Source organism: Scleropages formosus, chromosome 22, assembly GCF_900964775.1.
Source record: "Scleropages formosus chromosome 22, fSclFor1.1, whole genome shotgun sequence".
Classification (NCBI taxonomy): Eukaryota; Metazoa; Chordata; class Actinopteri; order Osteoglossiformes; family Osteoglossidae; genus Scleropages; species Scleropages formosus.
In genome coordinates, this window is record NC_041827.1 from 16,910,409 (window position 1) to 17,152,876 (window position 242,468).

Consider the following 242,468-nt stretch of genomic DNA (forward strand, 5'->3'; position numbering starts at 1 on the left):
TCCAGGACCAGATGGCATAGGCGGACATCTACACAACCGTGTGTGGTTCCCACTATCCCTGTCCATGAAGGCAATTTTAAACCCGATAGCTGCATCTGCTGTACAGCCATGATTACATGTGACTCATTCAGACATCCATATGTTGAAAATAAATGAGAGGGTCACTTGCTTGTCTCCGTACGTGACTTATTTTCTACGCTGCCCCTGTAATCTATATTATGTTGGTGAGACAAAACACCCCTAAAGTCGAGGATTATGGAGCATGAGTGCTTTATTAGGATCAAGGACTCAAAAGCACCTGTTTCTAGACACTTTAATGCTGCTAGATGTGATGTCAGAGTCCCTCGCTTTGTGAGCGGCAGGGACACACACCTGCTACAAAGAGAGGCTTGGTATACACACTCAATGAATACACTGCACCCAAATGGCCTTTAATAAAGAAATGGCCTTATACTGTTTTTTCAGTCCCCTCTGTTGTAATCCTATTCTTATATTTCATTGTTCTTTGTCTCACTCAGTTTGCCCATCACCTGCTGTTATATCTGCATAGATCGTGTTGTTTTGATTATTATTTTTTTTATCAGTATTGGGATCTTTTGGTAGTCTTCCTTTTTATTCTCAGTGACCATTTTTTTTAAATCTATCTATTGGTTGGTTGGTTATCCATCTTATGACTGTTCTGCAGAATTTCATAAGGTGTTGTCCATCACAGATATGCGCACACGCTTGAAAAGGATGTATGGCCTCACTGATGTTAATGCGGTTGTATGTGTTCGGTGTGCTTGCCGGTCATCCACCAGCATGTCTCTGTTATATCTTTTAATACAGCCTGAAACTTACTTTTGAGAACGGTGTTAAGGTAAAACTTATTCAAGGCCTTTTAGCTGCTACTCCTGGTCTGTGAAAGTCAGGGACTCGGTAGGCCTATTCTAGAAATCTCAGCATGTGGTTCAAAATAATAAGTAAAGGAAGAGAATACAAAAGATATGATATGAGTACATGAAGACTAGTAAATGAAAGAAAATAGTAAAAAAGCAGATACATTCCAACAAACAAATTACACAGGGATTTTGTAAATTGGGAAGAGGCTTTACCCCATCTCTTTTTTTTGCTGGAATAAAGTCAGCAGGGGGTCTTTGGGACATGGTAGTTCTTTACATTTATTTATTTAGTTAGCCCTTTTCTCCATAGCACTTTATAATGTTAATCTACCTATAATTGTTTACCTGTTTATACAGCTAAGTAATTTTTACTGGAGCAATTGAGGATAAGGACCTTCCTTAAGGATACTATAGTCAAAGAGGGGGACTGAACCTGCAATATTTGGGTCTAATAGCAGCAGCACTAACCACTATGCTACCTGAACTTTGAATTACATGTTGATTTTTACAGGATCAGATGGTACAAGCACTATCACATCTTCATACACAGTATGGCATTCTTCATCCGACTCTTTCTTTCATATTTCTTTCAGCTTTCAGCGTTGTCATGAGTGGGGCCAGCCTAATTTCATCATCGGTGTCACGGTAACCATCCGATCTGGTCTCATCAGAACGTGATCCATTGCTCCCTCCCCCTTCTATGCCTTTGACATGGTGTCAAGACTCCTGGGACCAATACCCTCAGTGATCATAAGTCATTTTGACGTACCTGATTGAACTCAGAATACCTGGTAGTAATAACTGCATCAGGCAAGTGTCCTGAACTGTAAACAGAGAGTCTGTCCACCTGTAAGCTTGTGAAATCTAACCTGTGCATTTCATAATCACATAAACCTCACTGCCAGTGTGTGAAAATTAGTAATATATTTAAATAGAAATCATAGTTAAGAAATTTTCTTAAATTGTTTTCTAATGATTTTCCTATCCTGAAATAAGTTGGACTCCTCTTTCATTAATGAAACATCAATAAATATCTTTATCTTTCTTATTTTATGAAAACACAAAGCGATAGTACAAATGGTAAAAAAGAGAACAATGCAAAGAAGGGGAGAAAAGGGAATACAAACAAGTTATAATTTAGACAATGAAAAATGAGAAAAAGATTAAATGATTTACAAAGTGTAATAGTTCTATTGCTTTTTTTATTGGCGGAGTCTTGGATACTAGTAATGAACATTGATTTAATGTGAGAGTGCTATCAAGTCAGGCTTCTGGAGAATTTCCATTCTTGGATATGAAATTTGGTTAACAATAACACACACACACACACTTTCTGACCCGCTTGTCCCATACGGGGTCGCGGGGAACCGGAGCCTATCCTGGCAACACACAAGGCACAAGGCTGGAGGGGGAGGGAACACAGTACTTTTCTCCAGCATTAAATATCCTTATTGTTTCGAAGTGTAAAACTCCGCCCATCTGCTATTTAATCCAATAAAATGTAACATACACTCGATGACGTACCACACTTGCTCCGCCCACCCTATTATTTTTTGCAGATAGACAGCTTTCTTCACCAGACAGCGAATTCCAGCGGAGCGTATGCGCGCCGAGTGAATGTCTCACTATCCTTTTATGGATGCTGGTGAATTTATGCGCAGATAAGTCCCGCCCCTTTATTTGGCACGCACTTCTAAGGCCCGCCCATGTTCTCTCTCCGTTACGTTTCGAACTCACCCCCACTTTGTGTGCAGCCATTTTGATTCGGTCTCTTTTGGCTTCGGCGGTTCCCGGACCAATTGGTGCGCGCTGGAACGGGCGCCCGCAGCGGGGATACAGCGACGAGAGGTACTGGCTGATTCCGGCTTCTCACCCTTGGTCTTTCGCTCTTCTATGTCTTGCCACATATCTTACCTGAGAGTGACGTGAAGTTTGTGGGGGAAGCACGTTACCGGTTTGCTTATTCTCACGATAAAAAAAAGCGACGAAGGATTGTCTAAGTAAGTCTCCTCCTTGGTTGGTATAATTTAGTGGCTAGTATTTCTGTTCTCGCTGCTAGTGTCTTTTTCGGCATGGCATTAGAGTTAATCTGAAATGTTAATTTTGTCAGGTCGAATTAATTTCTGAGAGAAGCTAAGGTGTTCCTCTTGCGTTGCCGTAGCAAGCTTGTTTTTGTTATGTTTCGCGTTGTTAGTGACATACAGCAACTGAGCAAGATTTAATTAAGTCAGTAGTTTTCCACGCCACAACCAGTCGAGTTCAGTCAGTGATGCATACGGTAGCTGTGTGGTTACTTGGCTGTGGTTGTTATCAATTTATGAGTTTTTCTTGTTCTATTCTGAAGCACTTCAACTCACTGGATCGTCGAACTGTGGTAACTTCACCTATTAAAATTAGTTTCTAATAGATTAAAACTAGTCTCCTATTGGGAGACTAGTTTTGATACAGCCAATCAGAGCCGATATACTGTTACGCATGCGCTTACGGCTAGAGTTCAGCAGATTGGACCTAATTATACTTTTTGTCGCATTTTTACCTTTGGTTTGGTGGTGATCAATCATCTCTCTTTAGCTTTCCGTCTTTGCAAAAATGCTGAAAATTGAAATGGTTGGGATTGGTATTTGTTCTGTAGACAAAATTTTTTTATGATCATGCCTTTCTCCAAGGTGACTTGCTGTTATTGCAGCATATTGAGCCTCCACCTTGCACTAAGAGGGGACCTAGGTTCAAATCGCACCTCTTGCTCTAGTACCTATAACTACAGAACTTAAACTGAACTGCTCCAGTAAAAATACCCAGCCATATAAATGCGTAAATGAATCATTGTAACAGTATGTTGCTTTGGAGAAGTGTCTCCAAAATAAATAAATGTATAATAATATAAAGTACATGCTGCCAAGCTGAGTATAAAATCATAGTGATCATTTGTGGTTTTCACAGAAGGGTATGAGGTCATTGTTGTCTTCTGTATGGGTTAGGCATTGTGAGGCACTGACATTAACAGCTGCACCATGGTGCTGTACAGTACTAAGGCACTTATTTATATATTTAAGCTGCAATATTGTTTTTAAATTATTTTTTATTATTGCTTTGCCTAAATAAATGGAGGGATATCTGTGTTATGTAGCTTTTGCTGGTTATGACTTAGTTGTAAAAGTGACTTTGCAGATAAAAATTAAATTGGAACAGAATTTCCATTTCATTTGTGCTCATAATTTGAGGACCTAGTGTACACATACTCTGTATACGGATGTTCATTTATGCAGACCTATTTTTTTTTATTATTTTTTTAAATCAGTCAACCTAACATAAGGTTTCTGTCTCCAGGTATCTTGACTTCACAGGCTGTAAGAGCACCAAATCCAGATTTGAATGTTGTTGAGTATATGCTACAGTTTTGAAAAATTGTGAACCCTTTGGAATTGTGTGGATTTTTGCATAAATGGCTGAAAGTGTGATCTGATCTTCGTCTAAGTAAGAGTAATACATACAGTATTATGTAGCATATAACATTTAAGTCCATATGTTTGTTGAACAAATGGTTTAATTGTTCAAGGCCGTTGATGCTCGGTGCCGTTGAGTTGATGTCGATTCATGGCGACTCTGTGGATAGTTATACTGAAAAGCATCTGGTCTTCTGCCAACTGGCTAAGGCTTGAAAGTGGGGCATCCATGGCTGTGGTGATTGTCAATCCACCGTGTAGCAGCCCTTCTTCTACGTTGACCTTCCACTTTGCCCAGTATGATGTCCTTTTCCATTGACTGTTCTCGCCCCACAATGTGTCTAAAGTAAGAGAGTTGAAGCTGCGTCATCTGAGCTTCCAGTCTCGTCTTTGGTTTAATCTGCTGCAGTATCCACGCATTTGAGCAGGGTAAATGCGGGATTCTTCACCAGCACCATAGTTCAAAGGTGTTCGTTTTCTTCCATTCCATCTTCTTCACTATCCAACTCCTGAATCTGTATGATGTGACTGAAGACCATGACTTGAACTAGTCAGACTTTTGTACAGAGTTGCATCCCTGCGCTTGAGAATTTTGCCCATACTCTTCTTGGCGGTTTTGCCCAGAGTAATTTCGCGTCGGATTTCCTGACTGCTTGTCACTTCTTTATTGATTATTGATCCGAGTAGACTAAAGTTAGCTACTGTCTCTGTTTCTTCTCCATCAAATGTAAAGTCTTCCAGATTTTTAGTTGTGAACAGCTTTGTCGTCTTCACATTGAGATGCAAGTGTATTTTCAAGCTATGTTCTTTGAGCTTGGTGAGCAGATGTCTCAAATTGTCCTCGCTTTCAGCCAGTCTGGTCGTATCGGCATAGCAAAGATTGCTGAGTCTTCCACCAATTTTCACACCCCATTTGTCTTCATATAGCCCTGCTTCCCTGATGATCTTTTCCGCATATAAATTGAACAGATACGGAGAGAGCATACAGCCTTGTCTAAGTTACAGCCGTACCAATTTTGAACCATTCCATTTCCTCTTGTCCCGTTTGAACTGTTGCTTTTAGTTGTTGTTGTAAAGGTTGTGCATGAGAATGACCGGGTGTTCTGGTATACCCATGCTTTGTAACGTAGTTCAGAGTTCCTGATGATTCACGCAATCAAATACCTTTCTGTAGTTGAAGCAAATGTAGATATCCTTTTGATATTCTTTGGCCTTTTCAAGAATCCATCTCACACTTAAGATGATATCGCTTGTCCCTCACCCTTTCCTGAATCCTGCTTGCTGTACAGGCAGTTCTTGCCCCAAGCACAGTTGCAGTCTTCACTGAAGGCTCTTGAGTAATATTTTGCTGGCAAGGGGGATCAGGGCGATTGTGCGATAATTCCCACAGTCGGTCAGGTCACCTTTCTTTAATACTGGTATGAATACATATCTTTTCCAATCTGTTGGACACTATGCTGTATTCCAGATTTCTTGACAGAGCTTTATTAGTATTGAAACGGCTGTGTCTGACTACTGCAGTAATTCGATGGGAATACCGTCAATTCCAGGTGCCTCCTTCTTTGATGAGGCTTTTAATGCTGCTTCTGCTACTCTCTCATCACTTGTGGTTCTTGTTTGTGAGGCATAGATGGAAATGCCTGTTGTTCTGCTTGATCTTCATGGTACAGTGATGCGGTGTATTCCATCTGTTCTTGATCTCCTCTCCACCAATGAGCATGAGTCTGAGCTTTTTTCAGCATTCTAATTCGAGGTTTGAAGTTCTTCTTTAACTTGCGTAATTTCATAAGGCTATTGTTAGAAAAGGTATATGAACTTTATTTACCAACTAGTGTACCTTCCTTTATTGTCATGAATCATCCAAAGGTTTTTTGTAGCTGCTGATCGGAGCTATGATACTCTTAGGAGGTGTTTTAACCTGTTCTTCTGTACGAAATTGTTTTAGTTCAGGTTTGTTTTTGGGATGTCTTGAACTTCCTGATTCAGATCATACTGCAACATTTCAGTAAAAAGGACTCCGCTGAAAAATACTGAATTTCTGTTGTTTGAACCACTCTGATGTTGATGTACTTGTTCAGTTTCAGATAATTTTCGTGGCGTGTGATGGAACATCTTTTTGAGTTCTACATCACAGACAGATGTCCTGACATTATGGTGTACAATTTCCTGATAAAACTGAGTTCTTTAGTCCCTCTATGATTTCAAGCCTTCTAGGGCCTGAGGCAGCAAAGCTGCTGCCCCACACTATTATACCATTCTTCACAGTTGGGTGAGAGTTTTTGGTGTTCTTGCTATGCAGTTTGTTTTGTCCAAAAATTGCATTGTACATTTACCAAATTTTTTTTTTTCCTCATTGGTCTACAGAACACTGTTCCAGTAGTGTTGTGGAACATCTAGGTTGTCTGTTGCAAAGTTGGAGCAATGTTTATTTTAATAAGAGCACTGGTTTCCTCTGTTATCCACCCATGAATACCACTCTTGCTCAGTGTTTTTATATTTTAACACTTTTCACATGGATGACACAAAATGCTGACGAATGTTGCAGAAGATGCTATAGGGTGTGATACTGGAGATAGAAAGGCAGCAGTTACCCTTAATTACCTTGCCTTATTCTGAAATTGTGTAATCCAGAAACCTGTAAATTGTGACTTGACTATTAGGATAAGCCAACTGGAAGCTGAGGAGAGGAAAACAAAAAAAAATTCCCTAATGCAAAGAATGGGAGAAGAAAAATCTGGGAGTCCAAGTACCATTGCTGGTCACCTATCCTGACATTCTGATGTGGCAATAGAAGATGTGTGTGTGCATATGTCTAGCATTAAAAAAAAACATGCATGTTTGTCAAAGCAGAGTTATGGCGTGTGGAAGCTAAAGCTGTTTTCTGGTCCCATGGTTACAAATCCCATTAATTGAGGTAGGTCGTTGTCTGTTTCCACTCATAGAACCAGAAGGTTGTGGTAGGCAGTCACTGATTCCCAGAAACAGGTGATATGCCTTGCTGGCAGCAGCACTATAGTGCTGCTGTGTGTGTCGCTTGGAGGCTAGTGTTCCCAGAGCAGCAACAACACGTCAAGGAAAAAGGAGGGGGAGGGGGGAACCTTGAGTACACCACTTAGGATCAGCTATCGGAATACAAGATTAAAGAAATGGGCTTTGAGTCTTGGAAGATGGTAACAGAGTAGACTATGCATTTCAGAATTTAGAGACAGTATTGGGCAATCATTCTGAAACCCACAGTCTGTATATGGATCTCAGGAACTATTACAGAATGCCAGTTTGGTCAATGGTGAACATGACTTGACATGTAGTTCATGAGGAGATTGACATAAGGTGATGCTAGACTCTTGAGCACCTTGTAATTTAAGAGCAGTATCTTGAAGTTGTATCTTTGCTCATCTGAGAGTCATTGAAGAGATCCGAGAATCGCAGTAATATGGTAGTATTTCTGGGAGTTGATAAGAATCCTAGGTGGAACTTTCTGTACAAGTTGAAGGGTGGAGATGATGTAGGCAGGGCAGCCAGACACCAAGGAATTGTTATAATGAAGGCATGAACTAACATCTCAGTATCCTATCCAGAGAGAAACCTCTATAATTTAGAGATGTTCTTCAGTAGCTGTGAGCAAGTTTTCATGGCAGAAGTTATATAAGGATTGTACGACAGCTCTGGGTCAAAGGGAACACAGATTTCTTGAAGATGATACAGTGGTGAAATTTAGGCCCTTAAGATCCAACAGAGTGGATTTGCTGCTGGGAATTTTTGGCCCCAGTAGCATGATCTCCATTTTATCCACATTCAAGATGAGGTAGCTGGCATCCATTCAAGCCTTGATGTCATCAAGGAAGCTAGACAGGTGTTAGTAATGAGCATGTCTCAAGGCTTAAGGGACAGATAGAGCTGTACATCATTGGCATAGCAGTGGAAATTAAGTTTTTTTTTTTTTTTTTTTTTTTTTTTTTTTTTTTTTAATATAACCTACTTTTAACACCTATAAAAAATGGAGCATTGGGTCCAACGCAGAACCCAGAGGTGATGTATAGCAGGGAAAGAGAGCAGTAGTCATACACATTAAAATCTGTGTAATCTAGCAGTTAAACCACTTGAGTACAGTACCAGAAAGGCCCAGGCACATCTCTAACCTATGCAACCTGCGCAGGATGCAATGATTGATGGTGTCAAAGATTGCGGTGATGTCCAGGAAGCTGAGTGCTGTTGGGAAGCCTGCAACAGCTGACAGGAGGGTGATGATGGTGCCTCTAACCAGACTAGTTTGATGCAGTGGCGTGGCTGAAATTCAGATTGAAATTCTTTAAACTGATGTTTTGCAGCTAGATATGAGAGGAGCTGCACTGCAACAACCTTTTCTACAATTTTGGAAATAAAAGGGAGATTATGAATTGGTTTGAAAATGCTGAGAACAGAAGGGACCCAGGGTTATTTTCTTGAGCTGTGGTTTTAGAATCACATTTTTAAATGAATCTGGAATGATCTCCAACAGTAGAGGGGCATTAATTATTATGTTAGTATAGGTTTCATGACTGAGGTAATCTTAACATTTGAGAACCTTTGTCAGTATGGGGTTCGAGCAGAAGGAATCTGATTTGGATGATAGAATCAGCATGGCCGAAACCTGCTCGACAACCTGATTGAATGATGCAAGGTAGTACTTATGTTGTGATCTATCACCAGATCTGGCGATGAGCCTGGGATTGTCCTGTTCGGTCCGAAGTCATATAGTGCTCATTTTTGAGTTGAAATGATCCAATAACTCCATATTGGTGAATTCTGGGAGAGTGGTGGCAGTAGGATAATTATGAATTAATCTGGAGATTGTTTGGAATAATGAGTGTCCCATGTTACTGTTCTTGTTGGTAGTTTTAGTCAATATGTTGACTGAGCTGCAAAAAGACCTTTTCTGGAGCAGATGAATCGGCGCATACCTATTACCCAATGTCACTGATGTGTGCTTAAGCGCTAGTCTGTGGCCTTCGCAGCACATTGTTTCATTAAACCACAGGCAGCAGTAACCACTTTGGTGCTGTCTTCTCCCATCATTGTTTAAAATCTGACATACAAGAGAGGGTTTCACCACGCCAAAGCTGCTCTTATTTTACTGCAAGTTGAGCTCGTCTTTTTGTTTTGGTTTTTTCCTGCTAATTTTAATGTACATTTGCAATTTATTTGCTGGATTTAACACACGCGCATACTGTCTGAAACCGCTTGTCCCGAGCGGAGTCGCGGTGAACTGGAGCCTAACCCGGCAACACGGGGCGCAAGGCCATAGGGAGAGGGGACACACCCAAGACGGGTTGCCAGCCTGTCACAAGGCACCCCAAGCTGGGCTCGAACCCCAGACCCACCAGAATGCAGGGCCTGGCCAAACGCACCATGCCATCGCACCCTCCACTGGATTTAACACATTGGGGAGGAAATGTGCAAAAGTTTGGGCATTCTTCCATTTTATCTGCTGATGGTATTTTTTGTACATTTTCATAACTTTGACTTCTTAGGCCTTCATCCAAATTAAGTGAAAGTAATTCTAGAGCTTAATCAATCCTTGGACCCTTAATTTCTCACAGTGTTATGCTGACACTAATCAACTTTGGGCTTCTCTAAGCAGCTGACTGAGGATCTAAAAGATTATTGATTCTGACAAAACAAGGGAAGGCTATAGAAAATATTTAATGCTTCCTGCTTCCAATTTCCACTATCTGAAATGTCATTAAGTACTGGAAGTTGACGGGTACTGTTGAAATCAAGACAAAACCTGGAAGAACAAAAATTCCAATGAAACTGCTCATAGATGCTGGTCATCTATGCAAAGCATATCGGTGCAGGGGACCTGCAGGAAGGCTTAGCTGGCATGGGAGTAGTGCTGCACTGGTTCACTGTGCAGTTTTACTTGCAGAAAAATGATCTGCATGGAAAAGTCATCAGATCGAAACCTTATCTATGATCTCATCTCAAAAATCAAACCCTTTGGCTATAATTTCCGAAGGTACATTTAGGCATAAGAGTGCCTTACCAACTCATAAAAATGATCTTGATCTGTTCTGCTCAGGGGTTGTTAGTGCCAATGGTACAGGAAATATTATTCATTTAGTGGGAAGATTGGTTTTTGCTAAATATCAAAAAATCCTGGAAGTTCATGTTTCACAATAAGTAAAGAAACTGAATCTGAAAAGAGGCTGGATGTTACAAGAGAATTATCCAAAAAAAATCTCAATCAACAATGAACTATGAAAAAATAAGGTTTTTGGAGTGGCCTTCACAGTCCCCAGACTTCAGTATTATTGAAAATCTGTGGGTAGATGTAAAACATGCAATGTTTCCAAGATGAGCCAAGAATATTCTTGAAGTAAAAGCATTTTCCATAGAAGAAGAAAAATTAGGGAAAATCTTTTTGAATTTTATCTTATTTTACAATTGACACATCAGTAGCTGGCTACAAGAAATGTTTGGAGTCTTTGATTTTGGTCCAAGGGAGTGTTAAATACTGACTAATTTATGCATACTGCTTTTGACTATTGATAGGGGCCCAAAGATGACCCTCTTTTTTTTTTTTTTTTAAAAGGCTTTGTTACACAATGATATTAACCTTTTCTTTTAATATCTCTGACAGGTTGTACTTACTGCCAGAGTTTACTAATTTTTGGGTATTAATCAACTGGGTCTCAATTTCTGATACCTTGGCTTTAGAGAGACATTTAACAGTGACACTACATGGTTGGTCATTTCGGTTAGGGTGACTTGCTAGTAAAAATCGCTTTGTTACACTACTGACCGATGTGCTGAGAAGAGTTTCAAACTGATTTTGCGTTGAGTGGTCTTGTATTAGGGGCCTGAATTTAGATTCAAATGGATCCACTTGAGATCTTGTGGCTCCCTGGCAGATAGAGACTTAGGATTTGCTCTGTCAAGGTCCTGGTGAAGAATCAGTCAAAGAGATGGGTGGAGAGTCCACAGACTTCTGAGTTCACTAGCTTTTTTAGATAGATTGAATCAGGAAATATTTCAGCCTGTTAAGTATCTCACAGGGTCTTCATGTGCTTCTCCAGTTCCTGGATTTTCTCGGCAAGTTCCAAATTGGTCAGCTGTTTATGGCAGGTTAAGCCATCTACTTGGTCAGTGGAAAAGTCAAAACCATACTTATTGCAGGATATGCAGAGAACCGGCAGCCCTTCTGTAGGCATGATACAAAGATAATGCAGCTTGCTAAATATACAATTGCAGCTGCACAGTGTGGTAGGGAGAGAAGACAGTCAAACACAAGAGAAATGTAATGCACCATTCCAAAATGCCTGCTTTTGCTGCTCTGGTTTGCTGGACAGCTGCTCGGACAACTGATATTGTGGGTACAAGAAATTGAGTGCAAGAGTTGTTTGCAGATCTTTACTTGCCATCTTAGGGTTCTTTGTCACTCGTTTGAGATTTGTACAGAGTGCCTTTGCACATATTTCTATAGCACACCCGCTCTTAGGGAAAGTAGCAGTGGGTGCTGAATTTCTTTGAGTTGTGAGCTATCTACTTGGGCCTCCATCAGTTCAAAGCCAAGTCTTTAGCAGTCATTTTGTAAACCTTTCCAATCTAAACTTTAACAGTTGTTTTTCTGGGGTCCTCTAAAATCTCTCTGTTTGGGCCATATTGCACTTAAACAGAATTCTGTTGTGAAATGTTAGATAAAATTGGGTGGTCCATTCTATCTATTAATTTTCTTGGCTACTTAGTCCTTCTAGGGTCACAGTGGCAGTAGGGAGAGTAGAGAAGCCCAGATGTCCCTGTCCCTCGCAACTTCTGCCAGCTCAACCCGAGGGATCCCCAGTTGCTCCCAGGCCAACTGAGAGATATAATCTCTCCAGCGGGTCCTGGGCTGACCTCGGGGTCTTGTCCCAGTTGGCTGTGCCATTCTTAACTGATGCTTGAATCACCTCACCTGGCTCCTCTCAATGTGGAGGAGCAGCGGCTCTACTTTGAGTTCCTCCCGGATGAACAAACTGTTCATCCTGTCATGGAGAGCAAGTCCAACCACCCTAGAGAGAGAACTCCTTTCAGCTGCTTGTATCCACGCTCTTATTCTTTTGCTCATTACCCAGAGTTCATGACCATAGATGACGGTAGGAATGTAAACCGACCAGTAAATAGAGCTTTGCCTTATGGCTCAGCTCCTCCTTCACCACTACAGTCCAATATAGCGACCACATTACTGCTGCTGCTCCCAGTCTGCTGCCAATCTCATGCTCCCTTCTCCCCTCACTCCTGAACAAGACCCCAAGATACTTAAACTCTTCCACCTGCGGCAAATTCTCTCGTGTTACCTGAAGGGGGCATGCCATCTTTTTCCGTGAGAGAACCATGAACTCAGACTTGGAGGGGCTGATTCTCATACCAGTCGCTTCATACTCAGCTGCAAACCGTTCCAGTGCGTGCTGGAGGCATCTACGTGAAGGTGCCATAAAGACATCATCATCCGCAAAAAGCAGAGACATCACCTTCCTGCCTCCACCACATGGTATACACTCCTGACCCTCAGCTGTGCCTTGACATCCAGTCCATGAATACCACAAACAGGGTTGGAGACGAGGCACAACCTTGGTGGAGTCCAGCACCCACATTGAACGGGCTTGACTTAATGCCGGTTATGCAGACACAGCTCTTGCTCCGTGTGTACAGAAACCAAATGGCTTGCAATTATGGCCCTGGCACCCCATGGTCCCGAAGCATCTTCCAGAGAATTTTTCAGGGAACACAGTTGTAGGTCATCTTCAAGTCCATAAAACATGTGGATTAAATTAGCAAACTCCCATTCCCTGTCAGTTATCTGTGGGAGGGTGAAAAGTTTGTCTGCTGTTCTATGGCCAGGATGGAATCCGCATTGCTCCTCTTCAGTCTGAGGTTCAACTATCGGCTGGAGCCTCCTTTCCAGCACCCTGGCATAAAATTTCCCAGGGAAGCTGCGAAGTGTGATACCTGGGTAGTTGGAACACACTCTGTGGTCCCTTTTCTTAAAGATAGTGACCGCCACCCCAGTTTGCCAACCCAAAGGCACTGTCCCTGAGGTCCATGCAACATTGCAGAGGTGTGTCAACCATGACAGCCCAACACCATCCAGGGCCTTAAGCAGTTCTGGATGAATCTCATCCATCCCCGGTGCTTTGCCACAGTGGAGCTTTTCAACTACCTCAGTAACTTCTGCCAGCAAAATGGACTCTTGATACCCTGGAAACCTCTGGCCCTGACTCCTGTAAGGAAGGCATATCTCTCAGGTTTAGGAGTTCCTCAAAGTGCTTCTTCCGCCTCCCGACAATGTCCTCATTTGAGGTAAGAGTTTCTCTACCTCTGCTGAGCATAGCTTGAGTGAAGCTCCTCCTATCCCTCCTGAGCTGTCAGATGGTTCTTCAGAACCTCTTTGAGGCCAACCGAAAGTAATTTTCCATTCCCTCTCCAGACTCCTCCCATGCTCTGGATTTTGCTTCTGCAAGCCCAGCTCCTGCTGCCTTTTTTGCCTGCCGGTACCCATCTGCTGAGTCAGGAATCCCCAGAGCCAGCCAGGCCCTAACAGCCTTTTTCTTCAGCTTGATGACTTCCCTCACTACCAGTGTCCACCAGGGGGTACTTCGGTTGCTGCCATGACTAGTACCAACAAGCTTTTGGCCACAGCTACACCTGGCTGCTTTCACAATGGAGGTTTTGAACAGGGTCCATTCAGACTGTCTCCTACCTCCTCCAGGACATGGAAGAAGTTCTCATGGAGGTGGGAGTTGAAATCATTGTGGACCAGGTCCTCTCATAGTTGTTCCCAGCACACCCTCACTATACCCTTGGGTCTACCAGGTCTGTTCAACAGTTTTTCCTGCCATCTGATCCAGCTCACCACCAGATGGTGATCGGTTGACAGCTCAGCACCTCTCATCACCCTAGTGTCCAGAACATGTGGCCTGAAGTCAGATGAAACGACTACAAAGTCAATCATTGACCTTTGGCCCAAGGAGCTCTTGTACCAAGTATACTTTTATAAGCCTTCTTGTGTTTGAACATGGTGTTTGTTATGGACATGGCTAGCACAGAAGTCCAATAATATTTCACCATTCAGGTTTAGATCAGACAGGCAGTTCTTCCCAGTCACCCCATTCCAGATTTCCCAGTCATTTCCAATGTGAGCATTGAAGTCCCCCAGTAGGACTTTGGAGTCTGTATGTGGGGCCTGTCTAGAACCCCACCCACTCTCTCCAAGAAGGTTCAATACTCTGAACTGCTGTTTTGGGATTTTTCCGGCTCGTGTTAGTCTGGATCTTCACTTCAGACCTGGTCACCATGGGAGAGACTACCAGGAGCATACTTCTGACGAAATAGGTCTGAGATCCCTATATAATGCAAGCCCTTCTACCACGACAAGGCCCCGATTCAGGAAGGGGAAACAGAATTGTGTGGGTTTCCCCCCCCCTTTTTTTTTTTTTTGAAGAGTATGTGAAATCAACATCTGAACTGATCAGATCATAGTCAAAGTTCTCACTCTAGTCTTTAGTGAGCTAAGCCCTTGGGTTGCTTTGCTATATTTTTGTTTTTGACTTTAACTTTCCAATTAAAAAGTGCCATTGATTTCATGTTGATTCTTAGCAGTAATTGAATCCATGCATGTGGTTTGCTGGTGGTTGTTTGTCCTCAAGCTTCAACAAGCATTTCCAGGTTTTCAAGAGAAATATTTGCATGATGTGTCCAAAGCAATATAACGTTAGTTATTTGTGCTTTAAATGAGTTACGGTTTGATTCGATTCAAGATCCATCTTTTTGTTTTCCTGGCTGTCCATGGTATCTGTAAGTTTCCACCAGCCACAGGTTCAAAGTTTTTCAGCCCTTTTCCTTCAGTGTCCAGCTTTCACATCCATATACTGTTATTGAAAATACCATTGCTTGAATAATTGTAATTTTCCTTCCCATGGTTACACCAGTGCATTTATGTAAACTTCCCCTCAGATCTTTGGTATACTATATCTCATGACAGACTTATTAATAGACTGGTTATTAGACTGTTGCTAATTTTTGCTTTTTGCTGGATTTTTAGATTATCCATCCCACAACAGCAATGACATCTTTTGGTTTCCTGTCATTTTCTGAATCTGGCTTGTGCCATGGGGAGTTCCTTCCACATATAGCTATAGCCTGCACTCAATGACCTTGATCACAACCTTGAGAAATTTGGGAAATTATGTTAGTGTACACATACTGTCACTTGTCCTTTCTCGGGTATTGGAATGCAAGTTGACCTTTTCAAGTCTGTTGGCTACCATTTTGTTTTCCATACTTGTTGGTTGTTCAGCACCTTGGTGAGTTTCTTCCTCCATTAAAAAAAGAAAGCTTCTGTGATAGTCTGGGTAATTCCACTCTATTTCTTAGCGCAGACATTACTGCCAATCTATTTCATCCTCTGTTATTAATGGCTCTGGTACATAGCTAATGTTTTTTTCTAATGCATCTTGGATATTAATATCGCTGCTGTACAAATCTTCAGTGTGTCATCACTACACGATTTATTGTCTGCCTGCTTGCATCTGTGGTCATTCATAGTTGCAGCTTGAACTTCTTTGATTTCTTTAATCTTTTGAAAGACCTTCCTTGTTTCCTATTCTTCTTACATATTTGGTTTCTTTGCAGTTTTACAGATTTTCAACATGCAACAGTATTGAATATTGTTTAAAGGTTGATTTTTAATTTTTCCCCATTTATGTTTCCATCATGACCATGATGATACACTGTCAAGTTCACTGGCTACAAAAATTTAGACATTAATTTAGAAACGGAAGATAATATTAAATAAAGCAGTAAAATGTTCTGTATAATGTTTTGTCAACTTTTAGATTTACATGTAGTTGAACTGAGAACCTTATTAAAAGATCTACTTATGTTGCCGAACTTGTAGTTACATATTTACCAACATTGAAAAATGTCTTTATCAGCCTGATTTCAAAGAAAAAATACGAACCTCCAGTTAAATCCTTTCTAGTTATCAAAATTTCTAAAAATATAATATTTGATCTGCCTCCTGTATATTCTTGCTAAACCACAACTCAAAATTGCTTTGTTATGGATGATTACTTTTGCATTTGGTAAGGAAATGTATTATTTATCAAGCAGACCATAACAACATGTGAATAAATTGGTCTGCTTGTTCTCGCGATAAATATATGGTTGATCCACGTGTAACTTTTTCTGCTACAGAAGTTAACAATTTGATTTCTGCGATGTCTGAACACCATTTTGGATATTCTTAGTACAGTTAGATCACTTGTGAAATATTTAAATTTTTCCCTTAGTGTTATGTATGTGTATATTATTTCCAATCTTTGTATGTGCTGTTATTTTGGTTAATAGAGGAGGTGGTTATATGGTTAGACAAATTTTTAGCTTGTCTTTTAATGTTGTCTTGGTTACACTATGTATACTTAATTATGTAAGATAAAAATAAGAAAATGGAGTAGAAATGATGGTATGCATTTAATGTACAACTGATGTTCTGTAACTGCTGCAGAGAGCTCATTGTGTGAAAAGCAGGATGTACCAAAAAGGCACCTCCAGCGATAAGGGGTAACAAATACTGGCTGACAGTGGGGGGGGGAGAAACTTAAAAATGTTGGCAGTTTGAGAAGTAAGCTGAAGGAATGTAGAGTGCATGCTATATTATGCTCGTAACTTACTTTACCCTATAGCAAACATAGTAGATAAGTAACGAATTAGAAGTAAACACGAGCTGAGCACCCACTGATCACGCAGAAAGAAAGCCAATGAGAAGTTATGTATGTAACGTGCTTTTGGAGCTATATAATGTGTGTGTATTGGATGCTCTAGGAGACTCCCTAGACTCTGACACAGGGAACTCTCCCTCCAGCTGGGGTGAAATAAAGTAAGATAGTCTATCTTGGGTCCTTTTGATTGAGTTATGCCAAATTTCTTCCACAATACCCAATACTTTAATTTTTTAATTAATTTTAGGTAATTTTCTCTGGAAGCCTTTCCCCTCATTACAAATAATCATTAACTGCGCCTCTTCTCGAAAAATTTGCCCAATTTCATGGACTGATCTAACACCTTTATGTGAGGAATGACTGTTCACTGGCTTCTTGACTTGCAAATTTTCAAAGATACAAACATTTCCCTGTTCTGTTATTGCACTTACTTCACTTACCTATTACTCCAGCTGTTAGCTGACAGTAAAACATACTCAAACTGTAGGAATGAGAGACCAGATTTTTAGAAATCCTTGGTTCTGTTGTATTTGCAGTGTGTGTCTAGTGTTTGAGTGCCTGTGACCTATAAAAAGATGATTTTGCAACTGTTTATGGGATGAATCAGTCAACAGTCAGGGCTGACCAGGAGTTTGAGGAGACTTTTCAGTCCCCCCCCAAATTAGCTTTGAGGTACTAATAAATTAATGTCTTATGTTGAAAATTGTTTACAGAACTTAACTTGAAACTCATCCTAATTGTTTGTAGCTGTGGAGTCAGTTGTAAATTCTTTAATATTGATAATTTTTACGTATTAAGTGATTGACCATCCAGTTCTCACCAAGTCCTAATAATAGATGTAACTAACATGTGACAGACAGCACACAAATTTTGCTAATTTTTTATCGAACAAAAAAAACCCAGCCAACATTCAGAAGCTCTGTTGGGGTGAGTGGAGTATGTCCTTACTGCTTTCTTGTCGGTGACAAAGGTCATGCAGACCAGGTGCTCCTTTTGCGCACACATGTACGTGAGTTGATTGTCAGGAAGTGGTCCCGCTTTTGTATAAAATGGAAAAACTTAGTCAGTTTCACTTTGGCCTTTCAAGTTGTTCAGAGCACGCTGTGCCTGGGTGAAAAGATATGCATGTTCTACTCTTAATAGTCTTTGAAGCATTATAACATTTCCATGCTGGAGGTGGAAGAGGGTATGAGGATGAACAGCAATTAATTCTTGATTGAGCTTGAATTTTAATGCGCTGTTGGCATTGCCAAACATATAGTGCTGGTTGAGGTAGGGTGAAGTGAGTGCTTTCATGGACGAACATTTCATATGTCCAGAAGGCAAACAGAACTCTTGGCTCTAATTTGAAATTTTAACCAAATAAATGGTTGCTTACCCAATATTCTGGGCTGTCCAGTGGTACAATTTTAGAAGTTGTAGAAGAATTTATTTGGTTTTGTGATAATGTCAGAAGGTAAATGTCATGCCATTTGGTTGTTTCAGCCTCTGTATTTCAGCAAAATAGTTTTTTTTGGAATGGCACTGTTTATTGTGACTAACTCATTTTAACTGGTTTTGAACTCCTTGCGCTTAAAGTTTCATACTTTCAGCTAATGCTACCAACTTTGTATTAATTAGTTGTGACACTGCTGATTTTTTTCACTCAGGATGATGTTTGGACTCAGACGTGGAATTGAAATGCAGAGTTTATTTGTGCAAAAATGGGGCCTTTGAACCAAAAAATGGGCGGAACAAAGATGAAAACAGATTTCTCAAAATGGCAGAACTTGCAAAGCAATCGTTGTTCACCTCTGCTGCTGATGTGCCCTCTGAACAGATGTCAAGAATGGCATCTATCATAAATACCAGGCAAGGTGCAAACACGTACAGCAAGTTACAGGTCTGTTGAGGCTACCAAACATACCTACTTTTAGCACAAAGAACAATGACATTGATTTTTTGAGCATCACATTTCTATTTATACACCTGCTAAAATACATCTCTAGGCTCAGTTCTTAAGCTCTAGGTGTGATGTATGCATTCTTATCCACAACGCTATTTTGTCGTTACCAGCACAATTTTGAGTCAAATAACCTTTCATCTGCCAAATGAAAAAGCAGACTCTTAATTTCCAGATTAATGTAAGCTTTTTTTTTTGTTTAAATGTTTAAACCATAAATTTTCTGGCTTGATATGCATCAGCTAACCCAGTTGGTTTGATATTTGGTTAGTAAGTTGTGTCACTCTTATTTATTTTTAAAGGAAAAATCACTTTGTGAACAAACAGTTCTACCTCTAAAGTAACCTAATGTTGGATTCAAAGGTTGTCATCTTTCATAAGAATATTTTATTCAGAGTACTTCTGTTCATATATGGTATTTTACTGAAATATTTGAAAGGACACTTGACCACATTCACATCCTTTGTAATTCCGTGACTCAATAGTTTTTACAGACTGGCTGAACACAGCACTGTCAAAGAATTCAAGCTCTGTACTGAAGGTTTGGTTGGTTGTTTAATGTGTGCCATTTGTATTAATATTTGCAGTCCTAAAGGGTAGCTGTATATGTGGAATAGCATTATAATAACTGAAAGTAATGATTATTTTGCAGTTGTCTCTGAAAGCCCTTAAACTTTTTTTGACGTTGTAGTGTTTGGGGCTGCGTTTAAAATGCCTTTCTTTTTCTTAAATACAATATAGAATACTTGTGTAATACGTGTCTGTATTTGTGCTGTCTTTACAGGGTGCACCTTCAGTCGAGGCCTTTATGTTGTTCACTTCTTGGGTTATGCCATGAATTGTGAAGAGGAGGTTGTCGAGAAGGTAGTGCAGTCGTGGTCAAGACTGGCCTTAGCTGGACAAGCGACTTTTCTAGAGGCCTTGAAGGTGTTCAGCCCCATGTCAAAAGATCTTCTGGACACTGAGAGACAGCTGGTCTCCTTCCTGCAGGGACTCAAAGATGAGGGACACAGACCCACTGTGCTGAAGAGCAAGGATGTGTATGGGTACAAATCTTGCACAACAGAGCCTCTTGCTCCGGAGAAGGTACCTAAAATTGTTGAAGTTCCCAGCAAAGTACTGAAGGTGCAGAAGATTAAGAAACGCAGCCGGAAGCCTCTGGTGAAGAAAAAAGAAGCCGGCTGCACGCAGTTAACGACAGACGCCAAAGTCATCATAAAGAATCATCCCAAAGTCCTGCTGAGCAACCTTTCAGAAGAGTCCTGCCAAGAGACAGTGCTATCCAAAGCTCCGCTGCTCACAGACAGACCTGCACAGTGTCTGAAACTGACCAATATCACAGGGCCGTCCGGTGGCCACACGGCACGGCTGCAGATCCGCTCGGACCCGGCACCCCTGGGCATCGCTGCGCCCAACTCTCACTTGCCAAGGGGACGGTCTGGGATACCGGTACAACCGCTGGAGAGTGCAGGCAAGACACCTGAAGTGGTGGCTCTGGAGAACAGCAAGTTGTCCTCTCCAGCGAAGGTGGGAGTGGCCCTGAGTGGAGATGTTGCTCTGGGGGTTTACGACACCGTCAAGGTTTTGAACAAGGGCCACAACGGCTACACTATGGTTCCTCTGAGAATAAGCAAAGCCAATAGCACGCTAGACTGGAGGGACAGGGCTCGTGTCGCGGTGCAGGCCGGCACTGTCTGGGACAGAGACCAGGAGAACTCAAGACTGATGGAGAACAGTCTAAGGTTTAAGGTGATCAAGGTGGATGGTTCTGCCACAGATGAGGAGGTGAGGACAAAAGCCCAGAAGATCTTACAAGTCAACTTGTCCCCTGTAATACAGATCACGCCACTCGTGGCATACCCCGTGTGAACCATATTTGTTTTAAAGGAACTTCTGTACTCCTGCAGCAGCTCTTTTCACACTCTCTAGTCCTTTGAGTATATTTGGATATAGATGCCTTGAGGACTATTAATGTTTAGATAAAACCTGTTGGCCTCTTTCTCTCTCGTCTTTTTCAGTGAGTAAAAGGATTCAATTTTTTTTTTTTTTTAATTATATAAGGAGTTTCTGCAAACGTATTTTTCAGAAAACTTTATCCAGTATGGTGCGAAGTTTGATTGTAAGCCCTATCAAATGCCATGAGTCAGTCTAAAACAATTTCAAAAAGCCGAGCCATTTTGCTACGTAGTATCCATTGAAATTATTTTCTAATTTATGTTAACACATTTGTTTTAACTTAACAACACAACAAGAATTGTTTCTTAATTTAACTTTAAATTTCGTTAGGAAATCTTTAGTCCCACCTTAGTCAAATTAAAAAATGGATTTTCTGAATGTAGTTACCCTTGTCTTCGGGTACTGGCCTTGTGTTTTATCTTTATTTTTTTTAATAAATAAAAGAGGGACAAGGATGCTCAGAAATTGTGATAGTACCCGTGTTAAGTGCATATTTCAGTATGGTTTACTTATTTCACCATGGTTTACTTTTGTAGGGTTATAGAATGACCGTTTCAATGCCCCTGTCCCTGGAACAAGTAGTTAATCAGGGGCTTGTTCACTTTTGCATGTGCAGAATAAAATGTAAATAATATTTCAGTCCATTTCTGGATTTATTATTCAGAATGCATCAGTTCCTTTTGTAGCTGAACAGTTTATTCCTGAGAATTTGGTTTTAGCTCATTTTCTAACACTTTGTAAATTATTTCGGTGGGAAGGAAGGGAGAAACATTTTGACCAGAATGGTTTTTAGTTTGCTAAATTTACTTTCAGTGACCCGGCTAATTGACTCTGCCCTCAGCTGGTTGCTTGTTCATCTCTGGTTTTGAAGTGTTTGCTTTTGTAAAAGTTTGGTTTTTTTTTTTTTTTGGTGAGGGACTTAAAAAACAGGCTGACTCTTGGTGGACTTGAGGCCACTGAAGCTCATTTTGTAAACGCTGTTTGGAACTGGGCTATAAAGGTGGTATGAAACCAGAACCCTTTTGATTTTACATTGAAGCACCTTTATCTTCCATGCATTCCTTTTCTTGCAAGCAAAACTAGTTTTGTATTTCATGATTTACAAACAAGATTTAATGATCTCAACTAAACTTGAGGCAAGCTGGTAGACTGCCAAAATTTTGAATTTGATCAAGTATTTTGAAAGGATTATTTTATAAGAAGGTGTGAAAAGGTTTTGTTGGTGTGAACTATTCCAGGTATCACTTTTTTTGATGCTGGTGTTGCGTAACTTTTATTGTCCTAAGCAGAAGTTGTTGCAGACTCTTAAAGTTGGCCATTTCCAGAATTTGGAAAATTAATAAATGTTTTACAGGGGAACTGTGGAGATTCTTAAATTGCCTTTAGTTTTGTAAAAATCAGCCTTCATGGACTATTCTTGTAAAGTCTTTATTTCATTTTTGTATAAACCGGTCATTATTTTTCCTGCAATTTTGTGAACATGTTGATTCAGCTGTTCTGTCACTGTTGTATATTTGGTATAATTGTTTGGATATTCAGATTAAAAATTGTTTTAAAATAAATTTAGATTCTGAATTATTTTTCTGGATAGACCCTTACTTGTGTAATACATTGATTTATACTTGTGGAAGAATAATTGCTATAATTGTTTTTTAGCCAAATCATTTGGATAAATGTTTTCTTAAGAATGCAAAGATATGCCCTGTGAGAGAGGACTGAAACTCTCATCAGCATGGATATAAATTTTTCATCTTTCAGAACTTTATATCTTCACTTTTATGTTTGATTCTATGTGGATAAGAATTATATACCTCATGTAAGGTTTCATTATTTGAAGTATTTTGAATAGTCAAATGCCAAGATATGGCCATAAGGGAATTTGACTTCACAAGGAGTTTAACTCACAAGGCATTTCTTTGTTTATAAAGACCAAATTTAGATTTTGCCCTTACTCAACAGCTGACTGGCATGACGCATATGTCATTTATTCATTTAGCCAATGCTTTTCTCCCAAGCAACTTGCTCTCTGGCAGGTCTGGGGTTTGAGTCCTGCTTGGGGTACCTTGCGATGGCGTGGTGCCCTGTCCTGGGTGTGTCACCTCCCTCTCCAGCCTTTTGCCCTGTGTTGCTGGGTGAGGCTCTGGTTCGCTGCAACCCTGCTTGGGACAAGTGGTTTCAGACTGTGTGCACGCATTTATACAGCTGGGTAATTTTACTGGAGCAATTTAGGGTAAGTACTTTGCTCAAGGGTACTAAAGCTGCAGGTGGGATTCCAACCTGTGACTTTTTGGTTCAAAGGGAACAGCTGTAACCACTGTATCACCTACTGCCCCTTTATTTATGTCATAAAGATTTATGAGCCAAATTGTCAAGAGATCTGTCTAGTTTGTACCATCTCTGACACCCTATATGCTTCAGGGATGGACTCTGGATGTCAGCAACCCTGTAATGGTCAAGTGGTTATTGATAAAGAATTAAAATATAGCAGTAAAAGGCAGTTTAGATATTACATAAGACAATGTTTGCAGCTGTCTTTTGAATGGAAGTTGTACCAACTCACGGTACAGAAAAGGACATTCATTGTCTGAAACATGACACTTCACCATAAATGTGAACCGTAACCTTAAGGAGACGCCAGCAGGTTTTCACCACTATGTAGGCGAAACAACCATGGTATATTTGCTGGAAAAATAAAGATCTTGCCCAAAAATTTGGATGTCTTGCTTTTCCAATTTACACAAGAAGCTCCCTTGTTTGTCACATCAATATGTTATGTCTAATAAGAGCAAAGGGAACAACTTCACTTTTGCTGACTAGACTATGGGCTGTGAATTTGAAAAATGTGAAAAATCCTCAAGGGGTTGTGGTGGCACAGCAGGTTTAGCTGGGTCCTGCTCTCTGGTAGGTCTGCGGTTTAAGTCCTGCTTGGGGTGCCTTGGGACGGACTGGCGTCCCCCTCCCCCTCCAGCCTTGCACCCTGTGTTGCTAGGTGAGGCTCTGGCTCGCCACGACCTGGCTTGGGACAAGCGGTTTCAGCAAATATGCGTTTGTGAAAAATCTTCTGAAGATGTAAATGTCTGAGGTGAGATGAAGTATGTAGATAAGTGTCATGTTACAAGGAATGCCATTTTGGGAAGTTTTGAGAAGGGAGGAAGACCCCATGCAGAACTTTTAACTGACAAAAGCGCTGATGGCATTTGATGGCACATCTTGTTGTATTTTACTCGCAATAGCTCTGGCTGTGTCTGTAGCACCGTGGGCTTCTCCGCATGGACCAGTGGGTGGTGAGCTCCAGGAAATGGTGCTGGAAAGCCTCAAGATTACCTATAATTGCACCTCAATAAATTGAAGCAACAGCAGCCTTTAGGGACTCCACAATGGGAGAGTGACCAAGTATCCAAGAGTTACAGTGGAAGACTTGAGCTCTTCATCACTCAGCCTTGTCTGAGACCTTTTGCTAAATGTGTCTCATGACTCAAATCACATTACACTGAGTACATCAGGTTGGAAACATATGGCCCTGTTTGCATAATTTTCAAGATTTATGACCCTCTGAAGTTCACACATCAGGGTGAAGTGCTGAGTTTACACTCGCAGGAAGCTCATCTCCTCCCCTCTGTCTTCAGTAATCAGCAAAAGCTTGGGTTAGAGTTGGAGCTTGGGTTTGGGTTGCAGCTAGGGTTGGGTTGGAGCTAAGGTTCGGGTTGGAGGTAGGTTTAGGATTGGAGCAAGGGTTAGGGGTGGAGCTACAGTTTGGGTTGCAGTTACGGTTAGGATTGAAGCTTAGGTTAGGGTTAGAGCTATGGTTAGGGTTGGAGCTATGGTAAGGGTTACAGCTAGGGTTGGGGTTAGACCTAGGGTTAGGGTTGCAGCTAAGGTTAGGGTTGGAGCTTTGGTTAGGGTGGCGGCTAGGGTTAGAGCTTGGGTTACGGTTGGAGCTAGGGTTACGGTGGCAACTAGGGTTAGGGCTTGGGTGAGGGTTGCAGCTAAGGTTAGTGTTAGAGCGAGGGTTAGGGTTAGAAGTAAGGTTAGGGTTGGAGCTTGGGTTAGGGTTGAAGCTAGGGTTAGGGTGGCGGCTAGGGTTAGGGATTGGGTGAGGGTTGCAGCTAGGGTTAGGATTGCAGCTAAGGTTAGTGTTAGAGCTAGGGTTAGAGTGAGGGTTAGAAGTAAGGTTAGGGTTGGAGCTTGGGTTAGGGTTGCAGCTAGGGTTAGGGTTAGAGCTAGGGTTAGAGCTTTGGTTAGGGTTGAAGCTAGGGTTAAGGTGGCAGCTAGGGCTAGGGTTAGAGCTTGGGTTAGGGTTGGAGCTTGGGTTACAGTTGGAGCTCGGGTTAGGGTTGGAGCTTGGGTTAGGGTTGCAGCTAGGGCTAGGGTGAGGGTTGCAGCTATGGTTAGTGTTAGAGCTAGGGTTAGAGTGAGGGTTAGAAGTAAGGTTAGGGTTGGAGCTTGGGTTAGGGTTGCAGCTATGGTTAGTGTTAGAGCTAGGGTTAGAGTGAGGGTTAGGGTTGAAGCTAGGGTTAGGGTGGCGGCTAGGGTTAGGGATTGGGTGAGGGTTGCAGCTAGGGTTAGGATTGCAGCTAAGGTTAGTGTTAGAGCTAGGGTTAGAGTGAGGGTTAGAAGTAAGGTTAGGGTTGGAGCTTGGGTTAGGGTTGCGGTTAGGGTTAGGGTTAGAGCTAGGGTTAGGGTTGGAGCTTCGGTTAGGGTTGGAGCTCGGGTTAGGTTTGCTGCTAAGGTTAGGGCTGGAGCTAGGGTTAGTGTTGCAGCTCGGGTTAGTGGTGGAGGTTGGGTTAGGGTTGCAGCTTGGGTCAGGGTTGAAGCTAAGGTTCGGGTTGGAGCTCGAGTTTGGGTTGGAGCAAAGGTTAGAGCTAGAGCTAGGGTTAGGGTTGGAGCTAGGGTTAGGGTGAGGTTGACTATAACATCTATACTAGTTAGTGAGGTTATAAAGTAACTGGCAACAAAGGAAAGGAAAACAACAAGCTCCAAACTGATAGACAAGGGATTAAAATAAAGCTCTGGGAGTCCAAGTCCCAGTGGCTGTCCACCCCTCCTGGACCTTCTGGATAGAAAAGAATTCTAATGTGGGCTCAAGTGCTCCTGCACTAGGGACTTGTCATGAGAGCGAAAGACAGTGGGGGGGTCTCACTGCAGGGGCCTAAGCTCATATTATTTGGCCTGTATCATTCATACGCCTTGCCTACTTGCAGTGAGACATTGATTAGATCAACTTTAACATTAAAACGGTACATTGTACAGTTAAAAATGTAGAGACCGAGGAACGCTCCATGCATAATCTTGATATTTGTAGAAAACTAAATATCCTCACGTTGCCTTTATCCATCTATACAGATTCTACATCCGACTACGCTAAATGAGACATCGATCTTATTTTGTAAACAGATCACGCTGACGTCGAGCGCGTGTGCACGTGTGTGTCTCCATAACCATAACTTCTAACAGCATTTCCATCCGGCCCCAGCGTCGGTCAGGAGGGGGCGCACGTGACCGACCGACACGTGGATTAAAGCGTGTATCGTAAACGCTCTGCTCTCTTGCGTCCCCTACTGGCCGTTCTGGGACAGTGCAAGGAGCATTTTATTTTTGGGCTCTGTCACTTATTGATATAGGAAATACAATTCAGTGCAGCTGTTCATTTTAGCCATACTGCTAGACACTCATTTGTAAGAGAATATATATACACGTGTGTATAACTTTAGTAAATGTGTCTCGCTTAGCTAAAAGCAACCGCTTGCTGCGTTTTTCTAGTTTTTATTCACATCTGTTAAAAAATAAATCGATATCTTTTATATTACAAAATTTAGAATATTATAATAAAGATAATCACAATAATCTGAGATTTGATACAAGATATCTTCACCAGCTTTAACTGCAGTTTGTTTGTTTAGTTGACATTTGATACTATGTAGTAATCTTCCGGTTTTGCGTATCAGTCCGGTAAAATTCACTGGCTGACACTTTTCTCCAAGGCGACTTACAATTATTTACCCATTTATACAGCTGGGTAGTATTAACAAAGATAACACAAATAAGGTCGAGCATTAGTTTATCGGCAAAACCAAAACGAAATATTTTTTTTTCTGCTGTGAAATGGACGTATCTGACTAAGTGATACGGACTGAATGAAATGCAACAAATTCCCCTTCGGACCACATTAGGTGTAGGACGGCAGTTTAGTGACGAACAGTTCATGCGTCGTCGCTCATTTTTGACGTCACAGATGTCGGTCGTGGCTTCACTACGGAGGTTACTGTTGCAGCGTGCGGTCGCTGGTAGTGGAAACAATACTAGGGCGTTAATGTGCAAGGAGACTTTTTTCTTGTACGAAATGATTGATTTTGCTGTTTAAGTGGTTTTCCTTAAACGCGTAAGAAAAAAAAAAATGCTACACAACAGGGAGAGAATAAGGTACGTTCTGAGTCTGGTGCCTGGCAAGCGGCGCTTTGGGACGTACCGGTTCCTGCCCTTCTTTTTCTGCCTCGGGGGAGTCATGGAGTGGGTCATGATCAACGTGCGCATCGGAAAGGAGACCTTCTGTGAGTTGTGAAGCCTTTTGCTTTTGCTTTTCGTCACGGTCGGGTAGATAAATAAAACGGGGGAGACACCAGTGAGTCCAGTGTCACAGTGTGACAGTCCCTGAGGTGATCCTGGTACTCATGAGGTAGACACCATCATCATGCCATGGTGACCATGGACCATGCCGTGGTATGTGCGTGAGTGGAAAGGCAAGAACATCTTGGAAGAAGGAAGCATGTTGAAGTCAGGTTGCTTCTGTCCCTCTGTCCCCACACACTCCTGCTGGATAGAAAGGTATTTGACCCTGAAGTAATAAATTATGCTGCTGTAAATGGGTCAAATACTGTGTAAGACAGCTGGTAGTGTAGTGGTTACAGTTACTGCCTTTGGACCCAAAGGAAAGGTCGCAGGTTCGATCCCCACCTCTGACTATAGTACCCTTGTACTTACCATAAATTACTCCAGTAAAATTACTGTATAAAGGGGTAAAAAATTGGTGTGGCTATCGGGATTGGTCTATCCTCTGTCTTATGCACCTACTTGAACGGTGAACCTCAGTGCAGCAAGTGGTAGGGAACAAACTAGGTTTGCTTGAGTCACATGTCTGTAGCGATGTCTCTTTCTCTTAATGTAATGCATAAATTCTACTTTTGCTGAGATGTACGTCGCTTTGGACAAAAGCGTCTGCTAAATGAATAAATGTAAATAATTGTGACCTTAACATAGTAAGTTACTTTGGAGAAAAGCATCAGCTAAATTGGCAAATGTAGTAAGAAGGTTCCGGTGAAGGAGTTGAATTTTTTCCTCACAAAGGAGTCATCTCAACCACACTAAGTGGTAACAAAGGGCAACTGTGTGTGTATGTGAGACAGAGACAAAATGCTACAGAAATTTTGTAGTATTGAACTTGATGGTTGTTGGTTACTGCTGTTAGAATGCTCTGTGTAATGGGTAAAGTTCAAAACAACAATAATAGTAATAACCATAATACATTTCAAGGGAATGGGTTAGGGGGGTTACTTGGATCTTTGGGTTTGAAAGTGGTTGGCAAAGAACTGCAGAATGTGCAACAAAAGCATCACATCAGCTAAGTAACACGGGTTTCTGTGAATCATAAACTGTGTACAGTATATATATTGTGTACAGTAAAACATGTGCGGTATACAGTAGGTACATGTGTACGGTACAAGCAGTGTGTACAGCAGGCACAATAGAAAGTCTAAACACACTACATGCAGCTGCTCCAACTTGCATTATTTTCTTAGCCATTGTAATTTATTAATCTTCATTAAATTCCCCATCTGATAAAACTCAATGCTTGAAATTGGGCTAATTGGGAGGGTCTAGTGTTTGAAGTGGGTGTGGCTTGTGGTTGGCAGGGTCAAAGTTCAGAGTTGGGGGTCCAGGTGCACACCTATAGTTTCTGTGACTGCATGCACTTCACGTTTCTTTTGTGTATCGTTGCTGCAGACGACGTGTACCGACGGAAACGGTCCGAGAGACAGTACCAGCAGAAAGCCGAAGATGGACTGGTTGGACACGTGGAAGTGGCCGAGAAGTGAACTGCCTCTTGGACAGTCAAACACGGGCAGTTGTGTAAACACATCTCCCGATACATAATTCTCCTTGCTGTTCTTTATTGAAAAAGGGATGGTTCATATTTAATAAGCCTTGTAAGCCAGCCTAGATTCCGTTAACAGCATGACCGGTGGAAAAAATACGGCTGTTTTGGAGTAATACAATGTATTTTAATAGATCTTTGAATATTAAGCCCACTGGAATTAATCAGTTACCATTTCTTGGTGCTCGTTTAATTTTGTACATCTCAAGACATCCAGTTTGTTGAGGTATTGGCACTTTTATCATTCTCACCAGATCCTTTTGTTTAGAAATAACTGCTAATTGGTCCAGCTCATTAGTGTTACTGTAGCAATTGATAAAAATGGGTAAAACTGTAAGTTGCTTTTCATAAAAGCATTGGACAAGTAATATATGTAAGGTGGGAGCAGATTTTGAAGAATACGTAGAAATGTTTTCATCTATAAATAATTGTATTGAACTAAAGCAGTCAGTGTGCACCAACATTTTGTGACCTCACCGGTTGCATTTCATAATGTTGTGGGTCAAAGGTGGTGCGACTACACTGAAAAATGAAACATTGCAAAGGGCTATTGATATTGTACAGAACACATCTGCACAAGGAGCAGAGCAGGGACTTGTACTCAGAAGCTGTGTTGCCTCCGCTGAGTTGTTCCTTAACTACTGATCTGTAGTCCAGCTGTTCTGCGTTCACACTGGTTTTCTACGGCTGCAGTTCAGTAGGATCTTTGCTCAAATATGATACAGGGACGGCTGACATGTACTAAGGTTATGTACTAATGTGGTAGCATAATAGTTAGAGCTTCAGAGCCTAAGGTTGCCTGTTTGAATCTCACCTACAGCTGTAATAGCCTTGAGCAAGATACTTACCCAACTAGGTAAATAACTAAGTGGCTTTGAAAAAAAGTGTCATCAGTTAAATGAATAAATGTACAGAATTGGGTGAAACTGATCTGAACCTCCAGGCTCAAAGTCTGTGTTGCTTCCTATAGCTTTGGTTTTCTTTCCTTTTAATTTTTTTTCTTTGGCCCTTTGAGTTAATCGCAAATATGGTGAACAGCTGAAGGATCGACATCAGGTGAGTCCTAAAACAGAAAGATGGCATGGATTTAAAAGCATTTTTCATAGAGCATCTAGTAGTGTTCATACGTACAGTCTATTCCATGTAAAGCTTATACAGCATATGTAATAAACAGTTTGCACTCACAGTGAAAGGTTCTGTGATGGTGCTGTAAGTACTGTACACGGGGTTACGAATGCACATGATTGAAGGATTCCCTCTTCTGCTATAGGGGGTGCTCTCATCTTCATTCTGTTGTGTTGGCAGCAAAAACACACTTAAGGACAAGGACACAGGAGCAGACTGAGAACTCGCAGAAATGCTCAGTAAGAAGATAACATTGCGTGTAATTAACATTGAGGTTTGCATTTCTCTGCGACGATACCACTTGTACCACCTTTCAGTGTAAAGGTATGGCGGTGACGCCGCAGTGTGGGGGCAGTGCGGGTCCCGTCTGCCCTTTCACCTGGAAGTGCTGGAAGTGGATGCTTTCGCTCCTGTACTTCAGGAAGTAGAAGGCCATGGCGGCGATAACCATGGTGACCAACACTGCGCTCAGGACAACAGCAGGCTGGGACCAAAACGATGACCGGTCTGAACTGACCTGGGTGGGAGGAGGTAGAGCTGTCATTTGGCGAATGTCCATCTCAACATACCCTTTGTCCCATGATGCTCAGGGACTGAGTCACCATGCAATGGGCCTCATGTTTTCTTTCAGTGTGACAAGTTCCCAGACACCATCTGGACTGTGTGTCCACCCCTGTTCTGGATACAATGCAAGCACTCACGGGTGCGGGTGGGGCTTTCAGCGGGGCCTCGATAACGTGAATGATCCCATTGATGGCCGGGATGTCCCATTCCACAATGAGCCTGCGGTTGAGCCGTTTGCGGGGAATGTGGGAAGCCTGAGTGGAGAGGAATGGCCGTGAGTTAAAGATAGTCCCAGTGCTGCAAAATTTCTCGTCTGCATTTTCCATGAAAAATGAACAGTAAAAGCTCAACATGTTTACAAAACATGGACAAGTCATGGTTTTAAACAGTGATGGAACAAACAACCTGAGTCCAAAAAGTGCAGCTTTTCATGCCCAGGGCCACTGCTCTTGTACACTGGATTTACTGCTGTAAAGACCCGGCCCGGTAATTGGGTGGATGCTGAAGTCTAAGTTAATCTATTCAATATAACTGATGTCATACTATGTATGGAGGCACAGTAGTGCAGCATGCAACGCTTCTAAGTCTGAGCTCCTGGGCTGTGGGTTGGAATCCATCTGAGTCTGTGTGGAGTTTGTGTGGGTTTCTTCCAGGTGCTCTGGTTTCCTCAAACATGTCTGGAGACATGTTCGGGTGAATCGGTGACTCTAAATTGGCTGGTGTGTGAGATTGCCATATAAAATGACTGGTGTCCCATCCCAGCTGTACCTTGCCTCACACCCTGTGCCTCCAGGATAGGCTGTGGACCTCCAGGACCCTGATGTATGCATAGTGATGAAAAGCACACTTACCATGTCCATAGTTGTGTTTGTTGACAGTATGTCCACAGTGAGATTACATCCCAGCCGGGACGTGATAGGCAAGTCCTGCTGCAGATCATCGTACAGGAGAACGCTGTTATTGGCAGAGACGTGGTACTCGATGTCCCTCCAGGACAGTGTCTGCAAAACACAGTAATTCCTCGCTCAAGACGATCCCTCATGAGACAAAATAAAAGCGGTAAGATTTGTGACTGACTATCAGACAGTTACCTCATTTGCTGGAAAGCCGGCATTTTGTGGAAGGAACAGCGTGACATATGCGGAGCGGGATGACAGCAAAGCCACGAGGCTCTGTCCGTCCACAGAGGAGTTTGCGTAGCTGAGCAACAGCTGTAAAACAAGGGTGCAAGTGGAATGTTGAATACCCTGAGTTTGCTGTCGCAGTTGCAGGTTCGAAAGTGTCACTCACCGAGTAGAAGGTGGAGAAGCCATCGCTGGTGGCCATGACGCTCGCCAGATCTCCGTTGCAGTAGAACCCGTTGCCGACGTAGCCGTGTCCGCAAACGCACAAGACGTCTACGGAAAAGGACGAGGACAAAAGCCAGAGGTCGGGACGGTTGGTTCCGCACAGCAAACCCTTCCCGTAGGAGAGTGCGGCCGTGACCTCGCACCTTTCTCCCTGTAGCAGTAGGCGTCGAACGTGCTGCTCAGGTTCACGCTGCTCCTGGACATCACGACGCCCACGCGGCTGTTGCCGCAGCTGGCCGAGGGCGATGTGACCGGGTGGCCAACGAGTGGCCCCTCCATCCAGCCAAGTGCACACAGGTGCATCCCGAGCTGCACAGAGCAGAGGACACCTTCGTTACCAGCGCTTTTTATTCAGTTATTTATCCCACACTTTTCCCCAGAGCTAAGTATGGTGTTAAGGGGCAGCTTGTAGTGCATTGTTAGAGCTGCTGCCTTTGAACCTAATGGCTGCAGGTTCGAGTCTCACCGCCAGCTGTAGTACCCTTGAGCAAGATACTAACCCTAAAATTCATCTAGTAAAGTTTACCCAGCTGTATAAATTTGTAAATAAGTAACTGTAAGCAGCTTAATATTATAGCTGGTAGTGTAGTGGTTAGTGTTACTATCTTTGGACCCGAAGGTTGCAGGTTTGGTTCTCACCTCTGGCTGTACTACCCTTGAGCAAGGTACTTACCCTAAATTTCTCCAGTACAATGACCCACCTGTATTAATTGGTAAATAATTGTAAATACCTTAACATTGTGAGTTGCTTTGGAGGAAAATGTGACATTAATGAATGTAATGAATAAATGAATGAATAATTAATAAATGTAAGCTACTTACACATTTACATAGCAAGTGTGTGTAACTTTTACTGTATCAGTTCAGGGTAAGTACCTTGATCAAGGGCACTAAAACTGGAGGTGGGATTTGAACCAGGGCACCTCTGATGCCCAGGCTCTAAGCGCTGCACCCCCTGCTGCCCATGTTGGTGGTGTCGTGTAGACCGTGGCACTCTGACCTGCTGCGCATCGGACACCTGTGACAAGGTGGCCAGGGTGGAGTGCTCCTCGTGGCACCGCACCCGCGCCTCACTGTAGTTCAGTCTATACTTGCCAGCAGGTGACCTCACATGGAACACCCCTGCTGTGCGCTCTGGAAGACACGTCAGCCCCTGTTACAACCCCATGGAGGAGCAGCAGGAGGAGTGTAACGCAGCCTGTGGATTCACAACCACAGTGACACTCGTCGAAGCTGCGGTACGCTGGCAAATTAGGATTTAAAAAATTTTTTTTTGTCAGGTTCTATGAAGCTTCTAGATGATGGTGGGTCACCCTTCCAGTTAACCTCTCATTACTGTTATTGTTTTGTAGCTTAACCGAAACTTTTATGCCCAGGAGTTTGTTTTGCTCATTTCTACTGCTCAGTATTTTCCTGGGGCACCTTTGCCGAGATCCTTTGGCATTACAGCAATAGCACAAAGTAAGACTTGAACCAGTGACCTTATGGTTATCGGTTTCTGTCTTTAACCATTATGCCACCTGCTGCTTTCATCTAGTTAATACCAATCATTTTCCTGTTGACCAGCATGCAGATGATTGCCATGACAAGAAGCACAATGAAAGAACAAATAACCCCCGTCACGAGGAGGGGAGGGATTCCGAGCTCAATGTCTCACCCTGGAAATGCAGGTCCTGACACTGGGCGTTAGGGTCGCAGCCCCCGTTGTCCTCCAGGCAGAGATGCACAGGGGGCACCACTTTCTCCAAGCACTGGATCCCGTCTCCCACATATCCGGGGCGACACTGGCACACACTCTCATTCTAGGGGTTGTTAGTTCACATCAGCTCTTCGTTTCACTTTCAGTTTCATTATTGCTCAAGTCATTATTGTCCAATTTCTGCCCCCATCAGCAACAGAAGCCATAATGGAAATGATGGGGACCCTGGGCTGTGAGTGCAAACCGCCGGCGATTGCAGTTCGACTTGTCCTAATGAACACACTTTTACGGGGGTGTGGTCTCTGCCCCGTGTTCCAGAAGTGTGCAGCCCTCATGTCTCCTGTAGTAAACATGAATTAATACTGCAAACAATGAGTGATGAAAAGCGTGGATTGCTTACTGGGCCTGTGAACAAGCAGGTGGCAAAGCTGCTGCAGCCGCCGTTCTCCTCCTGCACACACCTGTTGATGGGAGAGCACGAGTAGCCGTCCCCCGCGTAACCAGGTGGGCACGAGCAGGTGACGTGGACACCAGTCTGCGTGCAGCTGGCACGTGGATGACACCCCCCGTTGTCGTCGCCGCAGAGGTCGAGTGCTAGAAGGACAAATTGAGAGTGTGGTATCCGCCTCTTTCTACGACCTGTCAGGCCAGGTGAGCCGAAACATGCGTCCTACCTGTGCAGTTTCTGCCATCACCCTCGTACAGCGATTCACACTCGCAGGTGTTGCCGGGTCGACACGCAGCGTTGGGGTGACACGGTGGAGCGCAAACGAGCTGCATTCCTGGGAGCAAACGGAGAAGACACACATGTTACACGCATGGTGCTGTGCACTATATAGATACACACTGTGCTGATATGTTACTGCAAGTACAAAGACTTAGTGGCTACATGTAGAGTGTTTAAACTCACTGTGCTTTTATGTACAGTATACACAACCACCGTGTATGAACCCTTGTGCTTTTATACACTGAAATCACACGTGTTACATGTACTGTATACATACATATCCCCACAGTGGATGTATGTAAAGTGCATAAATTCAGAGGTTATACATATGACACACGCACACACACTGCTGTAGGCAGCCTGCACAAACATCATTTGTGTTTAATTCTTATTTCTGAGCCGTGTGTTTTTCACCCAGTTCAATGCGGCAATGCTCCCCGGTCCAGCCCTCCTGGCAGAAGCAGCTGCCGTCCCCATCAAGGCCATCCATACAGCGTCCTCTCGGGCTGCAGGGACACGCTGTAAACAAGGCACACACACACACACAGACACGTGACACACACTAGCAGACACTTTTCTACAAAATGTGCTTTTGAGAAAAAAAATTTCTATTTTTTTACTGAATGGTTGCAATTTCTGGTGTAGATTAATGTAAATAGTTGGTGTTAGAGTTTATTCCTGTACATAGTCCTGCTTTCCTTTCTGATTGGCTGTTATGTTACTGATGCTCAGTTTGCCACTGGGGAATTCTGGAGTTTCAGGAAGTGACCCTCCAACCGTTGTGTGGAGTAGGGGGCTCAGAGTGACCTGGGGGAACTCTGAAGTGTTCAGCAGATCATTTTGTACTGTCTGTGTCAAGGGTGCTATGGAAAAGATATGTATGTAGTTGATAAAGAGCACTTTTCCAGAATCTCATCTCCAGTAGCTTCATGGGGGGATGCTACAATATTTCATACAAATAATATATATAGACAGTACACATACTGTATATAAAATTAGGACTTGTGTTTGACAGTAAAGTTACTATTGTTATAACAAGGTTTTATATATGTATAAAGCTCACACATGTGAACATTATTAACATGGAGAGCTGACGCACCTGTGCAGTTGACGCCATAGTGGCCAGCCTTGCAGCGCTCACAGGCCGTTCCGGTGAAGCCGGTGTCGCAGTGGCACTGCCCCAGGCCCTCCATGGTGTCATTACACAGGCCATGGTTCCCACATGGTGCCTGCAGCCCCCCAGGACACACTGGAACACAGGGCATTGTGGCGGAGACATGGACTGTGGCCTCCTGGATCGACACGCCGGTGGGAAGGCGGTGACTGGGCGCCAGTTCAGACACTCACCTTGGCAATCTCTGCCATAGTGGTTCCTGCAACACCGAGGGAGCCACTGCATCCTAACGCACCTTCTCCTACACAGGATGAGCTTCCGGAACCTGCGGGGGAGTTGATCAAGAATGGGGTTCCTCTCTCCGTGCAGCACCCAGCTGGAAGGCCTTGACCGCAAGCCTGACAGAATTTTACCCTGAAAGATAAAGAAACCTTCATAAATAAAGTGCATATATGAAGACACAATGGTCAGAAATACAACTAATTGTGAAGGTTCCGGAAGCAGAACTCACAGTGAATCTAGATCTTGGTGGACACCTGATCATTTTGTTACAGCTGCTATATGGACCCTAAAGGAACAGGGAATATTTCCTCTGAGTCACTGAGGTCACATATGTTTGCGTTTTGGAGTGAAATGTAAATTTGTATGAAGCCCTCACGTTGAACTCTATTTCCTCAAAGTGATCGCAGCGTGCACCCAGGTTGGGCGGCTCCAGAAGCTGGTCAATGCCATGCGCGATTCCTGCATTGAAGAACAGGTGGCGCTCCAGGATTCTGGCGTTTCCATCGTCAACCAGAATGTCCCCCTCGAAAGAGACAGAGATTTTGGCCCTTGCATGGAGACACACTGACATTGGACAGCTTCACAATATGATGAAGTGCATACCACGGTTCTCCTGTCACAGCTGAAGGAGACAGTTGAGCCAAACATTGTTCTCAATGAGCCTTCGCCTGGCAGAGCTCCAGCAGAAAGCTGAAATTATTTCCAAAAGCATTCATATACATTCACAGCTAATTACTGTTGTTTTTAGCCATAAGTAAACAACATTTAAAAAAGAAAATTAAAATACCCTGACATGAAGATGATGATGATTATTATTATTATTATTATGCTTGGGCCACACTTTTGAGTCAATCTATTCAGTTGTAGCCATGTATACAGCTGGATGTTTAATAGAGTAATTGGTTGAGTACCTTGCATAAGGGTCCAAAAGCAGGACTCTAACCCAAAAGCAGGGTTATGAATGCTCATGAATTGGTGTTACCAGGGTAACATGTTCAGCTGAGTACATAAGTAAAACTGAAAGCTGCTTAGGGTGAAAATATCAGCTAAGAAAGGAAATAACAATATGGAAAATGAAAACACAAGCCTGACTCTGATGCCACCAATGATGTGAGCCTTGATCTGTGCCACTAGTTTGTCGCGATGCTCTTCGCTGTACAGCCACCTCTTCCGCTGCTCGGGGAGCGAGTGGAAAGCCGCGTCTGTGGGCCAGAGCATGGTGAACGGCTGGTGCAGCGAGTTCTCGACCATCGCCATCAAATCGGCCTCCTGGGGACATGTCGCAGTCCAAGAGACCCAAAGCCACACTTGAGGAACCTCAAAACAGGCTTTCTGACGGTTCTCTGTGACTCCTCTACTTTTGGCCTTTCCTTCCTGTGTAAGAAGTGCTTTTTACCGCATTCTTTGACTTTTATGGCAAAGTCTAATGTTCAGCCACACATGTTATATTGTGTTGGCTTCCATCTTTGGAAAAAAATTGTAATTCTTAGCTATTGCGCCCTCACTGATGCAACAAAGTAAAGTGTTGCTGACCCATTGTTGAAAAGCAGTACCATAGTGGAGCAGGTGAATGCAAAAGACAATGGGAAAAGGGAGAAATGGACATTTATGTGAGACTGAAAACACCAAATGCAACTGAGCCTGTGCTGTCAGACTCTTGTGAAATTTGGATACAAGTGGAGTAACAATATCTGAACTCTGTTCCAACAGATGGTCATTCAGGCCTGGAAGCACAGGTGTCAGTGAGAATGCAGGTGATCTTACCTTGAGAAGTTTGCTGAACATGGTATAACCGTGAGCCTCCGCTGCCACAGTGACATTGACCTGAAATTCAAAACGCTGACAGTTTGTGGCCGATTCCGCTGCTTGTTACACTTCGGCAACAATGGTGCTTTCGCGCATGATGACATGCATACCGTGGGGGGAACCCATGTGCTCTGGTTCATTAGATCATATGGGACCAAAACCCTGTCGATGAAATGCATGACTCCAGTGGAGGTGATGAAGTCAGTCCAAATGATCTTTGATTCCTCGTTGATATACAAAGCACCCTAAGAGAAAGGATGTGCTGCTTTCAGAAATTTGTTGCTGACGAAATGTGTTTCAGCACAGAATTACTGGTTTTTTACAGCATGTAGATGTTGGTGGTTTTGGAGATTTTCTGCAAACATAGATAAAAAGGCACCTCTCGGACGGCGAGGCGTAGTCGGTGCCCAGAGAGGGAGATCAGCTCATTGTGGGACCGCAGCTCGGACTCGAGGAGCTCTTTACAGCCAACCATGTGGTACCTTAACAGGTCTCCAAGGCAGCTTCGCTTCAGCCAGGGCTCAACCTGCCAACAACAGAATTATCCCCATGGAAACAGCCAGCCAATTGCATTTGACATCCAAAACTGAAGTCAAGTGCAATTTACATTTATTCATGTAGCTGATGTTTTTGTCCAAAGCAATTTACAATTATTTATCCATTGATATAACTCAGTAATTTTACTGGAGGTATTCAGGGTAAGTACCTTGCTCAAGGGTACTACAGCTGGAAGTGAGATTTAAACCAGTGACCTTTGGGTCCAAAGCAGCAAGTCTACCCACTATGCAACCAGCTGCCCCATACAATTCCACTGTAATCCACAAACTTTTCTAATTTGTCACAGCTTACCCAGGAAGCTCCATGGTGCCCTATTAAAAAAGATTACTAATGTGCTATAAAGCAAAATGTCTGCAGTTCAAACACAGCATAACAAACCCTGTAAAATTACTTCAATAAAAAGTAAAACTTATCAGGAAGTAAAATATATCACACAGGACAGATGGAAGAAAAAAATGTACCGAGAAATTTTTGATGTATTCTCCATGTGGGACAAATACTGTGAAGGGGCCTTTCCCCTTCAGATCACTAGTCTTCGACTCCTACAAAAAGGGGGAAAAAAGTTTACGCTTCTTGAATGCTGGGAAGGATACAGCAACTCTGATGAACAGAAGGAGCTCATTTGTCCAAATCTGAATGAGAATCAAGAACCCCTTTTAAACCCCCAGGAGTGGGAGCACCAAGTGGCTCTTGCTGGGCTGCAGGAAGTGATCAGGTCGTGTAGGCACAGGTCCCTTGACTCTTGTAGATCATAAGCAAAGGCCAGTGAAGTGAGAAGATGAGGGGAGATTCATGGCACAGAATTTCTGCTGCAATTTCTCTTTTGCCTCGAGAACCCAAATCCTGGTCCAACAAAACACGATTCAGGTCTTTGTGTTGCTCACCCATAGCCTTTTGTGCAGCCAGGAAGCGTCCGGGTGACGTTTGACCTCCTAGGAAAGATTGGATTGCCGAGTGAAGGGAAACGCCGTACGTCCAACACAGACCTGGCCATCAAACACAGCGACCACTGGACTCACGTAGGCAAGGGAACCTCTGCAAGTGAGCCCATCCCCCACAAAGTTCTTGAGGCAGGCACAGCTCCTCTGCCCAGGTCCAGTATGGTTACAGTAGGCGTTCGAATCGCAGCCACCATTCTCCTGGAACAGAGATGGAGATGGACATCACAGACTCTCACACAGTCCTCCTGCAAAGTCCCACTTCAGCCCGTATTTTTAAAGATTCCTCTTATCCTGTACCCATCTGCTCCACCGTCTATAAGGAAGAGCTCCATCTTCAGGCAGGGACCATGTGAACAGACAATGACCATAAGCTCTTACCGTTTTGCACGGGTTTATGGGCTCACACTGGTGTCCATTTCCAGAATATCCAGCCGCACAGGTGCATCCAACCTGCGCAACAAGGACAGCACAGTCTGAACTCTTTCGGAACGATTTGATTTACAAACGTTGGAAAAGACGGACTGGAGCGGACGAGCGGGCCGTACCCGGTTCGGTCCAGTCTTATAGCAGCGTGCCGCCTCATGGCATCCTCCATTGTTCTCCAAGCAGCCGTCTATTTCTGCAGATTGACAGGTTAAATGGAGAACTTCACCCGGATCCCTTCACCGAGGGAACCGTAATCAGGCAGCAACGAAGACGACTACGCGAAGATGACACCACCGATTCTTTGATACAGCTGGACATTCTACTGAAGTAGCAACAGGTTTCCTTGGGTTGACAGCCCTTAAACACAGCATTTCCAGCTTTCTGTCCCCAAAAAACAGGCACTACGGCTAAGGACGCAAGAGCTGACACTCAGTCGGTCCACGGGCCCTGGGGTGGTGGGATGGGGTCCTACCAAGGCACACGACTCCGTCCCCCGTGTAGCCCTCATGACAGGTGCAAGCACGCTCTCCTGGCACGTTCTTGGTGCAATCCGCGTGCTCCGAGCAGCCGCCACGGCCGTCCTCACACAGGTCGATCTCTGGGTGTGAACCAGGCACATTGATTACACAAACAGTACCGCTCTGCTGTTCTGCAAAATAATACACTTGGGACTGAAATGACTTTCTGCTAACTTTTTTTTTTTTTTTAATTTACTAGCGGTGTCGGAGAGGACAGCAGCACTGTCCAATTTTTGTGAAGCAATAAATTTACATTTATTTACATTTATTCATTTAGCACACGCTTTTCTCCAAAGCAAAAGAGACGTACATCTCAAAGAAAACGCAGTTCATTATATCTTTTGGAGAAAGAGTCATAGGTACCGTACAGTTACTTAGTTTGTTTCCTTCAACAACCGACGACGTTCAACTCAAGTAGCTGCATAAACTTTACCAGAGAATAGCGACAATTCCTAATCACCTTCGTAGTTTTTTTTTTTTTTTTGAAATACATAAACATTTACGTTACATTGCGGAGGACTGTTCCGGACACCTTCACGAACATTTATTATACCTCACATGAATTCGCGTAAAACACAAACGCGTTTCCGCCAAGCGCCTTCGTCACCTTTCACGTGCATTACGTAAAGACAGTCGCGCAGCGTACTGGGCATGCGTCAAGTTTTGACGTCACAACCGTTAGCGAAACAGCAGCTCGAATCCAGTCATTAAATAGTACGCATAAATTATAGGAAAGAAGGAGAGTACGTGGATTATAAACACTATACACCAACAGTTAAAATACGAGAATAAGATACTATAGTGACAATAACAGGACAGTGGAACTACCTCCCCATCTCTGTGTATGAAGTTTGTAAGATTTGACCCCCACCGCTGTCTCACATCCCAAGGAGCTGTCCTAAATGCATCAGGTCCCCAGGGACACCCCAGCGATGCTACACTATGTGCTGTTACTACACATAATTACATATCACATGAATGGAAAAGTCTGTATGGACACATGGACACAAGCAAAGTCCCAGGAATCTGAAAAGGTTTTGTAATCACGCATTCCAGAGGCTGTTTCTAGTGCACCTTGGCAGTAGGTTCCATTGCCGTGGTAACCAGCCACGCACATACAGGTGGGTGGCGATCCTGGACCCGTGGGGATGCAGCTGTACAGAAAAGAAGTGATGGATTAGATTTAGATTTAGATTTAGACTGGAGAGAGAGCTTCACCTAGCACTAGTACAGTGGTGCTGCTCGGGTTGCCCTAGCCATGGACATCGACTGGGGCAGTTGGCCTGTCCTCAGGAGGGATCAATCACATCATCTCGACTCAGGGTCCCGCATATTTCCCCCAGCGCCCCGCTCTGCTCTGCTCCTTACGCTCACGTGGGACACTCACACACTGTGGTCCTCAATAGTTGTACTGGTTCCTGTGTTCCGTTCTGCCAAAAGGCTTTTTTGTTATAATTATTAACCTGCAAATTAAAATGTGTGTGTGTGTGGGGCAGGGATTCTGGCTCTGTTTCCACTCACTTTGCATTGACATCACAAAGGCCACCACAGGCATCGGCACCAACTTCTGCAGAAAGAAACGTACAGCGTTCAGCAAAGTAACGACAACTGCATGGGAGCGGGTGGTAATAAAACACGGTTTGGTGTAAAACAAACAACATTTGTCCTATGTCGTCCCACTACAAAATAACCTTCGTGTGTCACCATATGTTTCCTCTACTGTTCTCATAGCATATATAGAAAGTGATGATCAAAACACCAGAGATATTCTGCACTGTGTCAAGTCATTCTTACATAGTGACATTGAGCGTGTGTGTGTGTGTGTATATATATGTGTGTGTATATATATATATATATATATATACATATATATAAAATTAGCTATATGAGATGCTCGCAGGGGCACGGTGGTGCAGCGGGCTTGGCCAGGTCTGGGGTTCAAGTCCTACTTGGGGTGCCTTGTGACAGAGTGGCATCCTGTCCGGGATGTGTCCTCTCCCCATCCATCCTTGTGCCCTGTGTTGCCGGGTTAGGCTCCGGTTCATCACAACCCCGCTCGAGACAACGGTTCAGACAGTGTGTGTGTGTGTGTGTGTGTGTGTGTGTGTGTGTGTGTGTGTGTGTGTATGAGATGCTCACCCTCAGAGCAGTTGGATCCTTTCCAGTCCTTGTAGCAAAGACACTGACCAGTGCCATTGATGCCATCCAGACACTTTCCATGGTCACAGTAACACACTGCGGGGGCACACAGCAGACAAGGCAGTTCTTCTGTGTGTGTGTGTGTGTGTGTGTGTGTGTGTGTGTGAGAGAGAGAGAGAGAGAGAGAGACAGTGGAACACCACTGTGGAAATGGGATGTGGAGAATGTGGAACAGTGCTTTAGGCTTGAGTGATGGCAGCCGTGTACAATGTGAGGACAGTCTGAGCCCAGACCCCACAGCCAGCAGAGGAGGGGCAGCCCGAAGGGGTGGGGTCATCATCCTACCCGACTGGCAGTCGTAGCCGTAGCGGCCTGGCTCACAGCTCTCGCAGGCTGTGCCGTGGAAGCCCTCGAAGCACAAACAGTCGCCGCTGCCGAAGATGCCGTCCTGACAGCGGCCATGGCCGGAGCACCACTCTCCTGGTCTGCCAGGGCACTTGAAGCACTCGAAACCAAAGTAGCCGGGACAACAGACATGGTCCTGCACGGGTGCGAGACAGTGGATTAAAAACACTGTGTTTTCTCCCTTCACCAAATGCTAGATTCGTGAGATAATAGCACAGTGGCTCAGCGGGTAGTGCTGGTGCCTCACAGCTGGGCTTTTGTCTCATATCAAATCCAGCTCAGTCTGTGTGGAGTTTGCATGTTCTCTCCTAACCCTAAGACACATGTTTTATGGGAAATGGTGTGTGAGTGTGTGTGTGTGTGTGTGTGTTGAAGGGCTCTGTTCTATCATTGGCTGAATCATTGTAGGGAGATGGAAATGTAACACAAGTTCAAGCAAGAACATCCCAAAACGTAGAGGTGGCAGCAACTAGAGGAATGAAGGAACTGGTCACCTTGGTGTGTTTCAGACATCGCAGCATGCAGCTGGGCAGCCAGCGCATCCAGTTACCATCAGCTCTCTGGTATTTGCAGTTAGGCAGCATAAAGTAAATATGACCTTATTTACCGTGTACATTTACTGTATTGGCAGCGTTTTCACCCAGAAAGGTGCTCTGCTGAGGACACGACCTCTGAGGGAAAGGCTTACGTTGGCTCTAGAGAACGTCTCCTCGTCGCAGCGGTTTCTGTGGATCTCTAAGACCTGGGAGATGCCCATAATGAGCCCATTCCTGGTTTCAGTGACATTTCCATTGATGAGCACTTCATTGACAAGGGTCTGGGAACAAGAAAACACACACACGCTTACATCTGCTTGCAATCTGTACTTTGAACAGCGATCGAAACCAGCTGGAATTCAATAAAATTCTGCACGGATAAGTGTGTGTGTGTGTTCCTTCATTCCGAAGCGTGTACCCGGTTTTCGCTGTCAGTGTGAAACATGACCTGGTACTCAGGCCCAAGGAGTGTGTCCATCACCACGATGCCCGCAAGTTTATCAGGGTACACCAGTTGGCTGGGAATCACATGGTACTTAAACACATCTTCATCCTGATGGTAAATTATATTTGACAGTTCATTAACGTAAACAGTGTAACATTTCTGGTAGAGCGGTTGCATTAACAAACTTGTGCGGTGCATCCCAAAAACTGCAGAAAAATACTTTTAAACTTGGATTTGAAAACTGCTTTTTGCGATGTCATGAGATCTCACCATCTCATTACAACAGTGCAAATATCAATGCTTCCGTAACATAAAACTTTAGAATTTATGAATAAAACACAAAATATCTTCTGAAAGTCATTATAACAAATTCCCAAAACGACATACCAGCATTGTTACATTTTTTCCGTTCGTGTATTCCTCAATGGCGTCATCAGATGGGATGAGGATGGTATATTTTTTGGAATGGATGCCACTTGTTAAGTTGTAAAGCTTTCAATGAAAACAAGAAAAACATTGTAATTTGAGACACTGTACAATCTCACAATAGCCCATTTATGCTATGAAAACATAAAGTGACAGGACAGTAATACAGGACTGAAGGACTCGAACCGCCACGCCACCTTGTGACTGTGTGAATTTACAGCTAAATGGGTTTGATCCTCAGTGGCACAAGAGGGATGTGTGGAAACATCCTGTTGGCGGCAACCGTTGCAGCAGAGAAGGACCTGCTCCCCCCATCCACCCCCAGAATGATACATAACCTAAGCATAGATGAGAACTTCATAAAGTTTCCTAAGAACGGTGAAACGAACAACAGTAATCACGGTTCTCTTACCAGCGCAGCTTGCCGGAAGAGGCTGAACGTGGGCGTGTGGTTGAGGAGCTCCATCAAAGGGGGGGACACTGGCGGCACCACTGAGAGCACGGGCCTCAGAACCTGAACATCACCAACGTCATAATACCCCAGAATCCACTCTCAGAATAATGCTCCATCACTAATATCGTACCGCGTCATAAAAACCGTATCCCAGTATCAAAGTAATCCACTGTCAATCTTATAATACAAAACAAAGAAATCACATTACATTTAGCTGACGCTTTTCTCCAAAGCGACTTATAATGTTAAGGTTACAGTTATTCACCCACGATTTATACAGCTGGGTAATGTTACTGGAGCAATTTAGGGTAAGTACCTTGCTCAAGGGTACTACACCCAGAGGTGGGGATCAAACCTGTGACCTTCGGATCCAAAAAACAGGAGCTCTAACCACTACGCTACTTCAGCTGATATGTATTGTGGGTTTAGTACCCATTTCATCCATTTTAGACAGAATTATGGTTCGCAACTATGTTCATGTATGAATATTAAAAGGCAGAATACAACTCTGGCTTTAAAGGAAAAACACACCTTATCGATGACGTGTATGTACCCATTCGTCGCAGGGATGTCTGGGATGAGAATGGTTGCGTCCTCCAGCATCACCTCCTGACACGTGACAGAGAAAGAGCGAGAGAGAGAGAGAGAGAGAGAGAGAGAGAGAGAGAGAAATCATCATCCATAACGGAGGAGACAGCTGTGGGGCAGGAGTGCAGCAGGGGGGGAGGCTCACCTTTAACACCATGTCATTCAAGAGCCAAATTTTATGGGATAAAGAAGTGTGCAGCAGCAGTAATAATTTACCGTACCCCGCTCGTGTTCTTAACTCCCCATGTGGTATGCGAGTCGAGAGTGGGCAGCTCCTCGTTCGCCCGCTCCCTGAGGTCCGCCAAGGTGAACGCGCCTTGCAAAAAGTGCACTCTGGGAACACAGGTGCATCTAGGTGAGCCAGGTGTGCTCTGGAGCAGATCCAGGTGACACCCTCTGACCTGCACTCACCCGAGCAGGTAGGGAAGCCTGCGGGGGTCCGTCCAGAACTGCAGCTCACTGTTTTCCAGGCTGTCCAAGGCATCCTTTGAAGGCACCAGCGCTGTTGCGTTGCCTCTGAGATTGAGCGACGAAGACATCTGTCGGCGAAATACATCACTTCATAAGTCGTCATAGATAATTATCGCTTAAAAGTTGTGTAAAGGGCAAAAACGAAGAATACAATCAAAGTGCACATTGAGAACATAATCAGCTTCAGATGCTTACCTTAATCCAGCGATAGAAATGATGGAAGTCTGAATTTCCACTCAGTTCCTGAACAAAGAGATTAGAAATGTACATTAGGTCAAATCCCCAAGAGCAGGAATGCAGGAGATACTGATGTTCTGAGTGGAGCTGCGTGGAGCTCCTTCACCCACAGCCAAAATGCTGCCGAAGCAGGTGATGCCATCTCCCCCGTAGCCGTCGGGACAGAGGCAGGTGTGTGTCCCACCTTCGTGCACTTCACAGAAGGCCTGCAGAGACGCACGCGCGCACACACACGCGCACACACACACACACACACACACACACACAGTAAAATAAAGAAATTCCAAATATAATTTAGGTCAAACATATAACAAAATATAGACAATGTTGAAATTTATTCTAAGGTATTCTGAGAAATTCATATTTTCTACTAAACTTTTTCATGCATGAAAGTGGGAATACACGACATTTCAGAAATAATATGTATGATAATACAAGTAATGTGCTGGTCAAAGTAAATCTTTTCCACGTGGGGTGGCCCGTGCTGCGGATTTTCTTACACTACTGAGTCCTGTGAACATTTACCACTGCAAAGGAACTGGTTTACAGGGAGTGGACTGGTATTGCACACTGTACAAAGCTTATACACAGTGTTTGCTGCGTGTTACCAGTGTAAACCAGCAGATAACTCAGGAGCAGCAAGTACAGTACCGGTTATGCAGAAGACACTAGTGTAAGGGACATGGACTCATAGCTGTCGGGATGCTGGCACAACTGTTTGTCGGGTAGGTGCTCGGACAGCGCAGAGCGCCATGCAGATTGTATTTATCGTGCAACAAGACGCGGAGGGGAACACAGCACAGCACCACCCCCAGAGTGACGTGGGACAAAGATGAATACGAACCAGTGCATGACAGCCACCATTGTTCAGCAAACAGGGGTTTATGGGGTCGCAGGCTTTTCCATCCCCCATGTAGCCCCTCTTACAGACGCACTCGCTCTGGGAACAGAAGCCAAAGGGTGTCCAGTGTATGTGGCATTCACAAGACAGGATAATTATTATTACATTATTGTTCATTATTAATACATTATTATTTCCCTTACTTTTACACACACACACACACACACACACACACACACACACACACACACACACACACACACATTGTCTGAACCGCTTGTCCCATACAGGGTCGCGGGGAACCGGAGCCTAACCCGGCAGCGCAGGGCCGGAAGGGGAGGGAGACACCCAGGACGGGACGCCAGTCCATCGGAAGGCACCCCAAGTGGGATTCGAACCCCAGACCCACCGGAGAGTGGGACCCAGTCCAACCCACTGCGCCCCGCCCCCCCCCCTTACTTTTAATTAAATTAATTTTATTTTTACAGAGCACTCTTCTGACACAGTGATGCAGAGCGCTGAACGAAGGCTCAGGAGACATAAAAAAACAGAAAGTGGCCTATACATTAAATAACTGCAATAACTGCACGATTATTAAAGCGGTAAGTAAGCCAACTAGGACTCGTAGGAAAGGAACAAAAACTCCTGAATGAAAGGCAAGGGAGGAAAAAAAAACTTTCCAGGTGTCCAAGTGCCAGTGGCTGTCCACCCCTTCTGGGCATTCTAGATTTAAAAAAAAGACTTTTAAGTCATTTTAAAGAAATTTATTACATTGTCGCTAAATGGTAAAAAATGATTACATAATCACTTCTGCCACCTGACGCAGGTGAGCTCACAACCAGAAAAACTGGCAAGAGGGAAAAGAGCATGGTGCCCAGCAGCTCTTGGAGAAAACATGTGGCAGGGATGCATCTCAATGAACACCAGGCACCTGAATGGTCAGGTTGAGGGGCTATATAGTCGGAGGGTTACTGTGCGGTTTGGAGCCGAGGCTGATGAGAGAACCAGCACACCCTGCTATCCTTCTGTGGGACATCTGTCCTGATGCTACCTGTCCTGGACCAACGGTGAGGCAGTCAGCATCGCGGTGGCAGCCACCACGGTTCTCCAGCAGGCAGTTGTTGACCTCAACGCAGACGAATCCGTTGCCTGTCCAGCCCTCGTTGCACATGCAGGACACGTCGTCAGGAGCCGCGTAGAGGCACTGAGCCTGCGGGGACACGGGACAAACAGGAAGCTCTCGCACAGAGCCGACAAAACACAGGAACAGAGTTGGACGGAGAGGAGACTGTGTGTTGCCCGCGGCGCCAGCCATCATTACGTTTATGTCACACATGCCACGGCTGGCCTGAAGACAGGGATTCAGGGGTGTGCATGAGCGTCCGTCTCCTTCGTACCCGGGCATGCAGGCACACCTGTAACATAAAGTAACATTTCATACACTGTAAGATTCATTCCTTTGTTCATCTGTTATCGATAAGCACTTGTGCAGTGCAGGGTTACGGTGGTCAAGAGCCCGTCCCTAAAGTATAGGGTGTGAGGCAGGGACACGTGGACAGGAAGGCAGTCCATCACAGAACTGCAACATTCCTATGTCATAATGCTGCATTTCAGTTCAGCTATGTTTTGATTACTTTTTCACATTTACATTTAGTTATTTAGCAAAGGCTTTTCTCCAAAGCAACTTCCAATGAGCTCTATGTAGTGTTATCAGCCCACACACCTTATTCACCGCGGTGACTTACACTGCCAGATACACTACTTACACTGGGTCACTCATCCATACATCAGTGGAACACACTCTCTCTGGCACTCACATACTATGGGTGAACCTAAACAGCATATCTTTGGAGTGTGGGAGGAAACCAGAGCACCCAGAGGAAGTCCACGCAGATACAGGGATAACATGCAAACTCCACAGAGACTGATCGAGGATCGAACCCACATCCTCTCGCACCACCCAGGCACCCTTACCAAAAGGTGGCCTCTGAGGTCATAACAAGACACCACTGAAGGCTTAATGATATGATACTTTTACATTTACTCCATGATGTCATGGAAACGCACACAGGTGACTCACGTTGTGTGGAGCCCAGAGTACATGCAGTTGGCATGGAGGTGGCACAGTTCAAAGGTGCCGTCTGAGTCGCAGGGTTTGACCGTCTGATCACACAGCTCTCCGTCGTAGCCCTCACGGCACGAGTCACGTCGGCACACGCCCCGACTGCCCGGCCGGTTGTCACACACGCCGTGCACACAGCGACATTCTGGAACAGAGGCAGAAGTGTTGAGACACTGGTTGGAGATGTTATTGTTCAGATTCCACTGGAGGTATCCATACATCCATCCATCCATCCATCCATCCATCCATCCAGTGCTGTGAGAAAGTTTTCTCCCCCTGTCCACTTTTCTCTATTTCTGCAGCTTTTAAAATCAAATTTGGTCAAATCTTTGTCAGTTCTAGCAGAACATGAATGGAACCTGAGGGAGAAACAGAGACAGCAGCATTTTTTTGTGTCATTTCCTTAGTGAGAAAGACAATAAAATGTCTTCTCATAAAAATGAAAAAGTAATTTCACCTTTAGCTGCAATGACCGCAACTAAACTCTTCCTGTAGCTGCTTACCAGGGTCTCACACGGCTGTACAGCAGTTCTGTCCCGCTGCTCCAGGTACGACCCTAACATAACCCTACATTCTCCAGGTTTTCCAGCATCAATAGCTTTTTTCAGGTCTTGGTACAATATCTCAGTTGGATTCAGATCAGGACTTTCCATAGCTTTCTGTGTCTCCAGTCATTCTGATGTTTAAGTGCTAATACGTTTGAGATCATTGTCTTGCTGTATCACCTAGCTGAGCTTCAGCTTCGACTCAAACCGACGGGCCGACATTCTTCTTTACGACGTCTGATACAAAGAAGAGCTCATGGTTTCTTCAAGGTGCCCAGATCCTGTGGCAGCAAAATGTCCCCACCATCCCACTGCCACTATCCCTTTTTACCGGCAGGTTGAAGGTTCTCACTCTGAAATGCTGTATTTCGTTTTTGCCAGACATCACAGGGCCCGTATCGTCCAAATGTTCGACGTTTGATTCATCGGTCCACAGAAACTTGGAAAGGGGCAAATACTTTTTCCGCAGCACTGCACCTCTGCCCATCCAGTCACGATCAGCACGCATGAGACACAAAGGGGCATTTAGAGTTACCACTTCCCGTGAATGTCTTTGGATCATGGAAGAAAAACCACCTGGAGGAAAAGCACATGAACAACAACACGCAAACTCTGCCCGGAAAGATACTGGGCCAGATTCAAACCCGCAGCCACGCAGCTGCGTATTAACAACAGAAGCCGCCGAGTCCGGCAGCGTCTTGCTCACCCTCATCGCACCGCTCTCCGTGCTTGGACCGCTCCGCGCACGTGCGACATTCGACACCCGTGAAGCCCGAGGCGCAGCTGCAGGTACCGTTGCCGGCGATGCCGTCCAGGCACTGCGAGAGGACAGAGCAACGTGGCGCTAGTTTGGGACTCCCCACAGACCGGGGCGGGGGGGACAGAGATGGAGTCTCACTTACGGTGCCTTTGCCGTGGCAGGGGTCCCGGAAGCCCCCGGGGCAGGGCGTGCAGTCCGGCCCATAGAAGCCCCTGCAGCACTCAGCTCTCTGGTCAGAGGGGACAAAGTGAGAGGCAGAATCTGGAAAACTAGTCATGAGCGGGTGATCACCATGGCGATAGCACCCCAGAACTGGTGCCGCTGGGGCCACCCACCGTTCGAGTCACGTTGCATAGCTTGGCACAGCCATTCCTGCTCACGATGGAGCTGGATGGAGAAGTCTCGTATTCGCAATCCTTCATGTGATGTCCCTGCAGAGGAACAGAAAACCTTTTCTGGCCTCACTAAGCTGATAATGTTTACATTTGCCTTATTGTTTTTGTTATTCGCTGTCCTCGAAAGCCCTTTAAGAGACAGCAGGTGACATGTGTTGCTGCACACAGCAGAGCTCATCCTAGGAGGCTTTACCAGTTCGGTGCTTCCGGGTGGACACCGTGTCTCAGGTAGGTGGTCGCACCGAACACAGGAACCCTGCAAACCAGGTAAAGTGTTCGGTTTCACACTGAGACACTACACGGTCGGCACAGCAAATGATCTCGCTTCATCGACTCGACCGGCTCACGCCACGATCCGAAGGGTTTTCACCTTCCGGTTTTCCGTTTATTTCTTATATAACCGGACATTTTTACAGAAGGAATCAGGTCAAGTTCTTCTTCCTGAGCCAACAAACACCTGGTTACGGTGAAGTCCTTAACCATTAGACCTCATGTTGCGAGTCACGAGTCTGACGGGAGAACTGTGAACCTTAGTGCTGGAGCTCATCAGGCCAGCAATGCAACCATGGGACTTAAACCAGCAACCTTTCAGACGTGAGTTCCTAAAGTGCCTGCTGAATTCCCTTTGAGATGTCACTGAGCCACAAGCCCCCAGCATGTACCTGGGTAATACACCCTTTACGGTAAATCTCATAGCACCTCTTGCTGTAGCAGCCTTTAATGAGGTACCTACCCTGAACCAACTTCACCCTGAACGCTGCAACGGATGAGGGTGTCAACTAAACAGGGGTTAATAAGAGTAATAACGACGTACCGCAGTAATGCTGCTCTCAGTGACATCACACCTGTTGGCCTGAAAGGGTTGGATTTTGGGCGGGACGAGAACACCGTCGATGAAGTGGACGATCCCGTTGGACGCAACGATATCGGTGCCCCCCAACGGGAATCCCTCCTCACCCAGCAGCAACCGCCCCTGTAGCAGCAAAAAGAAAGCGATCGATTTAAAACTCATTTCAACTCCCTCGGCTGTTTCGGTGCCGCAGTCAGTCCAATCTGTACCGCGGCGGATGTACTTAGGAAAAGGAGGAAATTACACTTACATCAGCGCTAATACTGATCCTTATGGCCTGGTTGGCCATCGAATGAACGTGCGACATACTGGACAGCTGGTCCAGCCTCAGCTGGAACGACAGCAGAACATCTCGGTTTACAGGGTATAAAGGCAGGAAAGCAGAGCGGCAGTAAGTGAAGTAAAGGAAGCGTCACACACTCACTGCTTCTGATCACTATTCATTTTTCCACATTTCTGAACTTACAGTAAATTACAGTGGAAAACAAGCAAGAAAAGCAATGAAAAATCAGCAGGACACTCCTAGCAAAATAGTCGAGGCTGAATTAAGTTCTCATCCAGAGGAGAAGTGAGAAGGGCTCAGCAGGACTGCCAGCAGGGGGGGATTAACCTCTGTGAGCCACAGGCCCGCTGGCACCATATGAGCCATCACGGGCCATCAAGAGCAAGGAAGCACACGACTTCCCCAGTTTCCTGGTTCCGGAGCCCCGGCAGAGCTGTTCTTTCTGGTGTTTTTCACTTGTTTATCCACAGAAGGTTCAACCCAGCAGTTCATATGTCAAAGGGGTCGCGACCCTACGCCCAGTGAGCCCTTACCGCTGCCGAGGACAGTATATGGTGCCTGAGCAGCTCCCGAAGCTTGCGCTGAGCCTGAAGGACAAAAAGCGGCGAGATGGTCGACGTTCTGCCAAAAATACGCTCAGAGACGCGACTCATTTTCTGAAACGTGGGGCTTCGAGATGGAGCTCCAGACTGCTGTGAGCTCGACTGGAACCAGCAGTCACTGGTGGTCAGTGAATGAATAAATGAATGAATGAATATCACGCGGTACGTGAACACGCCAGTGCCGCCCACCTGTGCGCTCACATAGGCCACGGTGCCCTCCTGGAAGCGGTCGACCGCATCATTGGTTGGTGCAAACACGGTGAATGAGCCTGGGTTCCGCAGCGGCAGGAGGGCCTCGCACTTCTGGGGCGACAACAAGGTGATGCTGTTGCTTAGGAACAATCAGAAGGATTCGCCACAGCTTCCTGGAATCCTCCCAGGGACTCATCCTCAGTCACGCACACATTACCTCCACCAGGGAAAGGAATCCCCTGAATTTCGGATCCCGCGCCATCATTTCTCCAATGGTTTCATTGAGGAGCTTCAAATGAAAAACAGTTGAAATCGATGTTGAGCCATTAATGTCCCAAAAGCTCCTTCCACACTGATGCTGTACAGCGAGTCGCCTTGGACACCGATGGAGACAAGGAACGACTGACTGCTGCGATTAAAGGCGCTTCGTGAGTAACTGTACCAGGTGGGGGACGGAGCCGAGCACCGCTGCGTTGGCGACAGGCGCATCGATGAGGTGGATGATGCCGTTGGCAGCAGGGATGTCGCCGTGGACGACGGAGTACAGCGCGTCTCGGTCCCGCACCAAGAAGAACTGCTGGTCAAACATGCAGAAATAGTGAAAGCTCCACAGGCTGGACCGAGCAGGACTCTTTGGTCCCTCGGGGGATGTGGCACCTTGTCGTCCTCGAAGCGAACGGCCTCCCCCCCGAACGTCCACCAGTCCCGTCCTCGCAGATCGCGGAGAAGATGCTGGCCCAGGATCAGGTGCTGTTTGCAAAGGAACGTCTCCGAGCTTCTCTGGATATGCAGGTGAAAAGGACAACGGTCAGGTCTGGGCAGTCAGGTGGGTAAGGAAAGAACGCTGGTACGACAGGTCTGAGCCTGAGTGTGTGTGTGTGTGTGTGTGTGTGTGTGTGTGTGTGTGTGTGTGTGTGTGTGTGTGTGTGTGTGTGTGTGTGGCCTGTGGCACACTGATACACATCACAGCATCACCTTGCAAAGTGAACAGGGTCCAATCCCACTTCTTTCCACAATACCCTTGAGCAAGGTAGTTAACCTGTACCGATACGGTAAAAATTACCGTGCTATGTAAGTAGCTGTATCTGTTTAGTGTACAAACTCAGCACTGCATGTTTCTTTGAAGAAACGCATCGGGGAAGTAATTATTAATAACTAGCAATATGCTGTGTGGATTCTCCGGTTCACACATCACAACTATGGGAGAACATTATAAACATGGTAAAATGTCAGAAACAGAGCAGTGCGACGATCGTTCACTCTCACCGGCAGCGACGATGCGAGCAGAGGAACGAACGCAGTAAAAGGACCATGTTTGCTCACAGTAAACCGGCATTGGCTGTCTGTAGAGGAGCACAAGAGCTCAGGAAACACATTGAGACACACTGCGGTCCTGGAGTCGCTGAAAACACCTTTGAGTTCAGTGAACACATTGAAATGATGAGAGAAACACATAAATACACAGTGTCCTGTGCTGGGCCACCACACCAAAACCACAGTAAAAACATGGTTACCAAACAGAGTGACTGCTCCACTCAGCTTTCCCATGTACTGCCCCCTCCTGTCTAGGTCTATGAGCCGCTCCATGATGTTGCCATAGCAACGTGTGCCATCGGGGAGCTCCTGAGGCTCACAGACACACCTGAAACAGGGGACATATCACACCTGTGACTCGCATGCTGAGGAGCATCTGGGTACAGCGGGACACTGTCAACATCACCACCATCATCACTGTGACCATCACCATGACGCTTTCATGCGTGAAGAAGTCAGCATATTGAACAAAGTGCAGGACTGTGATTTGTGGTGTGCGCGGGAGGGGCTCGCACACCTGGCCAGGCCATCCGGGCCACCTTCACACTGTGCGCTCGTCTCACACACGGACCGGGCACAGGGCGGCTCCGGGCTGCAGCCCGAGGACGGGTCAGGACCCTCCATGCCGCCGCGGCACACACACGTGGACTGCGGGAGGACGCACGCACAAACACACAGGCAAATATAAACCAGGAGTGTTCGGGTGGCTGCCACACACCACACGCAGTCACAGTGACCTTCAGGTGCGCGAAGCGTCACGGCGTGCAGGACTCACCTGACCCGGACGCACATACACGCACGTAGTGGAGTTGGGGGGACAGTCGCCATTGTGCCAAGAGCAGGGATTCATGGGGATGCACACCTGGCCGTCGCCTTGGTAACCAGCCTTACAGGTACACTGCCAGTCCCTCCCAGCTTGGGAAGTGCACTCCGCGTTCGAGTCACACATGTCTGGGGAACAAACGCCTGGAACAGGGTACGTAAGAGTGATGGCCACACGTGGCAGCGAACACGCGCTTCTATTTTGACGTTTGGCCCTGTGTGAAGCCATGTACGCCGCTTATTTGGATTTACTCCTGTGCCGTACCGATGGGCACACCATGTCATGTGTCAGTACAGTGCACCGTGCGTTAACCAGCTGGACAAAGGCATTGGCTGAATAAATAATAATTCCACTATGGCAGTAAGATGATGAGTGTATTCATTAAGAGTTTTAATGACCGCTGCACTGGACCGGTAAGGCGACCACGAAGCTGATACTTACCCGGGCCACCGTGCCCCCCGGTGGCGTCCCTGTTTGGACCTTTTTGGCAGGCGAAACCAGCGAACCCATCCTGGACAGCAGGGGGAACAGCAGGAAATAAGAGCCTGGTTCCAACTACAGAGTCAAACAGCATGAGCACCTCAGTGTTCCAGGAACCTGGCGGTACGTAGCCTCGGCTGTGCGAGAAACATCTGCCATTGAACCCGGGATCTATTTCTTCACACGGCAGGGAGGGAGACCAGCGAGGAGAGAGACTCACCTCGCAGGTGCAGCTGCCGTTGCCTGTAAGCCCATCATTACAGCGACCATGATCGTTGCAGGTCCTGCCCTGCCACGTGGGGCATGCTGGGAGAGGAGAGGAAGCAGCCACTGAGCGCACATGACAGGTGCACAGACACACAGTGGCTAAAGACACCTTTGATAGGAGGTAAATTACATCAAAAACACTGGAAAATGCCCGACACCCTGAGCTCTCAGTGAGCGGAAGCGTGAGCTGAGCATCACGGTAAAGTGATCCCAAGGACCATGACAGCAACAACTAATTCCAAGGAGCTACGGGAAACAGGAAGAGCAGCGAGCACAGTGCTGTGTGAGCGGAGAAAGGAGCAGTGACTCACGCAGACAGGAGGAGCCCCAGAAGCCCTTGCAGCACCGCTGCTCCATCTGCACCTTGTCACAGGTGTGTCTACAGCCAGCCAGCAGGAGCAGGCGCCCACCCACCTCCACCGAGTAGCTGCCAGAAACACAGCACAGAGAGCCACCGAGGACCTTAGTGGGGGGGGGTGGGCGCTGTTGTAGCACTTTATGGTCCATGGGGCATCACCCTATGCCCACCTGATGCTGCACCCGGCGTACAACTCATGGTACTGACCCCCCACAGAGTCCTTGGAAAAGTCACGTAAGTTGTGCTTTTAACTCTCTTTTGATGAAGGCGTTGACTGTATTGACTAACAATTTAATGCAAGGTAAAGTAAGGTTAAGCAAGGTAAAGTAAGTCCAAAGATGTGTTTCAGGTGAACTGGTGCCCTTAGTGAGAGTGTGTGTGTTGCTGGTCGCTCCGTGTTGTCCCTACTGGGCTCTAACTGCCTCACGCCCTATTTTTTCAGGATAGGCTCTGGACCATCAGGACCCTGCGGTGGACAAGTGGTTATTGATGATGATAAATTGAATTCAGTTCAGTTCGGTTCATTTTTACAGAGAGCACCACACAGGGTTACGATGTGAATGAATGAATAAACGAACGAACGAATGAACGAACGAACGAATGGACGAACGGACTAACTGAATGTACAGAAAATGGACTATTTGAGAAGAGTGACCTTCACTGTCTCTCACAATGAACATCTCTATGGTGTCTCACTCACACTGGCCCGATGCTCTGGACCCCGGTAGGTGCTGAGTGCCCTCTGTGACCCCGCCCCTTTCGCACAGGGAGATCTCCTCCTCTGTGATGCCGCAGGGCGTTAGCGCAGCGCGGATCGTTCGGGAGACGAGTACCTGCAGTCGGCGACGCCCCCATTCTCGCTGGTCTTCGTGAAGCCGGGGGGGCAGCGCGCCGCGGGAATGGCTGCGCACGACGTGCACACGCTGGACGTGCCGATCGCGCGCGGCTCATCGCATCGGCCGGGGCGGCTGCGGGACGGGCCCTGGGAACGGCAGATTCGGCGTCCGCATCACCTTCACGGAACGCAGACCGCACAACCGAGACCACAAACCGGACAACAGGCATCATACAAACGACCCCTCAGACGACCCGCTACGGAGCACTCTGAGACGCAACACGGCAGAGCGGCGCGAATCCCACCTGGAGCGCAGTGCCGAAGGAAGCCATGAGGCCGAGGACCAGCAGAGCCCTCATGTCACTTCCAGGAGGCACCGCGGACGGGCGGAGAGACCGAGGATGATGGACCGGTGGACTGATGGACCAATAGAGAGATGGAGCGATGGAGAAGGAATGGGCCCCAGCAGCCTCGCAGGACGTGGACGGCTCTGCCACATCCAGGGAAAGCCTCCATGGGGGAAAATAGCTCTTCCGGAGAGGGAAAATGGGCGGATTTCCTCTCCCGAATTGCTCCACGGCGCAGAGGATGTTGTTGTTTGTCAGAACTGGGCCTCGGGTTCGACCGAGTTTCTAAAGCAACAAACTGCGACGGCTCCGATTACACTCGGACTTCAGCTTCAGACAAACCGTGTGGGTGTGTGCGTTCAGCGGTGTCGCGCACTAAGTGGAACCTGCACAGCACAAGCAAAACAAGCAACGGGTAACGAGGAAGGGCGAGCACTTCCCCTTCTCAGCGTGTCCCCAGCTTATTGTGAAGCCCCTTGTTCTGTACACGGTTAACTTTTGGGCCTTTTCAGCTAAAGAACCAAACTGTTACAGCTGGCAGGGTAGCGGTTGGCTTTACTGCCTTTAAACCCAAAGGTTGTAGGTTCAAATCTCCCCTCTGGCTGCAGTACCCTTGAGCAGGGTACTTTCCCTGAAATTGCTCCAGTAAAAGTTACCCAGCTGTATAAACGGGTAAATAATTGTAAGTAGATACACATAAGATGCTTTGGAAAAAAGCATCAGCTAAATGAATTAATGTAAGTTACAAAGAAAACTCAGCACATTCTGTCATCCTGCTAGTGCTTCACTGCTTTGGACCAACATTAAAAAAAAAAAAAAAAGCCTTGATGAAATAGCAGAAATTCTACCCGAACAATAGAAAGACTCATCTTTGCTTTATGACCAGTCATGTTGCACAATTTCAAAGGTGCCTTTTTTCCCCCAAAACTGATGTTTTATTCATGTTTCCAATTTGTAAAATATTTCTGTAGCAATGATCATGACAAGCGTTGAGCCAACAGCTGGCAGTAAAAGACACCCAGATAGGAGTGTAGAACCGCCTACTTCACCCCTCTGCCACCCTATTAAAGGTTCCTGTGTCTGTGATTCTGGTATCAGCAGCAAGAAAAGTACCATGTTACCATAGACAGCATGTGAAATAAAGTTCAAACTGGTAAGAACAGCAGGAAACAAAAATCTGTGAACAATGAGGACAGAAGAGATGTTTGTATGGAGAGCATTTTTATTTTCAGTAATTACAAACAAGTAAATACTAATGAACATAACAGGTTATGAACAGAACGGTCCCAGTTTTGCCCGTAAATTTCAGGGTGAGGAGGCTGTAATGAGATTAAAGGTCATTGCACTTCAAACTTTAAGCCCCTGCATCTGCCAGGGAGGAGAAGATGTTTCCTGTTTTCTTCCAACATCCAGGTAGCATTTCAAACGAGAACATCATTAAGGGCTTCCATGTTCCAACAAGGACACCATTAAAGGGGACAATTTCACTTGTGTTAATTCAATAAATTTATTTATGCATCTCTATGTATAAAATGGGTGCAATACGTGTACGGCCTCTCCACACACGGCGACATATGGAGAAGCCGAATCACAGTGCCGCAGACATTGACAATCCTACAGCAGACTCACCGCCGAGGGAAAGTGAAGCTGTTTACTTCTTATTCTGCCCTTTATGGATATGAATCTGTGGTTATTACACTTATTTCAACATTTTTAGTAGTTAATAAAAAAAAAAGCATGTTCAATTCCCCATCAGTGCAGTGATTTTTAAAGAGACTTTAAATCACTGACCTGGAGATTATGTAAACAACGTAATGAAAGAGGCTTCTTTTAGGTTTCATGTAGAATTTAAATGCAAGTATAAGCAAATAGAGACAATCTAGGGCATCCCTTGGAAAAACAAAGTAAACTCTTCAGCAACGACACTTCCTAACATTTACCACATTGTTTCATGTCATAAAATTTAAAAAAAAAAAAAAAACACCATTTTAAAAGGTCAAGTTAATCAACCTTCCATGTCAAAAACACTGATAAACTATTTCATTATATTGAATGAAATAATACCATTTAAATAGAAATACTAGATTACATAGCCAAACATGCACTTTAATAATTTACATATTGCAGATTGTACATAGCAGCAGACATGACACAGGTTTAAAGCAGCGTGAGGCAAGTTAGTCTTGGCCAAGAAAACAATAAATATGTAACTCTTGTGGACTCTGTAAAATTCCCAGGATGCACTATGAGGAGATAGTACAAAAACAATATAAGTACAAACAGAAAATGGTTGTTCAGAGTTCTTGGGGACTGAGGGAGGTTCTGGCCTTTTCTGTGGAATGCGTGTTTGGTGTCCGTCAGCCTGTGAGCTCCACCGGCAATTCCCGGCTACACAGTGCCTCCCACTGGCGGGCCAGCAGTGAGATGAGACGCTCGCGCGCGTCTGCTCCAGGCACAAACACACACCACTGCACCTCACTCTGGTCTACGCTGGGGCGACTGGCCCGGGCTCCACCCCAGCCCCCGGCCCTGCCTTCCTCTGCAAAGTGGTCCAAGGTGAGATGGCAAAGCAGGTCAGGTCCTGGGATGTCATCAAAGACCAGCGTGAGGGCCTGTGGATACGTCTGATAGCCCATGAGCACCCGATCAAGGTCCCGGATGCGCCGTGCATCTGTCAGCCGGTACTTATCCCGCTGCGGCGGCTCCTTGGCGAAGTCGGGCAGCGGGTAGCTGATATAATCCTCATCCAGGAGGAAGACATCAGTACTTGTGAGGATGAGTGTCTTAGGCTGGAGGTGGTGCTCTGGAGGGGTGCCCGGCCCAGGGTATGAGCTCTGAACCTGGAAGGCCAGGACGTATAGGAGGATATTGAAGGCCCGCGAGTGTCCACAGCTGCTCTTCTTCTCTGCCACGATGAAGGTCAGATCACCGATCTCCTCTTCGCTGGGGTACACAAACTTCACTTTGCTCGAGTGCACCAGCTCGTAGTTCTTCATCTTCCCTGTGCAGAGTGAGGAAACAGCTAAGCCAGGACACACTAAATAGGAGCCTCTGCTGTCCAACTGCAATCATGACTAAATAGCCTAGAGTTTCATAAACTTCTACATTATTGACCTCCATCAATGGGTTCTGGTCAAGTTCTAATTAGTCATCAGGCCATTTGGTTCATTGAGGGGTTGTTGATCACAGATGTCAGTTAGAGGTCATTTTTTCCACTGCACGTTGTACTAAGTACGGTTGTCTATGTGACAAATAAAACTTGAACCTCTACTTCACAGTGAGAAGGTGATGGAGAGAACAAGAGCAATCAAAGTTTCTACCAGTCCTGTGTTCTTGTGAATACAACACAATACTGAGATTGAGAGAGATCAGAGCAAGAGTCTTCTTGTAAGAGGAACCAGGGAAGTGAAATGTGACAAACCCTTGAGGGGGGGGGGGCTCCACACACCTTAAATCTAATTCCAACTTACACACAAATGTACAGCTCAGGTACAGCAAGGCAACTTTGCCATTTTTTCAGCATAAATACCGTATGATTATATAAAACAGCTGCTCCCTTTGGATTCAAATGTCACAGGTTCAAATCTCTCCTGGTGCTGCAGTACCCTTGAACCAGGTACTAACTCTAAAATTGCTCCAGAGAGGAAAAAAAAAAAAAAAAAAAAAACACAGCAACTTACACCAGTGTAACTGGTGAAAAGCAGCAGCCAAATGAATAAATGCTATGTAACTGTAAAGCTGTGAGATAGTGTACCTTGAATCAAATCAAGATTGTGTAAACAAGAAAATGGATTTATAACCGTTACGTACCTGTGTTGTTCTTGCCAAACTGGCTATAGAAATCTTGCTCGGGGGGCTCTGGTGAGGGCAGCTTCTCCAGTGAGGAAAGCACAGCCATGAGCTGCTGCAGGAAGCGGTGTGTGCCGTAGCTGTCTCGAGTCAGACAGGCAATGACATGACTGGGCGACGGCCCTGTTGATGTTTCACCAAACAGAAATATCATAGCTTTAACCAAGCTGCTAGAGGCTGGCAAGGTCAAAGTTCATCACAGGAAGAACCACTCACCAACCACTCTGAAGTACTGGTCAAAGAGCCCCACATTCACACTGTGAAGGTCTTGCAACTTCATGGCAAAGCAGTAGGAGATGATGAAGTCTGCCTCCTGGTCTTCAGTGGGCTGCCAGTTCCACAGCACTGGGGAGGGGGATACAGGCTGTTCCAACTGGTACATCGCACACCTTCTTTGCTCACTTCATGTCTGTGGCCCTCACCTGCTTGACCACTGAGCGTGGCTGCAGAGTCATCCAGGATGAAGTAGAGTGCCTTGGTTGAGAGCATGATGCAGGCAGTCAGCTCCAGGTCGGGGAATTGGTAAAACAGCACTGAAGACCACAGGACGTGGGCAAGCTCCTCGTTCTCCACCTGCGCTTGGTTTCACACACAGACATGGGTGTGACTTAATTGTCATCAGAGTGAAAATTCTGCACACATCCTGCAGTAAGCCTGAATAAAGAGGTGTGTAAACAGTGTAAAGGTATATCGGGCAAACAACCAAGGAGTCTGATCCTTCTCACACATTCAGCAAGAGTGGCATGAAGTGGCTACTGGGAGGCTGTGGTGAGAGGGATGCAGAGAGAATGCACAACACTACTGGGACCTGGTGCTCAGACCAGCCTCCTTTTACTCTTATTGCATCAACATGTTATTGGATCAATGGGGAACAGAATTTAAAAAAAAAAAAAAAAAAAAAAAATTCCCACCTACACTGGCTGCTTGTGTTATGAACATTCAAATTACACATTTTTAAAAACATTCATTCATTTACAGTAACTATTTTCTAAAATTTAAGCTGCAGAGCAAATGTGGTCTGTATTTCTGTGCCCAAGCAGTAGAACAGACCCAAACAGGAATGTGAGACCACCTTAATTCAACACATTTCCAATGTTTACAGCTCACATCTGATGATACTGAGTGTTAGTGATCAATTGGAATATGTGTAACACTGTGTATATGACTTAGTCAACAATTGGCTTTAAATGGGAATTTGTAGAAAGAAATTTTTTTCGTATTAAATTGAATTCTTTTTCCCAAGTGACTGTAACACTAGTGGGAGAGCAGCCACATGAGCACAATGTTCTCTACAAACCAACATGATACCAATGAGAGGAGTTTCAGGGTTCTGGGGTCACAGGAAATACCCACCTCTGCAACACTGCTGTGGAAGAACTCCAGCAACTCATCCCCCTGTCGGCCAGACAGGAACCCCAGAGATGGGGAAAGGGCCAGGTGAGAGGGGCACTGGTTCTCCTCTGAGAGCCTCCGGGTCAGACTGCTGTCAGGATGCAGTAGGGAGAGCTTCAGGCGGGGCCTCTGGACAGCTGGTGGAAGGCTGGTGAGACGACAGGCAAGTGAGTCAGTGAGGGGGTCATGGCAGGCAGCTGCAAATGCCTTATATATCTGCAGGGAGAACCGTTAGTGGGGAATGAGTCATTCTCTGCCACAGTACCGTGGGAAACATACATATCTGTCCCGAAGTTGCTCATACCTGTTCACTGGGACTTTCTGGGTCCTTTCCACATGCATCTGGTGGTTCCTGTTCTTCCTGTGGCACAGTCTCGCTTGCAGAAATGCTACTGTCTTGATGTCCCTGAGGCCTGAGCGGAGCTGACTGAACAGGCTCAGGAAAAGGAACTTGTCATGAGGCAAAAGGAAAACAGCTGTGACCAGCTCTCGCCCAGCCAGGAGTTCAAGCACGTGGCCATCGCGGAACCCGCGCTCAGGTGGGGGGCCGCTGCCATAGCAAGCCTGGCGAGGGTGCACCAACACGGATGCCAGGGGGACACGACTCAGCCTCATGGAGGAGCGGGGGCCACCAGCCAAAGTGGCAAAATCTAGCCTGAGGATGCAGAGGTGGCGAGGGGTCAGGAAGAGGACACAAGGTAGGGAGGCTGAGCCCTCATCGACCCCAGAGGACCACATCTCCGACGGCACATCAGAGCACGGGGGGCCCTCGGAAGTCACCTTGGCAGAGTGCAGCAGGTGAGCAGGGAAAGCTCCCTTGACCACATAGTCATTTGCCTCATACTCCCATGGGTTCAAGAGCTGACGAATAAGCTGTGCCTGTGCGGTGGCAGTGCCCCCCTGTGGCTCTGGAGGAGATCCAGTCACCAGTGTGGAGAGGTGGGCGTGCATTTCCATCAGGCTCTGAGAGTCTGAGAGGAGGTAGAGGATCACACCACTGGGCCTGACCTTCAAGGAGAGGCACAGGTCTGGAACGTCCAGGGTGACAGCCTCGATGTCAGTGTAGGGCACAAGCAGCTCTGCTTCCAGTTCGGCCACAATGTCGGCAACACCAAGGGGCTGCTCTCCGTTGCGCACCCGGAACACAGCCAGCCACGGCTCTGTGAGCACGACGCAGGCAAGCAGGTGTCTGGTGCTGGGGCCCACACGCACCCCGAGTGCCCACACCACCTTGCTAACACGCACGGGTCCTGGACCAGGCTCTTCCAGTGCGGCTTGAGGGCCTCCAGCCTGGCAGGTGTCCCTGGAGCCCCGGCTGACCTCAAAATAGCCATCTCCAGACCCCGGGCTGCCTGGCTCCGCCCCCTCCACACTCAACCCGTCTCTTTCTGAACACACCTCCTTCTCCAGTTCCCTCGCAGCCTTGCCTACGAGTGCTGATAGCTCTGCTGCGAGTTCCAAGCTGGCAGCTGTGTAGGAGATGAGAGCCAGGGGTACCACAGGGACGCTGCGGGCATCCAGCCACACAGCACAGTCTTCCACACAGCCGCAGCAGCTTAGGGGGGAAGTAAAGTCACTCACAACACAACAAATCCAACTTATCACAGATGAAAGCGTCACTGCACCTCCCCCTCATAGTCAATTTTACACTCGGCTCCATGTTTGTATAACCTAGCATTTCCACAATGGGACAGCAGGAGGCATAGTGGTTTAGCGCTACTGCTACTTTTGTATTCATAGGACTGAAGTTTGGTTTTCACTTCCTGCTGTAGAACCCTTGAGCAAGGTACTTATCCTGAATTGAGACAATAAAAATTACACTGCTGCATGAATGGGTAAATAATTAAGCAGCTCAACAACCGAGTCACTTTGGAGAAAAGCATTAGCTAAATGAATAAATATAAATGCGAATTAAAAACAAAAACACGTGAAAAGCTCCATACCTAATCTGCTGATCGGTGGTGATTTCAAGAGACAAACAGGAAGGAAGTTGCTGTGTAATCTGAAAATAAATACGAAACCAATATGGTCTTAAATGCCATCGTTTTCAATGAACAACTAAGTCTAAATGAGTCTCAAAACCAAGCGAGGCACCAACCATCACAGCTCATTTTGAAAAGTTCTACAGAATAACACCTTATGACCTTAAAAAGGCACTATTCTGCCTTCTTTTCAGAATTTTTCTTCTAAAACACTTCAAATACTACCGATAACCATGAATCAAACCAATAAAGCTAAAGCAATGACACCTGAGCCCAGGCACACAGACTGATCAATGCCGTACCTAGAAGTCCTCACCTGGAGCATACATTTATAGAATATTGTTTGCTTGACAAATGTTATCGAAATGAATAAAGTGAAATACCTGCAGTGTTTCCTCACAAGAGGAATCGTGAAAAAAGTTGCATCGCTGGGTGTTCAAGGAATCCACAGGAGTCACAATTTGATTGTTTTCTTCTTTACAAATTATTTCTGACAAAACAAGGGGACAATTTCAGACACACCACAACTCATGTCCCTTAAAACCCTCATACAGTTCTTCAGTGTAAACTGATGCAATCATTTACAGTCCTTATTCTGCAGGATTCTTCTGCACTCACCTTCCTTACAATACCCATATGAAACACTGAAAAAGATTTAATTCCTTATAAATGTGTTCTAGTGGCTACTGTATCATGGGAGGTGTGTGAATGCTGCCCTGCATGGTCCATGGTCCAGAAATGTGTGACTTCTGTTCCAAATTAGACTGCTGAAGTGACCGACCACCCATATTCCACAGGCATCACATCAAGCTCTTTAACAGCACTAGAGGTAATAAGTCAAAACACCCCTGGGATGCACCAGAGAAAATGGAGTAATTGTTTACACTGTTAAATCACTTTCACTTTTGGTATATTACATGTACAAAGTTTAAGAACCACAGAATTATACTAACAAGTGCACATTTTACACAGAACATCTTAAATAGGCAGATAGTGTTTGTATGCACTGGTTTGGCAGACATGTTTGTCAAATCAGAATATTTGAACAATGGTGCATTTAGGAGTCACCTGTTATGGCCACACTAAAGAAAGAGCAAAAAGGTAAAACTTTTAAAACATTCACCATTTTCAAATCTGTTAGCGATTAGTTTTATTATCTCTATTCGTCAATGTGTTCAGTCTGCCAAAGCAGCAAATGTGGATGTAGCCCCGCCCCGCCCCCACACCTGGCACCCCAAGCCCTACCCAGCGGCCAGATACATACATGATTACCTTGGCTGGAGCTGGCCGACGGGGGTTGAGGGGGAGAGGAAGGCGGAGCAGCAAGCGAGCAGCAGGAGGAAGATGAAGGCGTTTCACCAGTGGGGGCTCTGCAGTCCTCACTGATCTAGTGGAGAGACCATCAGACACCCATTCTCAGACTTCAGTATGGCTTCAATGAGGATTATTTCAAGTGGAGCGTTCAAACCGTAAAAAGCAGCCAGTGCCTTCATTGCTGCAAATCAGCAGGTCTTTGAGCACATGTTCAAACAAGGAGACAGGCCTCCATCATTAAACAGACACAGAATGGGAGGATGGTACATGAGCTGCATGAGGAGGGTTCATCCTTATGCATTTGGCAAATTTAACCACAGAGCTGTGTAAAGAAGAAGAAAAAAAAAAAAAAAAAAAAAAAAAAAAGAAAAAAAAAGCTAAGTGTAAGTAGGCAGATGAGCACAGGGATGTGGCACTCCCGTTAACCAGCACGCTCACACATGGTTCACAGAAGCAGTGCTTACATGGCATACAAAGGGCAAGCTGATGCTTTGAGAGGCACAACTGTGCTTCCCATTTTACTCTGAACACTATGACAGCTGCGTCCCACTACCAGCTCAGGGCAGAAAACACGAAGCTCTGTGTGCCATTAGGAGCTACTGAGCAAAAAGCAGCCAGACAGGATGGTGACACATCAGATGTTCACTTCACTTAGCCAAATTTGTGCTTTAAATTCCAATACCTGTGTTCACACTCCTCTACACAGGCTCATATTAAATGCCTCACTTGTGCTTATATGCAAAAAGAGAATTTATAGTGCATCCTCAACTTCTGAAGAAATAATAAATGTGTGAGTAAGTGTGCAGATGGTTTTTAAATCAAAATGTTCTGTAATGTTGTCCCATAAAATGACAGTAAATAATGTTTTTCCAAAGGAACAAGGCTTAAAACGTAACAGATTTATCTTTACTATTGATCATTGCTTAAATTACAGTCCATACTTTTCTTCAGAGTAACTTATACTGTGAAGTTGTAACACAAAGCTACATACAATGACTTACACAGGTGGGTAATTTTTACTACATTGATTCAGAGTAAGTACTTCAGTCAAGAGTACTACAACAGGAGGTGGGATTCAAACCTGGGTCCTCTGAGTGCCATGTAACAGGTGTAACCATTACTTCACCGCAGACACTATTACTATTGTGAAATTTACAAAAATCAAGGCACTTCAGCATCCTCCCTGACAACTAGAGTACCTGAGCCAGTTAGCTGCAGTATAAGTGTTGTACCTTTTTTTCACTGTTAGCCATCCTGTCCTTGGCTTCTTTGGCTTTCTGGATGGCTTTCAGCACCTCCACAGTGTCTAGCTCCTTCTCTGTAGTCGGTGTGCGGTCCAGGCACACCTGTATGGGAGGACACACGGCTGAGCCACTTGTCCAAGATTCCACCCTGGGGCTCGGTGCAATGGAGCGGGCTCCAGAAGAAGAGCATACCTCGGAGGCCCTGTCCCAGAACTGGGCCAGAACCTTGGTTCTGTAATCTGGTATGATGCACATGGGGTTGTTTGTGAGGGAGAGCTTCTCCAAGCAGGGAAGGGTTCCTATGTTCTTTATTTCATCCAGCTGCAAAACACAAAACATATGGAGTCAGGTACATTGCGATTGAACACAAACTTAGAGAAGATTTCAAATGATCCATCTTACAAATCAGAATACTTAAAAAGCAGAAATAAATTGATTTGACTCAGAGTTGCTATGTTTTATGATCGAACCTATCTCGGAATCACTGGATGCAAAGCAAGGGGGAAGGGATGTACACCAAAATTCAAACTTATACCTGAACAGACCAGGTGCTTGCTGTGATGCAGCACACTACCTGCTGCACCACCATGCCACCTCACTTTATTTGCAACTCCTTGCAATTTGGGAAAACGCTGATTCCTACCTTCCCGATTCACCATAGAGCACTCTTCCCTCAATGCACTTTAAAAAACACGTACCAACATACACCGAAACAAGGAGTCCGACAAGAGCAGACACCATATTATAGACTGCTGTGCTTCGGTACTGCACATCCCCCATGTGCTGGGATTTGTAGCATGCTTTATGGAAAAACACCTGTGCTAATTTGTTGCTGCTCAGATCCAGGTTGACGAGGGAATAAAGCTTGTTGAGGCCCAAGAGACTCTCCAGCTGATTTCCAGCCAGGTTAAGGGTCTTAATGTTGCCCAGTTTGGTGTGGACACCCTCTAGGGTGGTCAGCTTGTTGTAGGACAGGTCCAGGTGGATCAGGTTATACAAATGCTAAAAAGACAAGATAGCATTATTAAAAATTGCAGTATTGCCATTTAGGAGGTCTGGGACTTCAAACTATTAAAGAGGAGAAAATTGGGTAAACAGCTTTCATAATGATCAAAGCAACATATGATCCAAGCCACGTATCAAATGATACGCATGAAAAAAAAAAAACTTCTTCCTGACACCAGAAACTTACAGTTTCATTTAGTTGTTACTAACTAACACACTCACCTCTCTCATAATATGGTCCCATACTACAAAATATAGCTATAATGGCCCATGGAATATACACCCTTACTCTATACAATGGTCTTATAAATTCAGTACAGTGGTGTTTTTACTACTTGTGTGGTCATTTTGCTTCTTTCAAAGTGCTTTGAGTGATCCTGACAGAGATGCAACACACAGAACAACAACACAGAGACTACTCCTGCCTCTGGTCATCAGTTCAGAACAGTCATTCAACACAAGCACAAAGTAAACATGGAAAAAAACACTCATGGAAAGATTTAAGAAAATTATTATGCCTAGCGTATGCTGTATGCAGTGATGAGCACATTAAATTACACACGCACGCACGCACGCACGCACCCGCTTGTTCCGAGCGGGGTCATGGCAAGCCGGAGCCAAACCCGGCAACACAGGGTGCAAACCTGGAGGGGGTGGGGACACACCCAGGACGGGATGACAGTTCGCCACAAGGCACCCCAAGCAGGACTTGAACCCTAGACCCTAGACAACAGAGCAGGCTCCAGCCAAACCTGCTGCACCACCGTGCCCCCACATTAAATAACTGAATTATTCAAATTTTGTAATGTTTGTGCACATAGTCCCAAGGGCTTTGCAACACCAGAATCAAAACAGCTTTAATAACATGAATATCCTTACACTAGTGTGAATTATAAACAACGGCCTTCATTGCACAATCAGATGCAGACTATTAGCATCACACTTTTGTAATTAACACTATATGGATCTCCCCCTCTATTTTACTTTGCTGCACAAGTGTAAGAGAAACTGCAAATGGCTGTAACAACATTTAGTGTCAGACTGGGGAGAACTGGCAACGTTTTACATTTTTTTTCCCTTAGAGGAAGAATAATATCCCTGTGACAAAGAGGTCTGCGATTAGGTGCACCGTTTCCCATTTTTACTTGTCTTCACAGAGCAGAAACATCTGTGCACTATAAACTAAATGAGACTGTAAATAAAATGAACAAGAGCACATCCTTACCTGCAGGTTTTCCACAAGAGTGAGGTCATTGTAACTCAGGTCTAAGAACTCAACTTTTGGTATCAGCTTCTGTATAAAGAAGAAAGCAGAAAACCTTGCAACGGATACTAAAACTTAACACAATTAAAAAAAATAAATAAAAATAATAATAATAATAATAATAATAATAATATATACACACACACACACACACACACACACACACACCAGTAGTTATAATACATACATTTATACCAAAAGCTGTACACAAACAACACACAAAAACATGAGTCTACAGTTGTTAATTTAACACAGAGGTGTCCAATCTTTTTTGATTTGAGGGCTGCATGTGTATAAATCAGAGTACATGATATACTGAATGAAATGTCTAAGCTAAAAAGATAATGTTTTATTTTATAATGCAGCACTATTAAGTACATGAAGTGCTTCAACGATACAATTTCACTAACTGATATATATTGCTAAATACAGGATAGTTTTCTTGTAACACATAGTTGTCGTAGAAGTCCAACAATTCCCTTACCCCTGTTTTGGACAAGCGGTTAAGGATAGTGAGTGGGTCCAGTAAGCAATAAATAAATATTATTATTATTAATAATAAATGAAAGGTTAACATTATTATTAAATGTCAACACTAGGGGCTCATTGATGAATACAGAGAGCTACAGCATCACAATGAGCTTATTTATGCAAACTAATTTTTTTTTCCTCAGGACATATCGGCAACTCACTCAAAACATTCTACACAAATTTGTGGCTTCAGTTTTATGACGATAACTTGAGCTGCTGCACAGCTCACTGTGACCAGTGATTCTGACTTATAAATCCATTATTGTCCCCAAAGTTTACTTTTTAGTTCAGACACTCTGACTTCAGGAAAGTGGACTTCAAGTCTGTAAAATGTAGATGTATGTTTCATGCTAAATGTTTTTAGTGGCTTTTTCCCCTCATAACTGAGGTAGCTTCATTAGATATTAAACAAATGGGCTTCTTATTCATTTTAATAAAAAAGTTAAAGTTTATTAATCTTGCTCAAAATGTCCAACATTTGTCAGAAACTTTTCTTGGACTGAGCCATGTTCAACACTCAAGTATAAGTAAATACAAATATTATAAGCATAGAGTAATTAATCCACTGTAAAAGACTGATAAAATGAGCACAGACAAAAACTTGCTGTAGTAAACAAAAGTCCAGTATTGCTATTACCACTGAGGATGACTGAGCTGCTGCAGAACACGGACACCTGGAGAGCCTTATCTGGGTACAACAGCTCTGTTGCCCGCTGTCTGTCACTCATGTTACTAGCCAATCAATGCGTGTCTCACTATAACTGCGTGATTCAATAGAATTTATAATATTTATATAGTATTTACGGTAGATCTAGTATATATTACAGTTTACATATGGGGACAATTCCTACCTTATCACTAAATAACCATTTGACAGTAATATTGTATTATCAGCCTGCAACTAGTCATTCATTTTTGTCTATTACCTCAATCTTAAAGTGACTGGATGTTTTCTTCCCACCTAATGCATTAACAACAATAACTTCTAACTAAAAGTAAATTTGTAATTAATTCTCCTGAAAGCAAAACCCATGTCTCATTAAAACAGCCAACCCATTGTCTGTGTTGCCATGGTAACTTGTATAAAGGGTGTCAACACAAGCAATGTTCTCCACACTCACTACTGACTCATCGATGCACTTCAAACTATTGTGGCTCATGTCCAGAGTGGTCAGCATCTTCCAAGTGGGGATGACCGCAGTGACCGGGCAGTCTGAAGCCACACCTTCCACCTCCCATTGGGCAAACTCTGAAGCTTCTGGGACCAGGATGTCCTGTAAGCGAAACATATGCGATTACTGAAAAGTAAGAAACGCTGTCAAACAGAACACAATGTGGCATTAAAAAAAGTCCTGTTGGGTCTCAAAGCAAAGAGAAAAACACCTTAAATATGATTAATTTTTACATAAAATTGGTACAAAGCATAGGGGTGGCATTGCTTCAAATTTACATTATCATCAATAACCACTTATATTACTGCGGAGTAGCAAGGGTGCAGAACCTATCCTTAAAGCATCGGACAAGTGGCAGAATACACCCTGAACAGGATGCTGGTCAACAGTGAAACGTTACACGCGTAAACACACAGCTGCTGGAGGAAACCCATAGAAGCACAGGGAGAAGATGTAAACCATGTGGGTTTAAGCCCACATCAAAACGTACAGCCCCCAGGATTAGTGAGGTACCAGGGCTTCCAGCTGTGCCACTGTGTCCCCCTGGTTTATAGCCATGAAACAACAAATATATGGCAAAGACAGTGCAACATAAATCCAGATATGTGCAGCTAGGTTATAGTGAAAATAACATGCAAAAATTTCTATGTATCTATTATTTATATATAAAATATGGGCATTGCAGAAGCAATGAAAAAGCAGCACACCTTCATGGAAGCTGCACAGTAGTGTATACTCATGGTCGCCAGGGATGGCTTCAACGACGGGAGCCCCTTTATTTGCTGAGACTCACAGTGACTGATCTACAAAGATAAATCAACCAATGAAAAAACATCACTCAACCTCAGATGACCCTTTCTCTGTTTCCAGTTGTGCCAGAATGATGACTGCAGAAACCTGTTTACCTCAATCTGGAGGAGGGACTTAAAGATAGACAGGTCGAAAGGGAGCAGGTGTTCCTGAATGTTACTAGTGCCCACTGTCCCCCTGGTACCTGGAATCTGACAGTGGAAATGCAAAAAAGATATATATACACATATTAAATAAAAAATAAGAAAATTTACAGAAAAAAAAAAACACAATCATTTGGAAGGTGACATTCGGCTTGTTCACCTTGAGATACTTGAGCCTACAGGTGAAGTCCAGTATATGTCCGAGGTCGGCCTTGGCATCGCCATTGGCACAGGTGGGCGTGGCCAGACGCAGCTGCTGTGTGATGGCATACAGCTGGAGTGGACGCAACAGGAAGACCTCTCCAGCAACAAGGAGCTGCTCGCCTGAAAGGGAACACAAACACTTAGTGTCAGGAGCATCAGAGGAAATGACACCCTAACTGGTTCTGGAGACTGGGATTGTCACACTGGTGGACTGACAACTAGTGGAAAGCTGTGGCAGTTCAGAATCTACACAATGTTTTACTACAAATTACAATTAGTCCAAGCTCACTATTTGGTAAATGTTTGTTCTACAGCTGCAACCACTAATCCACATGCTGGACTAATTTAAGAGATATCTATGGAAATAAGGTGAGACATCCAAACAGATGGCTACACTGAAATTTCGAACCAGATAAATGTGGCAATATAAAGATAAAATTGATTTAAGAAACAGTGTCAAACTTAAAATGACAGCAAAAGAAACTAATATAAAGCTAAAATGTATCTTTTTTCCATTTTGAATTAAACTTGTGCAATACCTTTATGAAACAGCTCCTCAGCCAAAGCAGCTGTAATTCCATTTATTTCCTGAAAACAATATGCAACAAACAACTTAAAAACAAATAAGCACTGGAAAATTAACTGCTCTTTAAATAATAACCTACTACAAATTACCTAAAATTTACCCAACAGTATCGATGCAACCTCTGCAATCAAATAACAACCAAAAGGTATTTTTTGTTTGACCTGCCCGGTGCCTCTACTCATCTCCCTCCATTGGCTTCCTGTTTCTGCCCCTATGAAAATCAACACCTTAGTTATGGTCTACAAGACCATCAGCACATCTGCTCCCTGGCACTTACAGGATCCGATCACTCCCTACAATACAGAAAAAGTGCTGTGCTCCTCCACCTTAGGCCACTTGGTGGTGCAACCAAGAGGCAAAAATTAAAGGCCTCCTGATTTTGTTTTGACCCCATCTGGTTAAATGAACTCCCTCAGAGTTGCTGAATCCTTGAATCCTTCCCAGCATTCAATGTGTCTCAATTAATCTCTTTCAAAGCCATTTCTTTCCTGATGTCATGACAGCTACATAAATGAATCCAACACCATCCGCTATGACTACCTTTGTATGACTTCCCTTGCGTAACAAAAATATGTCTCTGTAAATCTGCTTTAAAGGTGTTTTTTGCATTTAAAAAAATTGTGTAAATAGGGAAAATAAATTGTTTTCTTGAACCATTAGAGAATCACCTTTTTCCACAAAACATGCCAGTTTTTGTCCTTAACTTATTAATGTAGAGAAAATGTGACAAAGTCCAGAAAAACAACATTACCTAAAGATGGACTTCTAATAATTCCATGACTAATACTCATATTGCTTGTATACTGTTTGCTGAGCTATTCAAATTACAGTCATTCATAATAATATTGCCTTTCAATTCTGCATTTCATCACTTCAAGTTTTCAAGTAGTAGGTAGGGCTTTCCGTCTCCTTTTCAACATGCTTCCTCTTTCTTTAGAACTTTTTTCCCCTCAAAGCTATGGTTTTACACTATGATAAAAGTCACAAGATTTTGAAGACACTAGACAATTGAGATGTTCACAAGAAGCCGCACCAGGGATGTGGGGGATGCCTGCCTTACGTGGTGTTTGATGTCTCCAAGGCTTCTCATATAAGGATGTGTGTGTAATGCAAATTTTAATTGTTAATTCTAGAAATACAAATGTTGTTCGAAGGAAGCTGGTATTTCCTATGTAAATGTCCCTTCTGTAGTGAACTACTTAGAGTTATTCATTTAGCTCCAAAGCAACTACCAATGTTAATCCACTTACAATTATTTACCCATTTATACAGCTGGGTAAGTTTTACTTGGAGCAATTTTGGGGTAATTATCTTTCTCAAGGGTACTACAGGTGGAGGTGGGGATCAAACCTGCAACCTTTGGATCTGAGGGCAGTAGCTCTAACCACTATGCTCCCAGCTGTCCCTACCTGAACACTACTTGAAGAAGAAGGTAATTTTAAGCGTATGTACTGTGGAGTTGAAATCAACCTATGGTGACCACTCGTGTGATTTTCATGCTAAGGGAGGGTATAGACGACGTTAACTATTGCTTTCTTCTATGAATGTCTAAATTGTAAACACAGGGAGAACAAACTCTCTAAACCCAAAGCTAGATTCAAATCTATAACAGAAAGTGCACTTCAGGCCACATGAGGCACCAGTTACCCACTCCACCGCTTATTAAAGTAATATGTGTCAGCAAAATGGTGTTATCAGAAAAACAAGCTATGCTTTCATAATCCTGTATCTGTGCCTAAAAGTCTTCATCTGTTGTCAACTCATTTTTTTTTTTTTTTTAACTCTGAGTGCTATGTCACTTTGAAGAAATGGTGTAAAGTGCTGTGTCCAGTAAATAAATATTAACATAAAAAAAAGGGAGGGAACAAAATTCACAAAAAACCCCCAGAAGTCTATTCCAGCAAGTCACCTTCAGAAACACCAAATAAAGCAAAACTGTGTTTTGAGGTACAAAAGAGGAACAATGGAGCATGTCACCCCCTCCTCACCTCAAGTGATGTTTGTAATAATTAAAAGCACAAGAAAGACATTCAGGAGCTAATCGATTTCATTGCTGCACCATGTATACTCAGCAGATGCCAGCAGAAACACATTAATAATGTATCTCTCTTGTTTTACCCTCCCTTACAAGTGGCCTTCATAGGCTTGTGAATTATTCTGTGTGACACTGACAGCATGGAAAGAAAATGCTGTCAGAGAGAAAACACAAAGAGGGAGCGCAGAAGACACCTTCAGATCTCTTCATAGAGAGCATAATTAAAGATTAACTTTGCTTTCTAAGAGCAATGCAAGACCAACACACACGTGAGGTGACAAGGTGCAGTTTCCATGTACAACAACACATTGAAGTCACATGCAAATATAACCAGTCAGCAGGAATCTAAAAAGCATACTCACATAAAAATGGAAATGCAGGAAACAAGAAAGTACTTTTGGAGCAGCGAAAGGGAATTTTACTAGCAGGGTTTCAAGGTACACTTCCAGTTCCTTTTGCCTTTTTTCCACCAAGCTTCTGGAATTCTTCCCGATCATCTTCTTAGGTGGTAGCAGATTTTTGTCAATTTTCTTCTCTGCTGTCAGCTTCAGACAAAGTAGTGTGAGCACAAAATACACAAGTGTACTCCAGAAAGCAAAGGCAGATCTACACCTCTTTAGAGAACAATTAGACTACACCATGGCAACAGTGCAAGACCCCCATGGGGTCCATCCCTCAGGTAGTAGAACATCTGAAACACCAAGTGACAAGGCATACTGATCAAATAAGTAAGTTGAATAAAACTCAGAGTCAAGACTGATCTGAACCCATTACAATGGCTGTCAGTGGGGGGAGAGTATTTATGAAATATAGACATAAAAGGTTACAGGCCTGAAGCCCCACAACTCACCTTTTCATGGAGCTCATGGAAATCACTGTACCGATGTTTTATGCTCCACTGATGACTCCCCACTGTAACTTCAATAATGTAAACCTGAAAACATCAGGCGTTTTACTCTTCAGTGTGCACACACACACAGAATTTTTTCGTTTAAAAAAAACATGACCATGGGTGAGAGTGCTCATTTTGTCAGCTGGAAGCAGCTGTCATCCTGCTAGGCACACTATGTCAGGAGAGTTGTTGAACTGGACCTGAACAACCCCAGATCCACAAAGACAGCATGTTTGAGGCTCCCTACAGGATCAGTGTGGACAGATCTAACAAGATGGTACAAACGATGTCATGATCATCACAAATCATTAGCAAAATACATACTGGCATAAGCCTTGAAACCACTATGCTGGGAACATTCCTTACATGGCTCTATATTGAGTCGTACTATACTCTGGGTGGTATGTGATCCCCATTAAATTATCAAACAGGAATAGTTTCAGTCTCATATAAAAAAAGAAACTCTGTGGGGCATGTAATATTTCCAAAAGATAGAGACAAAAGATTCAAACTTTCAGAAACACAGAGCACAACTCTTTGAAACCTCATGTTAGTCTCTAACTAAGAGCATCAACCACCACATACAACAGTGCAAAGACTTGTGGTAATGAGGGTAACCTTCAAATCGGAAGGTTGTTGGTTCTGATCCCAGACCTTCTGTAGCAGCCTTGAGAAGTAAATTACCCAGACTGACAGGGTAAAGCAAAAGCGCCCTGCTTAAACATGATGTAAACCATCATGAATTTGTAAAGTTCATCTTCAGACATAAGTCACCCCGAACGGGCCGAAGTTATAGCAAAAATAATCTTTACATGATATTATTTTAATATGAATAGAGCATGAGCTGAAATCGTACAAGCACGGGGGTAAAAAACAAGGTAAGAAGAGAAGAGCTTTCAGATTGAGATTCCCATAATTACTGGCTAATTATAATTCTGCATTCCCGCCCATGGCATTATTTAGACATGGCGTCAGGACTGAACAAAACGATTAAACCGCGGAGAGCTGCGCGTTAGGATGGAAACTGTGAAGGAGAGTTAAAGAGAGAAGCTGAGAGCTGCCAGCACTTACTGTGTAGTTCTCCACCAGCTCCGAGCCCACGATCCGCACCCTCCTCTGGACGGCTGCGTCGTCCGGGAACGCCGTGCGCTCCATAACGCGACTTTCAAAGAGCAAAGGATCTACAAACTGTGCGAACGGAATCGCCGGATGACATTTTTTTTAAATGTCATATTTACAAACAGGGAAAAAAAAATAAAAAATTTAATGTCCCCTTAACGCCATCTTTGTTGTGCTTCTCAGCTGTAGGGCTCATTCAACAGGACAAACTTTATTCGTAGCCCCTGTCACGGACACGAACAGTTCTAATGCGGAAGAGGATTTAGACAATGCATTTCATCTCATCTGTTTATTGGGTCAATCTCAAATTCATAAAACCAGATGTATTCAATCTGGGACTAACTATAAATTATTCCTCATTGATTTACAGTTTCTATTTTCTTCTCGCCCAAAAAAAAAAAACCCGTCTGATAAGAAAATCTTTAGAACGAACGTCACAAATTATTATATTTATTGTTTTTGGAAATTGTAAACAAGATCCTTATTCGTGCTGATGCTTATCTGTTTCTCTTTATTTTTCAAAATCAGAATCAAAATGAGTTTTACTGCTGACGCACAGAAGGAATGTGCTGTATGGTTCTAGACTAGGTGTCTCCAGTATTTAAAGACAAACAAGCAAACAGCTAACACAGAATTACAGAAAAAAATAAATATTTACCGATTATACGTACAAAAAAAAGTAAATAAATACGAATTATATTACAAGTGGTTGGATAATGTTGCATTGCAGTTAATAGACCTAGGGACTGTTAACCGTTCATGAGAGTGATTTCTCAGTGTATCCCTCCTTTTTGTTGTTGTATACTATTCTTCTTTTCTGTGGAATTAATGTCTTTGTTTATAATGTTCGTTCAAAAATAAAATATTTAAAATGCGGAAGAAGCCCCATCTTCCGCATTCCTCCCACCGTCATTGAATGAAAAAAACTTTATTGGTAGCCTCTAACACAGACACGAACAGTTTAATGCGAAAGAAGTCCTCTATTTGGACTCTTCACCCCACGGTATATTTCCTCTAAAACGGGTGGCCTCCAATTAAATATCGTGACAATAAAATCCCCATTAAGCCGTGCAGATGCTCTTAGCTTGGTCTCTATTTATTTTACAAACATTACTTCACGTAAATATGTGATCTGGAACAATAGGGATATTTTATATGAAAACAAATCAATATTCTTCGAAAACTGGGTTGAACACTCTGTTCTAAGTTTCTAAAAAAAACCCAAAGCTGTAAGAACTCTGCTCCTATTCCCTTTGGTGATGAATTAGTTTATCTATTTATTTATCTATTTATTTTCTTCTCTTTGATATATCCTCTGCCATTGAATGCCCATTCTAGCTTGTTGTAATACTTGGCTCTGGTTCCGTGTTTTCTTCTTGATCCAAAATTTTGTAATTGCTACCTTTTATCAATAAAGTTTGTTAAAAAAAATAAAAATATTTTTTAAAAAATACAAAAAAAAAAAACAGTTTATAGTAGGAAAGAACTTCTCTTTTCCGGACTCCCCCCGTAGCTCGTAATTTAATCGGCTCGTAATTTTATTCCCGTTTTTATGCGTATTTAACACTGTTGAGCTTTTAATAAACGCGTCATACAGTTCAGGATTCGTGTGTGTGTGAGAGAGAGAGAGAGAGAGAGAGAGAGAGAGAGAGAGAGAGTGTGTGTGTCAATCAGTCACTCAACACCGTTCTTCTTTAAGTAGCTACAGTTCTGGCAAGTTACTAGAACGGCTCCACGACACCGCCGCCCTTTTTCTGTTTGTCACAAACGATCCAGTTTAGAAACCTCGCTTTTCATTCATTACTCACTGGACTAGACCGGTTTATACGTTTTACACGGTTTGTACAGACGGCCAGTTCGACCACTGTCAAAAGTACAACTAACAACATTTGATTTCAACGTTGTCCCTTTTTTTTTACTTATTATTACTCATCTCTGATCTGTTTGAATGACCTCATGGAGGACAGAAGTGTTTCTGTGTATTTATGCCCACCGATTCATGATACAGCCCGTTTTACACACCAGGCCTCCTGTTTGCAGCAGCTCCAAGAGTGGTTATTGCACATATTGTACATTTCATTCGAATGTACGTACATATACAGACAAATAAACTATAGATTTACTCTACATGCATGCATAAAATACATACTGCATATTTAATTCTTGTACGTACTTAGAGATCCATATAGTATATTCTATATACATATACCCTATATACTTGTTGTATATGTTCTTTGTATACATACGCTGCCTCTGTATGGTGTGCAAAGCAGTGGATTACAAGAGAGCGAAGAAACGCGCACAGACAGCTTTCATCACGATCATTTATTTGAAGACCAGCAGACTCTAGAGAAATAACGCTGGTTGATCCGAGGACTACACACTAACGCAATCTTCCCAGTCTACCTAGCGCCTTTCTGGTTTCTCGTATAGTCTCAAACACAGTCAACCCCATTAGTTTACCCATAAATCGCCCTAGTGGTTGAACCCTCTATTTACACTTTACCCACAATTCAACTATTCACGTAAGCAAACAGTAACGCGGCTCGTTACAGTATATACTGTCTATACAGTACATACCAATGTAGATTTACACATATAGTACATATACATATAAACGCTATATAGTTCTATGCAGATATAGTGAGTATATGTACATATAGACTATTGTACACGTAGTCTCCGGGGCGCCCTGGTAGCCAGAGTGTTGACTTTTTCCACGCAGTGCAAACGGACCGTTGCGGCTTCACGCGGCAGCAGTGAAGGAAACTGTGACACTGACACCGTGACACTGACTGTGACGATTTGCGACGATATTGTGATTTCTACTGCAGTCCATCCACACTTAAAGACGATTAAAGACGTATCTATAGCTAGTAAAACCGACAGTTATTATTAAAACAACGAATACTTTGTTAAATGTTTGAGCTACAATGTTAAATGTTACCATTCGGGACAAAAATGTTAACAGTAAGAGAGAGAGTACGAGTTTTTACACATCGCCGATCGGCGTGGCCTGAAATGAAGGACAACAGTGAGGTGTGTGGCAGGAAAAACGTTAAGAATCAATGCGGTGCAAAGATGGCGATTGAGGTTCTGGGGAGAAGCAAAACAACAGTGTCCGCGCATGACACACACACACACACACACACACAGTTGCACACGGTGCATTCAGAGACATTCACTCGTTCACACGCCCTCCTTTCCTCGAGTGCCACTATTCATTTATTCATTTACAATCAGTTCAGTTTATCGCTATAGAAGCTCCGTGAAACTGCTTACTAACAAAACAAATGAAAAAAAAAAACCTTCATGATTTGATGATAGTGCTGCGTCGGTGCTGTTCGTGCCCTGAAAATGACAAGTTGTGCCGTTTTTACTTTTAAGACACTATCAATGTTTTCAGGCTGTGACGTCACTCCCCCCTCCACCGCGCACACACGACGGTGAAGACACACAATTCGGGGTTATTCTTCAATCCGAAAACGCCAAAGAAACCGCACAAACGAACAAAAAAACGATCCTCCGTTTCGTTAGAGCTTCGTTTTGTGTCGTTTAAAGCACGGCTCTACCGCTTTTACTTGTCGAGCTGATGAGATTCATGTTTATATATAGGCGACAGCTTCACGAGCTTTTTTTTCTGTAGCGTCGTTTTCACCACACATCTGAGAATATGGCAGTTGGGCAGAAAATGTGTTCTCCCTTGTCCTTTTACATAGCGTCTCACACACAAAAGGGACTCAGAGCTACGGTTAGTGTCACGTTAAATAACCCTGTGTGTTGATGCGCGCGCGCGCACACACACTAAAGAGAGAGGTTGATGATGGCAGGCGTTTCACCTTAGCCTGTTATTCTCATTTAGTGTTATACCTTCATTGTTTATTGTCTCCTTCCCACGCATGAAAGCACGTGTGTCCCGTCCACTACTTCACCCACACTGCTATTACTGCTATTAGTATTTAAATATTGCTTACCTTGATTATACTATGTACCATATTTTGTGCAAAAAGATTTATTTTTCTTAAGCTAATAATACATGCAATCTCTGAACTTTCGATCAATTTGTGCACAAACACCAGTCCTGTCGATCTCTCTAGACAAGGACACCGTAAGACCATGGTATAAATACTACACTGAAGGGTACTGAGCAGTGATCCTGCTCTGGGCAACAGGGGGCGGAGTGTTTAGGGCTGCGACCTTCCACTCAAAGGACACTGGTTCAAATCCCACCGCCTGCTGTAGCTCCAGGTATTTTCCCTGAACCGGTACAGTAAAAATTACCCTGCTGTATAAATTGGTAAATCACGGCAAGATGCTTTGGAGGAAAAGTGTCACGTAAATGTAAATTATGAACGTGTTCAGACAATAAATAGGTAGTACTACAGAGGTAGTTATAAGTTTATCGCCATTTCCGTGACTCCATTCCCGTGTTTGTGTGTTTGTATATAGCGTTATCAGTCAGTGTGAGTGTATGCATCATGTGTATTTCGTGTTTGTTTTGTATGTGCCGCGGAAGATACTTGGTGTTCAGTAAATAACAGTGTGCCATTCTGGCAGTTTTATAATAACCCTCTGTACACACATCGTGGTAAAAGAAGATTATTTATTTAGTAATCCAAAACGACAACATGATCATCCAGCAGCAGCGTTCTCTCTATTGAATCATCATGTCCAAAATGACACACCAATATTAAATATAGGTAACTAAAGAAGTTTGACATTGACTGTCCGTAAGAAAACCACTGCATTAATTTAAAAATACTATCGAGAGTAATAAATATAATAAATGCTTTACATCTGCAGGTTATCGGCGCTTTCAGATCGCCCTGTGCGCGTGCGCGCCCGCGTGTGTATGTGCGCGCACGCCTCCCTCCGGAATCGTGCCGAACGTGGTGCTTCGCTGCGGGGCCAGAACAGATCAGACTGGACCACAGCGGCATGAGGGGAGTCGCCGTGCACTCGCTTCACTTAAATCAGTGTGTGTTAAGTCTGTCGCTCTGTGTGCACTATGGTAAACACGTAGACTGTTTTTGGTGAAGCTTTTGTCATATTTATTGGCGGGGCTCTCGCTCGGAGTGACTATTTGTGCGCGAAGGCTTCAGGAGGCTCCTCTACCCGCGGAGCTCACAGTGGAACGACCCGACCCTTCATATAGTGGCGCTCGGGGGGCGGAGTACAGTCGTTTGTTCACTTCTGCGGGCGAGTCGACGAGAAGCTGAAAGACTCGCACTAGCGGTTAATGAACATTCGCAAACTCCTCTTAATAGTTCTGTCGACCTCGAGTGTTGGCTCGCTTTTCGACCTCAGCACACTTGCACGGGAAGCTGTTGAAGAGAACGGACAGAAGGCCGGGGTGTGAGTGCGGCTCAGAGGGAGTCAAGCTGTCCGGGCTGCAGGGGGCGCACCACCGGGCTATGTGCTGCAGAAAGGCTGTGGTGAAGAAAAAAGCCCAGACAATTGTGAAAAGGTAGATCACGGGGTGGGGACTGGCTCTAGTGGACGGAGCCCCACAGGAAAAAGCCCTTTGCTTGTTTTCGAGCCCAGCTGTTGGCAGCTGTGGAGGTTGCCATGGCGACGGTGGTGTGAAGGAGCAGAGGAGGCAGATCAGCCACAGAGCTTGTGCTGTTGTTGGTGCTGATGCAGGACGACATGTGTGGGAAGGGCTTGATGTGCCAGTGGAGGGGCTATGGGGGCGGACCCCCATATCCCGAGCCCCAGGAGCACTCGGCCAGGTGGGAGCGGAAGCGTGGCTGCCACAGGGGTGCACGAAGGCAGCACAGATGTAGGGGGCAAAGTGGCAACCGCCCTCAGGGTCATCGTCTGCCCTACGCGAGGCAGCACCGACTAGGGCCCTGGCTCCCGGGGAACGTGTCGCTGCGGCCCATCAATAACCAGGGCAGCCGGGCGCCAGGGATGAGGGCCCCTAGAAACACAAACCAGTTTCTCATGCACGAGAAGTACCAGATGATGCACATGCGCTCGGACTCAGTGGGCACGGACAGCGGCTCGGACTGCGACATGGACTTCACCGACATGGACTCCTACCTGGGCACCCTGGAGAATGCCCGGGGCGCCCTCATGGATGCCCTCGTGGATGGCCCCAAGTCCCTGATGTCACCTGTCCTCCGTGAGGAGAGCATGCAGTATTTCCCGTCGGAGGACGACGTGATGCAGAGCGAGGACTTCATGCAGAAGGACTTCATCGAGTTCTGCAGCGCGCTTGGCTCGGTGGCGCCACACGAAGTGCCATCATTGTCTCTCTGTTAGACTGTTTGCTCATGAGTATTCGTCACCGTGTTTGGTAGAGGTGGGCATTCAGGTCAGCGGTCACTTGTGAGAACGTTCATGTTTATGCAGAACGGTCATTGTAAATACTGTAAATGTGGTACAATAAATGTGACAAAATGATGAATGGTCTGGAATGTGTTTTTTTTTTTTTTTTTTTTTTTTTCTCTCCCCCCCTTCTCCCCTCCAATGTTTGTGAGGGCTCCGCACCACTCAGTGCAATGCATTCATTAGAAGTCATGCAGGGATTGGCCTTTGTCGTGTGGCGAACTCAACTGCATGTTTAAACTGACCTTTCTGCTCTGAGTAACGTCTGTCAGTAATTTCTTGCGTGAACATTTTTCATGAATGCGGAGCTTGAAGTCCACACTTCTAAGGAGATGTTCCTCTGAATCTGGGCAGAATAAAAGAATTGCAACAACAGTAACAGGAGCTCAACAGGTAAGTTCACAAGGCTTAGTTACTATCATACTAGATATTAATTGCTTCCATGTGGCAGTTCAGCTGTATAATAACCTGCTTCTTACAAGTAACAAGTTTAAGAGGTTTTCTCTGAAGAGAGGCTTTACAGTTTCTTTCTACTGCCACTTTTCTACAAATCACCTCCTATTTATCAATTTTTATAGCTGAGCAACTTATGGTAAATGCATTGCTCAAGGATACTTCAGTCAGAGGTGGGATTTGAACCTGAAATCAAAGATAACAGCTCTGACCATTATCGTACCACTTGCCATGAGTATGTACTAATATATTACATCAAATATCTGAGGGCTGAAGGGAGGAATTCTGTGCCAAAAAACCTTTTCATTTAATATTCCTCTGTTTTATGGTTGGTAGCGTAACGGTTGGTACTGCTGCCTTTGGCGACAAAGGTTGCAGGTTTGAATCTCATCTCCAGCTGTAGTACCCTTAAGTAATGTATATACCCCAAATTGCTGCAGTAAAATTACCCACCTGTATAAATGAGTAAATAACTGTAACTTAACAGTGTAAGTTCCTTTGAAGAAAAGTGAATGAATAAATGTGTATAGGGAAACACACTTCCTGGCTAGAAAAGGTTTTTTTTTGGGCTGTCCTACACCCACACACACACACATACACCGAGCGGCTGTTCTGCGTCAGCTGACGCTGCGCTTCTCTGCATGTCAGTTTACGCCCCCTCAGCATTGGACGCAAGGTCTCTGTGCGGAACACGGTACCGCGTTTCACTTTCCTCGCACGCCTCCCTGTGTTCCCCGTGGTTCGGCCCCACCGCGGTCCTGCTGACTTCTGTTTGCAGAGCCCAGAATCAATGCGGCCGCTTAACCGTAGCAGCACCGGTGGCTGATGTAGAAACACTGTACTCTGTGAAAATGGTCTTTCTGTCTGTGTATAAAATACCTCTTGATGTGTGTTTTTCCTAAAGTGATCAGAGCTTTCAGGTTTTCTGTTACAATCTCATATTTGCATTCATTCATTTACCAGATGCTTTTCTCCAGTCAGTTATAGTATTAGCCGCTTACATTGATTTACCCGTTTATACAGCGAGGTAATATTTACTTTGTCAATTCAGAGTCAGCACCTTGATCGAGGGCAGTACAGCAGGAGGTGGGATTCAGACCCACAACTTCAGATCTTAAGGTAGCAGCTCTAACCACTGCACCACCTGCTGCCATTGACATAGATGTTCATACAGAAATAGCCTTAAAAGGGTTTTTTTAAATCTTTCTAATATTAGCTTAACTGCAGATGTTAATTTGTGAAATGATAATTTCAAGAAAATATTTATGATACTCCCGTCCTGGGTGTGTCCCCCTCCCCCTCCGGCCTTACGCCCTGTGTTGCCGGGTAGGCTCCGGTTCCCCGCGACCCCGTATGGGACAAGCGGTTCCGAAGGTGTGTGTGAGAGTGTGTATTTATGATACTTTATTAACCTTGTGGGGAAATTTATAGCCACTTTAATCGTGCTGAAATACTGGTAAAATGAACACGAGTGCTCTGGTCAATATACATTTGTCACGAATATTTTGATGTGAATGAAGTACTTGATGTACAGTATTTGTGACAATGCGTGATATTGGCAATAACACAAACGAGTCAACGTGTCTCTGGAGACAGCAGGAATGTGTGCCGCCGTGTGAGCGGAAACCAGAGCGAGCGGGTCCTGCACGCAACCTTTGAGTCGGGGAACTTCTCGGCGACAGCGGCCCCGACTGACAGATGGTCAGGGGCGCGAGACCCCCGGTTGAAGTTTCCAAAAAGGTCTGACAGCTCCTGCCTCGGGCACTGGAGAGGAAGAGCAGGACACCAGGTCTCCAGGCCCTGGGACCCTCTGAGGACGTGCTCTCTCTGCTTTGCATGTCTTTTTTCGTGCTGCATCTGTGCCCTCGATCGGTACCCAAGTGCACGGGTGTGCTGGACCCAGCAATGCTGCCAATGGAAAGGGGGCGGAGGGACACTAGAGACATGGTCCTTGCCAGCTGGGTGTCGGTGCTGGTGGTCATCACCTGACACACCCCGCAGGCTTTGGAGAAAGTAGTATAGAGCAGACAATAAAGACGTGCCAAGACTGGCTCTTCACGGGTGCAGGTGAGCCTCAAAACAACTCAGCAACGTGCCTCTCCCCCCGCCAAGGATGCCTTCAGCTGGATTAGGATTTAGGATATAAAGGGAAGGCTGAGCAATCCCAGCAGCCCCCACTTCGGCTGTACTGCGCTGCGAAGCTCCTCCTGCACACCCGCGATGGCTCGTCTCCGGGGCGGTCCACGGGCGCGGGCCTCACAATCGGACACCCCACCCCACCCCACCCCGCCATTCCCACCCCCTGTGTAATACGAGCCTTTATTTAAATTTGAACTGGCCTGGACAGATAGGTTAACAAACAAGAAACGCTGCACAGACATGCGGCTGGGGGGCAGGGAGCGCCGTTGAGGGGGAGGACTGCGGGGACGGATCCGTTGGCAGCCGGCGCGCGTGGAAAAGTACTGCGGCCGCTGTGTGTGCGCGTCTGCGCGGTGCGCGTGTGTGCGTATGTCTATCCGTCTTTGTGTGCGCGCAGCTCCGTGGCTCCACCGCCGCACAGACGAGCCATTGTTTGGGCCGAGCGGCGAAATGCCTTTATTAAACCCGGGAACGCGGCCGTGTGTGTGATCAATGAGCCCACGGGCGAGACACGCTTGCGAGGGAGCTTCCGGAGAGAAGCATAGGAATTATGACAGTATATCCATACATATCTCATATGTCTTTCGTTGCATATTTAATGAGCCTACTTTGTTTTCATTATATTAAAAGTACAGACACACGCCATCTGAAACCGCTTGTCCCATACGGGGTCGCGGGGGGCCGGAGCCTAACCTTGCAACACAGGGCGTGAGGGTTGAGGGGGAGGGGACGCACCCGGGACGGGATGCTAGCGTGTCGCAAGGCACCCCAGGCGGGACTAGAGCCCCAGACCCAGTGGTGAGCAGGTCCCGGTCCAGCCCGCTGCACCACCGCACCCCCCCATATTAAAAGTATGAGATGGAAAAGAAACGGCATAGAATACGGGCTTAGATCGTGGCACATGACAGAAGAAATATTTTCCAGCAAAGTACTTTTTCCTGTGTGACGCTCTGCTTCAGTGAGCAAACCAGGAGTGGCACGCAGGGACCGTCGTCTACGGCAATGCGCGTACGAGCAGGCGACGAGTTCGTATCATTGACACACCGATCGTTAAAATGAGCCGTCAAGCATGAGAGGGAGAAACGTGAAGTGAAACCTGTAAGCGCTGAGAGTAGCGCCGTTGAAGCGCAGTAAGAAACACGCTTAGGGGACCAGCAGACTTGCTCTGTCCTCCTCCACTTGGACACACTGACTGACTGTGCGTCTCTGTTTCTCTTGGGTTTTTTTTTTTTTTTTTGCCTCGAACTGCGGATACTGAGGTCTGAAGTGGACTCCGTAGGGTGAAAGACAGACGTTACCTTGTTTTACACATCGGTCACAGGTCCAGGCCGTGTACTTGCTGGCAGCCGCACAAAGTACTGAAATACGAACCAATGAAAAGCATAACTCAGCCAAAACTGAGCTGACGCACAAATGCATTCGAGTTCCCTTTTTTTAGGCTATTGATATTTCTGCTGCGGTGAGATATTAATGTGTCTGTGTGTTTTACGGGGGGGGGGCACAAGCAGACTTGGCCGAGTCCGGCTCTCTGGTGGGTCTGGGGTTCGAGTCCCGCTTGGGGTGCCTTGCGATGCACTGGCGTCCCATCCTGGGTGTATCCCCTCCCCTTCCAGCCTTGCGCCCTGTGTTGCCCCCTTGGGAGCTGCGGCTTCAGCCAGTGTGTGTGTGTGTTTTATGGTCTTTTCCTTAACTTGGGACAAGTGCAGGTGAGCCGTCATGAGGTGCTGAGGTCTGCTGCACCACACAGGTGAGCTCCACCAGGTGCGTTAGTGGTCTTAGTGTGTGCCGGTGGAACCAGCCCCCTAACGGCGTGATGGTTGTGCCCCCCATCGTTCCACTCCAGTGGCCCAGTGAACCACGGGCAGCCCTCGCCAACTGCCCTCCTTCTCCGTGTATCTCTTCCTGCACTGCACTTCATATTAACGGTCGTCTTCTCTTTCACGCACTGCTCTCCTGCTATACGCTCTCTTGTTTTTGCAGACAAACCCCAGCAGCTCGAAAAGAAAGGCCCCCTTTTTTCCTTAAATACAGGACAGCAACAGCTGGTGTTGCATTATTTTCTTTCTTTTTTTTTTTTTGTAGTTTCTTGCAGTTCCTCTACTCACAGTTCAGTTTAGACAGATAAACATAACTGTTTTTGATGGACTTGTAAATCATTTATGAATCGCGGGAAAAGCGAGGAAAAAAGCCCCAGGAGCAGCTGGGCCCGAGTGGCAGAAGAATCAAACGGGGAATTATTGAGAAGCAGTCAGACAATGACGAGATGCACACATTACTCTTTCGGTTCTTTTTTCATGTTGTTTCGCCAAAAGGATCCTTCGTCTGGGAGTTGTGCATTCTTGACAACCTTGTCAAATATGTTTGTTTCAAAGGCTAATAAATAATACAGTCCATCCTCAAAATCACACACTACTTACCTGATGCTTTTCTTCGAAGTGATTTACAATTACTTACCCATTTATACAGCCGAGTCATTTTACTGCAGCAATTTAGGGTAAGTACCTTGCACAAAGGTATTATAGCTGGAGGAGGGATTCAAACCTGTGACTTTTGGGTCCAACACTCTAACCACTATACTACCAGTTGTGCTGTTGTGTATAGGGGGAGAGACAGCTCTGAAAATCAGTTTTACCCAACTTTTTTTTTTTTTTTTAACTGTACATAGTTATATATACTCAGACATACATATATACATACATACACAATATTTTATGCACACATATGTATGTGCCTAAAAAACAATGTGGGTAAAAAAAAACTTAAAACTTTAAAACATAATGGGTAACACACACACACACACACACACACAGAGTCTGAAACCACTTGTCCCGAGCAGGGTCGTGGCGATCCAGAGCATAACCCGGCAACACAGGGTGTAGGGCTGGAGGGGGAGGGGACACACCCAGGACAGGACACCAGTCCATTGGAAGGCACCCCAACCGGGACTCAAACCCCAGACCCACCAGAGAGCAGACGCAGGCCAAACCTGCTGCACCACCACACCCCCCTCAACGGGTGAACAGGCACTGCAAATCATTTGCAAATGAGTGACTGCTTTACAAACTTGGAGAGAAAGAGGCGCTGAGCCCGGCTCATGAGCTAAGTTTGCTCTGGTTTGTTCATATACAGTGTGGGCTGCGATCTGCTTTTCTGAAGGTGCGTCAAAAGCCAAAGTTAATTATGAACGAAGACAAAATAACCGACCTTAGTCTTTGACCTTGAGTTAGTATTTTGTAGGTGCACCTTACGGTGGTGATTCTACACGTCTCCAGCAGGTTTGCACATGCGCACATGGCAGTTCTGATAAATCTACCTTGCTAAGCCCCTTGAGCATATTCAGGCAGCTTGAGGACCATTTCCAGACAGCATTTTGCTCAAATTCTCCATGTCTTCAAAGTGAGCACAGTGGTACAGTGGCACAGTGAGTAGCATTACTGTCTCACAGCACCTGGGTGGTGTGAGAGAACATGGGTTTGACCCCTGCTCAGCCTGTGTGGAGTTTGCATGTTCTCCTTGTGTCTGTGTGGGTTTCCTCCAGGTGCTCAGGTTTCCTCCCATACTCCAAAGACATACGGTTGAGGTTCACCCATAGTGTGAGTGACAGAGAGAATGTGTGTGTTCCACTGATGTATGGATGAGTGACCCAGTGTAAGTAGTATATCTAGCAGTGTAAGTTACCTTGGTGAATAAGGTGTGTGGGCTGTAACACTACATAGTATCCATTGACAGTTGCTTTGGAGAAAAGCATCTGCTAAGTGAATAAATGTAAGTGTGTAGCATAGTAATGACAGAGACACTGCAGTAACACAGGAACGGATAGTGTAAATAGTGCAAAAGCGGACAATGGATGCATACAAATGACAGAGTAAAAAGCAGTACTGACAGCTAATTGTCACTTGAACATAAGAGGTGAGAAGTGCACCAAGAGCATGACAGTGGTAGCGCTACATTCCTGTCTTTGCTGCAGTAGGACCTCTCGCATGTGGATCTGCTGGAGCCAAACTCCTGGGAGACCTTCAGCAGCTCAGCTCATCACGTGATGGTATGTTGCAACAGTGTGCGTTTAGGGGAGGTAAAGAAAAGTTGTGAAGGGTTATGGAACTCTGTTTACATGCTGACAATGCCACGTATGGGTTTGGGTTTATGGCAACAAAAATCCCACAAAAAACATGGGAAAACATCCAGGCCGTTGCCTAGCTTATATACATAGCCAGAGCTGTAACTACCGCTAGGAACACCAGGATGAAACTTCTCGGCTTGAAAGTTTGACAATCTGCAGAACGAGTTCGCTTCTGCCGCGCTCTTATTTTCGCTCGTCGCCTTCGCTTCAGCCGAACGCTGCCGTTTCAGCGGAGGGAGTGCGTCACAGGGGGCGTAGCTGCATCTCCCTCCCCAAAGTCGGGATGAAATAGGAAACCACAGTGTCCTGTTTACCACTGCCATGAAAGGAGAAAGAAAAGAGACACCCCAGTGTGTGTGTGTGTGTGTGTGTGTGTGTGTCTGTACATGTTCATGGGAACACTCCAGTAAACTGCAAGAAGCACCAGCTAAGTTTCTCCTAATGTAAAATACTTTTGAATTCAGGATATTCAGTTTTTTAAAAAGGAAATACTTGTAAAGTTGTATGTACAGTATTTCACTTTTTTAGGAATAGTTGACTGCAGAGAGCAAGTGTGAAGTTGCTACAATAATGTGTAAACAAACAGTGCGTATGTGGCCATGTTCTCAGTGCTTCAGCTTTGCCATGTGAAAGTTTACAATAAAATAAAAAAAAAAAAAAATAATAACCCACCGACTTCTTACACTGTGTTTCAGAGAGATCCAGAAAGAGAATAAAAAGAAGTAGAAACTTTGGTACAGTTTGGCTGGTCATTAAACTCTATTTTGTGCTGCCAACCTGGACTGTTTGCTGTACTTTTTTCCCCCTCTGGGATTACAGTACAGGCCCCCATAGTCCAGCATTCATTTACAAGACACTTTTGTCCAAAGCAACTTCCAATGAACTTTGTTGTGTTATCAGCCCACACACCTTATTCACCGTGGTGACTTACACTGCTAGACACACTACTTACACTGGGTCACTCATCCATACATAAGTGGAACACACTCTGTCACTCACACACACAGGTGGAACCTGAACAGCACGTCTTTGGAGTGTGGGAGGAAACCAGAGCACCCGGAAGAAACCCACGCAGACATGGGGAGAACATGCATAAATTGTACTTTTGCTGAGATGTACGTCACTTTGGACGAAAGCGTCTGCTAAATGAATAAATGTAAATGTAAACGTGCAAACTCCACACAGACTGAGCAGGAGTGGAACCCACATCTTCTCACACCACCCCTGTGCTGTGAGACAGCAGCAGTACTCGGTGTGCCACCCGTTCATCTTAACATGAGGTCATGTCACTGAAACACTAGTTTTACGATCTTGGTAAATTGCCTCCAAAAAATAATAAAAAAAAAAATTTCAAAGAACAATATTTTGAACCAACATCATCTAGTACAACAGGGACATATTTTTTTCTCAACTAACAGGAAACAATATGGCCTCAGAAATGAAGTCACATGCAGACTGAGCAGTATACTGTGGTAAGGAGCAATGATAAAAATTTCGCGCAGTGTAATTACCACATGCGGCACAGGCTCGCTGTGTATGTGGCATGACGGCATTTGAGGCCGCTAATCGATCGTGCGCCTCTCACCAGCTTCCTGCTCAACGCACCCCGTGCTGCCGCCGCACACAGGAACTTCCTGCACCCTTGTCACAATGATCTCTTCATACAAACAAAATATTTACTACAGTCCACTGTCAAGCAATCACCAGGTCACTGCATACTTTGTACAGTGATCCTTTTCCCCACAAATAGCAGTGATGTAAAAAAAGTTAATGATGAACTTACCTTTTGAAATAACTTTGAAAGAGGCTATTCTCATCTTCCAAACACTGCCGCTGACATTTACATTTATTCATTTAACAGATGCTTTTCTCCAACATAAACAATGTGGCACCACATTTATTAGCGCTGAAAAAGGTATTTACAGTTGTACACCGATGTATAAAGATGCAGCGAAGCAGGGCTCTGCAGGCAGCTTTTTGTCCACAGAATCCCGACACACTCTGCTGGTGGAAAATGGTTAAGCTTCTTCTCATTTCGTTACTGAGGGAAAGTATAGCAATAGTTTTCTTTTGAAAATTTAAAAATTGTAAACACAGCCTGAAATCGTTCCAGGAATCAAACATTTCAGACGGGTTTACTGGATCAATGACCATTTAAATAAAGTCTCTTATGGTGAGAATCTGAGGTCTGCCTGAGAATTGTCCATAAAAGTCCACTAGGTTTTCAGGGAAGTCTTCGCTCTCCGTCTTGCACTCTTGTGTTTCATCCTGTAATCCTGTCAAAGAACAAAAAAGTAGAGAGATATGGTAACCTCTGATGATCAACTGCACAGTGACATTATCGAAAACTGACACCTCTACACGTGTCCAGCTGATTTAAGGCGAGACACGGCAGTCGCGTCAGGATACGTACTTCGATTAATGACACTCGTTTCTCCTGCCACTGTTCTCGCTGGTCTTCAAGGTTCTCTTTCCTGCAGAACATTCGGGGACCTTCTGAACACCCAAAAGAAAGGGAAAGATGGAGATAAGTAGACAGGAATTACTGCTCCTGTGCAACGGGCAGCTCCGGTCCCCTTTTATTCAAACTATTTTCTATGGACGAAATGCACATTTTAAACTGCAGGCATACACCTACCTTTTAACCTTTCGTCATCTTCGAAGAAAAAGAAAAATGCTTTCTTTGCCTTCGTAGGCCCCCTAAAACATGAATAATCGGTAATGCATATGCAAACAAAATGAATAAAGCCCAGCAGCCGATTAATAAATACAAAGGAAAATGCTATTACTCATCAACATCTATTGGAACAGGCTGATCTTCGGCTTCCTCCTCATTCTGCTCATCCTCATCCTCAGAGCTGCTGTCCTGAAATCGGGGGTCCACATGCCATGACACCTTTGCCCGCTGCAGAGTCTCTACCTTGTAGTTATCTGAAGAGAGACAAAGAAGTGGCCTTTCACTAAACTCAGTTTAGGGGAAAGATAAATAGCAAGAATTTTAATTAGAGAGGGACAGGAATGTAAATGTAACCCCTTCCAAACCATATCAGCACCTTTGTATTTAGGCAACTTATTTATTACCTTTATTCGTTTAGTAGGGTCCCCAACCAATAAAAGAAACCTAACAAAAACCCTAAAACAATGATTCATTTTGGAATTGAAAACACCCATCCCTCGCATAATAGGATCCCATACAAAAATCACAAAACTGGCTTATGAAAACACATACTTTTCATATATCAAATAAAATATATACTTTTCCATACACTGGCCTCATAATTAAGCATTTTTGCTGGGGTACTATAATAGGAGGTACAAGTGAATAGTGTCAGACATTTAACACATTTTATGATCATTAAAAAAAGTGTGAAAATTAACCTTTCATTGGGCCATCCTCTGCTAGATCATCCTCAAAGAAGGAGAACTTGAATTCCGTGGATTCTTGGTTATCCTTGGGCTCTGCCAACTCCAGGGTCGTGGGACGGTCTTCTCCACTCTGATCGTCTAGGCCGTTCTCCTGGTCCCACGCCACAGCCTCCTTCTGCTTGGTGTTGTCCTTCACGGGCCCAAATGTCTCTTTCAGGTCCACAGCTACGCTGTAGAAGATATCCTTGGATACCTCCGGGATCTTCTCGGCCACCATGCGTTTCTTGCGCCTCTCTGCTTTGCTGTGGAAATCACAACGAATGAGGGAAACAGTGTCAAACCAAAATGGTTTACCCACAAGCTGTCTGTGCTGGCAGAAGGTCAGAGAAGGCTTTGTGAATGCTCACTTCTGTCCAGCCACGTACCTTTCCTTCTTCGGCTCCTCGCTCTTTGACTCAAAGGCTGCATGTTCTTCTCTAGTGGGATCATAGTGCAAGGCAGAAATATCCCTGAAATACAAAAAACAAAAACATAAGAATTGAAGGTGGCACGTGAACTACTCTAAAGGACTTAGGTTTAAATCCCTTATCACCCTCGATCAAGATACTTAACCTGAACTGATCCAGTAAAAATTACCCTGCTCTATAAATGCTTAAATCAGTGTAAGCAGCTTAGTGTACTGGCACCATTTCACTGAACTTTCACAGTAAGTCAAAACACAAATATTACACAGGATGACATGTGGTGGTGCAACAACGCTGAAGCTCATCCTTGCCTGAAGGTCTTGCCCTTCGCAGCTTCTCTGCTGGTCTCTGCAGCCTTAATGTTGACATGCAGCAGACTCTGCAGGATCTCCATGTTCTTCTTCTTTTCATCTTCCAGCTGCAACCCCAAGCTATCAAAAGCAGACTTCCCCTCTATAACAGAAACAGTTTGTTTTTGAAAAATGAAAACTGACAATACAACCTGATCAAAATCTGATCAATCCAATCACTGTCAGGTTATGACTGTTGGGTTATATAAGAGGCTGCTACGATGCAGTCAGCGTGATAATACCCCCCCGCCATGTCCGACAGCGTTTACCAAAATGAAAACAGTAATAATGGATATGACTAACAGGGAAGGGACTTATGAACCTCATGCACATATTATTCATAGCTTCACAGATAAACAAATCAGAGGGTTAAAGCAAAATTTTCTTAGGTTAATGAGAAACATCAGATGCAGAAAAGGTAGGTGCACTCTGGTGGCCTGGCTTTTTTTCAAATTTATTTTTACAAGAGACCATTGCGACACACTTGCTGACCTTCAGCAGCCTCCTTTTCATCGCTCTCCAGAAACCTGGAATCCATGCGAAACCTCTCGTCAGTCCCAAATCTTGACTGCAACTCCATGAGCTACAAGGTTTGATTAAGACCGGAATGAAAAAGAGCACAAGGTGTAAAATGAGAAGTGCATTTTCGCCCACTGTGTTTGTTCTCACCTTCTGTCCAGCTTTGCCCTCGAACTGCGGCTTGATCTGGAACCTCTCGCCATCTTCTTCATCTTCCTCCTCCTCACTGCTGAGAAACAGTTTGCTGCTGGCCTGTTTTTGAAACTCCTGTAAAAGCATCACCACTGTGTTACACCAATAATTCCAGTTAAGTCTGTGCATGTAAGAGAAGAAAACGTCAGCAATGCTTCAGAAAATTTCACTTGTCCCGTAAACTATATTTACACAGGTGGTTAACTGTATTTTATGACATTCACAGTATCCAAATAAATCCTGCAAAAACACTGCCTATGGCATAATGTTACAGCTACTGCCTTGCATTCAAAAGACCGGGGTCTGAAACCCACCTCCTAATTCAGTAGCATTGATCAAGGTAGTTACCTTCACAGAGATACAGTAAAAATTACCCTGCTGTATAAATTATTAGAAGTAGCATAGGATTGCAATTCATCTTGGAGAAAAGTTCAGTAAGTGACTAATAAACAGTAAGTGCTCCATGATTGTGTTCATGACTCAGGCCAGACCAACACCTGGCCTACAATACAAACCTTTACGCTGAAGACTCTTCCTTGCTCTTTTTCACCGGGGGGCTCTTCGAACAGGGTCTTTTGAGGCATGCAGGTATCTGTGGAGGTCTGTCCTGCACTCGTCTGCTCCGCCTCGCTGTCAGTGTCTGACTCAAACACAATGTGTTTGCCTTTGCTCGCTGTAGGGGTATTCTTCATGAGGTATAAAAAGGGAGGGGGGGAAAAAAAAAAAAGACTAATTTCTAGGGTTGGGCAGTAACAAGTTACACTTACCCCATTACCTGCAGTCATTTCAACTTTTGGAAAAAAAGTATACCTTTCAGATTACAGCAAATCTGTGTTTTAAAGGACTCAATTTAATGGTTTTAACAGTTCGTATGTCAGTACTTCCCCCTTATTTCCCTGCTGTCGTCTCAGTACTTTAATGTACTTTGTCAGCCACACTGCAAAAGTACACGCACGCACGCAGTCTGAAACCGCTTGTCCCAAGCGGGGTCACGGCAAGCTGGAGCCCAACCCGGCAACACAGGGCGCAAGGCCTGAAGGGGGAGGGGACACACCCAGGACAAGACGCCAGTCTGCCACAGGGCACCCCAAGCGGGACCCGAACCTCAGACTCACCAGAGAGCAGGCCCTGGCCAAACCTGCTGTGCTACCACACCCCCTTACTGCAAAAGTAACGCATGTCTAATACACAGAATGTTCTACAGTAAAAGACAGTGTGGAATTTATTTTAATTTTCTAATGCATGGTTTATAAATTGGTAATTTTTCATGTAAATACAAGTGGCAATGTGCTTCACAATATATCATTCGTTATTTAATGTATTTCTGGGTTCATATCGATACTAGCAGAGTCCTGGTAAGAGTAAACGTGGTGGTAAGCGATTCAAGATGTGCAAGAAAGCCAATTTCTTTAGAGATGAAGTTAGATGTGGCACTGATATGAGCACGGCCTGCATAAAGAGCTGAATTTCACCGACCGCAGACAGCACGTGGCATACAACTCATGATAGTGCTCACACCGTCACACCCACAACCCTTCCATCACCCTCCCCGCCATCCCTCTTGCAGGATGCATCCGATGTCAACAACCCTTCTCCTGTCTCCACTTAACCTCTGGCACTGCTCGCTCCCACCCCTCCAATCACACCACGTCTCCGGCCACCGCTCATCAGGCTAGTAAAATTTGATCTAAAAAAAGGGACCCAAGAAAACATATAATGGTATTTTTGTTGTAATGCCAATTATGAGTTGACATACTGAAGGCATTTAGTATAGGTCCTGTCATGCGTGTCCATAGCGTGCAAGTAAGTTTAAAGTTATGCTCACGGAATACGCCTATATTATTTTTAATAGGGAAAACTTGCATGTGTTTCAATTTCGAATATTTTAAGTGTGTTTCCAGAATGTAACTCTCGCATAAATTGAGAACACTCTGTAATCGAGATCCTTTACCTCCTAGCTGGTCTGTGCACCTGTTGGGACCTCCATATCAAACTAGACAACTCACTCATTCCACCTACTTCGTCAGAGCCTGGAGTTACTGCGCTGGAGGGTGTGGCAAAGTATATATATGTTGAAAAATGGCTCATTTCATCCTTCACAGGCTCCTTTATGCTCATGGCTAAGGCAGGCAAACCACAGTGCAGGACCAGGCACTTATCTGGGTATGTGTTTGGTCAGCATTTCTCTGCTCACTGTCCCATTTGTGCTATTATAAGAAAGTAGAAACGCAACACCAAGAGGAAAAACGTTTGTATCTTGGGGGAAGACTGCTGACAAGATGAGTTAAAATGGTGTCGCAGATGTCAGTGTTGCTAGCGGTTCTTAACATTAAAAAGCTTCATCTCAATCAAATTAATTTAAATACCTGAGTAGTTTTTGGCCGGACACTTGGTTACTTTCACTCAAATTTTTGGATGAGTTCTTTCACTTGGGTGAAAGTATCATTATTACTTAAAAACACTAAAGTACCACGCTTGGGTGCTCCACCCACCTCCACACATTTCAGAGACACCTTGCAGATAACTCGTCTTAAGCCAGAGCCTCAACTTGTAGCGACTCGGGCCAAATGTTTAGACCACTCACCAGGTGCAACAGAGCTCCCTGGATGAGCTTCTTCTGCTCCTCAGCCTCTTTCTGTCTCAGCTGCAGGGCTGCCAGGCGCTTTTGGTTGTCCTCCTGCCTTTTCTGAGCATTCTCTGAGCCCGAGGTAGGCTTCCTCACCAGCTCGCAATGGGGCACAGACAGCTTCGGGGCAGCTTTCTTCTCTCCGACCCCATCTACGCTGTTCGATCCCTTTGCCGTTTCAAGGCTGCTAGGGTAAGACCCATGACTGACATCGACGCCACCCTTTTGTCCTGAACATTTGGGCACCGTGTTGGGTCTGTCTGCCTGCTGACTTTCATCATCCTCAAAGGTGCTTGTGTTAAAGTTCAGTTTCTTCCTTTCCGGGTCAGCGGACGTCAGTGAAACAGGGCCTCCGTTGCTCTGCTTCAGCATGCTGTCTTTAGAGGCAGGAGTCTGCAGAGGTGCTGCTTTTCTCTGCGAGTGCCTTGGAATGGTCTCCACTGGGCTTGGGGGCTCCAGTGTTGCTGTTATAACCGACCCTCTTTTTCCAAAATCCTCATCTGTCTCCACCTTCTGACCGAGACCTGATTCAGCCTTGTTCGTTTCCTCCATGAGAGATTTTGTCCCCATGAAGGCAGGAAGGCTATGGTGCAATTTTTTATTATTTTTCTTCACCATTCTATTCTTATTACTCTCCTCGTCGCTGCTGCTTTCGGCCAGAATGGCAGCCAGAATATCATCCGGACTGTTGCCCTTCTTTGCAGACTTCAGCGATGTCCCTGCTCTGGGACAAGGAGCAGATCTAGCGTGAGAATCAGACTCTTGGCACTCTGCGCTTTCCTCCTCGGAACTTTCTGAAGGCTTCTTGGCCAGTTTCTCCAAGTCCGTTAGAGACAGATCTAGTCGGTAGCAGCTGGCCATCATGGCTTCGTAATCCTCATCACCTTCCGATTCCTCGTCACTTGAAATGGATTCTGAGTCACTGACATCACGTCGATGCTTTATTTCACGAGGGGGTGATTCAGTGTTCTCTGAAGGCAGCAAAAGACCCTTTAAACAATCCTCATTTAGAGTGTTTAACTTTTTAACTTGTTTCTCCTCTGCAGCGTTGTCAGAACGTTTACCTCGGGTGACGATTTCATCTGTGTCTGCCGAGTCATAGTCCCGATCTTCATCCACCCTGTCGGAACACCTTGCAGCTGATCTCTCCTCATCCTTGACCCTCAGAGCCCAGAGGACATTTGAGGTTGCTACATAGTCTTCTCCAACCACCTCCAGGTTATCTTCATCAGCTTCAGCCATCGCTACACTGCAAGCATTCTCTGCCTCCACCAGCATCCTTATTTCATCCTCGGAATCGGTGTCCCCGTTAAACACATGCAAAGGCCTGTGTTGCTTTCTCAGGGCTAGGTCCTGCTTTTTGCCCACCGCAGATCCATTCTGTTGATTTCTGGCTTGTAACCCCTGAACACTTCCATTACAGTTCACTTGTGAAGGCATCCTGTTCCTCTCTGGAGTGTCATGGCATCCCTTACGTCCACAGTGTACAGTCTGAGAACCAGAGGCCACAACCGTTTCACCCACTGAACTCCTCTTCATCTTTGCAGGGGTCCATGTCTGAGGTGGGAACTCTCCTCTTCTTTTCTTGCTCATTTCATCATCACCTCCTTGTAATTCCCATGTAAGTTCAGACACTGGGGTTGGAACACTAACTTCAGAGTCCAGCTTCTTGATGTTGTGGCTGTGCTTTGAAGGATCATACTTAAAAATGTGATAATGACTTAAGGTACAGTAACAGGTGTGTACGGATGACCTGAGCCATAGATAACCTTGAAATTTTGACCGACTTGATCGTACAGCATATCGTTACTGTTTTGTAATTTTTCAAATCTCATATTAATAGCTATTAGCAAACTTTTAAAATGACTTGAATGTTTTACCTCCATGGTAAAATCCAGTAAGTAGACAGATTCAACACATTAACAAGAGGTGTAACGAGAAAGAAGATCCCCTAAGCATTATTACATAAATTATTTCAGTGTTTGATTTTAAGCACTATTGAAAAATTCAGATCTATTGAATTTATTTTATAGAGTGCTCTTCCCACTAGGGTGACACAGAGCACTGGGCTAACTGACACATTACTTCTAACATGGTTTGACTTATGCAGTACATTCAAGCAAGAAAGGATATCTTGTGCTTGTGTTGTGCTTTGAGATGTAGGACTGGAAGAACTCGACCAAATTTGCTCACAACCCAATTCTGTGAAAGGAAAGGGAATTCAGATCAAAGAATGCAGAGAATAAACAAGAGAATATTGTAGTATAATGACAAATTAAGCTGCACTGCCACTCTGTGACCACAACACACAAAATTTCATATTCTGCACACCTCCTACCACAATAAGTCTTGAAACAATTCGTTTAGTCCTGAATGAGAATATAGCAAAAAAGTCCATGCCACATGCCTCAAAAATTACCACAATAAACAAATCAGACACTTTATAATGCTAATAAATCTGAAGAGCGGACTCTTGACATGGACCTACAAGTTACATGTTTAACCATGAGCAGCTGCAGCAGTGACACCAACTGTTGGACTCACCATCACTGCAGCTGGAGCACCAGGTCATGTATTTCATCAGATCTGAGAAAGAGAAAAGGTTAAAGGAAGACGAACCTTGTGGCCCGGAATCTCTGTCCCTGGAACTGCTGCTTTCATGTGGAAGTTTTCAACTCCTGCTTTCTTGAACGAGTCCACCAGAGACTGATGCTTGCTGCTCTGGCCTTGAGCATTCTCAGCCACTTGCTGGCGCTCCTGCGCAAGTCTGCAGAAGGACAGTTCATCTGAGCAGAGAATAACACCATGTGCGAAGAAGGCGAGGGAACGACTGATTTATAAATTGCTCATACTATGAGCTCCCCCATGTCCCTTGGAATTGCTGAATCCCTCTCAACATTCAAAACTCATCTTTCCACCCACTTCCCTCTTGATCTCACATCTCCTCAATACACTTGCACTATATTATCCGTCAAAAAACTTCTATGCTCCCAAACAATTCTAAATCTAAGTACTTGCGTATGTATGTTGGTAAAACAGTGGTACGGTACTGGACTATCTGACTGTACTTGGAGAACTGCCTGTCTATTTGTTGGTAAAATGCCCTTTTCGTGACTGAGTTATAAATCACTTTTGAAAAAAGGATCTGTAATATAAATAAATGTCAATGTAGGCTCTTTGTAAAACTTACCCAAGTGTGTGTTATTATATCAGGCTGTTTTTAATTCTGTTTTAATTATCTAGTTGTCCAAGGCAACATATTAATTTTGTATAGTAAGCTAAGAGGTACACCGATTAACCCATGCATACAACAGTTCAAGGTAAGTAACCTAGTTGAAACTACTACAGTATGATTTGAACCCAACGACTTTCAACTGCAATGTGACAGCTGTAATCATTACAATAACTACTGCATCTGTTGCTTGTACTAAAAGATATACTATGACAAGCATATGATATTCACCACAACCCAAGAAAACCCCACTGAAAAATAAAAAGATAAAAGAATATATCAAAAACATACCTATGCAAAAAGCTTTCCTTTGCCATTTCAATTTGCAGTGTTCCACCTTTCCATTTGGACTTATTTAATACTGTCATACCTGAGAGCAATATAAAAGAAATATGAAACGTGTCACTTTCCTCAATGTCTTCAAAGTTCAAGCATTTGAAACCTGCTGCAGTGTTGACACCAACTTACATTTCTTCAGACTTGAGTCAGAAATGTTTATGTTGATATACCCAAATGTCTTCAGAGGAGTTCCTGAAAAGAAATAAATACAGTCTGATTCATTATTTGTTATCAATAACCCATTACGACAGAGTATGTGGCAGGGCTCTCTCAGACACAGATACACACATTCAGTGACTATTTAAGCTGAACCATGTGTCTTTAGGGTGGAGGAGGAAACCGATACCAACTGCACATAGACTGAGCTTGACTTGAATCCCCAGCCCAGGGGCTGTGAGGCACCAGTGCTACAGGCTGTGCACCTAAATAAACATCAACACACAGACAGCAAAGGGGGTGCGGTGGCGCAGTGGGTTGGACCGGGTCCTCCTCTCTGGTGGGTCTGGGGTTCGAGTCCCGCTTGGGGTGCCTTGCGGCGGACTGGCGTCCCATCCTGGGTGTGTCCCCTCCCCCTCTGGCCTTACGCCCTGAGTTGCCAGGTAGGCTCCGCGACCCCGTATGGGACATAGACAGCAAAAGCTGAGTGAGAAGAGGGAGGTGCAGCTGCGCTGCTGTCCACAGGCTGCCAGGCTGAGACCCACCGGTCTCATCGTGTCTTGTGATGACCTCCACATGCGACACGTCTCCGAACTTGCCGAACCGGTCTCTGATGTCCTTCTGGGAGATGCTGTGGCTCAGGCCTCCGATGTACAGCCGTTTTCCAACCTTAGTTTCTTCCATTTTCCAAACTTAAAGCACCGCCCTGTCCTCACTTATTATTTACTAGAACAGCATTTCGAGCCTACAAGCACAAATAACACATATAGACAATAATGAACATGACAAATATTAGTTTTAACAGCCACTTCATTGACTTCTGGAAACTGAGTTCGCTGCTGTAGCTAAAACATTGAACTTACAATTTTAAAAGTTGTTGTGATACTGATAATATCACTGATACCTCACTCACATGATGGGAATATTTGTAAGTACTTCCTACAATGATCTAAAATCTACATATATGTAGATTTTAGTTTGTATAAAGTTCTTACAAAAACAAATTATGTCCGGAAATCAATGCGCAATCCCTCCCTTAAAAGTGACTTACATAAATGAATCGAGAAACTTAATTTGCTTTTCTTCGCAGTTCCGCTGCACATGGACCGACCCTGCTGAATGCTGTGCGTTTAAAATACAGTCCGACAAGAAAGTGTTCTAACAACATGATTGGTTCCGACATTAAAGGGTTCCGTAAAGAGACATCTTTTTGAAGCAGGAAAATGATTTATAGACAACAGTGAAAATTGTATATGTATGCATCAGTGACACATAAGAAAAAATGAACCTTGCTACAGGACTATAACAAAGCATTTCCATTAATATCCATTGTGCATTTCAGAACGCTCTATCAAAAGTGGTAGAGTCCAATGTAAAATACGCAAATCATATTTCTCGTTAACATGTCTTTTATTCATTCTTCAAATTTTAACATGTAAGAATGTCGTTTATATATTTATTAAATTTTAACTTGTAACCCGACGTATAACACATAAAACAAGCAAAAGTAAAATGCTCTCCCGTTTTCCAGAGTTATTGGTACATTCCACTGTTGGCGCGAGATTTCCGTTGGTTTTCAGTTGTAAGGCGCCGAAGGCGCTGCTCTCGAGGTCATAATACACTCTATCACTTTGTATTTTATTCTACAGTTCGTAGTTCGGTCTTTCTTTTTTGCACACTTGTGGTTAAATTACTTAGAGTTATAAGTTTTTTTTGGCAGTAAATGTATTTCGAAATACCGTGAAGAACTGAGGAGAAGAACTTGGTTGGTGACGGGACGCGGAAGGATTGTAATTGTGTCAAAATAATAAATCTAAATTATTCCTTTATTCCTTAATAGTTGAGTTAATGTTCTTAATTTAAATTTATTCGAGACGTGTCAAAAAAATGTCGCGACTTGAGGTGCGTACATACTAGAGTCGAGAGAGTCACCCGCGGGCCACGTCAGACTCACTCAGTCAGTGTCATTTGAATAATTTAGGTAAGTAAGTGGTACTTAAGTTATTTTACACCGAAATGTATGTCGTTCTTGATAACTGTAACCCAAAGTTACCGCGTTGTAAAAAAAAAAAAAAAAAAAAAAAAAAAAATAATGTTTACTTCAGTTTTCAGCCCCTTCAGTTTTTCCTGGAACAGCAGCAGGCACTGAGGCAGGGCAGCTGTAGCCTGGGCAGATGAGATGTCATGAGTGATTCTCCTGACTCCTCCATGAACTTCTTAAACGAATTTATTTTTTTATTGTTTGTAATTTGTCATAACTTAAATTTTTCTAGAACGTACTGTTAGTAAAGTTGAAGTTGTTGTGTATGACAGACGCAGAGAGCCAGGACTGTAGGTTCGAATCACACCTGCTCTGGACTGGAGCAAGGTGCTAACCCTGAAATTGTTCCTTTAAAATCACCCAACTGTTGAAATGGGCAAGTACTTGTAGATAGCTTAACATACATTGTAAGTTGTTTTGGTGAAAATCATAAGCTACACGAATAATTTAAAAGGAAAAAAAAAAAATAAAAACCTATGTTGACCTCAGAATTTTTTCAAATTTTTACATTTTAAAGTTCACTTCTTAACTAATGGGTGTCTTTGAATGCTTTGTAGTGTTCATTGGTGAAGCCAGTGGAAGCTTTAAATAAAAAAAATAGTTAATCCTTGCAATTGTTGTATTACGGTTGTTGAAACCTTTGTGTTCCATGGCAGTGAAGTGAATCAGTTTTCCTTCTGTAAAGGTCTGAATTTCTTACAAAGATGTACATTTGTAGGTGCAAGTATGGAGAGAATGTATGAAGCTGACATTAAGTCCTTGCAAGAGGAAATTGGTGCCTTGCAACATCAGCTGGAAAACAATGAAAACATGGTCACTGTATCCCATGAAGGACCTATGGAGGTGGTTTTGTAAGTTATCAAATGTATATTTTTGTCTTTGTGGTAGGCTGAAGCTATGATTTTTATGTTTTACTTGCATTAGAGCTGTAACAAGTTCATTTGAATTTAGGAAAGGCTTAGTGTTGTGTAGGTTATCATGGAGACCAAGTTGATATGCATGTTTCAGATCTTCTTTGAGAGGAAAGCCGGGAACAGAATTCGGTAAAAAGGACATGGTTGAAAACCTTGTGCTGGAGCTCGAGAGACTGGAGGGACATCTCTCCCAACAAGAGAGGATTAATCGAATAGTTTTGACAGATTGCAGAGTGAAGACACTAGAAAGAAGTAGGTTCATTTGTTACACTACTGTGAAATTGAGCTGGATCCACACAAGACCAAGACTTGATTAAATGTTAGTTTTTTTTTTTTTTTTTTTTTTTTTAACAGATAAAAGCAAATTTGTACAGCAGCACAGACTTTCTGGCTACTGCTGTCACCTGGCTTTTCAAGTAGAATTTGAGTTGACAGAATTTCAGGTAAATGTTTTTTTATTATAAAAAAAAAGTCAAATTGATTCTCAGCTGGTTATGGTAAAAACATGACATTTTTTGATAAAACATGGTGGTGTTTGCTCTATGAATAAAATTTATCATGGTTTGGGTTCATAAAAATTAATTTTTGCCCTAATTTTCATATGCCATTTTCAAAAAGTTTGATTATGATAGACTGTGTGTACCTTTTGAATGTGGGAGATCTTATACCATGATTGTGTTTTTTTAAACTTAGTGGTAATGTTTGAGGAGACACCCACAAGGGGGCAGTATAAATCTGAGTTTTATAGGATCCCTAATGAGTTTCTCAAACTTTATTATGGGTTTAGATGAACATTTTGAGGACTGAAAAAAGTAATAGTTGAAGAATTGTGTTTTTGACAAAAAGAAACTACATTTAATCTTGTGAGAAGTGGAAATATTTGTTCACGCTGTAGGTTGGAGTGTTAATCTCTGCAAAGAGGGAGATTGTTTTTTGTCAAGAAAGATAAAATTATTGCGTGAGATAATTAACAACAGTTTTAGTTTTGATTTGCTGTGCAATACTAATCTTATCTTTGTTTTCCCTGCAGGATCCCACGGCCTCCAATAGTGTTACTAGCCTGAATGTTGTTGTTGATGGCCCAGAGTTAAGGGAAATAAGTACATTTGTGTCAAGGTAAAGTGCTCTCTGTAACATTGAAACCCCCCCCCCCTTTTGAGAAGAGAAAAAAAAAAAAAGATTTCCTTCTGAAACTTAAATTGAAATATTTCAGTAGAGCATTATTCAGAATTCAAGATGTTATTTAGTTAGTTTATGGAACATATGTGATAAGATTTTGTCTGCTTACCCAAACAGAATACACAGTACAGTAATCATGCATACTTACATCCACAGTCATCCTCCTCATTACACAGGAATATGTATTTAGCATATTTAATTTCCCCTCTGCATTTAAATCTCCCATGGTCTTTCATTACTTTCAACAACACTCATAAATGAAGCACTAATTGCCTGTAAAGAATCCAACCTTTTACATTTGCAATGTCAGTCAGCCTCTGAATGCTCCCAATTTGGAGAAGCTTTGGACAGTGTCATGAGCAGCTGGCCTGGAGCCTTTGATCGCGTATCTGGCCTGTCAGGCGCTCAGGGAGCCCCATTCCCCAGAATTCCACTTGTGGAATGGAGGGAAACTAAGCTTTCTACAGTGCTGAGTTCCACTGAGAACAGTACGTACTGAGAGCTATTGTTTTCTAATCAACAAGAATTTTCCACTTAACATAGATTTTGTTTTTGTTTTAAATTTAAAAAAAATTGCCCAGATGCTTCATACTTCCTCATGGCCCTTGAATGTGGGTTTAATTTAAAAAAAAAAAAAAAAAAATTTATTTTTTACACATTTCAAATCATGTCATCCACCATTAAGAAAGCTGTGCCAAGATGAGGTTCCCTGCCACTGGTGATCCATAAAGAATATGCAGCTCCATGCATTATTGGTTCATTAATATGTTTTAATAATAATATAAACTCAGGAGTAATCATAAGACTCATTCCTGAGTATTTTTGCTTTATGGAATGGTATCATATCACATGAGAACACAAATCACTTTGCTGACATGCATCTCTAGTATGTGACTGCAGTTTGACTGTCGGGATTAGATCTACTTATGGTGTGGGACTGCAGAATTGGCAGATGAGCCACAAATGTGATGGAGTTACAGAAATGTATGATAAGGTGTTGGTGCGATTTGATATATTTATTGAAATCTATTAAATTATGCAGTATGATCATATTTTTATAATACTGCAAAATTTTTCCAAGCCATTATATAGCACTAAATGTTTGCTGTAGTCCTCAAACTAATGTCTCTTGCCCAGATGATTTTATGCCCGTTTTCCTCCTAGACCAGAGCCAAAATTGTTCTGCCACTAGGGGTTTCCAGTCATAAATATCAACTGACAATCCAAATTTTAATTGCACACTAGGCTGTACAACTGTTTCTGATACTGTGGACTGGCACTTCATAAAGAATTACATTGTATATTGGTTTTTCTTCCATGGCTTTTCTTGCCAAGTAAATTACAGCTGATGGATTGCAGCATCAAGCAGTTCCCAGTGGGCATCTAGAGAAATCAATTCCTTGTCATAGCACCAAAGATCCTTGGGAGAGTTGAGGCTCTGAAACCAGAAAGCAACTAATAAGACTGGGTTTTGGTTCTGATAATTTAAAATTATTTTATATGCAGCTAAAGTTGCAGGAACACTTTAACCCTTTGGAATTGTTTCGATTTCTGCATTAATTATCCATAAAATGTGGTCTGATCTAAGTAATAATAATGGACAAACACAATCAGCTTAAACTAATAAATTGTACATGTCAATATTGAATGTCATTTAATCATTCACAGTCCAGGCTTAACCAAAAAAAAAAAAGTGAACCTTTTTGTTTAGTAACTTTCAAAATCTCCTTATGCACCAATAACCTTTACCACATGTTTCCTGTAGCTGCTCATCAGACTTGCCTAATGGTTAGGAATTTTCCACTATTCTTCGTTATCAAAACTGTTTTGGTGTATTGATATTTCTGGGATTCCTTGCACGAATAGCTCTCTTTGGGTCATACCATAGTGTTTCAGTTGGGTTGAGGTCACAAATTTTCTTCCGTTTAAGCCATTCTGCTTTTGATTTACTCTTGTGTTTCAGGTCATTGTTTTGTTGCATCACCTAACTTCCCTTAAGCTTCAGGTGATAGACTGCTATCTTGACATTTTCCTCTAAAGTTTCTTGATACAACTTTGAATTCGTTGTTCCGTCTATGATTGGAAACTGTCCATGCAGTTAGGCAGCAAAGCAGCTCCAAAACATGATGCTCCCTCCGTGCTGCTTCACAGTTGGAATGAGGTTTTGGTGTCGGTGTGGAGTGCTTTTTTTGCCTTCCAAACATGGCAAGTGTTCCTATTGTGTCTCATCTGTCCACAGAACATTGTCCCAGAAGTGTTGTGGAATGTCCAAGTGGGTTACTTTTATACACCAATATTATTTCTTGTTGAGGAACGCTGTTTAAATATTTTGAACACATAATGTTTGAATACATATGAGTGATAGTATGTGGTACATGAATGTCAGGAATATGCATTCCTGGGTGACATTTTCCGGATAAATCCATCTGTGTTTTATGTCCTAAACTATGGACTCAAACATGATGTCTTTCAGATGAACATCCTACTTGTGCAAAACCACACAATCATTCATGTTCCTCTTCTCGGCATCTTTGTGTAACTTGGCATTTGGATGCAACAATAGCAGTGTTGTGGCATCATTGTTCTAAGGTCATGTGAGTGTTTGAGTCAAGTGACACTGATATATGTTGCCAGTCTGTCCAGAAATAACAAAAGTTTACTGTTTTTAAGATGGCCACTTCCATATTAAATTATTTTGTATGCTGTGCCTTTTTAAAAATAGTTAATTTATAATATGGTATCGATGTTATAATTGTTCAAAAGAAATAAAGTAGTAAAATTGGCTTATGTTGTAACTGATGTTAGTACACATTGTTTTCAGAGACTATTAAAACTTTACTAGATACTTAACTGTGCACAAAGTTTCACACTTTGTTTATTAGAAGAGGGGGTAAATGATGAGTTAAGTGTCAAGGGAAAAAAACTATGGAAGTCTATGGAATGATGGAAGTCTTTACAAGAAGTCTCCTTTGTGCAGTGTGACCCTGCTTGATGGTCCTGGACACATCTGGATTACATCATCTGCATGAAGATTTTGTACTGGCTTTCTAAAGAGGAAAAATACTGGAGATAATGATTCTTACACAAGGCAGAGGATGCACTGCCCAAAACAAAGATGATAAAATTTGTAGGAATTCAACACTAATTTCATGATTTAAAAGGACTATTTTAGTCATATCTGAATTTTGAATGATGACAGAACGTTTTGATGGGACAAAATGTGTAATGAAAATAATATCCTGGTTTTCTAGATATGTGTTAATATTTCCATGTGGGTGACTTCAGCTTTTATCTCTTTGGTAAACATTACAAACATTTTATACAGATAACCAGTATTAATTCTTGATTGGCTAAACAACATATTCTTTTTTCATGTATTCATATTGGGCATAGAAGCTTAACTGCAAAATTAAAATGAGACTCTCAGTGAAACCACTTTTAAATGTCACACAGATTTTAAAGCTCTTTTTCCTGAGCAATAACTGTTTACCCCAACCAGACATTCATCTTTAAAGTAGCCATTATGAGTGTCATATTAACAAGAGAGAGTTTTTCTGTTTATACCATTTACCCACTATTTCCCTTCTCCAGCCTACCACGAAAAAAATGCTGATAAGCCACTTTGCTAAACTGCCTTGGTTTTTAAGCGGGCTTTTTGTTTTTTTAATCTTCTGGTTTGGATGCATTCCATTATTTTCCTGGGGTTTGCCATCTTTCCATCGGTGCTTTATAGCATGTTGTCTAGACAGGAGTCTGTATTCCGATGGAAACCATGCGTTGATTCTGCACTGTTGGTGAAAAAGCTATGAAATTAGTTCTAGAATATAAAATTTTTGTTGACCTTAAGGCAGTGCAATTGATAGTACATGTGCATGTTTAGTAGGTTTTTTTTAGCCTTTAAGGTTCTGAACAGAATAAATTGATACTTAACGTAAATACTGAGAATCAGGTCTTGTCTGATATTGTTTGCTTGTTGCTATTTGTTTGCTATTGGCTGTAAGAAACACATTCTTTAAGGGCAGGTTCTTGTAACCTAAAGTTTGCTGGGGTTGTCCCTATTGGTGTATCTGTAGTACTTTTGAAGATGGTAATAAAATAGATTATGCTAAACTACCTAGTATTGTAGTGTGATAAACTTGTAAAAGTTGTAAAAAATAAGGTAGACATAACGATACAAGAAAATATAAAATATATTTTTAATTTGGTTGCAGTTTATGGAGTTGTGATTTATGATGAAGCTTTCAATGTGAAAGGTATATCATTTTTATTTCAGAGTGGAGGATGATAAGAGCCTTCTGCTGTTCTTTCGAACCTTTCGAGAATTCTCAGAGAGATGTGAACACAGAAATAGGACATTTATGTACTTCAAGGTAAGACAACATGAACTCCCGACATCTGTTCTGGTTTCTCTGTATGTCATGTTGTGATTTCTGCGCACTTCTCTGTTAGGGAGTCTTGCAAAAAATGTCTTTAAAATCTGCATTTATTTTTTTGCCTTATGCTTACTGTATAGAGAAAAGGTGGAAGGTGACTTCATGGGCATTTATTTATACAGTGTGTTCTGCATTCACATGAGTTTTATAAAACTCTGGGAATACTACAGTACATATTGAAGACTGTCTAGAGACAAATATATGCATTAGTTGGCCTAGCATTTTTCTGAAAGCAGCAGAACAGTGGACATGCCTGCCAATGACTAAGTCCTGACCCACTAGTGATCACAGATTCTGCACCTGACAGAGGAGCCACAGTCCACTGGATGATTGGCACCACGTGTTGTGGTTTTTTCCTAAACTGCCATCCAGATTTATTCATAAGTGTTTGGAATTCATGGTGATGAATGAATGGTTTATCTTTTTTTTCATTACCTGAAGGAGCAATGATGGATATGCAAGTTATTCTCCAGAAGATATGTTAGATCTTTTTTTCCCTGTTACATCAATACTAAAATGAGGATTTTACTCAAAATGGGTGGCATGGTAGCACACTGAGTAGTGCTGCTGTGTCACAGCGCCTGAGTGGTGTGAGAGGACGTGGGTTCAATCCCTGCTCAATCTGTGTGGAGTTGGCGTGTTCTCCCCATGTCTGCATGGATTTCCTCCGGGTACTCCTATTTCCTCCCAAAGACATGCTGTTCAGGTTCCCCTATAGTGTGTGAGTGACACAGAGGGAGTGTGTTCCACTGATGCGTGGATGAGTGACGCATTGTAAGTAGTGTATCTAGCAGTGTAAGTCACCTTGGTGAATAAGGTGTGTGGGCTGATAACATTACATAGAGTTCATTGGTAGTCACTTTGGAGAAAAGCATCTGCTAAATATGTAAATGAGTATTTATTAATAATAGTTTTTATTTCATATGAAAAACCACTTCAGATATTCCTCAGATCTATACATCAAGCACTCTTCATGTGAATGGTTGTTGAAGGTAAGAAAGGGTGATTCATTGTACTCTTACGAGCTGTACGTAAAGATCTATTTACATATGTTATACAGGATTTTTTTTTAAAAGGTGGATTGTTAGGGTCCATCACAGGAAGTGTTTTTCTAATTTTGGCAACAGGCAGTTCTGACTGTATTCTGCAACTTTTTATGCTCTACAGTTTCATAACTGATACAGTACAATTGCATAATTCAGGAAAATCTTACACCATACATTTCAGATTTGTGCTGAAAAAAGAAATGTACAAGCTAATCTTTAAAATTAAAAACAATTTGTCATATTGCATTTAACATGGTCAGTGATGGAAATAGTTATGGGGTGAAATAGTTGTTAAAAACAAACTGCAAATGCAACAGGAAGACGTTCTATTCTTGGAATACGTGTGTGAATTTGCTGCCAGTTTGGCCAACTCAAAGGAATAATATTAACCCAGAGTTTCCATATTTGCTTGTGTGTAAAATCTTGGAGTTCAGAGGTCCTGTAATTGCATTTCCATATTGAAAGTAATCAGCAGAACTGTCAAATCACTTCAGAAGTTTTAAGTGCAAGCTTTCTCACAGTCCAGAATGATAGCTATATACAAATATATACTTAGTGTGTTTACAGAAAGGAGGCAGTTATTCAGAATGATTGAAATGATGATAATCATGAAGCTGTTTTAAAATAAAAAATAGTTTTTATTAAAATAATTACACAAATATAGCCACGTCAAAACTGTATATTATACTAATAACCTACTAGCCTGTAGAATCACATAGGTAGTAACTTTGACATTATTATTAAAAGCAAGAGAAGTAATCAAATTATGATAAATCTTGGAGTTAAACTCTTACGAGCAGCTGTCATACTCCGTTACTTAATCTGTGTCCTGTGGTTACACATACCTACTAAGTACATTTTTCTTTTGAAGTAAAAACAGTTTAAATGAAGATAATTCACACAATTCTGGGTAAAGCTGGAAGCTTTTCCTCATGTATAAGGAGACCAAGGAACAGAAAACAGAAGGTGCAGTTACACATGGTCCATGTCAAGAAGTCCCCCCCACCACTGTTACACCAGTAAAGGGTGTTAAAGAATATCAGAAAAACAATGCACTGGTGATGACATATCTCAGTGTCAGATCAGGTACAGAATAAGAATGATATACAGTTTTGGGGGTAGCTTACTTGTGAATGTATCTGAAAAGCTATCACCCAAATTGCACAAGTTTACATTGTTTCTTTATAGGTACTTCAAAACATTCCAGGAGTCTGTGCATTAATTTGACTTGTTTACATGAAATTCACCATTAATTCATCCCTTTACAGAGACTTCTCAGTAGTATTTTCCAATGGGCAGTGACTTGAGGCAGATGAAGCTGTTTGGGTATTGGGCTAGGAATACTGGATTGCCATCTAACCGGATCTCATTCATGTTCTCCCTGATGTAGTGGGTTGTGTTGCCCTTGCAGAAGGTCTCGTCGCTGATGCTCGTGATATTGTTATTCTACTCGCAACAGAGAAAATGAAGCATTGTGATCACATGTTTAGTTTTGCAAAATATTATTCTTATGTGAATGTTTGTGCAATGTAATGTTTTGCAAGGTATAGGAAAAATGAACATGTATGAACTGCAGTGGCATATGAATTTGTTTCATCTTATGAAGAAGAGGTTGTTGTAAATGTACAAAAAAATGTGTAAACTAACCCGTATAATGGAGGACTGTGGAAACAAAGTCCTTTTTCACATTAGTACTATATAACACCACTTTGCAGATGCAGGGCAAGGATTACCTGTAGATGCAGAATGCGCACGGTCTCTGGAATCTGTGGTACAGCCTCCAGTTCATTGTAAGCCAGGTACAGAAATGTCAGCTTGGTCAGTTTCTATTGAAAAAAAGTGAACATATTTGTTTTTGATTTACAGTGATCTAACAACATCTACTCTGTTACTGTATCACAGTGTCTTGGTCTTTTGTAAAATTTCTAGCTTCAGTTTCTCAGTAAATGTGATTATTCAGATAAATTGTACAATTTACAGGAGAATACCAGTGTTCCATTTGCACTGGGAGAGTATACATGGTCCTAGCATGTTTAAAATAAAGCCATTTCAGAGCAGACTTGACACTTTGAATTGATGTAATACTTCGGCTTTCACAGTATGAACTTAGTACCTTGAAAGCATTGGCCTTTACACCTTTGGTTCTGAGGCGGTTGTGATTTGCATTGAAGGAGATCAGCTTGGCTGGCAGAACTGGCAGTTTCACCAGCCTGTTCTCAGCAAGAGAGAGCTCCTCCAACTGGTGCAGCTTGGAGAAGGCCCCATCCTCAATCTCTGAAATGACGTTTCCAGTGAGGTCGATCCTTTTCAGAGTCACTGAAATTGATAGTTAATTCTGTTAATTCTAACCATCTGAACTGTTTAGTCATTAGTATTAGTAATAAACAGTCTTCTTAGCTGTTTATTAGTAATACTGTGGACTCTAAAAATGGACAGGAGTCTGATATTCTGTTCTATCTGTTTAGTATTCTGAAAGTTAAATGTAAATGGCAGAGATAAAAATACAGTATATGTAATATCATTAAGATCTTTTTTGTATACATTTATGGCATTAGCCAGGTTTTCGGCCAGAAACATTGTTAGTGCAGTTTTTCAGAGGAGACTGTACAAAAAGTTACAGCTTATATACTTTGAAATGGGAATACAATCTTATCTCCAAATTACTTCAGTTTGACTTTTTTACATCACCTTTCATGAAGTTGTCATCAGAATGATGGTTAGTAATAATAATATGTTGTGTGTGAAATAGTAATAATAATATGTTGTGTGTGAAAATGCTGACATAGATTGTCATCTTGAGCATCTGTAAGGCATGGTGCTACTGTGTTAGTTATTGAGAATGGTCAAGCTGGCAATGGAGCACTCACAAATATCAGCAAAGTCCTTAACCGTTATCTTTTTAATTTTGTTGTATCTGGCATAGAGGTAGGCAGTCTCCTTTGGCAGTGCTGGCACTGTGGTCATGTCAGGGACCACCTCCTCACAGTAGACGGAGCCGGTGAGGCACACACACAGCAGGCATGTGGGCAGGTCTGCAAAAAGGTAGGGGGTACATTAAGGGTAAAAGGAATGAGGAATTAAATAGGGTGGTTGTTTTGAAATCCAAAACAGTTGCAACTGAGGGATACAGCGTGTGATTGCACATTTTCTAAAATTAGGGGAAAATGATCCATTCTTCTAGTACAAAGTTTGTGTTTGTCTAAATTATTATATAGCAGTGTTCGTTTACATGTACTGTCTCTAAAGTTAGAGCTGACAGTTTTTTTCTTTTTTGGGGTGTGAACTTCAGGAAAATTTTCCAGAGCCTTTTTAATAAGTTACAGCCAGTTTTAAAAGAACTACTATAATCAAGTGGGTTTGTAGGGCCCAGACTGATGAGAAGCAGGTATGTAGAGAAGGACATAAGTGTAGAAAACATGTAGAACAAACCAGTCTCTAGAAATAAAAGTGCATGAGGGCGGAAGCCTGTGCACACAGCTACATGCACATCCAGACTACGCACAAGTGTATACATGGAGAGACACAGTCAGATACATAAACATGCAAGTCACAGCCCATAGTGTGGCTGAGAGGAAATGCACACACACGCAGACACACATGAGCACGTGCGCAGAGACATACTGCAGCAACACCTTACTGTTTCCAGCTGGGTCTGCTTTGTGTCTATGTGGCAGCTGGAAAAATAAGTGGACCCCACGTAGAGCTCATAAATCACATCAACTCTGCTGAGGGGTGGTGTGTGAGGGCAGTGGATGGGCGGAGAATAGAGGTGGGTCAGTTTACCGCTTGGGTCCCCCACAGCTGGGCTTGCAATGGTGTCATCTGAGGTGTCTGCGGGCATGAACGCCAGGCTGTGGTCGTAATCCACAAAAGAGGCTCTGTCCCTCTGTTGGTTAGACAAAGAGCAGTTCAGATTGCATTTTAGCGTAAACTTATGGCTTTTTATCTTATATTTGAAAAAGTAAGGATGAATATGGATACAAATGAGTTTTGTGGGACACAGCAATATATTTGTTTTATTGTAAACCTGCTCAACCCTTACATGCTGCATCGCTTGGGGTTTTAACAGTTAGGACAAGGAGGCACTTACTCATACAGCTAAGTGTAACTGGAAACATATAGAGTATAAGTCAATATCTCCAGTATCTGGTGTCTTAAAATTATGAGCAGGAAAAATAAGCCTGCGCTTAATCACTCCTTGAACTCAGGTCATCAGCTGACCAGAAGATATTTGACTGAAATTGCAGTTAGCTTGGACCAGCAGTGTGCTGCAGTTTGAACCCTCAAGCAAGATGCTTTTGAGTGACTCCTGGGTTGAAAGCTGAAGGTGGCAAATTAGGTGGTGAAGCCAGTATTCCAGGTGTGTTGAGGGGATATATCTGACCCCTAGCTCAGCGTGTTGGTGAAGGAGCAGTGATGAGAGAAGTTCAGGCAGGAATTTTGCGAGATGTGGGTCTGGCCAGTTTGCTGGGGTGTCCAGTGGATTCTTTCACTTGAACCACAATTTTCTTATTATTCCATTAGGAGGGATTGGTGAGGCCCATTACCACAAAGACCTCAGCTGAGTTTGCTGGACTCCAAGGGAGTTAAAGAAGAAATGTAATAAAAAAAAAACAACAAAATCTAGAAATTGAAAAATTAAACTTGAAATTTTTTGTTAATTTTTCAAGAACAAGCAACGCATTTTTTTTCCAATATAATAACTGCTTCTATTTGTCTTGGATTTTTGTCATTTTTATTCTTCGTTTTGTTCTGAATTAGGTGGTTGCTATATTGGGTTTTACATAACAAAGTAAATATTAGTTAAAAAAAAAATGCAGTAAGGTAAAATACATAATGCAAAATTGTAAATTATTGTGCAAATTTTAATAAACTTATACTGTACATTTAATTTTTTGTGTGTGCCAAAAAATTATTTACTTTGTTACCATGTATCAGTCATTGTCAAGATGATGTAAAATTACAAATAACATTTGACAGATAAATGAGCCCATGAAGGAAGAGCATTATAAAGGCATACCTCTGGCTTTTGTGGGTCATCAAATGGTAAACGCACTTCCTTTGAGTTGAATTGTCTCTCTGTGGAAGATGGAACCCAAGGCATAAACACAAAGGAGAAAAAGACTGTTCGGAGCATGACCATCTTGTCAGGACAGATGCACCAGGGACGCAGGGAGGACAGTGTGAGGTTCTAGGCGGCGGTGGACTGCTTTCTCAGTGCCTGCAAGCGGAGCAACAATCTGTCAAATCAGTATTTAAAGCCCTCACCAGAAGCTGCCAGGGGATTCTTAAGCAGGAGTTTATGGAGCAGACTTTAACCCTGTGTGGGCTGCCTGCAGGAGAGAGCAAGTAAGAGCGCGAGCCGCAATGAGACAGGGAGTGAGGCAGAGATGGTGCAACAAAGCAAGCAGCAGGGAGAGAACAAAATCAGTGCTTTACTGGTGTTTGTGCCAAGACGGGATGCAATATGAATCTTTTATGGTGCGCAGGCAATGAAACAACAGTGCCGTCACTGTGTTTAGGTGCACTTCTAGCTTTATTTCCTCATTTGCTTTGCTCTTTTATACCTGCCTCAATGCGTTATTTATTAAAGCGATACTCCAGTATATTTTGTCGTACAGATTCCTTGAGGATTAATGAGTATTTCTTTGTCTATCTTTCTATGTTCTCATACCACTCTGTGCATCTGACGATTGCATTTTTCCTGGTGATTTTGTTTTGCCTCATTCCTCAGAAAATGTTATTTAGTAGCATGGCTGTTTCAAATCTTTCCATACCATCGTGTAAAGCATTTAAAAGTGTAGCTCCTAAACTCGGTCAATAACATTTTCTGATTAAATGTACCCTTAGGCTCTGGAGAAGGTAATACTAATGTAGGCAGTATGTATGTGCTTTATTTAAGAAAACTTGCATTTTCTTTCTAATTCTTTTCTTGAAACATTTATTCTACTATAATTGTTACAACACTGGGTCTGGGCTCTATTTGTGATGTGTAAATATTTCTTATTAGGTAATACAGACTTTCTAGGTCTTTGTTTATTACTGCTGTTGACAGATCTCGTAAACTCTTGCAAACGTGTCTGTTTCCACATGAAAAGTCTGGATGGGATTGAAATTATGAGGTTCCTAATTTTTTCAAACATGCAAGAAACGCTAGTGTACAGGTATGGTTGAACCACTGAGTTTATAGCCGAGTGCTATTCAGTTGTCATTCGATTGTCTTACTTTGCGTAGCCTGTTTCAATTTTCATTTGAGGCTGTGCCTAGGCAATTTTTGTAGATGCTGACTCTGCCAGTTATTACATCCTTCCTGTTCTGTATGTGTCTTGCCTGACAAAATCTGACCAGGCACTGTATAGGTCTTCTTTGGCATTGCAGTGGAGACTATCATGTGATGGTCCCAATGGCAAAAGTGTGTTGTGTTAAGAAAGATCTTTTTCCATTTGTAATTAAGAAATTATGTACATGATTTGAATATTAGCAAAGGTGTGTAGCTTCTGTGCAACCTTTGTGTCTTTCAGCTGCACCATGTTGCAATACTGCTTGAATCTCTTACTTTATCCAAGTCATTTTCCCTGTTTAAAAAAAATTAAGTCTAGCACCTTTCAGAGGCCACAGTTTTAAAGAGGCAGAAATGATGGGAGAGGGCCATCAGATAGAGCTCATAAACAAAAAGCATTCTGCAGTAAATGCTTAATATAAAACACATCATCATTATCTTCCTCCGCTTATCCGGGACCGGGTCGCGGGGGCAGCAGTCCAAGCAGAGTCTTCCAGACTTCCCTCTCCCCGCACACCTCCTCCAGTTCCTCTGGGGAAACCCCAAGGCGTTCCCAGGCCAGCTGGGAGACGTAGTCTCTCCAACGTGTCCTGGGTCTGCCCCGAGGCCTCCTCCCAGTGGGACATGCCCGGAACACCTCACCAGGGAGGCGTCCAGGAGGCATCCGGAACAGATGCCCGAGCCACCTCAACTGGCTCCTCTCGATGCGGAGGAGCAGCGGCTCTACTCCGAGCTCCTCCCGGGTGACTGAGCTCCTCACCCTATCCCTAAGGGTGCGCCCAGCCATTCTGCGGAGGAAACTCATTTCTGCCGCTTGTATCCGCAATCTCATTCTTTCGGTCATGATCCAGAGTTCATGACCATAGGTGAGGGTAAGAACGTAGATCGACCGGTAAATTGAGAGCTTCGCCTTACGACTCAGCTCCTTCTTCACCACAACAGACCGGTACAACGACCGCATTACTGCGGACGCCGCACCGATCCGTCTGTCAACCTGCCTCTCCATTTTTCACTCACTCGTGAACAAGACCTCGAGATACTTAAACTCCTCCACTTGAGGGAGCAACTCCCCCCTAACCCGGAGGGCGCAGTCCACCTTTTTCCGACTGAGAACCATGGCCTTGGATTTGGAGGTGCTGATTCTCATCCCCGCCGCTTCGCACTCGGCTGCAAACCTCTCCAGTGCACGCCGTAAGTCTTGATTCGATGAAGCCAACAGGACCACATCGTCTGCAAAAAGCAGAGACGAGATTCTGCGGCCACCAAAACAGACACCCGCCGTTCCCTGGCTGCGCCTAGAAATTCTGTCCATGAAGATAATGAACAGAATTGGTGACAAAGGGCAGCCCTGGCAGAGTCCAACATGCACCAGGAACAGGTCTGACTTACTGCCGGCAATGCGAACCAAGCTCCTGCTCCGGTCATACAGGGAACGAACAACCCGTGGCAACGAGCCCTGAACCCCATAATCCCGAAGTACCTCCCACAGGATGCCACGAGGGACATGGTCGAATGCCTTCAACAGGTCCCCAAAACACATATGGACTGGTTGGGCAAACTCCCATGAACCCTCCAACACCATAGTGAGGGTATAGATCTGGTCCAGTGTTCCACGGCCAGGGCGAAAACCGCATTGCTCCTCCCGAATCCGAGGTTCGACTGTCGGTCGGATTCTCCTCTCCAGTACCCCGGCATAGACTTTCCCAGTGAGGCTAAGGAGTGTGATCCCCTATAGTTGGAACACAATCTCCGGTCCCCTTTCTTAAAAAGAGGGACCACCACCCCGGTCTGCCAGTCCAGAGGCACCGTTCCTGAGCTCCACGCAGTGCTGCAGAGGCGTGTCAGCCAAGACAGCCCCACAATATCATCCAGAGACTTGAGAAACTCGGGGCGGATCTCATCCACCCCCGGAGCCTTGCCACCGAGGAGTTTTTTTTTTGACTTCCTCAGCAACTTCAGCCAGGGTAATGGACGAGTCCCCCTCCGAGTTCCCAGCCTCAGCTTCCTCTACGGAAGGCGTGTCGGAGGGATTGAGGAGATCCTCAAAGTACTCCTTCCACCGCCCGAGGATATCCTCAGTTGAGGTCAGCAACGCACCACTTCCACTGTAAACCGTGTTGGCGGAACACCGCTTCCCCCCTCTGAGTTGCCGGACGGTTTGCCAGAATCTCTTTGAGGCCGACCGAAAGTCTTCCTCCACGGCCTCACCGAACTCCTCCCAGGCTCGAGTTTTTGCCATGGCGACTGCCAGAGCCGCGTTTCGTCTGGCCTGCCGGTACCCGTCTGCTGCTTCAGGAGTCCCATGAGCCAGCCAGGCCCGATAGAACTCCTTCTTCAACTTGACGGCATCCCTTACTTCCGGTGTCCACCACCGTGTTCGGGGATTGCCACCGCGACAGGCAACGGAGACTTTATGACCGCAGCTCAGAACCACCGCCCCGACAATGGAGGTGTGGAACATAGTCCATTCGGACTCAATGTCCCCAGTCTCCCTCGGGACCTGATTGAAGACCTCTCTGACAGGGGCCTCCGCCAAACGTTCCCAACAGACCCTCACTATGCGTTTGGGCCTGCCAGGTCTGTCCAGCTTTTTCCCCTGCCATCGAGTCCAACTCACCACCAGGTGGTGATCAGTTAACAGCTCAGCCCCTCTCTTCACCCAAGTGTCCAAGACATATGGCCGAAGATCAGAAGAAACGACTACAAAGTCGATCATCGACCTCCGACCTAGGGTGTCCTGGTGCCAAGTGCACTGATGGACACCCTTATGGATGAACATGGTGTTTGTTATGGACAAACCGTGACTAGCACAGAAATCCAATAACAACTCACCACTCGAGTTCAGATCAGGGAGGCCGTTCCTCCCAATCACGCCCCTCCAGGTGTCACTGTCACTGCCCACATGAGCATTAAAGTCCCCCAGTAGAACGACAGAGTCCCCAGTGGGAGCGCTTTCCAGCACGCCCCCCAGAGACTCCAAAAAGGCCGGGTACTCTACACTGCCGCTAGGTGCATAAGCACAAACGACAGTGAGAGACTGTTCCCTGACCTGAAGGCGCAGGGAGATGACCCTCTCATTCACCGGGGTAGACTCCAACACATGGCGGCTGAACTGGGGGGCTATTAACAAGCCCACACCGGCCCGCCGTCTCTCACCCTGGGCAACGCCAGAATAGTGGAGAGTCCACCCCTGGTCGACAAGAGTGGTTCCAGAACCCAAGCTGTGAGTGGAAGTGAGCCCGACTATATCTAGACGGTATCTTTCAACCTCCTGCACCAGCTCAGGCTCCTTCGCCGCCAGTGAGGTGACATTCCAAGTCCCAAAAACCAGAGTTGGAGCCCAAGGTTTGGGTCGGCCGGGCACTCGGCCCCGACCGCCGCCCAAATCACAACGCACTGGACCCTTACGGTCTCTCTGGCAGGTGGTGAGCCCACCGAAGAGCGGCTCCACGTCATGGCTTCGGGCTGAGCCCGGCCAGGCCCCGTGGGCATAGACCTGGCCACCAGGCGCTTGCATGCGAGCCCCCCCCCCAGGCCTGGCTCCAGGGCGGGGTAAACGAAAGCCTTGGTTTAATTGTCATCATAAGGGGCTTTTGAACCACACTTTGTCTCGTCTGTCATCCAGGACCTGTTTGCCATGGGAGATCCTACCAGGGGCATATAGCCCCAGGCAACATAGCTCCTGAAACCCCTCCACCACGGTAAGGTGGCGGTTCAAGGAGAGGTAATATAAAACATGTGACAGTAATGTGCCACTGCAGATCTCAACTTTTTTGCAGGCTCTGGAGGCCCCCCAAAATAAACTTTGAGTTAATTTATCCAAGTGAAGTGAAACAGATTGTGATATTAGTTATGCAAACAGTTACAAGGAATTAAAAAATATATACTGAGCACTGTGCCAATAGCTGGAAATTACTTTTACCAAGTTAAATTGTCTAAAGGAAATTCTTCTCCCAGAGTACTATCTAAATACGTGACTATGCTACGAAACTATGAATTATATTTACTTCAAACCAAGAAACTATCAAAATCCTTCCATGTTACCAACATAATTCCACTATCCCCATTTTCTTTCCAGTAAGATATTTGGGACAACCTTACTTGAGGCTTAATGGACTGGATAATAAGGGGTCTGGAGAATATAACTTTGAAAGTGACTTGTTTTTGAAACCTGTCTTTTTTTTAAAACATGTTATAATGTATTTCTTCTTAAACAATTTCACAGAAAGGTGAATTATTCACCTGGACTGGCTTGCTATCCTGAAGTTAAAATTAATTGCAGTAAGTAGGTTACAGTAGCTCAAAATAAATTAATCTCTGTAAATGTTTTAGTTTGAAAAGTTTGAACTCAAAATCCAGGTTTTAGTGTGTTGACAACACTATACCACATCAAATTTCCCCTGCCACTTTTCAAGAAGAATTAGTTGTTCTTGAAATGGCAGTCAGAATTAGTACCACTTAAGTGCAACAGGTTTAGACAAATGTATACTTTGTCTTCTCAGTTTACCTGTTTTTTTTTTTATTTTTTATAAATGAAGATTCTTTATGTATTGTTTATTATAAGGCTTGTCATAGAAAAATTGTGGGCAATACAGCATGGAAAAATATGGCGATTGAAATACAGAGCAGGTTTCTGAGACAGCAGCTAATGTTAAGCTACAACTGCTCTGAGGAGTGAATGCCAACCCAGGCAATGTAGTGGATGTATTTTTTTTTTTTTTTTTTTTTTTTTTTTTCCGCCTGACCAGCACAGGCAAGGTTTTAACAGAAGCATGCATGTGCCTCTTAGGATTCTTTGTATATTCCCCTACCATGTATATGATTTTTTTTTAATCCAGGCAGGTTTATAGTTCATTTACCACAGCTCAATTTTTTCTGACAACAATAGTGAGTTCCCATACAGCATAGCAAAGACACCTTTCCAAGCTGATTCTTTCTGGTGTTTTACTGCAGGAGGGAATAATAACAGTTAACACAGCCTCACATTCCAGTGTGAAACTGCTATTGTTCAGTGAAGCTTGATGTGAAAAGAGACCAGTATTTCTTTGCTCTTGCATTTGGCTGTGTGCACTACTCTTCTTAGGCAAGGAGTTAGGTGGGGGAAAAGTTTCTCTTGAGGCCAGGCATGATGTAAAAACTCAAGAAGCATTCCCACTTACAAGTCATCAGCCATCTTTTCCCATCCCATAGATATTTGTTTTTGCCAGAAGCTGAACAGGTCGCTTGTTGAGATGTTTTTATGGAGAGATGCCATGGTAGGTTTGTGCAGTTTTGCATAGAAGGTATTGAGGTTGACAGGTGGGAATAGAACAGAGGCCTTATTACTTGGTGCTGCATGTCAGAAGCCAAAATGGTACCAAGTATAACAAAGTATGTCATGCAGGACAACCAATACCCTTACTGTGTAATTTCTGCAGAAAGGATGGAAAAAACACATGGCTAGTCCAGCTGTTCAAAGCATCGACATTATTTAGTACTGTTACTGGACTTAGCCAGTTTTATTTTCAGTGACTTCCACTGCAGAGTCTTCCAACTTAATGTTCGGCTAGTGAGCTGCGGGTTATATTCTCAGAATTAAATTCATTCCACGTGGGTTAGCATTTTTCCATTATTTCCACATTTGCATGACTGTTCATCCCTGTGTAATTTCATGTTGTCATCTGTCCCTGTTAATTCCAGAGGCCAGTCCGTAAATGCAAATAGATATGTGAAAAAACCGCATCTCATTTTCAGTGGCGATTGGTTGAGTCTGCACTATCTTTAGTGTTTCAAAAAATTAAGCACAGATTTTTGTAATATTTGATGCAAAGGAGAGGTTTTTGTTCACTACAGAACAACACACTCAAAGGACAAGGGGAACCTAAATGACATTTACTTGTTGTTTTTCACGATTTACTGTATTGTTGAATTATGTGGTTGCTCGTGGCCCTGGAATATGTCTTGCAGGAACTGAAAGCTGATTTGTTGGGTAAAATGGATCCCTTTGCATGGTCAGAGGTGCTCTAGGAGTGTGTGAGGGTATGAAAGTGGTGAGACTGATGATGAAAAGAATTGGGAAAAGATTTTTTGTATCTAGAATCAAACATGATTTGAAATTCCCATATTTTTGTTTTTTTCCAATGATGGTATTCAATTTAGTTTATTTTTATTAAAAAAAAAAAAAAAAAGTGATGCAGAGTTCTGAACAACAGATTTGAACCAGGGTAGTTACAGAAACAGGCATACTGTCATACAAAGTTGGGTGGCTAAGCTAGCTGGCAGCTAGGAGAGGAAAGCAAAACTCCCAGCCACAGAGAAGAGGAGAAAAATAAACCTCTTGGGGTCTACCTGGTGCCTTACTATAAATTATAGGGTGACTACAGAAGCTGTGTAAATGTGTCTACATATAAAAGACCAACACAAAGGACAACTCAGAGCTAGAGTCTATGGAGAAAGAAATCATGGTCCGGGCTCAGGTGCCTGATCCAGTGGGGCTAATGAGTAGTCATTGGTTTCTGACATGAGGTGACCTATTTGTAGGCAGTTGATTTGCTAGTTTGACTCTGGGCCTCTCAGGTGGCTCAAGTGATCCCGAGAGTGCTATGACAGTCCAGGGGATTAGGAACAGAGAGAACAACCTGTGTGCAGTAGAGAGATGGTGAAGTACTGGAAAGAGAGTAAAGAAATGGGTCTTCAGTCTAGATTATAGGATTTCTGGAACAACAAGCATGTTGGTGCCTTCTGAATAAAGATCACGATTTGGCATGTACTTTGTGAGAGATTGACAGGGTGAAACACCGCTAGACACCTCAGCACCTTGTTGATGATGGCTTGAAGTTGCATCTGCATGAGACTTGTAGCCAAAGATTCAAGAATTAGGGTGATATCACAGTGTTTCCTAGAGCTGGTGATAATTCTCACTCCTGCATTTTGAGCCACTTGAAGATGTGTAATGGGGCAGGTTGGGCTACCAGACAGCAGTGAGTTGCATTAGTCAAGCCTTCTGGAAATGAAGGCATCAACTGACTTCTCACTCTCTGCAACAGAGCAGAAATGCTTCAATCTGGAGATAATCCTCAGGCGCAGGAAACAAGTCATAAGTAAGTTAATTTTGTGTTTTAAATGATGGCTCTGATGTGAAGAGAGCATCAAGGATCCTCACAGATCATACAGGTTTAAAATTTACTGCCTCCTGATTCAGCTTTCAAAGGTTGCTTCTAAGTATGTTTTGCTGTAGAGACAAGATCTCCATTTTATCTGTGCTTTAGGTGACATTAGTAGCCATCGCAGGCCTTCCTGATGTTATGTCAGGGAGACAGGTGCTTCACAGAAGGCATGTGTGTGAATGGACAGATGGGGCTTTATATTATCAACATAGGAGTGGGAATAATATATTCATAGATAATGGAAGTATGTAAAAAGATTTGCAGACCCAGCATTGAACCTTGAGATATTGCATATCTGATATGAAAGTGGATGGGTTTTCATTAACGTGTTGATCTTGAAATGGTGGATTTGCTTTGATTAACAACTTCTAATGATACTAAATTTGTCAACTGAAACTTAGAGCTATCAAATGTATAGATGGCATAGCTGATCTGTTAAATATTTTTTTCTGCATAATTTATTGAGCAGAATTATGAAACAGTGTCCTCAAAATGGGAATTAAGAAATCATTAGCATTTTTTTCTGGGAGTGCATTCATTATTCTTATGGGGACAGAACTTTCTCACAGAATGAATTATGAGGAAACAATGGATTTAACCAAAGCCTTGTAACACTGCTAACAATCAAGATATTGACTTCTGTCAGATTTTATATCTATGTAGTTGTTGTAAAGGTCTTGTTTGTTTACTTACTGTTTTTATTCTAAAAAGTATGAATTATCAGAGCTTGGTGTTTTTCCTGTGTTAGTTTGGGTAAAGTGCAGAACAGCCTGGTCTTCACCTGGGGAGTCACATTCATAACCTTTTTTTTTTTTTTTTTTTTTTAAATGGTTCAGGTGCTTGAGAACTACCATTTATTGTTATTGCAGCCTGTTGCTTGTTGTTTTATTTTTGTGCTTGGACATCAGTGTCATTACACAATTGATAAATGAGTGTGTGTATGTGTTACTTGGCTGCTATTCGTATTTCAGCATAATGTTATAATGTTTTAAGTGCCAAGCCATGCACTAGTTAAGAACACTTAATACTTGGCGCAAGCCCTGATGTCTTCTGGTGGAAAGATAAAAGAAATGCTCTTATTATATGGATGCTCAAGAAATATTTTTTGTTTGGATTGTGACCATTGAGTTTATTTGTGCAGTTTGCACAGCTTCTGTGGTTTTTGGAAGATTCCATACTCGGTGGTTTCCATTTGTTGTTTCTGTTACTGTGTGCAATTAAGCATTGAACGTGGACTTTATTTATTTACTGCCATTTTTTCAGAATGACTTTAGCATTAAGGCTGTGTCTTGGTTGTTTTCATGTCTTGTTTTATTGTAATATGTTTTTATTTTAGTTATGTGTACTCTCTTTTTTTCAAAATGCCATATGAGGATCAAGGCTTTGCAATTTGGGCCCTGTTGGGAAGACAACATGTGGATGTTATTAGTTTTGAGCACAGCTCATAGTGCAAAGAAATGTGTGTATTTCAGGAACTGGCTTTTGTTGCTGTGATATCTGCTAACTGTACTGTCGCTTTATGGTTCTCATTCTTTTAGACTGCCTTTTTAAAACTTTATGTTAAAAACACTTGAAAGATACTGAGGATTGTTAATGTCGAACTGGGCAACAACCACTGCGGTTTAATGCACATATGATATATATATACACACACACACAGTAATCCCTGCATAATTTACTGATCTGATATATGATCATTTGAGTTATTACAATTCTGCTTTACAGGTTTTAATACCCCTTCTTCAGTTTGAGGTATTTCTTTGAGTTTATGAGGACCAAAGTTGAATTTTATTTGATAGCTGAATGATTTAAGACATTTAATATTATTAATTTAGTAGATGCTTTTCTCCAAAGTGATTTACAATGATTATTGACCAATGTTTAGCTGACACCTTTACCCAAGGTAACTTGTAGTGTTATGGACACTACAGTAAACTCTCTACAGTCATTCTCACATTTATGCAGAACAGCCGTGTAATGCACACAAAGTACTGTGTTGGAGAATTTTTTTCAAATTTTGGGGGAAAAAATTGTGAAGCTGGATTACATCATGTGTGGGTACATATTTTTGTCTCTGAAGCGACCTACATTTACATTTATTTAGCAGATGCTTTTCTCCAAAGTGACTTCTAGTGAACTCTATGTAATAGTCTTATCAGCTCACACACCTTATTCACCAAGGTGACTTAGAATGTACTGTACACTACTTACAAGGGGTCACTCATCCATACATCAGTGGAACACACACACTCTCTCGCTGTCACTCACACACTATGGGGGAACCTGAACAGCATGTCTTTGGACTGTTGGAGGAAACCCACACAGACATGGGGAGAACATGCAAACTTCACACAAAATGAGTGGGGATATAACTCATGTCCCTTTGCTTCACCCAGGCGTTGAGAAAGCAGCGCTACTTGCTGTACCACTGTGCCACATTATAAGCTTATAACCAATAAGTTAGACCTATAATATTTTACCAATGTTTTAGTAATATAAAAAATTCCAAGTAAAAAAAATTTGAAGGAGTCTTTTTTTTGTTGATTTGTGTTTACATACAGCACACTTATAGGACAGGTGCCAGTGAGCTGTGGTGTTCTTAAGTACTAGTTGATATTAAATTTGTCATCAGCCATCCTACAGTGCAGGTTATGATCAGTGTGTAGTGAAAATTTTCACTGGCCATTCTGCATTTACATTTTGAGAGATGCTTTTCTCAAAAAAAAAAAAATGCTTACAAGAAGTAAACAAGTGGTTTTCACAACAGATGAAGAACAGGTGAGATGCAGAAAGAATGTGATTTTGGACAGTTGGTCCAATGTCACAGTTTTTGCCAGTGTACATTACATAAGTAAGTGCACACAGAATTGATGGGAAATATAAAGGTGACTGTGACAGGTGGTGTGATGCAAGTTTATGGTGCTGTCTGGAGAATAGGAAGGAATTAGGTCAAAGGAGATGTGTCTCGAGACCCTTCTTGAATGCTGTAAGGGATTCAGCACTTCTGAGGGACAGAGGGAGCTCATTCCACATGTGAGTGGGTTCTCTAATCATGTAAGAGTACAGGAGCCTAGAGCTTGTGTTGGATTGTAGAATCTCAGCAGGTATTTCGGGTATTCTGTTCAAAGAATCACTGTTGTGTTATTGTTGGCAAAAAATGTTGAAGATACTGTACCAATAGATTATTTTGAACGGGATCAACACTGCAGAGAGCTGAAAGATGATAAATTACTGTGCTCTGGGTACTGCACATCACTAAGAGGTTTTCAAAGCTTACCTGATAGAGCATGTCATATGATGATCCAGAGGTTTGGATTAAGAGCTTGACACCATGAAGTTTAGGACATATAGCTGTTTTCTATACAGGACTTGGCTGCTTAAATCAGGCCATGAGAAGCAGATCCAGTACACCAAGCTCTTAACAATACGACCATATATTACTACCTTCAGTTGTTCTTGGGTGAAATGGAATGCGCTCAATGACTGCCACCTGAGTTTGTCTCCGTTATGCAGTTATGTCCTTGTACAGGATATAACATCACCTATTACACCTTAGTCACCCCCAGATGCCTGGGGTCATCACATATGCTGTACTGGTCACATTTAGAGTCCTAGGGAACACAGAGTGGCCAAGGATTCCTTGGGTGAGTAAGACAGCTTGGTTCCTACCCTCTCATTACTCGCAGCACAATGTATGCAGACAGCCAGCTGCCTAAACGCTTGCGACTGGGATAAGGCCAATAATTCTCTCCTCCAGACATCCTACATCGCCTATGAAAGTATAGAATAAAAAAAAAAAAAACACATAGCTTGAGACATATGTCGGGGAGGAGTGTGTCTGTTCACCCCTTGTGAGGCTGGCATCATGATCAATGTTTGAGTCATAAAGGATGGCTATGTTGCTAAGGATGCCAGTTATACCGAACAGATTCTAGGCCCTGTACGCCCACCTTCCTGCAAATCCTTTGCAACCTACTGCAATGGGCACACACCTTGCTCTCCATCCTTGTAAGAGGCCCTGTTCCACCAGCACCCTGTATTTCACTTTTTTTCCTCTCATTAGCCTTCTCCATGTCTCCTCCCCATGGAACTTTAAGCTCCAACAAGATAAATAGTGTATAGGGTTCAGACAGTAGCACAATGTCTGGTTGTAGTCAGGTGTTTGTGATTGAGACTGGGAATTTGTTGCCTTCCTGGATGGATCATGAATTTCCACTTTCGTGTCCTGACCAGAAACCCAGAACTGGATCTAAGTTCTACTCTTTCACCTTCTCAGACAAACACTATAGCCTGCCTGGCTGGCCAGCAGGTTCTACTGTGTGCTGTCCTCATGCTGATGGACTCTGCCACAGCCTTGAACATCTGGTCATGACTTACTTCTCTATGGGCATTATGGAGAGTAACATTTTCCCCAGATGAACACATGGATTTGGAAGCACTACACTTACCTATAAGTCCTTACTACTTGTCTACTACTGCTCAACCCTGTAACTCCTAGAAGGCTGCTTGAATTGCTAAAGCTGCTATCAAATCACTTACCTACTGCTTTTCACTGGTTTCTCTAAATATGGATCAAAATCAGAGTATATTGAATAAATAAATATTGTAAAGAAGTGTACCAGCTATTGGGACCAAAAAGAAAAAAGAAACCCCCTTCTTGCAGAATGCCTCAGCTTTCCTGCCAGGCATCTGTGTAAGTAACTTTGTTCAGAATCTGCAATGCCAATGGAGAGCAACAAAAGTATTTTAATGTAAGCGAGTAGCTTTGGGGAAGGTGATGGTTTGTCGACTCTGCCATTTCTCAGAATACTTTGAAAACTACACACAGATGCTTGGAACCAGTGTCCGATATCTGGTCTTTGTAAGAAGAGCATTTCAGACACTGTCCGAATAGTTTCCCTCAGCTAAAATGGTTCAGGGACAGTTTATCAGCCTTGCATTTAATGAGGTGCTTCTGGTGACCTTGGTGTGTCTTTTACACAACCATTTAATATGGTTTTATGAAATTCTTTGCAGGGATTAGCAGTGTACCATCCTCTAACTATTTGCCCATACATTTCCTTTTAAATATTAATAATCAAATTTAGCTTACTAATATTTTTGTTGTTACAAAAGCAACATTTTTAGTTTTTCTGTGGTTTTCCTTTCACCAATATTTAAGTGTAAGTCAAGTCAGCATTTAATTTAAAGCTTGTTTTTGGGAATCTCGAAGATGCACATAAAATTAAGTGAACCAGGATTAAGTAATTTTTTCTTTTTATACTCATTAAGCACTCATGTAAAACTTTTTAGGGGGTGCGGTGGCGCAGTGGGTTGGGCCACAGTCCTGCTCTCCGGTGGGTCTGGGGTTCGAGTCCCGCTTGGGGTGCCTTGTGTCGGACTGGCGTCCCATCCTGGGTGTGTCCCCTCCCCCTCCGGCCTTACGCCCTGTGTTACCGGGTTGGCTCCGGTTCCCCGTGACCCCGTATGGGACAAGCGGTTCTGGAAATGTGTGTGTGTAAAACTTTTTTACATAAAGTAAGGTTTTTTTTTAGGCCCAGAACTGCAAGATGCATTGCAGATAAATGGTCAGAAAATTTTTCTAGCAACTGTCTGAAAGGCAGGTGGTATAGCTTTCTACATTCCCTTCCAGCTTAAATACTGTTTGTAGAGTATTTTGTCTGTCAATTTGTTTCCTTTGCTGACAGACTAATGTTCAACTTGGTAAATTTGATTTCACTAGTTTTGTTTTAAATACCAGTTTGGATAGTAAGGAAAATTTGGATTTTATTGAGTAATATTATTTTTTAACTAAGAACATAATCATGGTTCTTCTGCAGCTTGAGTCTTTGTTGAAATCCAATACTATATTACAGCTTCAGCATTATGAGTTTACTTTAAAAGGTGTTGTCCTTTCATCTACAGCTTTTTTAAAAAAATGACCAAATGTTATATTAAATTGTGTTCTGTTTTGACTTCTGAGCTGATCTCTATTAAATCAAAAATCGTTTAATACAGTACATTTATGCTTAATATACTGTGTGTTGTGTAATTGCCTTTGGGTTTCAGCTTAACTCTTTACTGGTACCAATAACTGTTTATGGATTACTAATATAGCTCACATCCTTTATATATTTTGAGTTTTTTTTAAAAAAACCTTCACTAGGTAATTTAACATCTGGGTGATCTCTCTATGACCATCTGTGAGGTTTTCTGCTTACTACGTTCCAACAGCTTAAAGCTTCATAGATTCTACTGTAAAGTTAGCAGTAAAAATGAATTGTAAATGAATCACGCTGTTAATGATTTTTTGCCTTGGAAGTTCTTTAGGCTAGTTTTTCTCTTCACCATAGATTCAATTTCTGGGATTGAGACATCTTATTTTACTTTTACTCTCGGGTAGTTCTCCTGTGAAAGCACAGATGGTTTGTCATATTGACTTTTTCTTCTCAGGGATGCTTTTTGGTTTGGCCAGACAAACTCTGGAGCTGTCAGTTTTTCAGTATGATAATTTAGTGTAGCACTGTCACACCTCACTTGAGGTTTTGTGTCTAAATAAAACCCTTCACTTACAATTTTAAACTGTGATAGTTTTGTCTAGTCTGAAAGTATACTTGCCTCTGAAACTGTCTGCATCTGAAGTGTCATTTCACCTGCTGGCATCTATAAAAGGCACAGGTGGTTGTTGTGCATCTGGGGTTTATGTTTTTGTCCTGCTTCTTAATTTAGTCTTCAGAAGGGTGGATTATTAACCCCTCCAGGGAAATTCATGCGCAGCATCTTAACACATCCTCTTGCCTGGCATTATAGAATCTGTAGCTGCATTTATGTGATCGTTGTTTTAGTGAATGTTAATGTTTTTATTATGCTTAGATGGGAGATATTAATCTGTACTTGGCATTTGCTCATGAGGCTGTTACCTTTCATCTATGGTCCATCAGACTGGTTAAAATGATATAGCAATGGTGTGGTGTAAAATTAGTGACAAAATCTTCAGACAGCCAGCAGCAGATGAATGACATTTATTGTGCTATTGCATTTACTGTTGGTTCTGACATTCTTCTGGGCTTAAGATGCTTTAATGGAACAGGGTGTTTATAACAGCCAGTATTTAAAAGAAGGAAACGTGCAATAACTTCCTTCATTTTCATTAAAACCAGTTTACCCTTTGTTTTGTAGGACTTCATTATAACAGACATTGTTATGTTAACAGGGCATTAAGGACACATCTGTGTCAGTCACTGCAAAGGAGTCGTCCTACTGTCAGGTGTTCTTTTCTTGCTCCCTGGTGCATCAAGCTTTTGATGCTATCATGTTCCTGACGAGATCCCATAGGATTTCCACAACCATTGCTTAGTCACTGGTCCTCCAGACACATTCTGTCTGAGTCATGTCCGTGGTTTGGAGGGAAACTTTTTCTTTTCTTGCCACTGTTATGCCAGGGTTTATATGTGAACATCGCCTTATTTTTGAAAAAATGTCTAAATATAGGCAGTAGCCCTTGTGCTATAACTCAGAAAATGTGTGATTAGAATTATTTTTTATTTATACTACATTAAAACCTCTGTGAGATCCTTTTTTTTGAGGGGGGGGGGGGGGGGATTTTGGTAGTTTTCAAAATAGTTCTTTGGCAGAGTTGGAATGAAAGGTTTTCATGACTTCACAATGTAACTTTTTTTATTTTAGCTCTTCATTCCTGTTCCCTTTGATTTGTGCTAATAAACTTCTCTTTTGCTATGAAAGTTTTTTGAAAATGTTCTGTTCAACATTATTTTACATAAGTGAATATGTCCTTCGCGGTAATGTTTTTTTTTGTTTTTTTTTAATTTTCTATTTTGTCTGGAGGTATCACTTAACCTTTAAACTTGTGTTGTAGGGGGAAAAAAGGAAAGACAAACCTTGTTTAAAAAAAGATTTGGGGTTCCTGAGTGGCTGAGCCAGTTGACACTGTGGCCCAAGTTGGATCTGTGTCTGTCATTTCTTCAGCTGTGGCCGGGAGTTACGTAGCGGCTGCATTCTGCTGCGGCCATGGCAGTCTCATTGTACTGCCCCTCCAGTGGGTCCCCAGGAGCCACGTGAGGCACTTGCATATTGACTGTGTGATGTACAGCTGTTCCAGTCAGCACGCAGTTCTCCTGCACTAACCATATCACCAGTAGTGCGTTTAAAAAAGAAATCAGGTTGGCAAGACTGGTAGCTGCAAATCCATATACTGTTGAGACACATGGATTAGGACATTGTGGAAACTGCACTGAGTTGTGGTACAAATTGTGGGAAACTGTGGTATTGATTAGTCAAAGTTTTCTGCTGTGTGTGTGGCCCAACCTGAGATTTTTTTTAGCAATGTATTTATTTTTATATTCATTCTAAAAAAATGGTTCTATTTATCCAGAGCTGGAAAAACATGGAAATGTTGACCTTTTGGGTCTTCCCCCACTTAACAAAGGTAATGTGTTTCTGAAAAACCTTTTGTAAGGTGAATTTTCATAACTCAAAGGTGTGATTAACCTTCGGTAAATATTTTTATGTGTTCCTGATCCCAAAAATTGACAGCCGTTTAAAGATAATCTCCAAATCCCATTGCAATGGACACGGTTACTTCATCGGTTAACTTGTTTACCAAAACAAAGCATAACACGGCAGTTTACTTTCATCAATTACTCTGTAATGCTGTATGACTGCCTACCTGCAAAGTTTCACAGCACATGGGCTGTGTGATTGGATGTGCCTTTGAGACATGTGTAGGGCATGTTCTCCCCATGTTTGCATGCGTTTCCAAAAACGTGTTTTAGGCTAATTGATGACTCTCAATAGCTCATTGTGTGTGTGTGTGTGTGTGTGTGTGTGTGTGTGTGTGTGTGTGTGTGTGTGTGTGTGTGTGTGTGTGTGTGTAGGCCTACTGAATACATTGTACTGCTTCATAGATTGTAATTGTAGGAAGTTTAGAGTAGTGTAACTATATGTGTATATACTTTACTATAGAGAACTTTCTGCTGTGTAAATACTAGTTAACAATATGGTTAGTTGCCTTGTAAGCCAAAGTAAGGGTATTAAATGAAATTCCTCATGAAGTCAAATTCTCGTAACTCAAATGAGCCCATTTCAGGAGATGACCATCTTCAGTCCAGGATGTGCAGTTTTGAGGTCTATGTGCTTCATGATGACAGGAGACCACAGGGTTAGATGTACCACTGTGAGACTAACTTCCAGGCCTTTGAGTAAGTGAACTGGATAGTGCTGGCCTAACCACAGTCTCTTGGGTTTAGGATTATGCCCTGCTGAGGCATGCTCATGTTCGAACTTTTACCAGGTTGTGTTTCACAAAGAGTGATGTTTATGTTGCTTGAGTTTTGTGTGGTTTTGAGTTGAGCACCATGGTGTGTGGGTTGGGGATTGTTGTCTTATACAGCATCTGACGTTGTTCCTGAACAGAGCCAGTATGGGTAAACAAGAAATAGTACTTTACCATATTCAATATTATGCAGTAAATTCTGCATGATAAGCTGTGGAACTTCAGCATCTTGCTTGCCCATCTAATCATGTAGAATTTCTTACTGAAGAAATTGAGCAATCCTAGTTTTGCCAGTGTGTTCATTATCAGATTTGCATAGACAGTATGTTCTCAGGGGGCTGAAGATCAAAATACATTTTTTTTTTTTTTTAAAAAAAAAAAACCTTTGAGAGATGAAAAATGAATGAATATTGGAGTTTTTATGTTTGTTCACTGTTGGTATGTGCAGCTGAAAAGCTGTAGATTTAGACAAAATTTGGCAGGGAACTGAATTTTGAGCTGAATCTCAAATGTGGTGTGCATGTCTTAACAAAATAAATTAGCATTTGGAAGAAATAAAAATATTTGCTATGGGAAAGAAGCTGAATATGGTTTTGAATGGAAATGTAATTAGAGCAGCAGGTAGCATAGTTGCTGGTGCTGTGCTGTTTTACAACGCATTGTTTGCAACCTGTTTTATGTCCACATTGTGTACTTTGTGGCCATATTGTCTGTATGGTGCTGTGAAGCAATCCATTGATTTAGCATTTGAGAGAACTGCTCGCTGTACACATTAGTTTGGTTTGTGTAACTGACAAGGGTGACATTTTGCTGTGTTTTCCACTTGGAATGATATGTTTTCCACATCTAACAGCAACAAAAATATGGAGCATGCAATAGTCAAAACACTTTGAGAGCAAGTTTTAAAGTCCTCTGTTTGGTAGGACCTGGCAATAAGTGCAGCAGTTTTCCAAACTTCCACAACTCAGAGTTGGATGGAAAACTTAACTAGGAAAAAAAGAGTACATTTTGTAATTTCATTATTTTGTCCTCATTAATTTTCCACACAACAGTGTTCAAATAAGTGAATTTGGGTAAAAATCATTACTGGTTTGTTCATTAATGCCATTTTAGTATTGTGTTGGCTAGTGAAGAGGCAAGTGTGACTTCCTCTTAGTTTACTCTTCATTAAGAGCCTAAACAAATGTTACACACTTCAGAGTTGGTTGAAAGAAGCAAAGAGGGTGACTTATAACAATCCCAAAGATTACTGTAAATCTGGTTTGTTTATTTTTTGTAAAGTTCACCTTTCACAACTTATTACAGTACTGTTTTAGTAGTGTGCAAGATTGGTGTGTGTAAACATCTACCAGTAACACTGTACTGTGTAAACTCTCCCAGTAAGGGTGTAGTGTCTGTGTAAACCCTCCCAGTAAAACTATACTTGAGAGATTAATGCTTCTATAACTTTTAGTATTTCACTGGCCCTGTGGAGGTGAAGGCTTCCAACCTGTTGGGAGTTTTTGGGAGGGGGGGCGGTATGTGAGACGTGGCAGTAAGCCCCGCCAGCCTGAATATCTTTTCCATATGTTTCCTGCATTGCCCCCCCCGCCCCCAGTCCCCAGCTCTCCAGCTCTCCAAGTCCTGATTAGAAAGAAGAAAACAGACAGAATGGCCGTTCCTTTCAAAAAGAAACAAAAGCAGCCACGTGCTGAGGCGGTGGAAAACCCACCCTTGCCCAGTCTCTCTTATATTTAACCCCCTCGAATACATCTCCTTAGGATAAAACATACTGGAGGAAGCATATAAAAAGATTGAAAACTAATAATATTGTGCTCTAGTGTGATGAGTATAAATGCTGTTTGAGACGTGAAAATAACAAACGTTACATGGTTTTCATGTCGTTGAACTTGAGTCTTCAGTATTTTATTTTACTGCTGTGTTCTGGAAGTAGTGATGGAGGTTTGCACAGTACATGGAGTGATTGTTGCCTGAGTGTTGTGTGTGTGGTTAGTTAGCCCAGAGATGGCAGATTATCTGAGCCCCCTTGAACTTGCCAAACACTGCAAACGTGGAGTGTCAGGAAAAACTAAAGAACAGTAACAGTAGTTGACTGTTCTGATTGACTTTTCGTTTCCTCCTTACTCCTTGTCTGTCCTTTTTCTTCACCGATAGCTAGCTAATCTGTTGCTGCATAATTGCGTCAGTTGTGTCATGGTGGTGTTTTGTTCCGAAGCTGTTGTGGCCACAGTTTTGATGAAAGCTGAAACTTCTCAGTAATCTTTCACCAGTTTTGGAGTCTTTATACAGTACGTTTAGTATCTCCAAGGTAAAAGCTGCTCCACTAAGTATTTTCATAATATTCAGCCAGTGTGGTATTCCTTTGACTTCCTGTTGCCCTCAGTAGGTTTTTAACTGCTACAAAAGCGCCACCTGCTGGAGTGCATCGAAAGTACCAGTTTTCCTTCAAAGTTGCCCTTTTGGTATCCAAAGTCCTTGTAACCACCTGTGTTGGTATGTCTTGCAGTTAATGTGGTTGTTAATTTGCATTGGCATACTTTTCCATTTCTTGAATTGCAGAATACAAAATATGTTTTTGGAGAATAAAATGTTTTTAATTCAGTGGACCCAAATTTTTTCTATAAGAACACTGTTAGAGGTGTGATGCGCTGCAGCAAATGCAGTACTGTGCGATTAATTTATATTTAATGTGAAGTATTTAGCAGTGATAGTGTCAGCTACTTAAGTGTTATAACTTGTTTAATAACTATCACTGTATCAGTCATTTTAAGGGAGAGATTTAACATCTTTGCTGTTTTTTTCCCAATTGTCAATATGGTGTGAATTACATAAACTTAGCTCAACGTAATTAAAATGCCTGCGATCCTTCGGCTAATAATTTTTTTAAATCATTTTGTGTTCTGTGACATGTCAACAGCTCAACTGGAAATAATAAATTCACTGCTCAGGAGGTAATTGTAATCAAGAGGGAAAGGCCCTGCCCTGCAGCATTTTCCTTATTGGTGAATATTGGGGAATGGTTTAGTATTCACTTAAATGATGAATAACATTCCTGAACAGATTTTGGAAAAAACCATCAACAGTTAACAAATGCAAAGTGTAAAAACAATAAAAAGATTTCATTTGAAACAAGTGTAAACTGAACTGTTTATTAGAACTGAATAATAAATATACAGTCTCATTTAAGTGTGTGTAAACAAAACAAAGTATTCAAAAGAGAGCTTTTAAGAAAGCATTCCTTGAATTTTTTCAATAGGACGTTTTAACTGCGAAGATACATTTAGTATTAACAATGCATGCAATGCAAAGACTAAAAATAAGGAGGAAAAAAAGGTTTTATGTATTTTTCAATTTAAAAGTTTAATGGAATTTTCATAGGAGGACAGTCAGAATGTTGAGTTTGTGTTTGTGTGCAGATGTTTTGTCAATGTAAAAATTTAAAGTATACCTGAACTCACTCAGTTTTCTCTGGTACACCAAGACAAGCTTAAATAGAACAAGGACAGCATAAAACTCTGATAGCATGGTATTAACAGTGTACTGGCACTGTAATGACATGTAATAAATGTTTAATTACTACTAAGGTTCTCCTCTACCTTATAAATCCTTCCATGTTGAGTTGAAGCAGTTGATTTCAGCTGTCAGATTATGATGTCTTTTATTGTCGCAAACTGAAGCATTTCGCAGGACCTCCACACAGCCCATATTCAGCATGTATTCTGTGTTCTCCGCTGATTTTACTCCTGCAGAATTACAGCATATGTATTCCAAAGCACTACATCTGTGTGCTTAGTAATGATTTTCATGTTTTAAACTAGCATAAAGATTGCACTTCAAATCAAGAAAATATTGACATCTGCCCATAAGTATCTTTTTTTATTTGTGTATTAGACGTTGTTACACATGGATAAAAGAACAACATGGATGAGGCTTGTGTCAGTTGCCGTTTTATCCCTGCAGACTTATTTTTGGTGTGTGATGCTTTTTTTTTTGGTCCTTCCTTTTTTAATTATTGCCCAGAAATATTTCAAGTAATGAAAACTGTTCTGCTTCTATCTGTGTATTAACTGTAAACATTTCTGTCTGTATATAAAGTGTACAGGGACGTTACGGTCCTGATTACAAGCAGCCAGTCAGCTTCCGTCTGGATAGGGCACTTTGTGTGGTTGTTTTACACTGACAGCTGGTGACTCAGCCTCCTTAGCCCTGGATGTTTTACCCTGGTACTTGACTGGATGTGTGATGAGTGGGTGGGCATGGTGGGATTGGGGGTTGTGACCCCAAATCCCTACTTTCTCCGAAAGTTCCCCATCTGCACGCCCCTGCGGCCAGACACACAGCGGAAGGTGGCGGGCTGCACCTCCCAGTATTTGAGAGGGTTGGCAAACAGGCTGATGCCTGTATATGGTGACTTCTTCATGCTCCTTGCAGGGCAGAACTCATTCACCCCTACGCTGGTGATCTGGTTCCCATGCAGATACACCACCTGGTGACAAAAATACATGCTGAGATTGGCTTCTCTCATCCTGTTTATCAATATTCTCAAGTCACGTATGTACTTAAATGGAATAGCTTTTTGGGGGAACCTGCAGAGTATGGGCAGCACCTGCCATTCACCACCACACCTTGGTGCTGACATGCTGTGTGTCGCAGAGAAAGAAATGGGATGTCAGTTTGAGTGTTAGGAACATGAGAGAAGGTCACCTGTAGGTACTTCAGCAAGTCTAAGCCCGGTGGGACTTTTTTGAGCTTGTTGTTGTCCAGATGAAGCTCCCTGAGATTGGGGGTGCTAGCCAAACTTCCGTTTTCCACGAACTTGATCTGGTTGAAGCCGAGGCCCAGCCTGTGGTAAAGATTTTATAGTGGTGGGCACAGATGTGAATGTTCTACAGTGATTCACACAAAGAGAAAAGGTTATACACCAGTTCATACACACACACAGCAAGGTTTTGCAGGTGTACAGTGCACCTGTGTGAAGGTGTGAGAGTCCCTACACTGTGATTGTAATGAGTTTTGCATGATCTGTGCAAGGGAACATGACAGATGTGTATGAAATATTACACTGTGTTAAGTGTGCTGAAGAAACATTGGGTAGTACACTATACAAAGAAGACCAAGTCAAATTAAAATGACATTTTTAGTAGTTTTTGCAGTTGTTTCTGTGTGATTTAGTCATTTATTTTTACCTTCGTAATCTCTTGTAGCGGATAAAGTCTTCTATCTCCACCTTCCCAATTTTATTATAGTCCAAGTGCAGCTCAGTGATAGAAGAAGGCAGGTCTAAAAAATAGGAACTATGAATGAGTTGAAACACATGACTGGATGTTGCAGATGTCACAAGACAGGCCCTTATTCAGTAAGCAGTGTGCTGGGGGCTCACCTTTTGGCACTGCTGTCAGTCTGGCCTCTGCTATTCTCACGTACAGGGCACCCATGCCATCAAAAGCCCCCATGTCAATCCCATTGTTTGCAAGTGGATTCGCACTCATCTCTGGGGGAGGGGGACGACACACTGTATGTCATTGAGTGTGTTTTACTGTTATTTTTGTTACTATTTATTTTCCTGGTTCATTAATTTGGTTCAAAAGGGACAGTTCCACCCAGTATCTCGAAGGTACAATATTAGCATTCCTCCTTGAACTTTATCCAGGACCTTTGTGCTACTTGCAGCAGTTATGTAGATTTTTTTTTTTTTTTTTTTTTTTTTTTTTTTTTTTTTAAAAATTTAAATCATTTAAAAAAACAAACAAACAAAAAAAACTAATCACAGTCTGGTGTTGACATGGCTTTAAATATGCGTACAAAATACTGTACTGTTCCGAAACCATGCAGTATGTAGAAATTAACTTTTCAGTTAGACATATTTGATCTGTTCCATAATATATGAGCAGAGGCCCTTGTTTTATGCACGGGGGATACCTAGTACATGCAGCGACCTCATTCCGTGGAAAGCGTCTTTCTGGATCCTGTTGATCTTGTTATCGTGGATCCTGAGCTCTAGGATGTTCTTGGGCAAATTGGCTGGGATCTGGGTCATCAGGTTGTAGGAGAGGTAGAGCAGCTGCAGGTTGTCCATGCTGCGGAAGGCCTGTGGGTGAATCTTGGTGATTTTGTTGTTGACAAGGAACAGTGCCTGCAGAGACATGTACAATGAGGATAATCATTGTTTCTGACTGTCCTCAAAGCACAGAAATTATGTCAACTTTTTCATTGACACTCCGTTGCTGGCTGTAAGATGAAGCTGGCAGAACCAAGAAATTGACTTGATGGAGGATTTTCATTATTTACTGCAATCTTACCTCGTATCAAAGCATTTCATACATTGTTCAAAATTGTTATGGAAGTTAACAGTTCCTCCATCATAACAGTAATACAAGGGGCTGAACAAGTAAGAATTTTGTCTTACGTAAAGATTTTTAATGCCCTTGAAGTCATTTTCCTTGATTTCAGAGATTTTGTTGTTCTGAAGATCTATCAGTAATGCATCTGATGGGATGTTCTTGGGCACAGCTTTCAAACCTGTTTTAAAAAAATAAATGTGCAAGTACATTTGTTATAAATCATTGCAAAGAGTTGAGCTCTTGTTAAGGTTGAAAGGGGCCTCTGAAAAGTCTTTTTTCAGTTTTTGGGCTAAATGACACACTGACGGGACCTCCAGTTTCATTTTAGTTCATAAAAATTTCTCTAAATTCAGTTTTCTACTTGCTCTATTCTCTTTCTTCGCAGTTGCTTTCTATGCATGATTTTAAAACACTTCTAATAAATGTATTGAAGTGGAATAGATGCATTGTTTCTTACTGTGAACATTGATGTATGATACTCTCTGTTGTATTTAGCTAAACTTGTGTTATAAGATAGTATGTGCCACCAAACATAGTTTAAATATTTTTCTAAAGATACACTTCATGTCATATACATTTGTTTGTCCTTAGTTATTAATAGCGCTTCCTATTTATTGTGAATATAATCTTTACCACCAGGTGGCAAATTTGAGTAATGTCTTTTAAGAGCGGAACTTTGATTTACGAACCCCTAATCCTGGGCATAATCTACTACTTTAATGCACAGGAAAAAACTTAGTTTTGCTCTTCAAGTAATATGAAACTGATATATTTAAGTGTTGGAAATTGTCATGTTTTGTTTCTCAGATATGAATTTAGATTATCTCCAACTGCTTGTGTGCCTCCAATCACATCTTTACTCTTGTGTTAGTAAAGGCAGCACATAAAAACAAGCCATCAAATGTCTTTTAAAAACACCAGGCCAGTTAAAATGTAAAAAAAACTGTGTGGCTTCTTTGCAATGACCGAAGTAAGATGAAGAAGAGAAAAAAACATGTTATTTGTCTTATGAAGAGGTGATACAGGAAGAGCTTCTGCATGGTTTCTAAAGCAGTCTCAGCATCATAACGAATCCTTCGCTGGGTAGTTAAATGTGTGAGGAATTACTATTCCAATAGGGTGGATTCTGCAAGTGATTAATGAAATAGTTGCTGTGTTCATACATGTCACTTAAAAATATCTGACCTCAATTTCTTGTCCAGTAGGGTACATGTTAAATCCATTAAAAGAACACTCACAGTGTAGCAAAAAGATTTGGTATTTTATGGATTGCATCTTTATATATTATGATTTGCAATTGACGCCTCAGTCAGAATGCTTTTGCAGTCCAGCCATCATTTAAAAAAATACAAGTTTGATTATATTGTGGTAAATAAATATTTGCTACTTTATTTGTGTTAAGGTTATAAAAAAAAAAAAAAAGTTGGTGTTGCATTAAGGTGAAAGTCAGTGGACATTATTCATTTATTAGAAATTGTAAATACTATCTAATTTAAAAGTCTTTGGTAAAGATGCTTTTTAGCATGAAGCCATGTAGCATGAACCATTGTTATTTTTTTGGTGCAATTTTGATGGCGTTTTTATAAGAAGCAATAGGTATTTTGTCAGATAGTTTTTGTTTTAAGTGACTTCCACAGCTTTCAGTCTTCTCTGGCACTGCAACAATTAAGATTAAGAAACTTGCTCAGGGATACAGCAAATCCTGTAGCGGGATTTGAACTAGTAACTTTCTTGGCTATAATTCTATATACTTCAAGAAAAATTCCACTATAAATTATATAGTTTCAGATGATTCCATACATATCCAAGAAATTATACTGCATACATCATCAACAGTGACAAAACCTTGTATTTTAGGGAAAAAAGTTGATGTCATGATGTATATTATATGATTCTGAAGCATACAATTAATGTGCCTCAGAGTCAAGCAATAAAATCATATAGTGTGCATTTTTGTTTCTGGTTGTTTACTGGTAATCATTGTATATTAGTTCTTACAGCATTTTTGCTAGACATTGTGATAAGTGGGGCAATTGGTAGTGTAGTGGTTAGAACGGCTTCCTTTGAATCCCTCATCCAGCTGTAGTACGCTTGAACAAGGTACTTACCCTGAATTGCTCCAGTAAAATTGCACAGCTGTATAAATGGGTAAATAACTGTTAGTAGCTTAACATTGTAATTCACTTTGGAGAAAAACCCCAGTTAAATAAATAAATGAATCAAAGTAAGTGTATCAAAAGAAAAGGTCCGCCAAGCTTACTGTCAATTAAATGCTTTGGAAAGATCAGCAGAGGAAAAAGGCAATGATGAACTGGGAGTAATAAGCATGAGTGTTCCAAAATGCTGTGCAGTTAACCATAGGCAATGGGGCAGCTGGTAGCATAGGTGTTAGAGCTGGTACCTTTGGGCCCAAAGCTTGTAGGTTCCAATCCTGCTTCCTTCTGTAGTACCCTTGAGCAAGATACTTACCCTAAATTGCTCCAGTAAAAACTATCCTGCTATGAAAATGGATAGATAGTAATTGTGTACAGCTGATCATTGTAAGTTGTTTTGGAGGAAAGCATCAGTTAAGTGAATAAATGTAAATGTCTACTTAATTTTTGACTGAAAAAATGTTATATGATGTGTATTATCTCCATATGACTGAATGGAGATAAACTGGATACTGGTGAAATTTCAATTTAATTTCTACCTTAATTTGCTGTGGATGTGGCAGAATGTTATGGGAAAAGAAGGCTACCTTAATTGAGGTGTCACGAAAGTGATTAAAAGGGTTAAAGGGGGCTTTAGCATTATGAGAGATACTGGAGCATTGTGGGAACCGCTCACCCAGATCAGAACACTGAACAACCCTCCGCGAACACTGGCAGGCAAATGGACACTCGTGTTCTGGGGGGCCCAAAGGGAGGAACCGTCTGGGTGGAAACAGGAAGTTGTCGTCGTCGTCATCATCATCGTCATCGTTGTCATCATCTTCGTCCACAGCATCCAGCATCATCATGTCGCGGCTCATCAGGAAGTCCAGGGCGCTGAGTGGCTCATAAGGTCGGGCCCGGCACAAAGCCAGGAGAGCTAGCAGTAGGAACTCCCGCATACTGGGGAAATGGGGTTTCAGTTTCTGTGATGTGTCTAGGGTTTCACTACAGAATGAAGGCCAGGAAGCACAACGTCGTCAACGTTATTCATTTATTTATCACATAACCTCAGTCCGCTGAGTCACGTTCCATCTTGTACACTTAAGTCTTTTTTTCCCCAACTCCATTCACAAACTTTTGGTTTAATCAAGGCATTTGCACTTAGCACTGAGAATTTGCCACATGATGAAAATACCATGAATACAACTCCCTCCACATTTGCAGTCTCCAACATCAATCCATCACATGCAGTAATTTCACAGTGTTTGCTTTGTGATTTATATGTGCCTCAAACTGTTTCTGGACTCTTTCTGTTAAAGTAATTATATTTCATCACTGAAAAACTTATGGGAGCTAACAGTCCATATTAGTCCTCTGCAGTCTGCGTGTTTTATTAATTGCAGTGTTTAGGTGCAGAGGCTTGAAAACGTATTGCACTAAGCAATGCTGTTTAACATGTAATATTAACATTAATCAGTAATCACCTCAGGATAGCATGGGAGAGAGAAGAACTGTGTCAGTATTATTAAGCTCTTTTCAGGATTCTACATTTTAAAGTGGAACAGTCTCCACACATCATGTGCTGCATTAAAATATGTTCAAGTTTTATTGTGGGAAGCAATATTTTAAAATTTGTTTTTCTTCTGGAATTGTTAAATATTTAACAATATTTGAAGAGCTGTTAATATTTGCATTTAGCAGAACTTCCGTGATCATACTATACTATAAATCCTATCAAATATACTTATAACTGTTACTTGTTCACAAACTCTACATTTCTTGTTATCCTTAAGTTATGAATTTTTTCATTTTTTGGGGGGGGGGGAGAACTTAAAATACTGCAAAAAAGTACACAAGAGAAGAAAAATGCACATCCAGTACATTTTCAGTTATTCTTCACTCAGAAATTACACCTTAACAGAAATAGGGGTTAGCTCTTTAGCTTTGTGAGTCTTTTTATTCCAATACTTGATTATGTTTAGTGTTAAATGCTACCCTTACAGAACCTGAGGTGCAGGTCAAATGATAACATTTGCACAAAATAGGATATCATTAAAACACCAAGGTGTTCTCCCTGGTAAAAGTATCGGTTAATTAAATGATTCCTTCAAATGTCCCCACAGGTTTTTCTTTTATCCATGCCTCTATTAAAAGTTTTAGTTTTAAATTTCTTTTGAGTAGTAATGAAAATTACATACCTTTTAGTTGTTTATTCCTGGTTTAATTCCAAAATCCCCTTGGGCAAAGTTCATGGAGGGGGAAGAAAAAGAAAACAAATTTTGTTAAGAATAGATCCCGTGTCTGCGGAATTACAAAATTAAATTTGAAAAGTTGCTGCAGTGACAACAGTGAAGTCCCTGTAAGGAGGCAAAGAAGGCAGCTGCTGGCATGTAGAACTGCACTCGAATAAAGAGCCCTCACAAATCGTCACGTCTCGGTTGGAAATGCATTGTTACCGCTCATGTGTTTCCCATCAGCACTTTGGCTTCCGGCCAGACCTGCAAGCTTATATTGCGCATGTCGGGCCCCCAGTCTTACACTCTCAGAGGGATCTCACCCATGGGCCCGTGGTTCTCCTGCTCTGACAGGTGGCATCGTGCCATGTTAAACACTATTCTAGAGGTTAACCTTACTACTGTGTGCTCAGGAAGTGAGGTTAAACTGCTTCAGGGTATTTAGGCAGCTGTTTAAAGACCAATTTTATTACTGATAGCCAGTTGTAGCATCACATGTTGAAAATTATGCCTGTATGTGTCAAAAGAAGATAATTACTGTTCATTTCCTATAAAATACAGACACACCTCTCTTTCCTTGCATTCAGATGATCAATATGACTGCGACGTACAGCATCAGTCACACAGTGATTATCCAAAGTACCCTTTTTTTCCCCATGACTAGGGTCTAGTTAGTCAGACTGGGTAGCATTTAAAGTGAAAAATGTGGGTGAATGTCCTCACTGTCCCTCAACCTCTAAAACTATCACTGCTGGTAGTATAGTTCTTGGAGCAGTTGCCTTTGGACCCAAAGGTCACAGCTTTGGTAAATGTCAATCACCATGGCAGCCAATGTGGTGGGATATGCAAGAATTTATGCCTTTTTTTTTATTTTTTTAAATCAATGCTGATACCTCAGAGTGATTGCGAACTGCTAATATATACTAGAACAAATGCTTTTACAGTGGAATACCAGGTCAGAATGGGTATTCATCAGTGAGTTAGACTTTTTTGTTTTGAAGAACATAATTATGGGTTAATTTCTGTGATGGGTTAATTTCTTGGGAATTGGTGCTTGTCGGTTGTAAAGTTCAGTTTTGCACAAATTATGTAGTTACACTCTTCATTTTCTCGTCTTTGTGCAGATTCTGTAATATATTGTTTAAAACAAGAAATTACGTGATGGTTGTATAGCTTGATTTATGGATTAATATTTGTACACTTATGGAGATGAAGTTCTGTTGACTGAAATATGATTTTTTTTTCAATGAATGAAATGACAACTTCTGCTGTGCTACTGAAGATAGCAGAGGATGTTGTGGTTAAAGGTACAGACTAGTAACTTGCCGGATTCTGAAGGTTGTTGAAGTCCTGGGTACCTTGTTGTGGTATCTCTGAGCAGGGTACTTGCTCTGAATTACGATAATGAGCTGTATTAGTGGGTAGAGATGGTTAAACAACATCATAATAACAAAATGAGGAAACTCTGCTGGTGTGATGTGCATTACTGTTTATCACAAAAACCCCGGCAAAGTGCTATAAACAAGGAAGACTTGTTTTTTCTGCATTGTTTACGCACTGAATTGGTTATGATGCCTTTTATATGTAAATTTAGATGATTTATCATGACACTTCTTCTAGTTCTTGGTCATTTTTTTTTGCAGTACGTGACACTGAAGGCCCCAGAAAAATTTATTGCAGTGTTTGCTTTGTTCCAATTTGAACTGTGAAATGATAAATGGTTGTTCCTCTTTTTGTAGCTGATGTAACTGACTGCCTTTTGGCTAGACCGGTGTCTCCATTCCTGCTTTGGAGGTGTGAAATGGGCTCTACGTAGTGAAATAATAAACACCCCATAATGTTCTTATGTTCTTCACAAAGTGTATACCTGGAATTTCATGATTGTCTACAGTGGATTACAAAGTAGAAATGATAATAGTACAAGTGAAAGGAAAGGGCAACTACTTTATTTTTAGTTGTATAAAATCATATTAGGATTATATTTACATCAGGCTAAGAGTATTACCGGTAATTAGCTAAAACTCTCATTCTAGTGCAGTGCTGAATAAAATGTCCTTTATTGCTTTATTTTTAAGAGTTTCTTTGCTTCCTCTTTTCTAACTCATTAACACTGTAATACTGTTGAACTGGAAAAGCAGTTGTACTCGTGATTGTTCAACTGCACATTTGACCACAAGGTTGTATGTTCAAAACCTAACTGTATAAAAAGTAAACTGTGAAACTGCAAAAAGCTCTTCGGCACACGGTTTTCTTTAAAGCAGCATACACTTCAGAATTAACAGTTGTAATATTTTGCCCCACGGCTTCTATAAATGTTTTGAACGAGAGTGACATCTGCATAAAGGTGTTCTGTTAAAATTATTATTTTTTTTTAATCTGAACTTAAAACCCAGTGGAACAATGTGCTCAGTGTTCCACTGCACTGGGAGCTGTAGAGACACTTTGACTGTATGGAACAAGCTCATATTCTTCTCTTCATGGCAAATGTAATGCTATCCTTTTTCATGGCATTCTCTTATTTGCTTACTACAGCAAAAAGTGCTGTTTTTATGGGAGCCTGCAGTTATACTTATGGCCTGTGTCAACTTACCAAAAATGTTTAGGTTTGGCAAGGAGCTGATACATGAGGAAATTGTTCTTGCAAAGTTTCTCTAGGGGCATAATATTTTCCTAGAAGTTTGTTAAAGTAAGACTGGTATCAGCACGAAGGAAAGCTTTATATACTGTATGGTGACAATTCCACTGTACTATACATGTCACACAAGAGTGGTGAAAACATTTGTTTTGTATTCAAGTCTTGTTTCATTGAAATTATTTAATATTTCAAAAGGACAAGTTCTTGCTTTCATTTTCATATTTCATTCATGTTTTTATGAGTACGTGCTACAGCAGGGCTATGATTGCTCGGTATTCCGAGTTGGAGATTCCCTGGCGAGACAGAGTCTATTGCCTAGAGTTCCTGTTCTGCACACAGTAATCCGCCTGCTGTGTTATTTTTACTGTAGTCTTCCGGAAAACATCCAATTAGGCCGATGTCACAGCAAACGAAAATATACATATCTAGTCTATTTTGATACTTACAGGGACAAATTAGTGGTCAGTTCTTCAATAAATACCATTGTGTATTACAATAGCACTAACACATTCCTCGCCTCTTGTCTGAGAAGGTTATTGTCAAGCAGCAGCTAATTTTGTGAGGTAACCGCTACTGCTTCCCATACGGGCCTTGCTTTGTTACGGTCCAAACGCAGAGACAGACGTCTAAGAATCACGTCCCCCTTGGTCTGGCCAGATTCGTGCCTCCTGGTCTGACTCATATCATTTGTGAAGCTGTAGGCCAGTCAGACTGTCTACATGTAACCCAGCAGTTCCACTCTGTGGTACCGCTGGCTTGCGGACAGCACCAGAATGTGTGTTTGTGCTTCAAGGGAGGAGGGGAAAATCTGAGTAGATCGCTCACAAACCCTAATTTTCATTTAATTTTCATACCTTGCGCATTATTAGATGTCATATGACTGACCGTTTAATTCAGGGTTCTGAAGCCAGCCTCTCATTTGGAAACCATCTGTTTTATGTAGAGGCAAAAAAGAAGAAATTTTCTCACTGGGAAAATGACGACTGTGGTCCTTTTAATATGACCTCAAAGAAATTCTTTAGCAATGGGCCGTGCTTTGCCCCCTATGCTGGAACACAGTACTGGAGCAGCTGAGGACTGCATCATGAAATATCTGTCTGCCTTTTAGCTTAGGATTCAGTGCAATGCTGCAGTGTCATTAAACGGTGTCCTCAGATGACGAAAAATAACACATTTCCAAAACAGTTCCACACTGCTACGTTACATGTGGCCTGTTGTTCATGTTCTCCCCTGGCAGAGCTGTGAATGTACAAACTCTTCTGCCTGATTCTGGACCACTAAATGTAATTAAATACACATTAAGTACACGATAATCTTTGCACAAATTAATAGGAGGCACAATTTTACTTTGTTGTTTTATTGCTTTCCTATTTCATACTCTTATTCGTGTTATGTGTTACAATTGTCATTTGTATACATTTTTGTTAATACTTTAAGTAAATACATACATAGACCTTATTTTGTGTTTAAAATGTATTCAAGCCACTTTTAATCTGAGCCAGCCTAATACAAGTGGTTAATAAATGCTGAAAATATCAATATATTCAATAAAAATTATGTAAAACTACAAACATTGACCATTTTGCCATATTGGTTGGCATGAGTTACAAATGATTTTCAGTAGGTGCCATTTTGCTGCACCATCACATGAAGTTTTATCTCATTACCCATATAGAAAAGATGCCAGTTGCTTCTGTGACTATTGTCTAGGTCATTCAGCTACCCGTGAAGCGCAGGTTTAACACTGAAATCTGTCTGAGCAACAGCATTAATATTTCTAATGCTACTGATATTTAAAGAACCAGCTCCTTTTTTTTATAGAAAGAATGGTGAAAACATGGAAAAAGTATTTCAGTTTAATTGTTTAACTTGTAAATGATCATTTAAGCTCTTTTAAGCGATCACTTAAGATGCTTGTGATTTATCCAGAAACACAATACTGACTGGAGGTGGCCGTGCACTGTGGTCCCTGTATACGGCATTAGCGAAAAGCACCTGTAGCCTTGGTTTGCCTCTGCGGCAATGTCTGTACTGCTGACCCATCCACTTTGTTGGATCCCCATGCTGAACGGTTGCTGAAGGAGAGCTGTGCATTCCAGAGGGCATCTGTGGGCGCTGCAGCACTCGCCAGGAAAAAACTCTTAGTTCATTAAACATGCAAGTGGGAAAATAGCTGCTCACTGCAGCAGCAGGCTTCTGTTTGGAAAGCAAAGGAACAGGACTGAGCATGCATGGATCCCCTCTGCACTGCAAAATATTCTACAACTTTTTTCCTCGTTACATGTCTGTTTTCATAAAATTGGTGTATATTCCCTTATAAGTACTGCCCTAAAACTTTTTCATAGTAGAAAACATCTTACACCACAGATCAGTTTTCTTGATATTTTGACCCATTTCCATGAAGGTGTTTCATTTTGAAAAAAGGAAATGTGGTTGTTGCATACTGTGTGTTTCTTTACAGATGTCTGTTAAAACAATTGTATACATTCTTTCAATGTGTAATCTTTGATTATAAATGAATTTTTATGTGCTACATTTGTTTTGTTTACAGTTTTTGCCCTTTTTTTTTTTTTTTTGGTGAGGTGCAGGAAACTTGCTTTACATTTGTTGGGACTGTGATCACAAAGGAGAAGCAGTTGCTATTTGATCTTCTGGGGTTTTAGTACCACACTTGAATAGGATATGATGCAGGAGAATGCGGTGGGGGACATCTTCCGTGTGTCAATGAAGTTATTCTCCAAACGCAACATCACTAGGTGTGAGTCTTCATTCTTTAGGGGGTCACAGATGGATTCTTCTTCAAAATTGCTGTAACAGAGAGTGTTCGCTTGAGTTTACATACATTGAGGGCTAATCTTCCCACAGTAAGATGAATACATACATACATTATCAATAACTGCTTGTCCACTGCAGGATTGTGGTGGTATTGAGCCTACCCAGAAGTAAAGGGTATGAGGCAGGACAACATCCTTGATGGGATGCAAGTCCATTACAATCAATCTCTCTCTCTCTCTCTCTCACACACACACACACACACACACACACACACACACACACACACACACACACACACACACACACACACAGGGCAGTTTAGATTCACAAATTGACCTTAACCAACTAATTTGTGGATTTTTGTGACCTATGCATGTGTAATTTGACATAAAACCCAAATTTGTACGTTGATTGAATGATTCACATTGCTCAGTTATAATTGTACTGGTCATAAATTGGTATGAATAGCATAAGTATACTGTACATAGTGTTCTTTAAAACTGTCAAGGCTGTAATGTTTTTTTGTGTTTCTCCTGTTGTGTCTGTCTGTAAAATATGTCTGATTTTGCTTTAGGACTATAATTTTTGGCATTGCACACTTAGTCGGTGCTTACCTTATTTTGTTGTCATTGAGCCTGAGAAAATGCAGTGAGCGCATCTCACTGATTCCCAGTGGCACACTGGTGAGCTGGTTGTGATCCAAGAACAACTCAATCATGGAGTGAAAGGCCCCAAAGAAAGAGACTGGGTCAATTCCCTCGTTGTCCAGCTTGTTGAAGGATAGGTACAGGTACTCGATGCCGGGATCCATGTGTGCAAACACGTAGCCTGGAATTCTCTCAATCTGGTTCCCAACCAGAACCAGGTGAACAAGGGACCGTGGTAGGAAGGAGGGAACCTGGTAGAGCTTGTTGTGTGACAGGTCAATGGATTCTAGGTTCCTTTCATTAAAAGAAGAAAACAATGAATTGGAGTAAATATTCTGTTTTAGAACAAACAAAATATTTGAGTAAAAGAACAAAGAGGGAATATTAATAGTAAATCACAAAAGGGAACTTCACTATTTCTGATATTCTTGGGAATTTTGTAGTCTCTCTGAGGTTTTTGTGTTTTGTACATATATAATCAAAAGATAAATTCTGCTTCACTTAAAATGTTATATAGCATCTTTTACATACTAATTTGATGACTAAGTTTTCAAACCAAGATTTTCAGCTGTGCTCATACACCTACTTTAAACCTTTGATTCAGCAATTAATTCTCTGCCAGTAGTCTGATCCATTTATCTGAGTTATTTTCATCTAGAACAAAGGAGGTGAGCTAAACTGGTAAATGTTTCTAAATAGTGGTGTCTGTTTATGTTTTTAGGTAGCATAGCAACTTGCATTTGACCCTTTATACAAATGAGTCATTTTACTGGAGCTGTTCAGCATTACTGCCTTCATCATCGGCAGCACAGCAGTAGTGGGAAGTAGGTTTTACCTTCAGCTCACAATTTCGTGTCCTCAACATTTACTTCACGTAAAGCAGACGTAAATTTCAGAACCGATTTTCACGTTGTACTGAACGCGAAAATGCTAAGGGCAATGAGCTCCTTTAATTATTCTATTTGTAATAAACACAGAGATGCTGAAAGTGGTGAAGTACGCCGCTGCTCACCTGTGATTAATCCATGCCAAGGGGGCGATTCTTGATTCGTCTAACTTGTTGTTCCTGAGCACGACTATGTTGAGGTTTGTTGTTTGATTAAATGCAGTTTCGGATATTTCTTCAATTAGGTTGTTTTCCAGATATATCTCCTGTAAACAGATCAGACACCTGTATAGAGTGCAAAATATGGAGGAATTCCTCAGGATCTTCAGAGAGAGTGAGCTTTACCTTCTGTGATGAGCATCCCTGTTTTGGTTTAGCATAACTATAGTTTAAACAATCATTTATCTGTCATAGGTGTCGCACACCTAAAACTCAGGTCAACCTGGAGAATAAGGGATAAGTAATCTGGGGATATATGATGCAAAATTTATGCTGTCAGAAAAATTAGTTTTGTAAAATCACAGCCGTTAATTTTAAAGAAATTCAGATTTGTGACTAAAGGCACAAAATCAAATTTGTGTTCATATATACTGTAAATCCATACTTAGATCTCATGAAATTAACATTGCGTACCAGCTGGGTGCAAATATTTATAATTTATACAGATTTTCATAAATCTGGAGGTATTTGTTTTTTTGAACAAAGGAGTTCAGATATGAACATATTGTTTTGTCGCTTAGCTCACATTTGTATGAAAAGTTTTTCTTCCCTTTGTTAACCTGAAAGAGATGAGATTAAGTATCTTGATCAAGGGTACTGTAACAGTGCACCTTCTGCCTGAGCAGGAACACGAGGCATTACTCTCCTACCCTGTATGGCAGAGTCTGATCTCATTTGACTGGAATTCTGGTTCATCCCTTGCTTTAAGGTACAAAGATGTATGCAGACTGAAAGAGGCCTCAGCATGCAGCTAGTGGTGTATAAATTGTGGCATTGTTTGTCATTGGGTGTGGCTTTTGTATCCAACATCAATGCAGGATGCATGCCAGTGGTGCTTTTGTACCTGAAGGTGCCCTGTGTGTTTGGGTGACTAACTCACCAAGGACATCAAACAGCGGATGCAAAAGGGAAGTCTGAGATGCAGCACAGGAAAGCACCCATCTGCATGGTAATGAGCGACTGGACAGTGGAACCAAGCTGCTCCATGGGGTTTTTGCAAGGCATGACTTTTCGGTTGAGTTTAAGTGTAATTCACAAGGGAGCAACTGTTGGCGGGGGGCACGGTAGCGCAGCAGGTTTGACCGGGTCCTGCTCTCTGGCGGGTCTGGGGTGCAAGTCCTGCTTGGGGTGCCTTGTGACGGATTAGCATCCCGTCCCGGGTGTGTCCTTTCCCCCTCCAGCCTTACGCCTTTTGCTGCCAGGTTAGGCTCCAGCTCGCCGTGACCCCGCATGGGGCAAGCGTTTTCTGTGAGTGTGCGCGCATGTGTATGCGCGCAACTGTTACTTGTTCCTCCTCCAAGGGGAGATATGTGTGGAAATGTTTGGCTGGAGTGGTGTCCCTTCCTCATAATCCAAACTGTGGATGAAGCTGAAATCTGACAGGCATTCTTTCTTCACTCTGTCTCAAGCCTCAAAGTAGCATGTGCTATTTGACATTTGTACTTCAGTGCCTGTGCCAGTTTGCTAGTAACACACTGCGTTAAGTGGATATTTCATTAGAGCAGTACAATTTAAGTACCTTGTTCTATGGGAGTACAACAGAGCTGAGACTGGCACCTGAACCATCTGCCTTTACGGTACAAGTCTGAGTCTTTAATACCACGTTGCTGCACTGTCATTGTTTTCTGGTACGTGAGAAGTGTGAGGTTTTCGTGGTGGTGTGTGCATCTCATCAGGGAGAGCTCACCAGCAGAGCAGGGGGCAGGCCCTGCGGGATGGTGCGGAAGTGGTTCCTGCCAAGCCGCAGGTATGAGAGCTGTCTGAGGCTGTGGAAGGCAGAGGGGTCCACAGTCCCCTCACTCAGCATGTTCCCTTCCAGCTCCAGTGTGACCAAGCTGGTCAGGTCTGTTGCACAGCACAGGGCACGTGACTCGTTATCACAACAGTTGTTTTCTACTTGTGTTATGTCAAAGGGTAGCGACACTTAAGGAAATGTTATCATTATTGTGTAGTTTCTTGTTTAATATGATATGCATAGCCTTTGTAAAGCCTATGATTTTTACTGGAGAATTTCAGATTAATTTCTCCAAGGGTACAACAGCAGGGCTTCCTCTGACCTGCAGGCGTTTTTGTTTGGTACCAAACTCATATTTTCAGGCTTCACCGAACCTGCATGTGATTCTGAGTTTTCTGTTAGCAGTAGGTTATCAGTGATCTACCCAGCAGTTCCTTTTCTTTGGTGGTGGGCTTTACCTTCCAAGATGCCTTCATCAATCCCATGTAGCTTGTTTTCATTGAGCTTTAGCTCCTCTAAACTGGGGGGCAGATCAGTTGGGATCTGCTCCAGAAGGTTCCCATCCAAGTACAGCCGCTGTAGCCGCTTCAGATTCTTAAACGGGGGAGAGGGGAGGGCTCAATGGCATATAATACAGAGGAGAAGCACACTGTGCTGATTTATGATTTCCATAGGAGAACCAAATATATAAGAAACAATAATAAACAAAGTATGGAGTTTGCCGCTTGAGTTTTTACATATTCACTGTTAATGTCCAGACCTGTGGTTTCGGTGGATTTGGTGACATTTTAGTATAAATGGGTGACAATTTTGGGGCCTAGGAACACAATTTTACTATTGCAGCTAATTACAATTATGTCTTTGTTATGGGGTTTTCAGGAATGCCTTAATTTTTGTGAGACTGCATATTATATACGTATATGCACAAATGGCAGGCTAATCGCTGTTTTGTTTAAGGAAGAATTGAAAAATGCCGGTTTCCTCCTTATGTAAATCTTAGGTTTTCAAGGAATAACAGCAAAGAAATGAAAAGCTAACCCAGTACTTCAAAAATGGCAGAAGTGAAGGTTCTTTGGAAATAAAACTGTAAAACACAAGTATTTTAAACTTAAATACAGCCCTCTGGGATTTGCTTTCACAATTCTCTGGATGGATTTAATTTAATAACCCCTTTTTGCTTTTACCTCCTGCCGGTCTTTCTCTTGAATACAGCTCCGAATTGTTTCTTAATTGGGGTTAGAAGATCTGACCCCTCCCCGCATGCAGGCCAACAAGCAAAACAACACTTTCATGCTGCACCACATATACATTCTTTTATCCTGGTTTTAATGTGTTCCCCTAACAAAGAAATAATGGAGCATGTTTCTTTTTGTCTGGAAACATTCATTTCCAATGTGTCAGAGGAGGAGAAAAAGGAGACAGGAGATGTGACTCCTTACTTTGAATGCTTGTGGAGCCAGGCCTGCAGATGTGAGCTTGTTCTTGCCCAGGTTGATCCGCTCCAGATTAGGGATGCCATTGAAGGCCCCTACTGGGACTGTCGTTATGGCATTCCCTGGAGGAAGACAAGATACCGTTCATGTTCAAACCATGAACCCAGGGAGGTTCATAACAGCAGCTGCTGGTCTAAAAATATATCTGCACGAATGTGCCTGTGGGAAGTATGTAATTATACAGACACCATTTCTATATAGGCAACTTAATTCCAGCAAGAAAAGTGTTAAATTACACCCAACAGGGCTATACAAATCTAGGTCTAGCAATGGTTCGTTTGTTGACATGAAAATTTTTGTGTTTCTGTTATGCTAGTTGCTTAGCAGAACGCTTCATTCAACTCAGTTGCTATTTTTTCATTTACACTTTTCAGTGTTACACCTTCTCAAGGATACAACAGCAAGACCCCTCCTGAGCTTTGGAGCAGCTACTATTTGTTCATGTTTGTAAACAGTATACAGTCATAGCTGCTGTTTGTTAGAATGTTCTAGTCATTTTAGATCAGGGGTGTTTCATCTTCCAGCTCCTTTGAAATTAAGGTTGACTATTTCAGTATAAAGTAATTTGTAAATTTTGCAGGTATATGTCAGTTCCTGAGTGACTTAAATTGCTGATTTCACACTTACAGATGTGTAGTGATGCTTTGCCTTGTGCATAGTTGCTGTGGTACAGGTGATGAGTGTTATGACAAAACCTTGCTGATACTAAGGCAGGACTAAATGACCCAGTTCTGAATGGTATTTTTTAAATAAATAAATAAATAAATAAATAAATAAATAAAACCTTGCCTCATGCTCCACCTTTCTTCCAAGTGTGGGAGTCTCTCCATATCAACTTGCTTACCTTCCAGACTGAGTTCTTTTAGCTCAGGGATGGACAGGGGTGGGATGCTGGTCAGCTTGGCATTTTCACAGATGACCGCAATGTCAGAGATGACACACCCCGTGGGAAGTGAGGGGCCAGTGCGCATCGTGTCCTCTTCATGGGGGGCTGGCACAGGCAAGACCTGGACTTCAACAGAGGGCTCTGGGAGCATCTCAAAGACATCACCTCTTAGCCTGACTTCCTCCTCCTCCTCCTTTTCCTCCGTGTCTTCGCTGTTGCTCTCTAGTGCCTCTTCCAATGATCTCAGCAGGTTCCTCTGCTCCACCTCCTGCATTAACCTTCTCTCATCCTCCCGTCTTTGTTCTTCTTCCATCTGCTGCCTCTCTTTCTCCACTGCTGTCACCTCCTCCACCTCCTCTTGCAGCCTCTCCTCTTCTTCACGCACTTTCTCCTCCTCCTGCTTGCGCTTTTCCTCTTCCTCTTTCTCCTGTCGTTCTGCCTCCTCAAGGAGCTTCCTCTGTCTTTCAACCTCCAGCTTCTTCTCCTTCCGTCTGCGCCTGCGCTCTTCGTCTTTTTTCTTTAGCCTGTCTTCTTCTTCACGGCGATCCTCCTCCTCCTTCCTCAGCAACTCGTCAAGTTCTTCTTGGCTTTGAGGAGCGCCCACCTCTGTCTCATCAGGCTCACCAGGGTCATTGGGCACTGGGGAATCGCCAGAGATTTCGGGAACATCAGGGACTGGTGTTGCGCGAGACCCGTAGCATGAATTACAAGTGAAAAGAGTGAGAGAAAGGAAAAAGTTAAGGACAAGGGTCCAGGTAAGGGCAGGGGTGAGAATAAACAGGGTGAAAGGGCAAGAAAACAAACAATGGACAATGATGCATGGTCAGATACACACTACTATACAGGTAACTTATAGCACTGTAAAATTAAAAATGACCTGTAATGTTGTGATCAAAATATTAAATACTTTCTTGCATTTCAGTTTAAATCTTTTTTCCCCTTAATGTTATTTGATTTGTCCCTTAGTTGGGGACAGCTGGTAGTGTAGTGGTTGTAGCTGCTGCATTTGAATGTAAAGGTTGCAGGTTCCAGCCACACTGCTGACTGTAGTACCCTTCAGCAAAGTACTTACCCTAAATTGCTCCAGTAAAAATACCCAGCTGCATAAATGGGTAAATAGTTATAAGCTTGTCATAATCAGTGTAAGTCGCTTCGGAGAAAAGCGTCAGCTAAATGAATAAATGTAATTGTGTTTGTTATTCAAGGAACAATGCTGCAAGTGCAATAAATCTCGTAACAAACTGTTTTGGAGTAATGCAGCCATAAACCAGTTAGAAGAAGATTCCTTTAAATTAAAACTGTAGCTGAATCTGTCTTGATCTGGTTATGGTTAGTTCATGTCAGAGTCTTGGTGGAAAGGAGGAACATGGATTCAATTGAAAAAATGTTAGTAAAAACAATTGCAAGGCATAGACAGTGTTTCTCATGCAGAAAAGGAAATGTACTCCTCTTAATCACTACACCTGCATATATGTGTGTGTGTGTGTGTGTGTGTGTGTGTGTGTGTGTGTCCACTGAGGCTAATTCGCAGTCCTTGACCATAGAGCCCTGTGTGGTGTTCAGCTTTCCTTACACCACTGACTCTGTGGACACAAAAAAGCTGCATCTGGTGAAAGCAAAAGGGCTGAATTGTTTTGTTTTTCTCTCTTCTGACCCCAGACCATTACTGCTGTTGTGGAGTTGCATTCTCCATATGACTTCTGGGGCTTCTTAGAGCTATGCTGTCTTTCAAACTCTGTGCCACACACGCTGAGCAGCACATGTGTGCATTTCAATGGAATGCTGTCTTGAGAACAAAGAGGAACACATGACACATGGTTATACATAGTCTTATGTTGGACCTTATCCTGAGGGTCATGAAGCTTGCAAAATTTTTCATCAGAGTAAGAGGTATGGCCCTAAATTATACTTTTTCAGACTCTCTGTAAGTGAGTCAGTTTTTTTTCCCCCCCACTGTAGAAAAACATAAAACATGTCAAAGTCTTGAACTAATTTATTGCTGAATTCAGTTGCCTTCCATGCAGAAAGAATAATGGCTTGCATGCATTGAGTCCAGAGGAAGTCTTGATTTCTGTTGCTAAAATTAGCTTTTTGGTCAGTTTTCAAAGAGACATTCTCCCAAAGGGTTTTTAGTAGATTGTTTCATGTTGAGCAAAGGTAAAACCAGTGGTGCCGCAGGACAGCATTATGTATCAAGCCCTGCTCTGACTGACTTTTACACATCTGTTCCATTCCTCATGTTAGAGAAATAAGTCATGCATATGTGTGTAGACATGAAGGAAAGAACACCACCCTTAACCATGTTGAGTCCTGGCATTTTTGAAACCCATCACTACTGCATTGATGTCCAGCTGCACTAGGAGGAGACTTTCACATATTTATTACTTCTGTTTTATAGAGCATTGGAAAATCACTTTTTAAAATAAAAAGGTGGTGTCGTTCCAAAGTAGGGACAGTATGTATGACGTTGACACAATAGAAGTTAGTCAGGTGCTTGTGGGAACCAGTATTAGTGCAGAATGCGTGCTGTTTGTCATGCCCAGAAAGAATGGTTTTATCAACCAGGCCCAACCCATCAAGGAGAAGGTTGGCAGGGATTTGTCAAGGTGTGGGCTAATACCAAGTTCCGTGCAGACGGGGCAGCACTCCCCAGGGAGTCTAATGGTGATTGGGCAGTGAAGTCGAGGGCATGTGAACTCATCGCAGACCACCTTCCCACTGGTACACAAGCAGGTGATGCAGGGCTTGGGGGACCAGACGGCCTTGTCAAACATGGCGATACCCCGGTACTGGCAAGCTCCTTTCTTGCCTGAGGGAGGGCAGCAGGATGTGGACAGAGACAATATTATAGCAGGACCTTTTTACGTGCGTGCACACACGTCCCATTCATTCCTCATTTGAGTGAGCGGCATGGTGGCACAGCGAGTAGCGCTGCTGTCTCACGGTGTCTGGGTGGTGCGAGAGGACATGGGTTTGATACCTACTCAGTCTGTGTGGAGTTTGCATGTTCTCACCCTGTCTGCGTGGGTTTCCTCCCACACTCCAAAGACATGCTGTTCAGGTTCACCGATAGTGTGTGGCAGAGTGTGTGTGTTCCACTGATGTATGGATGAGTGACCCATTGTAAGTAGTGTATCTAGTGCTGTAAGTCACCTTTGTGAATGAAGTGTGTGGGCTGATAACATTACGTAGAGTTCGCTGGAAGTTGCTTTAGAGAAAAACATCTCTTAAATAAATGTAATGTGAGTTCAGTACAAGAATGGCTATGCTTTGTTGCTGGGACAGTGCAATATGATGCTACTCAAAATTTCCTTCTCTTCTGTAGACACTTCTGTCCAAAGCAGTGAATGCACAGTAAGTTGCAATTTCAGTTCTTTTGTTCAAATAATTTTTTTCTACTGCAGCTGGTCAACATAAACACCTTTCTAAGGGAATGAGAGCAGGGCACCTCATGGAGAACGCCCCGAGCAGGCTTGCTCCTGGAGCTGCGTCTCCACCCAGTGCTTCACTTCACCCTCAGGGCATAATCTGTTTCAACATGTCGTCCGTCCTATGTAACACACCTATGGACAGGCTCTGCACTCTGTTAGCTAGCAGGATATGCTGATGACATAGTACTTGCTTACAATTCACTAAATTAGCATCAAAGTGAAGATAGATACATGACAATAACATAAGCATATTTGATAACGTTCCCTTTGTCCATCCATCCATCCATCCATCCATCCATCCAATTTCAATAATCACTTGTCCTGAGCAGGGTCACGGTGAGCCGGAGCCTGTCCAATAGTTATTTGGTGCAAGGCTGAGCAGGGATGCTCCCTGGATGCAACACCTGTCCATCATGGGGTAGCCACACACAATCACCCAACCATTTACATGCAAAGGGCAATTTAGAGTTACCAGTCTACCACAGAGACTCAGCGAAGATCAAACCCAGTAGATTGATTGATTAATTGTATAATTGTCAGTAACTACTTGTGCCATGCATCATTATTTAGCTTTTGTATTTTTAGGTTCTTTTAAACATTGTTTCGAACACCAGTGAAAGAAACAACTACAGAGCTTTTCTCTGTAGGAGATGCCCTGAACTGTCAACAAAGGAATGCAATGTCTTTATAATGAAGTGTCATACTGTCTTTTATATATTTCTGTTTGCACGTTTAAGAAGGATGCTGTTTTAAACTTCCTGGACAGCTTGTTAGACCACGCTGTTCACATTTTCGAGAAGTGCTTCATTGCTGATAGCTCAATTTTTCTCTTTGAATTACAAATTACAGCTGAAAGGTTCTTTTTACAGCAGGTATGGAGCACAGTGTGTTTTTCTTTACTACTCCCTTTTTACTAAATTTAAACGAGTTTTTGAACGTTTAACATGGAAACTTAAGCGGCCATCTAAGGTGAGTATGGTGTTTGTGTGCTAACAGTACTGCAGACACACTCATGACAGGAAGCACATAGAAGCTTTGAAAGTCTCTGACCTGTTCCTAGAGACTACATTTTTTAACATTATTTTCATCCAGCTGTCCTTATACCAGCTTGCAGACTTACTGAAAGTTGTGCAGCAAATTCTCTGCTGGTGGACTGATTTGTTTTCTCTATAAACAACTGGTTAAATAGCTAATTTAGTTTTCTTTTATATATCATTTTTATTCTCTGCAGTTTTTATAGTTGTTTCTCTTGCTGAATATTTGTATGGTAGCCTGAAAAATGCATAGTACCCGTTACACTCACTGAGGTACTTACTTCTTATGTTCATATATCAGTTGTATTTGCAATTCTTCTGAAAGTAAAATGGCCAGTTTTTTTTTTTTATTTTTAAGGTCTACTTAAAGTTAAAAAATACTTACATTGTCATACTCCTTGGGTGTTTTTTTTTTTAATTCTGATTTTCTACGAGGTATACATTTAGTTTACTAGCTACACTCTTTGCTAGTGATGGACATTCTTTGGTGATTTGCGATCTGGCTCCTGTAGTCATTGGTCACTCTCTATTTAATGGTCACTGTTATCTCTCCTGCCCTCTCTTGTGGTCAGCATTCATGGCTGTGAATAGGACTGTGGGCCAGCTGGGCGGTTCACTAAATTGCATAGGGTTAACCTCTAGGGCTGGTTTGGTGTGGTCACTGGACAGGACCACAAACCATGTTGCTAAACCACATTGGCACAGCCTCAGGCTGGTCAAAGCCTTAAGCTGTAGCTGTCTGTGGCTGTAGGATTAATATTACATCACACCTTGTGTAGGATATTGACTCCTGTGCACCAGAAAACTATTTGTACATGATGGTGTAATACAGTTCTAAAGTAAGTAATTAAGACATGTAGTCATGTACTTCCTGTATTTGATTGAAACCCAGTCATATTAATAAAGGCTACTTTATTCTTCCTGGCCCTGGGCAGAGTTGTAGAGTGCAGTTATTCTATAAGACCAAGCTGCATTTTTTTTAGTTATTATTTACATTCTTGTCAGTTAATTTGAGAATTACTAATTTCAGCCAGTTTTTTTTTTTGCAAAATGTACTTTGAATCTATAATGGTTTCTGCTTTCTGCTAGTGGTAGCTAAACTACAGTTTGTCCCTTCTCATCAGCGATGCTGAAACTTTCAACCCATCATTACAGAATTTGCAGCAACAGCTGACTGTACTCTTCATCATCCTCTCTTGTTCCCAGTTTGTATTACATTATTAAACCTTCTTTTGAGCACACACAAATTTCTGTGGCAGCTTTAAAGTAGTCAGAAATATATGAATACATCTAAATCCTCTTGCTTCATAAAGCAACTTAAAGAGAGGCACAGTTACCTGGTAGGACGTTGTAGCTCGATTCCATTTCCTGGACAGTCCTGTAAGAGTCAATGAAGATGGAAGCACCAGTATGGTCTTCATCATTCAGGAGCAGTGTCTTGAGGCGAATGGGTACATCAGCTCCCCGTTGGCGCGTTGACCCTTTTCTTCCACGCCGCCTCAATTGGCCCCGCCCAGTTCGGGCCTTATGGGTTGGGGTGCGGGCCTCCTGAGCCAGCACAAGGCCTAGGCCGATGAGCAGCAACACAGCGAGCAGGACCCTTGGCCTCATGTTGGGACAACAGCGGTCTCAGATGGAGATGGCCAGAGCTGAGGAGGCAAGAGACAAGGCAGGTTGGTGTTGCTGCGAGACTACATATACCCGCGCTAATTTGTAGTTGCTGCTGATGCACTCCTGCTAATAACAAGTCTCTGGCATTAAATAGCTATGGACGAGTTTCCGCTACTGTGTCTCCTCACATGGGATGGTTGGCCAGCCACTTGTTTTAAAGTTAACAAAAAAGGAATGAAAACAAAATAATCTGCATGTCTCATCAGTGGACTCTCTTCCTTCAAATAAGTTTCTTTGTTTGTATTGGATGTGTGTAGTGTTTGAAAATCTTTGACTCCTCTGTAGCAAAAATTTTAGCAGGGTGTGTGTATATCAAAACCTTTTCATCTGATGTTAATTAGGCACTAGGCAATGGTATCTGACAGCAGCCTTTGCCTCATGTTTGCAAATTACAGATGGCACATTTTAGCGGTGTGCCGCCTTTGGGCAGTGTCCTCTCGCTGTTCTTAAGGTGTGTTTTAACTTCTTAGTTTTAGTGAAGGCTTGAGCTCATTATGAACTGGGTGTCTCTGACATATATAACTGGTGTATGTTTGCCACTTTTACCTTCTTTGGTACTATTAATGTAATAAATCAAACTTTGAATGGTCAATTAAGAGGGTTTCATTCAAACCAGCATTTCTTATTCTTAAAAGTAGACATTAAGTCTGCTCAGCAGGACAAACAGTTGAAAATGTTAACACACATGCATGATTTGTGCAGGAGACAAAGTAGGAGTACATCTACATTTACATTTATTCATTTAGCAGATGCTTTTCTTCAAAGTGACGTACATCTCAGCAAAAATACAATTTGTGCATTACATCAAGAGAAAGAGACATGGCTGCAGACATGTGATTCTTAAGTAAACCTAGTTTGTTACCTTCCACTTGATGCACCGATGTTCATCGATCGAGTAGGTGCATAAAATGCAGGATAGATGAATCCTGATGACCTCCTACCAAAAAAAAAGGTTAAAAGTGGATCCAAATGGTGTAAATGGTTAAAAACACCTAATGCATCTTATGCATTTACCCGTTTTCTAACTTGTTTAAAATGTTTGAAAATATTTTTGTTGATCCTTTTGTTTATTTTGTTCAGTTTTAAAAGTCCCTGAATATGCTGCTGCTTCTTTTGACATTTACATGATCAGGTTTAGGTGTCCCATGCAATAGCCACACAATGACAATAAGGGACTTGGTGGAGGATTTACAGTGAAGTGAATAAACATGGGGTGTGGAACAAAACAAAGGCCAGAACAATCAAAGAAGATCTGGACTGGTTGATCGTCTCACTAATTATAACCTTTGCAGTAGCCAGTTCAACAATTGCTGTTTGATGGTTTGTGTGTTTGTCTCTGCATGTCTCTCCAAGTAGTCGTCCCTGTCCCAAGAGCCATCTCTGCACATCCATCTGTATGGTACAGTGTGAGTGTTTAGAACCCTTTTTTCTACCACTTCCTCCTGGGAGGTCGGCCCATTTACTGTGACTGTTGTAGCCCTCCTCATTAGTTTTTTCAGTCTGTTGGCATTGCTTGTAGAAATGCCACTAGCCCACCATACAACTGCACAGAAGACTGAATCTCCTACAGCAGATTGGTAAAACATCTGCAACAGTGTGTTTCACACTCAAAAGGGCCTGGGCTTCCTCAGGTAGCAAAGGTGATGGGCCCTTTTGTACAGAATCTTGGTATTGCAGGTTAACCCCAGCCTTTCTCCAGATGGACTCCCAGGTACTTTCACATCCCCACTATCTCCACCTCCACTCCATCATTGCCCAATAAACAGAGTGGATCAGTGTATCTCTGGAAGTCCTCCACCATCCCTTTAGTCTTTCCCTTGTAGAGCTGCAACTAGTGCTTCACCAAGCTTCGGTACTCATCATCTTGCTCATCTCTCATATGGGCAAATATTGCTGTATCATCTGAGAACTTCAACTCAGTGTTGTGTGTATAGGTAGAGCAAGAATGGAGCCAGCATTGTCACTTAAGGGGCCCCATGCTGCACATAGCCACATAAACAAGAGAAGCAGAACAGAATATTCAAACCTCCACCATAACTTTCAGGAACGGAGGTCCAAACAGCACTACTGACGTGTTTCCATAAGCAGACCTGATGGGAAGGTTACACCATACAGAGCAGCCCTGGTCCCCCCTGCACCCGTGACTCTCCCACTCTGCTACCAGCTGTAGCACAACAATCCATGTTGTGGACGGGGGGGGGTGGGGAGTCGGGGAATTGGAGCTGCAGACAAGGTTCCAGAACGAAGGGAAATGGGTCAACTATGTGGTCCTCAGGATTACAGGGCTCACATGGAGAATGTTCTTTTTTTCCTAACATGCTAGCATTAAGACACACCAATGCCGAGCAACTTTAGTAACAGAACCTTGAAAATCTCCCTCTTGAGGGAGATGTTGTTTTCTTCTTTCTTTTCTTTTTAAACTGAGGACAAAACCCACTTCTACATCTGCAACAACAAAGTCGCTCACAGTAAAAGAATCTGAATGAGTGATTGCAGCAGTCGGACTTTACGTGCCCCCTGCTTCTTTCTCAGTCCTTTAAAGATTTTGGAAGAAAGCAGAACAAAAAAAACCACACAAAATTACATAACCTTTACATTCACTTCAAAGAATGTGCCTGTCTTTATCTGGACAACTTGTGTTTTTCATACGGAGGATAATGTCATTTCATCCGCTTCCCGATGGAAAGTGCGGCACACAAAACAAAGTATGCAGAGCCTGTAAACGCACCGAGATGAGCGACGCTGCCGCACGGCTCTCTGTGCAGCTGGATCAAAGTGAGCGAGAGCAAAGCTTAACTGTTTCAGCTACTGAGTAAGCCAGCAAACGGGAGAGTGAGACAAGAGTAAAGGACAAAGTACGTTACCAGCAGTTCGCGGGCAGTGTGCAAGGCCAGATATTTCCTCTGTCCCGCCCCGAGCTTTCTGGGATTGCCAGCGGCCGCCTGTGAGTCTGTATGTCTGCTTGGCCACAGAGCTGATAAATGCTTCAGACAGAAGAAGCACACTGTAGGGGAGCTGGGGCTTGGCTGCAAAGTGTTTGATGTTGCAGTGTTTGACAGCATTTTGCACCCCCCACCCTAGTCGTAATTATTAGTCACAGGAGCGAGCAGAGTGTTGACATCACTCGTCATTGAAGAATGTTCATCTGCTGTAGTAGTGCCCACAGGACAGGAGTGCAAAGACCTCTTGGTTTGAAGGTTGTTACAGAAGGTTGGAGTGGAGCACACTGACAGTTATGTTAGGCACCTGGCACAGCCGCACCCTCCTCTAGAGTCTCCTCAGTCTTGTATAGTTGTTTCTGTGCCACAAGAGAATTGCAGCCAGAACAAAATGTCACAATGCATATGTAGGGAATTCTGTAGATCGATTTGATCTTGGTTTGTTTGTTGTTATGTGGGAATGGTGGAATGCTTCATGGACAAACTAGGCACATTCCCATGCTCCTCAGCTGAAATCCAGATGGTTTTCTACCAGGTGTTTCTGTTCATTTCTGCTTGCGATCCAGAAGATGATAAAATTGTTGTCCTACCAGTCCAGATTGTGATTGTATATGGAAAGTAATGGTTCATAGACTCCTACAGTCACCTCATGAAAGACCTTTCTTTGTGATTCATTGACATTGTTATTGACAAGCAGCCATGGACCATAACTGTTATCCATCACTGGACCATTACTATTAATTCCTTTTTAGTTGCATACCTGAGCTAAATGGTGTGTGTACCTGCATTTAAGATGGAGTTTAAATTACATGTATACAGTGTCTAGGTGTTATTTTTAAGGTCTGCTTAGCTGTACATTTCCCGCCTCTTTTTCACATCACCAACCTCTTTAACACATTGCCTACTGACAGCACCATTGAATAACCGCCCAGGAGCCATTGATTTGTTAAACAGACTGGATCCTGGAAGTCCATCAGATTCAGATTACAACTTATCTTTTCTTTCTGAAATGACTTAGATGTCACTATCTTTATGAATAGTATTGCTGGGTTTTGTGGCCACTTTGCTCTTATTGTTTACCCACAGCACATAAAATTAAGTTTTTAATGAATTTGCTAGATGCATTGTTATTCACTGAACATCCATCAAACTCAAACCATTTTGCTTGTGAGTATATGAGTGAAAACGTCTAGCACATATGTGACAATACCATATCTAGTGAGCCCAGGTTCTTTCTGTCGTTCTACCAGCAGATCAAACATAGTTATAATACTGCTGGGTACTACTTTTGATTTTGACTACTTGAGTTTTTCTTCTGATTTTATCTGTCTCTGCCACCTTTGTAAAGTCAACAGTCTCTCGATACCATAATATTGCTGGTTTTCTGGTCAGGTTTTGCCGAGCTGTTGCTTGCTTACCTCTTACAGCAGTCATTACCCTTGCAGTTGCATGTACAGGCATGAAAACAGATGGTTCTTACCTGATGATGTCTGTTGCCACAGAGCGAAAGAAAGGAGCTTGAAAACCGGACAAAGAAGTAATTATAAAAAGTCACGAGCGAGAGCCTTTCATCTTCGCATACATTAACGTCTGTATCTGCACAAGCAATACTACTTGGCAGGTTGTCCTAATAGTACACATTTTGCAACTGTGCAGGCCCTTCCCTGTTTACAGAGCTCAGTAGTCAAGATCCAACCTTCACTCCGCACTGTTACATGCCACTGGATGAAGCAGAGTAGTTTATGACATACAGGTAGATGTCAAACATTAACATGAATGGTAGCTCCACAGGAAGAGGGAGGCCTTGCTGCCTGTTCCCCTCTTTTTATGTCGAGGGGAAGTTCCATTCAGACTCCATTTCAAGCCCTGGTCCTCAAGCCCAGTGTGTGCTCTTATCTCCCAACTCTGCTGTTTTTGCTTTCTGTATTTCTAGTAACTTCTGGGACTATAAGTTACCTCACCTGGTGTTTTCGGTGCCAGTTAAGTTTTATTTGCTAAAATCTGCGAACGGTAGCCCTCAAGGACCCACAGTTGGCAACAGACGATTTAGTGTTCAAGAGAAGCATATTTAGAACAACTTTGAATTTAACAGGAATGGAGAACCAATGAAAACACGACCAACACTCATGTGTCAGCTCTAGTTGGGATTTTAGCAGCTGTTCTCTGTATAGGGAAATCGTGTTCTGGGATCAGTTATGTTAAACAGAGACAGCAGGAAAGTGTGATGGAATCACGAGAATGCTGATTTCACAACTCCTGAAGTTCATCATTGGTATTGTCTAACTGTAGTTGAACGCACTGCTGGCAGTCACACTCATTGGTTTCAGGATAAATACAGGTGCTCTGGATTGTTTCACCGCAGTAAGCATCTCAGTCGCTGTGAAGTGAGTCGCAGTTAAGAGAACTGGCTTTGTCAGCCGACCCATCGTCATTCAGCTGATCCTTTCCAGTTCATTTCACTCCCACCAGTGGAAGGGTGTTAGCTTTAAATATCTTTTATAATACAGTATCAAAAGTTTGATACTGCGGTAAGTACTGGGGTTACCCAGGAAATGTTAGTATAAGACAGAATGGACAGAAAAGTCCATGCAAAGCAAGCAAAATGCAAAGAAGGACTTACATTGGTACTCGGAGATTTATTATTATTCTTAGCTGCACATATTTACGAAGTGTTTTGTGATGAGGCTGTTTTTCAAGTACTGCTGTGTGACTGGTGGCCTTGATATCTTTTGGGTGACTTACTTGGTTCCCAGGTGAGGGCTGGGATGAAGGTGATCTTTCTACCCACCACCAGCCTACGAACACAGTTTTGCAGCAAAGCTGCCCTTCCCTGGTCCAGAGAGTACAATGACAGCTAATGGAGGCCTCCAGAAGCATGATTGAGCAGATATGGTTAATGTCATTGTTTGATTTTTCTGGGCCAACCTGGTACATGCTTCTTTACTGAAGTGGAGTCCACTGGTTGCCATGGTGACTGTTGACCACGGACAAAACACATAAGTTTTTTAAAACGTGAAACAAAGGCAGCATCTTTGTTGGAGTGATTTGTGTGTCAAGTGAATGTCTGTGTTCCCAACTGGAAATTTGTAACATAAGTCACAAGTTTCAGGATTAAGAGTGTCTGACTGTACAAGTGTGAGTGTGTGTTTTCAAAGAGGTATTTCCTTGGCCTACGTTGCTCTTCTTTTCTTGACAATGCAATGTTCTAACCTGTCTGTCAGATATGACTTTTTGCCAGCTTGGTTGCATTAAAATTCTGCCCTTAGCCTCTTTAGTGATTGTCACCTGCAGAGAATGTGTGCTCTGTATCTTCATATGAACCCTTTACTTTCCATATTAAATTTTTATCATTTGCATGCCAATGAGTGAGTGAAAATCAAAATGTATCACTCAGGTGTGGAAGAAACAATTTTTGTTTATGGTTTGGAGGACTGTGGTTTGCCTGATAGTTGATCTTTCAATTACTGGTGTGAAATGAAGCCTGTGGTTACGGTACCATAGGTTTGTTCAAGATGAGCCCCCTATGGAGGGGTCATTGTGTGTGTACAGTGAACAACAGCTTGTGTTCCCAGACAGCTTTGTCTGACAGACACATCCAAGTCCTTGGCCCTTGTCTGACAGCCTAATAATGGTGTTGAGGAGACACTGCTTTAAATGCAGTTTTGCTGGACCTCTTAACCAGGACAGATCAGACGGTGCAAGTATACAGTGGAGTAACAGCAAGGTAGTGTCTGAATGGGAACCACAATGCGAGACCAGCTTGCTGCTGTCCAGCTGGGAGTACCTGTCACCACTGGAGGTGTCAGTAGGCTCCTGTGTGCCCCCCCCCCTTCCTGAGCAGTATATGCAGCTGTCTAGTGTGTTTGGTCATGTGTTTCTTGCCTCACTATCATTAATATACATGGACTGCAGAAACAAAAAGTGGAACGAGCAGAAGCTCCATCCTGAATTCTTGGGTCTCTCCACTTAATTGTGTATTTTTCATTAGTTGTGGAGTCAAAACCCGTCAGGTATTTATTCACATCTGATTTGAAACATCAGTTCCCTTTACCTCACGTAGGCATTTATTTTCACACCATGCATTGAAGATGAAACTTCTGATCCAGCAGCAGATGAGGGTGAAGGCGGGCTGAGTGCTCGTGTTGCTGAGCTCACTCTCTCAAACTCCGGGACTGCAGGATGGAGCTAGGTGTCCTAGACAGCAGAGCTCTGAGCTCTGCATTTATTAGCCCTGCTGTTTTTTTTTCCATGCTCTAGTTTAGTTTACTTTTTTGAAAGTACAGTCAGAAATGTTCAGTGAATATTGTTGGTACAAAGACAAAAAACTTCAGTATCAAATTTATTATTATTCTAGCCACAAATCTGTTCATATGTAAAATTTCTGATGTGTTTTAATATTCTAAAATGTATTTCTGAGGTGTTCTAATTTATTATAAATCTTACCTTTTGGCAAGAATACACATAGGTGTTTACATAATGTAATAATGGTTTTTTTAGTCTCATAATGTAGTTTAAACCCTTGTTTAGTTTACATTTTGTAAGCAAAACTAATTTGATTTGTATGTGATGAATGATATTTACTTTTGCCTGATTATGCCTGTTGTTTTGTTTGGGCAAAAGTGGTCCATTACACTGTGACCCTTCAAAGTCTGAGAGACTGTCAGTCAGCAAACTCTTATGGACGTTTTCCACAAACTGTAGGTGTAGGCTTCGTTTTGGCAGGTCCAAACGAAGTCTGTTCTTCCCTGAAACTTCTTCAGACACCCCACTGTCCGTCAAGTACTGACATAATAAATTAAGAGAAGTGCACTCTTGAAATATTTGTTTATTCCTGCAAATCTGCATCCATTTTATTTGATATTGTTTGGCATCTTTAAAACAACAAGCATGTTGCCAGGTGAAGTTCTAGCTCTCTTATTTCCTTCTCAACCTTCGGAGCATCTGAGGTTCTTAGACAGGGTTGTTTGAGAGTAATCATTCCACAACATCTGAGCCAAAACTTCAGGCTTTAGACTTTGGGCCCACCAGTGGGACTACCAGGAAGCCAGAGGTGGATGAGCTCAGTACTCTTACCAGGCTGTGGGGAGCGATCAGGTCCTTGTGGTATCGGGGAGCAGATCCTTTGACTGTCTTGTAGAACATAACCAGAGTCTAACCAGAATCAATAAATATACTCTGCCGTTCTGCAAGATGTGTGATCCTGCTTTGGTCCTCGTATAAATAGTGTCGGTCTGCCATCAAATAACTATTCTTGTGTTGGAAGAACATCCCGAAACCGATGTTGCAGAACACAGAGAGGATTTGTCTGTGCCTAGTGTTTTTTTTTTTAAAAAAATTAACTGAATGCATGTATGTTCCTTATGAAATATTACTGTTAAGCAGTACAGCTTGCATTTAACATTTTATAAAGATCAAGTATAGTGTAAATGATATTTTTAGAGAGTCCCTGTTTGAGGTAATGTTACCATTTGTCAGAACTGTTATTCTAGAACTTAGTCGTTGCTCATCATATGAATTCCCATGCCTGCAATAGTAATTTTCCATATTTTCATCCTTTTTTTATTTTGTCTGGTTTTGGTTTTACTGTCAAACCCCTAATATTTATTCTGAGTTCATTGTATTAATATTTCCAGGTTTCCCTGTTGAGACAAGCGGAAACTTGCTCGTTGTCCAATTCTATTGGAGTATTGGATGTTTTTCTGAGTTTTCAGCCTTTCTCATGTTTTCGTTTCTAATGTTGCTGTGAAAATGAATGAATGAATGAATGAATGAGGACTGTTACATAATCCTTTTAAAGTTCAGGAAATGATAATTGGAAGAAATATTGAATAAGATATCTGTGAAAATTCCTCCTTTTTCTGAGGTTTGGTGCTGTTTCGAGAGCATGTGAGTGGGTGTGCATTGTCGCAGATACCAGAATTCCTCATTAGGGTTTTTTGTTCATATGAGCTTGTTTTGTAGGTGAAAGGTATTTGGGGGGTTTCTGTAGGCTGGGTGTGGAGCAAAGGTGCCTCAGCACATCTGACTGGAAAACCAGATTTCCTAAAATGAGGCCACAGACACACCTGTGTCTTTGAGCACAAAAATAAAGACCATTACACTGACTCCTCATGTTAGGAACATAAAACAGGCAGCTGCAATATAATAGGAACGCAACAAAAAAAAACTCCTATTGAATTCAGTGCCTATTGAATGATTCACCTGATAAATGTAACATTCTTCTTGTTTTCAATCATGAAAGCTAAGGAACAGCAGTCGTGAGCTGTAAACACTCTGGAGGTGAGTTCACTTAAGGGCCTCTCACACTCTTATTCTCTTTGGGTGAATAAGATGTTGTAACGAATAAATGTAAATGTAGGTAGGGAAGAACAAGGGGTGCTCTTTACTACCACTTAATGTGGAAATACAGCCCATTTTCACTCTGCACCACACAGAAATTTTAGCATATAGAACAAATTATAAATAAATTAAATGAAGAAATCTTTGAATCTTTGAAAATTTGTTACTTCACTATTTATAACACAAGATGCCCCCTCTCTCTCCATAGTTTTAATTCTTGACACTGGAAAATAGCAACTTTGCTGTGTTCAGCCAGGAATTCAGTCAGTTAAATACAACAGAACACACTTAATGACCTTTACAATAAAAATACTCATAGTACAAGAAGCCTTGAGCCTGTAGTTAAAAAGAAAAATAGGGCATTAAATGTGGAGGAGATTTCCACCCGGCTGGCCACACGCAATAGGTTCCTGCTAGTGTTGCATGTCACTTGCAACTGAGTAAATTTGTCTCCTGACGAGGACTAGAGTAAAAATTTGCTGTGGAGTATGAAGGAGCCAATGGACTTTACATTTTTAATATCTGCAGTGCAGTGACACACACTGATGCGTGAAGGACCCTGTGGGTCGTGTGGAATACAGCAATTGTGCTTTTCTCATCTTAAGGATCCATGTTTTGCCCCAAAGGACCTGACCTCTTTTTTGTTCACGATCAATAACCACTTTTCCCGTGCAGGGTTGCTGTGGTACACACGTACACACGTACACACACATCATACACATTGAAGGCAATTTTGGGACCACCTGAAACATGTCTGGACTGGAAGAAAACCAGTGTGTTCAACAGGGAGAACACACAAACTGCACACAGACTGAGCGGATCCTATGGCCAAACCCGCAACCCAGAAGTTGGGAGGCACCAAACAGTACCCGCTGTGTACCGTGCCTCCCAAATCCAGTGTGTCTACTAGCAAAACAGCCATAAAAATTGTTGCAGGAAAAGCTTCATTTTGCCCGTTTATGGGTAATTACAGGGACGTTTTACTGAGTTTAATGAATTTGGGTGCAAAAAGTAAACATTTTTACGTTTGAAAAATGCTCTGTCGGGCTCTGACCACATTTAGTTTTATAGTGTACCTTTCTGGCTCACAGTCCTGGATTCTGTAGATTTTATACCGTGAAAGTACATTCAGAGGAGTGAGCAAAGAATGGCTCTTCATTGACCCATTTGTGGGGCGATCAGCTAGACGCATGCTGATTAGTGTGTCTTTATCAATCATAAGCACTGCTAAAAATGAATTCATGAGACATGAGGTCAACAGGAGATCCACTAAGTTTCCTTCATGGAAAAAGTGACTGAAGGCGAGGAGTTTCTGTCTTTCTGGCTCAGTATTTCCCACATGTTATTGGCTGTATGTGTACATGGGAAGCCACAGAATGTGATGTATTTTGTCTGAACTTCTCACTGAAATTTGAAGATGCCTTCCTGTACAAATTTCCATTCAAGCTAACTTTCTTTGGACTGGGGGAGCTGGTTCTTTGTGACCATCTCCGTTGGGGTTTTACACTTTCTGACACACAAAACACAGATATACCAGTTTACACTATTTTCGTGAACAGAAATGCTGAACTGAAGGTCGAAGGAAGGAATGTGAAGGTGGTTGTTTAAGCACCAGAATGGGCTCTACTCTTATACCTTTCAGAACTGAAGCAATAAATACTCAGTTGTTAAATACTTGACATGTTATTTTTACACAAAAGGTTTTTGTAATTGTCCCATCTATTGTTTATTTGTTGTGCAATGACTTTTCATCCTTCAACTAATTTGTAGTTTTCCTTGCAGTATTTTTCAGAGGATGATTATCAGTTCCAGTGTGAAACACGTAATGAATTAGTGTTGTGTTCTCTGTGAGGTCACTCTCACGCCTGTTTGTTTCTGCCTTCATGGAGATGTTTCCACGGTGCCTATGACTCGTCCGCACTGCCAGTTGCCAGTTGCCAGTCCTCACTTCATTTGTGTCTCCACTGATAGGACAAGTACCCCAATGTGGTTTGCCTCCCTGAAGGCTGCAGGGCCGACGCCATGACAATCCGGAGCCCCAAACTTCCCGGGTAATTCTGAAAGCATACTTATATTCCTATTTATTCATTCTTTTGGTTGTATTACAGGAAGAAAAAAGGCTCAGTGTTGCAGGGGATTCAAACCATTCTTACAAGTTCAGCATCATTTTGGTCACTGAAGTGCAACTTTAATAACAGTGCATTGTACTTTTTGTGGATTGTTGTGATGGAGATGATTGCATGGGTTTTTCATCATAGTTTTCATGTGCCAGCTGCTCTCCTCCATAAGCCAGCACCGATTTACGGTTTTACGTTGCCTTCTGCTTTTAACTGCTTGGAATTAAGTGCTGCTCCGGTGTCCTGCATTCAGAATTAATGCCATTGTTTGTTGCACTGTAGTTTTTTTATTTGTGCAGTGGTGAATGGAAACTGTTCTCTGACTGGTCCAGGTGTACAATGAATGTTGTCTGGAGCATCGATGTGTCAAAGGAAGGTCTTGTCACACCCAGGCTGGAGCTACTGGCCAAAATGCCAGAGCAAGGTAGGAGCCTGCAGAATGGGCCTTCTACACATCATCCTGTGTTAACCTCTTACACAGTCACTTACTCACAGCCGTGGTCCTTTTTCACAAGACATATCTTTTATTGTATGTTATAATGCTGTGATTTCTGATGTAACCGAAATCATGGGCAAAGCACTCACCTAGCAGAGCATCAATCAGTTGTCAATAACCTACTGTCCAAGTCAGAGTCATGTTGGTTCAAGCCTTTTACCAATAGCACAGGTTGGGATCCAAGTTACTACACACCAGTCCTTCGCAGGGCAGTGTGCCAAACACACACAATGTTGAGGATACTTTATAGAGTCACCGGTCCACCTGAAACACATGTTTTAGGGCTGTGGGAGGAAACCCTCAGTTACACAGGCTGAGCCAGATTTGAACCCGATGCCCAAAGAAACCAGGCACTGTAAGGCTCCAGTACTACCTGCTGTGCCACCGCATAGGAGAGCTATAAAATTCAAACAACCTCATTCACACTGTATTTACAGGGCATAGTTTAATAGTATCCAGTGCCTTTATGAATGTCTTCTGATGAGGCTATCAAGTGCACAGAGCGTGGAACGTTTTCATTGCCCTTAAAAATTAAGCTGTATGTTTGTGAGCTTGATGAAACCGTGTGTCACACAATGGGATGTCTGCATCATTCAAAGTTAAACATGAACATGTAGTAACTGCTGCCTCCTCTTTCTTGGCAGCCCTCAGTCTGGACCGAAAGAACGTGATAAAGAATGCGCCCGACTTCTTCCAGAGTCTTCTGCGTGTTGTGGGTGTGGAAGCCTCCATTGACAGCCTGATTAAAGCAGTCTCCATGGAATAGTGCCTCCTTGTGGCAACGTGCAGGACAGTGATGTAGAGTTGACTGAGACAGGAGGCTCATCGCTTCCTTCAACACTTTATTTCCAGTAGAAACCTTTGTACACATTCTTTCAGCCCATAAGTATGTATTTGTAAGTAGCCAAGACCAAAAAAATAAATTATTTAAATACAAAATACCATGAAATACAGTATGAACATAGCTAGCCTGCAGACTATTACTTTAGTGTCACAGTGCAAAGTGAGGTTTACTAATTCATTTGTACATTAGTGTTAGGCATTCCTGTGTGATAGTTTTTCATTCATTCACATTGTCATAAAAATATAGTAACTTGCAATATATTTATGTACAGTATTTGCCTACAGTGCTGCTTTGCTATTTCACTAGAGCCACCCATCCCTCAGGATACCAGATTCACTTTTAAACAGGGATACAAACAATTGAAAAAGCATCATTGTCTGCAGAATACCAAAGTCAAATTAATCATCTGAGACATCCTTTGGTGTGATTTTTTTCTTTTTTTTTTACTAATATCCTTTTACTGTGTTACTCTGTGGTATTATATATGGACCTGCAACATTTCTGTGAACATTAAAATGATGTAAATGTACACTCTCAGGAGTGGGAATGGTGACCCTGACCCAGGGGTGGTTAATCCCCATTCTTGGAGCCACAGGGGGTTCTCCCTTGTACACCTCCTGCGGAGCCCATATCCCAAAACCACAGTAAGTGAGCTGGCCTGCTCTTTCAACTACTCACATCACACAGATGAGGTTGGGGGCACACATCAGGGACAAGGTCTGCCTTGCTTTGTCACCAATTGATTTCCCCTGTTGAGCGGTTACAGAAAAATGAGTCCTTGGGTTTCAGAAATCTTTTTTAAAAGACCTTCCCCTCACAGCTGCAGCAGCACTTCATGGTGCATTAAGGCATCTCAAGCCATGTAAAAATCGGTACAAGGAGAGGTGCAATGCAGCAAAAAGCTGCAGCCATACAACCTCTGATTTGTTCCGGAGGTAACTCACATGTGGGTCCCTGAACAGAGCTCAATAATTACTATTTTGGATTACCTTCACCTTTTGAACTACTTATTTAAACCTTTAACGCACAGTTTGAAACCATAGAAAAGGTCATTGTGACAGGACTTGTTGTGAAGCCTTGCACAACATCTGCAGAGTCCCAACTTCCTGTACCGAGTAGCTCCAGCTAGCTGTAGGAACTGCTTCTCTACAGCAATGGTACAAGTCAGAACTGTGTGCTGTCATTTCCTTTTTCTGGTATGCAAACATCTCAGACTAGAACAGCAATCACGTGTGTTTTCAAAGAATTTCAGGAAAATACACAAGGATGTACAGATGTAGGGCACTTTAGGACAAATGTAGAATATTTTTCATACAATATACTGTGTTGATCTGTTTACATCCAGTATGTCTCAATTTAAAAAGAAACACTGCACACTAGTTTCTACAACACAGATGAACACAACCTGGGGCACATTAACTCTGGTATCAATACGGTATCTGCTCACACAGACGCTTACAGACTGTACTGCAGCAGTAACACTGTTATTCATTCTTTGCAGTCCAGTTTGCTTGTTCAATTACATGCTGATAAGCACGTTATGGTTGCTACCGTTGTCTGTACTACGTGTACCTTAAATTAGCTCTGCTTATTTAGTCTTTCATTGTAAACTGCTTGATGAATGAGAAACTCTCAAGACAACAATCTGTGCTACTTAATGCATCTGCCCCCTATTGTGCACAGAACGGTTAACGGAACTTTCTTCACTTTCGGATCACCATGGTAACAGCTCCCAGGACCCTCTACCCCTTCACACACACTTATAGCTGGTTCTACCATACCACATGTCTGCTGTTTTTACAGCTCAGGACTCTGTCTACTCTAACGGGCTGAAATGTGTCTTAGTGGAATTTGTCTTCATAACTCTATCGTGAAGCGTATCGCTGAACATCTGAGGAGTTCAGTTATGAGTGCTTTGGCCAATTCCACACATTGTCCTGCTCTACTTGTTCTCTGCACCTTTCCGTCTGTATTTTTCTCCATAATTTCTTATTCTCTTTTCTTTACTTCGAAAGCTCTAAAATAATGAAAGGTGTCAGTAACTAGAGTTTGGTACAGCTTTGTACACTACGGCATTGCAGTTAATCCAGCAGAACTGTGTACAAGCTGATGGCACCCAAAGCAGTTCAGGGCTCTGCACATGCTCTTCTGGGCTTTCTGCTGCAGGGGACCTGCATTGCCCTTCCCTACTCACCCTAACCCATACCCATTAGTCAGCAAGTGTGGCATTCAGCTTTGGAACTAACAGAAGAAGCAAACAGTCCAGGTGCTAGCCCAGCATCTGACCTTGATGCATTCAACCCCGTGCTGCCTGTGGAGGGTCACACAGGCTGGAACACCAAAGTGCAGTCCTGACCCTCTCGGTAGAGGTGGGAAGCCAATGCTGGTGGGGGATGCTGCTGCTGCTGCTGTTGATGCTGCTCCTTTTCAGTTTGCATTTTCCATAAGTAGTAACTGACGATTTTCGAGTCAAGCTTGTACTGGTGAGCAATGTTCTCGTAGGGTTTGGGGTCTAAATCTAAGATGGACACCGAGGATGTGAATCCAGGTTTTGAAGGCTGAATCTCCAGGCTAGGCTCCAGTCTAAAAGAAAAAAAAAAACCACAATACAATGCATAAGAAATCATACATTCTTTTGCTCTTTGTTACACCCCACCTTATGATGATTCACATTATGAAGAGTTTTTCAGAAATGAATTGCATTCATAACTCAGACATAATTACCATTATGTTGCAAAGGTGTTACATTAAAGTTTTTATGCATTTCTGAGCCCCAAAATTGACATCTATTTATGCTAAAATAGGTGAGTGGGTGGGTGGTACATCCATGGTAGAAGCAGAGCTCACCAGATGATCATCCAAAGATGTATCTCAGCTGGATTTGTGACCAAGTCCCCCACAGCATGTGAGTGAAAGACTGTATGGATGACTAACAGTGTCAGTAGTGTATATAGCAGTGTAAGTCACCTTGGGTAAATGAAGTGTGTGGGCTGATAACACTACATAGTGTTCCCTGGAAGCCACTTTGGAGAAAAGCATCTGCTGAACGAAGTAACGTAAATGAAACTCCTCGTAAAGTCGAATTCTCGTCACACAAATGGCCTATGTCTTGGGATGATTAATTTAGTAAGTTTGTTTGCTTTCTTAATCACTTAAAATATCACATTGTCTTAAGGATCCATATCTTGGTTTTCAGTATTAAATCTGTGTAATCGAGCTATACAGCGCTTAAAGCAGCGAGGCGGCGCTGTGGACGTGCAGCACTTACGTGTCATCTTGTCCACAGGGTGCCAGGGCAATGAGGACTGAGCAGTCCTTGGCTGTCATCGCCACTCTGTACTGGTGAATCTGCGCAAGAAGCAGAGGAGCTCAGGGGATCTCGCTCTGTGTACGTGTGCGCGTTTTACCTAACGTGTAAGTCAAGGGGAACGAGGCGCTACCTTTCCCACAGCATATTCAACAGAGCCATCGTCTTCTGAAGGGCAGTTTACCACTTTTTCCAGGAATTTTTCATTGTACGGCCCATCTATCTGCAGCCGCCCCCTGAGAGGAAAAATGAGACATTTAAGTTCACATTACGTGGCGCACTGGTTAAAACTGTCACCTTCTACTCAAAAGAGCCAGGTTCAAAATCCCACCTCCTGCCATAGTTCCCTTGAGATCAAGATACCAACCCTGAACTGACACAGTAAAAATTGCCCAACTGTTATAAGGGGTAAACCTGTGTGAATTACTTTGGAATTACTAAGTATTAGTAAAAATGTTTAAAGAATATTCGCAACATGGACAGGGCAGTCTTACCTTGTACAGAGTCTCCCCCTAGTGGATATCAGCACTCAGTGCAGCTCAGAATGACATTGGTGTACTTACCTGTCCTTGGGAATCTCCTCCAAGTGCTGCTCCACTCTTCTGTACAGCGGATAAACTCCCTCAATGTCAAGGCTGTCCAGCATTTGGGTCTGGAGGATTCTGTACAGGATACAGTGCTTGGGCAGGCCTGGGCTTCCTACAACTCAAACATGAGAAAGCAGTTAAGGAGCTACTCTTGTGACCAAAGCAAGGAAGGAAACCAAGGAGCCCATTTGAGTCCCACAGTGCACCCTGCTTCTGTGTCCTGTTGAGCTGCGTCAGATTAAAGAAAGGAAAAAAAAAAAAAAAATCAGTTAGTCTAATATGTAAAATATACAACGAATGAGACTTTTGTTTTTTTTTTTTTTTAACAAGTACAGTGAAAAAGAATATTCTCAACTGTATTCCATTTTCAAATTAATGAGATTAGTTATGGCTAATATATTTAAACACACCAAATAAAAACTAATACAAACTAAAGCCTAACAGTGAAACTGGATGTTGTTTTGCCCAGAAAGCACATTATTTCAATTAATTTTTTTCATGTTTTGTTGCTCTGTGGCCAAAGACAAACAGCAGCTGTTTGTGTCCAGCAACCCTGGATGAGTGAAACTATTATCTACAGGATTGCTGTAATTTGTAATAATGACGGGTAACGCCTGCAGTGCTGACAGATGTAAATTCATTTTCTTGCCTTTTATGAGGCAAAAATGTTTTCAATTTTGAAGAGACTAAAGTGTAACTGGTTGCATTCAGTATCATACATTAATGAGTTCCAGTACTTAAGTAATCATGATCAATACAGTCCATTCTAACAATACTGTATTTTCACTGTAAAGAAAGGGATCCCAGTACAGCGTCGTTTCAACATGACTGACAGGTTGCCCAGCCTGGACGGTTCACCCAAAACCAGTATCCGCCGGAGCCGAGCCGAGACTCACCATTGCGCAGCAGTTCTGGATGCAGCGGGCTACCCTGGCAGTAAGCTCTGCTCTCAGCGGGTGCCCGCCTCTGAGGCTCTCCGGCATGCCCGGGTTCGAGCGTGCCCAGCAGCGCGCCAACGATTGCCTGAATGAGCTCGCTGAGGAGCGCTTTGTTGGAAGGGGGCTGCCCCGAGGGGAAGTGGGGCCGCAGGCGCTGGGCCAACTCGCAGAGGTCCTGCTGCTTGGCGCGGTCGTCTTCACAGCCGTAGATGAGCTCACCGCTCTGCGCTCACACACACACACACACACACAGAGTCCCTGTCAACTCTTAGGGATGTACACACTAGAAAACTGATGCTGTCAAGAGTTTAAAAACTTACCGTAAAAATTTTGAAGTTGTTTTGTGGCTCTTCTAATAAGTGTTTAATTGCAAAGTACATCCTCTGTTTGTTCCTACAGATGAGAAAGGACCATTTATGTGTTCAACAAACAAGGTGCACTGAAGAAAATGCAGATACAGTGAAACTAACGCACTGAACTCTGCTCATAATCATTTGCCCAAACTACACAGGTGGTCCTGCAGCAATGCCTGAGGACGTAAAAGATGGCGCTGTCACTGTCACTCGTCTGTTCACTCACCCTGAGAACAGGTCCAGTGGGCAATACCGGCTCATCCTCTTCCACTTCCCATTGGCCAGCTGTGCGAAACACCAGCACCCTGTCAGTTCTTGTACTTGTGTTTGAGCAAACCTCGCACTGCACCCACTGGGTGGTGCTCCAACGACCCACAGTGCACCTGTCTGAGACCAAGTGCTCATGGTGTTTAAGCTCATTTTTGCATATCAGCAGTGGGGCTGTAAGTTCTGGACCCCCAAGAGTGGAAGAGCTGGAAGTGCGATGCTGAGACTCGACCCCCTCTTACAAAAGGGCCACGGGGCTCCTAACTCATCAACGCATCGTGCTATAAAAACCTTTGTCCCCACAGACATGTTGCAAAACACAGAAGGATGAACTTCGACTCAAAACTGAAAGCTACAAAAATTCCAAAAACAAGCCATAGGAACACAGCGGTGCCTCACAGCTGCTGGGCTCTGGATCTAAATCTCACTCAGTCTGTGTGCAGTTTGCATTTTCTACCTGTGGGTTTTCTCTGGCTGTTCTGGTTTCCTCCCACAGTCAAAAGTCGTGTTTTGGGTGGCTGGTGCCTCTGAATTGCCCATTTTGTGTGTGAGAGGGATAGCAAAAGAGAGACACTGCCTGTGCTGGACTGCTGTCCAGACTTTACCCTGGCCAAAACTCTGGTCCATCATGACATTGCACAGGACAAGAGTTTACTAATAGTGAGTGGGTGGGTAGAGCCCACATCCAAACTTTAAGCCCCCCAGCAGTGCCCTGTACAGCTCTCACTGTCAAAAACAGGGAAATTCGTTGAGTGGATACAGGTATGGTATATAGTACCTTAAACACTAATTTCTACTTCAGTGACATGCTACCATAATGAACATGTAACATCATAGAAAATCAACCCAAATGCTGTATAGTAACTTATTCATTATTATCTAGGAAAATAACAGTGATAGAAAGTTATGAAATATAGTAATGACTACATAAGAAGGGTGAGGTAAACAATGATGTTTCATCCCATCAGTTTGCTGTTTGTCTACTAGTGTCACAAAGTGTGGATTAATACAGTGTGGCCAACTTTTAATATGTCCTCTGTGTTCTTGTCATGAGAACCCCTAGCCAATCCCCCACCTCCCCACCTACCTTAAAGTGCTGGTGCATGCAGAAGCGACACACCCTGCGCTTCACCTCCTGCGTAACGTGTTGGGAAAACGGCAAAAAGCCGCACTTTGGCTGCAGGGATAGAAGGAGACAGGAAACCGTAAACACACACTTTATTAAAATAGGAGGAGTTGGTAGTGTCATGGTCAAAGCAGCTGCCTTTGCACCCAAAGGTCAGAGGTTCAAGTCTCACCATTAGCAGGAGTACCCTTGAGCAAGGTACTCGCCCTAAACTGTTCCAGTAAAATGGGCCAAGAAGCAGCTTAACATTGTAAGTCACTTTGGAGAAAAGCATCTGATAAAGTTAATAAGTATAAATATTCCCACTGTACTTTGACACTAGTGAGCCACTTTGTGTCACATGAGGGACACCAGTCCATGGGGGTCCCAGCCCTCTTACCTTGATCTCGATGCAGAGCTGTGGACTGCGCTTGCTGAGGCGACAAGCGGACAGCTGTGTCAAGTTAGGCAAACACAGGGCGCAGCCGCTGAACGTGTCCATCACCTTGTCACAGCGGGACTCTGTGGGACGGATGGACAGACAGACACACCAAGGCTGAGGAAACGCTGCAGACTGTAGTGACAAACACATGCAGTTTCCCTGGTGTGGGGACCCAAAGCCCAATGGCAGCTGGAGAGGAGAGGAGTCTGTCCGTATCATTAATCCGTCCATCGTCGATTACCACATGTCCAGGGCAGGGCCACAGTGCTCCAGAGCACAAAGTGTGAAGCAGGGAACAGCCTGGACGAGACACCAGCCCACCTCATTGTCTCACTCACTCACTCACTCATACACACAAAGGGCAATGTAGAGGACTGTTGGAGGAAATGAGAACATGCACATTCACAGAAAACTTACACAGACTGAGTTGAATTCAAAACTAAAGACCAATTATTTTAAAATGTATCTAGAAGTGAGTGTCGCGGTGCCATTGATGGCAAAGCCAGTTCTGTCTCCCACGATGCACCGTAGGCCTGTGTTATTCAGTTCTGTTTCTGGACACCGCAGGTTTTCCCACGAGTCCACTGGCGAAAAGCCCATTTGCTTCTACCGCTGAGAACCGATGGCACCAACACGGTTCCAAGAGGTCCTACGGTCGTACCAGGTTCAGTCAGAGCTCCTCCGCGGGCAGCGTGGTACGTCACGTCAGCGACGCACTCCCTCTTCATGCAGTCAGAGCACCGTCCACATTTGCATGTGTGACATTTTCCGACCGCAGTTATCAGTATAGTGTCCTTCTGGAGCAGCCAGTCAGCATGTCTGAACCCGACCGTGTTCACGTTCACGCATTTGTCACACGTTTGTCTGCTCAGGCTAATGCTTCTCTCTCTGGGGTCCGTCAGCTGAAGCGTGGATATTTTCTTAATAGAGCGAGATGGTATTTGATACATTGGACATGAAAGGAGTGGACACTTTTACAGCATCTGTAGAGTTGTTGTGTGTTATTTATTCTTGGATGTGAGGGGTGTGGGGCGCTGGTGTCTCGTCATGCCCACAAACTCGGAGAGAAACATGGCGGTGTGGAAATGTACAGCGTGGTGAAGTCAAACACTGTGTGCTCCAATGAATGGGGCAGCAGGTGGCGCAGTGATTAGAGCTGACACTTTGTAGTCGAAGGCCCGAGTTTGAATCGCAGCTCTTGCTGCAGTGCCCTTGATCAAGATACTCACCCTGAATTACTACAGTAAAAAGTACTCTGCTGTACATATGTAAGCAGCAAGTAAGTAGTTTAACAGTGTAAAGTGGTTTGGAGAAAAGTGTCAGATAAATAAATGTGAGACGAACTCGAGACAGTTCTTCGCCCAGTCATTAGCAGTGGGGCTCCCGAGCAGATTCTCAAACAAACATGCCGCCGCCGCCGCCGCCCCCCCATCAGCACAGACAATGTTTGTTTCCCCACATGTAGCTTTGGCCTAAAACACCTCGCTGGCTCCCAACCCAAAGTGCCACTGGGAATCCTTGCCGCTTCATCCCACGGTCCATCCTCAGCATTTACCTGGTCTCTCCTGTTGAACCTTCAAAGACAGCTGCCTCAGAAAGTCCAGCGGTAGTTTAACTGCTTCCTGTAAAAATTTAAGGAAAAAAAAAAAAAAAAATTTACATTCACGTTTTGTGCTGATACAAGCATCTCGGAGTTGCAAACCAGTACCGTGCTGCAATGTAGCTTTGCATGGGTGGGGGGACAAAACACAACAAGCGACTCATGTGACAAAGAGCACAGAACAAGGCTAGAAGTTCTTGTCCAAGGAGACGCAGAGGGCAGGGACTGACACAGCATTTCAGAGCACTGAGTCACTAGAACCTGGGAAGCAGGTTTACAAAATGCACTGTGTTTAATTTTAAACCCACTGCTCAGCTACACAAAGTCAAATTTCATTTTTACAACACAGAGGAAGATGTTTTATGGTTACGATGTACAGGTACAGAGACGAATGTATTCCGCATGCAGAACATAGAGAAGCCCCCTCCCCCCAACCACTACCCCGAGGTGCAAATCTCATACAGAATTTCCATAACCTGCAAATGAGTTTGCTGCCCTGCCCAGCACACACGGGTACGACACGGCGACTTCCCATCCGTAACTACATACAAACATGTTGGAGACTTTTAACTAATGTTAACTAACATTTTCATTTGTTATTTTTGGGTCCTGCTCTGTGGTGGGTCTGGGGTTCGAGTCCTGCTTGAGGAGCCTTGCGCCAGACTGGCGTCCCATCCTGGGTGTGTCCCCTCCCCCTCCAGCCTTGTGCCCTGTATTGCCAGGTTATGCTCCAGTTTGCTGGGACACTGCTTTCAAACAGTGTGTGTGAGATTTATTATTTTTAATATTGCCCTTTTATTCTAAGTTACTTACAGTTTATACCCGTTCAAGGTGGTTATTTATTAGACTGTTCGAAAAAGATCCCTGATGAAATGACAGCAAGGGCCTTTGTGGGACTCGAACCCACAGCTCTCAGCCCCCTCCCAACCCACTACTCTACTACTGAGTCAGTTCCTCAGCAATAAGTTTCCTGTGGTCCATGCAGCCCTGTTCCATCACCCACAAGGAAAGGACTCCTTTAGGCATGTTGACATTAGTACATTTGGACACATCACCCCTCCCCCATGTGAGCACCCCGCCACACTTCAAACTGGGATGGAAGTCCCAGCGCTGGGCCCTGCAGAGTGCGAGGGTGAAAGGTGCTCACTCCGTGGTGGACGCACTCCTCCCCGAGCAGCGGCTTCATCACATTCTTACTGTAGTCCACAATGTTCTGGATGTGTCTGAAGGCCTGATCCGTGGTCTAAGAGCAGGGCAGGGCCAGAAGCACAAGAAAAAGAAGAACGTGCTGTTAGGTCATTTACCGCAGTATAGTCTCTAGGGACTTTTTTTTCCCAGCTTTAATTTTAGAAACTGCTTTTTCTGGACTTCTCCACTGCACAATGCAGACGCAGGTGCTGTCGAAAGTCCGCAGGTCAAGCTGAATCCCTTCTAGGGCGTGTGCCTTTGACCCAATACCCAGTTACCCGTGTGTGTTCATGGAAAGAAACCACCGGCATTTTGCCATGTGTGATCACAGTGACCCTGTATGAAAAATGGTAAAATGTGTATTTGTGGTTTACACTGGTCAACCACAATGTACTGCTGAATTCAGAGAAACACACCGAGTTAGTGTACACTTAGTGTTTTTTTTTTATATAATAATAATAAAAAAAAAAATATCTAGGCTTATTCACCATCTACATTTAAGTGTGTGTGTGTGTGTGTGTATATATAAACACACACACACACACACACACACACACACACACACACACACTTTGACAAGAGCAATTTCCCACCTGCCGTTCCTTCGGCCACCTTATTTTCCGCACTCTAAAAAGTATTTGAAAATCAAATTTGCCCCACGAAATGAATAAAACTGGACACCGAATGTGTTCGGCCTTCAATTCCGATGCAAGATGTTTGAGCCCATTGACGGCAAGCGACCCGGAGACAAGAGAGCGCTCCGAAAGCTTCGCTCAGTGGAAATTTCCAAATTAAATTACAGGCAAATTAGGTACATTGAAAGGAATGCTGATAAACCACATGCCTCCAGGCATTACGCTTTTCTTCACTCATAAACAAGCCAATAAACAAAACAACAAACAAAAACAGACTCCGCTATTGCCAAGGAAACGCTGACCCTTCCCCAGTTCCTCCTTGACCGATCAAGGAATTTAACCGTTTCCTCACACTCTTCCTTCACCGTGTCCGGAGCTTATCGATGCAGGACTTTTTTTTTCCTTTTGCCATCATCTACCTCCCTAGAGCCAGAAGATGAAGTTGTGAGCATTTACTGCTACGAGAAAGGTGTGTGTTTTACACTGTTTTGCTGTATAGACTAGCAATTCACTACAGGCAGTGTACTGTACCGTATTCTAGTGTATGCAACACTGTAAGTCACCTTGGGTGGAAAGGTGTCAGATTAACACTAGAGAGCAACCACTGTCCGTCACTGTGGAGAGACGTGTCGGTAAAGTGAATTAACGTAAATGTGAACGGCAAAGAGTTGAGTTGGGCCAGAGCAGCGCCCACGGAGAGAGCCCGCACACCGGCACGGCCTGAAAAGTGCATCCTGCAGACTCCTACCTGACGTGCGTGTTCAGCATCGTCCATCGGGTACTTCAGGAGACGGAGAACCTGCGAATTCTGCAACGGAGGGACACGGAACATCAGCGAATCGGGGGTCCCGCAGAAAAACATTTACAGAAGAAGGGTGACCACGACAGTGTAAAATGTTCTTTGAAAAGGGCTTTATAAGGTTTTCTATATGGAAAAAAAAGCACTTAATAATAATAATAATAATCTATTATAGGATTGTCCAAAACAACTTTCAGCATGAGGTTTGTGCACCAAACTACTCCCACCGATTTTCCCATTTATACAGCAGGGTAGTTTGTACTGCATCAGTTCAGGCCAAGTACCTTGATCAAGGGTACTAGAGCAGAAGTGAGAATCGAACAAGAAACCTTCAGAGAGCTGGACTTGCCCGAACCACTACACCACCTGCTGGCCGTAGTGGGTTTGTCATCGGCTACTTTACCAAGCATTATCTAGAAAAACTGTTCCGTTTAGGGTTGTTCTGTGTAACGCAGTATCTACGAAAGACTCCCATTACTCACTTATCTCTCACTCACACACACACACACACACACACACACACACACACACACACACACACACACACACACACACACAGTTTCACGCCCTCTTGTACCCCAGAACACATTCCGTGGGATGAAAACACGTTTCATTGGCCATTATTCCTGCATGGGACAGGCTACATCACAGATAAGCTGCCAAACATCACATGAGAAAGTGGGAATGAGAAAGAGGAAACGCGGTAAAGGCTGTCAGCAGAGCCCCTGTCACCTTTAATGGAAATGTTCCGAAGCGTCACGCTCGAGAGCGAGTCCCCAACGAGCCGAGATGAGACGGCGAGAGCCCGGCGTTGCTCGTCGACGCGACTGGGACAACGCGAGAAGGCCGAGTGCAGCAACACACCGCTGTTTTAACAGTCAACAAAGCGCACGCATGCGCCCGACACACACGGTTCAGCCACTCGGTATTTAGAGAAGACAGGAACGCCAGAGAGCAGCCGCAAAGTGTCCTCCGCAAACCTCTTTAATAGCGGTCTGCTTTCAACGGTGGTCTACTTCTGCCTTCTCGCCATTCCGCTGTGCGCTACGCTCGCAGATCTCACTTGTGCCATCGCGGCTCTCCAACCCGTTCTGTAAAAGTGTGCGCAGACTGACCAGTTAGTCCCTGATCCTTGACTTTATTTCCCATCTATTCTAACAATTCAATAAAACAATGTGGTGGGTCATCCATATTTGCTCTGCTGAACTTTGAGAAGCTGCACTGAGAGAACCCAGCAAACAACGACACGCCATACGGTAAATATGTGGCAGAACAATGTACTTTCTGTCCTCTCCGAGAGACGCTTTCGAAGTCGAACGGAGTAAAGTCAGGCTCCGTCTCGGAGGTTCGTTTCAGGACACCCGTTTCTACCACTACTTTTATCCGCTCTCCTCCGTGTTTACACTGACATTCATTCACTTATCAGACACTTTTCTCCAAAGCAACTCCCAATGAACACTATGTAGTGTTACCAGCCCACACACCTTATTCACTGTGGTGACTTACACTGCTAGATACACTACAGTACACTACTTACAGTGAGTCACATTTGTAAAGCAGTCAAAGACCTTCTTTCCCTCTGACACACACTAAGGGCGATTTAGAGTCACCAGTTTACCGGAACTGAATGTCTTTGGACTGTGGGAGGAAACCAGAGCACCCCAAGGAAACCCATACAGATGTGGGGGACAACATGCAAACTCCACACAGACTGAGCGGGGACTGAACCCACATCCTCTCACATCACACAGACAGTGAGACAGCAGCAGCACTACAGCATTACTCACACTGCCACCGTACCACTCATGAGCGACACAACAGTTCAGAGAAGAAGGAAGGAGGACACAGATTGTGTTTCCTTGTTCCCTTCTGCCAACAGGAGGACTGCTGCCCCACTGCTCTCAGGAGACCGTCACACGCAATCAAAGGACCTGGGTTCAAATCCCACCTTAATGCATTTACCTTGAATTGACAGAGTAAAAGCTTCCCTGTCTTATAAACAGGTAAATCATACTAAGTAGCCTCAGGTACAAACCTCACGCTGCAAGTGACTAATAAAACAAAGGATAATAGTAACAGTCACACTTGAAGCCTATTTTCACCTCTTTCCCTCAGTCTGTCACCAGGCAGATTCCTTTTCTTGACATTTACTCATTTATCTGACACTATTCTTCACATTATCTTACAACGTTAGTCAAACAACTAGGCAATTTTACCGGAACAATGTCAGTTAGGTACCCTGCTCAAGGGGGTGGGATTTAAACCTGTGACCTTTGGGTCCAAAGACAGCAGGTCCAACCATTACAGTATCAACTGCCCAGCTTACCTAAACATATGGGATAGTCTTTATCACTAATAACATGGATGAAATGAAAAGAAAGTTGTATGTGTATGTTTGTTGTCCCCTGCCACAATGACAACACAGAATTTATTGACTTTCCTGCTCAACCAGCCACTGCAGCTCCCACTGGTTGCAGGTTTGAATCCCACATCCAGCTGTAGTAACCTTGAGCAAGGAGGTACTTACCCAGAATTGCTCCAGTAAAATTACCCAGCTGTACACATGGGTAAATAACTGTAGGCAGCTTAACACAGTAAATTGCTCTGGAGAAGTGTCAAATAAACCTAAATAATTTGTTGTTACATTGTATTACAATTACTGTCTAATTACTCGCTATGTATTATTCACTTTTACTCTCTCAGTACTAATTACTGCTGTGTATTACTCACATTTACCATCTAATTCCTCACTCATTACTTATTATTCACTTTTACTCTCTCAGTGCTAATTACTGCTGTTTATTACACAGTTACTGTCTAATTACTCACTGTTACTATGTCTTATTCTCTCCTAGTCTCTCAGTAATGATTACTTTTGTTTATCACTCAGTCAGTTACTATATAGTATTCACTTTTACTCTCTCAGTACTAATTACTGTTGTGTATTACTCAGTTACCATCTAATTACTCACTGTTACTGTGTCTTATTCTCTACTACTAGTCTCTCAGTAATAATTACTTTTGTTTATTACTCACAGTTACTCTCCAATTACTGTCACAGTTACTAGTATGTAGTATTCACTTTTACTCTCTCAGTACTAATTACCGCTGTGTATTACTCACATTTACCATCTAATTACTCACTGTCATTTATTCTTCACTTTTACACTCTCAGTACTACTGCTGTTTATTACACAGTTACTGTCTTACTCTGTTACTATGTATTATTCTCTACTACTAGTCTCTCAGTAATAATTACTTCATTACTCACAGTTACTCTCCAATTTACTCACTCAGTCAGTTACTACTATTCACTTTTACTCTCTCAGTACTAATTACTGCTGTGTATTACTCACATTTACCGTCTAATTACTCACTTATTATTCATTCTTCACTTTTACTCTCTGTCTCTCAGTAAAAATTACTGCTATGTATTTTCTCTCTGTCTCTCTCTCTCTACTCGTCGTCGTCGTCGTCGTCGCCTTGTTTCACCGCCCAGTCACTCACTCACTCACTCACTCACTCACTCAGACTCAGACCCCGCACCCACTACTACTACTAGCCTTGCTTGCACTACTACCACTTACTTGGACATGAGACACCACCAAACTCCGGTTCCCCTCTCCATGGTACCTCCAGTCGTTCTCATCCATTTTTTCCAGTTCCATAATACAGCCGTCCTTCTCCGCCACTCACCTTAAAAATAAACTTAACCAACTTCTCTCCGCCACACACACCGCCACCAAGCTATATTTTCATGATACACTGACCGAATAAGAGCACACCACTACCGCTTTGCTCAAGGATATCCCGCCTCCTGCACGCTATTGGCCGACGTGTCAACGACACCACTTTGATTGGCTTTAATACATTGCCAAAAAAGCACTTGTCCAATACTGCTTGTCCATTGGGTCACACTTACGTCAATCAAATGTAACGTCCTGAACCAGGAAGTCGAGCCTTCCAGTCCACCATTGACAAGGAATGAATGGCCTGATATTAGCGGATAATATCGCCCGTTGTACACTTAGTGTAGTTGTTTAGAAGTCCATTACATATTGTCAGATCGTGAAAAATTAATTTTTTTCTGTGTGTGTGCTTCATTAATCTCGGTTGAAGTCTGTTCCAAGGTGTATGTGACGTCTTTTATTAAGATCTATTGATAAATCATACATTTTCTTAGTGTTAGAATTCACCTTTACTGTATTAAATTTAAATTGTATACGGTTTATCTTCAGTTTTTCCATTTACATATGCACCTCTCGAAGCACTTTTGCTGACTGTTACTCCAGCATGTAGTCTTTTTAGACATTCATTGTTTCACATGAAATCTGCATGATTTATGCAAATTGTGTTCACTTTGTAACTCAAAATGGAATGTCAAAAATTTCAGTTATGTAGGACAAGAACACATGTCCAGCTTCTCAATGTCTCATAAGAGGCAGAAGTTTTAATGTCCAACACTCAAGTGTTGTTACAACTTCACTGTGTACAAACTGAGTGATTAATAGAAAATTTATATTAAAGTGGGGGGGGGGCACAGTGGCACGGTGGGTTTGACCGGGTCCTGCTCTCCGGTGGGTCTGGGGTTCAAGTCCCGCTTGGGGTGCCTTGCGACGGACTGCCGTCCCGTCCTGGGTGTGGCCGTGTGGCCCCTCCCGCTCCAGCCCTACGCCCTGTGTGCCCGGGTTAGGCTCCGGCTCCCTGCGACCCCGTATGGGACAGGCGGCTTCAGATGGTGTGTGTGTGTGTGTGTATTAAAGTGTTCTATACCGAGGCCCAATTACTGTGAAAAGACTGTACTTTGAATGTTCAAGTTATCTTGTGGATGACGCTGAGCACTCAAGTGCTTCTCCTGCAATATCCACTCAGTCCTCATACAACAGGGTCTCATACAGTGAAACACCATTACAATGACTTGAGAAAATATATACAATTTTTTCATAAAGGCTTATTATTCTGTACAGCAGCATTTTTGCCCATTACACAGTCATTTTATTAGTCACTTCTTTCCTTGTGTCAATGTCAAGTTATTTAAAAAAAGAAGAACCTCGGTCCCGGTGCAGAGTAGCTTTCCGTCTATAACCAAGCTGATATTACAACAATAAAAACACAGTTAAAACATTAAAAGTACGATCTTTGAAAACAGTTAAGTGTATTTCCTCTCCTCAGTGCATTTTCAGCGTTTAGCTCACAAACAGCACACTCACCTTGGATAGTTTCTGTAATAGAGTCTAATATTTAAAAACCGGAGCATTTAAAACCCAGATAAGACACATGCGTTGTTCCACACCTGATGCAAAAAAAAGAGCCTTTCAGCCGCAATGTGTTTTAGTCCAAAAAGCGAAAACAGAACAATTAGCAATGAAGCACTTATTCAAAAAAAAAAAGGATAATATCAAACATCTGTGAATAAGTGAACAAGTATTGCTATTTGTGGTATTGTTCCATCATTATCTGTAAGTTCTAAATTATAAGGATTACATGAAATATTTTGATAATATAAATTATACATTTTTATAGCTTGTATTTTAATGCTATATTTTCATTCATTCATTGTCAATAACCACTTTTCCAATGCAGGATCGAGCTGGTTAAGCTTCAATGCCAGTTGAAGAACTGGCAACTGAGCTTTTGGGAAAACCCCATATTAATAATGGAGAAAAGTAGTCTTGAAATCTTTTATCTTTGTTTTATTTATATCCTACTGTGCTTTGAAGAAAGCTGCTGTATTAAGAAATACCCAGCATGTTTCCCAGATCATTGCTTGTGTCATTCTACAAAGCATGTGGAAATTATGCCGTTAAAGGTGCTGTATAGTGCTGGTCACAAACGTTTGACACTACAAGATTAAGGATTTACACTAGCGTAAGGAAATTCATATAAAGCCATTTGTGGCAACCCTGTGACAGACAACCCAGCTGTTCCCCGTGTTAAAAGTCCGTCACCAGTCACCAGGAAACAAGCACAAATTTCACATGACCTCGGCCCTGCTCTCCAAAGGAACATCCAATTTCAAAATAATTAAAAGAACTGAGTTGTAACTAAATTGCTCATAGTGTGTGTGTGTGTGTGTGTGTGTGTGTGTGTGTGAGGGAAAATGTGTTGCTCTGGTGTATAGATGAGTGACTGACTATAGGTAGTGTGCTGTATATAACACGGTAAGTCATCTTGGATGAAAAGGTGATCGCTAAATACTGCAAGGTATTCGCTGTACATCACTCTGGAGAACAGCTAAATGAATAAATGTGGAAATACTAGTTTGAAAAGCTTATGACTTGACAAAAACCGATGCCTGCAGTAATGCTTTTACCAGAGTTACCCTGACCTTCACTCCCTCCACCAGCAGTGAACATGCTGTCACCCCATGGTTGCAAACATCTTAGGTGACGTTAAAGTCCTGTGTGTCATGCAGTCTATGAAGTTTGAGTCCTTGAAGCGAGGTCCAGTTTCACAATGTGAATAAGAGGGTGAAGAAATACTTGAGTCCAGGTCATTCAACAACCAAAGACTGAGAGAATTTGGGTGAAAGTAAGTTAAACTGACATAGAGCATTTCTAAGACATTTTCAGTGAAAAACAGTATACTTTGAAAATCTGCATGCGTAGTAACATCTTAGTCTAATTAACAAGTCCCCTACAAGTCACACATCAACATATGTGGCATAGGATTCTTCACAATTAGGAAAAAAAACTATTTAAAGCTATTCAGTTCATTCATACTAATGCATAAAAAGTCTTGAAGCAGAAAATGACATTTAAGGTACCTTATTACACGGTTTGCCATATATTTATGTACTATAAGTGCAAGTGCATTTTTCTGATTCAGATTCTTTCGAGACTCATACCGTATGTTGTTAAACAAGACGAAAAGACTTACTGAGAGTGGTAAAACTGCTACAAATGACGCCCCCAGTTGAATAAATTTCCTCAATTGCAAAGTTCTTCCTACACAGTGTTCAGTTTTCTTTAAATATATGACTTTATGTGGAAAAAAAGGTATTTTTGTACTAAAATGGACCATGTACTTGTTTTTATTGTACACCCCAAATAATAGAAACCTTCGAACAGGTACTGTATTTCTTTTTATATGAATAGGTGGGTGTGCTAGTTGGAAAAATTCTAACATGACTTCATGCTCTGGAGATAATAAAGGTACTGGAGCTTTATTAGAAATTCTCAGTGTATTTTAATATAAATTTGTAAAACATTTACAGTATACCTTTGCAAGTATTTTACTTTACTAAATCCAAAATGGGACATCATATCTACTTTTGTCAAAAGCCCTGCTCACAGGCAAAAAGTTCTCTAGCAATAATACTCTAACAGTAAAGAAAGTGTAAAAAAATCCACTTTGAATGTGGGGAAATACATGTAACCAATACACTTTTAGGTAGAAATACAGTTACCCTGAAACAGTCATCATACTGTAGGACTTGGAAGAGCTGGCTGTCCCCATATGGAGCTCCTCTTTACACCTGGTCCTTCTGTCCTCCTTCAGAGGCACTGGTGGCGCTGACTCATACAGCACGCAGATGGAGCCATCCTCCCCGATACGGTAGCACACTTCATACGGGTCCACCCACATGGTCAGCTCACTGGGCAGCAGGGCGAAGAGCTGCTCCCGGGACAGGCCCACGGTGCGGGCTGCCTTGCCAATCAGAGGGTCTAGTTTGTGGTTGATTCGGATGCAACGGTAGCCGGAGCCTCTGCATGGCGTTTGGGGAAACCAGTGGTGCCGGTAGTGCTCTGCGGGGTCAACGGTAAGCTGGTGAGAACCTCATAAGAGCAAAGGGCAGAGGAAATATGCAGCACAGGCAACAGGTGTTGTATATCTGGCTACTACATGTATCCAATGCTTTTCTTTAAAACAGCTTACAGCACCTTTTATCCATTCCTATGGCAGGGTCATTTTTACTGGAGAAATTCAGGCTAAGGACCTTCATCAGGGTCCTACAGCAGAAGGGAGGGTTCACACATGTGACATCTGAGTCCAAAGGCAGTAGTTCTCACCACTACTCTACCGGCTGATAAATTAGCAATTACTGCATTAAAATATACATAATGAACATAAACAGAACAGATGAATATGTAATTATGTACATTTAGAGAAAGACAATAACATGCGCACAGCAGGTAGCGCAGTAGTTAGAGCTGCTGCCTTTGGACCCACACACACAGGTCGCAGCTTCGAATCCAACATCCAGCTGCAGTACCCCGGGGCCCTGAGCAAGGTACTTACCCTGATTTGCTCCAGTAAAAATCACCCAGCTGTATAAATCATGGTAAATCACTGTAGTAGCTTAACGTTTCAAGTTGCTTTTTTTGGAGAAAAGCAAAGCGTCAGCTCAATCGATGAATACTAGATGTAAAATATTAAATTAATTAATTTAATGTGTGAGTAAGAGCGCGGACAAGGCAGTCACCCCCCAGCGCGCTCTCGAGCGACGCGCCGAAGCGCCGCAGCTCATCCTCGGACAGCGGGCCGGCGGCGCGCAGCAGCCTCGTGATGAAGCTCGCGGCCGCGGACACCTCCGCTTTCATAGCGCTGCTGCCCTCTGCGCGCGCTGCGTCCCGGAGAGCGTAGCGAGCGTCCAAAACCCGCCTGTTCCCAGAGGAACGAGCTGCTCTTTCTCACCTTTCACCGGATGAATCCGACAGCTGCGGGCAAAAACGAGAAAGAAGAAGAATAAGGAACGGCGAGGAACGCAAACGAACAGAAATGAATAATAATTAACAGTGAGGAAGAGTGAGGTCCGAAGGGCCCGTCTCACTGAGTCACTCTGACTCTCCCTCTTTGTTCACATACAGCGCTAAAACTGGAAAAATACACAACCAAACTGCTCTGCTTCATTGACATAGTCGACTGACAGTTTATACCCTGCGACTATGAGACTTGTGTCAAATATTTGTGTGATATTTAAAGCAAAAAAAAAGTGCTTTTCACACGAACCGCCTGTTACTTGACGCAAGAACCACGGCGCTTTCGGTTGGAACATTTACTCACTCGCTCGGATGGTAAACATTCTCGAGCTGCACGTCCCCAGACACCCAATCACGGTGTGCCATTTAGGTGACGTCACGATGTGTAATCAAATTTGTTTACTAGTGCACGAGGGGGAAAGAACATGTTACGCTTTCATTGGTTCACAACGTAGATCGTTGAAGTTCAGGTCCAATAACAATGGAGTGTGTTGAGCTCTTTTTAAGCGGGATGAAATCTTCGTTTATCTATTGAAAACGTGTTCCTGCGTGTGTGCAAGTTACAAGTTACAAACGGTCAGGCTCTACAGTCAGTCCTCGCGCTGCCCGAGGCATCAGTGACCTCTTACTAGCCTAACTGAGCTGCTCTGAGGCCTCTCTCAATAAACTCTGTTCTGTCTTGTGTAAACACGTTTTCTTAATCGTCTATCTAGCCATGCATTTATTTAACTTACCTTTTATCTTTTTATGTCTGTATGTATGTTTGCGTGTACGTATGTAGTGTACTGAATACTGCTGCAAGCAAAAAGAATGTCCCTCTGGGATTCATTCATTCATTCCTTCATTCATTCCTTCATTCATCATTTTTGGTAACGTCACATCGCCAATGCTGTTTGTCCCCTCACACGATCCATAGTATGAGGACCGTCCTGTCAATCATTTGTATGGGCCAATGAGGTCGCAGCTTGTTGCCGGCGAACGGTTCGTAGGGTACTGGTTCGCCGACAGTAACGCGGCAATTAAATGGAGCAACTAAGTGGATAAGAAAAAAATCAGAGTTAACATGAAATATCGTACAGTTATACTGACAGTTTCGATGGATTAAAGTTGTACGCGGTAGAAACTGGTGAGGAGGGACAGTGGAGTGTTAACTGTAGGTGATTTTGGTGTCCGTGTGACCGACAGTCAAAACAAGGTTTGTGTGGTGTCATCCAGCGACACTTCATCATGTTCATCAGTCAGTGACAGTAACCTGATCATTCAAATTTGTGACATTTCATAGTTTCCTAGTTCTTGGCTGTTGCTTTATGCTAAATAGCTTGCAGTATTTCGCCAATTTGTAGAGCTGTATACGAATACTGTATTATAGTCTATACGTACAATATCATCACGTAGTAATTCGTGTAGGCTTGATCAAAGGTGGGACTCGAACCAACAACCACCACGTAAAAAGTTTTTGTGATTATCTACTGCATGACCCCCCACTCCCGCTTCTTCTTATGCTGCTATGAAAGTGTCAAGAGTTTTGTCCCTAGAAATTAATAACGGGAGGTTTTGTCCAGCCTAGAGCAACTTGAACCAACAACCTCCGAGTAACACACCCACGTGGCCACGTGTGTTTAACCCTTGTAGTGCCCTTGGTGTCACTTTTCACAGTTTACCAAGTACAGTTGTTCGGCGGCACTACGTTGCGTTGAGGAGTAGGAGTCGAACCGAGAACCTTCTGCTTATAACTCTGTTACCCCTGCTGCCATTTTTCACTCTCTGCAATAAAGATGAGCGAAGGCGAATGTGGTCCCTCAGAGTCAGTAACACAGTGGACATTGTTTGAGATGAGCAGTATTACACCTTTAAACCAGTGGGTTTGTTAATGAAATATGATTTCATGTTGCATCACGTTAGCTGCCTCTGTTTGCGAGTGGTGCGTTGATCACACGTTAGCTGTCGTGTTGCTCTGACACTGAGTGTCCCCTTGGACAAGGCTGTGATCTCGATAAATAGCAATAATCCTATGAAAATCCTGATAAGAAGAGGATTGTGCTCCGGCTTCCTGTCTGTTTACTAGGTGTCTCTGCTTTTTATTACAGTCCCTACAGCTATAAGTGACTCCCTGTAGACATATAGGGTCATGTTTGGATTTGGTTTTTTTTTGCTTGCAGCCCAGTGACGCCGTGATGGAATACCCACCAAACAAGCGTCTGAAAGGGGAAGCGCACTGCACTCCCAGCGACTCCTTTGGCGACGATGAGGAGTTCACCCAGGACGACCTTGATGAGATTGACGTGCTCGCATCGCAGGCCTTCTCGTGCGATGCGCGACTTGCAAACGACGGGGGCGGAGGGTCGCTTTCCTCACGTGCGGCCGTTTCCCAGGGGAGAAGAACCCATGACCTCGGTGCAGGTTCACCAGGGAACGCTGACAGGTTCAATACTCCGGGGACAAGTCGCCAGCACCGGGCCACGGAAGCTTCCGGTAAGTGAGACTGGTCAGCTGATGACTGAGAAAATTACCCACGGCATGTGTGCAAGTGAAGGGTGGAGAAAAAGGGCTCTGAGCACACGGGACTCTGGGCCATGTGGCACGGCAACACACATAACACCTGCTGTTTATGTGGAGACCCCCCAGGAAAAGAGAAGGTACCTTGGAGGGGTAGTGATGAGTTCTACGAGCATCTCAAAGCACAGCAAGCAGAACTGAAGAAAAAGGTACGCCTGTATACTTAATAACTACATGGCTTTTTAAATGTATGAAATCCTGACAGTCAACTATCAGTTTTAATGAGTTTCAAAGCAATTTTTCTGATCATCCCAAAATACATAAATACTGGGCAGCATAGTGGATAGCACTGGTGCCTCACAGCTGTGGGTTCAAATCTGACTCGCTCTGTGTGCACTTTGCATGTTCTCCTCGGGGTGCTCTGGTTTGTTCACGCAGTCCAAAGATTGTGTGTGTGTGATAGGGAGATTGCCCTTCATCCTGTCCATAGTGTACCTCATACCCCATGCTTCCAGGATAGGCTCTGGGCTATTGTGACCCTGCATTTGACCAGTGGTTATTGATGCTGAGGGATGGATTGTAAATTTCATTACTGTAAATATCAAACTGGTAATGAAGGAGTGACAGTACGCCAGTGTTTAGTATTCCTCTGTAAAGTCTGATCTCCACAGTGAGGGTGTTTTCACCTTTCACCTCACTCTGTGTTTTTGAACCCAGGGATGTAGCATTCTAGCGATGTACGTTTGTGTGTGTGCTGTGAGCAGCTGAAGCAGGTGGAGGAGGAGCTCATGGTGAGGAGTGGTGAGGTCCGGGTACTCCGCGACGCCCTTCGCCACACGCAGCAAGAGAAGGATGAGCAGAGGCAGGCGCTCCTGCAGCAGGAGGAGCAGAGGGCACAGGCGCACAGCGACAAAGAGAAGGCCCTTAACAGGAAGGTAGTGGTGTCACCCAGCACCATCTGTGTCGTGGGGTCATCGCCCTCGCTTGCTATGCCGTAGAGCCTGGCTGCCACCGTCTCTGCACTCACTGTGACTGTCACTTGCTGTCACTGCTTGTATCACGTGCTTTGGCCAACAGTGACACACCACAGTGATGTCTCCCTTGGTGATACCTGGTGTTTTGTACTGTTAATCTCTGCAGAACTGTTGTTACCCAAGATGCACGGCTGAGTACGGGGGGTTCTTGTGTTTTACCCTACTGTAAATTCTGTTAATATTCCTGAGTTTAGTTGTTAAAGTCGTAACGTACACTTGCGGATGCTTGGCTTCCGGGAAATAAGGAGATTACGCGCATGGGTCGGAAGCACCGGCAGTTTGATGTGTGTTCGTCTGCGCAGGTGCAGTCGCTGCAGTCGGAGTTACACTTCAAGGAGGCGGAGCTCAGTGAGATGAGGAACAAGGTACAGATGTGTGAGCGCAGCAGCAAGGTGCTTGCGGTGCCGGCTGTCAGGAACAGGTACGCTTCGCTGTTCACGTTTGCACTCTCACCAGTCTGGTCGCGTCTTTGCTGATGGGGGGGTAACCAAGGGATGCTTGTTGATCGTACCCTCGTGCGCTTGGGAGTTTACCCTGCTTCCCGTGTTACATGTATTGTGGTGTCACTTCTTCTCCAGCCCAAAGAGGAGCTTCTCTGCAGCGCAGCAGCAGGAGGAGACTAGCAGCGGGGCTTCATCCCCGGGACTCTCTCCCTTCCTCACCAAGGAGACGTTCTCGGCCCAGCTCTCGAAAAGGCTGCCGGCAGCTCGGGGAGCTGCTTGCGCTGAGGAAGGTACCTGCCGCTGACTTGTGTCCTTGGGCAGGTCCCTACCTGCCACTCGCTTCACTGGATTAGTTGTATGGAAGTGGATTCCTTGCTGAAGGTGGTTTAGAGGAACATGGTGACCTGCAGGATGGTATGAGCCCTGTACCTCTGAGCTCATCTCACCTACTCTGTGCTGACTGCAGTGCTCTTCACTGGAGTCCAGTTTAAACACGGGAGCTGCTTCGTGCTGCTTCCATCATCTTACCACAGCTGTTTTTCATCAAGGTGGAAGAAAAGTGAATGGTGAGAGGACGGATGCCAAGGAGGACGTTCCGCAAAGAAATGCCTACAGCTTTGAATCACACCCATGTCAAGGTAACTTGGTTCCTTTGTTTTTTTCTTTTTTAAACTATTAACATTTTCAGTTGGAAATTATCACATATTTTACATCTTAGGCTTTACAGTCTTGTGTGGCAGTACAGTAAGCTGCAGGAGATAACTTGGAGTAAAAAGGTGGTACACTGGCCCCTTTTTCTACAAGCAGTAAAGTTATAGATCTTAAACAACACCAACATTTTCCCAGGCAATTTGTTTCATTTTAATTGCAATTTCTTCACTTACCTTTATTCTACAATTTCAGCTTGATGTGGCGCAAAAGTGACCTGTATTTAAATGCCCAGCTGACAGAAGGCAGTAAAATGCCCCAGAGAGTCTGGAACCACTTTCCTTCAATTCACTTCCACAGTGTTTATAGCTCCTGTCTTTTTCCACAGTGTCAGTCATCAGTAGCAGGATGAGGAACGTACCACATTTTGATAAGATGAACCAGTTGGAGTCCTTTTTGTCATTTTCGATGAGCATTCATTGTAATGTATCTAAAAGTAAAAAGTAATACATTGGTGGTCTATTATGACTATATCCATGATTTTAGTAGAATGTAATCTGACTCAACTGTAAGATGAGGCCTCTATTCCTGGACATATTAAGCCAGAAGACATGATGCCTCTCAAAGGTGGTTAGAATTTCATGCGCTTTCAGCTTTGCCAAAAACGTCGCAGCATCGTTCACTGTTTGTCACTTCGTGGCGTGTCGCTCTGCAGCACTTCGGTGGCCTCTGTTCTTGTCACTTTTAAACGCTCAACATTTTGTCCCTCTGAAGGGGCATCGCTGCTGAACCTTCTCCTCCAGCATCCCCTGGACCCCAGCATCCTTGGCCTCTGTCACCTGTTGTGCTTGAGCCCAGATGCCTTACCCGGCCTCCTGCTACAGCGCAGCAGCATCAGTGCGTAAGTGTGCTTTGCACAGAGAGCGCCACCTACTAGTGTTACGCAAATGAGTCACTCGACTGAAAGATAAGTTTCTGTGTTGAAGTGGAAACCTTTCTACACCAGGACTGAGGACACATGATTTAAGTCATGAAACCATGAGGGCAGCAGTTTGTGCGTATCTTTGAAAATGGCACTTTTTCCCCCCAAAGGTTGCAGGACACACCTGAGTACTTGTGCTGTCACACCCTTTGCATGGATCTTAATCAAATATTTTTTAGCCTAATGCAAGATTTTACATGAAATTTTAAGACACTGATAATTGTATGAATGAAATCATCAGGTTACGCTGCATTCAGTATCCTAATGCAGATGTTTTATACAGATTGTTCTCTGCTGATCTCAGTGCACCTAAGGCTGAGTGTGAAGCGTTCCTCTTCCTCTTTGCGCCCCAATCCCTTCTTCAGACCATCTTCAGTGGGGTCCAGCAGTTCCTCCGCAAAAGCAACGTCGTTCCACAGCAGCCAAAATGGCTTCATTGAGGCGCAGAGTCGCGCCGTGTCTGGGCTCAACATGCTGGCGTCGGACCAACGGCTACACCTGCAGGGCAGCGTTTCTGCTCCCGTGGAGCGGACATGTCCGGGGGCCCTGCACCTTCTGCCGCTGCTCGAGTACCACATTGGCTTGTTTTGTCAGGTGCTCGAGAAGGTGGACAGCTCCAGCAAGAGCCCGCTGCGCAGCGTCTCCCTGTCTGATTCCTTGCAGAGCAGTCCGGCCTCCGGTGTGGAGGAGACCTTAGGAGGCCTGGAGGAGTTTGCCCTAGCGGCACTCAGGGTGCTGGGCCTTCTGGTGGAGCACAGCCGTGAGGTTGTACATGCCCTGCTGTGCCCTCCGGGCCTCAAACCCGAAACAAAGAGGGACACGGAGGTGCCTGGGACAGAGAGCAAGTCCGCTGAGCTCCTACACCCGCTGCTATGCAGGCTGCTCCAACTGGCTGACCCTGGCATTGCCAGCGCCGCCCGCCGCAGGGACACGGTGCTCAGCGGCAGCTTGAGCGTACTCAACGGGCTCGCGGAGAGAGCGGGCAAGGAGCTGCACAGGTGAGAACATCCAGGTTTGGATGCATGCCTCTTTACTGGCGTGAAATGATAGAATAATGTCATTCCGTGTGAGACAGCACAAGGAAAAGAGCTTCTGCCATATGTGTTGGTGATAAACTGGTGACAATTGGGATTTCAGCAGTTTTTCCCACTTGTGGTACATTTATTTAGCTGACGCTTTTCTCCAAAGTGACTTACATTGTTAAGCTTACAATTATTTACCCATTTATATAGCTGGGTAATTTTTACTGGAGCAATTCAAGGTAAGTACCTTACTTAAGGGTACTACAGCCTGAGGTGAGGCTCGAACCTGCAACCTTTGGGTCCAAGGGCAGTTGTTCTAACCACTATGCTGCCAGCTGTCCGGTGGTACTTTTGTTAGTGGGGCCAAAACTGGACAGTGTTGAGTCATAGCTGTGACCATTTCAGGATCTACCAAAAAGTCAGCGGGACTCTTCTTGCTGACTTTGCTCATGTTCAAGAGTGTTCGTCTGTGTTGCAACGAAACACCTTCTTACCACGTGGTGCTCCAAGACTGAAACTTTGGCCACAGACCTGCAGGGGGCGCTTTTAAGATGCTAAAAGCAACGGTTCACACTCGTCTTTCCCCAGTAGTGTGGTGTCACGAACGTCAATGTGAACCGTGCTCCTTCTGTCCTTCCGCATGACTCCCGGAGGCTGAAGTGCGTGGCGTCGAGCCACTCCGTGGTGCGCTGCCTGGCGCCTGACTCCTCGCACCGGGTCCTCTGCCTCACCGTCAGTCTCCTTGCTCTGGTTGCTGACAGCGATGAGGGAGCGGCGCTGCTCTGCTCGCACCTGGGTGAGGCTCGTCGGCCGCGCTCCGCAGTTGGAGTCCAGAGCACGATCCTCAGGTCAGGAAGTAAATTTCTCTTTCCCCATAGACTCGTGCCCTCTGCTGAAGCTGCTCCAGTACATCAACTCCAGACCCAACGAGTCAATTACAGACGACCAGTGGTGTTGGTTCGAGCTAGAGGTAAGTGGTTCGATGCGATGCCGTGTCCTGGACGGAGATGGCGATAGAGCGAGACGCTCACCGCTCATTGTTGGTCTTTTCAGGCTGTGCGATTCCTGACAAAGCTCCTGACCCAGAAATCGGCCACATGGACGTCTTTCTCACACTCGCCGTGTCAGTGCTGCGCTGAAGTAAGTAAGGAGAACTGCAGTCCGGTCCGGCACAGGCCCTCTTACGTACTGACATCTCTGGTACCTTCCTAGACATTTAAATGGACTCTTCGAATGCAAAAAACACTTGTTTTTTCAGCTAATGCTTTTCTCCAAGGTGATTCACCCACACTGAGCTACTTATACTGTACAGCTAGGTAATTTTTACTGTATCAGTTCAGGGCAAGTACCTTGATCAAGGGTACAACAGCAGGAGGCGGGATTCAAATCCCGGGACTTTGATTACAAGGCAGTGACTCTAACCACTGCACCACATAATGGGCTTTTATGAGCCCCAGTGTTTTTCCTGTAAATTATGTAGTTAGCTGTTAATTTATATTTACGTTTATTCATCTCTCAGGCACTTTTCTGAACAGTGGTGTACAACCCAAGAGTAAACAGAAGTGCATCAGCAACAGCAGGAGATGGAGACAGACACATGACTCAAAAAGCACAGTCAGTCCAAAACTACACCTTAACCAGCACACATTACCCAGGTAGCTGTTTATTTCATTGGTAGGAAGATTTTTTTAATAAGTAGTGAAGGTTTATGGAGGTCAGGAGAGAAGTGGCTCTGAAAGAGATGGGTTTGAGACCCTTCTTGACTGTTGGAAGGGATTCGGCAACTCCGAAGGACACAGGGAGCTTTTTCCTCTACAGTGAGGAGAAAAATGAGAACCTAGAAACTATCGGTTTCGGACCCTTGGGAGCGGGATCGCCAAGTGCCCAGAAGCTGAGGAGTTCAGTGCCCTTGCTGGGCTGTCACGAGAGATCAGGTCCTATTAGTATCAGGGAGCAGATCATCTGATGGTCTTGATAGAGACATGTACAGGAACTCAGTGAAGGGAGATGAGGAGGGGAGTTACACGGGAATGCTTTGGTAGGTCAAACACAGCTTGTACCATGGTATTCTGTATCAGCTGGAGTGGCCTGCTGGTGGAGGCCAGGAGACCAACAGGAGGGAGTTACAGTAGTCCAGGTGGGATATTACTATGGCCTGGGTCAGGACTTGTGTACAGTGTGTTCTGCTTCATTCAGTGTCAGTCACTTCACAACATATAATCGCTCGTCGCACAGCAGCTGCGTGCGATACGTCCCCCGGGACCCGTGTACTGCGTGTTCTTGCATGCTTGCGTGTGGCTGAGACTGAGCTCACGATGCTGCCCCGCCGCAGCGTCCTTCCTGGCGCCAGCTCTTTGCTCTCCACTGCCACGCTGCTCAGTGTCACCCGTTCCCAGGAGATTGTAGCCCGCTCTAGTCCCGCTTTACTGCAGTCCACCATGCGTCTGGATCAGCGTCAGCGGTCAACTAGTCCTCAGTTCTGTTCACCTGCAGTCCACCTGCTGACAGGGCAGCGCTCTGCTGGTTCAGCCATGGTGAAGAGTGCCGCTGAGACTCATCTGTCCCGCAGGTGGTCCGCACCGCGGTACTGCTCCTGCACCGCCACTGGCTGTACGCGAAGAAACGCGAGCAACGCGAAGGGCGGGCCGTGGCCTGGTCGGGCCCCGGGGCCCCCCTGCTGAGGGAAGCGCTGACCCTGCTTCACTGGATGTGGCTCAACGACAGCGCCTTCGCGGAGCGCTGCCTGGACGTGCTGCACCTGTACGAGCAGGTGGTCGCTGCCGTGCGCGACGGTTTCCGCAGGATCCCGAACCTCTGCGACATGGAAGGTTGGTGCCACTGCCCTTTTCTGGGCCCTTGCCAGCACCCACTGTCCCTCATCTCTCGTTTTTTGTGCAGTTTGTCCTCATGTCAGTACCGGTGGCTCACGGCTTCATTCTGTTACCCTGTGCTGTTTTGCGAGATCGGCACTATGTCATTCCCGTTACCAAAACGTGGTAAAAACGGAAAGTGATGATCCCTTGTTCCTTCCCGATTGGCTAGAATTGGCGCTGGAGGAGATGTGTCGGCCCGAAACGGAGGACGCTGAAGACATTGACATTGGCTCAGGGTCCTGATACTGCTGCTCAGCTCGTCACTCACGTGCCCTTCGACAAGTGTTATCTGCGTGCAGCCTGGCGTAGGAACACGCGCGTTTTTCTACGGAGAATTTTTTAACCCTACGTTTGCTTCGGCTCCACATTCCTTTAGGTCTTTCGTAACAGACTTTTCCCATGAATAATAAAAGGTCTATTTTTGCAAACGTGGTATTAGTCAGTTGTGCTCCTCTGGGAGGAAAACTCGCTGAAGGTCCAGCAGATTTCGAAAGGCCTCTTGGTCTCAGTGTGAGAAGAGCAACATAACCACTGGGTATGTGACAAGTCTCAGCTCCCCCCCCAACACACACACACACCCACACACACAGCATGACAGCAGAGGAAACCGACTCAAGGACCATGTGGTTTGTTTGGAAATCTCAGTGTTGCACAAGTATCAAATGTTTTATGGGCTGTTCTGAACTGCTTGAATGTAAATAAATTCCAGTTTTTTTTCATTTAGCCTATAGTTTTATGCATAGTGCTCGATTAAGGGAACTAAACAGAACCTGAAACCTCTCAGTCCAACAGTAGCAGCTCTAACCCCAATGCCACGATTTAAATATCCTATATACAAGTGGTCCCTGATTTATGATAGTTTGACTTGTGGTTTTTTTGATTTTACACTTGTGAGCTGGCAATAGACATTCAGTATAAACTATTTCGAATTCTGAATTAAAATCTTTTTGTGGGTAAGCGATATGCTGTGTGATCCGCATCTCCCAGTCTGTCACGCAGAGGTGTTTATTAAATGCATTTTCGACTCACGCTGGGTTTCGTGGAACATAACCCCATCGTAAATCGGGGACCGCCTGTATAAAATTGCTTTGAAACCCATTCAACTGATAATTGAGTAAAATGATTTAAAAATACTTGTTTAAAAACGTTTTATTTGCAAACCCATTTTTCATGCTAGCATTTTTTTGGTAATATTTTAACTGTAACTGACTCCTTTAATAAAAATCCATCCAGAGAGCACTTTATGGACAGTAAGGCTAGGCTGGTACAGGGTGCGAAAATGTCTAAAGGCCATTTTCTGGCAACATTGGCAGCAGCATTACAGCTGCTGGATGTTGCACTTTGACTCCACCTTAAACACAGAAGACTAATAACAGCATCTCCTGAAATCCCTGCTTTCTCAAAGGAGATTAAAAAAAGAAACAAGTCTCACAAAACAGTAAAGGGTGACAAGTGACACGTGCTGGTAGAAAAGGGGACTTTAAACCCGATGAATATGAACTGAAAGTACTGAAGCCATGTGCTATAAAACAGATGTAACAAACTAAAAATGACGAAAAAACTGCACCTTGAAAACTAAAATAACTCGTTTAAACTGCAACATGACAAACAACACACCCCTGGGGCACCAAATGCTTTCACATTTAAATATAATACAACATTTCAAAAAAAAAAAAAAAAAAACAAACCGCTGACAGTTACTGAGGAATTTCCTGGAGTCTCTGCCATTAATACGTAAACATGAGAACGTAGTAACTGACAAGCATTTCAAAGATTAAAGATGAAAAAGTCATACATTCTGAAAACGTGGCGGTGTGTGTGAAGCGCTGCACGGTTCTACACATCCTGCGTAACACGCACGTAAAGAGCGACGGGGCTAGAGGAACACTTTAGACTGCTCACTGGAGACCGTGTTTGCGTATGCCGTCTCCGCGGGAACGAGGCGAAGGCCGATTGTCAGAATCGGCGTGTCCAGCAGCCGCCGGGAGGCGCAGCGACCATTGTTCAGTATCCCGTCTTAGGCGGCTCCACGTAGGCGGGGTTGTAGGCCGGCTGCGTGGTCTCCGCCAGCGGCGCGGTGGGCGGCTGCAGGGAGTAGGACGGCTGCCCTCCGCTGTACCCGGCCTGGCTGTAGGGCAGGGGGGCCGGAGGGTACGCTGCGACACACGGGGCACAGGAAGACACATTGTTTATGCGTTTCCATCACGTCCGGAGACAGCGGTCAACCGTGTGATCGGGGGGGGGTCACCGCTCCGCGTTTACCTGGCCCGGCCTCCTGGTACGGAGGTGGCGGTCCTGGGTTCTGGCTCGGATATCCTGGCGAGGGGTAAGGCTGCGCCGGGTAGGGGACCGTGGACATGGGCTGCGATCCGTAGGCTGGCTGGACGGGCACCGGTACAGGCTGGTACCCCGACGGGTACGGAGCCCCCTGGTAGACCTGGGTCGGCACGGGCTGCTGCGGGTACGGCGCGTTTATCACCGTGGTCGTGTGCGATGTCACCACAGCTGCGGGAACAGAACGCGGTCATCTCAAAGTCAGCAGAGTGGTTAAGGGGCCCCATCTCTGATGCGAAGCGCAGCCATGTAAAGACTGCATAAATGGGTGTGTTAATTTTGAAAGCTGGGAGTTTTCAAGGTCTTAGATTAAAAAAAGGAGTGTATCTGACTCCTTCTCCAAAGCATCTTGCGAATACCGTGAGGTTTGCACATGGAGCTACTTATTCCGATTTAGCCCTTTGTACCGCAGGGTAAGTAACCTGCCCGGGTATGGAGAGCGGGGATTCGAACCGTGGACCTTCTGAGTATAAGAGGATGTCTCACTTCACTGCAGCTTCTTGTGTCTGTTCACACACTGGGGACGGGGAATTATGCTGTACTCCATCTTACACACACACTCACACACTCCACTCTGACTGTTCGCATCTCCAACATGGCCTGGTGTGAACGCAAATGCAACTCACTGAAACACCCCAGCAGAGTCACACGGATGGAGAACAACAAACTGCTCGATGGGATTGAGGGCAGCAAACCCCCCCCCCCCCCCACACACACACACACAGCTGCTGGAACATCTTTCACATTTATCTCAACTTTTCCCATGTTGACATCGACATTAATGCTGAAATGTGGGTGTGTGTGTGTGAGTCACGTCAGCTGTGTGTACAAACTGTGGACTGAATCTTTCTCAACTCTGTGTGTGTGAGAGCAGTTCCCTATTTCATTAGAAATAACCGCTGGTCCAGGATCTATTCTGTAAACATAGGGTGTGAGAGAACAATGCGGATGGGATACCATTCTAGGCAATCTCACACACACACGGAGCAGTTTATGGTCACAAGTTCAGTTGAAACGTGTCTTTGGACCATGGGAGGAAACAAATGCTCAAACAGCCCAGGAGCTGAGAGGCACCAGCGCTACCTGCTGTGCCACCGGAACCCGAACCCTGAGCCGCCAGAACACGCCCACGAACTGCACGGCAACACACTGCTTGCGTGCTGTTTTCAGTACTAACATTTACCACGAGACACATACAACAGGTGCATTCCTCGTCCTCAGTTACATGTGAGATGCATCAACCCGCTTGACCGTCACCTGCGCCTCCCGTCACGCACTCATCCCGATGCTCGGAAAAAACCCGTTCGCCCCGGAAACTCGAACCCGCGTCGAGGCACCGGCGCCGTGCTGTTGCAGCGTTTCCCTACAGGGCTGCGTACTCACGTCTTGACGGCTTCCTGCACATCTTGTAGATGCAGCAGCAGGGGCAGACGCAGCAGGAGATGATGAGGATGATTAAGATGGCCAAGGAGAACAAGCCGCTGGCGATGATGGCCGTGTTCGACTGCTTCATATATCCAGTGAAGCTGCTGTTTACAAGGAAGGGGGGTGAACATTTGTGGTGGGAGAGTCATAAAACGTTCCGTGACAAATCTCGCTGCAATTTGCACACAATCAAACCGCACGGCGTGCGACACAACGCCGATGAGCCCTTCCTGCCTGCAACACGTTTGTGCAACCGGAACGCGGCTGTTTGCAGCTCTTCCTCTCCGTGCGTGAAAACGCGAGCGCCCATCTGCGGCACAGGGCGCCGTGTATCCTAGAGCAACGCCCTGGGAGACACTTCTGAGAGCACTCCTTACATTTATTTAGCAGACGCTTTTCTCCAGAATGACTTCCAACAAACTCTATGTAGCGTTATCAGCCCACACACCTTATTCACCACGGTGACTTACACTGCTAGATACACTACTTACACTGGGTCACTCATCCATACATCAGTGGAACACACTCTCTTTGTCACTCACACACTATGAAGGAACCTTAATAGCATGTCTTTGGAGTGTGGGAGGAAACCAGAGCACCCAAAGACTTACACTGCTAGATACACTACTTACACTGGGTCCCTCATCCATACATCCTTAAAGTCCCCAAGTGTGCTGTGGTCCCAAGATGGACTTTCACAGCCTGGACAGCACAGCACAGGACAGGACAGCGTCAAGACAGACGCGCAGCACCCAGCGCTCCGCACGACACACACAGGGATCCGCGACACACGCAAGTCCCGTCTCTGCTCTGACCGCTACTCGACCGACAGAGCAACGGCAGTGCCTGAGCCGTTTACGCTTTCGTAAAATGCCGTAATGAAGCCGACACAGAAAGAGGTGGTGGTTTGTTGAGTCTCATTTCCTGTAAAGTGCGTTAACCACGGACTACCAGAAGTATGAGCAGAATGTCTCAGGCAGGGAACGAAACACGTGCAAGCCACACAGCAGGATGGGTTCAGCTTCCTGATACCGAAGGCCTTTACCAGCCTCTGCACGGCAGCTCATTTCCCAATAAATTGTGCACATAATTAACGGTAAATTATTGGAGTTATTAAGGGTCAAAGCAGTAGCCGACAAAAGCAGCCGCGACCGGTAACGCAGAGCACGTACGCTCAGAGGAATCGGCACTGAGCCGACAGGTCCGGCTGCGACTTCCTCCTCGCGCTCGTTTCGCACTCCTATCGGGCAGGAAACGCAGAAACACCAAATCAGAGCCGATGAGAAGATCGATGCAATAAGAGCTGAGAATGATTAAAATGACATTTAGAAAGTTTGTACCAGTAGCGGGTCCAGCCGCCGACCCGCAGACGTTTAATTTTCTCCCGTTTCCTGGGACTCGGAGCTTTTTGTTTTCCTCTCCTCAGCTGCCGCGTGGATTATTATTGGATTTACAGGACTGGATTACGTAATCGTTAAATTGTTAATCGCAATTCACGTTGCGTCACGTTAAATCACGTTAATCGCAACTTGTATTTTCTACAAGAAAAGCGTCCGCTAAATGAATAAATGTAAATCGTTCAGGCTCAAGCGTGCCGGAGCGTTCCCGGCACAAAGCCGTCTCCTCCATACGGGGGACTTCCAGCGTGTCGTCTTCCGGGTTTTCTCTACGCACCATTTTTCTTGCGCGTCGTCGTCCAGCTCCTTGAACTTGTCCGAGCAGCAGTAGCGGTTTGAACACGTGCCGCAGCAGAACTGAAAGCCCCAACAGGACCTGGACGGTTGGTATACGTTCTTGTCATCCGTGTAGCTCTTACAGCTGTCGGCTGCAAAGAGAGAAGGGCAGAGGTTTACCGGAGTCGCACGAACGACATCCCCGGCAAGGGCACGGCACGGCACGGCGCCTTGGCCCACTAACCAAGTTAAAGTGAAAACAAGTCCTTCCCTGTGCTCGACGCGAACGCGTGACCACAAGGCAAACCGCGGCGAGAGGGAAGAGAAGCTGGTTTTCGCGACACCGTCTCCGACGGCCAATGATAGGACGAGGTCACGGCGGTCAATGGCGGTCAACGGCCCGTTCTGGTTTGCGATTCGGGGTACGCAGCGGACGGCGCGCCAAGGGACCGCGAGACGATCACGCGGCCCACGCTACGGGCAATTTGAGGGCCAGCAGTTGACCTCAGACGCATCTCAAATTTTTGGGAGGAAAGCAGGGATGCGGAGCCGGTGGCGGTGCGCAAAACCTTCGACTCCGACCCCACGGCACGGCCCAAAAGCCGCGTGTAATTTCGGCGGTCGACTTACTGGGCGAATATAGGCCTCGACCTTTATTACACCTCTAATTTTTGGGGCTCGACTTATACGCCGGCATATATGGTACATTAATCGGAGTCGGGACACTTTTTCCGACTCCAACTCCACAGCACCGGAGGAACCCTAAACAAGAAAAACAAGATAAAAAGACAACACTGACACGCGGTGATACACGCTCCCTGCGTGTTGTGTGTGCGCTTGAGAAAAAAGGAGCTGTGCACATGATTGTCTCCAGAGCAACAAAACACAGAAATTAATAAAATGTAACCATTAATCTCACACTTTTCTCCAAAGCAATTTAACATGTTGATCTACTTACAATTATCCACCCATGATTTATACAGCTGGGTAATTTTTTATTGGCGCAATTTAGGATAAGTCCCTTGCTCAAGCCAAGGGGACTACAGCAGCGGGAGGTGGGATTCGAACCTGCAACCTTTTCTCGAGGCAGCAGCCCCGGCGACACTGCGCGCACGTGCGCGCGACGACGACGACGGTGTCGCTCCCAACGCGCAGCGGGCGAAACCGAAACACGGCACACGTGTGCGCACGAATCGTCATCATGTAATGAAAGAAGAAGAAAAAGACGAACGGAACAAAGGATCAGACAACAGTGAGCGAGTGAGTGTGAGAGAGAGAGAGAGACTCGGGGCGACGAGGGCACCAACACCCCGTTTTTCACACATGATGATTTACCCGCATTACCGCCCACACGGGAGGGGGCCACAGGCGAAGCGCCACTTCTGTTCTTGACCCATTTAAACACATAAACATACAGCAGCCGAACCGAAACTAAAAGCCTTAAGGCCGAACAGGGCAGACACACAAGCCAGGAGGAGCCCAGCAGCAGATCATCATCATCATGTGTCGCTCAGCGCACCGCTGCTCCTCTCTCTCTCCTCTCTCTCTCCGTCCCTCCGTCCCTCCTCGCCCGCGGTCCGGAGCCGCAGTTCGTTCGTGTCCAGCCAGCGCCTCCGCTCCGGACTCCAGGCTGCGCGCCGCCAAACGAAGCGACCCGACCCGAGTGGAGTGGAGTGGAGTGGAGTGGAGTGGAGTGGGGTGGGGTGGGGGGGGGGAGGAAAAGAAAAAGAAAAAAAAAAAAAAAACGGGACTTACCGGCGGCTGCGGACAGCAGAGCTGCGCTGAGCGCGAGGAGCGCGGTGACAGCGACGGACATGGCGGAGCGACAGCGCGGAGCAGCCGGCGAGGGCGAGTCTCTGTCCGGACTGCGGAACTGCGCGCTCCGCCCTCTTCCTTCCCTGCGCGCCGAGACGTGAGAAAGGGTAGAGGGACGTCACGCTGGCCGCCACGGATACGCAACCCCCCGCACGCACGCGCGCGCACGCACTTAACAAGTGGCACAAGGAAGCACGCGCTCCCCGGCCAGCGCAGCAGCGACACTCGCGAACGGGACTTCGCGCCTCAGTTATTATTATAGAAACACCGAAAAAAAGTTGGCGAACCCGCTGCTCGAGTCTGGACCGGATTCTACATTATTTTATTCCTGTGGCGTTCGAAAGTTTGGAATCACCCACAAATCATCTTGTTCGCCTTTTACTGATGCTTTTATAGTATTTAGTAGCATAAAACTATTTAAAAAGCTAAGACATCATCGCTACTATGTTGCAAATGCCTCTCGTGTGAAATGTGCTCCTTCTTCTCTGGAGCTTAAGAGAATCAACTTGATGATGTAGCTGTATCTTTTTACACAGAAACATGATTATTTGTACTCTTCCATTGGTTACATTTCATCTTTTTCCAAGGAGACTCATAATTATTGAACCATTTCACTGGAGCAATTTCCAGTAAGTACCTTGCTCAAAGGGGGTGCGGTGGCGCAGTGGGTTGGACCACAGTCCTGCTCTCCGGTAGGTCTGGGGTTCGAGTCCCGCTTGGGGTGCCTTGCGACGGACTGGCGTCCCGTCCTGGGTGTGTCCCCTCCCCCTCCGGCCTTACGCCCTGAGTTGCCGGGTTAGGCTCCGGTTCCCCGTGACCCCGTATGGGACAAGCGGTTCTGAAAATGTGTGTGGGTGTGTACCTTGCTCAAGGTTGCATGTGAACTTGTAACCTTCAGATTCAAAGGCAGCAGCTTTAACCGCTACACTACCCCAGTTATTGCTCATTCATTGTACCTCTCCTTATTTTAGATCATATTATTGCAGCTATCCTTAGCTTTCTGTGAAATTCAGTTTTTCTTTTTCCAAGTCTGTCTCTATTCTGTCATTTTTCTTCAGCTGGATCACAAACACACACATTTTCAGAACCGCTTGTCTCATACGGGGTTGCAGGGAACCGGAGCCTACCTGGCAACACAGGGCATAAGGCCGGAGGGGGAGGGGACACACCCAGGACGGGACGCCAGTCCGTCGCAAGGCACCCCAAGCGGGACTCGAACCCCAGACCCACCGGAGAGCAGGACTGCTGTCAAACCCACTGCACCACCGCACCACCGCACCCCCCTCAGCTGGATCATAAATCTATATATTTTGTTATCTTGTTGCATTTAGAAACTAGCCAGTCCGTTGAAAAAAAGGATGAGAATTGGAAGTACAGTAGATGTTTTTTTTTTTTTTTTTTTTTTGTATTTGTGTGTCTTGTTTTGGTTTAAGGGGGGTGTGGTGGTGCAGTGAGTTTGACCAGGTCAGGTCTCCGGTGGGTCTGGGATTTGAGTCCCGCTTGGGGTCCCTTGCGATGGACCGGTGTCCCGTCCTGGGTGTATCCCCTCCCCCTCCGGCCTTGCGCCCTGTGTTACCGGGTTAGGCTCCGGTTCACCGCAACCCTGCTTGTGATATGTGAGAGAACATTTCATCAGTTGTTCATTTCGCTTTCTGTAAGGCTTTTTGTTTGCCTTTAAACTATGAATTAGGGATTGTCTGTAATAATCGCTTGCAAGAACATGTAATACACCCGGTGTTGAGGCTGCAAGGCCACACTGATAACTGCACCTGGTCTGCTGCTACGCAAAGATAAGAAGGCAACATGTCATGAAGAAACCGTTCCCGTGGGATGAGAGGAGTTAGCCTACCCACGCATCTACAAGAAGAACAAGGCTGAACTAACAGCGTAATTAGAGCAAATTTACTAACCCCACCCCATAGTGCGCAAATATCTATGTTCTGTTTGCCCTCGGCGTGACTCTCTCCAGCAGGCTCACCCGTGTGCACGCGTGTTGCGTTAAAGGCTTCTGTAACCTGAGACCAAGTGTCAGCGCCGTCCATCATTTTTCCTACCGCAGATGAGTGGTTTCAGACAGCGTTTGTGTTTTTTCCTAATAAAAAGCTCTGGATGCATATCAGATGCAAAGTACAACCCCGATACCAAAAAAAGTTGGGACAAAAACGGTACAAAGACGAGGTATCTCATGTTTTACCTAATGTACTGCATTTTTGAACTTGTGCTTTTATTCTGAAATCGACGCCTGCGACACAGGGGTTTTATGCAGCTACTTGTGTGACGAACATTGATTCGTGCGGCGGAGAGAAACTAACTACACTTAAGAATCACGCGTCTGCATTTAAGCGTCTCTTTCTGCTGATGTAATGAACACATTGTATTTCCTATGAGATGTACATCGTTTTGGAGAGAAGCATCTGCTAAATGAATAAATGTAAATGTAGGGGGTACTTCAGAACTGAAAACAATGTGACAAGTTGAAATAACAAGGTGACGTGAAACAGGTGAGACAGTTCTGTTACGGTACATGAGGAGCCTCCGAGAAAGGCCTAGCGTTTCAAGAGCAAGGATGGGTTGAGGCTCGCCAGTTTGCCAACGCGTGCGTCGGCGAATAATCTAGCACTTTGAGAGCAATGTTCCCCAAAGACGAACCAGTAGGATTTTGGATATTTCACCCTCGAAAGTGCACAATATAATGAAATGAATATATATATAAATCTCAGCGCGTAAGGGGCAAGGCCAAAAACCACTTCCGAATGCGCATGATTTCCAATCCGTCAGACTTAGACTTAGATCCTCCCACGTGGTTGATGGCCATTAGGTCTTCAATGAAGGTCTTTTTCCATGTGATCTTTGAACGTCCTTGTTTTTGCTTCCTCTTATATGGAATCCAGTTCATGGCTGTCCTTGGGTGTCAGATTAGTGGTTGGCGTGAGATATGACCTGCGAATCGGAAGCGTCCTTCAGCCACGGTTTCCCATGTTTGTTGATGGACTTTTTGGTTTGTGATGTATTCTCGATACGAGATGCCTAGGATTCGACGAAGGCATCGTTGTTGGAAGTCGTTTATCCGTCGGATGATGTTCTTTGTCATCTTCCATGTCTCACGGACGTATATCGCCGTTGGGACAACGATGGCGTGGAGAAGTCACATTTTTGTTCGTAAACTTATTGTGCTAGTGCTCACAGACGTCACTGTTTTAAAAACTGTCACGTGTCTGTAATGGATATCATGACACGGGCTCGGGAATACTGCGGTAAACCTTCGTCAGTTAATACCATTCGCAGCTGCGTCCACAGATGCATCTTTAGGCTTTACTATGCAAAGCAGAAGCGATACATCCACGTGGTCCAGAAGCGCCGCCGACTTCTCTGGGCTCGGTCTCGTCTGAGACGGACAGTAGCACGGTGGAACGGTGTTTTGTGGTCCGACGAGTCAACATTTCAAATGGCTTTTGGAAAAAACAGTCATCGTGTTCTCTAGGCCACAGAGGAAAAGACCTCCCAGGTTCTGACCTGTCTCCGATTGAGAACGTGTGGCACATTAAGAAGCACAAAACATGGCAACGAAGACCCTGTACAACTGCGCAGCTGAAGACCTGCATGATGGTGAATGGGGGAAAATTCCACTTGCTAAACTTGACCAACTAATGTCTTCACTACCCGGACGCTTAATAAGTCTTATTAAAAGACATGGTGATGTTACACAGTGCTAAACGCTTGATTGTCCCAATCTTTTAGGAACATGTTGCAGGCATCAATTTCGGAATAAACGTGTATCTTCAAAAAACAATGCAGCTAATTGTAGAAAACATGAAATACCTTGGGGGGCACAGTGGGTTGGACCGGGTCCTGCTCTCCGGTGGGTCCGGGGTTCGAGTCCCACTTGGGGTGCCTTGCGATGGACTGGCGTCCCGTCCTGGGTGCGTCCCGTCCCCCTCTAGCCTTGCGCCCTGTGTTGTTGGGTTAGGCTCCGGCTCCCCGCGACCCTGAATGGGACAAGCGGTTCAGACACTGTGCGTTTGTGAAATACCTTGTCTTTACATTGCTTTTGTTTGAATACAAGTGACAGTAAAGGCACAAATCACTCCTTCTTGTTTTTATTGGCATTTCTCATACTGTCCCAACTTTTTTGGAATTAGGGTTGTAGTTGATTACGAGAAACACTGTGGCAATCAGTAAGAAACCGTGATGTAACTACAGGAAAATCTATTTTTTGTTAAGGTATTTGAAACCTCGGGGTGCGATGGTGCAGCAGGTTTGGCCAGGGCCTGCTCTTCTGTAAGTCTGGGGTTCAAGTCCCGCTTGGGGTGCCTTGTAGCGTAAAGGCGTCCCGTCCTGGGTGCGTCCCTTCCCCCTCCAGCCTTGTGCCCCGTGTTGCCGGGTTAGGCTCCGGCTTGCCGTGACCCCAATTGGGACAAGCAGCTTCAGACATTGTGTGTGTATTTGTAACCTTCATCTGATAGTTAACTGGTTAGCCAGCACTGCAGCAGCTTAACACCAGTAGACACTGATTTACATAACTGAAGCTCAGCTGCTTGAGATCGTTTTTGATTGAATGATATTTTTTGGGATAATCGGTGTCAAAGATTCGGTGTTTGTCAGCAACGCTCTGCCATCCAGTGTTCGTGTTCGGTATCGGTCGTCTGGGGTTAAAGTACACGAATGTGTGTCCACAGGCATCGAACTTCATGTTGTGTTTAGCCAGGATGTACATATCTGTAAGTACATTATACCGATGAAGGAAAGGACGGCCATACGGGCAAGGGGCACTTGGCATGCTGGGGGTGTGCAGTGGCTGCAGGGTGCCGGCGATGGCCGCTCTCGCTGGAGGTGAGCCCAAGGGTGCTCTTGGTTTCTTCCGCTGAAGGGAGAGCGAAACACTCCTGTGCGGTTTGAGTTTTGTTGGGATTTGGCAGAGACGCTTTCAGGATTTGCTGCCCCACCCAGGAATATAGAGAGGCTTGTGTGGAAGGGAACGCACAGCTGAGCTGAGCTACAGTGCACTTGAGCAGACATGACCTCCAGCAACACCTGGCATAAGTTGCTGTAGCTTGTGTCATCTTGTCTTTTCAGGTGAGGAATGCAGGGTGAATGTTGCATTGCAGAACCCATATTGCATTACCACGTATTTGCACAGTCCTCCGATTTTACAGCGGTGGTCTTGAAGCGGCTGGCATGAATGAGGATCATAACCGGTCATAACCTACAGCGTTGCCAGTGTCCACTGTGTAGGTCTAGGAAGCGTAGAGATGTTGAGGCAGCAAGCATGACCTGCTGCGTTAAAATACCCAACTAGATGAAAGGATACAGTTGAAAGCTCCTCCAGGCAAGAACATTAAACCTGCATCTTTTGGTTTTTGTCATGTGACTGGGTAATTCTTGAAGCCGAACAATTAAAATTTCGCTTTCTAAGCCAGCTCGGATTCCGCGTTTTTTTTACACTTATGATGCAGACGCGTGTCTTCTCGTGCAGTGGGTGAAAAGCGCACATGAACCAGAATGACTTTATCTCCTGATTTGAGCTCCTGCATTTCCTAGATTGCTCCAGATGTGGTGCTGGAATGTTAAGGACACACCCAGTCTCCCAAAGCGGCATCTAACAGCTTCGCCTGGCCCAGCACTTACAGAGCTTTGTAACACAGTCGTGACCAAAAATAGTGGCACTTACATTTTCTGCAAATAAATCGCAGTTTTAATTAAAAAAAAAAAAAAAAAAAAACTTTCTAAAACTTTCAAAAAAAACTAAGCTGAATCTGGAAAAAGTATCTGGTGTCCACATTTTTTTATTTATATTAATTAACAAAGGTTCTATAATATTAACATACATTAATTATATGTCAATATTATAGAACCTTTGTTTTTATTTACATATTTACACATTTATTTACATATTTACACTTTACAAAAAATTTGACAAAAATCTTTAAAATCAGAAAATGAAAAAATGACACCAATGACATTATTGACACCCCAGACTCGGGGCAGTGGGTCGCCCACTTACAAACTGTTGTGTAACAAACTTTAACCAACATGGACTTTTCTGAGAGGTGTTCAGAATGTATTTTATTGTTTAATAACTAGAGCTTGCATACCAGTTCCTATCGTGTGTCAAAGTTTCAGCCGATTCGCTGACTGACAGCAGTCATGAACTGTAAGCGCTTCCTAAAGTTCATCTACACCCCGTTCTGGCTGTGCCCAGGGTTCTTTCTTTTGCTGTCTTATTCACAATGGCTCATAAATACTGAGGCTGAATGCCTGCCAGGTCTCTGCAGCTGCTCAGGGGGAGGGAAAGAGTGTGTGTGAGAGAGAGAATAATAACTCTGTTATGAGCTGAAATTTAAACAACAAAAGTATATTTAAAAATGCTGAGTTAAAGTAACCTGTAAGGGATTAATATAAGACACATCGCATTAGAGTTAAGCTCAGTTCAGTTTATTAGGTTAATAAGTTCACCCTAAGGGGGCATGGTGGCGCAGCGGGTTTGGCCAGATCCTGCTTTCCGGTGGGTCTGGGGTTCGAGTCCCGCTTGGGGTGCCTTGTGACAGACCGGCATCCCGTCCTGGGTGCGTCCCCTCCCCTCCAGCTTTACGCTCTGGCTTGCCGTGACCCTGCATGGGACAAGTGGTTTCAGAAAATATATGTGTGTGTGTGAGATCACCCTACATGATGGGCAATGATGCAATTTAGAACTGATTGTTGCAGAAAAATTTTAGGTGTCAGTACAGATATAATGAAGGTGCTAGTATGTCGCTGTACGTGTCTGTTTCTCACACAGTGGAATATCCGAGAGTTTCAAGGTAAGGCCAACAGTCGTCATTCTGAGTTTTCGTTTTACAGCGATTGCCAAGATACACGAGAATTCGGCTTTACGGGGAGTTTAATTTAATACCCCTGCTTTCACTTATGAGGCATTTCTTCACGTTTGAAAGGACCTGCTTGGTATTTTGTGCCTTGCAACAGCTAAGCGATGCAAGACATTTACATTTATTAATATAAGAGAATGACTTTGACAACAGGTAATAAGCACGTTATCATTGCTTACATTTACTTATTTAGCAGACGCTTTTCTCCAAAGCAACTTCCAATAAACTCTATATAGTGTTACCAGCCCACACACCTTATTCACCGCGGTGACTTACACTGCTAGATACACTACTTACACTGGGTCACTCATCCGTACATCAGTGGAACACACTCTCTCTGTGTCACTCACATACTATGGGGGGAACCCGAATAGCATGTCTTTGGAGTGTGGGAGGAAACCAGAGCACCCAGAGGAAACCCACGCAGATACGGGAAGACCATGCAAACTCCACACAGACTGATCAGGGCTCAAACCCATGTTCTCTCGCACCACCCAGGCGCTGCGAGACAGCAGCACTACTCGCTGTGCCATCTCTCCATCACAACTGTAGAATGGGTTACTGGGTTACAGGAAACTGTGCAAGATTTAGTTATACCAGACAGAAGATAGAGATGTGAGCTCCTGAGTTCAACACAAAACATATATTTATGTATATTGGAAAAAAGACAATCTTACTAAGGTACAGTGAGAGGGTAAATACATGGTGGTTCAGCGCTGGAAAACAGAGAGATTTGCCACCAGGGGGCGCCACAGCCCAGTACTTGAACCATTAAATTGTACCTCTTGCAATCTCCGCTACCATGTGTCAAGTAAAAAAACACACACACACACGCTTGAAACGTGCTAATTATTTACATCAGTTAACATACGCCAAAATGAAAACAAAATAAATCAACTCCCAGAAACTCGGTAATCGCAAAGGAGTTAAAGCAAGGCTGTAATCATAATTAACTAAGCGTCGTGTAGTGGAGATACTAAGTTCGTATAATTGAAGCAAGTAGTTATCAAGGTAATTAAAACACTCACACTGAATGTCAGGTTTAGCTGTAACGGGTCAAAAATTCTCACAGAAACCAATGCGACAATACAACTTGCATGTTTAGTGTGGGGAAAGCTCGATATTTAACTTTGAGTAGTGCGGTGGCGCAGTGGGTTGGACCGCAGTCCTGCTCTCCGGTGGGTCTGGGGTTCGAGTCCCGCTTGGGGTGCCTTGCGACGGACTGGCGTCCCGTCCTGGGTGTGTCCCCTCCCCCTCCAGCCTTGCGCCCTGAGTTGCCGGGTTAGGCTCCGGTTCCCTGTGACCCCGTATGGGACAAGCGATTCTGAAAATGTGTGTGTGTGTGGCGCTACCACAACAGGTAGCGACCAACATAGCCAGCAGACAGGCGGTGCTTAAGCCACCCCAAGTCTCGCGAAAGCAATCCGTCAAGCTACGCCCTTGTCCGCGAGAGTCTCGCGAGTCTTTGGCCCCGGCGTCGCTTCCTTAAAAAGGAGTCGCCAGAGCTGCGCCCTTTCGTTCGTCCTCAGTGCGGGATAACGACAACATCGGATCATTCATCCTTCGAGAGCATCGCGAAAACCCGAATTTACTCTTAATTACCTATTTGTTCTTTCCAGCCGAGGAAGAGCCACAGCAGTCAAGGTGAGAGAGGCGCTCTTTCGGAGCGAATAGCTGTGTTTATCGGCCGGAACTCGCGCATCATCTCCGCTCTGCAACACACTGTGTTACACAGTCCGCCCGTGACGAAAACGATGTTCCTCAGAGGAGAGGCAGAACGGCATCTATTATCTATCTAGTCTGTCTGTGTCCGTGTGGAAATGACAGCCGCGATACTGTATATTTGAGCGCGACTCGACTGCGGTTGCGGTCGAAGAAGTGGTCTGAAATAAACGAATAATAAGCCGGCGTTAATGAGGATGTTCTCGTCCATCATGATGCTGAGCACCTCGTCCGTTGACATGATTAGTTAACTGACGCTTCTCCAAATGTATCACGTTGATTACAATTATTTACCCGTTTAAAGAGCTGGGTAATTTTTACTGGAGCGATTTAGGGTAAGTACTTTCTCTTCTGAAGCCCGGGTATGGAGGTGGGGATCGAACCTGCGACCTTTGGATCCAGAGGCAGTAGGACACAGTGTAATACTGGTGACTGCCTGTTATTTCCCTAACAGCCTAGTGGCACCCGTTCACTAATCTGCCTCTTAGTTTACCTGTTCGGTGTTTGTGATGGATTAACTGTATGTGTGTGTGTGTGTGGGTGTTGCTCCACGTGATGTGTGTGCCGAGCCGTTTGAGCTTCCGCTCCATCCATGCCCTCCTACACGATGACCAGTGTGTATGAAGGGACTGTGTGGTCAGTGGATGTGAGGACTGTTTCCCCATACTTACTGTAACCCTTTTTTTTCCCCCCCTGTGTCTTACTAGGTAAGTGTGGGGTGGGTGCTTTTGATTGGGGTGCTACAGTGGGAGGTGGGATTTGAACCCTGGCCCTTGGGGTTCTGACCTCCCCGTCACCTGAACTAGCTGTGTGTTTGTTCGGGTAGCGGGGCGGAGGGCTGCGATCCGCTCTTGGAGGGAACTGCTTTGGAAAACCTCCACTTCGCCCTTGGACCCGAGTCCCGGTCGCCGAAAGGTGTAACGGGTTAAAATAAGAATTCCCACAACAAAGACCCTTTAAACACATCTAATTTTAATTTAGAATCAGTCAGCGTGGCATTTCACTTATTATGGGGAAAATGTTAATGAATTAACATAAATGTTTAATCGTTTGCATAAGAAGGTCCCTCTAATGTACGAGACTCCTTACTGTGTTTGGGTTACAGTGGTGTTGCTGGGGTCGAAATCAGCTTTTTCTAGGAGAAAGAAAAATGGGCAGGAATAGCTGCCATCCCTTTTGAAAGCTGTCTCTCTCTAAAATCTTTCTTAAAAAAAAAAAAAAAAAAACCTGTGCTTGCTGCTCTTATGTTCACACCATGACTTCCCATTTTAATTAGAGGAGTCCAAAAGCCTTAAATAAAAATCCTGGGCAAAGAATACTTTCCTAATCAGTGTGCCCACAACATGTGACAGCATTCTGCTCTGTAACTATAGTTCTGTGATCAAAAAAAATTAGGTTGCATGTTACTGTTTTTGTGTAGGTGGTGATACAAAGTAACCAGCACTGCAGGTGTAAGGTGTGTGCAGCTGTGATTTTTGGTTCCACCCCCCCTTTACTGGTCTGTCTGAGCTGCAGACTCCTGTAAAAGTTTGTGTGCCAGTTATTGTGCTACTTTTGTTTTTGCCGATCGACCCATTCCTCACTGTTGAACAGCGTCTGCATCACCATGACTGGGCATGTTCTTGCTGTGTTCCATCCCGCACCTTATTGTGTCCAAAGTGAATGGCACCTGTTCACTTGTGCAACTCTGTGGGAATTGCCGTTGGCCTTTCCTCAATCCCTACAGGCTACAGGTCTCTCGTAAAAGTGACGTCATGTACAGTTTCCACTAACACAGCTGGTGTGCATGCGAGAGAGTGGTGACGGAGGCAACCACAGGTGTTTTGGCCGTTGCCCTAACAGGGTTTCTTGTGTCCCTTCCCCACCCCCATCTGTTCCAGGTTCAACCCAGTAACGATGGACACCTTCATCCGCCGCTGCCCCTTCCTGTCACGTATGCCTCAGGCCTTCCTGCAGCAGTCCAGGAAGTCCCTTGTGGTCTATGCGCAGAAGTGTCCTGTGATGATGGAACTGGCCTCCAAGCCGTTTGCCCGCTCCCTCTGCTCCTCCTCGGCCAACCTGCAGAAGGTGGAGGAGACCAACTCCTCCAGCAATGGTGCGTGTTTCCCATGTGCTGCCACATGCGTCCTCTTCCTAATTATGGTCACATGCTTCCCATAGTGTTTGCCTGCTGGAGGAATGATTATCATTTTGTGTAAACTTTAGGATCTGCGCAGCTGCCCCCAGGTCACCCGACACCCCCTGCAGGTCAGCCTGTAGCCTCCAAGTGCCCCTTCCTTGCTGCAGAGATGGGGCAGAAGAGCAGCAGTGTGGTGCGGCAGGTCTCCTTAGAGGAAGAGGATGTCACGGAGATCCGCACCCTGCGTACCGGTAAGCTCTGCAGCCTTCTCACCACATGGTTCTTGAACTGTCCCTGGGGGCTGTGTTTGAGCTGTGTGTTCTTGCTGCCTTTTGGTCAGATGTGGCCAAGCCCCTGAGGACCCCCATGGAGGGAAACGCCTCCAAGGCTGATTCTGATGAGCACAGCAGTCTGCTGAAGAAGCTGCTGAAGCAGCGCCCAGCCAAGGTGTCCCACCTGTTGCAGGAGAACATGCCCAAATGTAAGACGTCCACTTCTTATGGTACTTCAGACATTGATCTTAATTGCTTTCTGCAATATTGTCAGAGTATGATACTATTGGTAGCTTTGGCAAACTGCAAGATGTAAATGGATCTTTGTCCTTTGGCTCATTTGCAGCAGTCACCAACTTCCGTTATGACACATTCTTTGAGAAGAAGATTGAGGCCCAGAAGCGGGACCACACCTACCGTGTGTTCAAAACGGTGAACCGCCGGGCGACCACCTTTCCCATGGCGGACGACTACACGGAGTCGCTCGATCTGAGGCGTGACGTGTCCGTGTGGTGCAGTAATGACTACCTGGGCATGAGCCGCCACCCCCAGGTCGTCCGCTCTGTCATGTGAGTGTCCCATGAGGGCCTTGCTTGTGGGTAGTGGTCACTTTTTCAGTTCTTGAGTCTACTAGCTGCTGAGTGAACTGGGCACCTTGTTGATTCCAGGGACACGTTACGGAAACATGGGGCAGGGGCGGGCGGCACCAGGAACATCTCTGGGACAAGCAAGTTCCACGTGGAGCTGGAGCGTGAGCTGGCCAACCTCCACGGGAAAGATGCAGCCCTGCTGTTCTCCTCATGCTTCGTGGCCAACGACTCAACCCTCTTCACTCTGGCCAAGATGCTGCCCGGTAACTGTCCCTGCACACATGTAGTATGACCACAAAGCCAAGGTGATGTTTGAGGAAGCAATTGTCTGAAAGACATGGAGCTTTATTCAAGGAAGCATCCAATCTTAAGAGTGCCCACTGGTTTTGGTGTAAAACATCTCACTGTATTTACTGGATGGATTCTTCATGAATGCCACATTTTCAATGTTGTTACCCCCCCCAAGGTTGCGAGGTGTACTCTGATGCTGGAAACCACGCCTCCATGATTCAGGGCATCCGGAACAGCGGCGTGCCCAAATTCATCTTTCGTCACAATGATCTGAATCACCTGAGAGAGCTGCTGAGCAAGTCCAACCCATCCACACCGAAGATAGTGGCCTTTGAGACGGTGCATTCTATGGATGGTATGCCAAAGATCAATGATGGTGCTCAGCTGGTGGGATTCCAGTAAGGAGTGTCTTGAGCTTTCTGCAGACACATCAAACTTAAAGCCCCAACATTTGCTCAATGTTTCCTTCAGGTTCAATTTGTCCGCTGGAGGAGATGTGTGACCTGGCCCATGAGTTTGGAGCCATCACCTTTGTGGACGAGGTGCATGCAGTGGGCCTGTACGGGCCCCGTGGAGGAGGGATAGGGGACAGGGATGGCGTCATGCACAAGATGGACATCATCTCTGGCACCCTGGGTAAGGTGTGTGTGTGTGTGTGTGTGTGTGTGTGTGTGTGTGTGTGTGTGTGTGTGTGTGTGTGTGTGTGTGTGTGTGTGTGTGTGTGTGTGTGTGTGAGTGAGAGAGAACACATTCAGTAATGAATACACCAAAGTATAGTGGTAATTTAGTTTCTGTAAAGGGAAAATATCCAGGCAATAGGGGATGGACCTTTTGAAAATGGACATATCTTGTCCTAAAATGGGCTTTGTAGTATGTGAGGATGTTACACTTAAGCCATCAAACTTGTACAATGTTAAACTGAGAGCCCAAACCAGGATGTTGGTACAGTTTCACAGAGCTGCTGCTGCTGCATTACAGGCAAGGCGTTTGGCTGTGTCGGAGGCTACGTTGCCAGTACGTCCACCCTGGTGGACACTGTGCGCTCATACGCAGCAGGTTTCATCTTTACCACCTCGCTACCGCCCATGCTGCTGGCGGGCGCACGGGAGTCTGTGTCCACACTCAAAGGCGAGGAGGGTCGCATGCTGCGTCTACGCCACCAGCGCAACGTCAAGCTGCTGCGCCGCATGCTCATGGACGAGGGTCTCCCTGTGATGAACAGCCCTAGCCACATCATTCCTATCAGGGTGAGCTGTGTCCCCCTTTTTTCTGCTGGTCCAGCCCGTACGCTCAGCATCTCACTGAAGCCCTGGTTCCCCCCTCCAGGTTGCAGACGCAGCTAAGAACACAGCGGTGTGTGACATCATGATGAGCCGCTACAACATTTACGTCCAAGCCATTAACTACCCAACGGTCGCTCGGGGGGAGGAACGGCTGCGTGTGGCTCCCACCCCACACCACACACCCCAGATGATGGAGTACTTTGTTGGTAAGGAAATGAAAGCATGTGTTGGGTGTATTATCTGGTGAATGTGAGCTCTGCAGCCTTTCTAACGATTTGTTTTTTTTAACGAGAGAAATGTTTATTTCAGACAAGCTTCTGAAGGCCTGGAAGGAAGTGGGCTTGGAGCTGAAGCCGTCATCTTCAGCTGAATGTAACTTCTGCCGCCAGCCCCTGCACCTGGAGCTGCTGAGTGAGCGGGAAAAGTCCTTTTTCAGTGGGTTGAGCCAGGTGTCGGCCCGTGCGTAACGTGCTGCTCCGCTCAGTCCGCCGCCGTAACTTGGTGTAGAAATCCATCTGCACCTCGTCCCGTGAAATAAATGTGAGGAGAAAACAACTGGTCTCTGTGTTCTTTGTATGCTGTGCTAAGATACCATAAGTAGGTGTAAATTCTTTTTCTATGTTCTGCCCCTTGACATGTTTTGAGAGGAACTGGAATCAGATGGTGCCTTCTGATTCTGCAACAGACGGGTGTAGCGAATGCAGGCAAAGATTGCTGCTGATAAGGGGCCACCATTCTGCAAGCCCTTGTCCTGTTGGTGCGTGCGAGTGCCTGGTTGCAAAGCACGTACACAACCTTCCTCTGCTGCCGTTTGTTGATTTAGCAGATATTTCCATCTGGCTCAACAAGCTCATTCCACCAGGAAATGAGGCCCTTCAGATACAGACACGCAATTGCTTTGTCCAGTGCTGGTTTTGTCTGCACACATCAGTACCTGCATGCACAATTCAGTCAGATGGGAAATACAAGGGTGACCACTCAGTCTGCAGTCATACAAATTTGCAGAAGTATGAGAAGATCAGGAGATAAGTGAGCATGAGGTGTTTTGGGGCTCTTCAATGTTGGGAGTCCATTCTGCCACACTGGGGCTACAAGTGAGAACCTACAAAATTTAGGTTTTGGATTCTTGTGGACCACCAAGAAAAGTGAGGTGGGAGAGCCCAACCTTCTTGCTGTGGTTTTGGGCTTGACTAGGTTTGGTGTTGCTCCCTACGCCAGAGTGAAGTCCTAGAGCTCACAAAAAAGGGTTGCAATATAAAGATGGGCAACTATTTTTGAAATAAAATCCTTCCCTTTGGGACTTTTCTATTTTCATTTTATCATTTAAAAAATGATACAGTAAAGTACCTATTAAAATGAGTAGTACTGTATTTGTTCAAGGTAAGTACCTTGGCTGAGGGTACTAGAGGAGGAGGTGAGATTTATACCTTTGTCCTTGAAGTATAAGCTTGTAGCTCTAAAAGGGGCATCTAATTTGAGAATGACTGTTTCATGCCCTTTGTATCTTCAGCCTTGTATGTACACAGTAAGTGTGGCACATACATCTGGCATGTACCATATTTTGTGGGACTACTCTACAGACTGAGGTGTACGGTTAAGGTTAAGCCTTCATCTTTCGGCACTCGTCTGATGCAAATGTCTGAGCTGCACCGTGATTTTGGTAGCATGACTCACTCCCCTTTCCTCCATTGGTCCCCTGGTCTTCATGGCACAATATGCCTGTCTGTGCACACCTCGTATACAAAATCCTGTCATTTTAATAGGCATGAACCTGAAATGATACGTGTCAGCTTTTCGTGTCTAAGGTGAAAGGTATTACAATGGGACTAAATGACACAAAGCTTATCGTGAACGAGGGGGGGTGGCGGTGCGGTGGGTTTGGCCGGGTCCCGCTCTCTGCCGGCTCTGGGGTCCGAGTCCCGCTTGGGGTGCCTTGCGACGGACTGGTGTCCCATCCTGGGTGTGTCCCCCTTGCCCTTGCACCCTTAGTTACCGAGTTAGGCTCCGGTTTTCCACGACCCCGCTCGGGATAAGCGGTTTCCACTAGTGTGTGTGTTTCTGGTTCCCCTTGCTTTCACCGTCCTTTGTGCTCCTTTTTGGCCTTGAAGTAACCAGGGTTGAATAAAAAGTAATTCCTCCACCTTCATAACTTCTGTTTGAATGATGGTATTTTAATGAATGAAACGTAATTATTTTTGTACATAGTCACCACACACTTCTCCCAATGATGGGCAAGTTTTTGAAAAGCGTCTCGAAAAATCTGCAGGCTTTGTCTCTTCAGTCCCCTCAGTCTATTGCACCTCTTCATTTGGGTCGAACTGATCCCTGCATAGGTATTCCTACAATTTTGGGAGTAGATGGAAGTTGCAGGATGTTAGGGGTGGCTGGTGGTGTCGGAGTTGGAGTGGTTACCTTTGGCTCCGGAGGTTACCGGTTCAATCCCTGTCCTTGGCTGTAGTTCCCTTGCGCAAGGTGCTTGCCGTGCAATTGCTCTGGTACCTTTGCCCGGCTCTGTACTTAACTGCGGTCCCGCAGTGGACTGGTATCCTGTTCAAGGTGTGCTCCCTTCAGCCTTGTGCCCAGCATCTCTAGGATAGGCTCTGGCTCACCATGACCCTGCTTGGCATAAGTGGTTATTGAGGGTGGTTGGTTCCATGGTGTTAAGTCTGGAATGTAGGGTGAGACCCAACTTTGCCAGTTGCCTCCGTGATCATTTGTGCGGCGTCATGTTCTTCTGCTTCTTAGTTGGTCTTTCAAAATTTTGAAACTTGAGAGCATTATACTGCAACTCTTTGTTTTGAAACTTTGCGGCGAGCGGTGATGACTAGGTAGAAAAGTAAGCAGCCTGTAAAGGAGCTAAGCTGAAGCATTATATTCGCGTTTCGTTCATTAAAACGCCGTCGTTCGGTCAAAAGTTATGGAGATGGAGGAATTATCGAAAGAAAGTCAAAAGATGCATGGTGAAAGAAAAACCAGATCCTGTCGCAGAGCTACGTTCACTGAAGCATAATAACAAATAACTCGGCCATATTACTTAATAAATGGGGTAGAACAACACTAGTTTGCAGATTTACCCCATTTTATGGTGTGTGACATTGTTATGTTTTTAACCAAAAATTCAAAAAAGATCATTTGTGACCTAGGGAGAGGGAATAATCAAATTCTATTCATCCTGTGTGTGTTCAGTTGGAAATGCAACACCTGTACTGTATCAATTAATTGAAAATATATGGTAACCGTTAATCCGCGACCCGATGATGTAGAGCTGGCCAGTTGGCCGTCTGACCCGTCCTGGAAGAAATGCGATGAAGGCGAACCTGCAGTCTGGGCTCTCGATGAGCCCTGATAAACCTTCCCGGAAAACCGCAGAAAGAAAGAAATCGAGGTGACCTACATCACAGGGAGAAAACAGCAAGCGCATCCTTTCGTTACAAATGTCAGCGTCATAATTACACCCGAAAGACCCACATTCACAGAATCTAGGCCATCGCCTTTCCGATATATCGCACCTTTTCAGCATACAATGCCTACAGTACAACTAAACACGGCACAGCCTACTTTCACCAAGCAGCTGTCATCTGTCCACACTTACATAAGGATCTCACATGAAATTACTTCGGTTTTCACGCTTAGCAGCAGGTTCCCACTTCTCGAATGCCTCGTAAACAGAACCGAAGGCTATCAAGATAAGAGAAACAATTTCCAACTGTATACCGGGGTCACACGATCTGTGATACCACCGTTAATTTAGTTGCGCAATTAAGAGCCCAGCTCGGACTAATTGAAAGCTAATACGTGATATCTAGAAAAAAAAACTGTGGGAAGGTGATCGGGATTCGTCTATCCCGAGTTTTGCGCACCTACTCGAGCGATGAACGTTGGTGCATAGAGCGGAAAGAAACAAACTAGGTTCACTTAAGAATCACAAGTCTGCGACTATGTCTCTTTCTCTTAATGCGATGCGCAAATTGTATTTCTCTGAGATGTACGTCGCTTTGGAGAAAAGCGTCTGCTAAATGAATAAATGTAAATATAAATGTCAGTTTGACACCTGTCACTAAGTAATGTCTGTGAGCTGTGGGAGGAGCAACCCGGGGCAGGGGGCGGGATCTTCGTGACGGACAGCTCTCGAGGGCCCGCCCCCTCCACCCCTGCCCTAATAGAGTAACGCCGGCCAGCTGCACCCGCTCGAAGGAAATGCTGAAGGACTTCATAGCAGCTTGCCCGAGCACTGAGGAGGATGGCTTGGGTTAGGGTTCGTGGCCCTCTTTGGGTTTTGGGTTTTTGAAAATAGGCTATTTCGTCAAAAAAACCCGCCGTGCTGCGTCTTTAGTCCCGCCCGCGTAGCCGCCTCCGCCCCGCAACTGGCCACGTATCCAATTAAACGTTTCCGGAACTTTACAGTAGAAAATACAGTACGGAGCAATATTTACGCTGTCAAACAATGGAAACCTCTGAGTTAAATTTAGCTCGAGGAAGTCGAGTGAATTCATTCCAAGTAACTGCCTTATTGGAAAGTCCCATTTCGGAAAGGAGAAGACCGCTTCCCTTGTGCTGCTCGGTAACGCAAGCCCTGCTGGGTGTTTCGAGTAGCATCTAAAGGAGAAACCCTTATGAGGCAAGACGCTGACGGGTGAAGGAAACGATTCTTAGAAGTAAATAGCTGAGCTACTTGGAAATGCAGGTCGCCTTATCCCACTGGGCTTAGCATCTGAAACACATTTAATAAATGCATTTAAGTATTTTTTGTGAATGGCGAAAATGACAGATATTATACCATACATTTTGTTTGTTTGTTTTTATCAAAAACAGAATAGCACTTGGTGACAGCAACATAGAGGCAGAAACGGTACACCTAGGAAATACAATGCATGCATTCACACACACACACACACACACACAGAGTCCGAAACCGCTTGTCTCGGGCGGGGTTACGGCGAACCGGAGCCTAACCCGGCAACACAGGGCACAAGGCTGGAGGGGGAGGGGACACACCCGGGACAGGACGCCAGTCCATTGCAAAGCACCCCAAACAGGACTCGAACCCCAGACCTGCCAGAAAACAGGAGCCGGCCCAACCTGCTGTGCCCTCGTGCCTCCGTGCCTCCGTGCCCCCGTGCCCCCCCCCCCGCATGCATACAGTAAATGCAAATACATCCACATACCTCAACCTAGGTGAACATATTTCACAAGTGTTGTCATATAGCAGCATGAAGAAAATTCCAGATGGGTGTTCAGACATTGCAGAATTCCTCTGAATTATCACGTGGATTGTGCTCATTTTTCTAGCAAGAGGAAAGTTCACATCTTACCATAAGGAATTTCAGGTACACGCCACGAGAACGAAATACATTTCCTTGGCAAGAATGCAAGACTCTACAGCGCACATTTCATAATTTCATAATCAAACATGAATCTGAGTTGTGGTTTAACATAGAACATAGCGGAGAACAAATCGAAATTTATTTTTATTTAGAAAGTCAAGCTCTTCTCAGCAGTTGAATGAACGCTGCTTGAGTGAACTCATATTCTACCGTATTCCCAGAATAAATGTGCCAGAATTTCCGGAGCAGCCTTGCATTTTAAACACACCTGAGACATACCTGGGAACACCCTGCGGAGACGCACTGGAGCGAATTAAATTCTGTGAATGAGCTTTGTTTTGCTCCTGGATGCTGAGAGAGGTGCAGATGGGGGAAGCTTTAGCCCATACAGAGAGCCATTCATCATTGCTGAAAGACAAGTCAAGGTCATGATCCCACATACCTCTCAGTGCGTCGTAAGAACAGCTAGCGACACTTTTTAAAACGTGATATAGTGCACGGATCACAACTCTGGAACTGCTTGATGCGAATCTTTTTCAACTTAATTTCTGTTCTCTTCTTTTTTCTTCTGTAAAATGTCATAAGTTTATTTCATAATTATCCATTTAGAGAAGGTTTTATTGGGTTGACCAAAATTGCTTACGCAGTTCAAAATTACCATCCTTTGAACTGCAAATAAATACGATATATTCATCACCCCCTGGCGCAGCGGGTTCGGCCAGGTCCCGCTCTCTGGTGGGTCTGGGGTTCGAGTCCTGCTTGGGGTGCCTTGCGATGGATTGGCGTCCCGTCCAGGGTGCGTCCCCTTCGGCCTCGCGGCCTGTGTTGCCGAGTTAAGCTCCGGTTCTCCACAACCCGGCTTGGGACAAGCGCTTTTGGACTCTCTGTGTGTGTGTCATAACCCCCTTAGACTTTTTAATGTATTTTAACTAAACTTGGCTTTGACTAATCGAGTTTGATCAGGTAGGTTTAATGATGTTTGGAAAGACAGTCTCCAGCCTGCGTCCAGAGGTTTGGTTACGATTTTAAAATCCACATTCAGCAAACTAATAGTTGGAGCTTTTTAAAATGAGACAAATTGAGACCGTGTTTCAATAGTCAAGAATGCAACTATCTTTAAGAACGTTGTTAACTGATGACATTGTTAGAGAGCCTATTTCAGGACAGCACTTCAAAAAGATTTTTACTGGAAAACCATCAGGCCCTGGAGTTTTTCTAGAACTCGGTGACCGGGAGTTTTCCAAATTTCCTCAGGAGTACAGGAGGCGTTTAGGGAAGAACGGTCGTCCTCCGAGACACCTGGCAAAGGTAATTCTTTCCAAATGTGACCGAATTTCATTCATCCAGCCTTGTCTCTCAGCAGTGTGAAGAGACCCATAAGCTGATTAACTACTCCCATTCGCAGGAGGGTCATATGTAACTAGGTCTGAAGGTGTTGGATAGACCCTCAAAAGATCTCTCATTGTGTGGGGATTCTCATTCATGCCATATATTTTAAAATATTTTATTGCATGTAATATCCATAAACATCTATATATTAGAGCGCTAGGCCTTAGATAAATGAATAAATGGTTCTGATAACAGTACGCAGTGTAATTCAGCTTGAATAAAGCAACTGGTAAAAAATGTGTAAAAAATAATTCGGTGTCTGGTGGCAAGTGTGCAGAGGAGAAAACACACAGCAAGCTCTACTGGAGCTTCAAGGTCAGCCTTGAAGCTGTGAGGCTGGTCTACAGAAGACCCAGTGACTTTGTAGATTACGCCCTCAAGGTTTTTGCAGGGAAAAACATTGCGCAGTAATACCTCGCCCTACGTCGTTTCGTGTTGCTTCGATTTCGACTTCACGTCGGGTTTTTGTTAAATATACGTATATGGAAAAATACAATTCGTCTTCATTCGGCTGACGCGACTTTACGTCGGTCAGCTAAAAATATTCAAAATTGTTAAAAACCTAAAAATCACTTAAAATCAATTAAAAAGTGTAAAATCAAAGAAAAATAAATGTTAAAATATATAAAATAATATATTGTCATCTATAAAATCAATTAAAGCTTAAAAATAAAAAAAAAATTGTCTTATTTACCTGCCATTTTTTTTTTTGGAATTGTTTTTTCTTTAGCATTAATTGAAGTGTATAGGGGGTCTAAATCGGTTTTTTAGGGGTTATTTCGTTTTCCGTCCTTTTTCGACTTAAATCACGCCCTTTGGAACCAATTAACGACGTAGGGCGAGGTATTACCGTACAAAATGCAAAAATCGGCTGCAACTTACAGAGCATATGTAAAGACATGAAATTTAGCACAAACTCTGCACGCAAGGGAGTGCAGGCAGGGTCAGGTGACTCAGGAGAGGCAGTGATTGGAAGGGCGACTGCGATATTTTACAGTCGAAATAGGAACGTAGCGCTGCGTCATTCTGATCGTGCTCTTGGTCTTTTTACCTGCTTGTTGGTACTTTCTTGTGTTTCGCTTCCGTCTTCGTATCTCTTCTGTACGGCTTGTGCGCTTGTTTCGTTCTTTGCTTGTTTTCTTTCTTGTTATTAAAGTAGTGTGGTTAGGAAGGTGGCGGAAGACTTTGATTTGGGTTTCGACCCCTTTTTGTTTCCACGTCGCAGTTGGAAAATGGCTTCTCTAGGAAGGATTGGTTTAGTTAGGCTTTTTCAGACGTGTCAGATTAGTCAGAGGGAAAAGGGTGGGGGGACGGACCGGGGGGCAAAATAATCCTGCAGACACGCAAGGCCATCGCCGGGAGAGTCTGGTTTCTGCTCTCCGATTAGATCCGAGATAACATCGACCCTCGGCAGGACAAACACGAGGGGAAATGGATGAATGCGCTGAAGGTTTAGAAAATATCCCGAATAAAAAGCGACTGAACACTCTGCACGAAGGTCCCTGCAAAAAATAAACAGTGGGTGGTGTAGTGGTTAGAGCTGCTCCTTGAACTTGAATGGCCAGGGTCTAAAGCCTACCTCGTGCTGTAGTACCCTTGATACTGACCGTGAACTGATACTGTAAAAATTACCCATCCAAATAAAGGGATAAATAACTGTAAAAAGTAACTACACAGTGTCTGGCGCTTTGGAGAAATACGTCAGTTAATAAAATAAATTCCTTAATGACATTATAGGACTATTTCAAAGCTCCTGTGTGTGAATTTTCATACAGGAATTTTATCAAGTATTAAAATATCCTCTCCTCTACTCACATCTTCTCTCCTCTCCTCTCCTACATCCTCTTCTCTCTTCTTCTCTCCTCTCCTCTCTTCTTCTCTTCTCTCCTCTCGTCTCCTCACATCTCCTCTCCTCTCCTCTCCCATTCCATCTATCGTACATTCAAGATACACGGGACGAGATGTTACACCCCATGCGCATATGACAACGGCTGTGCACAAGGACCCAGAGCAACCAACCTCACCGTGAAGCCTCAGAGAACAGCATCCAGCATTGCCAACATTCATCTCTATGATTCACGTAGGAATCATAATATTTTAAGACATCATTTCTTCCTGATCTTCCTTAATAGTTAGAAATGAAGTCATGAGAATGCTGAACCTGTGGCTAAAAAAGCCTAAATTTCATCTCTTTAGATCACTCCAGAGTGTGGTTAGTCTGTTCTTCACCACATTAGCAGCATTCTTGGCCAGGGACTTAGCTAAATGTCACTTTCCAGTAACTGGTAAAGAGGGTTACCTAACAGGGAAACTCCATCTCTGCGCTCACTTCCTTATCTGAAGCCATGTGGTCCCACCACGGCCGATGCGCGGGGAGTGCTGCAGCACAGACACCGCTGCACTCCTTCGACAGCCGTCAGTAGTATATCTCAGTTATTTGATTTTGGCTGGCCGCTCTGGAACACGTTCAGAGGATCCCTCAAGTTTATGATTTGGTGTTGAAAACCGAGATGCGCTCTTCACCCGATAGCGCTCCTCCGCACTCGAGCTCTGAGGACAGCGAGCCCCTTTCTGCTTGTTGCCAGCAGGCCGGACTACCGACGCCGGCTCCGGGAAGCGGTTTCACGCTTAGGCCTCGGTGACGTGGGCAGGAGCTTCTCTTTGTTCCTGTTCACATGTCCAGACTGGAATCCAAGCATGTGATCATTCTCACTGACTAATCTCTCTTTTTTCATCAGCCGTGATCGGTCACACTTCTTGAGGAACCGGCTCTACTGGTGCTGTACTGTGACAGCTGTGTGTACTGTGTAATTTGCACTGTATCGGTACCTTGATTAAGGGAAATGTAGAAGGAGGTGGGATCTGAATCCCTGTCTTTTCATTGTAGAATGACAGCTGTAACCACTACACCACCTGCTGCCCCTTAAACATTTCCATTTGTTTATTTAGCAGACACTTTTTTCCAAAGCGACTTCCAGTGAACTCTATGTAGTGTTATGAGCCCACACACCTTATTCACCGCGGTGACTTACACTGCTAGATACACTACTTACACTGGGTCACGCATCCACGCATCAGTGGAACACACTCTCTCTGTCACTCACACACTATGAGTGAACCTGATCAGCATATCTTTGGAGTGTGGGAGGAAACCAGAGCACCCGGAGGAAACCCACACAGACACGGGGAGAACATGCAAACTCCATACAGACTGAGCAGGGATCGAACCCATGTCCTCTCGCACCACCCAGCGCTGCTCGCTGCGCCACCGTGCCACCATGCCGCCTCCTACACATTGCACAACGCACATTTCTAGGAAAAATATTCCTTATTCTATATATTCACAGATTATTTCTGAAACTTTTTTTGCAGCCGCTCAACATTCCTCGGCTTGAGAGGATTCTGGAAAAGCGGCCTGCGATCACATAATGGTTCGACTGTTGTCCCGTGGAGAAAAGAAGTGGCGCTCGGTAACGGATGGATGCTCGACGCAATTTCCACGCGCTCTAAGGCGACAGAATGACAAGCCAGATGGGTGCAGCTTCCAAACCCAGGCTCAGCTCTGTTCTCGCGCTGCAGTTTCACTATACATAGTTTTCCTGTTGCGTTGCTCTTCCTACCCACCTGACGTCAGGATTAAATTTCCTGCTCCGGGTGCTCAAATCTTGTTTAGTCCTGTTTCTGGAGGCCATTAACTGGAAGCGTAGCTCACTTATAGCTATGTCTGGAAAAAGCCCTTTTCTGTCAGCACACACCCCCGATAAACAGACGAAGAAAGCGATGCAGACAGAGACATGCGCTCACGTGCACACACACACACACACGTTATCCTTCTCCTTGTCAGGAAGGGAAAAAATTACTGACTCCTATGGCAGAAGAAGACAAAGGGGAGCTCTTTGGCTCTTGTGTGTAGCCCACGGTCATCTGGGACCGACCCAGTTCGTGACTGACCTCTATGCTTGGGAGTTTAGGTGACTTGTTGTGAGCGCGGTAACCTGAGCACCGTGGAGGCCTCGGCGGAAAAAAGCTTGGCGTCATCTGACTCCTTTGCTAACCCGAGTGAGCATTGTCCCCGGCCCCGCCCCCCTACGTGACCGGCGATAAAATAACCTGGCAAGCGTCCATCCCTCCTCGGGTATCAGATTGCGAGGGGAACGGGCGCCAGAGTGTCGAGAATGGTGTCAGACCGGTCAGAAACAAACATCTTTTTAGGGTTAGGGTTCCGCCGAAGTTGAAACGCTGCGAGAAGTGAACTTATTAGCGGAGATTCATGTCCTGGAGCAGAGATTTAAAGGTGGGGATGTGATCCGGGTTCGTCGTAGGCTCTGCCTTCCTTCTGGTTAGTGGTGAGAATAGAGCCTTTTCGTTTCCTCCTTAATCTTTCCTGACCGGTTCTGTTGAGCTTTGGGTCCCGAAGCCCTCGCAGAATTTAAGGAATGCAAACGAGGCAAATTACAGTAAGAGGAAACAAAAAGCAGTTTTTCCGTCTGTGACCGAAGCACAAACGGCTCTCGCCGCGAATCAACGTTTGAGCGAAAAAAAGTCCGTCGGAAGCGGAGTTGCTCCGAATTTTGCTCCTCTTTGCAGCATCTTTACCCGCTAAGTACCGTAGCGGGTATGTTTACCAAGGCCAGTTTTGAAATGCTAATCTAAAATCGGAATCCTCCCGCAGATGTAGTTGCCAGCTCCGCTGCAGGCGGGCACATGCTATACCTGCGCTGAACGCCATAGCGGCGACGGCTCCGGTGTCACTGATCTCCATCAAACTGGGTTAGGTCACTGGAGTCGGGCCGAGCTCCTATTTACCCTATTTACCCTCCGTTCTCATTGACTGGGTACATTTTGGGTTTTCTCTGACCCTTGCCCTGACATTTACATTTATTCATTTAGCGGACGCTTTTGTCCAAAGCGACGTACATCTCGGCAAAAGTACAATTTATGCATTACATTAAGAAAAAGAGACATCGCTACAAACATGTGACTCAAGCAAACCTAGTTTTTGTTCCCTACCACTTGCTGCACCGAGATTCATCGTTCGAGTAGGTGCATAAAACACAGGATAGACAAATCCTGATACCCTCCTACCAAATTTTTTTTTTTTTTCCCACATCCCCCCTAGTGACAAGCGGCACGGCCACCCGAGGTCACTCAGGCAAAGGGGATCTGCGAGCGGTGAGGACGCACAAAGCTGATTGCGCGGTTCACGCACGTGTGCCGCGCAGGTTCCTGATGCGCTCCGCCGCCACGGCCTGGATGAGCCTGCTGGGAGTAACAGCCGGGGGGTTGCCGGGATAGGGGGCACAGTAGAACACTTTCTTTTTTTAAAAAACTTTTCTCACTAAGCATATGATGGTTGTTTCTTTCACACAATTGCGAGATTCATGGTTAATATTTAACTGGGTGAGAGTTTAATGACAGACACTTATCAGCCACAGCGAGGATTGCGTTGCCTTTATCATCTGGCTAAAGGTTAGGACATAAAATATTTATCATCCAAACAAAACAAACAAACAATCCACACACACACACATTTTCAGAACCGCTTGTCCCATACGGGGTCACGGAGCCTACCCGGTAACACAGGGCGTAAGGCCGGAGGGGGAGGGGACACACCCAGGACGGGACGCCAGTCCGTCGCAAGGCACCCCAAGCGGGACTCGAACCCCAGACCCACCGGAGAGCAGGACTGCAGCCCAACCCACTGCGCCACCGCACCCCATACAAACAATCCATTTCCTGTTAATTTACAATTTACGTTTACATTTATTTATTTATTTAGCAGATACTTTCCTCCAAAGCGACTTCCAATTAACTCTATGTAGTGTTATCAGCCCACACACCTTATTCACCAAGGTGACTTTTCTCAATTTATTAAATGCAATTCAGAAAATGTTTTTTTTTTTTTTTACTTTTAATCACAATTACCAAGGCTCAGGGGTTGTGTTTTACAGACTGTTAACATATTTTCTTCCAATCACTGACATTTTTCATAATATCAGCACATATGAAAAACCACTTGAAACTGAAGTGGGAAGAAAAAGAATAGGATGGTTTGCAACGATGGAATATAAAATCTGTCTTCTTTTATGTTTACATATTTTCATTAATATTGCCTTTAAGTTTTGGATATTTCATAAACAGGGAAGTCAAGTCAATTTATTTCAATAGCACATTTTCAAACACAATGGTCATTCAAAGCACTTTACAGAAAATAAAGTGCATAATAAGTACATAATAAATGCAATTCTTTGCTTAAAACAAAGAAAGAGCGAAACGTGCATCTGAAAGTCCCCGGACATAAACCGTACAATATAACACAATGATTTTATGTGCCGTGAGGGGTCTGTGAAATGATCCATGTAAAATATGTTTGGCTGGGGATTATAGTTATTTCCTCACTTCTGTATGTCTTAATGGGCCTCTCATATTGTTAAAAAGCAATTTTGAGGGAGTAACCTGTTTGTGTTAGGTCAAAAGGAAATGAATAAAATGAAAGTTCTGCAACGCGGCCACGTCGGTTGAACGTCTCGAAGAAGAAAGTGAAAAATGGAGGAAGCGCTGACGCCGCTGGGAAGTGCAGCTGCTGTTAAGGAGTGTGGAAACGTGAACGGGAGAGCGATTCCTTCATGGCCCGCTTCGGCTCGTGACCACGTTTCCGAGAAACAAGGAGGAGGTGCAGGATCTCGTGCCGTAGTTCTGGGCGGCGGCGGCGGCTTTGAGGGAAGCGTAATCCTTTGGTCACGTGGTTGCTCAGTTTGCCGCTCCTTAAGCATTTAAAAGGATTTGTTGTAAGATGCTACAGTGGTTAAAGTGTAAGACCTCAACTGTAACCCTACTTCTAACCCCTAATCCCTAACCCTGAAGCTAATGCTAACGCTAACCCCAACCCTAACCCAAACCGCTAACCCCAAACCCAAACCCATAATGCTAACCCCTAACTCTTGGTCAGTTTCAATTTATGAATGTTTGAGTAGGTTTCTGAAAGGCGCTGGTGAGCTGAGTCTACGCACAATATTCATCTTCAAGTTAATCCGCACTTTACACATCCGTCTAGCTCACGTGGCCTTTCCGCTACACGTGTTCCTTTTTGTAGCTGCACTGCAGAGCCAGAACCAAGGAGACTGAGGAACATACAGTACGTCAATGGATGTTGGCTCAAATCGGGCCAGAGCTGTCAGCGGAAGCACTAATGATGAGACTGAACTCGTCATAGTTCAGGCACATCGTGAGAAAGACAAGAGGATGAGCAACAACCACATGGATGGACCCAATCGCAGAGACAGTGGACACAGGCCGACCATCACCAAGGGCACAAGTGGAGAACTTTCTGCAGGAGCAGGAGTTAACTTTGACTCTTGACAACAACAGAAATATACATATATGGAGCGCATACTTTTATAAAGAATATAATTTTCCTTGCAGTTACATATAAATCCAGGCAGTGGAAGTAAACTTGTTGGTAGTGTTGTCTGATAATGTGCACAATTACATCATTCATCACAAGTTGGAACATGAACCTTAACAACTGCAATAACATCATTTCACACCTGAACCACTGTAACAATTACCTGCCATAAACTGGTGTATTGCCAAACAAGGGAAAAGGCAAACAAACATGGCATGACCAATATAATGAGTTGAAAGGGTTTCATTAACTGGCATGAGTTTCGTAATATAACAGATCAGTTGTGTTTTTGCAGATATGTGGAATGCAGTGACGCACTCAGAAGTGTGAATAATTATTCAGAGAAAAAAAAATCAATATGCCAGCCAAGTAGTTCCAAAAGGTCCCCTGTGGGACTCCAGCCGCCCTGTATGTAATTTAATGTCCTACCTATTATATTGGAAGAGTATGATCCTGCCCGACGCACAACTCATTTCTTGTTTGCTTGATTCGATGGACAAGTTGTGTTTTTGGTGGAATGGAACAAATACTGTAGATAGAACAGCTTTGGGTCCCTGGACCCCTAGATTTAGGAACCACTGGACTTTGGTGATAATTAAACTACAATGATGAAGAATAAACAAAAATTGCAGCTCGGTCCTTCAGCTTGTTAAAAAAATTAGAGTTCAACCTCCTGAGATGGAGGCATTAATTTTTGTGCATTCTAGAGGACTGATTTTAGTAAATTTTATAGTGCTTTTAAATGATTCCAGATGTTCTGGGGTGGGGTTTGGACAACTTCTTAGAGATCCTAGAAATATATCCAAAAACCCATATTTTGTTGGGTCTTAGGAAGTTGAACAGGTCTAGACGATTGTTGACACCTTCTGTCATTTGCCGAATCACACACACACACACACATTTTCAGAACCGCTTGTCCCATACGGGGTCACGGGGAACCGGAGCCTACCCGGCAACACAGGGCGTAAGGCCGGAGAGGGAGGGGACACACCCAGGACGGGACGCCAGTCCGTCGCAAGGCACCCCAAGCGGGACTTGAACCCCAGACCCACTGGACAGCAGGACTGTGGTCCAACCCACTGCGCCACTGCACCCCCTTTGCCGAATCAAAAGAGCGTTTATCCTATAGCCGTGAAAGTTCAAACGGAAAATACACTTTTATAGTTCTGCTCCTGGCAAAGTGATTCATGTGCTTTTATTTCACTTTAATGTTTGATGTAATGATTTTCTGTTTCATTTTCTAATCCAGTTTTAATTTACCTCTGTAGGTTTTAAATAGTTCGTGTTTGAAAGATGACGTTTAAAGCTGATCAGCCAACTTTAATAAAACTGGCTGCTTAGCCTGCAGATAAGACAAGTGTCAACACAACCGAATTAAAATTTATATTAATATTGTCTGCTGGCAAGTCATTCATATGCTGGACATTTTACCTCCAGACCCTCTACAGGCTCCAGATGGATTATTTTTAGATGGTGTTGGCCAAGGATTGTGAGACAACACTTTAGATGGCTAAACCCAGCAAACCCATTTCAAAGCAAATTTGAAGGTATGACATAAAAAAAGAAACTAATGACTTCTGGAAGAGTAGTGTGTAGGAAGACGGTTCACATCATACACAGTATATCCTTGCATTTAATGCTTTACGAAGTTTGTGTCCCAGCAGAGCTGTTAGAGGTTTGGTCCAATACAAATGACATTTTTAATTATTTTTTTTTTATTGCAGCACTGGGTCACAAAGAGCTGCAGAGACAAAGAAGGGAAACAAGAACAGAGTGGTGGGCCTCAGAGCGGTCAAGAACGACGAGTCAGCTTACAGAGAGGAGGTGCAGCGGCTAACGGACTGGTGCAGAGCCAACAACCTGTCCCTGAACGTGGACAAAACAAAAGAGATGGTTGTTGGCTTCAGGAGAGCACGAAGCGACCACTCTCCGCTGAACATCGACGACTCCTCCGTGGAGATCGTCAAGAGCGCCAAATTCCTTGGTGTTCACCTGGCGGAGAACCTCACCTGGTCCTTCAACACCAGCTCCATAGCCAAGAAAGCCCAGTAGCATCTCTACTTTGTGTGGGGGTTGAGAAAGGCCCATCTCCCACCCCCCATCCTCACCACATTCTACAGAGGGACTATCAAGAGCATCCTGGGCAGGTGCATCACTGCCTGGTTTAGTAATTGCACTGTTTCGGATCACAAGACCTTGCAGCGGATAGTCAGGACAGCTGAGAAGGTCGTCGGGCTCTCTCCCCCCTCCATCACAGACATTTACACGACACCCTGCATCCGCAAAGCCGCCAGTATTGTAGATGACCCCACGCACCCATCACACAAACTCTTCACCCTCCTGCCATCTGGCAAAAGGTACCGAAGCATTTGGGCCTCATGACCAGACTGTGTAATAGTTTCTTCCGCCAAGCCATCAGACTCTTCAATACTCAGGACTGACACTGGAATTATTGTCCTGTTTTAGTAGTTATGGTCTTGTTTTTAGTAATTGTTGTAATGTCTAGCACTGTTTGCTGAAGTCTTGCACACGTGCACTTTACGCAGTCTATATCGCTAACCGTGTTGTTTTATGTAGAACCGTGGTCCTGGAGGAACGTTGCTTTGTTTCACCGTGTACTGTTGTACATGGTTGAAATGACAATAAAGCCTCTCTTGACTTTTGACTTGAACTGCAGCTGCAGGTGTAAACCAAGGAGAGTAAATTACAGTGTTTTTCAGAAGTGATCATGATGTTCCAAGGATGATCAACTGGTTCAGTGAGCTCTGCCACAGCACCCCCATGCAAGTTGCCCAGAGAGGTTTCAGCTGACTTGGAATGCCAATGGTCTCGTGGTCCGGGCAACACCGTGACAAGCGTGGCTCGACTCCGGCCAAAAAGTCCTGGCAGATCGGCAGTCCTGGCGCGGTGCCCTCGGGAGATCCAGCCTATCCTGAACCTTCAACAGATCAGGCCTCCAGTGGAGCGGGCAGCTGATCCAGGGTGACGTCATCGTTCTGCCTCATTTAACAATCCTCAAAGAACTTTTGAAAAGACAGACTCAAAGCCACGGCCAAGTAGCCTTTATGAAATTGCTTTTTTTTTTTTTTTTTTTTTTAAAATCTTTTTTATCTGAATGATGCGCAGCAAAAGTGTGTGATCATTCTGTAAAAGAAAGGATGGACTGTCTACAGGTTATACAGTAAATAAGAAAAAGCAAAGATCACTGTTAGACAAGACAGGAAGCAGAGTGATAAATACTGAGCCTGTTGCGCCCTCTGTCGTTTGAAACACGCGTTGCACCTTTACGGGAATCAGTGTAAAAGTACAGTGTTTTTTTCTGGCTTGTATTTTATGTTTTGTGCTTCAGTGCCTGATTTATAGCATTTTTTCCCCCCATTATTATTAATTACAACAGAGGATCTTCATACAATATAAAAGTAAAACGCTTTCCAACGACTATTCCAACTAATTAATATTTGATTTAATGTCGTGTAAGGAATTTTTGCAAAGCACTTTTTGAAAACCAAAGAAAACAAATAGCTGATAATGGGCATTATGAATCATGAGGATGATGCATGAAAATTAGAAAATGAAAATATTTATGAAAGATGTTTAAAAATCAATTCCATAATTTTTCAGGCATTACTCACATCTGTACTGTAATGGGAGTTATGGGTACATTAATTAAACTTACTTCTCCCATTTCTCGTAAGACCTTTTGAAGCCATGTTTAAGTTTAACGGAGTTAAAATCTAGATATCATTAAACATTTTTGTTTTCATGAAATATGTAATTATGAAGTACGGTCTCGTGCGTGACATAAAAATATGAAGCTGACAGTAAAGTTTGCGCGATTAAAAAATATTCGTCGGCAAAACATAAAAGCACGTGCAGAACACTTCCCCTTTAAAATTATGACCGCGCTCTCGGGCGCTGAAAGCGGCGCGTGAACCGAAACGGTCGTTCATGTTTTAAGCTGGAGCCGCGTAAACTAAACGGCCTAACTTTAAATTAAAATGTGTTTTGTGTTTAATATTATGTAGTTATTAAAGTTTGCTTCTCTATTTTTGTAGCTATGTCCACGGAATCCTACATAATAGCGAAAAATATTATATAAATTACGCCCGGACTTAAAAAAAATAAAATAAATGTTTTCTTAGCTGCCGGTTTACTCGCCGCGGCGAAATTTAATACACAGATTTTCTAGCTTTTGCTATAAATTTGTGATAAACGTTGTTTTTATAGGTGTTTCAGTTTTTTTTAAAACTTCTTCGTTTCGTTTGTTTTTTGCGAGAGAGTTGATTCTGGAACATGACTTCGGTGTTGTTGGTAGGTATTTTTTTAAAAAAAACAGTAACTGTGTTTAGACATGACCGCGTAGACTTTTAAAAATTTATTACAACTCAACGACAACTGTGACACGGATTATCCTAGTTTCCTAACGTTTTATTTGAAGTTTTGTAGTACAGACTAAATTAATCCCTCAGTTTGGACATGTCATGGTGGTGGTTGGGACCGCAACAACAAGTCGATCGTTCATAACTCTGAACTCACTTTTTACTACTGAGAATCAAAAGTTTAATAACGCAGACCTCCGCGTTTATTTACAGGTTACTGTGTGAGAAGAGAGC

At 43.9% G+C, this 242,468-nt stretch overlaps 16 protein-coding genes across 26 annotated transcripts; 6 read left to right on the forward strand and 10 right to left on the reverse strand.

Annotated features, from left to right (window-relative positions):
- Positions 1-2,588: 2,588 nt before the first annotated feature.
- On the forward strand, positions 2,589-21,505 carry ccdc71 (coiled-coil domain containing 71). The gene is made up of 2 exons (XM_018744529.2): positions 2,589-2,729; positions 19,788-21,505. The coding sequence occupies exon 2, from the start codon at positions 19,838-19,840 to the stop codon at positions 20,870-20,872; it is 1,035 nt and encodes a 344-aa protein (XP_018600045.1). The 5' UTR covers positions 2,589-2,729; positions 19,788-19,837; the 3' UTR covers positions 20,873-21,505.
- Positions 21,506-24,634: 3,129 nt separating this feature from the next.
- On the reverse strand, positions 24,635-26,168 carry LOC114909361 (circumsporozoite protein-like). Its single transcript, XM_029247971.1, has 4 exons — positions 26,155-26,168; positions 25,756-25,845; positions 25,082-25,143; positions 24,635-24,651 (listed from the first exon to the last, which is right to left on the reverse strand). Exons 1-4 carry the CDS (start codon positions 26,166-26,168, stop codon positions 24,635-24,637), a joined length of 183 nt encoding a protein of 60 aa, XP_029103804.1.
- Positions 26,169-27,183: 1,015 nt separating this feature from the next.
- Positions 27,184-29,378, forward strand: uqcc5 (ubiquinol-cytochrome c reductase complex assembly factor 5). Its single transcript, XM_018744638.1, has 2 exons — positions 27,184-27,507; positions 28,958-29,378. The coding sequence occupies exons 1-2, from the start codon at positions 27,354-27,356 to the stop codon at positions 29,047-29,049; spliced, it is 246 nt and encodes an 81-aa protein (XP_018600154.1). The 5' UTR covers positions 27,184-27,353; the 3' UTR covers positions 29,050-29,378.
- A 711-nt stretch (positions 29,379-30,089) lies between these two features.
- stab1 (stabilin 1) lies at positions 30,090-57,218 on the reverse strand. Of its 3 annotated transcripts, XM_029247779.1 has the most exons (65): positions 56,891-57,218; positions 56,584-56,732; positions 55,704-55,819; positions 55,346-55,431; positions 55,087-55,156; positions 54,598-54,788; positions 54,340-54,470; positions 54,023-54,150; positions 53,775-53,851; positions 53,166-53,288; positions 52,951-53,085; positions 52,726-52,797; positions 52,506-52,619; positions 52,248-52,301; positions 51,682-51,762; positions 51,396-51,554; positions 50,775-50,837; positions 50,522-50,617; positions 50,329-50,415; positions 50,133-50,244; positions 48,840-49,026; positions 48,081-48,174; positions 47,811-47,969; positions 46,763-46,858; positions 46,029-46,124; positions 45,877-45,924; positions 45,622-45,749; positions 45,432-45,543; positions 45,154-45,231; positions 44,581-44,682; positions 44,130-44,234; positions 43,716-43,850; positions 43,450-43,578; positions 42,702-42,897; positions 42,357-42,452; positions 41,739-41,784; positions 41,292-41,371; positions 40,172-40,297; positions 39,819-39,892; positions 39,652-39,723; positions 39,352-39,471; positions 39,217-39,264; positions 38,794-38,874; positions 38,154-38,300; positions 37,885-38,019; positions 37,733-37,792; positions 37,061-37,237; positions 36,572-36,658; positions 36,345-36,491; positions 36,198-36,254; positions 35,920-36,100; positions 35,672-35,821; positions 34,987-35,091; positions 34,520-34,627; positions 34,246-34,439; positions 33,804-33,948; positions 33,147-33,280; positions 32,290-32,455; positions 32,088-32,194; positions 31,889-32,008; positions 31,649-31,798; positions 30,935-31,051; positions 30,613-30,750; positions 30,294-30,398; positions 30,090-30,171 (listed from the first exon to the last, which is right to left on the reverse strand). In XM_029247779.1, the coding sequence occupies exons 1-65, from the start codon at positions 56,942-56,944 to the stop codon at positions 30,124-30,126; spliced, it is 7,284 nt and encodes a 2,427-aa protein (XP_029103612.1). In that variant the 5' UTR covers positions 56,945-57,218; the 3' UTR covers positions 30,090-30,123. The 3 variants fall into 3 exon arrangements, with proteins under 3 accessions (XP_029103612.1, XP_029103611.1, XP_029103610.1); XM_029247778.1 differs by having other exon boundaries at positions 52,951-53,082; positions 53,775-54,150; XM_029247777.1 differs by having other exon boundaries at positions 53,775-54,150.
- Positions 57,219-58,177: 959 nt separating this feature from the next.
- nisch (nischarin) lies at positions 58,178-76,730 on the reverse strand. Of its 2 annotated transcripts, XM_018744643.2 has the most exons (21): positions 76,427-76,723; positions 75,314-75,397; positions 74,826-75,008; positions 72,382-72,430; positions 71,799-71,962; positions 71,591-71,686; positions 71,393-71,488; positions 70,635-70,787; positions 68,944-69,012; positions 67,530-67,715; positions 66,906-67,034; positions 66,702-66,815; positions 65,428-65,542; positions 64,539-64,645; positions 64,117-64,175; positions 62,478-63,728; positions 62,135-62,321; positions 61,204-61,354; positions 60,998-61,126; positions 60,743-60,904; positions 58,178-59,933 (listed from the first exon to the last, which is right to left on the reverse strand). In XM_018744643.2, exons 1-21 carry the CDS (start codon positions 76,508-76,510, stop codon positions 59,290-59,292), a joined length of 4,212 nt encoding a protein of 1,403 aa, XP_018600159.1. In that variant the 5' UTR covers positions 76,511-76,723; the 3' UTR covers positions 58,178-59,289. The 2 variants fall into 2 exon arrangements, with proteins under 2 accessions (XP_018600159.1, XP_018600160.1); XM_018744644.2 differs by lacking the exons at positions 58,178-59,933; positions 60,743-60,904; positions 60,998-61,126; ... (2 more) ...; positions 62,478-63,728; positions 64,117-64,175 and having other exon boundaries at positions 64,575-64,645; positions 65,420-65,542; positions 76,427-76,730.
- Positions 76,731-81,635: 4,905 nt separating this feature from the next.
- Positions 81,636-82,882, forward strand: LOC108929791 (uncharacterized). The gene has a single exon (XM_018744561.2). The coding sequence runs from the start codon at positions 82,112-82,114 to the stop codon at positions 82,739-82,741; it is 630 nt and encodes a 209-aa protein (XP_018600077.1). The 5' UTR covers positions 81,636-82,111; the 3' UTR covers positions 82,742-82,882.
- Positions 82,883-90,911: 8,029 nt separating this feature from the next.
- nol8 (nucleolar protein 8) lies at positions 90,912-101,890 on the reverse strand. The gene is made up of 17 exons (XM_018744511.2): positions 101,815-101,890; positions 101,309-101,508; positions 100,737-100,799; positions 100,560-100,638; positions 99,656-99,803; positions 99,170-99,238; positions 96,995-98,746; positions 94,926-95,096; positions 94,369-94,485; positions 94,192-94,282; positions 93,661-93,802; positions 93,311-93,394; positions 92,898-93,187; positions 92,309-92,450; positions 92,158-92,219; positions 91,933-92,015; positions 90,912-91,795 (listed from the first exon to the last, which is right to left on the reverse strand). Exons 2-17 carry the CDS (start codon positions 101,445-101,447, stop codon positions 91,736-91,738), a joined length of 3,492 nt encoding a protein of 1,163 aa, XP_018600027.2. The 5' UTR covers positions 101,448-101,508; positions 101,815-101,890; the 3' UTR covers positions 90,912-91,735.
- Positions 101,891-102,337: 447 nt separating this feature from the next.
- On the forward strand, positions 102,338-174,458 carry cenpp (centromere protein P). Its single transcript, XM_018744622.1, has 9 exons — positions 102,338-102,744; positions 103,523-103,655; positions 103,813-103,970; positions 104,073-104,161; positions 104,749-104,834; positions 109,171-109,267; positions 172,444-172,523; positions 172,922-173,013; positions 173,730-174,458. Exons 2-9 carry the CDS (start codon positions 103,531-103,533, stop codon positions 173,849-173,851), a joined length of 849 nt encoding a protein of 282 aa, XP_018600138.1. The 5' UTR covers positions 102,338-102,744; positions 103,523-103,530; the 3' UTR covers positions 173,852-174,458.
- ogna (osteoglycin, paralog a) lies at positions 110,994-115,744 on the reverse strand. Its single transcript, XM_018744621.2, has 6 exons — positions 115,397-115,744; positions 114,160-114,262; positions 113,244-113,408; positions 112,490-112,692; positions 112,110-112,202; positions 110,994-111,822 (listed from the first exon to the last, which is right to left on the reverse strand). The coding sequence occupies exons 1-6, from the start codon at positions 115,517-115,519 to the stop codon at positions 111,652-111,654; spliced, it is 858 nt and encodes a 285-aa protein (XP_018600137.1). The 5' UTR covers positions 115,520-115,744; the 3' UTR covers positions 110,994-111,651.
- Positions 136,456-143,956, reverse strand: aspn (asporin (LRR class 1)). 2 transcript variants are annotated; one of them, XM_018744620.2, is made up of 8 exons: positions 143,747-143,956; positions 142,243-142,508; positions 139,479-139,591; positions 138,992-139,205; positions 138,453-138,563; positions 138,259-138,352; positions 137,777-137,915; positions 136,456-137,558 (listed from the first exon to the last, which is right to left on the reverse strand). In XM_018744620.2, the coding sequence occupies exons 2-8, from the start codon at positions 142,505-142,507 to the stop codon at positions 137,361-137,363; spliced, it is 1,134 nt and encodes a 377-aa protein (XP_018600136.1). In that variant the 5' UTR covers position 142,508; positions 143,747-143,956; the 3' UTR covers positions 136,456-137,360. The 2 variants fall into 2 exon arrangements, with proteins under 2 accessions (XP_018600136.1, XP_018600135.1); XM_018744619.2 differs by having other exon boundaries at positions 142,243-142,553.
- ecm2 (extracellular matrix protein 2, female organ and adipocyte specific) lies at positions 147,919-162,090 on the reverse strand. Of its 3 annotated transcripts, none has more exons than XM_018744615.2 (10): positions 162,057-162,090; positions 160,861-161,172; positions 157,679-157,867; positions 155,017-155,697; positions 154,119-154,234; positions 153,138-153,273; positions 152,632-152,789; positions 150,852-150,991; positions 149,807-150,133; positions 147,919-149,225 (listed from the first exon to the last, which is right to left on the reverse strand). In XM_018744615.2, the coding sequence occupies exons 2-10, from the start codon at positions 161,132-161,134 to the stop codon at positions 149,057-149,059; spliced, it is 2,190 nt and encodes a 729-aa protein (XP_018600131.1). In that variant the 5' UTR covers positions 161,135-161,172; positions 162,057-162,090; the 3' UTR covers positions 147,919-149,056. The 3 variants fall into 3 exon arrangements, with proteins under 3 accessions (XP_018600131.1, XP_018600129.1, XP_018600132.1); XM_018744613.2 differs by having other exon boundaries at positions 155,017-155,733; XM_018744616.2 differs by lacking the exon at positions 157,679-157,867 and having other exon boundaries at positions 155,017-155,733.
- A 70-nt stretch (positions 174,459-174,528) lies between the features above and the next one.
- On the reverse strand, positions 174,529-188,906 carry ippk (inositol 1,3,4,5,6-pentakisphosphate 2-kinase). 2 transcript variants are annotated; one of them, XM_018744618.2, is made up of 13 exons: positions 188,847-188,906; positions 185,100-185,159; positions 183,676-183,771; positions 182,484-182,550; positions 180,887-181,008; positions 180,469-180,558; positions 179,341-179,399; positions 179,082-179,154; positions 178,720-178,984; positions 177,800-177,935; positions 177,370-177,472; positions 177,198-177,277; positions 174,529-176,512 (listed from the first exon to the last, which is right to left on the reverse strand). In XM_018744618.2, the coding sequence occupies exons 2-13, from the start codon at positions 185,124-185,126 to the stop codon at positions 176,251-176,253; spliced, it is 1,380 nt and encodes a 459-aa protein (XP_018600134.1). In that variant the 5' UTR covers positions 185,127-185,159; positions 188,847-188,906; the 3' UTR covers positions 174,529-176,250. The 2 variants fall into 2 exon arrangements, with proteins under 2 accessions (XP_018600134.1, XP_018600133.1); XM_018744617.2 differs by having other exon boundaries at positions 188,738-188,906.
- Positions 188,907-192,243: 3,337 nt separating this feature from the next.
- Positions 192,244-194,187, reverse strand: LOC108929779 (protein BTG1). 2 transcript variants are annotated; one of them, XM_029247847.1, is made up of 3 exons: positions 194,157-194,187; positions 193,576-193,810; positions 192,244-192,898 (listed from the first exon to the last, which is right to left on the reverse strand). In XM_029247847.1, the coding sequence occupies exons 2-3, from the start codon at positions 193,691-193,693 to the stop codon at positions 192,555-192,557; spliced, it is 462 nt and encodes a 153-aa protein (XP_029103680.1). In that variant the 5' UTR covers positions 193,694-193,810; positions 194,157-194,187; the 3' UTR covers positions 192,244-192,554. The 2 variants fall into 2 exon arrangements, with proteins under 2 accessions (XP_029103680.1, XP_018600064.2); XM_018744548.2 differs by having other exon boundaries at positions 194,103-194,180.
- Positions 194,188-194,853: 666 nt separating this feature from the next.
- Positions 194,854-204,206, forward strand: atrip (ATR interacting protein). 2 transcript variants are annotated; one of them, XM_018744640.2, is made up of 14 exons: positions 194,854-195,047; positions 196,012-196,324; positions 196,469-196,557; positions 197,113-197,283; positions 197,685-197,803; positions 197,961-198,115; positions 198,374-198,463; positions 199,248-199,374; positions 199,821-200,453; positions 201,131-201,273; positions 201,356-201,447; positions 201,531-201,617; positions 203,047-203,305; positions 203,520-204,206. In XM_018744640.2, the coding sequence occupies exons 2-14, from the start codon at positions 196,027-196,029 to the stop codon at positions 203,591-203,593; spliced, it is 2,337 nt and encodes a 778-aa protein (XP_018600156.2). In that variant the 5' UTR covers positions 194,854-195,047; positions 196,012-196,026; the 3' UTR covers positions 203,594-204,206. The 2 variants fall into 2 exon arrangements, with proteins under 2 accessions (XP_018600156.2, XP_018600157.2); XM_018744641.2 differs by lacking the exons at positions 203,047-203,305; positions 203,520-204,206 and adding an exon at positions 201,997-203,027.
- Positions 204,207-204,937: 731 nt separating this feature from the next.
- Positions 204,938-211,111, reverse strand: LOC108929833 (protein shisa-5-like). Of its 2 annotated transcripts, none has more exons than XM_029247822.1 (5): positions 210,538-211,111; positions 208,784-208,934; positions 207,068-207,210; positions 205,613-205,855; positions 204,938-205,506 (listed from the first exon to the last, which is right to left on the reverse strand). In XM_029247822.1, the coding sequence occupies exons 1-5, from the start codon at positions 210,596-210,598 to the stop codon at positions 205,355-205,357; spliced, it is 750 nt and encodes a 249-aa protein (XP_029103655.1). In that variant the 5' UTR covers positions 210,599-211,111; the 3' UTR covers positions 204,938-205,354. The 2 variants fall into 2 exon arrangements, with proteins under 2 accessions (XP_029103655.1, XP_029103654.1); XM_029247821.1 differs by having other exon boundaries at positions 207,068-207,213; positions 210,538-211,107.
- A 7,824-nt stretch (positions 211,112-218,935) lies between these two features.
- alas1 (aminolevulinate, delta-, synthase 1) lies at positions 218,936-224,291 on the forward strand. Its single transcript, XM_018744654.2, has 11 exons — positions 218,936-219,104; positions 221,063-221,277; positions 221,388-221,552; positions 221,642-221,782; positions 221,920-222,142; positions 222,242-222,426; positions 222,630-222,809; positions 222,926-223,090; positions 223,433-223,701; positions 223,781-223,943; positions 224,047-224,291. The coding sequence occupies exons 2-11, from the start codon at positions 221,079-221,081 to the stop codon at positions 224,202-224,204; spliced, it is 1,848 nt and encodes a 615-aa protein (XP_018600170.1). The 5' UTR covers positions 218,936-219,104; positions 221,063-221,078; the 3' UTR covers positions 224,205-224,291.
- Positions 224,292-242,468: the final 18,177 nt, after the last annotated feature.

What these genes read in the sequence shown, in the direction of transcription:
- ccdc71 (XM_018744529.2), top strand. Translation starts at nt 19,838, where the DNA reads ATGAATTGTGAAGAGGAGGTTGTCGAGAAGGTAGTGCAGTCGTGGTCA.
- LOC114909361 (XM_029247971.1), bottom strand. An exon ending in AGCTTCAACCCTGACCCAAG is followed by an intron (nt 25,144 to 25,755) that starts CTGCAACCCTAA and finishes CCCTAACCCAAG; the next exon opens with CTCCAACCCTAACCTTACTT.
- uqcc5 (XM_018744638.1), top strand. Translation starts at nt 27,354, where the DNA reads ATGCTACACAACAGGGAGAGAATAAGGTACGTTCTGAGTCTGGTGCCT. An exon ending in CATCGGAAAGGAGACCTTCT is followed by an intron (nt 27,508 to 28,957) that starts GTGAGTTGTGAA and finishes TCGTTGCTGCAG; the next exon opens with ACGACGTGTACCGACGGAAA.
- stab1 (XM_029247777.1), bottom strand. Translation starts at nt 56,944, where the DNA reads ATGAGGGCTCTGCTGGTCCTCGGCCTCATGGCTTCCTTCGGCACTGCG. An exon ending in ATATACTGTCCTCGGCAGCG is followed by an intron (nt 51,763 to 52,247) that starts GTAAGGGCTCAC and finishes CTGTCGTTCCAG; the next exon opens with CTGAGGCTGGACCAGCTGTC. An exon ending in GCATTGCCGCATTGAACTGG is followed by an intron (nt 34,628 to 34,986) that starts GTGAAAAACACA and finishes GTTTGCTCCCAG; the next exon opens with GAATGCAGCTCGTTTGCGCT.
- nisch (XM_018744643.2), bottom strand. Translation starts at nt 76,510, where the DNA reads ATGGAGCGCACGGCGTTCCCGGACGACGCAGCCGTCCAGAGGAGGGTG. An exon ending in GTCGGCCAGCTCCAGCCAAG is followed by an intron (nt 64,646 to 65,427) that starts GTAATCATGTAT and finishes TTGTTTTGTCAG; the next exon opens with AAATAATTTGTAAAGAAGAA. An exon ending in GTTTGGCAAGAACAACACAG is followed by an intron (nt 59,934 to 60,742) that starts GTACGTAACGGT and finishes CACTCTGCACAG; the next exon opens with GGAAGATGAAGAACTACGAG.
- LOC108929791 (XM_018744561.2), top strand. Translation starts at nt 82,112, where the DNA reads ATGCAGGACGACATGTGTGGGAAGGGCTTGATGTGCCAGTGGAGGGGC.
- nol8 (XM_018744511.2), bottom strand. Translation starts at nt 101,447, where the DNA reads ATGGAAGAAACTAAGGTTGGAAAACGGCTGTACATCGGAGGCCTGAGC. An exon ending in GTTCCAATAGATGTTGATGA is followed by an intron (nt 92,220 to 92,308) that starts GTAATAGCATTT and finishes TTCATGTTTTAG; the next exon opens with GGGGCCTACGAAGGCAAAGA. An exon ending in AACGAGTGTCATTAATCGAA is followed by an intron (nt 91,796 to 91,932) that starts GTACGTATCCTG and finishes GTTCTTTGACAG; the next exon opens with GATTACAGGATGAAACACAA.
- cenpp (XM_018744622.1), top strand. Translation starts at nt 103,531, where the DNA reads ATGGAGAGAATGTATGAAGCTGACATTAAGTCCTTGCAAGAGGAAATT. An exon ending in AGTGAAGACACTAGAAAGAA is followed by an intron (nt 103,971 to 104,072) that starts GTAGGTTCATTT and finishes TTTTTTTAACAG; the next exon opens with ATAAAAGCAAATTTGTACAG. An exon ending in TTGAGTTGACAGAATTTCAG is followed by an intron (nt 104,162 to 104,748) that starts GTAAATGTTTTT and finishes TTTTCCCTGCAG; the next exon opens with GATCCCACGGCCTCCAATAG.
- ogna (XM_018744621.2), bottom strand. Translation starts at nt 115,519, where the DNA reads ATGGTCATGCTCCGAACAGTCTTTTTCTCCTTTGTGTTTATGCCTTGG. An exon ending in AGCTGTGGGGGACCCAAGCG is followed by an intron (nt 113,409 to 114,159) that starts GTAAACTGACCC and finishes ACCTTTTTGCAG; the next exon opens with ACCTGCCCACATGCCTGCTG. An exon ending in TAAGGACTTTGCTGATATTT is followed by an intron (nt 112,693 to 113,243) that starts GTGAGTGCTCCA and finishes TATCAATTTCAG; the next exon opens with TGACTCTGAAAAGGATCGAC.
- aspn (XM_018744620.2), bottom strand. Translation starts at nt 142,507, where the DNA reads ATGCGGGAGTTCCTACTGCTAGCTCTCCTGGCTTTGTGCCGGGCCCGA. An exon ending in TGTTCAGTGTTCTGATCTGG is followed by an intron (nt 139,592 to 142,242) that starts GTGAGCGGTTCC and finishes TTTTTAAAACAG; the next exon opens with GTTTGAAAGCTGTGCCCAAG. An exon ending in ACTTGCTGAAGTACCTACAG is followed by an intron (nt 137,559 to 137,776) that starts GTGACCTTCTCT and finishes TTTTGTCACCAG; the next exon opens with GTGGTGTATCTGCATGGGAA.
- ecm2 (XM_018744613.2), bottom strand. Translation starts at nt 161,134, where the DNA reads ATGAGGCCAAGGGTCCTGCTCGCTGTGTTGCTGCTCATCGGCCTAGGC. An exon ending in GAGCTACAACGTCCTACCAG is followed by an intron (nt 157,868 to 160,860) that starts GTAACTGTGCCT and finishes GCCCTCCCTCAG; the next exon opens with GCAAGAAAGGAGCTTGCCAG. An exon ending in AAAAGAACTCAGTCTGGAAG is followed by an intron (nt 154,235 to 155,016) that starts GTAAGCAAGTTG and finishes GTCTTCCTCCAG; the next exon opens with GGAATGCCATAACGACAGTC.
- ippk (XM_018744617.2), bottom strand. Translation starts at nt 188,818, where the DNA reads ATGGAACTGGAAAAAATGGATGAGAACGACTGGAGGTACCATGGAGAG. An exon ending in ACAACTTCAAAATTTTTACG is followed by an intron (nt 178,985 to 179,081) that starts GTAAGTTTTTAA and finishes GTGTGAGCGCAG; the next exon opens with AGCGGTGAGCTCATCTACGG. An exon ending in GAGGAGATTCCCAAGGACAG is followed by an intron (nt 177,473 to 177,799) that starts GTAAGTACACCA and finishes TTTTCCTCTCAG; the next exon opens with GGGGCGGCTGCAGATAGATG.
- LOC108929779 (XM_029247847.1), bottom strand. Translation starts at nt 193,693, where the DNA reads ATGAAAGCGGAGGTGTCCGCGGCCGCGAGCTTCATCACGAGGCTGCTG. An exon ending in GCTCGAGAGCGCGCTGGGGG is followed by an intron (nt 192,899 to 193,575) that starts GTGACTGCCTTG and finishes TTGACCCCGCAG; the next exon opens with AGCACTACCGGCACCACTGG.
- atrip (XM_018744640.2), top strand. Translation starts at nt 196,027, where the DNA reads ATGGAATACCCACCAAACAAGCGTCTGAAAGGGGAAGCGCACTGCACT. An exon ending in AGCTGCTTGCGCTGAGGAAG is followed by an intron (nt 198,116 to 198,373) that starts GTACCTGCCGCT and finishes TTTTTCATCAAG; the next exon opens with GTGGAAGAAAAGTGAATGGT. An exon ending in TGAATCACACCCATGTCAAG is followed by an intron (nt 198,464 to 199,247) that starts GTAACTTGGTTC and finishes GTCCCTCTGAAG; the next exon opens with GGGCATCGCTGCTGAACCTT.
- LOC108929833 (XM_029247821.1), bottom strand. Translation starts at nt 210,598, where the DNA reads ATGTCCGTCGCTGTCACCGCGCTCCTCGCGCTCAGCGCAGCTCTGCTG. An exon ending in GTGCAGGAAGCCGTCAAGAC is followed by an intron (nt 205,856 to 207,067) that starts GTGAGTACGCAG and finishes CTGTTCCCGCAG; the next exon opens with CTGTGGTGACATCGCACACG. An exon ending in GTACCAGGAGGCCGGGCCAG is followed by an intron (nt 205,507 to 205,612) that starts GTAAACGCGGAG and finishes CGTGTGTCGCAG; the next exon opens with CGTACCCTCCGGCCCCCCTG.
- alas1 (XM_018744654.2), top strand. Translation starts at nt 221,079, where the DNA reads ATGGACACCTTCATCCGCCGCTGCCCCTTCCTGTCACGTATGCCTCAG. An exon ending in TCTGGCCAAGATGCTGCCCG is followed by an intron (nt 222,427 to 222,629) that starts GTAACTGTCCCT and finishes ACCCCCCCCAAG; the next exon opens with GTTGCGAGGTGTACTCTGAT. An exon ending in GACGGTGCATTCTATGGATG is followed by an intron (nt 222,810 to 222,925) that starts GTATGCCAAAGA and finishes TGTTTCCTTCAG; the next exon opens with GTTCAATTTGTCCGCTGGAG.